This window comes from Neovison vison, chromosome 3 (genome assembly GCF_020171115.1).
Source record: "Neovison vison isolate M4711 chromosome 3, ASM_NN_V1, whole genome shotgun sequence".
Lineage (NCBI taxonomy): Eukaryota > Metazoa > Chordata > Mammalia > Carnivora > Mustelidae > Neogale > Neogale vison.
Window position 1 is genome coordinate 163,158,366 of NC_058093.1, and position 270,329 is coordinate 163,428,694.

The 270,329-nt window shown below is 41.4% G+C and overlaps 1 protein-coding gene and 1 pseudogene across 4 annotated transcripts; one reads left to right on the top strand and one right to left on the bottom strand.

Moving 5' to 3' along the window:
• The first annotated feature begins 25,795 nt into the window (after positions 1-25,795).
• GAREM1 (GRB2 associated regulator of MAPK1 subtype 1) lies at positions 25,796-228,425 on the top strand. 4 transcript variants are annotated; one of them, XM_044243207.1, is made up of 6 exons: positions 25,796-25,859; positions 103,644-103,784; positions 185,208-185,338; positions 205,272-206,444; positions 221,515-221,681; positions 223,170-228,425. In XM_044243207.1, the coding sequence occupies exons 1-6, from the start codon at positions 25,802-25,804 to the stop codon at positions 224,065-224,067; spliced, it is 2,568 nt and encodes an 855-aa protein (XP_044099142.1). In that variant the 5' UTR covers positions 25,796-25,801; the 3' UTR covers positions 224,068-228,425. The 4 variants fall into 4 exon arrangements, with proteins under 4 accessions (XP_044099142.1, XP_044099140.1, XP_044099141.1 ...); XM_044243205.1 differs by lacking the exon at positions 25,796-25,859 and adding an exon at positions 25,867-26,347; XM_044243206.1 differs by lacking the exon at positions 25,796-25,859 and adding an exon at positions 25,867-26,347 and having other exon boundaries at positions 223,173-228,425.
• Positions 87,153-90,641, bottom strand: LOC122902088 (annotated as a pseudogene).
• Positions 228,426-270,329: the final 41,904 nt, after the last annotated feature.

Sequence of the window (270,329 nt, forward strand, 5' to 3'; positions counted from 1 at the left end):
GGCACGCAGTTACTTCGGGGTTTTTGTGCCAGTAGATCAGTAGGCACGAAAAGAGTTAACATACTGGAAGAGACACTTGACTCTAATCATTATAAAGGACCTGGGGTTGCTACTATATAATCTGGCATGGAAGAATATGTTTATCACTCAAGTGATCCACTGTGGCATCTCCTGCTAATCCCTTTCTATTTTTAACTATTAATAGACAAATATAGTAACCATAATCTGATAAGCTGTGCACCAGTCTGCAAATAGTACTGGTCAGATCAATTTCGGTAAGGTTAGACAAAGTTGGTGAGCCTGTAGCTACCGTCCCTGCTGCTACTGCCCGTTAAGCACACACTGGGCTGTCTGGAGAAAGACACTAACTGACACTGATGGAATGAATCATCTTGTCTACCTCTTCCACCATGAATGATGGAATATTTACATGGGACAGAAATATTTTCATGCCTTTCCATTCCAAGAAATTCTTCCACATACTTCTCCCCACTTTCACATTGGGACCAATATCTCAACACCTTTCTTTCAGAGTTCCTGAGTGTAAAAACCTATTCTCAACTGTTCTTGAGTCAGTATAGAACTACTTCTCGGGCCATTTTTCCTTCCACAGGAAGTGAGCAACATAGGTATTGGTCAGGGCTGAGCTGCTAGGCAGTGGGATTGTGATGCAGGAGCCATGCAGGAGTCTTTCTGTTGCAGGATACCATGAGACCCATTCACATGCTGAGCCCACATCTTCTTTCCTGTTCGTGCATTATAGAAAGGACTGAAGGAGAAAAGGAAAACCAGGAAGCAGGCACCAAGAGAGCCTGGGTCGCTGGATCTGCTTGGGCAGTTTGTAGTGCCTTCTGGACGTACTTGGTTCTAGTTTCATATATACTAGACATTGGCAAACCACTGCCTGTGGCCCAAATCCAGCCTACCATTTGTTTTGTAGCATGCATCTTTGCAAGCTGAGAACGGTTTTTACATTTTCAAATGCTTGGGGAAAATCGCAATAAGAATAATATATCTTGACATTTAAAATGATGCAAAATTCAAATCCCAGTGTCAATAAATAAAGTTTTATTGGAACACAGCCACAGTCATGCATTTACATATCGTTTATGGCCACTTTTGAGCTACAGCAGCAGAATGGAACAGTCGCAACAGAAACCGTATGGCCTGCAAAGCCTAAAATATTTACTATCTGGCCCTTTATAGATAAAATTTGCTGACCCCTAATATATGCTACTTCTATTTTATAATAGAATGCACAGTGCACATCCAATTTTATGGTTCAGTGAATCAGAAAGCACAAGTTTGGCAATTTGGATATCCTATGGTCAAGCATCCAATCTGTTCCAAGACCAACAGCCAGTCAAGGATCTTCTTTTCTAATGAATAGTTGTTGGCAGAATAGAATACAGCCTTATTCCAAAGCTCTAGGGTATCTGTTGTGATTCTGCTGGTGGGGCTTGCCAGATGTCATATAGCATCTCTATCTGCCACCAGCAGACAGAGCAGACCATCGGTTTTGTTTGGCCACAGGGTCCACATGGAAAGACTTCCTGAATTGCAACTGAACTATTTCAGAGCTCTTTCCTATTTCCGGTCCTACTAGAAACTCATCTTATGGGGTTACCCAAGAAATGGCCTGGTACAGCATCCCTAATTGTAGTTTATGTTGCCTCAAAAATCCAAAGAGAACCACAAAGCATGAGTGATAAAAGGTACAGCAGCCTCTCTACAAAGCAAACTCATCACCGGAGGATTCACAGCAATTTTTCCTTTCCTAATACACATTATTGATAAAACAAATCAGCTCTATAATGTTTACTTCAAAAATATTAACACTAGTATGATCTATCTTTTGTGGTCCTAATTGTGTAATTCTACACCCAGAGTTGAATTATTGGTAGAATGACAATACCATTGTACGCGGGGGCAGGAGGGAAAACGGTTGACTCTGCTCCAGAAGAGAACTAAGATTCCTCTTTGGAATTTACCCCAGACTTTCTTGGTGACTATAATGTCTGAGTGGATGACCAAGAGAAAAGGCAAGAATACTGCCCAAGCAGTTCCTGTTTGATAGGGTACCTGCAAAACACAGGGTTCCTCTCTACTGAAGGGATTTTCCTCCTATAATGAACAGAGAGGGTGCTAATTCAGAGTTTACTCTTATTTTTACCCTAAGACTTACAGGAGTTGTTCCACCATTTTACCAACTGATACCTGGTGTGTGTAACTTACAAATTTCCATTTCTGTCATTTAAGCAACTAGCCCATTCCATTTCTTTTAGTACTTTTTTCCTACAGGACTAAAGGTTCAGAAGGAACTTTTATAAGAAGAAATTTATAAAGGAAATTTGCAAAGGACAATGTTCCCAGGCATGTGACTTAAAGGTTACCTTGAAAATATTTGTCTTCGTTTGTCTCTTGAAAGACCATGTTTCCTTAACTTTCTCTCATGCTCTTTCCCCCACTCACTAAATTTGGTCTGAGTCTGTATTAAGGGCTACATTATTGTCTGCTGACTTCCAGAGAAACTGCTAAGCACCAAGAATGAAAGCACTTAGCTGCTTTTAGTCATGATCAACAGTTTGCTCATAAGAGCCTAAAAGGATCAGAAGGGGCTGGAGGAAGGATACAGAAAACCTCTAATAGATCACCACAGGACTTTTGAGCTTGTTTATAGAGAGAACACCAGTAATAGTGACTGACAAGTAAGGCTCATAATTGATGTTGCTGTAATTCTAGATGGGGTGTAATAGTATGTATATTTAATGTACAATATCTTTATAAAATTTATGTCACATCCTACTCTAATGCCCTTATAAACTGCTGTACAGGAATAGAAGGAAATGATACTTGTGTTCTCTTCAGTCTCTGTCTGGGCCATTAACCTCTGTCTGGGGAGCTTCTCTACTCATTTGTCTCTGCATTGGGTTGGGAGTAGCCCTGAGACCACTAGGCAGTATTAAGTAAATAAATATTAGCTAAACATTTAACCCATTCACCCAAACTTAACTTGCTCATTGTTTTTGGACAACATGCTTTTCCAAGGGGGAGGGGAGTTAATAATAACAGCAATGGCTCCCACCATTTGTAGGACGGGCATGATCTTATATAACCCTTGAGGCAGGTATCTTTATCCTTGTTTAATAGTTGAGGAAATTATGGCCTGGATAGATAAAGTAACTTGCCCAGGAGCATTCAGCTAGAAAAGAATTAGAACAAAGATTCAAGCAAGGCATATCTGACCATAAAGCCAAAAAAGTGGAGAAAATTCTTTATCATTATCATCAAGTACATCAACATTCACTATCAGACTTGAAATTTCCCTCAATTCTCTCATAGATTGTAAGCAACTGCAGGACAGATCTCTAGCTCAAGTACTGCATCAGGGAATGCTCTGGACAACTGACTGGGTTGTAGTAAAACAGACATAAAACCTCCTTTCCAGGTATTTGGATCCTAGGAGGGATATTTGTTTTTAGAGGTGAACATGTCTCAACTGAAAACAATAGTGTACATTCTGAGGTAAGCAGTATGATCCAAAAAGACTCTGGTGACACAATCTCCAGGTGTAGGTTTCATTACAAGCTCAGTTTTGTTCTAGGAGTAAGCTGGGGGTAGCATGGTCAGGTAAAAGGAGCTTGTGGGTTAGTCCCACCTTCCTCACTTACTGAACACCTAGGCCTTAACTCAGTGGCTGTTTTAACCTTTCTGTCCTTAATAATAACAGGTATTTCATAGGATTATTATGAGAACCAAAGGAAAAACATCTTTAAATTTTCTTACACAGGGTTTAAAACTTAGTAGACGTTCAACATGTATTTACACTTAAATTTCACTCTTTTAAAGTCTAATTCAAGAAAGATTTGCTGACACTTCTATTATATATCATGCAGCAACTACACAGTAGACTTTTGAAGTAATTAAGAAACAATTCCTCATAAGCTAGAATGAGGACAGATGTGCAAATAGCTACCTGTAATGTGATTTAAAAAAAAGGGGGGGGGGGCGCTGTCTCAACATAATGGACAAAGTGGGAACACAAAGAAAAGAACAATTAATTCTTCCTTCGGGATGCCAGAAAGCTTGTGCAGAAATGAAAGAATTTCAACCTGCACTTGAAGTTAAAGAAAGAAATGATATGAATTTACAAATTGTTCAGTACAGCTGTGGTCATGTGATGTTGATTTGCATGACCTCCATCGATCTATTCATTCAAACAATTATTGAAAGCCTGCTATGTGCCAGGCACAGTTACAACATAGTAGGGTCACAAAAATGAGAAGGCATAGTACTCCTTTTATGAGCTAACAAAACAATTGAAACAGAGGGATGCTTTATATATTCAGAAATTTACTGTCATTTATCCTTCTATGAAGTATTAAATATACAGTTGGGCATATTTGTAAAAATGGTTACTGGAGCCATAACTAGGATCAGTAACAAAATACAGTGAAAATTCTAGCAACGTTCCCATTCTTTCATGAAAATTTATGTCTTGAAGAAAAAATTACCTTGTACATTTCCATTGTTGGTTTTTTTTCTTCTTCTTCTTCCCTCCATAAAATCAAGAGTTCACTTTAGGTCAACCCTTGAGCTTCAATTGTACACATTAGATAGACAAAACGTATAAGATATGTCTGCCTTGGAAGAGTTCACAATTTAGTGAGGGTATGAAATCATCTATCTGTGTAGATTATGGCGAAAATTCCTTCCCAAGATTTATTGTCTATGAAAACTAAAGGGGAAAATAATAGAAAGCAAAGTAGAATTTATTAAATTGTTCTTTTAGTGTACCTGCAGAATCGTTTCTCCCTTAATTTCTGCAGGCACACAAGAAAACCAAATTAAATGCTGGATTTATTGTCTGCTTGGGGCATCTTGACATACTACTGTATAAACTTAAGTCTCTGTTTCCTTGGAACTGTTGGACAGAGCATCTTGTATTTCTCACTAAGAAATTTTATACCAAAGACACAATGGAGATTAAGGTTACAAACAAATTGGAATGGCTTAAGTAAACCTTGCACTTTTCCATAATAAGAGAGCTCTCTCTTATTTCTCAGATCAGATAGTAATTTTGAAAAATCCAGCTATACATTGTGTTTAAGAGATACCCCTAAAACATGATAGCACAGAATTATATACAGAAAAAGGTGGAAAAGATATATTAGCCAAATACTGCCCAAATGTGTGTGTGTGTGTGTGTGTGTGTGTATATATCCTTCACTAGATTTATATATATATATATATATATATATATATATATATATATCTCAGAGAAAATAGAGTCAGACAGATGGAGATAAGATGGAAAAAAGGATAGTAAAAGGAATAAGCCACCAAAAAGATATGACAATCATAAATTTTTATGGGCCCAACACCAAAACAAAAGCTGCAAAATGCAAAAAATGGAATTGCAAGTAGGAATTGATAAATCCAAAATCATAGTATGCAATTTTAACAAATCTCTATCAGAAAGTCTTATCAAACAAAAAAAAGTGAGAAGGATGGAAAATATTCCAATAATGAGTTAATAAGCTTGCACAAAGGAATGGGTATAGTAATCTGCACTGACAAACAGAATATATACATTTTCAAGAATACACGGAACATACAGAGGAACTGATCACAAGTGGGTCACAAAGAAACCCAATACATTTTTTAAGATGCTTTTTTGTTGTTGTTTTTTAAAAAAGGCAAAAGATTTATGTGATCTGAAGAGAAACTAGGGTATTTTTGTTGTTGTTTTTAAGAGAGAGCCTATGTGCCTTAGCTGGGGTAGGGGTAAAGAGGATAGAAGTAGGGAAGATGGGAGGAGTGGCAGAGGGAGAGGGAGAGAGAGAATCTTAAGCAGGTTCCTCACCCAGTCCAGAGCCTGACCTGAGGCTTGATCTCAAAACCCTGAGATCACAACCTGAGAGTCAGAATCTCCTTGGGGCACCTGACTGGCTCAGTCAGTAAAGCATGCAACGTCTGATCTTGAGATCATGAGTTTGAGCTCCATTTTGGGGGTAGAGATTACTTTTAAAAAGTAATGAAATGTTAAATAAATAATGAAATATTAAAAAAACAAAAACCTCCAGATATTTAGAGAGCTTTAAATATATTCTTTTATTTTTATTTTATTTATTTGAGAGAAAGAGCAAGCGAGTGAGAGGGAGCACAAGCTGGGTGAAGGGCAGAGGGAGAAGCAGACTCCCCAGTGAGCAGGGAGACTGATGTGGGAACCCGTCCTGGGACTCTGGGATAATGACCTAAGCTGAAGGCAGACACTTAACTGACTGAGCCACCCAGGCGCCCCTAGAAAGCTTTACACATATTCTTTCTTTCTTTTTTTTTTTTTTTAAAGATTTTATTTACTTATTTGACAGAGAGATCACAAGTAGGCAGAGAGGCAGGCAGAGAGAGAGAGAGGAGGAAGCAGGCTCCCTGCCGAGCAGAGAGCCCGACGTGGGACTCGATCCCAGGACCCTGAGATCACGACCCGAGCCGAAGGCAGCAGCTTAACCCACTGAGCCACCAAGGTGACCCTAGCTTTACAGATATTCTTAATAAGCCATCTGTTAGAGACCCACAATAGAACTTACAAAATATTTAGAACCAAATGATTAAGTACATATGTTAAAATTTATGGGATGAAGTCAAAGTTGATCTTAGTGTGAAATTTTGAACCTCTAGATTTATTTGTTAAAAAAAAAAAAGGATTGAAACCAAATGAGTTAAGAAATCAACTCAAGAGTAAACCTGAAGAGAGTAAAAGGTAAAGCAAATATCAGAAATTTATGAAATCAAAAATTAGTTCAACCAAACCAAAGAAACTGGTTCTTTCAAACAACATCAGCAACTCACAAATTCATAATTCTTTAGCAAGATTTACCAAGAACAAAAGAGAAAAAGATGACTGACTTATGTTAGCAATCAAAAAGAGGACAAAAGCCTTGATAGAATATATATTTAATATAAGGAGACAATAACGGTCACCATAAAGTGTGAAACAACTTAAAATGTCTATCAATGGAGAATTCTGGACTCTTCATGCAATGAAATATATAATAGAAGATTAGAGATTAATGATCAGCATGCGTAAATCCTAAAAACAAGGTTAGCCAAAAGAGCAAGCTGTGCATATGTATAAATGCATCATTTATATAAATGTTAAAAATATGTGAAGCAGGGCGCCTGGGTGGCTCAGTGGGTTAAAGCCTCTGCCTTCGGTTCAGGTCATGATTCCCGGGTCCTGGGATCGAGCCCCACATCGAGCCTCACACGGGGCTCTCTGCTCAGCAGGGGGCCTGCTTCTCTTCCTCTCTCTCTCTGCCTGCCTCTCTGCCTACTTGTGACCTCTGTCTGTCAAATAAATAAATCTTTAAAAAAATATGTGAAGCATCATTTATATAAATATTAAAAATATGCAAATGTTTAAAAAACGTTATATTATTTATGGGCACATACCACATGTAGTAAAAATATGGAAACATTCATGGGGATAACAGAAACCCAAAACAGGGTAAAGATTACCACAAGCAGAAAAGGGAACAAGGGATAGTAAATGGAGGGGCACTGGGGTGGCTCCGTCTGTTAAGTGTCTGCCTTTGGCTCAGGTCAGGATCCCAGAGTCCTGGCAGAGTCCCACACCCGGCTCCCTGCTCTGGGGAGCCTGCTTCTTCCTCTCCCTCCGCAACTCTCCCTGCTCATGTTCCTGCTTTCTCTCTCTCCCTGTCTCTCAAATAAATAAAATCTTTTAAAAAAGGCAGTGGGGAGAGAATATGAAATTAGGGAGGGAGCTTTGTAACAGTACTATTTTTTCTTTAAACACATCTGGAGTAAATGAAGCAAAAAGTTAATATATATTTACACTGGGTTGTGGGGATACAGGTTGTCATATAATTCTCCATATGCTTCTATTATTTGAAACATTTCATAATAAAATTTTAAAAATAAAAAATCAATTCAATTATTTAATCTTTTGCTGCTTTTATATCCCCTTTCCTATCTTTCTCCTCTCCTGCCCCATACCTATAATATAGAGGTCCAACATGTCATCAGCTTATGCAGCTATGAAGTTACAAAAATGTCAATATATTTCACCTCCACCTGAATATCTGAAAGATCTCAAATCGTCTTCAGGTTTCTCAGGAAATTCCCAGGGCTATTTTGCCTACTTTATTAGAGTCACGTAAGCCTTTTGAGGGAGGTTTAGCCAGAACACCCAGTTCTATAAGGTAACAGAGGTTGACCAGAAAGCCCCAAAGTACCTTAAGTGTGAAGTAATTTCAGATTATGATGAGTAAAGGATGATCACAGGTATCTTTCATGTCAATTACCAACACAGCCTCCAATGGATAAACTCCTGTTTCTCTTAAACCACCCTACTGGAGGCATGGTACAGGCAAATTCGTCTGGGATCATTGCCACTGATTCTGCTTCCACTCAGTCTGCTCCCTGAGCCACACCAACCCACAGCCTGTGGCTCCCCAGCCCAATCCACACCCTACTCAGCCTTGCAGGTAAGCGAGGAAGATGCAAGATGCTCTTTGCCCCCCATAGCCCATGTGAAACAGGTTTCTCTTCTGAGAAAAATGTGGATTTGTCTTCAATCCAACTGGAAGCAAGTCATCTAAAATATGACAGAATCTAGTATTTAATAATTCTTTGAAAGTACTTCAAATAAAATCCTCGGACTTCTTAAAATGGTCATAAATTATTCAAGGTGAGAATTAAAGTTACTTTACACTGCCTTTATACTAAGGTACTTAACAGCTGTATAAATACACTTAATGACAAAAACTTTTCTATATTAATTGCTGACTACCTTTCATTCCTTCCTTGAATCTATGCTAATACATAAAAAAAGCAAAAAATGAGAGTGAGGACTCTATCCTTAAAGCTATTAAAAAAATTTGCTCTTTATAACTCTTTTAAGGTAATAGCATGGTGTCTCTTTAGGGCACAGTGCAGATCCAAAGGTACGTATAGACTGGTGGGTAGGAATATTACATGGATACCAAGGACTACTTCAGCTCAAGTGGATCAAAATGGTGGCTGTTCAGCATTTTGCTTTATCAGACTCTAAATAAATTGTATTTCTGAAATTTCACATGTTATTAAAAAAAGCTAGAAGAACAACTAATTTTAAAATGACTTTTACAGTAATCCAGGAAAATCTCAGTAATATTTCATAATAAAATACTCACTCAATCTTTCCCAGTATTGTCAGGTGGTATATAATATAGCCCATGTTGTTGGACCAGTAAACGTTTCCATTTGATATCAAAGGGAAAATGTGAAATGTTTGTACTTCAGTAATTAGCATGGAATATTTATTGGCTTAAATTATCTTCTCTATATGTTTGAAGCAATATTGCCACTTTATGTAATAAAGCAATATTGACAATTACGGATTAAAATAAATTTGGCAGAGGGTCTCAGAAACCAATAATGGATTTCTCAGGACATAGGAAAATTTTACATTCCTGTGCCCACTTCCATGCCAGGAAAAGAAAAGAAAACTTTAGCACAAATTTGATTTTATCTAATGATTTCTCTTCCCCTCTTTCCTCCCCCCGCCCCTGCTCCCTCTCACAAAGCCCCCTTCCTCTTCATCTCAAGGGTTTCTACTTACTCTTCACTATTGTCATACCCCCAGGGACACAGTTTCTTTCTGAGTCATAGCTCAGTCATCTCCAGTAGGTTTTCCTCAGACATCCCGAGGTTCTCTATCTCTTTTGCTCCGCCTGGACCTTCCCTCTCCATGTTCCCATTTTCAGGTTTTCTCTCAACCCCTACCCTGTCTTTTACCTTCTCTATCACTTTTGTCAGAAAAGTAATATGATATTCTCCTCTTTCCTTCCTGGAGAGCCTGAAATGGATTCATCCCAAAAGATAGTAATCCTATCATTTTCCTTTTATACATAGACCACAGAAATGTATAAAAAGAGTAGAAAAACCCAGAGTGGCCAACTGCACTCCTGTGTTTCTTTTAACCCTGAGAAAGGTGATATAGAGGATCCTGGCTGGCTCAGTCGGTGGAGCACCAGACTCTTGATCTTGGGGTTGTAAGTTCGATGCTCAAATAAGGTGTAGAGATTACTTAAAAATAAAAATTATTTTTAAAAAAAATCCTGAGAAAGGTGGTATAAACTGCTCACTGAGTGTGTGTGTGTGTGTCGGGGGGCGGGAATCGGACTCCAAAACTCACACTTATACCCATGAGACCCACAAATGCATAATAAAGGCAACTTAAATAAACCAGTGAATATCTTGGCCTCAATGAGATTTACTAATAAAAAGAACTCTGTTAACTCTTTTTCTGGATAGAATTATGACTCATATGAAAAGGTCAAATGCTTTATTAAATTACTTCCATCTTCCCTCCAGATGTGTGATTTGCTTTTTTGACATTGCACAAACCTAGTAGCTAGCAACACTTAATTTAATGAAATCCTGAAAGTACTAAATAGACTTCATCAGGATTTTATATTTTTACATGAAATAAACCTTAAGTAAGTATTCTTGTCCTCTGCCTACTGCTTCCTGATTAGAAATGAACTGGTGACACTTTGGGGGGCAGAATAATAGGTCATAAACTGATAAGATCCCATTTGATTTCTTCAATGTCTTTGAGTAAATACAAGCAATACTGGAGGAGTCTATATTCTTTTAACTAAATTCTACCCCCGACATGGGGCTCATACTCACAACCTTGAGATCAAGAGTGGTAGGCTCTCCTGGCTAAGCCAACCAGGCACCCCAGGATAATGCCATGTTAAAACAAAGTTTTTTTTTTTAAGATTTTATTTATTTATTTGACAGAGAGAGATCACAAGTAGGCAGAGAGGCAGGCAGAGAGAGAGAGGAGGAAGCAGGCTCCCCGCTGAGCAGAGAGCCCGACGCGGGACTCGATCCCAGGACCCTGAGATCATGACCCGAGCCGAAGGCAGCAGCTCAACCCACCGAGCCAAAAAGCAACTTTCTAGACTGAAACAATTTTGAAGCCAATACCTTCCCCCACTATTAGAAATGTAAAATGTTTAATATTGAACATGCATCCCCAGAGAGTTCAATTCCTTCCCTGTAGCTGAGTATCACTGTATTAAGAGAATCAACCCCTAAATATGAGACGCAATTGAAAACCACATTACCAGGGTGTGTGGGTGGCTCAGTGGGTTAAAGCCTCGGTCTTCAGCTCAGGTCATGATCCCAGTCCTGGGATCGAGCCCCCGCATCGGCCTCTCTGCTCAGCAGGGAGCCTGCTTCCTCCTCTCTCTCTGCCTACCTCTCTGCCTACTTGTGATCTCTGTCTGTCAAATAAATAAAGAAAATCTTATAAAAAAAAAAAAGAAAGAAAGAAAAAGAAAAGAAAACCACATTACCTTTCCTTATAGAGAAGTACAGATTATAAAACCCAGACCAAATGAAATGGAAAGACCTTGGGAAAGACACATGGCACCAATATTTAAATTATCTAGGAATGGGGTTAATTTATTCTTCTTAAAGATCTCCAAGGAGGAAAACTTGGCAGTGTCTATTCATGGTCTAAACAGAGATTCACACTTCAGGGCAGGAACTCCTTCTTCAGCTGAATAAGAATTTCCAAATTTTATGCTATCATAAACAAAGTTTGGGGGTTGGCTATATTTATACATAAAAGTTCTTTTCGGTAGTTAAGTTAATTTAATCAGGGCGGTTTTCTGAAAATTAAATTGCAGGGTAGGCATTTAAAGCCTCATTGGAAATAGCCAAATGTGTGAATAAAGACCAGTTTACACGTTCACCAACAGGTATGAGAAAGTCCATTTCATCCTATCCTGGACATCCAGACTTCTCCTGAGATAAGGAAAACAAAACAAACAAATAAACAAAAAACTTTGCATAGAATCACTCTACCGAGTTACTAGCATTTAGCAGGAATTGGTGTTTTCATCTTCCTTTCTTCAGATGGTTTGAAGAGTATAAAAACTGCTAGTGCTGTTACCAAGCAGTAGCAGAAGAGCTAAAAAAGGGCAAACAGCCTACTTTGAATTCTGCCTCATTTGCAACTGTGTGATGGTCCACATTTTTCAATTTATTTAACAAATCTTTGTTTCTCTATTACTATGTTCTAGCTCTGTTTTAGACTCTAGGAAGCAAAAAACAATACACTCTGTGGTTCTCAAGAAGGTTACAGTTCTAAATGAACTGCTTATGTAAATATATGGTGGAAGTTAAAGGCAACCTTTGTACTGGTCCATGGTAAATAATTCTGAGGAAACATCTTGTAAACTATTTCTATTGTTGACATTATTTCTAAATCACTATTTCAACAAATAATTATTAGCACCTGTCATACGCAAGGCACTAACTTGGGAGATGCAAGGGGTATGGAAAAATACAGAAGACATTGAGTGTGCCTACAGGGAGACAAATCTCCTTGGGTCTCCAAAGTTTCTGCATGTCTTGTGAGCAGAGACATTGAGAGATTTTACTTTGGATCATCTTTTCAAGGATGTTTATAGAGTCAACAGCCTTGGAAGATAAAGATGATGTCTCCTTTTAGAGCAGAAGGCAGTTTCTGTAATGTCTAGTATAATAAAAAAGAACATCTCCCTCTGGAGAAAAGGAAGGCCAGGTTTGTTTGTCAAAGATTTGCTTCCCTAATCTCAGGATTTTTTTTTTTTTTTTTTTTTTTTTGCTATAATGGAAACCTACTGTCTATGTAGTATTCACCTGGGGCATTTGGGAGTCACCGCATGGGACTTGGAACAAGGAGAACTGAAGTTTATGCTGCCTGATATACTAAGAATAATTCTTTGTTTCTGATCCAGGAGTCTCCTGTCTACTGCCAGTATCCATGAAGCTGTGGCAGACTAACTTGTTAGCCTGTAAGGAGGTAATTCTTAAACCTTCACAGTTCTTGACAGTGCCAACAAAAATGTACTATTTAATAAAAATGTAAGAAAGCACACAGATGACCATACTATGTTATTATTGTGGAAACAGTTACCCAATATACTATAAAAAAGAACAAAATTGATTTTGTCTAAAATGGATTCTGTCCAAGAGAATCCTACCCTTTCCTATAGGAAGTGAAGAGAAGAAACTCATATAGGAAAAGGAAGCATAAATTATTCCTATTTCTCTGACCATTCTTCCTCAGTATCTTCTACGGGTTCCTCCTCTGTTGGAGTTACCCAACATTCTGTCATTGTCCTCCTTCTTTTTGTAATATATGTTCTTTCTCGGGAAATTCTATCCATTTGTATGAGTTCAGCTACCAAATATGCATGCCTGTCTCTAATTTCTTTCCAAGCTCCAGCTCTCTGTTTCCAACTGCCTACTGGATATTTTACAGGTGACTGGATATTTTACAGGTGACTCAAACTTAACATGCCCAAAATTCTTTCTTTCCCTGATGTACTCAATTGTTTCTTCCTCCTGATAACTGTTAATGGGATAACCATTCCCAGGGCCTCAGGCAAGAAATCCTCAAAGAATTCTCATTGCTAGGGAGGCATGCCATCAGAGCAAAGAAAAGCTAGTTTGATAGCATCAGTCTAAAATAAACTATGCTGCTGAAACCCATTACATGTTGATACTCTCAATAAAGACTTTTGACCTGGGAGTTAGTTGTCCTGTGTTTTCAAAGAGAAGGGCTTTATTTCCATTCCAATCTATTATTGGTTGACTTGATAGTTCAATATTCTTCTTCTTCTTCCTTTCTTTCTTTCTTTTTTTTTTTTTTTTTAAAGATTTTACTTATTTATTTGACAGAGAGCACAAGCAGGGGGAAGGGCAGAGGGAGAGAGAGAAGCAGGCTCCCCACTGAGCAGGGAGCCCAACAAGAGGCTCGATCCCAGAACTCTGGGATCATGACCTGAGCCAAGGGCAGACACTTAATCAACTGAGCTACCCAGGTGCCCCCAGTATTATTATTCTTATTTCAAAGTTCTTGTTGGCCCCGGCCTCCAATGGAATCATCATCACTTTTGGAGAATTGCTTCACTCCATGAAGTGAATTCATAAACAAGTTCTGAGAATAGCAAGTATCTTCTATCTGTTCCCCTTTTTCCATCTCTGGGAATACATTATCCTGGTTCAACGCTTTAATCACCTACCACCAGCTTCTACTGCTTCCTATGTGTTCCCTGTCTCTTCACTCTTAATCTCTTCAAATCTAGCTTGTATACTCTTTCCATTCAAATTTTCTTTTCAAAATTGAAACTTGACTACAAATCCCCTGCTTAAGATCCCCCTCCCCCATTCCCAGTCGCTCCCATCACTAACACTGCAGATAATTTATTATGGGTCCTTCAAGATAAAGTTCAAGATTCTTCATAGGATGGACAAACCTCTCCATGATCTGAATCCTAACTTTCTAGCATCATCCTCGCCACTTCTTACTTTAAATCTCAAGATACAGCAAAATTAGGGCGCCTGGGTGGCTCAGTGGGTTAAGCCACTGCCTTCGGCTCAGGTCATGATCTCAGGGTACTGGGATCGAGTCCCGCATCGGGCTCTCTGCTCTGCAGGGAGCCTGCTTCCTCCTCTCTCTCTTTCTGCCTGCCTCTCTGCCTACTTGTAATCTCTCTCTGTCAAATAAATAAATAAAATCTTTAAAAAAAAAAAAAAAAAAAAAGATACAGCAAAATTAAAATGATTAAGTTCCTCCCATGTAACATGCTTCTCCTCTCCACGCCATTTCCCACACTGTTCCTTTTCCCTAGTGTTCACTTCCTAGTCCTCTCCCCACGCTCTGTCTTGACTTGGAGATGGTCTATTGCATGTCTCTCTAGTTGGTCATCTCTTCAAAGGAGTCCATGGTGTTCTCCTCCAAATCCTTCCCATGTAAGAGGATCCTGCTTGCGCTCTCAAAACACCACTACCAAACTCCAACACTTAACACACTGGATTGTTATTACATGTATTTACTGTGTTTCTGGCTCCTCCACGAGAGTAAGATACTTGAGAGCAAGAGCTCATCTTTCCATTCCTATTGGTTTGAATAGTATCTGGCACATAAATATTCAATAAATATTTACTGAATAAATGGGTAGATGAGTAGATGGATGAATAAAGAGTGGGATGTGAGCTATGAATATTTATACAGAAATTTAATCAAAGTACATTTAAAATTTTAATGAATGGAAAAGTGGACAGTCTACAGCACGGTGCTCCACTGAAAGGGCATTAGTTACTATGATAAACATATCAACAATAGGATAGATCTGGCTGCTGTTCCAGTAATTATTATAAATATTTTCTTCTTCTCCTGCTAATCTCTCCATTTTTTAATTGTTTTTAATTTTTATTTATTTATTTTTTAAGATTTTATTTATTTATTTGACAGACAGAGATCACAAGTAGGCAGAAAGGCAGGCAGAGAGAGAGGAGGAAGCAGGCTCTCTGCTGAGCAGAGAGCCCCATGCAGGTCTCGATCCCAGGACCCTGGAGTCATGACCTGAGCCGAAGGCAGAGGCTTTAACCCACTGAGCCACCCAGGTGCTCCATCTCTCCATTTTTTTAAAGTGAACTCTACCTCAGTGTGGGGCTCAAACTCAGGACCAAGAGATTAAGGATCGTATGGTCTACCAGCTGAGCTAGCCAGAGACCCTAAGCTGGTAAATTAGAAATATATAATGGATAAAGTAGGACATAGTTATTATTTTCAAATTGGTATCTTTAGCCTCTTTTAAAATAATATATGTGAAGCATTTATAATTCTCAAGTATATAATGAACAGAGTCTATATTAATATTATATATTATATTAATATATAATAATATATTAATATATATTAATTAATGAACAGAGTCTATATTAATATTAATATATTAATATGTTGCGCTCCTTTTTCTTCTCTTTCTCCTTATGAATTAATTCCCAATTATATCAATTCAACGAAAATATAATAAATGATTTGTGTCCTTGGAAAAGACTGATGGTACTAAGTCCAGATATGACTACGAAGAATGTGATAGGGAAGGAAAAAGAAAGTACAGAGTACAGATGATACATACTGATAAAATATTTGGAAAAGAGTATATAGGACTGTAAGTTGTTGTTACAGAAGTAGTGAAAACAATGAAGATATTTTAATCATCTGGGATAAAATGAATTTAAATGAATTTCAAAATAGAATGTGAAGGGGAGCTTGGGAAGAAAAACAGAGATATTGTTCACACGTACTGAATCAGACCCTTTGATGACACGTAGAGTTTCCACAGTCATCTAAAGGTACCTTTTCCCACCACATTAGCTTAAATAGTGTAGAGCAAAGTGGAACTTGGCTTCTGTCTTCTCTATGACTCCCAAGCACTTACTTAAGTATTGTGTGATTTCGAGGGTAGATCAACTTAAGCTAGATATGTTTTATCTTTTTATATTATTAATCCACAAATGTAGATCTGAAACAGAAGCATATCCTTTACATAGTATTTTAATCAAAGTACATATACATTTTTTTAAAAGATTTTATTTATTTGCCAGAGAGAGAGAAAGAGAGTACACACAAGCAGGCAGAGAGTCAGGCAGAGGCAGCAAGAGAAGCAGGCTCCCTGCCAAGCAAGGACCCTGGGATCATGACCTGAGCCGAAGGCAGTGGCTTAACCAACTGAGCCACCCAGGCGTCTCTCAAAGTACATCTACATTTTTAATAGATAGTTATAAACATAAATATTCTCCTCCTGCTTCTTTTCGTTTTTCTTCTTTTAAGATTTTACTTATTTATTTGAGAGAGAACACAAGAGTGGGAAGGGTCAGAGGGAGAAACAGACTCCCCACTGAGTAGGGAGCCCTATGCGGGGACTTGACTTGAATCACAGGCAGACGCCCAACTGACTGAACACTCAGGTGCTCCTCTCCTCCTATTTCTTGACATCGATAGTCTCCTACTGTACCCCAGTACCTTATCTGAGAATTTTCTCTTTAAATTTGGCCTCCCCAAATAGTTCCAAAATTTTTCTTATTCTTCTGTTAATAAGCATTCTTACTGAATTTAGGAAGAATATGTTATCCAGGTTCACGCATCTCATTTTTTTTTATTTAAAAAAATTTTTTAGAAGATTTTATTGATTTATTTGACACAGAGAGAGAGAGAGATCACAAGGAGGCAGAGAGACAGGCGGGGGGTGGGGAGGGGGGAGCAGGCTCCCCGCTGAGCAGAGAGCCCGAGGCAGGACTCGATCCCGGGACCCTGAGATCACGACCCCAGCTAAAGGCAGAGGCTTAATCCACTGAGCCACCCAGGCACCCCTCATGTATTTCTTATTAAATACTCTTCTCCTTGCACAGACTTGTATGGACTAATTGCTAACTATACTCAATTTTTGTCACTTCATATTAATTGTTTAAGTGTTTTTAAAGCTTTTGCCTAATGATGTAAAAGGACAAGATAACACAGCAGTTTTAGTTTTAAAGCAATGGAAGTGAAAATTCATACATTTTTGAAAAGTAAATTGGAAGTATGTGTAAAAACACATATTAAGAAAATAAGTCACAGATATGCCCAAAGATTAATTTAGAAGGACAGTCATGGAGGCATTATTAATAACAGAAAATATATAAACCATAAATGCCAAATCATGAAAAGTTGGATAAATTATGGTATGTTCATATAATAGGAAATGAATGAATGAATCCAGTCATTTAAAAGTCACATTTTGGAAAAAAAAAAAGTCACATTTTGGAATACTTACTGACATGGAAAAACATTCACAATATACTGTTAAGTGAGAAAGGTAGATTATAGGTTGATCCCAATTAAAAAGACACACACGCATACATGTATACTGTAAGTAGAAGAGTAGACGCCAGATATGGAGACTGATAAATAGTGAAACTGAGGGTGGTGGGATTATTGGTCATATTTTTCCTTTATGGCATTTTTCTATATTTAAAACATTTTATAAAAAAGATTTAAAAAACAATTTTTAAAGATTGTATTTATTTATTTGACAGAGAGACACAGTGAGAAAGGGAACACGTGCAGGGGGAGTGGCATAGGGAGAAGCAGACTCCGCACTGAGCAGGGAGCCCCATGCCATGCCTGGATGCTGGGGCTCAAGCCCTGGAACCTGGGATCATGACCTAAGCCAAAGGCAGACGCTTAATGACTGAGCCACCCAGGCACCCCTAAAAAAAGATGTTTTTAAACATCATTTGGGGGAGTTTTTAAATGTTTCTGAGATGAAAGACAAATTCTTTAAGAAGTAGGTTTAAAAGTGAATAGAATATAGCTAAGAGTGATCTTAAGCAATTCTAAATAAATTACAGTAACATGCTCTAGCCTTCACAACCAGGATCCTAAATGCTGGGAACTGTTAAGGAGGAAAAACACATCCAGCTTGGATCAGGGTAGTCACGTAATAGGAGAGGTGCCCAGCATAATCACAATTTTCCCGTCTTTCTTTTTTCACTGCTTATGGAAAAAGAGGAATGGAAACCTGTATGTTGGCCTTTCTTTAGAGGACTTATCAGCAGGGATCTAAAATCTCATTATCTTTCTAGAGAGAGGCTCAAAAACAGAAGCTATCTATAACAGCCTCTGACATTAAAACTCATTTGAAGCTTCAAATCACCAGAATGCCAGCCACAAACTTATATATACCTTGGAAAGATTCTCACACTAGGAAATATTTGGTAATACGAATTAATTTTGGCACTAATTAGTTAGTTATAATTGTGCTTTATTTTGATAAAGGATTTCTTGAAACTGCAGAGTTGTGGGATGTCTGGGTGGCTCAGTGGGTTGAGGCCTCTGCCTTCAGCTCAGGTCATGGTCCCAGGGTCCTGGGATCAAGCCCCGCATCGGGCTCTCTGCTCGGCGGGGAGCCTGCTTCCTCCTCTCTCTCTCTGCTTGCCTCTCCACCTACTTGTGATTTCCGTCTGTCAAATGAATAAATAAAATCTTAAAAAAAAAAATTAAAAAAAAAAAAAGAAACTGCAGAGTTGTATCACTAACCTATGAATTACTTACTTTGGAAAGTCTTGCTAAAAATTTACAAAACCACACCAGACCTAGGACCACTACTCATTACCACCAGCTTCTCAGACTGAGGTCTTGTGCTTTCTTGGGAGGAAAAACACCACTTCCAAAGAGCTAGCTTCCATAAACCCAAACATATAACCTGTAAAACTATACACATACACACATAGCCCCACGATGATTTTGGTAAATTGAATGATTAAATTACCATTTGCCTTTTCATTTCTGATTATTCTAGAATTTTCGAAGTTCCTGCTAACTTCAGTCATCATGTTCCCTCTCTTGGTGAGCCATAAACACCTAATGCACAAGAAGAACTATTATTTAAAATCGTTTCTTGGCCTTTTGGCTAAGATCAAGCATAAATAGTGGTTTTAATACTATAGCTTGCATTAAAGACTGCTAAACAAAATTAGTGGGTCGTGACTAATATTTAAAAAATTAAACATAAAAGAATAGATTACAGGATGCAGTACACATTAAAAGTACAAAAAAGTGTTATTTTGTAAAACTAATTTCAGTTATATAGGAATGTGTGTACTGGCTTACAATGTGGTATGTATGCTTTTAAAAGATTTTATTTATTTATTTGTCAGAGAGAGAGAGAGGGAGAGAGAGCATGCACAAGCAGAGGGAGCTGCAGGTTAGAGGGAGACGCAGGCTCTCCACTGAGCAAGGAGCCTAATGTGGGACTTGATATCAGGACCCCAGGACAATGACCTGAGCCAAAGGCAGACGCTTAACCATCTGAGCCACTCAAGCATCCCAAGTGTATGTTTAAATGGGGATACAGTATGTTGTGTGTTGTTTTGAAAAACAAATGCCCCATGATATCCAGTTTGTAACTAGGGATATTTTGGATATTTGGAACATCCCTATAATATCTGTATTATTTGATTATCTCTTTAAGAAAGGCATATCCTGGGATGCCTGGGGGGTTCAGTTGGTTAAGCCACTGCCTCTGGCTCAGGTCATGATCCTGGAGTTGCAGGATTGAGTCCCACATCAGGCTCCCAGCTCTGCGGGGAGTCTGCTTCTCTCTCTGACCTTCTCCCCTCTCATGCTCTCTCTCAAATAAGTAAATAAAATCTTTTTTTTTTTTTTTAAAGGCATATCCTCTACCAAAAGCAAGAAAGGAACAGATGGAAAAGTAAATTTCTGAATATGTTTATAAATCCTTCCTGAAAGTACTCATATGGAATATGTTTCTTCATGGTACTTCACTTATCCATTTTCTCAATAAGCTAGATTAGATAGATAGACAGACAGGTAGATTAAAGAAAGAAATATTGATCTATCTATCTACCCATCTATCTGTCTCTCTCATCTATTGAGAGAGTATCCCTACTGATTGCCAGGTGCTAGGCTGCAGACAGTAAAGCAAACCCCTCTGAAGGTAAAGTCTCTGCAAGGGAGACTACAAATTTTTTTTTTTTTAAGATTATTTATTTATTTATTTATTTGACAGAGAGAGAGATCACAAGTAGGCAGAGAGGCAGGCAGAGAGAGAGAGGAGGAAGCAGGCTCCCTGCTGAGCAGAGAGCCCGATGCGGGACTCGATCCCAGGACCCTGAGATCATGACCTGAGCCGAAGGCAGCGGCTTAACCCACTGAGCCACCCAGGCGCCCAAGGGAGACTACAAATTAACAAACAATAAGCTAACAACATGCTAACAGTTTTAGTAAATATTGTAACTGATAGTCTAGAGCTACCTCTCCAGTTCAGTGGCAAAAGTGCACATCTTGATCTCAATGAAATTCAAATTTTCAGGTGAATGAACAAAATCCGGTGCCAATCTGGTAGTAAACATTGTTGTTTTCTAGACTCGATAAATGAATAATAATTGTTTATAATTCCAAGATGCAGTGACCTGTTAAGTCATTTAGAGTGAGAGGATGACTCATGACTCAGCTTGTTAGTCAAGTTGACAAACATTCATTGAGTACTTTCCATGTGCCAGGCTGGGAGGCAGGAGGCAGAGAAACAAAGGTGAATAAAATACACTTTCCAGCGGCCAAGGTTAATTGCTGTCTAGGAGCAAAAGGTAACATAAAAACAGATAATAAACCATAGCGCAATTAGTACAATTAAAAAGGGGTATTGCCAGGTGCAGTGGTGATACAGGAAAAGAACTGGTCAGCATCGCGGAGGATGTCCCTTCTCGTTCACAGAGGATTCTCCCAAGATGCCAGTGGGTGTCTGAAAACCAGGGGCAGTGCCAGACCCTCGAGTACTGGGGAATATGTTTTTTTCCTATATGTACACACCTACAACAAAGTTTAATTTATAAATTAGGCACCACAAGAGAGTAACAACAACTCTAATAAAATAGAACAATTATTAAAATGTCCTACAATAAGCTATGTAAGTGTAGTCTGTCTCTCAAAGTATCTCTGATTGTACTGTACTCACTTTTCTTCTTGTGATGATGTGAGACACTAAAAAGCCTTGGTGAGGAGATGAACGGAGGTGAGCCTTGCAGGGTTGAGACACAGGGACAGGCTGCGACTGACCTTCCCACCACTGGTCGGAAGGAGGATCATGGGCTTCCAGACTGCAGTTGATCGGGACACAGAAATCACGGAAAGCGAAACCACGGATCAAGGGGGAACTACTGTAGGCAGAGCCGGACTAGTAGTTTCACAAGAAGAGAAAGGGAGAAAGGCATATCATGGGGACAGAACGACCTCTTCCAGGGTGTGCCTTTGCATGGCACCTTTGGGCAACTCCAGGAAGATACTGCTGCTAGATCCTAGGGTGTCAGAAGGTGGTCAACCCAAATGAAGTTGGGAGGCAGACTGTCACATAGGGGAAGAACTTCTTTTATCATGCAGAAGGCTTTATATTATATTCCACAGACAAGGAGGATACAGATATGGTACAGGATTTTGGTCAGGGAGTAACTTTTAAGTCAACTCTGGCAATGGTGTGGAAATGAATTGAAAGGGAGTCTACGGCCATACCACCCTGAACGCGCCCGATCTTGTCTGATCTCGGAAGCTAAGCAGGGTCGGGCCTGGTTAGTACTTGGATGGGAGAAAGGGAAAAGAGTTGAGAGACCTAGAAAACCACTGCGGCTGTGAACTTTGATATCACACTTGACTGCTACATATGATGTGCCCCAGGACACGCTGATATGAGGAAAACCAACATGTAATAATTTTATCTTTCAAAGCTGATAATACAGGGAATTAACAAGTTATGTATGTATAAACAGTAGTTTCACAGTTGGGAAGCTGTGAAGCGTCCCTCAGACAGAGTCCTATAGTATTGTATGCCTGATTCAGCCTTGGGTTTATCAGCCTTGGGTAGATCAACATCTAACATCATTAGATCAGCATCTGAAGAGCCATCGAGGTCACTGCCTGGATCTGCTATGTAGCAGGGCTGGTTCACTGTGGAAAAGGTTAACCCCACAGACTCTTGATTTGGGGAGTGAGGTCGCACAGCTTAGAGCAGCCACCTCCGTTTCCCATCTGAGGAATGTTCCTCTAGTCCTTGTTCATATAAATTGTTCTTCCGTTTGTCTCATCTTTTCTTTAAAATTTGCCCCCATTCAAAGCCACTACTTCTTTTCATAGGAACAGTAGTTACTTGCGTAGCACTTCCTACGTGCCAGGCACTATTCTGAATGCTCCACATATATTAAGTGATAAAATTCTCATATCAACCCGATGAGACATTATTATTATTATCTTACTCTGTTCAAGCTGCTGTAATAACAGAATACCACAGACTGGGCGGCTTAAAAGCAACAGAAATTCATTTGTCATGGTTCTGGGGGCTGCCAAGTCTAAGATCAAGGTGCTGGAAGATTCCATGTCTAAAGAGAGTGTCTTCCTGGTTCATACCCCTAGTCCCCTCCCAAAGGCCCCACCTCCAAATACCATCACTTTGGGGATTAGATTTTATCATAAGAATGCGGGGTGGGGGGGCCACACACATTCAAATCTATAGCAATTACCCTCATTTTTTAGAGAAGGAAATAGCTAGTTACCCAGGATCCCACACAGGAACAGAGGCACTAATCCTATTCATGCCATCAGGCTCTGGAGTTGGTATTTTTAATCGCCATAATATGTTGCCTCTCACAAGTCTCAATTTTATAAGTACCTCGTAGGAGAAAAGGGACCGGCACATGGAATTTTGCCTTATAGAAAGCTTTTCTTAGATACTCCCTTCTTAATAACCTACAGATCCTATAAGTTTTGTCCCTGCACCCAGTTGTTATGCCTTTATCTACATGGCTTGTATTGGTCCAACAATCTTAAGAAACATAATTCCTCATACCATGTGTGGAAGTGCAGTTCAGCTAGGCGGAAAAATTCCCTTTCTTAAATGATTTTCCTTACAGCTTAACCAAAACTCTCTCCATATCACACGTAAGATCTTTCTGTAAGCATTCTCCTAGGACAGGAAGACTCACGTAAGAATTTGTGGCTCATTAAAGTGTCTTCCCTCTAATACTCAAGATTACAATGAAACCTTTTTCTCTGAGGTCAGCAATAAGAGCAAATCTAATGTAAGTCTTTTATTGATTAAAAAAAAGTTGACTGTATTAATCTTTTTACTTTTTATCTTCTCTTTAGGTCACAAGTCACCAATCCTGGTATAAGAGGGAATTATGGGAATTTTATTCCTTGAAGCTTTTATTTTATTTTATTTTTTTAAAGATTTTATTTATTTATTTGACAGAGAGAGATCACAAGTAGGCAGAGAGGCAGGCAGAGAGAGAGGAAGGGAAGCAGGCCCCCTGCCGAGCAGAGAGCCCTACGAGGGACTTGATCCCAGGATGCGGGACTTGATCCCAGGACCCTGAGATCATGACCCAAGCCGAAGGCAGCGGCTCAACCCGCTGAGCCACCCAGGCGCCCCTCCTTGAAGCTTTTAAAGAGGATATCATAACAGGAGAAATTTTTTTTTTTTTTAAAGAAGTCTTTCTGTCATATAAGGTTTCAGGATTTACCTAGTTGAAGGACCGCCACCCTGCCCATTCTTAAATGTTTCCTATTTCATTTTTGGAATCTGAACTCTATTTCCAAAAATAATTATTTAGATCATGATAAGCATGGGGTGATGTATGGAATTGTTTGAATCACTGTATTTTACACCTGAAACTAATACTGCACTATATGTTAACCAACTGGAATTAAAACAAACACTTAAATAATAATAATTTTTTAAAACAATAATTTGGATAGAAGAAAATTAGCTGGCACTTAGCTCCTTATTTTTTAAAATTATTATTATTATTGTTAAGTAAACCCTACACCCAATGTGGGGCTGAAACTCATGATACCTAGGTCAAGAGTTATATGCTCTACCCACGGAGCCAGCCAGGCACCCCTTATTTCTTGCGTTTTCTTCAAAATTCTTCTTTCTATGAGCAAAACCTTATAACTTAAATTGGCCTGTGATTCTGAGTAAAATAATATATTAAGATATTTCTCACTTTTCCCTAAGACTTTTTCAAAAAATTGATGTGCGTGACACAGAGGTCAAAACTTTCAGCAAAAAAAATTTGTGAAAACTGTGGCCAATGCCTTCAAGTGAGAGGGCAAGGAAGGTGGGTGTAGAAGATTCTCGGTGTTGTTCTTCAGTTGCTAATGGAAGGGCTTGTTCACTGGCACAGACCTAAGTCAGCCCACTGAAAGGCAGCTGGGTGTTTTCAAATTCCCTTGGGTTGGAGAAGCAGGCTCTTGTTCTGTGTCACGCACGAAACACTGGATACGTGTTGGAAAAACAGAAAGAGTTGATATGCAACCGTTTCACCTGGTAATCACTCACCTCTGCTACTGTAAAATAATGCTAAAAAAAAAAGATGAGCACACAAAGGTCAGGATCTGCTTAAAGAGGAACTCGACGTTACCTTTCCCTTCCGAGCTGCGTCTGCAGAGAGCAGGCCATACTGCAATACTGGGGGAAACAACGATTTACCACGGAAAGTAAGCTGTGGATTTGAATCCTAGCACTGCTGTGTACAAGCTGTGTCATCTTGCCCAAGTACCTAAAGTCTTGGTATGCGTATCTAGAAAAAGGGAATTATCCCGACCTTAAAGACTGGAAGAGAACTGAGAAAATTATGTGAAAACAGCTGGCCCCAGTAGGCTCCCGGTAGTTTGCTCTTTCCCTGGACGTGTTTATGGGGGTTGGTGACCTCCTACCCCGCGGTCTCCAGCATCACAGTTCATACAACGAAGGTACTGAACCCAACGGTCACCTTCCCTTCTGTAGACACTGTTCACTCATCATCCCCCTTCTCCATCTCGGTGCTTTGGCGTTGTCCGGGCTGCCCAGCAAAGTGTAGACTGGTAGGATTAACTTCCAGCCCCAGTGGTAGAGCTGTGGGGTTGGGGGAGAAACGCCAAGGAGTGCTCCACGCCTGCCTTTCCCTCCCGGTCTCTCTATGACACTCTCAAGAGGTGGACGCCGAAGAGGTCTCTCCTGTGGCCCGTATTAGCCACTCCAGCGGCAGGGTGGGGGGTAGCACGGGACAGTGCCCGACGCCACGACTAGGGGGGAAGGACTCCGAGCTCGCTCTGGTCTTGCTGGGCTCCCGGAAGGGCCCCGGGCGAGGAAGGAGCCTGGGCGCGCGGTGACGCCCGGGAGGCTGCAGGGCGCGGGAACCGTCGGACGGGGGAGCGAGAGCTAAAGCTTGGAGAGCGCGCCGAGCCGCAGGCGTCGGCGGCCGCGGCCCGGAGGCTGACGCCCAGCCGAGCCCGCCGGGCCGCGGGAGGCGGAGCGGGCGGCGCCGGGGAGGCGGAGGCGGAGGCGGCGTCTCCCCGAGCTGCGCAGGCGTTGCTCGCACCTTGTTGGTCAGTGCTGGGAGCGCTGCTATGGCGTTTCTCAGACCCGCGGCTCCTCCTCACAAGCTCGAGGCGGAGGGAAGGAGGGGTAAGAGGAGGAGGCGCGCGGACGGCCGCCGCAGCTGCACACCCGGGGCCAGAGAAGGAGGCGGAGCGGGAGCCGCCGCAGCCACCCCGGCCGCCGCCGCCGCCCGCAGCCGCTGGGCTGCTGCGAGTCCTCTCCGGGCTTGAGGGCACGCGGGGCGCCCCGGCCATGCCCCGCATTGGTAGCTGAGCCGGGCGCGGGCCCCCTCCCTCCCGGCCGCGTTAGCCGCCGTGCCCCCGGACTGCCCGCGGCCGGAGTGCCCGGCGCCTCCCGCGCGCCCCAGACCGCGAGCGCGAGCAGTCGCGGCCGCCGAGGCGCGGGTGGTGCCGGCGGCGGCGGCGGGAGCGCGGGGCAGGAGGAGGCGGGGAAGATGGACCCGGCGCCCTCGCTGGGCTGCAGCCTCAAGGATGTGAAGTGGAGCTCGGTGGCCGTTCCGCTCGACCTGCTGGTCAGCACTTACCGGCTGCCCCAGATCGCGCGGCTGGACAGCGGTGAGTCCCGGCCCGGCCGCCAGCTTAGGGCAGACCGGCCCGGACCGCAGTCTCGGCGCGGGTGTGCGCGCGTGTGCTGGGGTGGGTGGGATCGGGTGGGGAGTGGGCTGCCCGCCCCTCCGGCGCTGGAGTTGGCCCGAGCGGCTGCCGCAGCCCTAGCGCGTTGCTCTCAGCTATCCCCAGCAGCAGCTAGAGATGTGAAAATCAGAGCCCTTGCAGTATAATTAAAAAGGACGTCTTTTTAAAAAAATCAACATTGGGGAAACCTCTGCAGATAGTAATTTTGGAGGCGAGCTGTCCCTCCAATTACTCAACCTGGGAAATCCTGAAGAGTTATCTTAGGCAACTTTCTTACAAAATCATTGTGCTTTGGGTGGCATCATTATTTTGGATGCTCTCCCCCCACCCCTTCCCCCAGAAGCAGCAGATTTAAGAGGAAAAGCTCCTGGGTGACCAATGAAAGGGATCACATTTCTCAGAGACCTTTTATTACAGCTTGTCTGTTTTGTTTAACCGAACTGAAAGTAATTTGGGGCTGAGTGTAGAAAATGTTTTTAGCAGAAGTGATGGTATGCTTAAGGTCGTTATTAACACATCTTGAGCCTGGAAAACATTTAAGTCTCCAAAACCTATATTGATTGGGAACCTGAGCTCAGAACTAAGAATGCTTATATTTCCTGAAACTGACCACCAGAAACCAACCAACCCCCCCCCCCAGCTGTTTGCTCTGCAGTGTGACATCTGCAAACAAGTGCATACTGTCAAGCAAGTAGACCCTTTTCAGTTTGAATTGTAACCCGTAAGGTGGCAATTTAGGTGTGTCTTGTCTTGTGTTTTCACAGTAACTTCAGATGATTAGGGCTTCATGTAATTTCAGGCTGTTTTCAGGAACGTGCTTCGCTGTGGGGCTGCTGGAAGCCCTTGGGCCCAGGCTGGCAGGCAAGCAGATAGAGCTGCGGTCACACAGGCCAAGTCAAAAGGAGGAGCACTGAGCAGAAAGATGTCATTTCAAGTCACATGGATTTGGGTTACTCCTTTTCTGGAGTACAGGAGTGTGTAACATGAGATGTGTAAATGTCCAAAGGCATTTTCTTTTTCTTATCTGTGGGGTTCGATGAGACATTTGAAGTACTGATGTGAGAAGTAACTGCAAGAAAGTTCATGAAAGCAATTTTGGCCATGCTTTCTAGCCTTGTTTGGTTGGACATGGTAGTGGTGGGAATAAACGAGGAGTTTTCCAACTACTAGTAAGTACAGATGAACCCAGGAAGGAGAGGTGGTGTGTGTTGAAGCATTTCCGCATGCAGTGGGGTGGGAAAGTGTTCTGTGCTTTAACTATGTATATGCAGGTCTGAATCTCTGTGTGTGTGTGTGTGTGTGTGTGTATTCATATTCACAGTGTTTCATTTCCTCTTCCACTGTGCAAAATTGTGTATATTGGAAGGTTTTGAGTCGTCACCTTTTCCAACCTTCTCTCATCACTGCACACTGCCAAAACTTATTACCTAGGCAGAGATCATTGATGCATGTGGTATAAAAGTCACCCAAAAGCTTCATTAAATTCAAAGTTTAAAGAGCCTGAATGTCAATTGCAGATAGAACTTTTAGCTTTATTATCTGGTTTCCTATCCCTGTCATTCATAAGAAGGATCTGAATCAGCAGTGTACTCATCCCACACTTCTTTTTAAAATTAGGACGTGGGTTGCAAGTCTTTAACACTGTGTCCTTTCAAGCTGTGGAATGGATTTTGATCATGTGTAATTCCCATTCTTGATTGTAAATTTTCTCTTATTACGCCTTGAGAATCAACAGTGGCACATACAATTTAGGAATCATAGCCAAATACAGCTTTATACCTTGTTCCTTAACAGTCCCATCTTATTTAAAATTTTTCTTGTTTTTAATAGCTGCATACTATTCCAGGGGATGGCTGTACTGTATAATCAAGTTCCTATGGTGGACATCATTGGCTTTGTTTTTTTTTTTTAAAGACTTTTTTTTTTTTTTTTTAATTTATGTGTGAGAGAGAGAGAATGAGGGAGGGAGAGAATGAGTGGAGAAAGGTCAGTGGGAGAAGAAGACTCTTCGCTGAGCAGGGAGCCGGATGTGGGACTCGATCCCGGGACTCCAGGATCATAACCTGAGCCGAAGGCAGTCACCCAACCAACTGAGCCACCCAGGTGCCCCATGGCTTCGTTTTTTTTTTTTTTACTGTTACAAGTTGTGATGTAACGAAGGCCCTTACCCATAAATCTGTTTGGGTTGGAATATATTCCTGCCTTTCTGAATAAGTATGTGAATCTTTTTTTTTTTTTTTAAGATTTTATTTATTTATTTGACAGAGATCACAAGTAGGCAGAGAGGCAGGCAGAGAGAGAGGAAGGGAAGCAGGCCCCCTGCTGAGCAGAGAACCCGATGTGGGACTCGATCCCAGGACCCTGAGATCATGACCTGAGCCGAAGGCAGCGGCCTAACCCACTGAGCCACCCAGGCGCCCCTAAGTATGTGAATCTTTTTGAGTCCTGCAGATCCGCTGTCAAATTGCTTCAGGGTCTAAAGGTGATACTCATTTCAACTACTGCGAGAATTTTGGGAGTGCCATTCTCCCCCGCAGCCTTACAATATTAGTTATCCTTAAACAAACAAACAAACAAACAAACAAAAACTTTGCTAATGCTATGAGAGGAAAGTGTTAGCTTACCAATTAAATTTGGATAGCCTTTCAAAGAGTCGATCATTGATTCCATGCTTACTTTTAATCACATTTCACAGCAATGCTTGCAACATATTCAGGGTATGTCGCCATGTTTATAAAAGCTGTAGCTGAAATCTCAGGTTTTGTGCTTTCCTCATTCTGTGTCCTTTTGCCAGTTTTAGCACGACAGGTACATTTTACACACACACACACACACACCCCATACTTAGACATGAAAGGTAGTCATTTTCCAAATCACTTATTTTATTTTATTTTTCAAATCACTTATTTTAAAAGAGGCTAGAAGGAAACTGAAAAACATGCCACCAGCTGACGTGATGCCAAGAGGGAACTATTGGCTAATTATAAGTAGTCATTAAAGAACATTAAACATCTAAATAACTGTTGGTTATTGAGTGCCTACTATGTGCTGTACGTTTCTAGGTGCTTGACGCATATTTGTCTCAAATCCTCAGCATCCCATTTTAAGGACTTTGGGAACCTGAGATTCAGAGAAATTGAGTAACATACTTGGTAAATGTGCGGAGTGGGATTTTCAGCCAACTTTCTGACTCTAAAGAAAGACCTTTTATCTCAAACTTTACCTCTTCACACTAAATGGGAGTAGGTTTAAAGTAGGTCTAATGTCTACTCTAAATAGCCCCACTGTCTCTCTGAGAGCTTGAGGACCGGAAAGTCAATATTTTTCAAACAGTGTAGACACCGAATTAAGTGCTGGCCTCATCCATCATATTTAGACTACCTTCTGCTTCCCAAAGGAGCGGCTGACAAGACGGAAAGGGCAGTGGGGAAGAAGAGAGTATGAAATCAGAGAAAGAAGGAAAGACACGGTATCTGAGGGCTTGGGTACGTAGCTGTGCCTGTTGGGATTCTTCCTCAGTACATTTGCCATGCTTAAAACATCAACTACACAGGAAAGAACTCTCCAGTTCTTTGCATAATGCATGTTAACACCTGAAATGCCAGTCAGATAGATACATTCAATATTGCATCCCCAGCAGTGAAATTTGTCATCTTATGATAAGAAAAATACAAAATAGAGAGCCTTCATCGGCTTGCCTCATAATTTTTTCTGGAAAACAAAGAAGAGTACTCAAGAAGTAGCAATTCTCCTTAGGAAGTAAGATACAAGCTTGTCAGCCAAGGGCTATAGCCCCATCAGCAATGCAGTTGAGATTAGTTATTTAACCTGGTCCTATGGCTTAGAAACTGTTGGCTGTAGAACCATGTTCAACAGATGGACAGGAAGAGGGTGGAGAGAATGCTAATCCCCTCCCCATCTCCCACCCATCCTAGCTCACGACTAGGTAGGTGGGAAATTGTTCATTCTTTGTCTTTTCTGTTATTTCGTCTTGGAACGTCTCCAAAGGTTAGTCTATAGCAGTGTTCTTACACTTTTTTTGTTCCTGTAGCTCCAAACAAATCCTATAGAAGTCTGTACCCTAGGCACATTTTTAACGTGATTGCTAAAACTTTTCATCTTAAGTTTAAACAGTTGCAAAGGATGACATTTTTCAGCATCTTATAAATCTTGACCTTTTAAATTGTTACATCATTAAAATACTTGAGTAGGTCTATAATGGATTCCCAGTATCATTCGTTTTTAAAAAATGCATGAAGTTCTTCTTAAACAGTTAAAATCTTTATGCCCTTTTGTCTTTTTAAATTCACATATTCATTTTCCTTCCCTTACAGAATTCTATCCCAATCTAATCTGTTTTTATGCTTGAAAGTGTCTTATCTATCAGTCATACTTTCTTTCTGTAACAAAAATATATATAAATTGAAACCTAGTATCGTATTTTCCTTTTGACCTTAGGGCTCTTTCTAGTTGAATATTTCAGGTCATTTGAAATGAAGAATTGCAGATTACCTGATTTAGAAAAGGCATTGCAACCCAGATGCTGAAGACTCCCTCCTCTACAGCATTAGCCTTTTTATTTGTTTCTTTGTTACTCACCCTGAGGTCTTGACACCCTGGGGTAAGGCAGTTGAGAAGGATCTAAAGATACATTGTTTCTGTAAAATAGGTGAAGGGTCTTTGTGATGGGGAGGTAGGTGGTGGAGGACAGCTTCCTTTCATCCTGGGATGGATGTCCCTCCATGATAGCCTTGATCCCAGACTAATCAATTTTTAGCCAAAAGAATATTGGGAAGTTGGGGCGCTGGAAATTGACACCCTTACAGCTGTGATGGGAAGTATTGGCTTTGCATCAAACATGTAGCCCTGTTTGAGAATGCTGGCCTCCATCAATGAAAAATGAGTTCATGGCCCTGTTTGCTGAAAGTAAGAGGACTACCAAGTCCTGGAATGACTAGGAGGGAGAAGACGACGGTAGGATTTGGAGGCAGCTGCAATGATGGATCAGGACCAACCTCTCCTTTCCAGCTATGCAGAGGAATCAGAGCCAGTGCTCAGCCCCAGGTGTGTTGGTGCTGGGGAGCTTGGTCCTTGCTTTGTGCCGAAGTGCTTCGCTAACTAGCATGTGCCTGGAAGGCTGAAGGAACAGAGGCATGGACGCTTTGAACCCGGCGAGGTTCCATGTGGCCGTTAGCAGATGTCAAAGGTGTTTCTGTTCTCAAAATATCCATGACTGGTGTGTGTGTGTGTGTGTGTGTGTGTGTGTATGCATGTATAATTTCTTTTTCTAAATTAACTTAGTCTTTTTTTTTTTTTTTTAAAGATTTTATTTATTTATTGACAGAGATCACAAGTAGGTAGAGGGGCAGGCAGAGAGGGAGAGGAGGAAGCAGACTCCCTGCTGAGCATGTGGGTCTCAATCCCAGGATTCTGGGATCATGACCTGAGCTGAAGGCAGAGGCTTTAACCTGCTGAGCCACCCAGGCGCCCCTAGTGTCAGTCTTGTTCCTGGAAGATCTGCTTCTCCATGGCTTCATTACCCCTGACATTCTGTGTTGTAAGAGGGTACATATGCCCTGGGTTGGAGAGACAGTAGTTGAAAGAATGCTGGATTTGGAGCCTAGAAACCTCGCCACTCAGATTCACAAACTGACATTTCATAGTTATGGACCTTAGTGATATCCCTTTGATGTGTAGAAATCTCATGCAGAAGAAGATGTACATTACCCTAGTCCATGTATCTCATAGTTACTGGTTAATTTGTTTGTTCAGTCAGCTCATATTTAGTAGTAGCCCCTGCTATGTGTCAAGCCCTGTTATAAGTTTGGGGTTGGTAAACCTGAACAAATCAGGAATCTCTGTCCTCATGCATTCAGCATTCTTGGGTATCTGCTTAGTATGAGTTAAGTGCAATAATATATGTGAAATACGCATGTATTGCAAAGCAGCACCCATAAGATTGGAGTAGTGGAGGTGTAGTCCAGTTGAGAGGGAGGCTTCAGATGTATCAGGCACTGAGTAATTCTTTATTATTTTTGTACAGCTAAAGATACCAAGGGAGATGCTCAGGGTGACATCACTCTGTTTCCTTCTGAGTATTTCAGATCTGGTCATCCACCAGTTATAAAAAGGTGGTGTTAAGGTCTTTATCAGAGAGAAAGTGTTAGGAGATAACTAACCCAAGATTGGGTTTGGGAGAGACCAGAGAAGGAACTTAGGAAAGAAACTTTTCACTTCATCCAGCATCACATGTAAGTCTGACCAAATGCTACCAAGACCCTTGAGCCTATTTCTAGTAGATATGTTTCTAGTAGATACTCATTGCTACTTTTCGTGTGGTGATGGTTTTCTGAGTACTTACATGACTGTTAGCAGGAAGGGAGTGCCTTGAATAATATCATATACCAAGTGGGTGCTAAAGAAAGTCTCTCAAATATTTTTTCATATACCAAAGTCTTTCACTTTCCTCTAATTGGCCATGCCTATGAATTCATGAAAAAAGAATGGGAAGGGATATTTTGGGGGGCGGTGGGCAGGGGTATGCATTCAGACCCACAAGACAAGATTTGGACATTGCTCCTTCAGCCTCTTGCTTTTCAAGTGAGGTGGCTGTTTTGAAAACCCTAACACACTCTGGCTGTCTGTGAAAGGAAACTGGTTTGACCATTGTGATCGACTGTGTCATAGTTTAAAGAGCATATTTGAGTCTCTTTTGCTCTTTTGGCTGCCTTACTGAAATAGCAAGTCCTAGTAGGCCAGCTTGTAAACTCATTATTTTTGAGATTCCTGAGGTATCTGTCTTGGTACTTACTGAGCTACAGTTCTAGGCAGACTCTTAAACTCCCTCTGGTCTTCTGCGGGACCATCAGTCTTAAGAACATCAGTTATTATGTGTAACTTGAAAAATAACTTTTATTGCTGGCTTATGTAGTATTTTGTCATATTTGACAAAATAGGAAATACCTGTTAAAATATTTTAAATGTCATGGGATTTAAGCCATTTAGAAGACATTTCCACAAGAAGATGCTCCCCCACACTTCAGTGCCCAGCCCTGCTCCTTAGTGGCACAAAAATGTTTCCTTGAGTTTCAGGTTAAAGGTATCTATAATTATTTTTGCTATTTCCCAGCTCCTAGCACAATGCCTGGCATATGAGAGATATTTCATAAGCAGTTAATTACATGAATGAGCAAACCTCAGAATTAAACATTTCAGGTCCCAAATGTCTGTATTACTAAAGCATCTATGACCTCTGCATGTTTGAAGTGGAATTTCACTTTTGTTTCAGCTTGATAGACATATTCGTAAATACATAAATTGAACTAAGATGGTGGGTCCCCAAATTAGCAGTAGGGAAAATAAAGACTTAGTAGACCGTCATGATAAAATAGTGATTCTTAGGATCATTAGCTATTAATATTTTCAAAAAATTATTTCTGGAAATTACAACTCTTTTTTAGATTCTTTGCTCTCTCACTTGTTCTTTTGTTCCAAAATTAAAATGCCTCCTTTACATATTACATGTAGCTGTGTCACTGAATGTTTAATTTTGTATGGACTGGAATACCATCAGTCTTTGGAATCAGTCAACTCTTACAGTATAATAAAGAATAGGACTGATCAGATACTCAGCTAACCATTTAACTCTCCAATATTTCATCTTCTCAGGGTACCAGGGATTTTACTTCTAAGCAAAGTAAGCCACTTGGTTATAAAACTACAACTGCTAATTTGGTACAGTTGTCATCTTCCTAGAATAGCCGCAAGATTGACTTGAGACCTTAGCGTCTTAATCCCAGACAATGAGTTTCCTTTTATGCCCTTGTGGAAGTGTTACATGGTGGTAAAAGGGGTAAAAAACAATGTTCCCGAGGCTTTTTCCAGTTTTGTGGATGAATTACTTTGTTATTAAAGGGCAAGTCATTTTAATTGATTCTGCTAATTCTTAAACCTAGTTTGAAGTATTTAAATACCACTTGGGCTTTGATGACTTAATGGTTGTTTAATAAATACCAAGTTATTAAATTTAAAATGCAATAGGATGTCCTATAGCAATGAAGATATTTGTTATTTAGGTTAATATTTAACATCTTCAGTAAGTTGTTAGGATTAGGAGGGACTGTGAACAGTGCTTAAAGATGTATCCCTGTGAATATCTAAAATAAGTTATGTTCTGTTGTTTTTCTCCACTCAGTAGAGGAAAACTTCCTTGGTCAGACATTTTATTTTTCAAATATGATGGCTTTCTCAATACCAGAGTTTATGATGTTGGAAATGAGGATTTGCTCTTGATAATTAGTTCAGGTAATTAGTTCACAATGACGGTGTTTTCCTTGTGGCAGGGAACGGATTCAGATATCTAAAAGTGACCAAAAAGGGGTAAACGTTTACTTTCCTATTTTAATATTTTGCTACATTGTAGGTAATTAGGAAGCACTGGTTATAACAGTCTGTCATGCATTCCAAAATGGATTAGTGAAATGCCTCAGGAAACACATCCATCTGTACACGTGTACACACGATTGACACTCACTTTGAATGGCCTCTCTCTTTATCAGCAACGTGTGAGCAAAAGATGGTTGGAATCAAAGAACTAGCATCCATTCCATTGTCATTGGTAGTCCTCAGGGAGCTTATGCTTGAGATCTTTAAGTTTGGTCTGTTTCAGGTTAACAGTTGAAATAATGCAAGATCCCTTTTTACCTTGAACCGTACTGACCTATGAAATCAATCACCAGAGGCAAGTAAAAAAAAGTTTAGTTAGTCATGTCTAAAGAGAGAGAGCTCTAGAAGATGCAGATTACCTACTTAAACATAAGAAAGAAACAGGAGGCTTTTTACAGATATTCTGTTAACCTTTTTTTTGTTCCCCTGTTTATTTTGGTCCCAGCTTTTGCGAGAAACAGAGAGCCACTGATAATAGAGAGGATCAGAAGAAATTTTCACAAGTTCATCATGGCCAGGTTATATCAGTTTAGGTTGATTTTAGTAGTGCATAACAGGAGAAAAAATAGTGATTTGTACAACATGGAGATTTCTTTCTTTTCATATAAAAGGAGTCTGAAGTCATATATTCCAAGATAGATATGGCAGATGGGAAGTGAAGGACCAAGGCTCCTCGTGTTTTTCTGCTCTTCATGCTTAGGAGGTGGTTTTCACTTCATGGTCCTTAATGGCTGCTGGAGCTCTAGCCATCACGTGTACATCTCATACAGCAGGAACCTAACACAGCACTTCACTTACATCTCATTGGCCAGGACTTACTCCACTATAGGCAGGCACATAAGGAACTGATGTCTTAACTGGATACAGTACTCATGAGTTCTTACCACAGGAAGGGGAGCATGGACACAGGGTGCTGTTTAGCAGTCTCTGCCATTTAGATTTGTGCTTAGATGCTTTTTCTTCACCTTTTTTCCCCTACACAAAATCTTAGCAAAACAGCTGTACATTCGGCCCTGATTCCTTAACATCTTCTTGTACAGGTTTTTTCTTTAGCTCAGATAGTTTGAACCTCTTGCCCCAGCCTTTCTCTTTTCATCCTTGAGCATGAGCTAAAATCTTAAAGCAGTTCCATTGAAAGGCCCTCTGTTAGACATGAAAGTACTTTATAAGTAAGCCATGAATAGTTGTATACTTGTAAAAAAAATATTGTTATAGGACACTCCTCACATTCTTTTTTGGCTTGCATATTTTTTGGGTTTTTCTCTCTGATCTGATGCACACAATGGAAATAGTTGTCCAGTTGTTTAAAGATGCATTTCTTCCCCCTCTTGCTTTCTTTTGCCAGAGAGGCTTGGTGGTGGTGGTCTAAAAAGGTATTTGCTATTTTCTTCCAGATACCGTTATTATTGAGAGTTTGGAAACTATAGACCAAAAAATGACAAAAATGAATATCAGTTTTAATTCCAGAAGTTATATAACTTGTTATGTAACCACTATTAACATTTTCCTGTTACGCAGGCATGGCATGTAAATGGAGACTATAAAAGTGGGGGGAAAAAAAAGTCAGACCAAATTGTATAAAACTGCATTTTTGATTTCACAATAGATTGTGAGTGTTTTCCTTCATTATTAGTATCTCTTAAAAATAAAATTGTTAGGACTGAATGGGATTCCGTTACTACCAATAAACCACCATTTGGTGATTTTTTAGTTGTTAGACATTTTTAGACCATTTTTTAGTTGTTAGACATTTGGTTGTTTTGAGTATCATGTTTTCAAGGATATCTATGTAATTGAATTGGTCAGTTATATATTATTTCATTATTTGGGGTTCCTGGAAATGGGATTATGATTTAGAATTTATTATTTTTAGATTGTTGATGTGTGTTGCCAGATTGTACCCAGGAAAGTTTGTACCATTAGGAGTGAATGGGTAAGTTTATCACTTTGTACATCATTGAATATCATAGCTATTTCTTAGTCTTTGCCAATTTAGATAATTTAAATACTGGCACTTTTTCTCATTTGTGTTTCTTTGATTACTAGTAGAATATCACCATTAATTTTATCATGTTTTGTGAATTTTATGAGCCCTTTGTTCCATTTTTTTGGTCGAGTTTTTCGAAGCTATACTTATCAACCTGGATATTGTTTTTAAGTGTTATGTTCTTTGTTGCGTTTGTGGCCAGTCCTCTGGACAAAGGAATCCTCTTCCACTGTATAAAATAAAATAATCTCATGAAAGTCTTGGTAAAACCATGCTGTGTATTCACAACATGAATTCAGGTCACGGAGAAGAGAGGACCCCACGGATACTTTTTTGTTGATAATTCCTCTGCATTGCATGAAATTTAAGCTAACCAATAAGGTTCATCTGTATTTGGTTTTCAGGGCTAAGAATAAGTTGACAAGTTTACTACATTTGGGGCAGTTGGTGTTTCCTGTTCTGTCTTTCACCAAAGGTAGACTGTGAGAGCCTGTTGAAGCTTAGAGCCCGAGTGCCAGTGTGAGAGAATAAATAACAGAGATTCACAGACAGCTTCCAGACAACCAGGGAGAAAAGCAAACGAGATCGTTTGAGTGTCATTTCATTTCTTCTGTTGAATGTCTGTGTCAGTGTCCGCTTCAGTGTGACGTCTAAGAAGAAGGGAACCACAGACAAGGAGAAAAAGCCTAGTTTAATTCTTTTTGTATAGGCAGTGATTGATGGGGAATAAAATGCGTATCTGTTTACCCACTTGGCCCAGAGGACTCTTTGAATAGTTCTGTTTATCAGTGGGTTGAGGTGACAGTTGCTAAAAGTGAAGTACAAGATGACTTTAAGATTATTTTGCCAGGGGCTCCTGGGGGGCTCAGTGGGTTAAAAAAAAAAACTATGCCTTCGGCTCGGGTCATGATCCCGGGGTCCTGGGATCAAGCCCCACGTCGGGCTCTCTGCTCCCCAGAGAGCCTGCTTCCTCCTCTCTCTCTCTGCCTGCCTCTCTGCCTACTTGTGATCTCTCTCTGTCAAATAAATAATAAAATCTTAAAAAAAAAAAGATGATTTTGCCAAAGAAATTTCAAATTAACTTTACAGTAGATCAGGTAGTTTATAAGTTGTTTTACCCTCCCTCTAGTCTTCTCTCTCTCTTTCTCTCCATCCTTCTCTTCCTCTCTCGCCCTCCTCTCCCCCTCACTCTCATTCAGTCACTCTTTTTTCTTTTTCTTTTAAGATTTACTTAGGTGAGAGAGAGAGAAAATGCCGGGGAGGGGGTGGGGTGGGCGAGGGGCAGAGGAAAAGGGAGAGAGAGAATTCCAAGCAGACTCCCCATTGAGTGCGGAGTCCCATCCCATGACCTCAAGATTGTAACCTAAGCGGAAACCAAGGAGTTGGATGCTTAACCCCCTGGCTGCCAAGATACCCTGCTCACTCTCCTTTTCTTGAGTCAGTTGGGAAGATGCAAATCTGAGTAGACTCTGCAGTTGAATACTGTGATACAGGGGACTGGGGCGGGGTGCGGGGCGGTGGCTGAGACAGTTAAGCCTCTGCCTTCATCTCAGGGCATGATCCCAGGGCCCTGGGATCAAGTCCCCCATTGGGATTGCTGTTCATCGGGGAGTTCTGCTTCTCCCTCTACCCCCTCCCTGCTGCTGCTGCTGTTTGTGCTGTCTTTCTCTCAAATTTAAAAAAAAAAAAAATACAATACTTACTACACTTATTATGCTAATAACTGGAGACCAGAGAGAAGGGAAGGAGGAAAATATATGAACTAAGCATAAATATCTAGTTTCTAAATTGTCATAATGAAACAAAACTTAATTTCCCTTGATGGTAAACCTAATGTATTCATTATGAAGAATTTGAATACATAAAAATATTTAAAATATTTAAAAACTAAAGATAAACTGAGCTCCTACCACCTTGAAATAACCACCATCAACATTCTAGTGACTGTCCTTCTCATGTGTCCTCTCTTCACACTACACAGGCACACACACACTTACAATTTTACATGAACAAAGCATTTTAGGGTTTTTTTTTTCTTCCTCCCTTCACATCAACCCCCATTCCTCCAACCCAACCCTGCCTACCCACCAACCCACTTTAATAATCCAGTACATACTCTTCTTTTCTCCATCCTCATACAATCCCATGTTGACATTAGATACACATACAAAAGTACATATTGGAAAAGAAATGTGTCATTGCTTTATAAAACTGGGATTATTTTTTACATATTGTTTTTTGCCTTTTTCTTATATCACTCATGGGAATTTTTCGGAAATACAAAGTCATTCTTTCTTCATAGCTGCATAATATTCCACAGTGTGGAACTACTCCTTCTGTTGATTTGGTGTTCGGTTTGTTTCTAATTGTTAGCCTCTGAATAATACTTCACTAAACCTCCATATGCTTAAGTCATTCATTTGCTCACTGTTTTTATAGAAGTCTGTGATTTCTATCTCATTTTTTATTTCCTCTCCTAAAACATCCTTGATAGCACTGTCTTACTGATTTTCTTAATTATACATGCAGAGATCAAAATTAAATCTTTTTAGAAAAAATATAGGGGGAAGTGGGTTTTCTATCCCAGTACCGCAATTCACAGAAATGGAATTGATTTAATAGATGTTGCCAAAATGCTGTCCAAAAAGTCCATAATGATTCTCATTTCCATCACTGATGTAGGAGAATAATAGTTCTTCAAGTCCATGTCATCATTAGCTGTTATAAAGTTTTTTTTTAAAGATTTTATTTATTTATTTGACAGACAGAGATTACAAGTAGACAGAGAGGCAGGCAGAGAGAGGAAGAGGCAGGCTCCCGGCCAAGCAGAGAGCCTGATGTGGGACTCGATCCCAGGACCCTGAGATCATGACCCGAGCCAAAGGCAGAGGCTTAACCTACTGAGCCACCTAGGTGCCCCTGTTACAAAGTTTTTAAAAACTATTTGCCAGCCTCATGGATACAAAATGAGATCTTATTGCTATGTTAATTTGCATTTCCCTGGCTCTTAGGATTCTGTGCCCTTTTTATATGATTGTTTACCACTTAGAATGCTCTTCTGCAAATTGAAATCATACTTTTTGCTGGTTTCTCTGTTGTTGACTCCTTCTTTCCAGTTTCTAGATGCTATTTGTATGTTACAGAGAGAGTTTTCCTTACTTATATGTATCTATTGACTATGTTATATTTATCCATTAAAGAGTTTTAAATTTTTATATGGACAGACAAGTCTCTTGTGTTTTCACTCTTGGCTAAGAAGGATCTTCCCAACCCGTGGAATATATGTGTAGTTTCTTAGCTATTCCAGGAGGATTTAAAAAGTTTTTTTATTTATGTCATTAATCTGTCTGGAATTAATTTTTGCATATGATGTAAGATTTTTATTTTCTTCCAGACTTGTTATGCCAGCCCATTTACTCAAAAGTTTGCTTAACTACTGAATTGAACTATCTTTGTCAAATTTATTTTGCTCTTTAAAAGCAGAAAAATGTATTTCAGCTGCACCTGTCTTTTGGGGAATGCATTGGGCTGTGATCTAAGAATACTTGTACTTAATGAAATCTGAAAACAGTCCTTTATTCCTCAAAGAGAAGTGGCTAGGGCCACCCCAGTCTTGACTTACTCTTCTTTTCCAATGGCTGTGGGAGGCCTGAGATTTGTTTTTCTAAAGAAAATTTTAATTCATTTTAAAGCCAGCACTACCCTGGTGAGTCTGGGAAATGATAGTAACTTGTTAAATGCCTTCTGGAATATAGTCCAGATGCTTTGGCAATAAGTTTTCTCCAGGGAAGAATCTGTTTTAAAATGATACTTTACTAAGCTGCGGTGCATGCGTGTGTGTATGTGTGTGTGTGTGTGTGTGTGTGTGTGTGTGTTTGTGAGAGAGAGAGAGAGAGCAGAGCAGAGAATGTGCCTTTCAGAATTTAAGAAGCAGTTGCAGTTTGCATTCTTTAGACTACTTAATTAATTGAAAGTGTATTTCCTCCATTTGTTTTTGGATTGGGGCACACTTTCATTATTTTATTTTTTATTTTTATTTTATTTTATATTCAAGTAATCTCTACACCCAGCTGGGTGCTTGAACCCACAACACTGAGGTCAGGAGTCACATGCTCCACCAACTGAGTCAGCAAGGTACCCCTTTCACACGCCATTCCTTTTTTTTTTTTTTTAAGATTTTATTTGGGGTGCCTGGGTGGCTCAGTGGGTTAAGCCTCTGCCTTCGGCTCAGGTCACGATCTCAGGGTCCTGGGATTCAGCCCCACATCAAGCTCTCTGCTCAGCAGGGAGCCTGCTTCCTCTTCTCTCTCTCTGCCTGCCTCTCTGCCTACTTGTGATCTCTGTCAAATAAATAAATAAAAATCTTAAAAAAAAAAAAAAAGACTTTATTTATTTATGTTACAGAGAGAGCATAAGCAGGGGGAGCAGGAGGCCAGTGAGGGAGAGCAGGCTCCTTGCTGAGCTGGGAGCCCAATGCCCAGCTGGATCCCAGGACCCTGGGATCATAACCTGAGCTAAAGGTAGACACTTAACCAAATGAGCCACCCAGCTGCCCCTCACATACCATTCTTAATGGTGTTTAAAAATTTCGTGTGTTGGGTGCCTGGGTGGCTCAGTGGGTTAAGCCGCTGCCTTCGGCTCAGGTCATGATCTCAGGGTCCTGGGATCGAGTCCCACATCGGGCTCTTTGCTCAGCAGGGAGCCTGCTTCCTCCTCTCTCTCTGCCTGCCTCTCCGTCTACTTGTGATTTCTCTGTCAAATAAATAATAAATAAAATCTTTAAAAAAAAAATTTCGTGTGTTTACGTGTGTTACGTGTGTTTAAAAATTTCATTATGGCCCACATCTGTTCATTTTTAAAGACTTAAAGTAAATTTCTCTTACATATTCCTTACTTCCCACAGAATCTTTGATGCATTGTCTTCTTGAGTCCTCTTAATTTCATATGCAAGGACCAACAGTAACTCTTCTTAGGAAAAACAGGGGGCAACATGGGCCTTCTCAATGTCAAAACCCGGACTGCATAAATAAAGGAGAAAATAAGTAGTATGAGAAGAGACTCAACAAATTATTCTCTGAAACCTTTTCTCCTGCATGACCTCTGCATAAAACTACAACAAAATCTCAATCCTGCATTCTATGAGGAACTTTAGTAGGTCGGAGTCAGGCATATGTAGAAGTTTTATCACTGCTCTTTTTAGATATGTCTTTCTAAGCCATCTGAGAGCAGGCGTCCTGTCTTCTCTTTCCATTGTACATTTCACAGGGTGTAGTAGGACTCTGGCACAGGGTTTTGGGGATACCCCAGCTTATCCATAAAGCATTTGCAAGCTCAGCCCCACTACACACATAGGTTTCTGTACTCTGTTCTTCACCTTGTGACCTATTAGCAAGTTCTGGGCAAGGAAGGAATGATAATTCCAGCAGCCGGCCACTCCTTCCTGCTTTTCAGTTCAAGGGTTTCAGAGTTCTTTCCCAATCTCTGACTTCTCAAATTATCTCAACCTTAGAAGAGACTCAGTATATGAGGTTATGTCTTATTTTAGGACTTACTGAATTATATTTACATATATTAACCTCATGGAAAGAAGGTGAAAAATATTCTGAGTCTGGGTGAAGTGAACTCAGCATTAAAATTTTGCTGGAAGAACCTTGAGATTTGGTGATACTATTTAATCAAAAGCTGTTTGTCCTGATGTGTTGTGAGAATGTATTTGAAAATGGAAATGGACATATTTCACCATTTCCAAAGTATGCATTTTAATAGCCCTGAAATTGGGATGCATCTTATAATTAATGGTACGTCGTAGTTTAATCAGCCATGTTTATTCTTTCTTGATTGTTGTGAAGTAATGACTGTATTACGAGGGATAGCATCTTTAGTTACACAAGTTGTGGTCGTTCCATAGAGTATCTTTGCGTCAGATAATGTTTTTGAGTCAGAAACTAGGACTTCTAGTGGATGTAAGGGTAAGCTTACAGGGTAAGCTAAGCTGAAAATCAGGAATGTTCTCTGAACTGGCCATCTCTAATGAAGAAAATATCAGGGTTCCATTTAACAGGGAAGGCAAGGTTCCCTGTTCTGTACAACCATGGTGTAATTTTCCCTCCTACTACATTTTTAAACTTTAAAAAATAACTTGATTTCTTTTTTAAAAAAATTTATTTATTTGAGAGAGAGAGAGAGAGGAAGAGAGAGAAAGCGTGAGCAGGGAGAGGGAGAAGGAGAAGCTGATTCCCTGTGAAGCAGGGAGCCCAGTGTGGGGCTCTATCCCAGGACCCAGAGATTGTGACCTGAACTGAAGGCAGGCACATACCCGACTTAGACACCTAGGCACCCCCAAAATAACTTGATTTCTCTATCCCCTACCCTACTCTCTCCTCCATGGGGGCAGGCACTGACTTTCGTGTTCATCATGGTGTTCCCAGCACCCAGAAGTTTCCAGATTGTCACCTTGGCTACATGTACATGTGCAGTCAAGTCTGGTTTGAGGACTGTTCTTTGGCACAGTCTACAACACACACACACACATACACACTCATAGTGTAGTGGGTTGAATGGTGGCTCCATGTGTCCATGTCCAAAGCTGTAAGTCATTGGTTGTTTTATTTGGAAAACGAGTTTTTGCAGGTGTAATTAGAGTCTTGAGATGAGATCATCCTGGATTACCTGAGTGGGCTCCAAATCCAATAACAAGTGCCATTCCAACAGGAGAGAGGCCGAGGGAGACTTGAGACGGAAGAGGAGGCGGCAGAGGCTGGAGTGAAGGAGCCACAAACCAAGATTGCCTGAACCCACAAGACGCTGAGAGAGTCAGGGAACAGAATCTCCCTCAGGGCCTTTCAAGGAAGTACAGCCCTTGCCAACAGCTTGATTTTGTACTTCAGGCGTCCAGAACTGTGAGAGTATAAATTTCTGTTGTTGTAAGTCCCTCACTTTGGGAAAATTTATTACAGCAGCCAAAGGAAACTAGTACGCATACATAAACACACACACGCACAGAAGCATGCGTATAGGTAAATACACGATTTTTGCTAGCCTGTTGTTTCAAAAAATGACAGATGATTTTTCAGAGTTAGACGTTATAAATACATAACCACCTTTTCTAGGTTTGCAAAGTAATAGTTGACCCTAGCACCCATCAGTAGGCTGATGCCCATGTGGGATTATGGACTGTGGTTTTCATAATGGTGTTCATTTAACAACGATGGATCCCATGCGTGCTGCTGTCTTCTAAGCATAGTACTAAGTTCTGGGAACACGAAGGGGCATAAGTGTAGTCCTGATACTGGAGTTCAGAGCCCCGCTGGGAGCATAGTTATTGACTATTCTTTGACTTAGCATCTTGTCTATTCTTCCACAACTAATAACATGTAATAAGCATCAAAATGCTCCCATCGAAAGGTCAGCTTACTATTGCCCAGAGCTCTTGAGGAAAGTTGCACAGAAAATGTTAATTGACTACTGAGCTAGTCCCTGAAGAGGGGGTCGAGTTTGGGTGGGTTAGGAAGAGGGGGAGTGCTGTTTCTTAAAGAGGTTAGGAACGTCCAGAACAGAGGCAGCTGATGGAGGGTGATAGGAGATGAGGCCCCGAAGGCAAGTTGGAAGCAGATTTTGAAGAGCTGTAACATGTTGGAGTTTGACCTTTATCTTGTGGCTAACCTGGTGGCTCTTAGCCTTTGGCCCCTTTTCCAGGACAGAGATAACAGAGGGTGTTTGAACAGAATACAGGCGTAGCTTGGTGATATGTCAGGTTTGGTTCCAGACCACCGCAGTAAAGCAAGTATCACCATCCAGCAAGTCAAGTGAATGTGTTTGGTTGCTCATCTTATATAAATGTTATTATTTAAACTGTACTGGAGTCCGTTAAGTGTTATGTCTAAAGCAACAATGTATATACCTTAATTATAAATTATTAAAAAAAATGTTCCCATCACCTGAGCTTTCAGGGAGTCGTAATCACTGATCATAGATCACCATGAGAAATACAATAATGAAAAAGTCTGACATGGTGAAAATTGCCAAAACGTGACACAGAGACATGAAGTGAGCATATGCTGTTGGAAAAATGGTGTGGTCAGTGCAGAGTTGCCCCAGACCTTCAATTGGTAAAAATGCAGTATCTTCAAAGCACAATAAAGCAAAGTGCAATAAAATTAGCTTTGCCTGTAAACTGCCACAGAATCCACTCGGGTCTGAAATTTTGATGAACTCCAGCGTAAAAATTAGTACGTAATGAACAACATTGATAACGTACTCTGATAACGTGTAAGCTACTCCTGTCAGTAGCAGTCTCCAGAGAGGCTCACTGTAGAATCTTGGGCTTTGTGCACATCCTTGCCCTGCTAAACCCCATCCTTTTTTGTTTCTCTCACGAAAACATTTTAGAATTTGAGAGTCAGGGTGTGTGGGTGGCTCAGGCAGTTGAGCGTCTAGCTCCTTGATTCCAGCTCAGATCATTATCTCAGGGTTTTGAGATCGAGTCCCACACTGGGCTCCATGCTGAGTGTGGAGCCTGCTTGGAATTCTCTCCCCGCCTACCCCCCCCATGTTCTGTCTTTAAAAAAAAAAAAAGAATTTGAGTGAGGCAAGTATTCACAGAGTAACTTGAGTGCACTCTAGTTTTTATTTCAAGAATAAATTAGGGGCGCCTGGGTGGCTCAGTCATTTAAGCTTTGGACTCTTGGTTTTAGCTCAGGTCATGATCTCAGGGTGGTGGGATGGAAACACTCATCCCCCACCCCCCATGTACTCCGAAGTCTGCTTCTCCTCCCCCCCTCCCCCCACGCACATGCACACATACACACACACACTCTCTCTCTCTCTCCCAAATCTCTTTTTAAAAGAATAAGTTATCTGAGAAACTTTAATATTTTACTAAATACTAGTATTGAGCAATTCATCCTACAACTAGCCGTGTCAACCATATCTCAGTCCGAAGATCAGTGTCAAGCAAATGACTCATCCTTGTTCCCAGAGTACCAAGCACAGTGCTTGTTTACAGAAGTGCTCCTCAAGTGTTTGTTAATAGGAGCAGTGGGAAAATGTTGAAGGGCTTTTGGTATGGGAAGCATTCCATTATATGTAGTTTCTAGAAGGATCGTTGTGGTGTCCTTTCGGAAGATTGTTTAGGGCAGGAAAAGTTCGGCGTACTCGAATGATAATATTCGGAAGCTGTAGGATTGTAATCAAGGAGAAAGATGGCCTCTTGCCAAAACTAGTTCAGTGGGAATATAGAGGAGGGGGTGAATTGGAAATATTTCAAAGGTGAGATTTCCAGGACTTACGTTGGGATACGGGGACTGTGAGCAAGAGGGAAGCATTCAGTAGTCCCGAGTTAACTGCCTTGGGTGCTGATGCCCTCATCAGAGAAACGCTGAGATGGCACTAGTTTAAAACAGCAGCGGGTTATTTCTCTCTCATGCCATGTGTTTATGACAGTTTGGGAGGGGGCTCTGCTCTGTCCTCACTGCAGAACCCAGCCTAGAAGTCCTTGTGCATGCTTCCATGCTAGTTGGGGCACGAGAGAGAATATAGCAGGTCGTGTGTTGATCTCTTAAAGCTTCTACTGAGAAGTGATGTCCTTCATGTCCCTCTCATGCTTCACTGTTAGTGGCAGACCTCATGGCTACACATAACTTTCCAGAGGGTAGAGATGTGCAGTCTTTCCCTATACCAGCAATGTGACTCCAGTGGTCCTTGCGAGGGGAGGTGTGGAAAGGCAGTATGCTAATTTGTGGACTTGTTAAACTTGAGGTATTTAGTTCAGGAAAATTTAGTTCAAAAGGACGTAGAAATCTGGGCTTGCATCTTGGCAGTTCAGGGCTGGAGAAATAGTATTGGAAGATTTCAATGTAAAGGTCATAGAACAAGCCACAGGAGTGAATGACATTGATCAGGAGGGAATAGAAGCTGAGCTAGTGATGGTAGAAGATCAAGGTTAATAAGCTTGTGGTTATGAATATTGCAGCCCTAAGCAGTATTTTTTTTTAGCAGTTTGTTATAACTTTTAAATAATTTTAAGTAACTGTTGGCATAGGAATTGAATTAATCACTTAAACGGAATTTAGCTTTCTCAGACTTCAAAATTGCTGACTTGCATTTAGTAATTTAAAAGGTGCTTTTAGATTTTGCAGTAGGATTTCAGCCAATTTTCTGACCCAGCAGGGAAGAAAAAGTATTGCAAAAGATAGTTGTAGGTTGATCTGAAGAACAGTTATAAGTTGATTAATACTAAGATTGCTGAGTACTCAGAAAATTAGAATCCTTATAAAATTTCTGACTGTGTGTGCTCAGACAGAATTTATGGGCTTACCCTTGCTGTAATGATGCTCTTTTTATAGCTCCAATTACCGGCAAAGGGAGGTAGTTAAATAGCACTTTTCCCTGTTGGCCAGTGTATCTACATAAGGAGACATGCTTTTTCTGTTCTCATTCTCTTAAAAGGTTCTTGTGCTTTTGCCTGCCCAGCTGATTACCCCAAATCCCATTCAGGATTATGCACTCCTCAGGAAAATGAAAAGACAAACCTGGTTTAATGCATGTCACCGTTATTTCTTTGAAGGAGATTTTGCAGAATTACCATAGTAGTGATGGTAAAGTGGTAATTCTGGTCTTTGTACCCGAGGTGAACAAGTAGTCATAGAACTTCCACTTTTTGTGCTCCACATCACTCAGCATCAGGGAAATACAAATCAAAGTCACAATGAGATGCTACCTCACACCAGTCAGAATGGCTAAAATTAACAAGTTAGGAAATGACAGATGCTAGCGAGGATGTGGAGAAAGGGGAACCCTCCTACACTGTTGGTGGGAATGCAAGCTGGTGCAACCACTCTGGGAAACAGCATGGAGGTTCCTCAAAGAGTTGAAAATAGAGCTACCCTATGACCCAGCTATTGCACTACTGAGTATTTACCCTAAAGATACAAACGTGGTGATCTGAAGGGGCACCTGCATCCGAATGTTCATAGCAGCAATATCCACAATAGCCAGTCTATGGAGAGAACCTAGATGTCCATCAACAGATGAATGGATGAAGAAGATGTAGTATGTATCTACAATGGAATACTATGCAGACATCAAAAGCAATGAAATCTTGCCATTTGCGACAACATGGATGAGACTAAAGGGTAGTATGCTTAGCAAAATAAGTCAATCGGAGAAAGCTGTCATATGATCTCCCTGATGTGAGGAAGTGGAGATGCAACGTGAGGGGTTTGGGGGGGTAGGAAAAGAATAAATGAAACAAGATTGGATCAGGAGGAAAAAAAAAGATTGGATCAGGAGGGAGACAAACCATAAGAGACTCTTAATCTCACAAAACAAACTAAGGGGGGCCGGGGGGAGGGGGATAGGGAGAGGGTGGTGGGATTATGAACATTGGGGAGGGTATGTGCTATGATGAGTGCTGTGAAGTGTGTAAACCTGGCAATTCACAGACCTGTACCCCTAGGGCTAAAAATACATTACATGTTTATTTAAAAAATTATAAAAAAAAAAAAAAAGAACTACTTTTTGATAGCACTAAACTGGGAAGGATTAAAAGAAGAGGAAGAAAATTACAGCTTTTATCTTCATGACAATAGGCATATAAAACTTTTACCTTCTTGGCAGTGGGCACATAAAACTATTAAAAGTAACTGTTCCGTATTCCCCAAACAAGGCACACCATTGGTGTTTACTCCTGGATGATGATTATAATTAACATTTATTGAGGACTAATTATGGTGCTAGCTATTGTACAATGCATTATGTACATTATCTCATTTAATTTTCACAAGTACTCCTGGATATAAGCTTAACCTACAAGGGATGAAGGCTGAGAGAAAGGCAATAATTAGCTGCTGCTGGAAAGTGAAGCCAGCAGCTAGTCAGTTGTGACTTGTAATGGTTCTTCTAGCTTGCCTCTCCCAATTCTCAGGCCAACAGGAGTCTCTTCCCCCTCATATTGCACATTATAGAACGAGAAACCCTTTTGTCAGTCATCATTATTGGACTTGAACCACTAATAGGCAAGGTACCCAGGATGGGCCTGGTTGTACTAATTGAATTCATGAAAGCCACAAGAGCCCCACAGAACTGTTAATAGACAATGGGAACCAAGTTGGACACTGGGGTTTACTGAGGTGGGTTTTTTAATTTGATTTTTTAAAATATATATTTATGTATGTATTATTTGAGAAAGAGAGAGAGACTGAGAGACCTGTGTGGAAGGAGGGGCAGAGGGAGAAGCAGACTCCCTGTGGAGCAGGCAGCCAGCCGGGTGCCGGTCTCGATCCCAGGACCCTGGCTGGGATCATGACCTGAGACTAAGGCAGGCGCCCAGCGGACTGAGCCACCCAGGCAGCCAGGATTTCCATTTTTAAATGTTGGATGTCTTCCTCTCGCGCCCTCCCCCACAAGAAAGACTGGGGGTGGAATGTGACAGGTAAAACATAGCTCTCTAATCGTCTCCATTTGCACATTCATATATGTGATTTTTCTATACGTAAACTCCTAAGTGTCGTCAAAGTCTTCCCTTACCTTGGGCTGAGACTTGGCAGAACTGCAGCCTTCTTCCCGAGGGGCTCTGCTTCTGATGTGCGTCAGTCCCAGAGCCCACACCTGGAGTCAGGTCCTTATCCTGAAACTGGAGAGTCCTGTCTTTTATAATTTCGAAGTGAAATAGCAAATGCTATGGAATCCAAGCAAATACTGTGGAAACCAAGATGGGCTGGTGCCATCAGAAGGGCGTGGTCAGGGCGTTTGCACACACAGTTAGGCTCCAACACCAGCAGTTGATCCCCTTCCCCCAAATTTCCTCTCTACTGGACCGTATTTTTGCATCATGTATTGATTAGAACAACTTTAGCAGGGATTCTTTTTTTTTTTTTTCAAAGATTTTATTTATTTATTTGACAGAGAGAGATCACAAGCAGGCAGAGAGGCAGGCAGAGAGAGAGGAGGAAGCAGGCTCCCTGCTGAGCAGAGGGTCCTCCCGATGCGGGACTCGATCCCAGGACCCTGAGATCATGACCTGAGCCGAAGGCAGCGGCTTAACCCACTGAGCCACCCAGGCGCCCTTAGCAGGGATTCTTGCTTAACGTTTTGGAGATCTGATGAAGGCTGCAAATAGACACATGTATGAACACAGAGGTTGTCACAGAACTTCAAAGGGTTTCTTGCCCGCCCCACCTCTTTCCCGAAGCCAAGGACTTGAAACCCTGAGCTACTCTGTTCCAGTCACTGCACAGTGTGTGGTTGACCGCTTGCCATGGGGCACGTGGGCGTGCAGCGCGGTTCAGCCACCGATGCCACTAGGAAGGGAAAGACACACCTCATCATAGTATTCATTTTATCCTAAAATCTTCAGTTTACTAGTAGCTTTTCCGGATGGCATTTTACCCGGGTGGGCGAGGAGGAGGTGCCCCAGAGTGGGAAGTAGTAGGGAAGGCTTCTGAAAATGGAAACATGCACTTTGCGCACAAATCTGATTTTGCTCTACTTGAGCCCCCCCCCCCCCGCTTTTCCCCTTCTGCCCACCAAATACTAGTGAGTTTACCTAAGGCGCGGCCACATCTTGCTGCCTGTTGAAGCAAGTGAAGTTTTACTAGAAGACAGCCACACCCCTGTCATCAGATAGTGTCAATGAGTTGTATGTCATGAGTACTTAGGACACAGATCATATAGCTCACAAAGGCTAAAATTTTTATTCTCTGGCACTTGACAGAAAACAGCTTGCCAACCCTTATCCTAAGCCATCTGCTCTTACTCAGTTTTCTTTGAGACTAGTATTACTTATTTACGGAGATGAAAGTAGAGATGTATGTACGGCTGGCGAAACTCCGGTGGGCACAGTCCAGTCTCTTGTACGCTGGTTTAGTGGTGGGTTTGCTACACCGTGCATATCTCTTTGACAACGGGGCCAGAGAGATCCCAAAATAAACCCCATTAGCAACACAGCATAAAATTCTTTATTGGTTGTATCCTGGCTTAATTTGTGAAACAGCCTAATTTTCATCCTAGGCCCGGTTCTCCAGTGCCCTCTCCGAGTCTGCTTTGCCAATACGAACTAAATTATTTAGTATAACACTACATCGCATAGACTCAGGAAAGCAAAACCACCTCAGTAATTACACATAATGAATTTCAGCAACATGAATGCTAAATTGTATGGTTTCCTGCTTTATCCAGAGTGCCTCTTTTCATTAATGTCACTAAGAACTGTCTAGAAATAGAAGTGGCAGTCTTGGGAACGTGCCTGTGATGTGCAAAGCAGATGGGAGGCACAACCAAGTCCAAGTACCCCATCCTCAAGAAACTTAAAATTTAGTACTTTATTTTTTAGTGCCAGCATTCTATCTTTTTTTTTTTTTTTTTTTTTTTTTTTTTTACAGCTGTTATAGCAAGATTTAAGAAAGGGAACTGAATCTTTACCAATCTTGAAAGGTAATTAAAGCCTTCATTGATTCCTGTAAAACAAATGTAGTTACCTAGACTTCACCACCACATCGATAGAATAAAAAAGGAAAAGTTGCATTAATGTGTGTATATTTCCTCTTTTAAAAAGTTTACTTCTCAGGGCACCTGGGTGGCTCAGTTGGTTAAGTGTCTGGCTTGGGCTCAGGTTGTGATCTCTGGGTTCTTGCATTGATCTGGCTGATCTTTGCTCGGCAGGGAGTATGCTTGTCCCTCTCTCCCTCTACCCCTGCCCCTCCCAACCTGTGTGCACTTTCTTCTTCTCTCCCTCTCTCTCAAATAAATAAAATCTTTCTAAAAAATATTCTAGGGACGGCTGGGTGGCTCAGTTGGTTAAGCCACTGCCTTTGTCTCAGGTCATGATCCCAGCATCCTGGGATCGAGTCCCACATCGGGCTCCTTGCTTAGCAGGAGCCTGCTTCTCCATCTGCCTCTGCCTGCCACTCTGTCTGCCTGTGCTCACTCTGACAAATAAATAAATAAATAATCTTTTAAAAAAAAAAAATCTAAAAAGTTTACTTTTCTGTAAAGCCAAGAAAAGATTTTTATGGTATAGAGAGGAGTATATATCATAATATCAGTTGGACTACGACTTAGAAATTTATATGGTGAACGGTTTTGTTTAATAAGATTTTAAATATACAAAACCAAAATTTCAAAATAGAGAATGTAGTTGGGTGTTTTGACATAGCCAAATTAACTGTTTTCTTATTTAGAGCAATATGTACCAAAGTCCGACCAGAAAAAAAAAAAAAAACTGTCTTAAATTTGGTAATACATATTCAGGGGTTCTTTGGCTTAAAATACGGAGGAATAATTTGTGTAGGAAATGTAAATGAATTATGGGAAACCCACTCACAGCTTCCTACTGAATGTAAATGAGATGGTAACAGATACTGTTAATCTGTGTGAAGCAGTTGTGAGTGGTGTTTGTTCATGCTTGTGGTTCGAACAGCCTATATAGCTGTGAAGGCAGCAAAGTTGCATGTACTTAGTGCTCTCTGTGTATACAGCACAATTAGAGCCATTGATGTCTTAGGGCAGTCAAGCCTCCTGGGAAGATATATACAGTAAACGTCCCTTAATAAGATACTGCTACTCTGTAACTTTTGGAAGATTATGCTTGGTAACACTCACCAGGGTGAGATTTTTCTGTTTCTGTTCTGCACTTCATAGTGTTTCTTCCTCCTAGTGTCTTGAAAATTTAAGTTCCATGTGTAGTTTTTTAGTATAATTATAGGAATTGCAAGGGGATTTGAGCAAGTATTAGTGGAAACAATAATAACTCAAGAAGCCTGTATAAGTCATATTGCGGAGCTCATGATTATAGCAATATATGGAACCCAGGCCCTGGTACTACATGAGTTGCCTTCCTCCTGATTTTTGTTTTGTTTTGGAAATCGTTAATTGTTTTGGACCGCAGTCAGACATGGGTTTCAATCTCAATTCCCTCTGGACTCTGTGTGTAAATTTGGGAAATTAACGAACTTTTCAGTGCGTTTCCTTGTATGGATGATCTTGGTTGTTTAGGATAGTTCCAGTTTGTACCTCTTGCCCCCAACAGAACTTTTTTTTTTTTTTTTAAATAAATAAATGTGTGTGTGTGTGTGTGTTTAAGATTTTATTTATTTATTTGACAGAGAGAGATCACAATTAAGCAGAGAGGCAGGTTGGGGGGGTGGGGGTGGGGAGGCAGGCTCCCTGCTGAGCAGAGAGCCTGATGTGGGGCTTGATCCCAGGACCCTGAGATCATGACCTGAGCCGAAGGCAGAGGCTTAACCCACTGAGCCACCCAGGTGCCCCGTGTTTTTTGTTTGTTTGTTTTTTTGTTTTTTAAGAGATTCTGTATTTATTCATTTATTGGAGACAGAGAGCATGAGTTGAGGGGTGGGGCAGAGGGAGAGATAGAAGCAGACTCTCCCACGAGTAGGGAGCCCTGGGGGGGGGGGCTCCATCCCAAGATCCCAGGATCATGACCTGAGCTGAAGGCTGACACTTCACTGACCTAGCCACCCAGCCTCCCCTCAGCATGACTCTTGATAGCACTTCTTTCACTCTCTGAAGTGCCTTGTTTGGGCAGCACATTATATGGACAACCAGTTCATAGGTGAAGTGATGTAATACCCCCCTCCTAGTCTTGTTGTGACGTGTGATGATGATAGGAAAGGAAGTGAAAATGAAGGGCGTGGTTCTGCTGGTTTACAAAAGTAAAACTTTTTTTACAGTAGAAAATCATAAATTCTGTAGTATAGCTGATTGATTTCATTGTGTGTGTGTGTGTGTGTGTATAAAACATACATCCTATGGGGAAGTTGCTATCTAAGAAATGGAGAGAATATTTGGGTAACATTTTACTGTGTTTGGGTAATCATTCAGTATTTTGAAAGGAATAATTACTACTATATTTTAAAAAATAGGAATTTCTACCTGCACAGCTCTGTGTATCATTGTTTCAATCATTGTTTCAGTGTCCCTGTCTGTTACAGAACTAATTTGAAGGCTGTGGTAACTTTGTGGCTAAGTGTCACTTAAAAGAGCAGTTCTAAGCAGTTCTACCTCAACAATATGTTTCCTGGGATAACATGGTTTTTCTATTGAAATGATCATTTGTGAGAGTAATTTCTGGCATGTGACCATTGCCTTATATTTTTGCTAGAAAAATTAATCTAGTTTCATCTATATGATTTGATTCTGGGATTATCATATATGCTAATTAAATGGGATTTACTGTAGATTTTAAACATGTTTAGGAGGTGGAAATCATTTGTTATGCTATAGTAAGATGACTGTGCATTAAATCCTACAAAATAAACTAAATTATATTTACACATAGAATTTCAGTGATTTTTAACTAGGAGTCTTTATCTCAGTCTTTCATCTTGAAATAGTCATAGGTCATCGGAAGATTTCTGGTTTAGATTCAGAGGCAAGAAATGATTGATTCATGAAATCTGAATATTACCATAGATAGTAATTTTGACAAAACTTTTTATTTCTACCATTCTTTTTTCTTTTCTTTCTTGTTTTTCAAGTAACAATGTGAACGGTACACTAGGGGAATATATACTATTTGCCCTGGAACAGCACAGGTTTGAACTGCTTGGGTCCCCCCACCTCCCTCTCTCTCTCTTTTTTTTTTTTTTTTTTTTTTTTACAAATACAGTGCAGTACTATAAATGTATTTTCTCTTAATATTTTCTAGTAACATTTTCTTTTCCGAAGCCTACTTTATTGAAGAATACAGTAGGACATACACAAAATATGTGTTAACTGATGATGTTATCAGTAAGGCTCAGTAGTAGGCTATTAGTAATTCAGTGTCCAGAGAGTCTCCTTACTTACAGGGGCGTGAGCGCCTCTAATCCCTGTGTTGTTTCAGGACCAACTGTAACTCCTTTGGAGGAACAGACTGATGTTAAGTATTTCTGATGAACTGTTTTACACATAAATAGTAGGGATGCTATTTTTTAATATATTCTCTTTTGTTCCTGAAAGATGCTCAGGAAAATCTGTAATAGTTCTTTGACCTTTTCGTGTGTGTGATCCTGAATGAAAGCTATATTATCTTTTCAAAAAATTCTATCATACATCCTTTTTACTAATGTGTATAGATTTCTCTGTCTGCATTCATTAGTCTGCATAGATGGCAATGCCATTCTCCAAAATGAAAAATAAGGAAACAGCCTTGGGGTAGGTAGTGGAGAGACGGGGTGATGGTAGGGTTGGACATGGTAAGCCTGAGTTGGTGGGAAGTCCAGGTGGAGATATCCTCCAGACTGTTGCTTGCTCCCATCTGTGGTGTTCTAAAATGGCATAAAGGCAGGAATTGAGAAGGAGGGTTGGGGTATGCTGCCAGAGGACTTGTTGCCTGTGCTGAGTCTTGAAAGACAGAAAGGAATTAGCCAGCTAAAGAGGGCCGGTTTGTGTTCTTCTGTGTCTTGACTATCTCTTACCTGGATGTGGTCTTGTATTAACCTTTGAAAGTTATGCCCTTTTAAATGCTTGTGCCATAAGTACATACACATTCAGTATAGATCTTTTTGAACCAGTCCCTATCCCTTTAGGAAAAGGGATACAGAGAATTTTTTCCTTGCCAGTGCTGGATTAAGTTATCAGGGCAGGTTGGAAAGAGCTGGGGTATTGTCTGGCACTGTGGGGTGGTGGGGCTTTCCAGCAGTGACTTGGTTCAGCTGGTTTTACTGTTTCTTTTTTGATCTTTTTCATTTTTGGAAGTATTAATTTTCTTGACAGTTACACCTCTTGTGATGACTGGACCTTAATTAGGATAGAATGTGAACTCTCTAGTGACTCCCAAATAGCCAGTGGGATTGTTGCTATGTTTTGAGATCTGGCATGATCACCTCGTTGAAGCTGGGGAGGGCCTCCTGTCCTAGAGCATGGGTCAAGCAGTTGATACAGAAACAGACTCAAAGAGCCACTAGCATTGAGCAAGCGTGGGGACATAAACAGAACAGGACTTGAGACCCCCTACCTCTGATCCCCATGCTATTTGCACAGAGTAGGTGATTTTTAAAGAAAATTTACTAACAGCTCTATTGAGGAATAATTCACAAACCATAAATCTCACTCTTTTAAAGGGTACAATTCAGTGGTTTTTAGTATGCTCATGGAGTGAAATAACCATCAGCACTGTCTAATTCCAGGATATTTTTATTGCTACCCGAAGAAACTTTGTACTGGTTAGTGGTCACCTCTCACCTTCCTCTCCCTAGCCCGTGGGAACTATCCATCTACTTTCTATTTGTACGGCTTTGCCTGTCCTAGACATTTTGTATAAATGGAATCGTACAACAGGCGGTCTTTTGTGACTGGCTTCTTTCACATAGCATCATGTTTTCAAGGTTCATTCATATTGTAGCCTGTGTTAGTACTTCGTTCTTTTCGTGCCTGAATAATCATCCCCTGTATGGCTCAGTCTCAGGATCCATTCATCAGTTGACAGATGTTTGTGTTATTTCTACTTTTGGCTTACAAATACTGCGGATACGAATATTTGTGTACAACTTTTGATGTTCATGTTTTCATTTCTCTTACATATATGCCTAGGAGTAGACTTGCTGGGTTGTGTGTAACATTATGTTGAGTCATGTAAGGAACTGCTAGACTCGTTCCTAAAATGTCGGTGCCATTTTACATCCCCACCAACCATGCATGAAGGTTCTAGTTTCTGCATATTCTTACTGTCTGTCTTTTTGATTATAGCCATAGTCTAGAGTGTGGAGTGGTATCTCATTGTGGTTTCGATTTGCATTTCCGTCATCACTGATGATGTTGAGCATCTTTTACATGTGCTCATTGGCCATTTGTGCATATTCTTATAATATAATATTATATATAATATTATAATATATATATAATAATTCTGAAATGTGTATTTAGATTATTTACCCATTTTTAATTGAATTATATTTGCCTTTTTATTGTTAAATTGTAGAAGTTCCTTGTGTATTGTAAATATGTGCTCTTTTCAGATATGTTTTGAAAATATTTTCTTCCTGGGATGCCTGGGTGGCTCAGTTGGTTGAATGGCTGCCTTCGGCTAAGGTCATGATCCCAGGGTCCTGGGATTGAGTCCCACATCGGGTGCCTTATACTCAGTGGGGATTCTGCTTCTCCCTCTGTCTGCCTCTCCCTGAGCTTAGCATGCTCTCTCTCTCTGACAAATAAACAAATAAAAATATTTTAAAATAAATAAATAAATAAATAAATAAAAAGAAAATCTTTTCTTCCACATGTGAGTCATCTTTTCACTTTCTTGATGCATCCTTTCAAACATAAAATTTTAGGTTTGGGTGATTTCTAGTTTATTTGCTCTTTATTTTGTCACTTATGCTTTTAGTATCATATCTTAGTATTGTATTAAAAAAAAACAAAATTATTGCTTACTTCAGGGTTACAACAATTTACTTTTACATGTTGTTCTAAGAGTTTTATAGTGTTAACTCTTAGGTTCGGGTCTGTCCATTTTGAGTTGATTTTTGTATGGATTACTTTTAAATAATGGCTTATCCATCTTTTTCCAGCTGTTTTATCTTGAAAATATTTCTGGTGTTTCAGTCCACGAGAAATTACATGAGAAGTTTTAAGAAAAACTCCACTTTCCACTCTTCTGTGTCTTCCGTTGGTCATTTGGGGGATTCAGCTTACTGACATACAGTGATTAATTTCCATTTTTTTAAGCTAATGCTATTGTGAGCTGAAGAATACACATGTTCTCTTTTACAGTAGCCAATATAAGACAGTGTAGTACTGAAGACTCTCGCTCTGTTAACCTGAACAGTTGGTCTCTGTTCTAGAACAATATCTTCATTTTCTGGGAACATTTGTTTGGGATCTTTTAATGAAAGCATCTCTCTTCCCATCAGCCTCTTATCTACACAATGAACAAAGCTACTGAGTAGAGGGCAAAAGCTTAAGACATGCAGGTGACTTGGAAACTGCCACATCCCATATGTTCTGTGTGCGGAAAATTTGCATCCATACCAAAGTTGAGTTTGGGAAACTTCACTTTCTGTTCTGTTCCTCAAATAATATGCTACAAAAATTTCTAGCAAAGCCCTCTGTTATTTTTATTTTTGATTAAATCAGGATGTTTTTTAGTTCTTTGATATGCTTTGTTCAGCTTCAATGATACTGCTCTTTTTGTAAAGAGCGTGTTTTAAATTTCAGGGTGTCAATATCTCTTAAAATGTACCTATATTTCAAAGAGCTTCAGTTTCCCTGAAATGTCACCCACTGAATAAGAAGCTGAGACGGAATCTTTGCTCTGAATTCACATTAATTGGTTTGTATTCTTTTGTTATTATCTTGGTATACTTAGCTTTTCAGGTTGTAAAAAAAGTTGTGTTGTTGTACATAGCTTAGTTTCACACTTTATGGCCATGAATGAAAAAATTGAAAGTTAGCTGACACTGTCATACTTGCCATATTAAAGGTAACGCGTGCTATACTAAACCGTAAAATGATTTTACTTAGCAGTATGACATAGAACAACAGATTTTCAATACTGATTTTTATTTTAAATGATGGATCAATAATGATTTTCTTGTAGCAGTTCAGTAATTTAGTTTACTTTTTGGCAGAGCTGCTCAAGCCACTTTGGAGGGATCTGTTCTGTGGCAAGAAACTGCAGTTTGCACCTGCCTAGAGATTGGGCAGAGGCAGCAGCGTTCAGCCGCTGAGGTTGTGCTCCCGGGCTTGTTGTGAATTGCTTCCAGTGCTATTACCATGACCTTTCCAAGGAACTTGGTAGGCTGCACCAGGGACAGGAAGTTTGCTGTAGTTTGGAATGCAAGCAAAAATATTGGCACATTGTCTCTCCAGATGACTTTAAGAGTACTTTTCTTTCTGTATGGGGTTGGGAGGGTGGGCTGTGCATGGAGAGGTTTGCCATGTGGGTTGGCTTGTGTCCGAAGAAGGAACCCTTTCAGATTTGGATGTGATTACAGAAGCAGAGAAATAAAACTGCAGTGGGGGCTGCTTTTTGTTTGGGATCTAAGGGAGGGCTCTGTCTAAGAATTGCTTGTGTCTGGGTGAGTAGTCATTAAATAGAGAACATGATCACAGAAGAATTTGAAGTCATGTGCTTGGGTGTAACAGGTAGCAGCTTTCCTTATCTGCTCCTTCTTTTTTTTTGGAAGAGCTTCATTTTCTCAGTTGGTGGCTCGTAGTAGCAGCTAACTTTGATTCAGTGTTTAATCTGTACTGCATGGTAATGTTTTCCTTGGGTGGCTTATTTGATTCCCACAGCTGCAGCACCAAGTGAAGGACTGTCATCCCCATCTTCCAGGGGAGAATGGGGAAGGAAGGGTGTCTACGGAATTGGGGTGCCGGAGCCCAAATTCTTTGGTGAACTTTGGGGAAGTTTTTTTTCAGTATTCCTATTTACAATAGATACTGCTTCCCATATATTGACTCCTATTATCTGAGAATTTGCATCTGTACCTCTGGATTTCCTCAGAGGATTTTTTCCCCCCTCTCAAAGTAGAGGACTGGCATCTTGATGTTCTTCCATCTCTGAGACACCTTCGGCTAATTATGATGATAATTTCTGTAGTTTATTAAATCTTACAAAAGCATCAATTGTAAGAGGTGCTATTATTTTACATATAGCTAAGAAAGAAAGAAAACAGATACCCAATAAACTCCAGCAGTGCTTTTTATCAGCTAAAATTTTTGTTTTATATTTGAATAAGCTCTTTGTGGCTTGCTTAGATGTAGATGAAAATTCTTGGGCCATATAAACAAGAAAACGCAGGTGAAATAAATTACGGTGTTTCTAAGTCTTCTTTACCTTTCAAGTTGATCTCCTCTGCATTATTTTTGCACTTGGCCTTATATGTCCATGTTTTTCAAATATTATGGTCTTCTGTGATAGCAAGAGCATCATTGAGGAGGGAGACAGCATTTCTTACGAATGCTCTACCATCTTCTCCAGGCTTTTCTTCCAAACTGCAAGTTCTAGCAGATATGCATGGGAAATGATACATCATGAGATGTAGTGATTGGAGATTCATTGTAAAATCAGAATGTAGTATTGCAATATCAGAGGAAGACGTAAAATTAAAAGCTCAGATTTCTTTTTCTTTTTAAAATTTTTTATTTTAGATTTTTATTTATTATATATTTATTTATTTTTTTTAAAAAAAAGATTATTTATTTATTTATTTATTTGACAGAGAGAGAGAGAGATCACAAGTAGGCAGAGAGGCAGGCAGAGAGAGAGAGAGAGAGAGAGGAGGAAGCAGGCTCACTGCTGAGCAAAGAGCCCGATGCGGGACTCGATCCCAGGACCCTGAGATCATGACCTGAGCGGAAGGCAGCGGCCTAATCCACTGAGCCACCCAGGCATTTTATTTATATATTTTATTTATTTATTGTATTTATTATTAAGTAGGTATAAGTGTTCGTTATTAAGGCAAATATTAAGCATGGTGACTAGGAATTTGAACTGGGATCTGAAACTAAAATATCATGATGTAGAGAGTTGCCAGAAGCCCATTATAGTCAAGCAGAAGCTGTGTTAATCTTAATGAAGTTACTTCTCTGTGCCCCATTTTTTCATCTAAAAAAGGCCCATAAGGATGATGATTTCCACCTCAGGGTTTTTTGATTTAGTAAGTTGATTTCTGTAGCGCCTTAAAACATCGCTTTATACCTTGATGTACTATTTATGTTATGTATATTAATAAACAAACAAATAAATGACTGATATCACCAGGAAGTAGGGGAAACCAGGTATAAACAGAGGCCAGCCAACAGAGAGGAGAATGGAGCAGACGAGCGGAAACTGTAGGAGAAGGCCCATGAGGGCCATGAGGGCCTCCTTCCCTGCTGAAGGAGCCTAACAATGGGCATCCCATGGCACGGTTGGGGGCTAGGGAATGGGAGGCAGGGCTTACAACTTAGTCTACACAGCAGTTAACCCAAGTGTAGATAAAGGTCACATACATGTATGCCAGGAATAGAGGTTGGTGGCTGGTGGCCACTGTAAGGAGCAGTGGCAACACCCACCATTGCTTGCTTTCAACCACGGACTGGGATTATTCTTGTCAAAAATAACCCCAGCTAGTACAGTTTTGTTTTGCTTTTTAATCAGAGATAGCTTGTCCATTCTGTGACTTTGCCACCAAAGCATTTTAACTGCTTCTTCAATATCATTTGGTTCAGAAATGACCCAGGATAAGAGGCAACCCACAGGTGTGTATATCTGTGGAGCCCTCTTCAGTTGGAGAAACCCAAAGCATCGCCGTATCAGAAGTCAGTTTACCTGAGCAGTCATGGAATTTCTGCTTTCACAGACAGTTCTCCTGCTTCGGTCGAGTTCCTGATCTGTGAGCCAATTCCATGTTTTACCTAGGGCAGAACCAAGGCTCTTACTTCATATAATTCTTTCTTCTTCTGTGTTCTTTTGGGAGAAGAATGCATCTTTCACGTCTCTGCAACTCCTCCTGTTCAGTAACAGAAGTTGTCACCATAGTGCAAAGTCAGTGGGCTTTAGAATTCTACAGAACTGCCTTTCCGTGCCTGGCAGTCTTCGAGTCCGTTCTGTCGTCTCTCAAGAAGGAATACTGGCCTTGACTTCAGAGAGCTCTGGGAAGGTGCTCTGAAATCTTGTAGCTTAAGCTTTTTGTCTTGCCAGTACTAGTGCCTGTTCCATTCAGTTGCTAAGCTAGGTCACAGTTGGATATCCCACCTCTCTCTAAGGCAGGGGTCATGGCTTTTCCCAAACAATAAATATTCGCCACCCCCAGCCCATCAAGAGTCCTTACTGTAATGAACCGCTACTACCCATGGGAATGGCTGGCGGGGGGAGGGGAGGGGCGGGTACAAAAGTCAAATCTGTGCCCCTTCTCTTTCCATCCTCCAACCCTGAAACTCCAGCTTGGGGTACCTTATGCTGATTGGTCACTTTGAGAAACTTAACACCTATTTTAGTGATAATCACTTTAGAATTCCTAGTGATAGCCATAGAGATCTTGAAAGCAGCCTTGGAAGGTGCTACTCCTAAAAGTTTTTCATTTTACAGATAAGAAAACCGAGATTCAGCACTTAGGTAATTGCCTAAAGAGGAAAGATAAGTTCCATTATCAACTTCGAAATCCTTCCAAGTCCGTTCCCTGTTGTCCGTTGTCATCTAATGAGGATGAGGATTTGACATGCTTTTGTTCTTGACCCTCTTTTGTTCCAGGGTCAGTAAAGAATGGAGGGCTGTCCTTGTTTCTGACCATCTCTCTCAGCTGAAGGTCAGGTTGATTGTGATTCACAGCTCCCTGAGGGGAACAGTCTGTTTGTTAAGGGGTTCGCTGCCCCTAGAGCAAACGGGGCCACATGGTGGAGCACTAGCCAGGCAGGGGGCCAACGGGAGGGAAGTATGAGGGCTTAGCAGGACCCATGGAAGGAAGTTCACTGATTGGGGTCTTAAATCCACAGGGCTGGTGGCCATCCTGAGCCTGCTAGCTTGCACGTGAGCCTGGGTTTAGTTAGACCAGAGCAAACAGACTTTCTTTGCCAGATAAAGCGTGTTTATTTTTGTCTCTTATTTAGTTATATATTATAGGACTTCTCCCTTATTTTTTCCTGAGAGTAGAAATGGCAGCTGAAGTTCATTCCTTTCCAAGTGAGAAAGAAAGAATAAAGAAATGGGGGAAGGGAGGGATCAGTACATGTTTAGTTCCTCACATTTTTGGTAGGAGCAGTAGTCTGTTCGATAAACGGTTTTTATTCTAGGCTCCTGAGTATTGGATTTGGGTGGTTTTGATCTATTGGACTTTAGTTTACTATTTTATTTTATTTATTTTAAAAAGATTTCTTTACTTATTAGAGGAAGAGAGGGAGCACGAGGGAGAGGGGCTGAGGCAGAAGGAGAGAGAATCTGAAGCAGACTCCACACCGAGTGCGGAGCCCGCCAGGGGGCTCGATTTCATGATCCTAAGATCATGACCTCAGCTGGAACCAAGAGCTGGCTGCTCAACCGACCGGCCAACCAGGCGCCCCTGGTTTACTATTTTAAAGAGATCAGTCCAGCTGTTTTTAGATGAAACATGGTGGTAATAAACACAGCGTAAAAGTAAGCCCAGTTTGCTTAGTTTCAGAGTGTGAAGAGCACTGGAACTAAATAAAAGCTTCCAAATTTAAAACTGAAACATTCTTTAAAACATCTGATTATTTGTATTGAATTTTTAAGATGGAAGCAGATACAGCAACTTAGGTATCATTCTTTTCCCCATTTTTGTATGTAAACCACTCCCTCCTAGTTTGAGGTCTGGCTGTAGGTAAATCTGTCATCACAGAGATGGGATGTCCTTGACTTTCCAGGAACATTCTGCCTGGCAGTCTGTTGCAAGGTGCGATCAATATCCTTGACGCGCATCATCCCCGATGCTCACTCTCTCCTTGGCCTATAACCACGGGAGACTGTTTCAACACACCAGCATCTCTGACTGTAGAGTTTGAGACCCAAAGACACACCTGTGGAATGCTTGCTGATGGGCAGGGTACTTCTTCCTCCTTCCTTTCCTTATAGAACTCCCGTCAGTTTTCTCCCTCCACACTTTCCCAGGCTCCCCAGTACAGTAGAGCATGATGGGTGGTCTGGACTTTGGTGCTAGAAGGAAGCACCAGGACAGGCCCACCCTGTCCCCTTCGTATGATGAAGGAGGCAAGTGCAAGGGATTGCGTCCTCGCCTCGAGGTCACCGGCTGAGTAACAGTCGAATCTAACTAAAGCCCATGTCTCCGGGCTCTGTCTAGTGCTATTTTAACCAGAACAGATTGCTTTGGTCGGTTGGACTTGTTTGTTGCCCAGCTGTCACTTTTGTCATTTGATTGCATATCGCTTCTCAGCCTTTCGGCTAAGATCAAGTGTGAATGATTATGTATCATTATAATGGCCTACGGCCCATGTGGGAAGAACCATGTGATACGGTTACTTTCTTTCAACTCCTCTATGAAAGGCTTGCTGCACGAGGATACAGGGTTGAGAGATACACGAGGTATTTCTCGGTGATTCCATGATAACCTTTAAAGTAGGTTTTCACCTCTGTGGGCTCAAAAGACATCTTGCTTAAAGGCCCACAGTGGATCAGTGAGGGAGCTAGGATTTGAAATGGTTTCCCTGTCTTCAAAGTCTCTGCCCCTTCAGTACCCCAGTTACATATTCAGAATAATAATAAGCACTTGAGATTTTATCAATTTTTAAACTGAAAATGTCTAACCAGAGTAATGGGTTTTTTCTTACACTGTTATATTCCAGCTTTGCTTTAATTTAAAATAAAAATTCAAAGGAAACTGTTGGAATGAGTGAGGTGATGCATGTAAACAGTCCTAATAATGAAGCTGTTTGAAGTTCCAGAAATGACATCTGACTTGAGCTGCTTCATCGAGTTAATTAGTTGGATAAGAAATGACATCAATATTTGGCTTAAAAAAAAAAGAGACCTTGTTTTAATTTTGTAAACCTTACTCAGATTGATGTTCAGCTGTTAAACTGAAGTGTTAGGTTAGAAAGATGTAAATAAAGATATGTCCTCTTCTAATTGTGATTTAAAACATTGGAAGTCACACACACACACACACACACACACACACAGCCCCCTCACCCCCAAATGAATAGTCAGACAGAGCAACAGGACCTGCAAGAATGTAACCGCGCTGTACCAGCTCTGTGTTCTGTGTTGCTCCTTCCTTGACCTTCAGGGGTTCTCTAGAGGACAGCCCTTCTGCCTGCTTGTTCTGGGCTGCCTCTGTAACATCCCTTCCCATCCCCTCAACCCTGTAGCTTTTGTGTTGTGTGCTTAGCCTAAAACCTCTTCTGCCAGCATCTTTCTTTGACCTTTTCACACTTAACTCCTTCTTGTTGATTCTCTCATGATCGTCCGCCCCTTCAATGCCTTTTCCTTCTCAGCCTCTGACAACATGTTGTTTATCTTGGAGACTCACTCTCCGTTTTCGTTCGATGCAGTACATGCAGAGAAAGAGGCATTGAAATGAGTCAGACCTGGGACTCAAACTTGGTTCTCCTCTTTAATTAGTCATGAGACCTCAGTGGCAATTTTTTTTTTTTTTTGAAATGTGTGAAACAGGGCTAACAATCCCTCCTTCACAAGGTGATCAGAAAGATGAGCTGAGATCATGCATTACAAGCACCTAAAACTGTGCTTGGCACACTCTAGGAATTCAGGCGTGAGTACTCCTCACCTTTGTCCTTTGTCTCCTTCCCAGTTCCATTGTGAAGTTGGACACATTAAAACCTTCAGCGATTTCATGAAATTTTACATCTGTAGCAACATCTGTCTCCTTAAATGTACTTTATATAGCTTTTCCTTATGTAGCAACATGTTAAACAGGTTTTTATTCTGTGTCACCATTATCTTCAATTACTAGCATTATAACTATATTGACTTCTCCTAGTACATTAAAAGAATTCCATTATTGGTTAAATAGACTTTGTGGGATATCCTATAAACCTGAGCATCAATTATAATGTTTCTTTTTCTTTTTTTTTTTTTAAAGATTTTATTTATTTATTTGAGAGCAAGAATGAGCAGTGGGGAGGGGCAATGAAAGAGAGAGAAAGAGAGAAAGAAGCAGATTCCCTGCTGAACACAGAGCCTGATGTGGGGTTTGATCCCAGGACCCTGAGATCGTGACCAGAGCTGAAGGCAGATGCTTAACCAGCTGAGCCACCCAGCTGCCCCCAAGTATAAAGTTTTTGCAGACAAAAATGAGCCAGTATTCAGACAGCCAGTTTAATAACAAATGTTAGAAAGAAAACTTCTGCTTTGTTTTTTTTTTTTAACTTTGTATTTTGAAATAATTTTAGATTCACATGAATTATAAAAATAGTATAGCAGGTTCCCAGATACCCTTAACCCATCTTCCTTTTATAATTATAGTACCATCTTCAAAACTGCCAAATTAAAATTGGTCTGATACTATTAATTAAGCCATAGGCTTCATTTGGATTTCACAAGTTTCCCCCCCCTTCATCCTTTTTCTGTTCTAGGATTTAATCTAGGATCCCACATTACATTCAGTCATTCTGTCCCTTTGGGCTTCTCTAATTTGTGACAGTTTCTTGGTCTCTCCTTGTCTTTCATGACCCTAACACTTTTGAAGACTACCGGTCATTTATTTTGTAGAATGCTCCTCAGTTTGAGTTCGTCTGATGTTTTCACTTCATTAAATCGTGGTTGTGAGTACTGCAGAGATGCTTTTCTCTTTTCAACATGCTGTCAGGGTTCATGATGTCGTTCTAGCTTACTACAGGTGATGCCAACCTTGATCACTTGGGTGAGGTGGTCTCCCCCAGATTTCTCCATTGTGAAGTTAGTTATTCCCTTGGCTATGAACAAATATTTGGGGGGACACTCTGAGACTGTGCATATATCTTCTTTCTCTTTTTGCCCATTCATGTTACTTAATTGCAGTATAGTTCACCATGTTGTTGGTTAGTTCCAGGCATATAGCATAGTGATTCAACAGTTCTGTGCATTACTCAGTGCTCACTGCAGTAAGTATACTTATCATCTGTCACCATATTACACTATTAAAATAGTATTGATTATATTCCCTGTGTTGTACTTTTCATCTCCGTAACTTAACTTTGTAACTGGAAGTTCGTACCTCTTAATCCCCTTCACCTGTTTTGCCTGTGCCCCCACCCACCTTCTCTTTAGCAGTTACAGTTTGGTTCTGTGTGTTTAAGAGTCTGTTTGTTCATTTGTTTTGTTTTTTAGATTCCAACTGTAAGTGAAATCATATAGTATTTGTCTTTTTCTGTCTGACGTTTCACGTATTATAATAACCCTTTAGGTCCATCCATGTTGTTGCAAATGGCAAGCTTTCATTCTGTTTTATAGCTAATAGTCCATGGAGTATATATATAATATATTTTAGTGTATGTATACATTATATATAATATGTTGATATACATAATATGTATATATACATATACATACACATGTACATATAATATGTATATAATGTATATATAATGTATATATACATTATATATATACTATATAGTATATATATATACTATATAGTATATATATAATGTATATATACTATATATATTATATATACATATATACTAATGTATATATACAATATATATACATTAGAAAGATGTAAATAAAGATATGCCCTCTTCTAATTGTGATTTAAAACATTGGAAGTCACACACACACACACACACACAGCCCCCTCACCCCAAAATGAATAGTCAGAGCAACAGGACCTGCAAGAATGTATATACAATGTATATATATTGTATATATACACCATGGATTATTACTATGTACACAGATATAGTATTTAATACTCATGGTAAATATAGTATTATTGTATTACTATATACTATATATGTGATATATGTATTATACACACACACACACACACGCACACACACACGCACATACCATACCTTCTTTATCCATTCATCTATTGATGGATACTTGGGTTGCTTCCGTATAATGGCCACTGTAAATAATACTGCAGTGAACATAGGGGTGCTTGTATCTTTTGAATTAGTGTTTTCATTTTGTTTGGGTAAACATCCATTAGTGGAATTATTGGGTTATAGGACATCTTTATTTTGAATTTTTTTAGAAATTTCCCTATTATTTTCCACAGTAGTTGTACAAGTTTACATTTCCACCACAGTGCAAGAGGGTTCCATTTTCTCCACATTTCTCACTCATTTTATTTTGATTTTTTTTTATTTTGTATTTTTGTAAGGATTTTATTTATTTATTTGAGAGAGAGAGTGCCAGAGAGAGAGAGCAGGAGCAGGGGGAGGGGCAGAGACAGAGGGAGAAGCAGACTCCATGCTGAGCAGGGAGCCCTACATGAGACTCGATCACAGGACCCTGGGATTATGATTAAAGCTGAAGGCAGATGCTTAACCCACTGAGCCATGCAGGAGCCCCTTGCCACTCATTTTAGATCTGCAGATCTATCCTACAGCAGTGTTAACAGCAGTGGTTTAATGGTGGTTTCCTCTTTACCTCATCACTACTGCATTTATGAATTGGAATTCTTCTATAAGGAAGATTGGTCTTCTCATTTATTCATTTATATATTATCATTAGTTTATTTTATAATGGACTGATGGATATGTATTTTATCCTTTGTGTTATAATCCAGTATTATTGCTGCTTGCTTTGTTGCCTCTTTGTTGCCTCTTGCTTTGTTTGCCTCTTCAGTTGCCAAGATTGTTCCAGCTTTGCCTATAAGGGAGTTCTCATGTTGGCTTCTCTGTCCTTCAGTGTGCTCCCATTTTTTTTTTTTTTGAAGAATTTATTTATTTATTTGACAGACAGAGATCACAAGTAGGCAGAGGAGCAGGCAGAGAGAGAGAGAAGGGGGAAGCAGGCTCCTTGCTGAGCAGAGAGCCCAATGCAGGACTCGATCCCAGGACCCTAAGATCATGACCTGAGCCGAAGGCAGCGACCCAACCCACTGAACCACCCAGGCGCCCCATTTTGTTTTATTTTAAAGCACTTTCTGATCCTACAAGGTGTTCCAGGCTTATTTTGTATTTTCTCTGTGTCATCCTTGGAATCAGCCTCTTCACCAAGGAGCCTTAGTTTCTTTTAATGAAAATATGTTTATTGCTACTGGAAGTGTCATTTTAATGCGTCTCAGCAGGTAGAGTTAGGAAGTATTCGTATGGAAACTAACAAATGTGTGCACATACACATCTCTGCATGTTTCCATATCTATCTGTATATGATCTTGGGGTGGTGGTTCTGTATGTATAACCTCCCATTGATTTCTAGCACCGGGTTCATTTTAACCATCCTCTGTGCTTATTTGTGACTTCTTTTTCCGACAATCGGAAACTGTCTCTCATTATTCAAAATCCGGTTGATCGTGTCTGGATCTATTTTTGGATTATCTGTTATGTTCCACTCATCTTTGTATCTGTGCATTCACTAGTACTACAATGTTGATTTATTATAAGTCTGTTGTTAGGTAGTGTGAGTCCCTATGTATTTTTTTACTCAAAATTGTTTTACTGTTCTACTTCCTTTGCCTTTCCCTGTAAATATTAGAATCAACTTGTCTATATTTACCAAAAACAAAGTAAAACATAAACAAACAAACTTTTGCCAGGATTGTAATTGCATTAAGTCTGTAAATCATTTTGGGGAGAATTGATGTTTTTAACTAGAATGAGTCTTCCAGCCCATGAACCCTGCTATCTCTCCATTAATTGACATCATTCTATTTCCTGCAAAGGTTTTATAGTTTCCAACATAGAGATTCTGTACATATTTTATTAGATTTATACTTAAGTAAGTTTTTTGGGGGGGAGAGCTATTGTAAGTGATAAATTACATTTTTAAAATTTCTGTTTCCAGTATGCCCATTGCTACAATACAGAAATGTGACTGACTTTTGTGGTTAACTTAATATTCCTCAACCTTTCTTATTCTAAGAATTTTGTGGATTCTTTATCTCTGTAAAAATTCATGTTCTCTGTAAATAGAAGCAATTTTATTACTTCCTTTCCAGTCATATCCTTCTTTATTTTTTTTTTCCCTTTAATTGCAGTGGCTAGGATTTCTGATACTATGTTTAAAAAAGTAGGGAGAATAAAGGTTCTCACCTTGTTCTCAATGGATCTTAAAGGGGAGAGCACTCTTTTACCATGATGTATATTAGCTCTGGATTTTCTTTATAGATGCCCTTTATCAGGTTAGTTTGCTGAAAGTTTTTATCATGAATGAGTGTTGAATTTTGTGAAATGCTTTTCCACTTCAGTTGAATGATCCTGTGTGGGTTTTTTTAAACAGTCTATTCATGTGCTGAAATTATATTAGTTGAGTTCAAATATTAATGTAGCCCTGAATTCCCAGCATAAACTCCAGTTGGAAGTGATGTATTTCTGTTAATGTTAATATTTTATTGAGGATTTTTAATTGTGGGGTAGATGAAGGATATTGGTATAATTCTCCTGTACCATCTTTGTCTGGTTGTGGTGTCATGGTAATTCTGCCCCCATAGAATGAGTTAGGAAGTATGCTTTCTCTTATGTTTTCTTTTTTTATAAATATTTTATTATTTATTTATTTATTTGACAGACAGATCACAAATAGGCAGAGAGGCAGGGAAAGAGGGAGAGGGGGAAGCAGGCTCCCTGCTGAGCAGAGAGCTCAAGGCAGGGCTCAATATCTGGACCCTGGGATCTTGACCTGAGCTGAAGGCAGAAGCTTTAACCTACTGAGCCACCCAGGTGCCCGTCTCTTATGATAGTTTTCTTAAAGGGATTGTAGGATTGGTATTATGTCTTCATTAAATGTTTGGTAGAATTTTCCAATCAAACTATCCAGGCCTTGGGATTTATATTTTGGAAAGGTTTTTCTAAATATAAATTTAATTTCTTTTTTTTTTTTTTTTTTTTTTAAGATTTTATTTATTTATTTGAGAGAGACAGTGAGAGAGAGAGCATGAGCGAGGAGAAGGTCAGAGAGCGAAGCAGACTCCCCATGGAGCTGGGAGCCTGATGTGGGACTCGATCCCGGGACTCCAGGATCACACCCTGAGCCGAAGGCAGTCGTCCAACCAACTGCGCCACCCAGGCGTCCCAAATTTAATTTCTTTAATAGAAGATTAATCAGGTTATCTTTTTTTCCTTCAGTGTGTTTTGGTAGTTTGTGATTTTTGAGAAATTATTCCATTTTATCTAAATTGTTGGATCTGCGTGGGCAGAATTGTTCTTAAGTTTTACTTTTTCCCTTTCATGCCTGCTAGATCTTATTGATAACCCCTCTTTTCTGCTTCTGATAATTTTTGTCTCTCTTTTCTGGTCAGTCTGGCTAGAGATTTATCAATTTTATTGATCTTTTCAGAGAAGTAGGTTTAGATTTGATTGATCCCCCATTTTCTGTTTTTAATTCCATTGATTTCTGCTCTCATTTCTTTCCTCTCTTTAACATTTTAAAAATTTCTATTATTTCCTTCCTTCCGACTGCTTAGGGTTTATCTCACTCTGCTTTTTTTGTTTGTTTGCTTGAGGGAGAGAATGAGAGAGAGTGTGTGTGAATGTGTGATGAGAGTCAGAGGGAGGGAGAGAGAATCCAAAGCATGTTCCATGCTTATTGTGGAGTAAAACGACCCTGAAATCATGACTGGAGCCAAAATCAGGAGTTGTATATTTAACCAGCTGAGCCACCCAGGCATCCCTCTCTCCTTCTGCTTTTTATTTTTTAATATTTGTTTTATTTGACAGAGAGAGCACAAACAGGGGGAACAGTAGGCAGAGAGAAAGGAAGAAGCGGGTTCCCTGTTGAGCAGAGAGCCGGATATGGGACTCAATCCCAGGACCACCGGAGCCGAAGGCAGATGCTTAACCGACTGAGCCACAGAGGCACCCCTCACTCTGTTTTGTTTTTTTTTTCTTCACTGTGCTTTTTAATTACCCTTCTAATCATTGCTGTCGTAGCAGCCCACATACACTGAAAATTTCAAATTTTTGCTTTATTTAACCATCATACATATCTTACAGAAATTAAGGGAGAACAGTCTATACTTACCCAGATAATCACCATCTTGGTTGCTCTCCTTCATTCCCAATGTTGCGCATTTCCTTTGGGTACCATTTCCCTTCTGTTCAAGGGACTTTCTTGACCACTTTTTGTAGAGCAAATCTGCTGGCAACAAATTTTCTCTTAGTTTTTCTTCCCCTGAGAATGGCTTTATTTTATCTTTATTTGTCAAGAGTATTTTCCCTGGATATAGAATTCACTGGATGACAAATCTTTTCTTTGAGAACTTGAAAAATGTTGTTTCTTTCTGGTCTCCATGATTTCTGATGAAGTCAGTAATCATTTCAGCCATGGTTTTTCTCGGTAGTGTGTCATTATAAGTGGTCTGCTTTCAGGATTTCTGCCTTTGTTTTCAGTGTTCAGCAGTTTGTGTGTGTTAGGGCATGGGTTTCTTAGAGCTTATTCTGTGCAGTATTTGCTGAGATTTTGTAATCTGTAAATTTATATCCACAACTTTTTTAAGTTTTCAGTCACTGTTCAGACATTTTTTGAGCTCTTCTCTCTTCTGAGACTCTGATGACAATAATTATTAGACACTTTGGTATGGAGAACGTGTTCGGGCTTTTTTCCAATCTTTTTTTTTCTTTTCTGTTGGATAATTTCTATTGGTTTATCTACAAGCTCCCTAGATTTATCCTTTGTCATCTCCATTCTATATAGACTCTAACAGTTAATATTTTATTGTAGTTACTGTGTTTTTCAGTCCAGTGTTTCCATTTGCTCCTTATTTTTTTTTTTTTTTTTTTAGGGGAAGGTAGAGACGTTTTATCTATTTATTCCATGAGTTTCACAGTACTTCTTTTTTTTTTTTTAAGATTTTATTTATTTATTGGACAGACAGAGATCACAAGTAGGCAGAGAGGCAGGCAGAAAGAGAGGAAGTGAAGCAGATTCCCTGCCGAGCAGAGAGCCGGATGAGGGGCTTGATCCCAGGATTCTGGGATCATGACCTGAGCCAAAGGCAGAGGCTTTAACCCATTTAGCCACCCGGGCACCCTGACACAGTACTTCTTAAACTATAGTTTTAATAGCTGCTTTGAAGTCTTTATCTCGTAATTCCAATATTTGGGTCACTGTCTGTCTCCTCCCTTGCAAGTTGAAATACTCCTGGTTTTTTGTATGCCAAATAATTTTGGTTTTAATCTGGACATGTCGAATGTTCTGTTATGAAATTCAGGGTCTTGTTTAAATTTTAAGCAGAAAATTGATGTTTGTTTTCCTCTGTATTAGCAGGCAGTCAACAGGTTAGGTTCAGATGACAGGTTTTAACCTGCTTTCATGGGGTGTGGTTCAAATGTCAGTTCAGTTTTCACTGCCTTGGCTGTGATCATTGGACCTGACCTCTCATGCCCCACCCCTTAACCAGTGTGTATTTCATTTCTCAAGGCATGGGTAGTTCGTTGAAATTCAGATCACCCACAGCTTGGAGGTGAGCCCACGAGTTCTTTATGACTTTATGGGATTGCTCTCTTGAGCTCCCTTCTCTCTGTCATATCACTGCCACATACTGGCTCCTTGGCATACTGTTCTCAGTCCTCTAGGCAAAAAGTGCAAGCTTTAGTTTTTCCTGTCTTCCCTGCACGTCTCAGGATTGCATCTGTGTCCAGGGCCATGTTGCAAGAGGATGGAGAAACGAAGAAGCAGCAATGATTTGTCCATCTTCCTGGGACCACCACTCATTTGGTCAGTGAGAATTCCCCTCCCCCGAGGTTCAGGGACCTGCCCCGCTCTTGCCCCATGGCCACTACCATCAGTCTGCATGAAGCCTCTGGTGTTACGCCATGTTCTTGTCCCCTTCTCCAGTCAGCCTGTTGATCACTTATTTTTCAAAGCCCTCAGAATCCTGATCTATGCATCCTGTCCACAGTTTGTAATTGCATTCAGTAGAGAGACAGAGTGGTGTTTCTTATTGTATCTTACCTGGAATCTTGAAAGAATCTAGGAAGGCTGTGGTTCTTCTGAGAGTCCCAGCCAGGCTGTCTGTCCCCCTTACTTTCAGTATATTTGCTTTCTTGTTTAACCTGTGTGTGTGTGTGTGTGTGTGTGTGTAGAGAGAGAGAGAGAAAAAGAGGAGTTTGTGAACCCACACCCCAATGAGAAACAAATTTTGCAGTTAGAGTGCAATATTTGCATATAGGTCTTTTTAAATTTAACATTATAATACCAACTCAAAAACACTGCATCTAAAGCTGCTAACTAGGGTCAGCTCCCTTCAGCCCTTCAGTGTACGTAAGTACACATTCTTTTTTTTTTTTTTTAAGATTTTTATTTATTTATTTGACAGAGAGAGAGAGAGATCACAAGTAGGCAGGGAGGCAGGCAGAGAGAGGAGGAAGCAGGCTTTCTGTGGAGCAGAGAGCCCGATGTGGGGCTCGATCCCAGGACCCTGGGATCATGACCTGAGCCGAAGGCAGAGGCTTTAACCCACTGAGCCACCCAGGCGCCTCCACATTCTTTTGTGAGATAGATTCATTTGGTAAGACAACATTTTAAAGGTTGGATCTCACATTTTTTAGATCCCCTCAAACACCAGGTCCCTCTAACATGACTGTCTTTGGTCTGTTTGCTGGGTGTGAGGGCATGCAAAGTTGTACTTCTCTCTAAGTTGTTTCTAGCTACCACCCTGCTCTGACTTTGGACCTCCCTCAGCACAACTGTTGTCCATTCGGATGGCAGCACTGTAGTACTGGTATGTACACAGTATCTAGGACTTGATTGCTGATGATGCCACACATTTGACCTACAGTGTTTCTGCCAACAGAAGAGGACTGGGCTTTTTAAAAACTCCTAGGACGTCTGTTGTGTTTCTGAGTTCAAATGAAGTTACCCTGTGCCATGGTGTCTGAAACAAAATTCCTGCTGTATTGTGTTCCTTAGTTTGATGTTACTGGATTATCCATGACAAACCATGATTCTGGGTCTTTTTTGAACATGTTACCCAGTCCTTGTATGCAGAAAGTGGCCAGATAATTATCTGGGTTTTTTTACATGCATACTCTAGGCCAACAGCAATAAAAAATTAAAGAATGTTCTTTTTCCCCTGCCCCAGGGAAGGATGAACTGGAAAGTCTGTTCATTTGGAATTGAAGTTGACCTCGCTTTGGATCAGTGCTTTTCATTAAAGATGTAATGTGTCCTTTATCAGCATACATTAAAATGTTATCAAGAACCCACACCGGAAACACAGCTGGCGAGCTGAAGTGCTCTCTGGCTTCTCTCAACAGCCTGTCTTTACAGCTTGAATTCACTTTTAGAATTTGACAGTACTGTGTCCTGAGGTTCAAGCATATCATGGCAGCCCCAGAATTCAGAAGGGCCTCTCCCTTAGAGGTGACTACAGCTTGACTACCTTTGAAGAAAGGATTTGTTTTGTTGGGAACAAAGGCTTAGACTTGGTTATTGAGTACTGGAAACAGTGATTCTGGGTGCAGGGGTGAACATTTTTACCTAGAATGCTGAAGTTCTTATTTATATAATGATTCTCATGATAGAAACAATCCTAGGTGGTAGATCATTGGTGTCAAAGTTACTGAATGATTTAGAATATCACTGAGGAGGTCCAAGAGGAATACATTTCTAATAGCTAGTATAGAATGATACATAGTTTTAATTAACTTGATTGTTACCGATGTATATAAGCTTAATGGTCAATACAAATTTGAACTGGGGCATTTCTCTTTATTCTTTCATGGAGACTGTACATGGTAATGTGGGCACTGGATTCGGGATCCCCAAACTTGACCTTGCCCTGTTTTTCCCCACTAATAAAAGGAAGCGATCATTTCAGACTTCATTTTTTGAGAGTTATTTTTTTTTTAGGGGAGGGTACAAGGGAAAGGCAGTACAAGAGACAAAATTTATTGTATAAATGCTTTTGAAAATGGAAACTTCCGCACTTTTGCTGCGGCATTGCAAGTGATAAAAACAAATTCAAGCTGCTTGATCAGAAAAGAATACAAGAGTCTCATGGAATCCAAGGGCACGATGGAGCAAAGGACTGAACTGAAAAGATGGGAAATGGTCTCATTGGCTCATCTTGGGTGATGTGTCCACCCTTGAGCCAATCAGCTGTGTCTGGGAAATTGGGCATGAAGTCCACATGTTGCCATCAGGGGCTCTTCCTCTCTGTGGGAAGGGTGACATTTAAGGGTGACGGGTAAAACTAGACAACCCCTCAACGTGATCTCTTGCAAAAACCATGTTTAAATTTGCCAGCTTATTGTAATTAAAGCCTCTAATGGTGTGTGACCTTTAGGAATGTTACAAAATTTATCAAACTTGCAAATAAACTATGTTTTTCAGCCATTTTCATTCACAAGATATACTGTACTAACAGTTTTTCTCCTTGGTGACTACTCTGTCTCTCAAAGATCACTGCATTTCTAATGGTATTATATTATATTATATTATATTTTCACTTGAGAAGGAGAGAGAGAGAAAGAGAGAGTGAGTACACGCAGGGGCCAGGGGTAGAGGGAGAGAGAGAGTCCTAAGCAAACTCTGTGCTGAGCACAGACCTCAGTGCGGTGCTTGATCCCATAACCCTGAGATCACGACCTGAGTGGGGAAACCAAGAGTCAGGTGCTCAACCACCTGTGCCATCCAGGTGCCCCAAGTGGTATTATATGTTTTAAAGGGATGATTTCTCTTTCCTCTTACAGAATCCATCACCATTTTCAGAACTCTCTATAGTACACTTTCCTGCCATATATAGGCCTGTTCTTTCATGTAATTTTCCTTAAATTGCACTGGACTCCTTCCCTTGTCTTTCCTCATGCTGTTGTGTGTTGGAATTTTTTTTAAGACCAAAGAAATTTAACTTTCAAATTTAGAAAATATAGCTTTAATGTATCAGTAAATGATGTAGAATTTTTGAAAGGTCACATTTTTTTTTTAAAGATTTTATTTATTTATTTGAGAGAGAGAGAGAGAGAGAGAGCACAAGAAGGGGGAGGGTCAGAGGAAGAAGCAGACTTCCCGCCAAGCAGGGAGCCTGATGTAGGACTCGATCCCGGGACTCCAGGATCAGACCTGAGCCAAAGGCAGTCGCCCAACCAACTGAGCCACCCAGGCGCCCCAAAAGGTCACATTTTTTATAGTTGGAAGGAAAATCGGAAATATTTGTGAATCATTTTAGTTGTCTGAGTTTAATGCCAGTTTTCCTGTAAGGTTAGATGCTTAATTTAAATGCAGAGTATCACTTACTTCCATATGCCTGACTTTAATTTTTGCAACATGACCGAGTATAATAATACAGTCCTTTGGATAGAAATTTTCATGTGTGGTTGTGGGGGATAAGCTGTGGATTCTTCTGATGGTCGTGGTGTTACCTGCAGACCACAGCTACCTTACATATAACACCATTGCCACCAGTTGAGACTGAGCTAGCTCTTGGTTCCACAGTCACCTGTGGAAGGCACGCGTTATGGGTTCTCTCTCCAGCTCTGTCATTTATGAACAAGGTGACCCTGGGCTAGTTATGTCACCTGAGCTGCTGATCTTTAAAAACAATACTTAACATAGTTCCTGGAAAATAATCATTGCTCAAAACGTGGTAATTACTATTAGTAAATGATGTGTTTCTTGCAAAATGTAACTTCGCCAACAAAACGTCCCATCCTACTTTATTTGCTATCTGCATTGTTGCTTTGTAGAGGTCTCTCTAAAACTTGGAGCTCCCAGGGGCTGTCATGAAAAATTGTGGCAGTGAGGAGTGAGGCACTCCTACAGATTTAGGAGTGGAAGGATGGAGTAAGTGGCAAGATCCATAGTATTCAGGTAATATGGAATTGATTGAATTGATTCAATTTCGAAAGCACTAAGAATTAAAAGACAAATTCCAATAAAATAAAGACAGTGGTGGTAGTGCATTAAACTCAAAATCATATACATGAAGTGGAAGAAGGAAGCCGAGAGAACAAAGTAGAAGTTGACGTGAGAATTGCTGTTGCATGTATTTTACCTTAGATCCTGGGACTCCTCTTTTACTATCAATAAAATAATACATTTTTAAAAAAATTATTTTTAAGAATAGTAAAATAATCCTGCTTTGCCTCTTGTTGGCCCGGCCATTAGTAGGACATTTTATTTTCTCTTTTGGACTCTAGAATTAAAGAAAGAAAGCTGGAAAGGATCCAAAGAAGAGCAGTGGAAGGAGCCAAAGGATTATTAAAAATAAGACCCATGAGGAAAGGGTAAAGGAGTTGTGAATCTTTAGTTTGAAGAGATGTATAAGAGGCCACTTAATAACTGTCTTCAGATATGTGAGGGGTTATGAGGAGGGTGCCGAGCAGTTGTTCCTTTCTCACTAAGAACTGAAGGGAAATGGTTCACAGAGACTTTGGTTAGATAAAAAGAAGTACTGCTTGGAAAGGGGAGAGTGAGGCGTGAACTCTGTGGTCACGCTAGCTGTTCTGCGCATCTTTGACGGGACAAGACAGCCCTGGTCCTTGGCTGGCTGTGGTGTGTCCCTGTGAGGTCGGCTATGTGCCTGGACAGAACATCTGTATAAACTTAAAATCTCAGCCCTGAAAGGTATCACTTTATGTGGTACTGTCTTGTATTTCTTGGTTCTTTCATGGATGTTAGTCCCTCTCTTTTGCTTCTTCAACTCCTTTCTTTCTTCAAATCGTACAGAACACAAAATGAATTCTTGTACCCACCGAAAGACACTCAGCAATTATCAGACTGTGGAGGCAAATCCCCCCCCCCCAAGGTTGAATCAGCATAGTTGCAATCACCATCACCTCCAACAGAAGAAAATTCCATTTGAAAGTAGAAATTCCTTTCTGAGGGAGATTTTCACAGTTGTTAATGGGGAAAGACTCCAGATAAAATTTTGTGCCCCCGTAGAGTAGACTGGTTAAGTAACTATATTTCCTATCACGAAATATGGGAAAGGTTCTTTTTTCAAAAGGGAGGAGCTGCTGAGTTGGTAGAGTTGACAAGACCAGTGCTCTAACCCCTGAGCATAGGGCCTCGTGTGAGTTGGTAGAGTTTAAAAGCGAAGTAGTTTGAAACTCCTAAGCACATTTATAGTGGAATATATAAGTGAGTGGTAACTAATTAACATATGCCAACCCAGGGGGGTAAAAATGGTGGAAGGGAGGAGCCGCATGGTCATTCGGTTGACACTTCACTCAATCACAAACACTAAATTGGGACTGGTACAGAATTTTAAGTGCCTTTTTCTTGGGCCTTGCTGTTGTGATCTTTCTTTAGAACAGTTCTGATATACCCTTTGGAAGGCTGGCCTGTGTGGACGTTGTCTGTGCCAAATTACAACACAGAACAAGGGACTGTTCTGTTTCATTTACTGAGAATAGTGCTTAATAAGTACTATTTGACAACATGCTGAATTAAGGGAATGTTGTAAGGATGTTTCACAAAGGAAAGTGGGTAAAACATCTGATGTTTTCAAGTTCTATTTATATGTAACTTGATAGCAGTATAAAGCCTTGCTTAAAACTTTATTTTTAAAATTTTATTCAATACATATGAATATGTACGCTGAGAGAAAATGATGTTATCTGGTCCCAGATATATACCACATCTTGATATAGTTGATGCTATTTCAGAATCCAATTTTTTGCCTTGTTGGTTTGAAATGTATCAGGCCCTGGTAATTTGATTTATATTAACCAGATTCATGCAATACTGATTTGTAACATGGGACACATTCACGATTATATCCTTTTCTCAAATTTGACTTTGAGCTTATCCTAGTATCTTATCTTCATTAATAATCTTCAGTAACTATGTTTTTTTTTCCCCTAAAAATGGAATCCCAAGTGGAAATTATACTGTTTAAAGGTTTACATATCTACATGTAGACGAATATAATAAAGGTCAGTGAGAGTTAATGTCGGAAGGGAAAAATAACTGTCAAAATTTTTATAGTACTTCTATTTATATTTCAATGTCACAAGCTAAGTATTTAGCTCGTTTAATTTATTATAGATTTTAGCATATGAGAGTACTACCGTGGGACATTCAGACATTGTTCTACTTACAAATAAACATCTATAGTCAGTTACAACCTATGAAATCATTAACATGTACAATAGTGTAATTTGTAGCTTTTTTTCCTAGTTGTGCTTTTCACTTAAATACCCTTTAAAGAAAAGATTGGGTTTAGGAGCACCTGGGTGGCTCAGTCAGTTTAGTGTCTGCCTTTGGCTCAGGTCATGATCTCAGGGTCCTGGGATCCAGCCCCATATCAGGCTCCCTGCCCAGCAGGGAGTCTCCCTCTCCTACTCCCCTTTGCTCCTGCTCTTTCTCTCTGTCTCTCAAAGAGATACATAAAGTTTTTTTAAAAAAATTCTTTCAAAAGAAAAGATAGGGATTAGATGATTCCCTAATGCCTTTTGCATTGAAGCCTTGAAGATTCTAGTCTTCACTGAAGTCGAGCTTGTATGAGACCTATAATCTGTATGAAGATATGGGTAAGAAGCAATTTGTGTTAGATGGTTTTGGGTGATTATACCTGTAACCTTATGTTATTTTATTTTTTTCTTAAAGATTTTATTTATTTATTAGAGAGCTCAAGAGGGTATACACATGAGCAGGGGGAGGGGCAGAGGGAGAAGAAGACTCCCCACTGAGCATGGAACCTGTCTCAGGGCTTAATCCCACGACCCCGACCCCTAGATCATGACCTGAGCCAAAGTCAGATGCTCAACCTATTGAGCCACCCAGGTGCCCCACTTGTGACCTTATTTTAAAAAGATATTTATGTTTTGTCACTGGCAGTAGAACCCCAGGAAAAACCCGAATTTTTTTTTTTTTTAAGATTTTATTTATTTATGTGACAGACAGAGATTATAAGCAGGCAGAGAGGCAGGCAGAGAGAGGGGAGGAAGCAGGCTCCCCGCTGAGCAGAGAGCCCGATGCGGGGCTTGATCCCAGGACTCCGAGATCATGACCTGAGCCGAAGGCAGCGGCTTAACCCACTGAGCCACCCAGGCGCCCCGAAAAACCCGAATTTTTGCATATTCAGTTAATACCTGGCTTTCCTTTCCTTTACATACTTAGGAGCTGGTATAGTTCGAATGAGCAGAGCAAGTGCCAGAGTAAAAAAGGAAAGAGAGAAGGGTGTAAGGTATAAGGATAAGCAATAATTAACTAGTCTGAAGAGCTTCAATGCTAAAAAAAGAGATGCAGTGTAAATTAGTACCTTACCTTTCATTTTATTAATATATAGCAATCATGTGGCATTTATGATTTATAGAATGCATTCATTGATGTTCTAATTCTTTCCTCACAACAATTTATGAAACAGGCACCATTCTCTGCATTTCCATTTGAAAACCACCTTCAGCGTAATTGTGAGTTAACGAGGATCACATAGCTAGTGTGCCAGGAGTCAGACTCTGTTTTCAGACTTCCAGACCAGTTATCTGTCTTTCTGTTGTTTCACAGGGTTTATCTAAACTGGATGTGGTTTAAAACTACACTGAGATACACAGTGTAGGTGAACTATGGATGTGCTTGTGTGAACTCTGAGCATCACGTTTGTGAAATAGGCAATGTAGTTTTCCTTCACATGGGGCATGATGGGATAGAGTGGTTGAAGACGAAATGAGCAAGCGGGATGCTAGTCTTCAGTTGCCACCGGCTGACTGGGGACTTTGTGTACATTTTTCCTCAATTAGAAAGTGAAGGCAGGGGTACCTGGGTGGCTTAGTTGGTTAAGCAACTGCCTTTGGCTCAGGTTGTGATCCCGGAGTCCAAGGATCCAGTCTCGCATGGGCTCCCGGCTTGGCAGGGAGTCTGCTCCTCCCTCTGACTCTTCCCCTCTCATGCTCTCTCTCTCAGTCAAATAAATAAATAAAATCTTTTTTAAAAAAGAAAAGAAAAGAGAAGAAAAGAAAGACAGTTGGCAACTAGATTCTCCAGACTCCTTTCTGTTTCTAAAATTCTCTAATTCCAAATTTAATGATTACGCTTCCTTTCAGAATTGTTTAAAAAAATTACTTGCCTCACATGATTAGCCCACACTTTTGCATTAAGTCTCTCCTAACAATCTATGCCAGGAATTGATAAACTTTGGATTTGGGGTAGTGTAGCAGCAGTCTCTTTGTGGTGACTCTTGAGAAGACTTTTCATATACCAAATTCTGTTCTGTAAGAAATAGTGTCACATGGTGAGAACACTCATCCTGAATTTGAAGAGTGGAAAATGACAACAGCATGCTAGTTACATAGGAGCTCATTCAGCAAATGTAAATTGAGCAGCAGTACTAAGTCCTTGGGTTGCCAAGACCTTGAACTCCCAGCTTAGCAAGAAGGCAGACGCACAAATGTGAAATCTCAGTGTAATTAGAAGGATGATGGGATGCCTGGTGGCTCAGTCACCTAAGTATCTGCCTTCAGCTCAGGTCATGATCCCTGGGTCCTGGGATCAAGTCCTGCAGCAGGCTCCCGGCTCAGCACGGAGCTTTTCCCTCTCTGTCTGTCCCTCCCCCGCATTTGTGCGCTGGCTGGCTTGCTCTCTAAGTAAGTAAGTAAATAAATAAATAAAATATTAAAAACAAAAAGTCCCGGGAAAGATGTCTACAGAGTGGCAAAAGAGTAAAAGAAACAGCGGCATCTGTGGAGTGGAAAATAGAAGAGATGCACCCACCAAGACTTCACCAAGAAAGGGGTTGTACCAGAAAGGATCTTAGACCTATCTTAGATAAAAGGAGGCATGTGCTGAGAAGAAGCTGTACAGAGACTGCTGTGGAGAATCTTTGGTAGTTCTGTTTGTGTCACATGTGAGGGGAGGATGACATGCTGAAGAGGTAGTCTTAGCGAGCTTGGGAAAGTCTTAAACAGACCTGAGACTATCCTAGGAATTAAGGAGACGTTTTAAGGAAGTAAGGAAAAGTGGACTCTTACAAAGACGAGAGAGGAGGCAGTGTTAGACTCTGAAATTTCTAGTTTGCACATTGTGGGGGAAGGGCATTCTAGGCAACAAGATAAGCGTGAGGAAAAAACCTTGGAGACCCAAGATAGATAGCACATGGGCCCTTCTGTGACCCTTACATACCTCAGACTTTCCCAGTGTAATTGCTGTGGAAGCTCAGGAAGGGTTTCATACTATATCCCATGGAGTTTGGGTTTTTTTTTCTCTGAGCAGTGGAGAACCTTGAAGGTTTCCAAGCAGAGTAATAGTGATAGTAGATTTGCTTTTGGAAGACTAATGGCAGCAGAATGGAAGCTAGATGAGAGGGCTCAGAATCTTGACAGAGACTCTCACAGTATTCCTACTGAAGGCTGTGGGAGCATATGTGAAGCCAAGAGCAGAAGGGTTGTAGTAGATAGAGAAGGGGGTAGAGCTGAGAGAGACTCAGTTCCAGTAATGACGACAATAGCATTAGCTGAGATTTACTGAGTATACCAGATGTCTGCTTTAAGTTCTTGATAGTTACTAACTCATTTAATCCTCACAACAGCCCTGTGAAGTAGGCACTAGTACTGTTGTTATCTGCATTTTACAGATGAGAGAACTGAAGCACAGAGATACTAAATAACTTGGCAAGTTACACAGCCAGTGTGTGGCAGTTTGGGAGTGTGAGCTATGGCTGGCTGTGTCTAGAGCCCACACTTGGAGTTACTGCATTCTCTCGCATTCTGTTACTGAATCAGTAAGCGTGTCTGAGATGTGGGGAGGAGTTAGATGTAGGTGACTAGAGAAGGAGAGTCATTGATGTGGATGCTTGATTGACAAAGAGGGCACAGATGCCACTTACAGAGATAGGAGGAGCAGGGAGGGGCATTAGGAGGAATTATAATTTGGGGATCATATCAAGTTTCGAGGTTGTTTTGGGACATTCAGCTGTTGATGTCCAGAATGCAACAGGATATACCCCTGACCCTTGAACGGTGTGGAGCTTCAGGGTACCAATCCCCTGTGTAGTCAGAATACCTCATACAGCATTTGACTCCTCAAAAACTTTTTTTTTTTAAGATTTTATTTATTTATTTGACAGAGAGAGATCACAAGTAGACAGAGAGGCAGGCAGAGAGAAGAGAGAGAGGAGGAAGCAGGCTCCCTGGCGAGCAGAGAGCCCGATGTGGAACTTGATCCCAGGACCCTGAGATCATGACCTGAGCCAAAGGCAGAGGCTCAACCCACTGAGGTACCCTGACTCTTCAAAAACTTAACTACTAATAGTCCACTATTGACTGGAAGCCTTACCAATAACGTAAATAGTTGACTGACACATATTTTATATGTTAAATATACTATTTTCTGTATTTTTATAATAAAGTAACCTCAAGAAAAGCAAATGTTACTAAGAAAATCTAAGGAAAGTACATTTATACCACTCTAAGGAATCCCTATACATGTGGACCTGTACTGTTCAAACCCATGTTGTCCAAGGGTCAGCATCCGGACCGGGAGCTCAGGATGGGTCTGTGCTTGGCGGTGATGTGTAACTCTAAGTACAGTTGGTATCAGGACAGACTAGTCCTACTGGCCCTGTCTCGGAAGGACTGGGTAGAACTTTATGCCCTTCCTCTGCGTGGGTACGTGCAGCACAAATGCTAGGGAGGAAACTCTTGGCATCGGCATGAGTGGGAAGAGTCTAAGGAACCCCAGGGCTGCCAGTTTTTCTGTAATGAAGACAGCTCCACACCACATAACATGCATGTTTGTGAAACCAGGGTGATTAAAAACTAGCAGCTCTCTTGCATCCAGCTCTGGATTCCATCTTTACAGTTAAAGGAGAAATGTTCTTTACAAGCCTTTTTCCAAGAGTGTGTGGCTTCCTGGTGGTCCTTCGAATGGATGAGCAAGTTCATGGGTTTAATCCCAGCCAGGCTGATGGGATCAGGAATATGGAATCCAAAGAGCAGAGGAATCAGTGGGAGCCAGTGTCCCTGGGGAGTAGGACTCATCATTCTGGGAGGTAGAGATGCCCAGGGGTTTTAACGGAAGTACGTGTTTTCTCTCAGGTCAGTGGCGAGCACTTCCTTTAAAAAAAAAACAAAAAAAAAACCCAAAAAACAAAAAACAAAACCCAAAACTCCTCTTTTCTTTCCTCCTCTAATCTAAGGTTTAAAAATACAACCAAAGGAACATAGCAAAGAAATTTTGAGAACTAAGCATCATATATAGAATAATAACTTTGAGACAATTTAAAGCATTGACAGTTATATTCAGTTAACTTTAAAAAGCCTAGTGAAATTGTTGGAAATTACTTAAGATTCTGTTCTTAAGTGTAGACTAATAGGTTTTTGCTACATTGATTTTTCAATGATATTTATCTGATTATAAGATTCTACTTACCATGAGTCTGAGTGAACTATATTCCTTCAGCCTCCCCAAGTTGTTACAAATAAAGCAGAATCACACTCCTCTTGGTCAAGGTAACGACTGTTTTCATACCCCAATATCTCAAAGTGTAAGTTGATTTTGATTGCTTTTAGCTATAAAAATTTCTTTGGAATTTTTAAAAAAAAGATTTTGTTTAGTATTTGAGAGAGAGAGAGCACAAGCAGGGGGAATGGTGGAGGGAGAAGCAGACTCCTACTGAGAAGGGAGCCTGGGCGGGGGTTGAACTCAGGACCCTGGGATCATGACCCTAGCCGAAGGCAGGCACCTCTACCCCTGATACCCTTGACTTAAGTTCTGTATCTGCTTTCTGCTAGAATAACTGGCTTCTTTTCTGTCTTACCTTCTGTGGTAGACCAGATTCTAAGATGGCCCCTTGATCTCCATGCCCTGGTGTTATACCAGATTATGTCGTGGTATATGGCACAGAGCATTTTGCAGACATAATTGAGTCCCCAATCAGTGAACTTTAAGATAGATGATCCTTGGAGAACACAACCCAGTCAGACAAGTCTTTCAAAACTGAGTTTCTCTGGCCAGTTACAGAGGTGAGGTCAAACACGCTCAAAGCAGGAGAGGGATTCAAGGTGAACCAGGTTCTCCATTGCTCAGAGAAGGAGGGGGTCACCAGGTAAGGAGGACCTGCATGTGCTCTTTAGGAATTGAGGTCAGTCTCCAGTCAATAGCCAGCAAGGAAATGACTTCAGCTTCACAACTGCAACTGAATTCTACCAACACATGAGTGAGCTTAGATGGGGACCCTGAGCTCCAGATGAGAACCTGGACAACCAGGAGCTTGATTTCAGCCTGAACAGAGAACCTGGCCATGCGTGCCAGATTTCTGTGCTATATTTAAGCTGCTAAGTTTGTGGTAATTTGTTATGTAGCAAGAGAAAACTAATATACAGTCCCTTGCTCCATTTCTCTCTACGAATGCTGATCATTGGTCTTCAGAGTTGCGGTGTTAGTATCTCTCAGGCTTGTGGTGTATGTTTTCCATTCGTTGCCTTAGCCGCTATTGCATTGAACTAAGGGGGTTCCAGTCTTTTTTCTCCTCTTCTCTTCTAAAACCCTGAGCCCAAAGGCACTTGAGTGGCTCAGTCAGTTAAGCATCAGACTCTTGGTTTCAGCTCAGGTCATGATCTCAGGGTTGTGGGATCGAGCCCGTACATGGGGCTCCACACTCAGTGCTGAGTTCTAGTTCTCTCTCTTTCCCTCTGCCCCCCCCCCGCCCCCGCTCGTGTGAGTGCACTCACTCTCTCTCTAAGATAAGTAAATTTAAAAAAATTTTTTTTAAGATCTTTATCTATTTGAGGGAGAGAGTGAGCAAGAAAGAGAGAGGACACAAGCAGGGGGAGCAGGAGGCAGAGGCAGAGGGAGAAGCAGGCTCCCCACTAGGCAGGGAACCCGATGCAGGGCTCGATCCTGGGACCCTGGGATCATGACCTGAGCTGAAGGCAGACGCTTAACTGACTGAGCCACCCAAGCACCCCAATAAATTTTATCTTAAATAAAATAAAATAAAACCCTGAGCTCAATCTTACTGGTTCCGTCTTACTATGGTTTTTGGTATGGGTTTCATCCTGTGGGGTTAGATAGGGAAGGTCTTAATTTCTCCATGTTGATATGATACTGTTAAAGTGTCATCCTTAAAGATTTGATTCCTTTTCACTGTTGTGATTTAATTCTTGGTGATGTTGTTCATACCGCACTGTTTCTCACATTATCCACTGGACTGGGTCTGCTGTTCCCATTTCATGGATAGAGAACAAGCGGAAGAGCGGTACGTGGCTATCGCATCAGCAAGGTGGGATGGGGACCGAGAACAGGAAGAGACGTGTGGGGTGCTGGTGGGTGTTCAGAGTACCCAGCAACAAGGAACAGTTGAGCGATCGTCGACGTTGACGTCCCGCTAGGGAAATCTGTAAGCATGCCAAGTGACTGTCTCACTTCAGGGGAAAAGAAGGCCTTCTGTGTGCGTAATTGTTCTATTTTCGTTTCCTTGGATTTATTTGGACCCTCTATCTAGTATTTCTCTTGGATCCAGAAAAAAACATGCTGAAATGGAAGGAGATAGTCTCTCTTCCTACTAAGTAATGAAATAACATCCTGGACACTGAATGGTCTACTGAGTAATTTGTAAAGTGATAGATTTCTTGATTTCTTAGATCTGGAGGGGAGAAGGGGATGGTGTAGAAAGCTTTTTGTCTTGGTTTTTAATGTATCCACATTATTCAGGTAAACTTCTTTAATTAGGTTTGCCCTTGTCTGGAAAAAAAAATCCAATATTTTTATAGATGCTTAAGTACATTGTAATTTTCAGTATATCTGGGCAAGCTTAGAATACTTTGAACCATTTGGTTACATTCATATAGTGACTCACTATCAGACCTTGGATGGGGACACCCCCCCGACATTTTTTGAGTCGGGCTGTGCTATCCCTTGTCAATGTCTGTGAAAAATTTTCAAATGTCATTTAAATTTCACCTAATTTAAGTTTTGCAAATATAGAGCTTTTATCTGTAATTGCCAATGTCATTTTAGTCCACTAAAATAGATTTTTTGTTTGTTTTGTTCAATATTTTATTTATTTATTTGACACCGAGAGAGACAGTGGGAGAGGGAACACAAGCAAGGGGGACTGGGAGAAGGAGAAGCAGGCTTCCTACTGAGCAGGGAACCCGATACGGGCTGGATCCCAGGACCCTGGAATCATGACCTGAGCCAGAGGCAGACGCTTAATGACGGAGCCACTCAGGCGCCCCTAAAATAGATTTTTTATTTTAAAAAGTATATGTATACATAATCCACTTGAGAACTCTTGAAACTGTACCTTGCCTCTGCTGAAGCCAGTTAATATTTCCATGTCTCAGATTATGCATTTAGGAGATGTTGTATACAGAGGATTCAATGTCAAGGTGGTTTTCATTGTTACATTTTGCCTTGGAAAATTGTATTAATAATTTATCTGTAAGCGGGAGAGTTGGTTAGGAGTTGTAAGTAACCACAGTACCAATTTAATTGATGATGTCTTCCAGTGTGTAAACTACTGGTGTTTTGGGTTTGGGTTTTTTTTCGATTTTTGGAAAGAACAGATAGTTTTTTATTTTGTTTTCCAGTTCTGTTTTGAGAAGTTGAACCTTCCTTATCACACATGCTTTGCATTTCCTTTAGGCCTACTATATCTCTATGGACCTGTCTATAAAATTTGGTGATCTGATTTTTCTGAAGTTTTTTGTTTATTTCTGGTATTTTAGTATACGATGTTTTTTCATATTGAAGTTCTTTATTGTATGTATTTTAAAGTTACAGAGGCAAAGTGTTGTCTGGCTTTTTGCCTTTAGGGCAACCTACTTGGAAAAATTAAAAACTCAGGTGTTATTTGGTGTTTGCATTTATCTTACTAACCCTCTTTCATGTGTTCAGTGAATATTAAAATTCAGTGTTTTTGTGTGTTGGTACTAGAAACACGAGATTTTCAGCAGTGGTATACGCGTGAGTCTTTGTTTCTTTTTTTTTCAAAATTTGGTTTTGTTTTTAAGGCTATGCAGGATTTTTAGAAATCTGCTTAATAGAAAATTCTAAAAATTGTCAAATACATAATTTAAATATTTTTCTTTAAGAATATATCTCTGGACTTCGATGGCAGTGAATCATTTGTAAATTTGATTCTTTAGTATTTTATGTTTTGTTTGTCACGTAATAAAGTTCAAGGGGATCTAGATCAAAGTTGAAACTAAAAATGACAATGAAAATTCCTTTAAGTTGACCTCTGGCTCAGTTTATCCTCTTGAAATAAAATTGTTGGCTTTAACATAACTTTATACCTGGTGAATATTTTCCTTTTATTTTACTGAAATAGAAGTGAAATGTAAAGTGCAAATCATTGCACATTATAGAGTATTTTCTCATTGGACACAAAAAAACTATTATGTACCTGATTTAGTCTAAGGGAAGAGGACACTTACTGAAGAAGAAAATAAAACCAAAGTCTTGTTTTTCATGAGCCTTTTATCTACAAGCTACTATCCTGAGTTCCTTATATTTATTCTCATTCAGTCATTACAACTTACTTGCAGTATTATTACTATAATTGTAAGTGTGAGAACATCCTCGCCCAAAGAAATTAAGTAATTTGCTCATGGTCATAGAGTTAAGAAGTATTAGAACCGCGATTACCTAACTCTGGCTCCAGATTATAGGTTATTTCCGACATTTCACACTGCCTCCCACCAAACTTACGGAGTCATTATATAGTCATTTGAATAAGTGGAAACAGGGAGCATGGGGGCAGGGGGTAAGGAGAGCCTAGATATGTGCCTGGTGATCTGACCTTTGCCCCTCTCTGGTAGCGTGATGTCTGGGAAGAGTCTGAAACAAGGCCTGCCTGCTTCTCTGGTTCTCTCAGTTGCTCCGGGTCTCCGAGGGCTTATGTGTGTGCCCGTCTCACAAACAGTGTGATAAGTACGTACTTCACACCGACCGAACGCATCGTCTTAAGGGCACTGCCCAACTCTGGAGGACACACTGGAAGTGTCTCACTGAGAGAGGAATGTCTGTCACTGCCCTTTATGGATTGCCAAAGAGTAGTTTTCCTGTGTCAGCTTTCCGATAATAAATCTGAGTCCCCTTCCTCACCTGCCAGAAATGTGATTCCATGGTATTTGTCGGGTACCATGCTAGATTTCGTATTATCTTAAATGTTTGTAGAAATACTGATACTACTGTCGCTCACCTGTTTTTCCAAAAAGCACTTGGCATAGAATTCTTATCTTTTAAATATTAGGTTCAGTTTACTATTTCAGAGCATAACATTTCAGATTTGACTTAAGTAGGCATACTTCTGTTTCGTACAGCAGGGATCTATTATTCCTGGTCAGTCTGTTGACAAAGGAGTCTTTTGTCCAAGGGTTCCTTTGAAAAGAGGTAATAATATATCCCTAACCTCTCTCTCTCTCATTTTAAGCATCTTTCTCTTTTGTTACATGCATTCTTTCTTGCTTAGATTTCACTGTGAAGGTCTTTGACGACATTACCACTTAGTACTTAGTCTAAAGTAATCTCGAGTTCCTTCTCTTCCTGTTGCGATTTCACAGTAAACCATTGAACGTAAAAATACAACAATTCTTTCACATGCTTAGAACCCAAGACTACAGTCTTGGGGCCTTTGAGTAGCATATTCATCTCAAGAAGGGATCTTAGGCAATGTGGATTTCTAGATGTTTGTTTGTTTAGGGTAGAAAGAGATCAATAGGAGATACTGGGAAAAAAAATAGCCTTTTTAAAATACTCTTGCTTCAAAGGGTTTAAATGTTAACTAAGGTCTGCTTGCTTGATGTGTACTTAGATGACTTTGATGTGAATGCTCACCGATTTCTACCTAAGATTGTTCATTCATCAAGCATTTATCACACACCTGGTCTGTGCCCAGCAGTCCACTGGCATGAATGCAGACATGATCTAGTTGGGGAGACAGGAAGGTTCCTAGACATTCCATGCATAGCACTCAGGTGAAGATAGGTGCCGTGGGGATTTATTTATTTTTTTAAAAAAGCAAGCTCTGGTCAGTTTTATTAAAGAAAAATTTTGTGTGTTTACTTCTCCCTGGCATGCGTCTAATGATTACAGAATTACGTGGATCAATGATAGCCAGTGCGCATGCTCTGTAGTATTTTCCACACGCTATGCCCAATTCAGTATTATTGCCACTGCAGTGATGGCCATCATTTTGGCCAACATGGTGTAGTATTCTATTTCAGACTTCTAAAGGCCGTGCGCTTGTTGGCGAGGATGACCAGTTTCACTTTGCCATGTCTGATCATTTTCAGAATCTGCTTGTATCCCACATATTTCCTGCTTTTTCTAAGAGTTTGCTTAGAGTTGACCCACTCCAGTGACTTTTTCGTCTTCCTTGTGGCCACCATCTTCCTGCCTTAGGTTCAGGACGGCACCAACCGAGAGCAGCCTCCGAGGTGGCCGGGAGCGAGGAAGGAAAGACCCGCTGTGGGGATTTAAGGACTTCCTTACCATTTGTTTTATCTCTCTAAACTTTTGATACTTTTAGTCAGTAAAGGACTTGGAAACCAGTTTTAGATTAGTCAACCTGCTATGACAGCACATACTTGTTTTAACTTAATCAGACTATTTTCCAAAAATAGAAATATCCTGGAGGCTTCAAAGGAAAGAAAACATCCCTGATTGAGTTGGCATATTATTATGGATTCTGCTTCAAAGAATTAAATTGCTTTCTTTTACATTCAAACACATTTTCAGAATACAGGCAGCCACGAACGTGGATACTGGAATTTCTATGCCATAGCCAAAGTGAGATGCAAGGGGAATGGTTGAGAGTTGTTGGTTCCTGGATCTTTATTCTTTTTTTTTTTTTTTTTTAGAAAGATTTTATTTATTTATTTGACAGAGATCACAATTAGGCAGAGAGGCAGGCAGAGAGAGAGGAGGGGAAGCAGGCTCCCCACTGAGCAGAGAACCTGATGCGGGGCTTGATCCTAGGACCCTGGGATCATGACCTGAGCTGAAGGCAGAGACTTGAACCCACTGAGCCACCCAGGTGCCTCTGCATCTTTATTCTTAATACAGGTCAAATGGATGCATAACTGGTAAGCTTGTGGAATGACTTCCTTTCTATAGTACCCTGCATGTGTCATCACTGAGGTACTTAATGCTGACATTAGTTCTCCTATTGATGGTAAATTCTAGGAAAGTTGTTTCATCTGTACTCCTCATAACATTTTCTGACCATTAATCTAAAAACATCATTTTCTCTCTTGATATCACCCCATCAAATCCATGAGCCTGATTTGGTTTCATAAATAATTTGGAGCCAAAGTTCATCATAGGCATCAATTTAATCATCCAGAAGGGAGCTAACATATAACTCCTATCTGTAATTAGGTACAAATGAAGAGTTCTGTTAAATGCGTGATAATGTTTTTAGTGACTTTTGAGTAATATTCTGGTCTTTATGAAGTAAACTTGGGCTGGTAATAGAACCTCTATAATCACAGACTAGTTGGGAAGCTTGAGAGAAATTCTCAGAAGCATAATATTGAGGAATGCTATTCCTCTCAGTTCTGTGGCATTATTTTGAAGTAAAAACAAAACAAAAAGCTATCAGACATTTCTCAGATTTTAAAACCAGGAGCCAGGCTTAGACAGTACTTCCTTATATAGGCACCTTTAGTACTACTGTTCTTCTTTTTTTTTTTTTTTTAAATCAAAAATTCTTTTCCTTTTTGAACCTAGTTCATGTATTTTGATTGAATACGGCAGGCACCGCAATTCTTACTTTATTCTAATATTCCTGTATCATGTTAGCCTTGAGTTTGGCTAAAGTCACGGAGACCCAAAGACAAAGACCACAGGTTGCATGTTGCCCAAGGTGGCAAAGACCAGGTTTCTTTTCAGTGGTTGCTATGTCATGGACTCAGTTCCGGTCCTGAGTTCCCCCCAAGTCCAGGATGGTCATTACCCTTCCAATTCCAGTAATCACATCCACACTCCGTCTATCAGGAAGAATAAAGATGGAAAAGAAGGGCACATCCTCTCCTAACCATCCATCTTGGTTGCCACTTATGTTCAGTGTTGTGTTGGAGACTCTAGCTGGGGGCATTAAGGCAAGAAAAACAAGCAGAGAAAAAAATTTGGCATCCAGACTGGAGAGGAAGAAGTAAAACTGTTTCTATTTGTAGATGACATGAACTTGTACGTAGAAAACCCTAAGGAATCTACAAAAAAAACAAGCCAAAACTGTTAAAATGACAAACGGGTTCAGTACCATTTCAGGTTATGAAAGCTCAATATACAAAAATCACTTGTGCTTCTCTACACTAGCAATAAGCACTCCAAAAAATAAAATTTAAAAACAGTTCTATTGGTAATACCGTCAAAAGGAATAAAATGCTTAGGAATAAATTTAACAAAAGAAATGCAAGCCATACACACTGAAAACTACAAAACTTCATTGAAATAAAGATCTAACTCAATGCAAAGACATTCCATGTTCATGGATCAGAAGAGTTAATATTGTTAAAATATTAGTCCTCCACAGATTGAAGTATAGGTTGAACATAGTCACAATAACCTAACTTGCTTTTGGGGGCAGGGCAGAAATTGACAAGCTGATCCATAAAGCTCATACAGAAATTTAAGAGACCCAGAAAAACCACACCAGTCTTGAAGAATGAAGTTGGAAGGCCCACATTCCAATTTCAGAACTTACTACAAAGTTACAGGAATTCAGACATTGTGGTACTGGCATAAGGAGAGAAATATCCATACATTTAAGGTGAAATAAACCCTTATATTTGAAATAAACCCTTAGACTTACTATGAATGGACGGTGAGACAGTTCAGCTGGTGCTCACACAGCTGGATATCCACATCAGAGGCATGAAGCTGGACTCCTCCTCACAGCATCCACAAAAATTAACTCAAAAATGGTCACAAACCTAAATGTAAGAAATAAAAACTCTAAAATGTAGACATAAATCCTTGGTACGCTAGGTTAGGCAATAGGTTTTTACGTATGACACCAAAAACACGAATGACAAAAAATAAATTTGACTTCAAAGTGAAAAATTTTGTGATTCGAAGGACACTATGAAGAAAGTGAAAGGACAGTCCCTGTAATGAAAGAAAATGTTTGAAAATCATATATCTGATCAGAAAGTTGTATTCAGAATATACAGAAAACTCCTGCAACTCAACAATAAAGACAAATAACCAGATCTACGCAAAGGATCCGAATAAACATTTCTTCCAAAAAGATATAGGAATGGCCAGTAAGCACATGAAAAAAGACTCGGCATCACTTAGCATTTCATAAGTACAAATCAAAACTGAAGTGAGGCATACTTCACACCCATTAAGATAACTGTAATTAAAAAGATGGGTAATAAGTGTTGGAGAGGAGGTGGAATATTGGAACCCTCATTCATTCCTGGTGGGAATGTAAAACGGTGCAGCCAATTTGGAAACCATCTGGGAGTTCTCAGAAAGTTAAACCATGTGACCTAGCAGTTCCACCCCTAGGTATGTTTCCAAGAGAAATGAAAACAAATGTCCACAGAAAAACTTGTACCAAACCTGTAAATAGCCCAAATGTCCATCCTCTGCTGTATGGGTAAATAAAACATGGTGTATCCATACACTCAAACATTATTTGGCCAAAAAGGAATCAAGTGCTAATCTACACTACAACATAGATGAACCTTGAAAACATTATGCTAAGAAGCCGGACACAAAAGGTCACGTATTTCATAATTCCATTTATATGAAATGTCCAGAATGGGCAAGTTTATAGATTCAGGGAGTAGATTAGTGATTGCCTCAGGCTGGGGTGAGAAGTAGGGTGAGGACTCTTAATGGGTATGAGGTCTCTTTGGGATGATGGGAATGTTCTATATTTAGACTGTGGTGTTTGCACAACTCTGTGACTATACTAACACTGTTGAAGTGTAAATATCAATCAGTGAATTTTCTGGTATATGAAAGATGTTTTTAAAAAGTAAGTCTTGGAAGTGGCACATAATGATTTCTACTATATCCTTTTGGCTCTGCGTGGGGGTAGGAACAGTGAAGGTGGAAAGAGTATTCTATATTCTGGGCATCCATGTGCTCAACTAACCTAAAGCGGACTATGACTTGAGGACAAGGAGTGAGTGAGATTCGGCTGGACATCTAGTAATTTCTACCATCTTCTAGTTGACGGTGAACCATCACAAAACTGCTGCAAGTTATTGTTAAGTCAACAGTCATTTTTGAGGAAGAGCTTCCTAGTAGCTTGAAATAATACCCTCATTTTTAAAAAAAGCTTTAAATACAGAGAGGTTTGAGAAAATAGAATTGCCCTTATTCTTTATTGCAATGTTGAAGACCCCCCCCCCAAAAAAAAAAGTGGAACAAAACATCTGCTAGCTCAGTATGTCCATTTGTTTGTGTGGACTCAGCAGTGAAAAGTGACCATGTCGGGTAATCATCAGTGATGCCTTTATTGATACCAGCAGGGTGTAGGATCCTGGTCTGGTAAGAAGATAAGAAAAGTCCCTGGTACCCAAGAATGTCACAGTCTAATTAAAGAAATACAATGTAGGGACACCTGGATGGCTTAGGTGGTTAAGCAGCTGCCTTCGGTTCAGGTCATGATCCCAGCGTGGTGGGATCGAGTCCCGCATCGGGCTCCTTGCTCGGCGGGGAGCCTGCTTCTCCCTCTGACTCTGTCTGCCACTCTGTCTGCCTGTGCTCATTCTCTCTCTCTCTCTCTCTCTGACAAATAAAATCTTAAAAAAAAAGAAATACAATGTATATGCATAAAATGTTAAATAACATAGGATAGTTTATAGTTAACTACAAAATGCAAAAAAGCAGACAATAAATGCTATGCAAGTTTAATTAGCCTGAGAAAAATCCTATAACCTGACATATCTGAGGACAGTAAGCATAAGGATACTTTTGGAGAGCTTACTGTGTGGCCGATGCTTTGTAAGCATCTGGTAAATTTGATCTTGTCCCCTTCTCACACTAAGTGCAAGAATAGAGTCTCCCGATGGGTGATGTCTCTCCAGGGCCCGTGCACTTTCATGCCTCAGTTGTGCTCTGAACCCAGGCTGCACAATAGGACGGGCGAGGAGATTACAGGAGACTGCTGGTTTCTAGATCTCGCTCTCAGAGATTCTGATTTCAGTGGTCTGGTGTGTGCCCTTAACCTCCCTGCCACTGGAGGTTTTTTTTTTTTTTTTTTACAAGTTCCCAGAGGTTGACAGTGACTGTTGAGCTGGGTGGGAACCACTGTGTTCCTTAGTGTGGTCGGTTCCTCCCCCAACCCCTGAGGGATGATCAGCCCCTTCAAGAAGGTAAGGTAAGACAGCAGATACGGTCTCCTTTTAGAAGTGGTTAGAACTGGACAGCAGCTAAGCTCAAGTAATGCTGTTTTCTACTGTTCCCATCCCCATCCGTGCACCGAGGCTTTTCTCTGTCCCACCAGATATGTCTTAGCAGTCACAAGATGCCATTGCCTAGAAATGGACTGTCCTGTGAAGTGGATGGAGGTACAGATGCAGGGGCGCTTGTCTCCGGAGGGTCCTGCTAGTGCATGATAGCCAGAACAGGGGACATTATAGGGGACTCTTAGGTTGCTAAAGTTACTCATTGTGTCTGCCCAGAAGTAGAACATTCATTTTCCTTTGCATTCATGGTGTCTGTGCCAGAAGCTTGATTTTTGTTTGCTCCTTACTATGCTTTTTGAGAAGCTCTTATTAAGCGGTTTAAGATGCCTTTATTTGATTGATAACCTATGTCTGATCCTTCCTCTCCGGCCCTTCCCTTTCTTCTAACACTTCAACTGTTAGACTAAAAGCAGTTTCTTCTCTTCTTCCTAGAGCTTTCTTTTCCATTGGCAAAATTTTGTTTTGTTTCGTTTTTTCAGTTTCCATTGATTGCAAAATTAGGACCTGTGCTTTTGTGGTTTCCTATAACCACATTCTCCCTGACCACTTTATAGTTCCTCTATCTTAATTAGTTAATTAGTTCCTTCTAGGATTTTCCTCCCCTTCTGTTACTTCCTTTTTAGAACACCTTACTGCTTTTTCACTGCAGACAGCATTTTAATTTCATGGTTTCATGATTATTCTTTAACAGTCTTAGAGCACTTTGCTATGACATCATTTCTTGCCCTCCTTTACCTCCCCACTCCCCATATCCTTTCTTTCTTTACCATGTCATTTGGATTGTAGTTCTTTGGGATACAGAAATACTGTGGTAGTGCCATGTTGTCTTCTCACAGTAAATATTGTTTATTTGGAAGACAATAAAGTAACCAGGACCTTATACACTGACTACTAAGGATGGGAACTAAGTATCATTTAACTATATCCCTCAGGTCATGGGATAAAATGTAACTAAAAGATGCTGCGGAAAGGAATTTTTAGTGGAAGCCACCTTGGCAAATTGAAGCTTGTATTTATGAAAAGTACTTTAAAGGAATAGCCTCTGTAACAAGACCTCCATGATCACTACAGTCAGGAGGCTTTGCTGGTTTTGGAGATCATGCATATGGATGTCTTAGTTAACGGAATCTAACTATCGAAACAAAAAAGGAAAACTACAACACATCAGTGACACAGTATCACATCAAAGCGTAGCTCTCCCATCCCAGCTCAGTGGGTCAGGAGGGCACTTGCGGGCCGTTGGTGCCGCTGTGTATTGATTAAGGGACCCAGACTGCTGGCAGCTGTGCTCTCTTCGGCTTGTTCCAGGGTCTTCCTGGGAATCAGTATTCAGCTCTTTCCTGAGAAAAGAGCAGAGAGGATGGTTTGTGGGCATTTTTCATGGTTAAGGGCAGGAAGTGGGAAATGGCATTTCTGCTCACTGAAGGTATTTTTTTAAAAAATGGAGGGGACCTGGGGGGGGTTGGAAGAAGGTGGTCAAAAGGTATAAACTTAGAGATAAGTAAGTACTAGGGATGTAGTGTATGACATGATGACTAACTATGGGTAACACTTGCTATGTGAGGCACAAGGAAGTTGTTGAGACAGTAGATCCTAAGAGTTCTCATCACAAGAAGAAATCTTTTTTCTTTTTATTGTATCTGATGGAGGTTAATTAACTAAACCTAGTGTATAGTCATTTCATACTACATGTAAATCAAACCATCATGCTGGACACCTTGAACTCACACAGTGATATGTGTCAATTATTTTTCAATAAAACTGTAAAAAAAAGTTCAAGTTGTAAGAGAACGCAGTGGTTTGAGTATGTAACTGACTCAGTAGGGTTCCTATCTGCACAAAAAGGATTGTAAGATCAAGTAAACACATAATTAAAATTAAGCAACTCTATTAACAGGGAGGAGGTAAAATACAACGTTGTCACTTGACCAGCTCTCCTTTTAACATTCCTAGAATAAAACAATGCACAACTCTTAAATTAGATTTATAATAAGTAGTAACAGAGACCATAAAACCTATTCATTTATTCATTGTTGATAGATTTAGTTACAGCATAAGGAGCAGTTTATATCCATAACAGATAAAAACAATGCCAGGATTAGTAAATCTGATTCTTATTACACATGTATTAACAAATCAGATTATTTCAATGGGGCCTCATTAATCAGTCAACAAATCCATGAGGATCCACCACAGACATGGTTCTCCTAATGGGCTGAGAAGAAACCAAACTAAATGGGGATAAAGACATACTTTAAAAAGAAAGATAAGCAGGAATGTGAGTTTATATATTTGCTATGCAAATTGATAAACCAGATATTCTGGAAGTTGAAAGGATTAAGAGTGCATGCCCTCTGTAGAGATACAGCCCAAATTGTTGACTGAATCTGTTACTCTGGTGTGAAGTGCCTATGGGAAGAACAGAGAGACACAAAAGTAGAAAATCAAAAACACTTTAATTTACTAATTGCCAAAATCACAACACAGCTTAGAGAATTGTGTAAAAATCATGCATTTGTTCTTTATGACATGAGGATAGCCAAAAGAAAAAAAAGAAAAGAAAAGAAAAAAAACAAACCAATGTGGGCATGTGTCTGTGTTATCTGGGATTTAGCCCAATCTTTTTTTTTTTTTTTAAGTTTTTTTTTTTTTTAAGATTTTATTTATTTATTTGACAGAGATCACAAGTAGGTAGAGAGGCAGGCAGAGAGAGAAAGAGGAGAAAGCAGGCTCCCTGCTGAGCAGAGAGCCCGATGTGGGGCTTGATCCCAGGATCCTGAGATCATGACCTGAGCTGAAGGCAGAGGCTTTAACCCACTGAGCCACCCAGGTGCCCCATTCAGCCCAATCTTAATAGAAAACTCATCAGCGGTAAGCTAGGAGTTCTAATACCAAAGCCTTATAAATAGTCATCCAAGTACATCATACTTCATATTTAAAAACAAAAAAGCATTTATTAGAGCTTTGGATTCTACTGTCACAGGCATACAACTATTTGAACTGATTGAGACACATCCTAAGTAACCTATAGAAAAGGCAGTATCGTTATGCACTATTTCAGTATATTCAAATGTAATAAATTTAATTACAGTTTCAGGCTAAAATAGTTACAAGCAGCATGAAAATATAAGATTCAGTGGGAGGGGGAAATCATCTAAACAAATGCAAACGTTATTATATTTGAATATTAAAAAGGCAAATCAAAACCATGAGGCAGTGAGGCCAGGCAGCCCCCTTGTGTGGCTGTGGATGCTAGTAAGACAAGGTAGTTCAGAGAGGATCGTTTTTTTTTCCCCCCTAAGAGTTTATTTATTTGAGAGAGAAAGAGAGAGAGCACTCTTGAGAGAGTGAGCATGGTGGTGGGGGCAGGCAGAGGGAGAAGCAGGCTCCCCACTCAGCAGAGAGCCCGATGTGGGATTCCATCCCAGGGCTCCAGGATCATGACCTGAACCCAAGGCAGACGGCAGATGCTTGACTCACTGAGATACTCAGGTGCCCCAGTTTGGAGAGGATCTTACCTAACAGCATTTTTAATCCTGAATTATCTTTCTTCCTTAACTCTTATGACCATGATTCTCAAAATGGACAAATGTGTAGACCAGTCCCAGAAGGTAAAAAATGCCTGTAATTCCCACATCGTTAAATTAGTTTTATTGTCATTGAAATATACACAAACATTAAAACAGCAGTCTAAGTTCCTCCTGCTCTGAGCTCTTACAGATTTATATATTCAGCATAGGGTATTAGCAAAACTACAGAATTACTGTAGTCCGAATGAAAAATACTAGGATTTGTATCAGGAAGATATTTGTGAAAGTGGCACTTTCAAGAATGAGTACGATGCGTAGTGAGTAAATAAGGGTTGGGAGCTAAGGCTCAGGCAAAGGAACGAAAGTGAGGGGCCCGTGGGAGTGACACTGAGCCCCGTGTGTGGCACAGAAGGCAGGTCCTTTGGGCTCTCGTGTGTTGTGTGGGGATATAGGTCTTATATTCTGTGGATAGATCATGAGGGCCTTGAGTATTGAGCCAAAAAGACTTAAAGCCTCGTCCTGTATGAATGAGAACCCCTGAAGGCAGATGTGAGCAGAAGAATAAGACGAACCTTGTATTCTTGGAAGTTTTATCTGCAGCAATATTTAAACGAGTTGACAGAGTGAAGAACGGAGGGTTGAAAACCCGGCCAAGAGGTCAGCTCCGTGAGAGCAGGGACTTGGTTCAGTACTATATTGCCAGGTTCTAGAACATAGCTGGTCCTCCGTTTATGTGTGTTGGATGAATGTAGGATGCCTGAATGAATGGTAGGGGGACATCCAGGTAGACAAGGTTAGAAGATAAGGTCTGGATGAAGAGCTCAGAATACAGGTTGGTAGCTGAGAGCGTGGATATGGGAGTTGTCCATAACTCAGTGAGCCCTGAGGGGTGCGTGAAATGGGAAAGGAGAGAGAAACAGTGAACACATTGAGAGTAGAACCTTGATTAACTCCTAAGTTGTTACAGCTCCTGTGTAAAAGGGGAAAACCGTGAAGGTAACAAGGAGAGACCAGAAAAGGAGTATTAGGAGATGACAGTGGCCCCGCAGCCAAACCAGCTGGATCTGGGCATGTCCGGCTTATAAATTTTCATTTTAAATTTTGAATTTGATTTTGTTTAAAGCAGACTTCCTTTGAAGGATTCATGGGTTCTAGTTTCCCCAGGATTAAAAATGATTTTGACAAGTGTGTAAGACTTAATGTTGAGGGGATCAAGGCCAAACCAGGCAAGAAAAGTATATCCCAGAAGCATTCTGGATCTGGGGAAATTTCAGAGGGATATTAACGTATTTTGGAATTTAACACCCATTTCTTTTAAACTTCTTGTTACTATATCTTTGAGCTAAATATATAAGTTTTAGCAGGTTACATATAGTAGTTAAGCAAACAGGATAATTATTACCACACAAAAAATGTTTACTTTAGGGATTCATTTAATGTAGTGTCTCTATTAGTGGGCCTACCTTTGGACATTTTAAGTGATTATATTAAATTTTATTTCCAGACAATTTTTGTGAAACTTCTTTTGCCTAAAGCAGGCACATGGTTCAGTTGTTTAAAAAAAAAAAAAAAATCAAAAAGGCATAAGCTCAAAAACAGACACTGGCTTCTTACTACTTTATAGCTTTGAAAATCATCCTGAATTCTCTTGACAAGAGTGTTTACTACATCAGCTAGCCGTAGGACTTAACATTAAATTTTCATTTTGATTAACTTGACTGCAATTGTTTCTTGGCTGCCTCTTTAGAGCCCACTGTGGAATAAAATTAAAACAGTTTTATGATAGAGCAGTTTAGTTGCAGAAAATGACAGTTTTCTTTTTCCCTGAATGGTGGTTGTGTTTTTCCTCTGAGTTTCCTTACCTACCTGCCATGGCTCTGGTTTCTCCTTGCTCCGATCCAGCATTTAGAGTCCTGCCAGATTAATTCTCCTAAAGGAGAGCTTTGGCCAGTCTCTCATCCCCAAACCCTTTTCTGGCTCCTCCCATTGCCAGAGAAGTAGGACCAGCCCCAAAGCTATCTATTCCTCTTGACATTTTCTTGATCTTCTCTGCCAAAGTCACCGTCTCCACTCCAGATTCTTTATTCCTCTTGCCTAGCATCAGTCATGTCCTACTTTACTTCAGATCACATGTGAGCACATCTCACCCCGAGGATGTCAGCTTCTTGCTTGCAGGGACCAAGCTCTCTTTACATTTTCGCCCACTCCTCCATGGATTGTTGCATGAAAGATCCTCCATAAATGACTGCCAGTCTTCGACATGGACACATTAAATATGTAGATCACGTATTCCTCAATAAAGCTATTTTCAGAAAAAGCTAAGCAAATAAGGAGATACGTGTTTGTTGGATAAATGAATTAAAGATACCTTAAAATGCCAACCTTGCAAACTACTCCTCTTATGTATAGTCCTCCTGATCCTCTTACTCTTTACTTTTTCTTTTTTCCCATAGCTCCCTTCACTTTCTAATGCATTCATGATTTCATTACTCATTTTTGTTGCTGTTACTGTCTCCCTCCTTCCTTGAGTGAGACTTGGAGCTCAGGGTCAGTTTTTTAGAAGATGGTTGGCAGTTTTTAAGGCAAAAGTCAGTGTGGTGTTGAAAGAACAGGGGAAGACATAGAGGGACCCACAGTCCGTTTCTGCTATGCGGCCTCAGGCACGTTTCCTAACTGCCCTGAAGTTAGGGCATTTCCTCACCTGTAGGAAGATAATAGGACTTAAATTATGAAGTTTATATAAGGATGGAATTCTAGGGTGAAAAAGCGCACAGTAAATAAAATTAATAGTTGACGTTTCCTCATCCCTTTTAACATCATGTGACAGATTTGGTGAGCCACATTTCCCATCGCTGTCACAGTGCATCTTCATGGCCCCTCTGTGAAGCAGGGTGCTGTTGTTGCCCCATCTCACGGAGGGGAAAAGGTTTCTGTCCAAGACCGCATAGTGGTGGGGCACAGAGCTTTGACTAGACCAGGTCTGTTGGACTTGGACTTCCTGGCGGGTGCTTGTAACCCCTCCTGCCTCCCGGTGGGAAGCCTCAGGGGAAACCAGAGGACTCCTCCTTGGGAGTAGCGCTTCCAGATATTTGTTTCCTGCTCCAGCATGCTTGAGGGGTCTGCAGAGGGGTCCAGCAGCCTCCTCGGGAGGACATTGTGAACCTTGTCTCCCAAAGTGTGAAGAGCAGGGTAGTCTGGTTTCGGCGGCAGTTTCTCTGGGAGTAGGACCTCTCATTCCTGCTAGAGGACCTCTTCCAGATCTGCAGCTTTTTCTCCATCCTTCTCATCCCTCCTCCCCATCTGTGTCTCCAGCGACCAAGGTGAAGTATTCTTTCATTAAGACTATTTGAAAGATTATGGCCTTACTGCATTAGAAACAGATTTGATGGCTTATGATTGTGATAACCAGTTACAGCTTCCTCGACTTCTTTTGTATTGCAAAAGTACTGAAACTTTTTAGTGAACTTTGAATTCCATTCAAAACACCCAGTGAAATCCCTGACTCTTGGTTATTGTGATATATTAACCCTCAGAAATAAGAAAGGCTAACTGTTTTCTGTATAAAGAAATGAGCCTTTTCAGATATTATCTGAGCATTGAAAATGACTAAACCGGGATTAATGAGACAGATCGTTTCAGCATCTTAAAAAAAAAAAAAAGTCTTTTTAAGTTTCAGGGGATGAATATCTCTCTTGAAATAATTTATTTGCCATTGGTTCAGATGCTAAAAATGTACCTCAGAAAATATCAAAATGAAAAAAAATAATTTAATTTGCATGCTGTAAAGTGTCATTATTTTTAATTGGGAAATTTGGTAGGGGGCCAGAAAGAACTGGCAAAACACACAATTTCAAAGGAGATACTAGCATTTAATATCAAGTACTGTTTCAACAGAGAAGTTTATTATATATTTTTGGTAGTCGTATTTTAGTGATTAAGAGCATGAGCCTTGGAGTCAGTCTGAGCTGGGCCTGAATCTTCACTTTCCTTCTGATTAAATCTGTGAGCTCAGACCTATCACTTAACATTCTGAACCTCGATTCTTCCCACCTGTAAAGAAGGAACAATACCTACCTCATAATATTATTGCATCCCATGTAATAATGCATGCAAAGCACCTGGGTGGTACCCAACATATTGTTGTCACTTAATAAATGTTTTATTATCCTTCAGTTCAGTCATTTAGATAAAATGAGGTTTTCAGCATATCTTCGCAGGTAAGTGGAAACATTTTTAGGGAATCCTGTGTGCCTTTGTCCGCTTGTTGTAGAATACCTTTTTTGTACTCATTTGGAGGGAAGCCTATGTCATGTTGGGATGAACTATCGATTTCTGCATTAGTGAAGTTTTAACTAAGGAAATTTTACTGCAGAGTATGAAGCAAGCAGATGCTAATTCTAAGTTTCTTATACAAAATTATGTCTTTCAGGAGAATGCATTGAAGGGCTGCGGGAAAACGAATACCTTCTGATTCATTCGTGCCGGCAGTGGACCACCATCACTGCCCACAGCCTGGAGGAGGGACACTACGTCATTGGGCCAAAGATAGAGATCCCAGTACATTATGCAGGTACAGCTCCCTTCAAGGGGTGAGAAAGGCAGAGGAAGGGATTTGAATATGCAAATTTACCCCTCCTGAATGAGAAAATAGGATTTGTCTATGAACTAGAGTATGATGACTTAGAAAAAGAAGAATCAAATGTGTTTCTGTGGTTATTTTATCTGTCAGTGAAAGTTCAGTTTCATTTTGTCATAGGCAGTTTCTGATTAATTGCATGTAGTTATATGTGGATTCTTACTAGACATTTATAAAATGAACCCTTTACAAACACAGAGAACGTCTCTGTCGTCCTGGGATGGCATCCGTATGTGAGCTGCCGTGTCTGAGTAACCCTGGGCACCACTTGGGTGTTGCTTTGGGGCATGGCTTTACAAGACGCCACTTGGCAAATGAGCATTGTGGGCTGGCTTTAGGAATACTGGGGTGGAAGCTCGGATACCTGGGCATGGCCCTCTTTGCAACAAGGCATGTGGGATATAGGTAGTGAAGATGCCCTCTCTGCTTTAGTGAATAAATCAGGGTGAGAGCTGCCATTTCACCTCACTTTGAATGCCATTCGGTTCAGCGATGCCATTGAACCAGCTTTACTGTGTTGTATGTGTCAGCCCTGTCTAGGAGTTCGGGATACATCTAGTGGCTTAAATACAGGTTCAGTAGTGCTGGCTTACAAATGCATTGTAAAAAACAAACAAACAAACATGTGATCCTGTATTTATCTCTGTGGCTTATAGATCATTATGTAAAGAATCTTGATTTTTTTTTTCTCTGTAATTATTCAGTTTTTCAGATTCTGTAGGAGAACTCTTTGATCGATTACTTAGAAATTACACAGCCCTAGACTACCATTATGTTTTTGAGTGAAACGTTTATAATGCCCAGAGAGGTGCCTGCCTTTCAGGAAAAGGGACCTCACTGTGGTTGCACTGGCTAGAATGGCACAAATGTAAGTGTTTCATATGTATTGTATAAATGAATACTTTGGCCCCCATTTTGACCCCTAGGAGATTGAAATTGCCAGTATGACCTCAGGATTGCCCAGCTTCTCAAAACTCTTCTTTTAAAAAAAATATATATATATATATATATATATATATATATATATATATATATATATATTTGAAAGAATTTGTCTAGCCTGAAAGTTTGCCCCCTAGAGTTACGTTTGCTGACCATAGGAGTTGCGTTCATGGAAAAAGGAGGAACGTATGGCAGCAGAAAGTATTAACACTGTCGGACTGGGAACCAGGGCAGAGGGACCAGAGAATAAGAAAACCTTCTGGCCTGCCCAGTCTCTCCTGCCAGGAGGTCCCATGACAGGTGAGATCTGTGCTATTTTTAGGAAGCCCAAACTCCTGGTGCTTGTCTTTTAAGGAAAACTGTAAAGGAAGGTGTAAGTCTGTGCTTGATCTCACCTACGCAGCTTTACCGGATACACCCTTGCTCTTCTCGTCATAGATTGTGTTCTCTTTCAGTCTTCCTTGATCTCACTGGGAATAGCTTATCAATGCGGTCTTCCCAAAGGAATGCTTTCCTTTGGTCCTTAGCCTAAATCTCCATAGAGACTCCAAACTGCCACCGGACTTGTTGGCTTATTTCTCAAAGCCCCCTGGGGCTGGTTCTAGTCCGCTTCTCCACACTCACCTTTTCTGCCCTGGCGAGCAAACCTTCCCTCTAGTAAGCCCGATTGCCTCACTGTTAGCCGGACATACCAGCTACTTTTCCAAGCATGCGATTCCCTGCCCGGAGTGGCCTTCCTCAGCCTTGTTCTTATCATCATCAGGGCCTGTCCTTGCGTCAGGTGGGTGCGGGCGTCCCCACTCTGCGGGTGGCCCACATGTATGTATGGTGTCTCACGTTCATTTGACACAGACCCCAGTCTTCATTCAGTTACCTTTTTCTGGATACACATATAACTTCACTTGCTAGTTGGACTGTACATTCCTCAACAAGTGAGCCTGATTCTTTTTTAACTTACAAAAATTTTAATTCCAGCATGGCTAACATACAGTGTTATGTGAGTTCCAGGTATACAATATAGTGATTCAACAATTCCATATATAGTACTTACTGCTCATCATGGTAAATGTACGTTTCATCCCCTTCACCTGTTTCCGCCTCCCCCGCCCGCCTCCCATCCCCCCAGCCCGTCTCCCCTCTGGCTATCTGCTTGTTCTCTTTATGTTAAGGCAGTGAGACTCATTCTAAAAAAACCTTTGTGAATCCTTTGGATCTGTCCACAAAAGATAACAATTCTTTATTGCTGTAGATGCTTAAGGGCTCGCAACCTGGCTACACATTGAAGTGTCCTAGAGAGCTTTAAAAATGACCAGTGCCCAGACTCCATCTCCAGAGGTTCTGCTGTAACTAGTCCTGAGTGTGGGCTGGGCATCAGGATTTTAAATTATGTAGTTAAATTATGCAGCTGAGGTTGGGACCTGCTGTTCTGGGTAGGACATTCATGGTGTCAGAAGAAAAGATTTCCTCAAGAATTTGTGTTTTATTGTCTTGAACATTTTTTTTTTTTTAATTAACAGCCATTCAGCTTCCACTAGGAAGAAAGATATGATATGTTCAACAGCTTAGTCTTTATCTGTAAGGAAGATGGTGGTTCACTTAACTCGGAAACGGGGTAGGGTGGTGGGTAGGGGGATAGGTGGGTAGGTAGGGGGATGGGTTAAACAGGTGATGGGGATTAAGGAGGGCATTTGCCATGATGAGCACTGGGTGATGTATGGAAGTGTTGAATCATTAGACTGTATACCTGAAACTGATATAACGCTGTATGTTAACTATACTGGAATTAAAATTAAGAAGAAAAGGAAATGATACTTTTTTTAGTCGAACATTTGAGGTTGCCAAAGCTAAAGGGAAACATAGACTCTAAGATCATACTACCTCACGTGAAAGAAAATATCTTAAAGGGAAAAAAAACTGTGAAATAGGACCACCTTAGTTCAGGCTGTTATAACAAATACTGTAGATGGGGGAGATTATAAACAGTTCATCTCTCACCGTTCTGGAGACAGGAACCATCCGGGGTCTGGTGTCTGGTTTGCAGGTAGGTGGTGGTCTTCTCGCTGTGTGCTCAGTTGGTGGAGACACTCTACCGTCTCTCTCCCGTCTCTTCAATAAGGGCACTAATCCCATTTGTGAGGATGACTTAGTGATTACTAGGATATTTGAAAGGAAAAGTGGTCCTTCTCTAAACCTCCCCAACCCTGTCCTTGTGCCGCTATTGATTTCGGTCTGATTCGGTTTTTACCATGAAGATGGGGCAGAACGGCCCATTTCTAACCAGACCCCACTGTTGATTCTTTCCTTTGTTTGTTGTCTTTGTACTGCAAGGAGAGCTTTTCCTTCTCTCCCATTTATTTATTTGCTTACTCACCTATTACAGAATTACGGATTGTTACTTCAATCATTGGGTTATAATCTATTCCTGTCCTTATTTATTTTGATGTTCAGATTGTCCCAGATTTAGCCATTTGCATCCAGCTGGCCCATATATCTCTTGACATTGCCCCCTTCATTTTCCTAAGCAGGTCCTTCTGGCAGAAGCAGCAACCATTCTTCCCCTTGGGGCCCTGCACTATCCTGCTCCAGGCAGCGCTCCTCACTTTGTGTAAATGGTGGCCCTTGGATTTGTGTAGTGCACAGCTTGGGCAGCTGTATGTAGCTCTATTCATGTGTATTTCAGAATATGAGACAGCTCAGTATTTTTAGGAAAATCACAGTTCAGAACACCTTTCCCATATTCTTCATCAGAAATTTTCATGAAATTCCTCATGTGAAAAAAAAGTTTCATGAAACTTTGAGAAAAGATAAAATATGAATTGAACTTCTTCTCAGAGCCACGCTCTGATAACAGTGGTACTAAGAGTCGCCTTAAACTGAATTCTAAAATTAGGAGATGTGTTTTGGAAAAAAAAAAAAAAAAGAAAGACCTTCCTTCCTTCTGGGAAAACAGTTTTCTCATTTTGGATAAGTAAGAGTTTTCTTGGTATAACAAACAATTGATTCCGCATCGCATATTTCGCGAACAGTAGAGAAAAATTGGCATCGTGTTTAGAAAAGCAATTGCTGCTTTCACACAAGTTTTATTCACAAGGCATCGCCAATAAATCGTGTCTAAACTTTCTGACTTCTCAGTGCACCCAAAAGGGCAGAGATTTCCTAAGGAACGTGCAGTGCACAACTCAGAATTTTTATGCATTATGCAGACTCAGACCATGTAAATGACTGCTTGGCTCTCCCTCAAAGATGGCTCATTCATCCTGTATGCTTGCTTCCCCACTGCCCGGTCTCTCCTGATATACTAAACCAAAAACCAGATCTATTTAAAAAGAAATTGTTTCAGCCATGTGCCACTTTGTTATAGCCAAGCTTTTCTAAAGATGAGTGATTTTTGCTTTACAATTCACATTTCTGTTCCTCAGATTTCTTTGTCTCTGCAGCTCAGCGGGGTCCGTCAGGCAGACACAAGTTGGTTACCATGAAAGCTCCTACCTCGGGATTCCTTATGTATGCCGACCCCCTCTAGGGCATTAAACCAAATTTTGTACTCACAATATGACCTCCCCCCCCCTTTAAAACTAATATAAACTTCAGGCTTCCCCAAAACCTGGGTATGCATGCCATTGCCTCTGAAATCTCATTTCTCTTCCTCAGCTCTGCATTCCCAATCTGTGGAAAGGAGATTTACTTAGGCAATGTCATGAAGGTTCTTTGTGACCTAACTTAGTCAGTGACTCAGTGCCATGCCAGGCACATAATGAGCACTCTTAGTGTTACTGCCTTGTTATCACCTCTCATGGAAGCCATCCCCAGATAGCTGTCTATAAAGACGATGCTTGGAGAAACCAAATGGATCAGAATGTGATGTATCTGTAGGTCTCAGGTGTCTCCCCCCACCCCCCCATGCCATTTGAGCAGTAGTGGAATTCTGACTGGGTCTATGAAAATCTAAGTCATCTGATGGAACGCTTGCTGTCATCACGGGCGAACAGATTGCTATTGGAACACACGCATCGGAGAGAAACGACAGCCACGTTTGGCTTCTATTTTTAAATTCTCATCCTCCTGCAAATCCGGTGAATCTATAACAAGCAAAAATGATCTCAGGCCTTCCTTAACTAGCTACGATATGTGCAGAAAGAAGTAACAGTGGAGCACAAGGTTAGTGGAAGGTTTGCTTATGAAGTCTGCAGGGCTCTTACTCAGCAAGCACCTGGATTTCTGTCGGCAGTGCCTGTTTTTAAAGATGTGGGTGTGCAGTCTGTCTCTCAGGCAAAATTATAGTAATGTGGTATCTACATAACCTTGAAGTGTAATTACTGAACAAAAGGAAATGTCGAAACAAGCTAATTTTATTCTCCTGGGTTGCGAGTTTAATTAGCATGAATCATCTATTTACAAAAGTAACTACTAGCATTGAACAACACTTCGGGTACTTTCTGTATTACATGAGATAAAGCCTGGGTTTTAAAATTAAAATAACCAAACTTTCTTTCAAAAAGGCCTATGGACTAACAGAGTATGCCAAGGAACATTATCTCAGCCAGTTTTGCCAGTGATAAATATTAGATACTGAAGAAATAACTACTTTTCGTAATTGAATCTTTAGGTCACAGTTAGCATAATCTACTCACATTTATTTAGTGCTATTACCTAAACACTTTGCTAACTCAAGGTTTTACTTTTATTTATTCATGCAGGTTTCACAACAAAGCCAGGAGATGGGTTCTGTTATTACCTGCATTTTTCACAAGTATAAATTGAAGTTCAAAGATTTAGTTAAGTGTCTTACAATATTACACAGCTAGGAAGTGTGATTCGAACCCAGGATATGTGGCTCCAGAGTCTGCTTCCCTCACTGCTGTTGCCTGGAGAGCGCTGGAAGGCACTGTCCACACCTAGGGCGTTCTAACCATTGTATAGGAGAGAGTTTTGTTAGAATTAGTAAGGTGACTTTCACTTTCTTCCCATTTCACACGCAGCTCAGTACTTGTATTCTGACTCTAGAGGAAAATTAAGTAAATATGTATTTATCCTGACCTTTCCCAGATTTATAAGTCATCTGCAGACAGGTAACATTCCCATCTCTGAATAAATTACCAGGAAGAAACAAAGACAGAAGAGCTTCCCAAGGAGCCCCTTGGACTTGGAGAGGGCAGTGCAGTGGAGCCTGGTGAGAGCAGGGAGGTTGAGGCCTGGGGAAAGCATGTTGTAATTGTGGATAAGGAAACTGTCTGTCTCCAGAGGGGTGCTGTCAGTGAAGGAAAGCAAGTCAATTATATAACTAAGGGGGGTAAAAATGAGTGGAAGGTGAGAGCAAGCAAGGAGTAACCACACTTGTTATGATATATTAAAAAGAAACCCAGAGGGAGGACGTAAGAGCCAAAAGTTTCTAATATTCACTTTTAAGAATAATGAATTCTGAAGAATCGAGGCTAGGAGGAATGATTCAGAAGGGAAAAGAAGGGGAGACTATTTGAGTAATATAATAGCCCAGTGTCTAGAAAATTGTCCTTGTCAATTTTTTTTCCTTGAAAAGCATTTTTTCTCTTTCCCTCCACTTCTTTGCTTCATGAAGTCATTGTTGTCGCTGTTAATAACAGATCTATAGTTGGAGCTTAGGTGGATGTTATCTTTGGGACACTTGAACTCAAAGCAAGGATAAAGAAATCAGGTAAGCAGCTACCTTTGAGAAAAAGGATGGCTCAAAAAGGAAATGGACCGTCACCAACCATTGGTATAGTTTTCTAGTCTCACTTCTCAGTGCTTAAGAACAATAACTGCAAGAAATGTGAGTATGAATGATACTTGTGATAAGATGATATTAGGGATTATTTTGATTTTGTTAGGGGTGATACTAGTTTTATAGTTATGAGGAAGATGTCTTTGTTTTTTTTAGAGATACATACTAAATTACTTAGGGGGAAATGTGGTTATAATTTATAAAATACTTTGCCTGAAACAAACATAAAAATAGGTGAATATAAGAGAGGCTGTTAAAATTGTTCAGTTTTGATGAAGAGTAAATGGGGTGTTTATTACCCTAATTTTCTATGTTTGAAACTTTGTAATAAAAAGGACTGTGACTTACCAACTGGTAGCAAAGTTAATTGTGATAAAAAAGTCTTAAGTGGTTTTCTTACCAAAACATGCTGCCTCAATCCTTGAGTCTTATTCGTAGCCTTGGGTGATTTCTGTAGGGGTGAAAGTTCACCTTTCACTGGGTGGTTTTGTTCTGGTGTTGAGTGTTTGTGGACCGACCTGGTGAAAGGTGAACTTGGGAAGAAGTTCCATCTTTGCAGCATGGTAGTGCCATCCGGCTCATGGCTTCCTGAGGAGACTTGATGGCTCTCAGCAGGGACCAGTTTCCAGGGGGTGCCCAAGCTGGTGGTAGTGATTTATGTAAAACGGTTAACGGGGTATGTGTAAAGATTTGGGGAAGGAAGGAAACTTTTTTTTATTAGTTTGTTCTTAAAATGGGAGCTTTACAGGAGATAGGGAAAGGGGGAATATGTGCGCCAATTCCATGGAGAGCTATTGGATGTCATCCGTGTGGCCTCTCCTGATCTAGAAACGCTGGTGAAATGACTTCAGTGAAACCTTGGGAATGCCTCAATTGCTCTTTTCACATTTCAGCCTGTTTACTCTTGTAAATCATACACTGACTCTACAAGTAGAAAATCCAGGATTGGGGCGCGTGGGTGGCTCAGTGGGTTAAGCCTCTGCCTTCGGCTCAGGTCATCTCAGGGTCCTGGGATCAAGCCCCACATCGGACTCTCTGCTCAGTGGGGAGCCTATTTCCCCCTTTCTCTGCCTGCCTCTCTGCCTACTTGTAATTTCTCTCTCTGCCAAATAAATAAATAAAATCTTAAAAAAAATCTAGAATTAAAAATACCAAAACAACAACAACAACAAAAATCTGAGGCACAAAACCAGCATGGTGTTTGGGATTTAAAACTCTTGGGCTGCTCTTTTCTAGACCTTTTCTTCTGGTATGTTAGTATTGAATGGAAAGTTGGTACTTGAATGGGAGACCTCCCGTTCAAGTATAATTTAACCTATGAGATAATGCGATTAGCATCGGGTGGAAAGTTTGAACAGGCTGCCTGAAACCACACTGTTAATGGAGTGTTTATAGCATGGGCGGGGATGGGCTTGTCTCACTTCATAATTTGATTTCCATGTTGGATTTGTACCTCTAAATGAGTGCAAATCTTTTTTTAAAAGGTGACCTTTTTAAAGGTTCCTTTTCGCCTTTGAGGAATTGCTTGGAGGTTTTTTTGTTTGTTTGTTTGTTTTTCCTTCTTTCTTTGCAGAAAACAGACTTAATAGTATGTTCCCAAACTGATTGTAGTGCTGGTCAAACTTCCTGAAGTCACACCACCCTTGCTTAGAACTGGAATCCCTTACCTCTTTATGAGTCACTCTCTGTGAGGTGGTGTGCTGGCCTTCTGTTAAACTGCTTCCCCATCTGGGAAGTTGTCAGGTGTATTTCTACACAGGAAAACAACAAACCACGTGGATCCCGACCAGGCCGACTTTTCTGACATTTAGGGCAAGAAGAGAGATGATTCAGACCCATCCATGTGTGTTTTTAGTGAAGTATACGTTACTGGGGCCTCCAACTTGTTAGGACGGGTTTACAGATCATCCCGGGGTTTGTCCCCAGGAGTGAGTCAGACCAATGAGAGAGCATGAGACAAGCAAAATAAACACAGAGCTTTTATTTTCTAGACATTAGAAATCATTGTAGGTAAGTGAAATGCTGTGAGCACATAGACTTGTGAACTATTCCATTTCTCCCCTCCTGCCTTGGCATTCTGTGAGTTGAATATTCAGCGGCATTATGTTCTTCTTACGGCTCTTCGTTTCATTTCCTCGTATTGGCTTTCTTACTTCTAGCAATAAAGCTAGTCACCTTGGGTGGGAATTTTAGACCTTGTCCACCCCTTTCCCCCTAAAGTAGTTGTGTGTCCCATCCTCCTGATGCTGTCTCCACAGGCCCTGTCAAAGTTGCTCCCCTTTCCCAACTCCCCTCACTGGGTCTCACCTGCTCTAAAGACCCAAGCGTCTGCTCTCCCCCTCTAGTCAATCTGAGTGCTATTGTTAAGATATTTTTCCCCCATTATGGTTCTGTTACTTGACCACTGGCTTGGACTTTTCAAAGGCATCCCTACTGAGTGCAGATTCCTATCTAACACAGAGCCTTTCAGAGCCTAGCATCTATTGGACTAAGGGCACCGCTGTCCAGTAGACCCCCCCCCCACTGGGTGCCAACTCCCCTGGGCTGTTTGTTGTTCCTCAGACCCCACCTGCCTGGCCTTATCCCTTGCTACTTCTTGTACTTGAAGGTCTCAAACATCAGAGTCACCACCCAGCTGCGAAATCCTACTTCAAACACCACCTTCCTCAAGAAGCTTTTCAGAAATTTCCACACCATGTATAGAGAAAAGGGCCTTCCCCTTCCTTCCACTTGGGAATCCAACAGATTGTGCCCAGCAGTGTTTCCATCTTGCCCTTCTTTCTGCTAAAGGCTCCTGGAGGGCAGTCCTGTTACATCACACATCTGACAGTTTCAAGGGCTCAACTAAATGTTTTTGACCTATCTGAAATTGATGCATCTTTAAAGGACAGACTTTTTCAGCAAGTTGACAGAAGATGCCTGAGAACTGCTTGGAGAACCAGTCTGGTCTCATATTCCCTTGGAGTAGGGATACAGAGACCTGAGCCCCTCAAGGGCTAGAAGAAGCCAGTAAGCAATTGCCCTAATAGGGGTGCAAACAGATGGCGATTAGCTATTGAATAAGGGGAGGTCTTGCTGTCTGGGAGTGGCTGGTGGAAGCCTGCAAGTGAACAAAGGAGGAAAGAGCATTGTAGACAGTACCAGCTTGAACAAGATTTGGATTGTAGGCAAGAGTGAAGGTAGTATCAGTGCTTTGTGGGGAAGAGGAGAAAGGAGTCGTTAGGAAATAAGGTTAGAGCAAGTGGCGAAGGGATTTGAGTTCTAGGATGGGTATTGGGAACTGTCATCTCTACTCCTGGGGAGCACTCACCTAATCTTTGTTTCTAGATGATGATGACATGAGGCTGCCTCCCCCCACACTCTGTAACCTTCCCCACTGATCCAGAAAGAAGGATGAGAAGAAGGTGAGAGAAACCAGATAAGGTAGTTGTTGAAATAGACCTGATGAAAGATAATGAAGCCCTCAGCTAGGCTGGGGGAAATGCTGATGAACGAAAAGTTGATACTTAGATGTAGGGAACAAGATAAAAGGAAAAGCATAATTCTAAGAGGTTTTTTTGGTCCCATTTCTAAGGAAACAGACCTTTTTTGTTTTTAACCTCGCAGTTTAAAGTGGTCATGCACACTTTCTCTTAAGGGTTTTAATTTATTTTCGTCGTTTTCTTTTTTTGCTAAAAACATTGTCTTCCTTTAAAATACATGTTGGTAACAACAACAAAACCTCTTTAAAGTTCCTCCTAAAACTAAATAGAATAGGAAAGTCAAGATTCGGGGTCTTCTAATAGAAATTTCCCATCATCTCAGGTGCTGGGTTTCCAGATTGGGAAGAATGTTCTTGTCCTTATAGTTTTCAGTTTTGTCCGTCCGTCCTTCTTCCTTTCTTTCTTTCTTTTAAGATTTTATTTGAGAGAGAAAGAGAGTGCACACCAGCTTGGTGGGGCAGGGCCTAGAGAGAGGGAGAAGCAGACTCCCCACCTAGCAGGGAGCCCAACGTGGGCCTTGACCGCAGGATCCCAAGATCACGATCCTAGCTGAAGGTAGATAGATGCTTAACCAACTGAGCCACCAAAGTGCCCCCAGTTTAGTTCTGATCCCAAGTAGATCAGATAATTCCACAGAAAAGTATGTTTGGAGTAAGAGATCGGGTGATAGGGAGAAAAGGATGTACAAAAATCTCAGTCTCGGAAGACTGATGCCTTAAAGATTTGATAGTTTTGCCTATATTTGACGATTACTTATTTCCTTCATTCAAAAAGAGTTGTCTCTTCCATGTGTCAAAATCTAGGAAATATTGATAAATTGAATGAAATAGTCTGGTCACATATACTTTGTTTTTTTTCTTTTCTTTTTTTTAGGATTTTACTTATTTGATAGAGAGAGAGTGAGCACAAGTAGACAGAGAGGCAGACTGAGGGAGAGGGAGAAGCAGGCTCTCCGCTGAGCAGGGAGCCCAGTGCGGGACTTGACATGACCTGAGCCAAAGGCAATTGCTTAACCAGCTGAGCCACCCAGGCGCCCCTGGTCACATATTTTGAAGACTGTAATAAATTCCTCTGTGGAGGAGAATGTGCGTATTATAGGTGGGCTTAAGATCAAAACATCTGTTAACAGAATTTATCACAATTTTTTAAAAAGATATATTTTATTTGAGGGAGGAAAGCACAAGCAGGAGGGGCAGAGGGAGAGAGAATCTGAAGCAGGCCTGACACTATGCCCGGAGTCCGATGCGGGTCTCGATCTCACAATCCTGAGATCAGGATCTGAGCTGAAATCAAGAGTCAGGTGCTCAGCCTCCTGAGTCATCCAGGGCCATGCAGTTTATCACAGTTCTTAATAACTCTCTTACTTCTTTAAGAAAACAAATGATTGTTTTCTTTCTATAACCCAGACCCGTGGTTCTCAAGCAAGTTTCTCAACCGAGTTGAGAGTTTGCACCCACTTCTCCATCCCCGGGACATTTGGCAAGGTCTAGAGACATGTGTGGTTGTCACAGTGAGAGCAGGAGCTACTGTCATCTGTGGGCAGAAACGACGGATGCTGCCGGCCTCCTGCGACGTGCTGGACAGCCGCCACAGCAAAGCTTTCCAGCCTGCAGTGACAGTGGTGTCGAGATCGAGATCCCAGACGTTATTAGGACGAGTGTTGGTCATCAGTTTCATGCTGCATTATCAAAAATTCACACTTGGAGTATAGATGCTGCCAGATGGACGTCGTCTAGAAAGCCAGTGTCAGAGTTAATTTCTAAAACATAACAAGCCATTGCCCAGACTTTAAAAAAAATAAAAAAGTCACTTAAATGGTTTGTGACTAGACAAGACTTTCTGCATACAGTGCATGAGACTGACGGCAGACGTGGGTGTCATGGCAGAAAAATTCAGGGGGCAGCCCCTCGAGTTGCAAAGCTTTGTTTGTTTATTCTTCACGACTACCCTGGCTCTTGACTTCTAGCTTTATATTTTAAAAAAGGGTATGTCTGTCAATGCCTAGCAGGAACAGATTCTAGAAAAATTAAAACAGCATCATAAAACCTGGTCTTCCTGCTCTGGCTTGCAGTGTATACATCCACAGAATGTATGGTTCTTAAAATGCTGCTGAAATTAAGAATTTAACACAGTGTGCCTGTGTGGGGTTAAGATCGGGGGCCCTCCTCCCAGGCTCCCTAAATGGAATTGTAGCACTGTTTTCCTTCTTTCATTGCTATATCTTCTCTCTTCCCAACATTTTAACAAAAGTTTTTTTTTTTTTTTTAAAGTTCAGGTGACAGGGAATTCAGATCTAAGAAAGAGACTGGAAGCAGACCTGCTGGTCCAGGAAGGTTTTCGGATATTGACTGAGTAATTGACCCAGCCCAGTAACTGAGCTGGGCAGTGGGGCAGAGAATGGAGAGACAGGTGGAAGCAGGGAGTCTTAACGTGTTGTGGCACGCAAGGCCCACAACAGTGAGCTCTCAGAGGCGCCCACTGTGTGGTCACCGGACAGCACATCTCATATTTAATCGTACAAACTGTCCCTTTCTAGAAGAGGAAACCAAGGCTTTGGGATCTTAGCCATGGTCCTACAGTCAAAAGATGAAATGTAGATTTAAACCCAGAGCCACCTGACTGGGAAGCCGGAGCACTCAGCCCGCGTCCTGCTACAGTAGGCGGATCCCAGAGTTCTCAGGAACCTTCTGGGTTTGGGTTGTGTCTTGTCAGCAGTGAATTCACTCCTGTGGTATTATATTTGTGTTTAAGAGATAACTCGGCAGCAAGTGGGGGTGGCCCTTTGTGACTCGCACATTGCATAAGGAAGGTGGAAATAACAAATAATACATTCTATTGTTTTTGGGGACTGTGCCAGAGTCTCTCAGGGCAGGCTGGGTGAATCACGAAGAGCATATAATGTCAGGTATGAGAAAGCATTTTGATTGAGGCTGTAATTGTTCTTTGGGTGTTTTGATCTTTCCTTTACATTTAACAAAGCTGCTTGTCAGCCATAAGACCTACATACTGTTCGGCTTATCTAGTCTCATTCTTCTGCTTGTCTAGCAGGAAAAGCTCACAAATCCGACGGTTTTTTATTCCCCCTGTCTCCCTTTGGAGCACTATGTGGAGGGGTCTGTGTGTTCCCAAGGTGAGGGAAAGAGCAGTCCTTTCGTTTGAGCCAAATGCCATGTCTGGATCGTAGGGCAGACCACTGGAAACTTCAAGAATGAAAAGACATTGAAAGGAACCGACGAAATTCCTGGCATATCTAACTTCATTTTGCCTTAGTCCTCCTCTCTTTCCGAATTCACGCACGTAGGTTGTTACATAGTGAGGGAGCCGTCTTTTTTATGAAGTGACAGAGGGAGAGTCAGATGCTGAGATGACGCATTTTACCTGTTGCTGAAATGATTCAGAAATTGTCTTCTCTTTGATACTGTGTTCCTGGTGAGTTTCATCATTCCCACTGAGCGTGTTGCTGTGGCAGAACGATGCCCACTGCTGCGGCTCGTGTCCATTCGTCCCTGGACCACCGTCTTCACGCTTGACCAGTCAGACAGTGCCACACTTGGCTTAGTAGTAATACCAGACCCTGAATGACGTGGGCTCTGAGATGATAAGGTGGCAGGAACCACCCTTGAATCAGTTCCGCGGTTCCTGGCAGACTCAAGTTTATTGCCTCCTTCCTTGTGGCAAACAGCAGCAGCTGGAATCAGGAAGAAGATGAGGGTTCCCATGTTCATGTTTGCGATCTCTGTGGCTGCCTTAGTCTTGTTGGGCTGTTATAACAAAATACCACACACTGTGTGGCTTCTAGACAACTGAAATTTGTTTCTCACAGTTCTGGAGGCTTGTGCCGTCATGGTGGAAGGGACTTGGTGGAAGGGACTTATCTATCCCATGAGGTCTGATAAGAGCACTAATGCCATTCATGAGGACGCCACCCTTATGACTCAAGCACCATTCAAAGGCCCTTCCTTCTTATACCATCACATTGGGCTTTAGGATTTCAAAATAGGAATTTGGCAGGGCCAGGGGAACACACTGAGTTCATACCAGTGGCCTGACAACTTGAACTCTGCCCCCCTCTCCCACTAGAGTGCATACTGTACCAAAATGACCATGTAGAGAGGTGCTTCATTGACCTGGCTCAACTTTGAGGTTTTGTGACTTTTTATCGGTGCCTCAGTTTCATCATTTATAAAATAGGGATAATAATACCTATCTCATTTAAGTACCGCTAGGCTGAAATGAGCATATATGTAACTAATAAGGGGAGAAGAGCATCCGGTCTATCCTGACTATAGTCTGTCTCTAAGTAGTTTCTGCTGCTGTTGCTGTTACTTTATAGGTGATACAGTCAGACAGGAAAGGAAACAAGGTTCCAAATTTTGACAAGGAAGAGGAAAGTTCCTTCTCAGAAGATCTAAGTAAATCAACTGAACCAAAGATTATAATTAGTATCAGAATTTAGTGGTCAGGTATAAGATGAGGTTATAAAAATCCATAATGTTTCTGATTTTCTAGAAATAACCAAATAGCGAATGTCATTTTTGCAGAGTAGTGCAGAGCAGCATCCCCAGAACACACCGTTGTTTCTGTTGTACAGGATCTTTGCTTGATCTAAATGAAGACGGTTAAGCCGTGAAATGTCAACACATCCATTACTCAGTAAGACAGTGATTCTTTGTTGGCATGTGAGAACATGTTAAATGTTATGTATGGATTCGTTTTAATATTTAAAATGTCCCTCCTACCTTTACGTGAAGGATCTTATTTACAGATTGCCTCTAAGTACTTGTTTTGAGAGACCCCGATTATTTTCTACCGTACTTTTATTCAGCCCTTTGGCTAAGCAGAGACAGTTTCTTATGATCATTTTCCAGATTTTTTTTTTTTTCAAATTCCTTTAAGTACACATAGACCTCTGTTAGAAGTTACGGTTCCTGGCAGTCTACTTGTGGCTACGGAGTGGTGACTGTGGCAGTTCTTACTCTGAGATGGCCCTGTTTAGTCATTTTCAGTACAGAGTACATGTAATTTGGATTGAAGAGGCAGGCGTGTGCCATTGTCTTTTTAAAATTTATTCAGTGTTGGGGCACCTGGGTGGCTTAGCCAGTTAAGCAGCTGCCTTCAGCTCAGGTCATGATCCTGGAGTCCCGGATGGAGTCCCACATTGGGCTCCCTACTCTGTGCAGAGTCTGCCTCTCCCTCTGTCCCTCAACCTGCTCTCATGATCTCTCTGACTCTCTCTCTCTCTCTCTCTCTCTCAGATAAATAAAATCTTAAAAAAGTAATAAATAAACTAAAATCTATTCAGTGTTAGACTCACTTCTCCATCACTGGATATAACCATTGTCTTTAATGAGATGATTTCCAGTTTGCCTGCCTATAAGGATAGGCGGGGTATTGAGCATGATGATGCTGTACCTGCCCGAGACCCGTTTCAAGGAATAGATTACTCCACTTGGCAGCTTTTGAATGGATTGAGTTTCTCAAGTGATTCGTGACTCACTTTAACTGCTCTGTATAAGATTAGGGAGGTTCCCCAAACTCAGACACACCTGTGAAAAAAAACCCATATAGTCTAAGATTTACAGTCCCACCAGTCTTAAGAATTGTACTTTCAACTATGCAGCCTCTTAGGTGGCTGAGTGGGGTGTAGTGGGTTTTAGAGTTGGAGTCAGAAGTTATAGATTCTAGTGCTTGCCTCTGCGCTTTACATTACCATATCTGTAACTTCAAAAGGTATCTTTATCCTTTCTTTGGTCCCAAATTTTAATGAGTGATGGTAATACTTAACGATATTAAATAAATTGTATGTAGAAGCTTTACAAACTATAATGAACTATCATTTTGCCAAGCATTGCTTTTAGTAGATTGAGATTTTCCCAGCTTTTCATATACTTAGCTCCTCCTGTAGGAAAAATGGGTGCCTTTTGTGCTTAAAATGAATGGTACCTGTTCTTAAAGCCATTCTAAATCCCTCACCTCAAATACCGTTGTTGGAAGGGCTTTTCCTTCTTGTAAGTTTCATTGCACTTGATTGAAACCATGTCTGGGACTTTAGTACTTAAAATGCCTCTTACGTGTGTCTGCTCCTTTATTAAAAGCTTTTGAGTATAGTAGTTCATTTATCTTTGCGTTCTTCATAGTCCCTTAGTGTGTGCCAGGTACATGGTAGATGTTTGAATGGTTGGATAAATGGGCACACAAACAAGGATCAGCTTGATGTAGGTCTTATTTACCATTCAGAGTTGTTCTCAAAGGCTCATATTTTCAAACTTTTAGTTTTAGAATCATTCAGGCATTTTCCTTTTGCTGTTCATCCTTTTCTGTCTTCCCTTATCATCATGATATATAATTTTTATATATATTTCTAGAGGTACTGCTTAAAATTAATGCTCAGTTTGCTTTTGTTGGAGATACATTGTTTTGCTTGAATGCAAGAAAGGGTCTCGAATAAGGTGCGTGTTATCAGTTCAGTTTAAGCTGGAGGTAGAACATTGTCAAACAGGCGTAGGTAAACAAGGAAAATCCTACTGGCAGGGGAAATGGAGAGTTAAGTCATTGATCCAAGAACATAAACATTTACGTTTAGAAAACCAAGCTGCAAATTAAAGGAAGCACTCTAATTACTGTACGGAGCAAGGAGTGGAGAGGTATGTAATAACTGCACACATTGTACAAAATTGGCCAATTGCCTAGAAAAGAAATTGATGACCATGTGACCTCATTTTACCTTCTAATATCTACTTGGGTGTTGCTCATGTCTTTTAAGACCACGTTTAAAACATTTGCTAGGAAATACGTAGTGTGAACGCTGGGTTCATATTCTTCAGTGGAAGCGGAGGCATTTCACGTAAGAGAACTCAGACCAGTCTTACCTCTGTTACTGATGAAAGCGGCTGATATCACGTGCTTGGTATTAGCAAATTGGTGTATTGGCAAAATGAAATCTGTGAACACGTTCTCCATCAGTTTTGAGCACTGTGTTTGTAGTTTATTTAGGGTGAAACCCAGAGGTTTCATTTTTGGGTTCATTTTCTAGAAATTCTCATTTGTAGTTTTATAAGGCCTTAAAGACTGATTTAACAGAAGCAATTATAAGAGACTTGCCATAAATGGACATACCACCGACAGCAAATCTGAGCCACTTTAAAAGCACATGGTAGAAAATGACCAGGTTCCCCTATCTCTGAAGGGTAAAAAATAGGACAGCTCATAGTGACCAGCCTTGGTGATCTGGAAATACTGAGGGCAGCTGGAGCCTGTTACATGACTGCTGTTCCATGTTGGCGTCCTCTTCTAGTGGCCTTATTCTCAGGTATATACCCTGAACATGTGAAAATTCATGTTTTCAGTTTCTTGTCAAGTCTTCTTGGGGAAATAGGCAAGAAGAGAAAAATAATAGATATTTTTTCTTTTCTTTTCTTTTTTTAAGATTTTTTTTATTTATTTGACAGAGAGAGACAGTGAGAGAGGAAAAACAAGCAGGGGAGTGGGAGAGGTAGAAGCAGGCTTCCCGCTGAGCAGGGGAACCCCCCCCTTCATGTGGGGCTCTATCATAGGACCCTGGGATCATGACCTGTGCCGAAGGCAGATATTTAACCACTAAGGCACCCAGGCCCCCCTTTTCTTTTTTATAATTTGACCAAACCAGATGATAATGAACAGTTGTTACCCAAGGAGAGAAAGCATTCTTTATGTTTTACACCTTTTTCCACTTTGTCTGTGAGTGAAGGTAGATGAGGGACATGAGCACCTCTATGTTCTCTTGTTCCCTGGAGAACTCAGCCAGGGAGCATAGGAAGTGACATGTTTGGCAGGAAGTGCCTGTTACTCCTTCTGTTCATTGTGCCCCCCCCCCCAAAAAAAAACTCATTGCTTTGGGAGTTCTACCTAGTCTCATCTCCTGTATCCCAGGGTGCCATTGATTTTTTTTTTTTTAAGATGTAATTTATTTATCTGAGAGAGAGAGCATGAGAGGGGAGAAGGTCAGAGGGAGAAGCAGACTCCCTGCGGGACTCGATTCTGGGACTCCAGAATCATGACCTGAGCCGAAGGCAGTTGCTTAACCAACTGAGCCACCCTGGTGCCCACCCCCCTTTTTTTTCCATTGATTTTTTTTTTTTTAAAGATTTTTATTTATTTATTTGACAGACAGATCACAAGTAGGCAGAGAGGTAGGCAGGCAGAGAGGGAGGGGTAAGCAGGTTCTCCACTGAGCAGAAAGCCCAATGCGGGGCTCGATCCCAGGACCCTGAGATCATGACCTGAGCCGAAGGCAGAGGCTTAACCCACTGAGCCACCCAGGCGCCCCTCCATTGATTTTTTTATACCTGTGTCTGTTCCATGCTAATAGAAAGAAATCCCTGCTTCCCACAAATGGAACGTGGTTTTTATCTAGGTAGATAAAATTTCCTTTTATTAAAAGATACCCAGAAAGGGTTGAGTTTGACATTATAAATAAATAGTATTATCTTCCAAGTTGATAACAGCAGTTTTGCATGTCTCCTTCAGCTAGGCTGTTTGTTTCCTTTTTTTATCCTCTAATTAAAAATAAAAATTCAGATACTTATCTACTCTTTATGGAGATCTGTGATTAGTGTTTTTGAATCTTTCTGCTGTCTACAGACTAGGAAGAGTGGTTAATACAGAAAGCTTTATCAGACTCGTTCGTTCTGATAACCGCCAGGAGAACTTCAGGGGAGGGAAGCTGGCATAGGAGCAGTGAGCGTAGGAGTTCGAGGGAGAGCGGAGAGCGCTGTAACCAAAACGAAGCTGCTCGGAGGTCGGGGCTTAAAAAACAGCACCGCACTCAGCTTTCTCCAGTAAGGACCCTTGACCTGCTTTCTTCTCTGGAAGACCTTGGGGGGTTACCTTTATTATGTTCCAGTTCTGACCTCTTGCCCCATTTCCTGGTAGAGGGAACTCAAGCCAACTCCAGTGGCTATTCAGCTTACACGGCCAGTTTAACCAGTATTCCCAGCTCTGTTGACACGGTAGCACCACAGTAGAGCGCTTTGTGTGTTGTGCTTTCTCGTCATGGTGAGATAGACAGGTGTGGAGGCTTCACAGGGTGGAACTTGTCCCTCTCTGATGACTCACTGGGTGTCACTCTTCAGGTGTACCCCCTTGCTAGGAGGTGGTTTGCCCACGGAGGTAGAGCTCCTAGGGCTCTGTTCCTCAGATGGTATCTTCAAACCCCTGGAAACATTCCAAGTGGGTAATGGTTCTCTATCTTCAAAAAATCAATAGAATTGGGTGTGTCCGTTTCCTGTGTTTCTCAGAAGTAAGAAACATTTGTCAAATGGTACAGTGAGGCACATAGAGGTCTTCGGTTTTGATTTAGAAGAGAGAGAGAGAGAGTGTGTCCTTGTGTCTGTTTGTGATCCTTATAACTTGAGGGGTGGTTTAAGTGTAAAGATACAGTTTGCTTTATTAGTATCTAATAATCTTAATAAAGACTTTTTGTGTTTGCATTGCTGTGTGTATATATGAGTACGTATGTTTATATTTTACATACACGCATACACACACGTAGAAGCACATAGAGGAGTGTATGAAAGAATGGCCACCAAGGTGTCGACATTGGCCATCTCTAGGTGGTGAGATAGCAATGGATTTAAAAAAGAACAAACCAACCCAGACCCTTCCTTTAACCCTATTTCTGTGTCACACACCTCCACTCCTCCCCGTTCATTTATCTCCTAACTTGCTCTGACTTTCGTTCTTAGAACTTTACTGAAATGCTTTTACGAAGATCCTTAGTGCATCCTGCTTTCTACTTACTTGAGACACTTGCCAGTCCTTTCCTTGCTGGACCTTTCTACCACATTCAAGACAAGTGTTTGTTTTGCTCCTTGGAATTCTGGACCCGCTTGCGGCTCCTCCCCGAGCTCTGGCTCTCGGGGCCACCCACACCGGGTCTTTTTTTTTTTTTTTTTTTTTTTTTTTTTGGTAGATTTTATTTATTTTATTTGACAGAGATCACAAGTAGGCAGAGAGAGAGGGAGGAGGAAGCAGGCTCCCTGCTGAGCAGAGAGCCTGATGCGGGGCTCAATCCCAGGGCGCTGGGATCATGAACTGAGCCGAAGGCAGAGGCTTTAACCCACTGAGCCACCCAGGCGCCCCCTCATCGGGTCTTATTGTCACCCAGAGTGCCATCCCTGGCCCACTCTTCTCCCTCCCTGACATTTGTCCTTAGGAGCATCTTAGTCAACCTGCCCTTCAACCTGCTCTTCTTCCTGTATCCTGTTTGGTGGCTTCACCACCCAAGCCAGAAATTTGGTCATCTGCCCACAACTTCATCCCCCACATCCTGTGATTAAAAGTCTACTGATTCTATCTACTCTGCATATCAAATGTGTCCTTTAAAAAAAAGATATTCCTGCTGCCCTAATTCAAACCTTCTTCCCTTTTCATTTACAGTAGCCTTTGAACTGCCTCCAGATTTATTGCCCCCAAATTTGCTACCCACATAGTAGCCAGAAAGGTCCTTGGTACTGAAAACACACAAGGTGCCCCATGATGTGGTTTAGTTATTCAGGAAGAAATTAAGAAGTCTTCATTTTGAATGATACCTGACCCACCCCCACACCCCCATTTTTTTTTGTTTTGTTTTCAACTGAAAGTTTTATTTATTAACAACCATTCACTTAACTATTCTCTCATTTTAAAAGACTATGTGGTCTTCAACTATGTATATGTATTTATTTATTATATATATATTTGGTATAACATTCGTTATGTGTTATGTATATGTAACATATATGTTATGCTAAGTATTTTATTAAGCTTAATATGTATTAAGCTATATATATATATATATATATATATATATATAGGCTGTAAACACACACACACAGAGCCTGCAACAAATAACATTGTCAACAAAGTATCTTTTCCTTTGTTAGTACTGAAAGTAGAAGGAAAGAGTTTCAGATCTGTAAGCTTTAAAAAAAACTCTCTACAAGGCCAATTATAACTATCTTTTCTCCAAAGTATAAAAATATTTAAAAAGTATATATGTGAAGTATACATATATATGCTTAACATATGCATAGTTCAAGTAATTTGGATCATTACCCAAATTCATGATGTGAAAGCCATTCTACATCTTGTAAAGAAGCATATGGGCCCTGAAATGTGAATATACTTTGGGAATTAGTTATGCCTTTCACTCACTCGTTCTCAGGACGTCTGATAACTTGCAGCTCTGCTGGAATATCATCTCCTTAACGCTTATTTGTTGGAAAGGCAAGACAATGCAATATCGTGCAGATGCCTATGCTGATCTGTCTTCCCTTAGAACAATGGGGTAGGTGTACCATTCAGATCAAATGCAGACTGTTCGCCCACCTTCTGTGAGGACAGTTGCTACATTTTATATTGAAGCCCCAAGCCAGTTTTTCTTAATGAAAGTGCTGAGCAATCGCTTTTGTTTGTTGAATTACACTGTTATTTGTTATTGCCGGGGAACTGTGTTTCTCAGATTCCTGATCAAAATGCAGAGCCTATTTTTGAAAAGCCACATTCATATTGTGTGTGCATATGTGGGAGAGAGGGAGGAAATGGGAAAGAAGGGGAGATAGAAGGGGAAGAAGAGAGGACTGTGTGACAGAATGAGAAAGAGTGGCCAGGAATGAGCTAGGAAAGTAACTAGGGCTGGCTTGTGAAGGGTCTTTATGTATCCACTTCCATTCATTAAAATGAATAATTTAATCTCTGTACTTAGCATTAGGGTCTGTAGAGACTTTATGACCTTAATATATAAAAGATAGTGTTCCTGTGATCTAGAGGTTATCAGTGAGGCAGTGGGAACAATGACTCAGAGTTAAAAGGAGAATGGGTGTTTTTACTAACTGAAGAAATATTGAAACTTCTCTTTCAGTTTTACTATGTAGCTTTTTTGCCTGATAGTCCATGAAAATTACTTGGCCAGCTATGACACACTGCCAACAGATATGAAATCCATAGGTTCATAGAAGTTTGGTCAAGTTTTCAAAGAGTAAATAGCTTCATTTTGATCAGTGGTCCTCATTGGCTGCAGACATTTATTTCTTTAAAAGATATTATTTATTTATTTTAGAGAGAGCAAGAACACAACCAGGGGGAGGGACGAAGGAAGCGGGAGAATGCCAGGCAGACTCTGTGCTGAGTGCAGAGCCCAGTGTGGGGCTCAGTCCCACAACTCTGAGACCTGACGTCAAAAGTCAGAGGCCCAACCCAACTGAGCCACCTAGACACCCTGACTACAGACATACATTTATTTACTTATTTTCAAGGCACCTCATTAGCACAGTAGGTAGTGCGTCAGTCTCATATTTATTTATTTATTTATTTTCAGTCTTATCTCAGAAAGGTTTTCTGATTTTTTTTAAAACATTTTGAAATTTTACTTCAGTTAATTAACATGATATTAGTTTCAGAGATACAGATCTGTGATTCTTCAGTCTTATAGAATACCCAGTGCTCAGTACATCGCATGCTCTCCTTAATGTCCATCACCGAGTTACCCATCCCTCCACACGCGCCCCCCCCCGCCAGTTTGTTTCTTATGATTAAGAGTCTCTTAATGGTTTGTCTCCTCTCTGGTTTCATCTTGTTTTATTTTATTTTTTTTCTTTCCTCCCCTATGGTCCTCTGTTTTGTTTCTTAAATTCCACATACCTGTAAGATCATATGATAATTGTCTCTGATTGACTTATTTCGCTTAGCATAATACCCTCTAATTCCATCCACATCCTTGCAAATGGCAAGATTTCCTTTTTGATGGCTGCATAGTATTCCTGTGTGTGTGTGTGTGTGTGTGTGTGTGCGTACACACAACATATTCTTTATCCATGCATCTCTTGATGGACATCTGGACTCTTTCCAGACTTTGGTGATGGTGGACATTGCTGCTATGAACACTGGGGGGGCTGTGGACATTTATTAAACAGTGATTTCCTGTGGAGGGCCAAGCAGTGGTGATATGAGGAAGAGGATGACAGGCTTAAAACTATGCTGTATGATAATACAATGGTACATACATGTCATCCTTCATTTCTCCAAACTCATAGACTATACAACACCAAGAGTGAGCATTAAACTGTGGGCTGTGGGTGATTATGGTGTGTCATTGTAGGTTCATTGATTATAACAGATGTGCCGTTCTGGTGGAGGTTGTTGATAATGGCAGAGGCTGTGCTTGTGTGTGGGGGGGGCAGGAGATAGATGGGAACACTCTGTACTTCTCAGTTTTGCTTGTGAACTTAACACTGTTCTAAAAAAAAAAAAAAAAAAAAGGCAAGTAGATGTGATTTGCCTGGAATAGGAGATTAGTGTAGATGGGAACACCTCAAACATGTCATAGTCTTTGTGACCTGACAGGAATGCCCTTCTGGCTGTGCATCCTCAGACCCCAATTAATGTCACTTCCCATGCGGAATGTTGTCTGGCTTCCCTGAGCAGTTCGTCATCCCTCCTGTAAGGGAATTCACTCTTCTTACCGCCACGTAGCCTTTCACTTCATATGGTCATTGCAATTCATGTGTGTCTCCCTGGCTGGTTTAGGATTGGGGCAGGACTCTGTACATCATCCTTGTATCCCGGAAACCTAGGAGAGTGTCTGGCTTGCAAATGCTTGATAAACAAAGCAAAACAAAATTTGGACTTTGACAATGAGGACCTTATATTATAGATTATTTTTTTTTTTTTTTAAGATTTATTTATTTATTTATTTGACAGAGAGAGATTACAAGTAGGCAGAGAGGCAGGCAGAGAGAGAGAGGAGGAAGCAGGCTCCCTGCTGAGCAGAGAGCCTGATGTGGAACTCGATCCCAGCACCCCGGGATCATGACCTGAGCTGAAGGCAGAAGCTTTAACCCACCGAGCCACCCAGGCGCCCCTATTATAGATTATTCTTCTTGTGTTTTTATCTTGTCAGGGAGCTAATCTCAATACTATGTGAAGTATAAGAAATTTCTCAGAGGAGTGTATTTTCTATAAATCAATGGAATTCGGGCTAATTCTAGATATTATGGCAGGAGAAGAAAAAGGCGTAGTCTAAGTCTTAGACTCAAAATTATAGTCTTGGTCTGAAACAACCAGTTGATTGCCTCAGAATTTATAGTAAGAAAAAACACGCTTTTACCCGTATCAGTTGGTATTATATGCACATACCTATCTACTAAGTAGTGTTTTTCTACCAGTCAGAAATCAGTGTCTGATGTTTCTGCTGCTAGTTCATTGGTATTATCTTGATCAGTTTCGTTTAACTAGAGGTTACCTTCTTCCTTCTGCTTTGCAAAAAATGAAAGGATTTATGTCAATACATTGGACAGTGTTGACTGCTTTTATTTTGTGTCATTTTTGTTGTTGTTGCCATTGGTTTTATTTGACATGAATCCATCTGAAAATTAGAAACGGAGGTTGAGGGATGCCTGGGTGGCTCAGTCGGTTAAGGTTAAGCGGCTGCCTTTGGCTCAGGGCCTGATCTCAGGGTCCTGGGATCGACCCTCATGTCAGGCTTCCCACTGCCCCTCTCCTTCTGCCCTTCTCCCTGCTTGTGTTCTCTCTTACTCTGCCTCTCTCTCTCAAATAAATAAATAAATAAATAAAATCTTTAAAAAAAAAAAAAAGACCATTAACACTGCTCAGTGGCTGTGGGAGTAAGAAGGCTTAGGGGAGATTAATATGTTTAAGTAGGTTCCCAACCTTGCCCTTTCCATGTAGCCTAAATAACATCAATAACGTCTCCATTTAAAAAAAAAATTTAAATAGAGCTATTAGCATTCAGCATTGGGTTTTTTTGGCTGCTGTTTTTTAAATTCAGTGTGTTGAGTGTGAGGCACATGACCCTAGTATGAGGATCCTTGGTTTCTCAACTTCGCATTTCACCTGTTGACAGTAAAAGCTGTATTACTGAAGACCTAAATTCCCACCCACTGGTTTTTCCAGAGTATTTGTAGGACTTTCTCAACACCTAAAAGCTGCCAGCCCAGTTTTGGTATGTAGACCTCCCAGCCAGGCGGAAACAAAATGTGATTTAAATCACTCTTCTTTGTTGCATAGCTGCCAATTGACTGTGGTACTTAGTTTTAGTTAATAGTTTAACCAGAGTTTATCTCATGTTTAAGATATGGTGGTTAGACTTGCTTGTAAAAATGGATTGGGAGAGTGATTAAAAGCTGCAGTGTCACAGCTTTTCTAGTCTGCCAACCATTTATTTAGGTTTTTGGATGGATGGATCTCAGTGAATGAGAATGGTTCTCTTTTATATGCAGATCTCTTCCTATAAATATATAAAACTATGGTCTAAAGACATTGCTCTTTCCTGTCTTCTCCTGGAGTAGCTCTTGCCTAACTTAACTTCTAAGTTCATCCATGTTGCCAGTATTTGTTGAGGATTCTTCTGTGACAAACACTGTGTTAGTCACGGATGTACAAGGAAATCCTAAGCCTATCTGAAATACTGTTCCAACATAAGGTAATAAGTAGCACTAGCGGGGCAAACAAAAGATGCTAGGACCGTCTGGAAAAGGCTCCTAAGCAAGCTAGAGTAGAATTGGTGGAATTACAGGGGGTGTTCCTGCTGGGTCACAGGGTGGGGACAGGAGAAGATTGTTACAGAGATAGCAGTATATTTCAATGAAATAAAATTATATATTTGAGCCAACAGTTTGAAGGAAAAGTGGGGAGATGGGGCAGAATTGGTAAACAGGAGTCTGGTCTGGAGGACCATATGTGATTTACTAAGACTTTCAGCGACATCTAAGGCATATTATTTGCAGGGATTCTGAAAATACTTAGCCAACTCCATGAGTCCTCCCCTGCCTTAAACCCTTTAACGGGGATTTCTCTTATTAACTTTTCCTTGATAAGTGCATTATATCCTTAGGTTTAACTCATTCTTAAAAAAAAAAAAAATCGCACTTCTTTTGCATTATTTTAATGATGTTGCTCTCCTTCCAAAATGAGTCTGAGGGAGTTAAGATTAGTGTTGAGAGGATGGCCTCTGGGTGAGGGGCTTGGGGGCATGGGGAAGGAGAGGGGTGGCGTGGCTGAATAACTAAAAGGCAGTTGGAGTGTGAAGCAGAGGGAGTCTTGAAATGACACATGGGCAGGTTTTGGTCAACGCCACCTCCTCATTTCTATTTCCCATTTCCCCATCATAATATGTAAAGGATATTTACTTATATAACATTTATGTGTAGGGTCTATATATATTTTTTTAACTAAAATTTGAAACCATGATCTTCTAAAAGATTTTTGTGCCACTTCCTGAAAGATATTTGGACTCTTAACTACTGGATTTACAAGAAATCTCCATGATACATTTGTACAGGGACCAGAATACTTGAAATCAAAATAGTTTCTGTTGCTTTAGTGTAACTATGGGTGTGGAATGACAGTATTTCATGATGATGTGAATGGCTAGTATTTTTCTTTCCATTTGGGTAAACTGAAATATCTATCATTGCCAGAATAGTAGAACATCAGCGTTAAAGCCAACTGAAATGATATTTATTGTTTCTCAATAAAAATTAAAATCAATTTGTATATATAAAGGTTCTGTTTATATTTGAAATTACTGTTTTGAACCAACATTCTTCCTGAAGGCTGGGACATAAAAACAATTCCATCTCACTGCCCTTTGCCTATTTTTAATTCCTATAAATGATTAAGAACACAGGTTTGAAGAAGTCTTGAGTTTGAGTTTTTGCTTTACCACTCACTATTCTGTGATTTCATTAAGTTCAGTTTCTGCTTTAGTTTACTTTAAAATGATGTATGTGTGAAGGTCTCGATGTTTTCTTGTGCTCATATGTGTCTGGCACATGGTATATTCTCTTATTGTAAAATTTTGATCTGATTATCTTCATCTCGTGTACATCTCTTAATGTTTTTCTGCTCCTGCTAATATTTGTTTTATGTTTATAAGGTAGTTTTCTGTACATCAATTCTGTGAGCTAAATTAGACAATTTTATAAATGTGTTTTACTGACACTAATGTGGTCATGAGATAGAATGTTTGGTAACACTAACGTACCACACTTTAAAAAAACCCATAAATACAGTTCTTGCTTTCGATTTTGTTTTTCTGTCACATGTACTGTTTCTGTGTTGCATGGTGTGTGTTGGGAAGGGGAGGCCTGGGATAAATGCTTATGGAAGGGAAATGTTGAAATTACTCTTTTCATGGTACCAGAATGATAACCTTGACCAGAATACACTTTAAAGTTGGATCTGGTAAGGGCTTCTCCTTTGGTTATTACAGAAAGTTCCAGGAAAAATACCTGAGCCTCTTCAAAACAGTGCCCCCTTCTTGGTGTTGATGACTGGAAATCCACCAATTGTAAGGCTTCGTCTGTTTTGAAAGTTCAGGATGGGGGCTCCTGGGTGGCTCAGTTGGTTAAGTATATGCCTTCAGCTCAGGTCATGATCTCAGGGTCCTGGGATTGAGCCCTTTGTCAGGCTCTCTGCCTGTCTGCTTCTCCCTCTGCCCTTCTACCCTGCTTATGCTCTGTCTCTCTTCTCTCTCACTCAAATAAATAAATAAAATCCTAAATTTAAAAAAAAAAAAAAAGGGGGCACCTGGGTGGCTCAGTGGGTTAAGCCACTGCTCAGGTCATGATCTCAGGGTCCTGGGATCGAGCCCCGCATCGGGCTCTCTGCTCAGCGGGGAGCCTGCTTCCTCCTCTCTCTCTGCCTGCTTGTGATCTCTGTCTGTCAAATAAATAAATAATAAAAAAAATCTTTAAAAAAAAAAAAATCTTTAAAAAAAAAATAAAAGAAAGTTCAGGATGCTTCAGTATTCCTAGTGTGGGTATGGGGCATTGAGTTAGCTTATAAGCTTTTTCTTACTTAGATTTGAAAATTTTACACATTTTCACATCTTTTATTAAAGCCTGATGTGTTAGGAATGAAGACTGAGAGCTAGGTTTTCAGTGCCTGTATCAAAAGGGATTTCCCACCAAAAATTGAAAATCTTACTAAAATCAAGGAAATTCTAAAAAAAAATTATTTATTTCACTTTTACCTGCCACATATAATACATCGATGATCATTGATAATGATAATTGTGACCAAGATGGTTAACTATGCAGTTATGACACCATATTCATTTTATAAAGAAACAATTGAAAGGTGATATAAAAAAAAATGGAACTATGGGTTAAAGTTAGTGGTTAGGCAGTTGTTTTTAATAACTTTAAAATAATTGGTTCCTTAAAGATATACTATGTTCTCAAGTAAGATTGTTTTGACTAGAGACAGGAAAATATTTTTTCCTTTAAGAAGCATACAAAAGTATACTTTTGTAATAATCATCAGGGAAATTGTGATACATCTAATTTTTCAGGATTATTTCCTTTTGTTGAGGCAGGCCCATCAATTTTGATTCAAAACCAAACCCTCATATACTTTATTGACAATACTGAATACTTAGAAGCTACAGTTCCAGTTTACCTCTACAATTTAAGCAAATTTGATACACGAATCCAGATATAGAGGTGTTTAAATTAAATTAAATTATTAAATGGGATGCCTGGGTGGTTCAGTTGGTTAAGCATCTGGCTCTTGATTTTGGCTCAGGTCATGATTGAGCCCAGCATTGGGCTCCACGCTCAGTGGGGAGTCTGCTTAAGGTTCTCTGTCTCCCTCTGCTCCTCCCATTTCTTTAAAAATTATAATTAATGAGTTAAATTATTATATACTTGACATATTTGCCATACAATTGTTTGGAAGAGCAGTCTTGGCTTGTCAGTACAAAAGCAGTTTAATATGGATACAGATTTACAGTTTAAAGGAGAGGTGCATAATTGGGCAACTATATAATTAGTGGGATATTACTGTTTTAAAAATGCAATCGCTACTGATAAAGATCTTATTAGAATACACTTTTGTTTTGGTAGTTAAAATATCTTGAATTTTGCTCTTTTGAAATTGAAAGCAGAAGGGGAGCTCAAAATAATGAGTAGATGGTTAGGTTGTCCCTTTGATGTTCTGCACTGTGTGTTTTATTCTAGTAAACACTAGCCTGGCCATCATTCAGTCAAACCATGTAAATTGGTTTCTTTCAGCTGTTTCATATTTGAGTGTTTCGTGATCTCCAGTCATTTCTCTATTCTGTAATTGGCCTTTATAACTGATGATGAAAAACAGAGAAAATTTCACATTCAGTTTTTCCATCATTGATTAACTGCATGTATTTATATTACAGATCTGTATTACAACTGAAGGAATATTACAATTTCAAATATTATTTGTAATTTAAAGTACATGACAGTGGATGTTGATCATTAACCCACAAAAATTCTCCAAGAGAGAATTTAATTTCATCATCAGTTGCAAAGGGCATGAAAATGTCTTAGACTTAGAAGGTGACAGTTTCCAGAGAGAACTTTTGATTACCCTAAGGGTAAATGCACCAGAATGGAAAGGAAGTGTGAATAGTGAATACTGATGTCAGGATGAATGAATGAGAGAGTGTGTCCTGGGATAGGAACCACAACATCTGGTGTGGGAGATACTCAAGATCACAGCTACCCACTCCAAATATTGAGGATTTGCATGGTTATTGTCCCTCTGTACCTCCGCCTCTTTCCCCTTCCCTCTCCAGACCAACTGTGGTTATTTCTAGTAGCTGTGGAAGGTAGCAACAATGGCTTATACACTTTATTTTTGTACTGTTGCTTGAAAGTAGTCCTGGCTGAGCAATGCATGTGGATGACCACCCTTAAAATGGAGATATTTATACTGTACTCAACATCTTGGTTATTAAGATGCCTTTAAAAGAGAAATGAATGAATGGATTCAAAAAGAGAGATTCCATTCCATTTTCTGCCTGTTGATTTAACTTCTTGATGTTGAGTTGATAAGAGGTAAAACATAGTACCTTTTATAAATTCTACTAGAAAATAAAAATAGCTTATGAACTTTTCTAAATTAATGGGCTTAAACAGGATATTAGAAAACACAAAATATGGATGTAAGTCTTTCATAAAATGTCTTGATTCCATTTCCCATTTGTTGGGCGTGGGGGAGAGCCAAATTTTCAAACACTTTTGCTTAAAAACAATTTTCTTTCTAAAATCAGAACATAAACGAGAGTTGGCCTATATACCCAAATAAATTTGTGGTTAATCACACTATTAAAGTTTGTAAGATTCCTTTGTTCAGAGGTAGTATTTTAGTTGATTATTCTTTTTTAATTTTATTGAAGGGAAGCAAATATCCAGAAATAATTTAATTTAATAGTATTATATTTTTGATTGATTTTTGTGACAGATTTGCCTCTCTCACCATGACTGAATGGTTCTAACATGAAAAATAGCCCAAGTCAACATGAGGAAGTAGGCCAGGTGTGGGCACCTGGTAGCTCAGTCGGTTAAGCATTTGCCTTCAGCTCAGGCCATGATCCCAGGGTCCTGGGATCGAGTCCCACGTTGCGCTCCCTGCTCCTCAGAGTCTGCGTCTCCCTCTCTCTGCTCATGCTTTATCTCTCATACTCTCTCTCAAATAAATAAATAAGATGAAAAAAAAAAAAGAAAGAAAGAAAGAAAAGAGGAAGTAGTAGCCCGGGTGTATGTGGTTATTATGGAGGGATGTGGGAAGTAAGGAGCCAGTCTGAGATTTGAGAATTAACTGTAGGTGATCCCCTCAAAGTAGATCATCTGTGTATGAACACATTACTGCTGGGGTAGTGAAGCTGGTGGTAGTGGATGACAGGGAGGAAAGAAAAACTCCTCTGTGCAAGAGGACCTCCCAGGGCTGTGCTTTTTTTATCCTTATGGCTGCAGGGCAGGATTGAACAATTAGATTCGAGATATCAGAAGCCCGTCATCTGTGAGCATTTTAGTATTTTTAAAAGACTATTAAGTAGAAATATAGTTCCCCATAACTGGAAATGCTGCCATAATAACAGTATTTCTGAAGCGAACAGTGAAGTCTGAAGCAAAGGGAGAAATCTGTTTAAAGGTGCAGAAGGCAGCCCGGGAATTCAGTATTTGCTGTCTCCCCGAGCCCAGGAAAATGAAGTAAAGGAACACATGTGGAGCTTAGGAATAAACAGAAGAGGAGAGGAAGTAACAGAATGAAAGATACTAACAAATGTCTAGAATAAATTATGGAAATGTCACCTGTAACCTAACCAGATTTTCAGCAGAATGGAGCCGTAGTGAGGAAAGATACCTGTACTAGAAGCAGTTCTGAGAAATCACAGCACCCACCGTGACTCCCAGACCCCGCTGCCCCGGGAAGTTTGCTGGTCAGGTGTAAGTCCTCTAGGCGGGAGGTGATGTATGTTTGTTTTTGAAAGGGATCTTCAAGAAAGGTCTGTGGATATTAACATTTGGAGGTCCTTGAATGAAATGTAGGCTGTTCAGCTGATCACCAGTCAGCAAGCCCGTTCCTTCCAACAGAACTTCCTGTTTGAGTGTTAGTGCTCCTCTTAAATCCGAACTGGCGGACGGGAGCTTCAGGCCTGGGAGAATGTCTGCAACAGGATGGTCCCAAGAAAAAGAATCTTGGAAGAAATGCCTTCCTGTAATCAAGAATTCCTTAACTGCCTGAAAGAGATGGGCGGGTAGAGGATGTTTATTAAGCAAAAACAGGAGGGTGTGCGTGTGTGTGTGTGTGTGTGTGTGTGTGTATTTAAGATTTTATTTATACAAGGGAGAGCACACATAGGCTGGAGGGTGGGGGGCAGAGCTAGAGGGAGAAGCAGACTCCCTGCTAAGCAAGGAGCCAACATAGGACTTAATCCCAGGATGCTGAGATCATGACCTGAGCTAAAGGGAGACATTTAACTGACTGAGCCAGCCAGGTGACCCCAGGAGATAGATAGATAGATAGATAGATAGACAGACAGATAGATAGATAGATTTTTCTCCCCTTTCCTTTCCTTTTTTTATTTTATTTTATTTTAAAAGAAACAGTCCTGGTACACCTGGGTGGCTCAGTCAGTTAAGCGTCTGCCTTCAGCTCAGGTCATGATCCCAGCGTCCTGGGATCAAGTCCCACATTGGGCTCCTTGCTCAGCCAGGAGCCTGTTTCCCCAACTCTGCCTGCCACTCCCTCCGCTTGTGTTCTCTCTTTTTTTCTCTGACTACTGACTAACTAAACAAATAAAATCTTAGAAGCAGTCAGAATGGGGGTACCTTGGGGTCCTGGGATTGAGCCCCACATTGGCTCCTTCCTCAGTGCGGGGTTTGCTTCTTCCTCTCCTTCTGCGCCGCACCCCCCACCCCTGCCTGCTCATGTGTGCTTGTTCTCTCTCTCTCTCCTTAAATAAATAAATAAAATCTTGAAAAATAAAAAAAGAAGGAGTCAGCATAAGCAAGTTCTTTTTTAGAAAATTAAAAATATTCCCTAAATAGGGGCACCGGGTTGGCTCAGTCAGTAGAGCATATGACTCTTGATCTCACAGTCATGCGTACAGGCCCCATGTTGGGCATAGAGCTTATTTAAAAATAAATAAATAAAGTAAAATAAAAATATTCCCCAAATGATTGGTGGTGGAATGATTGGGTAGCTAAATATGAGGAATTTTCTTAGAAGGTAAAATTTTCTACAGGAGGAAAGTATAAGATAATGCGAAAAAGAATTAGAGAATGTCTTCAGGAGGCTCAGTGTTAGAACACTAGGTATTCAGAAAAGGAATGGGTGGAAATGATCTTCAGCATTCTTTTTTGCTTTTGAAGAGAGAACCAATTGATTACCTGGTGCGTTTGCCCACATAGAGAATTTGTATTTTGGATCAACAAGAATTATTGATAGCTACTTAAAAAACAAAGTAAATGTGGAAATGAGACCGTCATCTCCCTAGGGGAAAAAATACAAAATGTGGCACAGGAAAAGATGTGTAATCCATTTGGTTCCACTGTGACCTGAATCATTTTAAACATTGCATATTGATTATAATCCCCACACTGACTTGGCTGATTGGGGAGGGAGAGCATGGTGTGAGTAGAAGTAGTGTACTAAGCCTCCTACATAACAGGAAATCAGTAAGTGATACATACAAGCCATACATATGTAGAATCACAAAGACAAATGTCAGAAGGAACTGGTCAGTTAAAAATGTACACCTCTAAAAAAATGAAAAACAAAACAAAACTGTACACTTTGGTGGGGAGCGGGAATCCGGTTGGGAGGAGGGGGACACGGACTGCTGTTTTTCTTTCTCCATTATATGACGATCAGTATCCTCTGACTGTTAAAACTATGGGCATATCTAATACTTTGCATGCAAAATTAAAGCAAGAGGCAAAGGAGGTTTTGTTTGTTTTATTGTTTTTGCAAAGCTAACCACATGGAGTTTTGAAACAGCGTATGAATGTCTCAGCAGGAGGAATGCTAACAGAATGTGCTGTGGGAAGTTTAGGGAGGGTTCTCTGGTTCTTCTCGTGTCTGGCTTCATGGGCTTGCATCCTGTATGGTGACAGGGGCCCCACATTTGGTTTAACGGTCTGCCGTCACTATTTTGAAAATCTAAGCAATTTAGGGACTCAGGGCCCTACCCCTTCGTTTTGCACTGTGCCTGGCAAGTTGTGCAGCCAGACCTGCTTCTAATAGATACATTGTTTGAATTCTGGCCCAAATGAGGTTGCTACTACTTCCTTTGACCCTGACCTTCTAGTGGCCTGTTGTTTTCACCACCCAGAAATCACTATGGCCACAGGGAATGGAGTCAATGGACATTGCTCACAAGGGAATTTGGAAGTCGTATTTTAAATGCACCCCAGAAAACTGTCCTGTCATCTTTTATTAGTTAGTTCTTTGTTCTTTTAAAGAAGATACTTAACATAGAGGGTTTTTTTAATAGACTTTATATTTTAGAACGTTTTCAGGTTTATAGCAAAATTGAGAGGAACATACAGAGACTTCCCCTATACTCCCTGCCCGAGTGGATGCATAGCCTCCCCAACTATCCACATCCCCCACCAGAGTGGGACATTTGATGAACTTACATCGATGCATCATTTTCAACTGGAGTCCACAGAACAAATAATAGGGCATTCATTTATTTTTTTGTATTAGTCAGTTCTGGCTGCTATAACAGAATACCATAGACTGAATGGCTTATAAACAACAGAAATTTATTTCTCATAGTTCTAGAGGATGGGAAGTCCAAGATCAAGGCATTGGCCTATGTCCTCACATGTCTGAAGGGGTGAGGGAACTCTCTAGGGTCCTTTTTATGTGGGCATTAATTCCATTCATGAGGGATTATGACTTCATCACTTCCCAAAGTTCCCACTTTTCAATCCATCACATTGGGGATTCAGTCTCTGCATAGGGAGCTGCCTGGGTGGCTCAGTTGGCTAAGCGGCCGACTCTTACATTCACCTCAGATCGTGATCTTGTGGTCGTGGGATCAAGCCCCATGTCTCTGAGTGAAGAGCCTGCTTCAGATTCTCTTTCCTCAAATAAATAAAATCTTTTTTTTAAAAAAAATCTTAACATAGGAATTTGAGGGGAACACATTCAGTCTGTAGCATTCCATCTGTACAGTTCATAGGTTTAGACAACTTCGCAATGACATATACCCATCGTTATGAATCAGAGTAGTTTCACTGCGCGAAGACTCCTCTATGCTCTGTCTATCCGTCCCTCCCTGCCCCCAGCCCCAGTTTTTAATTCCGAACTGTGTACTGAGTGTGGCAGTTTAATCAGCGTTGCGCAGGAGAGGAGTGGAAAGCTATGCTGGCACGACTTTGGGAGAAAGTTTATGGGGACTTTGAGGTGTGAGAGGACCCCCACCAAGCAAAGAGGACTGAAATTTGGCCCCTTTGGGCCAACGCGAAGACTTCACTTGGCTTCCTATAACGAGCAGCGCCCTCTGCAGGCCATTCCCACTTGCTGACAGGTCACTCCCTGGCGGTTTGCCTGTCCCGCCTGTGTTAAAGAGAACACCAGTTTGGGGGAAGCACACATATCTGGTGCTCTCTGAAAGGGTCTCCCCTGTCCCCTTCCTCCATGGGCTGACTGAACCTGTCAAATCTGCTGCACATCTTGACTACGCTTCTGACGAAAGGCCCATGCATTGTGGGGTGGGAATCATTCAGACTCAGTGGCAGGTGCTAAGCTGGGTTTGTCACCTTTGCGTGGAAGGAGGGGGCAGACAGTACCAATGAAGGAATAATGACTTGTCACCATAAAGTGAAGAGGCAGGTTTTCTTGTTTGTTTAGCAAATTGATTTTAAAGGCAGTTACCAAAGAGAAGCTTTAGAGATGTCTAGAGCAGTAAGAGTGTCACCACAGTCACTGCACATTCCCAGAATGATGCATTTCAAAGACAGCTAATTTGGATATACGTGTTCTGCTCTAGTTCTTAAAAGAGTTTATATCTAGTTTTGTCTGATTTATTGTTAAAATTATTTAAAATTGTAATGTTCTAGAGATAGTTCTGTTTAGTATGAGGAAATGTTTGTGACCCGTGGCTTAGACGAATTAGCTCTTTCTCTCTTTACATTTTGGATAAAACAGTTTTGCAAAGGGTGACAGCTCCCATGCCTGTTACATTAACTCAAGCATGCCTTAGGATACTAGGTAAAGCCAGCAGAACAACCAAAGGCCTTCCTTTGTCCTAGTCTGCAGTGGCTTTTCCGGAACATCTGTTTGGTCCCATGCCTGACAGTGTGGTAGATGCTGGAGATGCAGATTGGACAGGATAAAGTCAGTCTCTGTCATGGGGGAGTTCACAGTGCAGGGAGGAAAAGATGCTAATCACTGCACATTGAGATAAAGCCTGTCAGTGAAAAGCTCAAGATGTCTTGAGAGACAAAAAGCAAGAGCTAATTCAGGTTGAGTTCAGGAAATGACTTGTAGGCTGATAACTAAAAGGTGAGTTAGGAGAAGAGTATTGCCAGCACAGGGAACAGAATGTGCAAAGGGCTTGAAACAAGTGTGAAAGAAATCCAAAGAAGGTCAGCGTCCCTAGAGCTCAGAAAGGAAGGAGTAGAGTTGCACAGGTTTAAACTGCAAAGGCAGGGTGGGGCCATGCAGTGAGGCCCCAAAGCCCATTAAGGTTATCATTTTAAAATTATAGATACAACTGAAGTCATGCATACATGAGGAATAGATAGAACTGGACCATCCCATATCCAAGCAGGGTAGGTTTCACAACTTACTGGAGACTTTAGGCTTTTTCGGATAAAACTTGGGTTCAAATCCTGGTTTTGCTCTTTGCCAGCTATGTGACCTCAGTTTCTTGGAAAATCGGTGTGATAATAGCAAATACAATAGTAGAGATGGAAAGACCTATATCAGGCCCATGTACAGTAACAGACATCTGATAAGCTCTCAATATCGAATGGTAATGGGAATAATAGTAGTCTTCTTTGTCCGTGTTATTATGTACTTGAGGAATTGAAACAAGTGTAAGTGGGCAGAGGAATAAATAAACTGTCCGGCCCTGAAGTAGGAAAGGGATAAATCGAAGAGTCTGTACTGAGAATCAAAGAGAGTCACCCCAAAATTACACCCACTTCATCGTCTTTGTGATGGAAGACTCGGAAAGCCCAGCAGTAGGACTGGAATACTTGCACTCCTTTTCCTCCTGGCGTTTTTATTTTGTGGAATCAACAGTTAAATAGCTTGTATGTAAGAGTTTAGAAAGCAAACATGGGGGATTAGTGTGAATGGTCATTAGAGATATTTGAAAATCCCTGAACTATAATTAACCAGTGCATTTTGCATTACTCATTTTCTCAAGGAAAAACTGTTGGAGACTATAACTTTTTTTTTTTTTTTTTTGAGGTAGGAAAAAATTGCTAACCTGACCTGCTTCATGGTGATTCAGTCTTTTCCCATTTTGCTCCTTAAAACAAACCAAGAAGCCAGATGTTTAGTTGCCTACGTTGAAAGCCATTTCCTTAGAAATCCTGGATGAAAGAAAAAGTGCTTCTCTAGAATGGCAGGGTCTGTTTAAAGGTAATCATGACCTGATTCAGGCAGTAGGATGTGGTGGTAACAATGTTGCTCCTAGCAACGAAGAGCACTTATAGATATGTTCATTTTCAAAAATAAGCCTCTAGTAATAAGTGTGTGTGGAATTTTCCTGTTCACTGTACTGAGTGTTCTTTTTTTCCCAGCGGTTGTGTGGACCTAAGTCATACTCAGTTTGGTAGGCTTATCACCTTTCAAATGCTTTTGTTTGCTTCCAAATCCTCCATTTCTTTCCTAGAGTGGTTTTTACCTGTTAACACCCTCTTTTTTCTTTCTGTGAATTAAAATTGAACTTAAGGGTGACAAGGTACTAAGAAAGAAGTCCTCAGTTCCCCCATAGCTATAAATAGCAGGATGAAATCAGTGATTTTCAGTTGTCATTATTTGGAAAGGTAAAAATGAAATAAGAAATTTCTAATATGTTTATGTGTTGGTTGAATTTACTCCCCCTGACTATTGTTAGTAACTGAAACGTTGAGTGTAAAGCTTTGAAACGTGAGGGGGAAGCTAGTAGTTTTCACCATTTTTCTCTCTGTGCTTGATTTCATAAAGTAAAATGTATGAATAGTTCAGAAATCCAAATAAAACAGCCGTACCTAAAATTTATCTTTTCCAAGGATGCAAAGTAAGAAATTTTTATTTACTTACTATCCAAAGATACTCTATTCATAGAATCCAAAGATTCTATGTTGTACTGTTCTCTTCTTCATCATGGGCTGCTTTTGAGATTTTTTTTTTAAAAGGAATTTTATGTAGATCTGTAAAATTATATAACTGATCAGTAGTTTTAAAAAACACTTGGAATACCTAGGGTTATGGACATTGGGGAGGGTATGTGCTTTTGGGCAAATTGGAAGGGGAGATGAACCATGAGAGACTATGGACTCTGAAAAACAATCTGAGGGGTTTGAAGTGGCGGGGGGGTGGGAGGTTGGGGTACCAGGTAGTGGGTATTATAGAGGGCACAGCTTGCATGGAGCACTGGGTGTGGTGAAAAAAAAAACAATGAATACTGTTTTTCTGAAAATAAATAAATTGGAAAAAAAAAAAAAACACTTGGAATACCATAATTAGACATGAGCCTGTCAATAGAGTTAAAGATCCTGAGACTGTCTTCTCTCAAAAATATTTTCTTCCATCTCTGATTCCAAATTTTCATTCTTTTAAAGGCTATAAAGACAATTTTGTTTGTGGAATTTCCTGGAACAGAGTCTGTTGAAACAGTGATCTCTGTGGTAAATTGATCATCAGACAAATACAGTAAATTCTTTTGTCACTCCCTCTTATCTTGCCTGTGACTTCTGATTTCTTACAAAACATTTATTTAAATACAGTAAAAAGGAAAAACACTGGAGGGAAGTCATAAGGAGTACAGTTCTAATTACTACTGTGCCATGTGACCTCAAGTAAATCATTTAACCTCTCTGGGCCAAGTTTGAGCAGTGAGTTGAGAGAAGTAGACTTTGCTATCTCTGAGTCCATTCTGGGATGATTAGAATGTCAATCCTGATTTTGTGGAGGTTCAGAGAAAATTACAACTTGTTTCTCTCTTAGCTACAATGTGTTATTAAAGTCTTAAGTCTCCCTTGTAGGGAGAAAAGAAACAAATTTTCATGGAGAGGTAGTGCTGGTGGCAATTTGAGTTACTTTTGGACTCTCCCAGATGAAAACCACAGTTTTTCTAGCCATAGTGATCTTGCCTTTGTCTTACCATTCATAATGTGCCAGACATTCTTTTAGGCACTGAAATAGAATGTATTATATAATACAGTGGTTTTAAACTTGGCACATCTCTGTATTTTAATGATTTTTTTCATACTAAGCTATTCCTATTTAGAGGTGCACACAAAATCGATGAAAACTCACATAATCCTTTGCTAATTTTGTTTTATTGTTAAATAATGTTTTCAACACTAATGGGAATTTCAATATAGAAAACACAAAATATAAATGTGGAGGGGCCTCTGGTCCTAAACGATTCTTTCTTTTTCCCTGGAACCTTACAATGCTAATGAATCTGTCAGTTTAGGTTATAAGAGGGTTTGCACCTCATGTATGTTAATCTGTGGTTCCTCTGGCATCAACAGTATTCACCAGTTTCTTAACATAGACCCATATAGGACATCTTTTATTTGTAATCCTTCATTTCTAACTAGTCAGTTTATTAATAACAATTGTATAGGGGCACCTGTGTGGGTCAGTTGGTTGGGTGTCCAACTCTTGATTTTGGCCCAGGTCATGGTCTCAGTTTTGTGAGGTGGAGCCCTGCTTCGGATTCTCTCTCTCTCTCTCTCTCTCTTTCTCTCTCTCCCTGTCCCCTCCTTGCTCTCCCCCGCCAAACAAAAAAATAAATAAAAATAATTTTGAAAATGAAAATTATATAATCACTCTAAGGACAGAACTTCGTTTTCTTAACTTCAGAGAGTTTTAGTTCTCCCTTCTTCTGCTCTCCTGCCCTCCTCTCCGCTCGCTTCCCCAAGTTCCATAACTTCCCCTTCATCCCTCTGTCAGTCTCTTCCTCACCCTCTAACAGTTCTAAATCCTTAAGGTCCAGGTTCCACTGGCCAGTATTTTCACTCTCTCCTAGAATAGCACAGAATTGATTGACCATCAGAAAGCACTTCAGAATCCACTTGCCAACTGTGGTGTGATTTCAATGTACAGCGTAGTCAGATATCTGTTGGCAAACTCTGTGTTCTTTCTAATGTACTTCTGCCTAATGTAACTAAGAAGTTAAAGTGTTGCATTAAAGAAGACCCTGATGTAATCAAAGCAAGAAAATCAATAAACTATACCAGTGAGTTGAGAACTTAACAAAGTGTGGCAGATTCTTTCAACCCTCATGGCTGGGCCAAGGTCAAAAAAGTTGGCCATACATGAATGAAGTAGCTTGTATGTGGTTCACAAACCAGTTCCCAAAGACCAGTTATGAGTTGAGATATCTCTGGTCTGGTCCAGTATTGTTGCTAATAAATAAAAGTAGCACTTAGAACTTCTCTGACTCAACACTGCTGAATCCCTTACCCCAAGAAAATTCCTGACACACAGTAGGCCCACAGAAGGTATTTGTTGAAAACAATGAATCTTCTGACTTTATCAGCATCTGATTAGGATTTTTTTGTCCATTTCTTATGTGAGGACATTTAAAAATATTCACTCATCATAAGTGGAATAAAATTCAGTGAAGAAAGATGTACCTGTAGGTTCCTTTCCTAAATAGAAAATGAATGTAACTTTTATTTCCATGTTAACATCTGCCTCTTCTAAGAACTCAGTACTCTGTCAAAAACAACAGATGATCTAGTTGGCATGGGGAAATGTATGGTTGAAAGATTTAGTGTGAGTTGGTCTGTTATTAATAAAAAATTCATCGAACTGCTTTGTTTTGTTATTTATATTCTAATTCCCTTTGTGTTCTCCATTTATACCAGTTTCCATAAGTAGCAGCACCAGAAGGGAGGTAATGGGGACTCCTCTACCCCACGGCCACAGGTGGGGAGTGTTTGTCTTCCGTAGACCCCAGATCAGCCTGGATTTCTTTGTCCTCCCATCCCTCCAGACCCGTCCTCCATGGAGATTCTTGCCTTCTCTCATAATCACAGATGTTCACAGGTCTGGTCTTTTAATCCGATCCTAGGGAAAGAGAAGGCAGATTCACAGAAAGGTAGGGGGGGTAAACTTTGGCTCATATCCATCCTCACTAGCCTACCCCGAGACCCAGTCCCACTCCTCTCTCTATTCCACCTTCCACTCCTCACCTCCTTACCCCTGTCTACATACCTCCATGTTCCCATTCAACCTGTCAACCCAAACCCCCTAGTTCTGCTCTTCCTCTCCTGAAACTGTGGCCCTCTTAAAGGGCACTCCACAGCCCTGCCTTAGAGAGCCTACACCCCCGTTTCCTCCAACAGTGACGGGCAGTGAGGAGGACAGGACTCCCACTGACAGACCAGTGTGGCCGCTCAAGAAGATGGGTTCCTCCCACCCCATGTGGGATTGGCCGGGGATGCATTTTCCCAGTATCCTGTAACACTCTTGGCCCTGCCTTAGTACTATCAGAGCTTAAATCAGGTTTTGTGTGCTGATCTGGCGACTTACTCCCCAATTGTAATCTTGGTTTTCCTGGGAAAATGATAAAGTTTTGAAGACCTGACTAATAAGTGAACTTTTGCAACACCAAAAGTTTGTAAATTGGTGCCTGCCTGTTTTCTGATAAGATGTGTCCTACAGCTGCTGGGAAGGGCTTTGTTTGGGTTGAGGGTTGAGAGGGGAAAAGGGGGGTTGTTGGTTTTGTTTTTAACACTGAGAATACTTAGCTCTAAAAGCACTTTTGAATCATCTTCATTGATACTGTATCTCCACTTAACTTTGAGCATTTTAAATCTAATGTATTTGCACCAAAAAACGTGTATTTCAGATACAGATAATTCCCTAAATCTACATATCAACAGCTGTGTACCTCCACTGAGGAAAAGATTGCTTTTCACAGGCAATTCCTTATGGCATGGAAACTAATATTTTAATCCATCTTTTCAAAGAATGTGCTAAGAGTTTTAACATGGGGTGGCTGGTCAGGTTTAAACTGTGGGATGTATTAGATCATGCTGAACAAAATTTGGGGTTTTTGTATTAGTGATGTTTTCTGTTTAAGTAAGAGGCCTGATAAAAAAGGGAAGTAATTGCTTTAGATTTACTTAATTTTCATTTTTCAAGTATTAATTAGAATATTTATTACCCAGGCTTCTAGGACATTGAATGGTTAATTAAGGTCATCCTTGAAATAACGATCTCCACGCTTCCTGGTCCAACTTCGCCAAATGAAGTGTGACTCATAAACTTGGTTGAATCGTATGAAACTCATGTCAGATAGACCCTTTGGTACACACTGTAAAGCTTTTCGTGGAAAATATCTGAACCTTTATTACTGTATCATTTATATCTGAGTCAAACTAGAGCCAAGAACTGGAATTGTTGTTCTCCTGCTTGCATCATATAGTTCTATTTAGGTCTTCTCTGCTGATAAATTTGAGTCAGATTAATGAGTAATAAATCCAAAGATAACCTTTTAAAACCATTGGAGAGCTAAGAAAGGGAATATATAATCATGATTAAAAAGGATATGTGACTAAGGCACTGAAATGGTGTTCAGGTGCTTCTTTCTAGTTTAACGCAATGGAATGAAAATTACTTCCTAGTTACATTAAAATAGCATCATTGATTACTTTCAGCGTTTTTTAAATAATGTAAGGAAATACAACAGTGCACCATAAAAATTAAAAGTTCGAATGTCAGAAGTACCAGACGTTCAGCCAAAAGACTGAAAACTTAATTGAAGATACAGATACGTAGGTAAAGGTTTGTGACAACTTCCTCACACGCTATTTTGCTAATGTTTGCTCTTTCCAGTGGAAAATAGGCATGCTTTTCGAAAACAGAGTACATTTATCAAAACGTAGGAACTTACCTAATAAATTGTAATTTTATTAAAAACATCATGCTTTACATTCCTGATGTGCCATAAAACTTAATGTGGAACAGAAATGTAAAACCTTCACCAGTTGGATGTCATGTGTATTTTGAAACCAGTAGGCCATTGCTTGGTTTGTTTCTACAGTATGCATTTTGATGTTTTTATAACTCATGTTATCTTTTTATTGCATAAAATAGAAATGAAAACTCTTCCGTTTATAGTTTGCTAAACAATGAAGGACAGACGTCCAAATAAGAACTTTAAAAAGTGGCCCACAGCCTACAAGAGTTAACATGTAAAGCTATTTTTAAAACTGCATTTAAATACTGTTTTTAAGTTTCCTAGAGCAAAGGGGTTTTGTGTTTAGTTTGAAGCAGTATCAGCCAGAACACATCTTTAGGCAGAAATACTGACATCCACATGTTTGAATAGAAATGTTTAGCCTTCCTTAAACCTAAATTAAATGTCTTTGGATCCATTTTTTAAAATATCTTTAAAGACAGTGGCTCTATATTTAAAAAACTTGGGGCAAGAATGTTCTAATATTAGTCAAAAGTCCTCATCAGTATGGTATAAGAGTAGTTCTATTGAGGTTGGAGTGTTATGGGTTATTTTATTTCTTACTTTCCAAACTGTAAAGTGGTTATATTACTTTCATAAATAGACTTTTTTATGTCTCCGTGTGTATATATATTTAGGGAGGAGAGAGACTCTGAATGACTCATTCTGAAAAAAGAGGGGGGAGGATTTTAACTTTTCAGATAGCTTTTCATTTCTTTTTATTTCTTCAGTGAATGTTGCCAGATACTGTACATAAAAAGTGTTCCCTTTCTCTTAACTATCTCTCCTTGCTGCCAAGGTGTAAATCAGAAAGTCCAAGTTTCTTTTCTCCCACTTCATAAACAAGACTTGGTTGGTTCTGCTTCAGACGCTTGGAGCCCGGCCAAAGTTGTCATGATGATGTCAGCTTACCAAGAATGTTCACATTTCTCATGCTGTGTTCACATTCCCTGGACTCAAGCAAATGTCCTTTTTGAGCTCATTGAAGTTTTAGGGTTGGATTTTAAAAAGCATGCATTGTTTTCGGTACTTTATGCTACCTTTTTAAAATCAAGGACCCATTTTTAACCGCATGACAGTTTGGAGGCCCACGCCACAATATTTTGTATTGGTTGGTTAAGGAAATATGGAATGACCAAATGTTTATCAGGTGGTAAAACCAGTAAGATTGGCTAATCTAATAAGTGGAATTTTGATGAATTTAGTATTCTCTCATTCATCAAATATGTTGTCTATATTGATAATACATTTTTATAATATTTATTGATTTTTAAATTTTTATAAGGAACAGTGGCTTCTACCTATTTTTGGAAAGACATCCTTATATGTAAAAGTTATTCAGTGTACACAATTTTCAGGTATCTTATGATATTTCTTGGTTATTGGTTAGCTGATTGGAAACCATTGTGCTCAAGATACTTATTTTTAATGTTCAATTAATAATTTCAGCCTGTAAGACAAAACATTAGAAAACCCTGACAGCTTTTGAAGATTTAGAGAAATGGCTACAGTTGAAGGGTGTAGTTTGACTTTGTATATACTGGTTCTAGTAAATGTAATGGATTTATCATTTATAGAGAAATTATGAAGACCATAAAGAGTTCAGTCCCTCCACCTTTTAAAATGTGTATAAGTTCAAATTGGTGGACTTTCAGAGAACCAAGGTTTAAAATAAAACCGATTTTATTTTATATCTACTACATTTGATCTAGTAATCTGATATAATCCAAAGCAGTGTATAAAATTTTAGTTCTGAAATGATCCTTGAAGAACATACAGTCTGACTCAAATTTTTTAGGTAAGTCCTGGATAACTGAATAATTCTGGGCAGATTAACTGCATGTTAGGATGTTTGGAATAAATATGATAAATTCTGTGAAGTTTATTTGTCCTCAGACATGATTCTTTATAATTACCAAACAGATGATGTCTATATGACTTTCTTAGAGTTCATGTACGTTAAGGGCCTAATTAACCTTAAAAATAAAATGCCAGTTAGTTGATATTGATATCATAAATATATTTGACTTCTCTTATATCCTCTCATTTGAGTTGGTGCGTTACATATTTACGAGGTGGGAAAGAGAAGTGTCCTTTAATATTAATGTTTAAATTGACTTTCGGTTGACTTTCTAGGCTGATGTTAGATATTAACTGTTCTTCATTTCTCTTATGGTAATGTGAGGTATAAATAGTTTTCTTCCAAGCCCCAAATTTTTAATTCATTCAAAATAATGGAACTTCTTGAGACAGATTTACTATCCAAAAACTAGGACAAATGGTGTTAATCATTGTTAGAACCCTGGCTCTCTGCCCTTTGTTCTCATTGAGCAACATAACATATCCTTTTGATAATTTGTACAGCATTCCCTTGTGGCTTTTCACAAAAGTTTTAAAGCAGGTTTGAACTAGATAAATTAAAGTCTAGTTTGAATTCAGCGATTTTTAAATCTCTATTTTAAGAAATAATTGCAGATTCCAAAAGTAGTTTTCAAATTAGCAAGGAGGCCTGGACCAACGTTTCATTCCTGTCTTAGAATCACGGTCTTTGGAATTTCAAGAGTGAATTTGCAGAGCTAGAGAGGGACCTGAAGCCCAGCCATATCAAACTTCCAGATCTTACCTTCCCTGAAATTAACTCGTGGCAGTAACAGCTCAAAATTAGGGAGTACTTAAGGCGTACTTATATAATGGAATACCATAGAGGTCTTTAAGCAAATGAGATACTTTCATGGCATGAAAGGTTAGGCAAGAAAAGTCTCTACACTGCACAGTTTGTTGTTAGTTACAACCATTGTCTGTGGACAAGCACTGTCTTACACACCCCATTATGCTCCTTTTTCCCACTTTGATATATTGTGCAGCATACATAGTTTTTTTAATTGACCTTGATTGGGTTTGCCTGTGATTTTGAGTTCAAGTGGTTGATTTTTTGCATCTCATGGCACTTCCTAAAGAAGAAAGATCCCTTTTCTTCTGCAAGACATCTTCCCAAATTGACACACAAACTCATTCCCTGTCACCCGATTAGTACCGTTTCCTCCATTCACCTTCGAAAAGACTGTTTTTCTGAGTTTGGTTACATTTCCTATTTCTCATTTCCTTATTTCCAATGGGGGCTCCTTCTTGACCCCATCGCTCACAAGCCGCTGATGGGAAGCTGGGAGATTCTTCTTGTTCAGCTAGGAGAGGGGGCTTCCCTTGGCTACAGAGCAATGCTTTCTGTAGACCAGAGCAACCATGTGTGTTTGTTACAATGTTCTTATCACTAAACTTGATTCTTATATTCTCTCAGCTATCTTATGCTTCTTATCCTTAACTGTCTGAAAATCACTTCTTTTTTTTTAATTGTATGTGCATTGCTAGCAGCTGGAGACACAATGTATGCATAGTTCCTTCAAGTAAAGGCTTCAGACCTGGCTCTCTCAGGGTGGGCTTATATTCAGACATCTCCAAATTCTGTTTCCAAACAGCAGTGTAGTGTAAACGAAGTGGAGACTGAATTCCAATTGAATGGAGATGCTGCCTACACTGTATCTCCTCCCTCTTTAACCCTGGCACCGACCTCCTTCCCCATAGTGGGAAGTTCGTTTCAGATCTGCTGCCTTTCACAGGACCTTTTCCCACCCTGCAGTTCACCTCTGCCTTATAAATATTCTTCTGATGTTCAGGTTGTGTTTTGGAAACCTTTATTAGAAGTTTTTGAATCAGATGCTATGAAGTTCTCCAGAATCAAATGAGGCCACGTCCCTTCAGTATCTAAAACCTTTCAGTATCTGAAACACAACGAGGAGTAATAAGTTGATCATTTCTCTGATTCCCGTAACATTAATGCAACAAAAAAAATAAGCAGAACAATAAGCCATTTGTTCTTCTGTCACCAAAGGAGAGCCCAAATCCTTGGGTTCTATTGGAATTTTATTTCTGTATAGAGTCTGAAACAAAAGAACCATCAACCAGGACTTGGACATATTCTTCATATGGCGAGTTACCTCTAATAATATCCATCACTTTATAAGATGATTTGCTTTATATTGATGAAGCTTTGCAGACTACGCATGAAAGCATGACCTGAGCTGAAACCAAGAGCAGACTACCTAAAAGAATTCTCACAAACGAATGGTATTGTGCATTTGTATTGCTAGATGTAAGCCAGTGATTTTATTTTGTGTAAAAGTATCCCTTAGTGTTTGTATCTTGTTGTTAGCATTTAAAATTCTATACTTGCTTAACTTTGCTTCTTTTCCAGTTTTATTTATAATTAAGCAATATGTTGATACTGATCTTGTCAACCTTTGATCAACATGGCAGTTTATGCGGGGACTGTCAGACTTTAACCCAAGTCAGAGTTAAAATAAAACCAGACCAGAGTGTAATATAATGTAGACCTAATATGATCTTAGTGGCAAGCACATCCAGTGTTTAGACCCCTGGGAAGATTAACCGCTGGACCGCATGTAATCTGCTTTTGGCTGGCTGGACCCTTCCTCTGACTACCTAAGTCCACAGTGCCATCATCACCTGAATCTGAGACCCAGGCCACATTGTCCCCAGTTTCATTTTCATCACCTTCGCAAGTAAATCCCAGTCAGAAATTTATCAGTTACTTTTCATCTTGAGAACTAAATAAGCCTTTGCTTTTTTGAGCACATTTAACCAGAAACTGTTATTTCTTATACCCATTGCCAGTTCAACCAGATTAGCATTGCCTTATCCAGGTTGTAGTGAGACTTCTTAAAGGTTTTCCCGTTTTTCAGTCTCCTGAAGAACCAAGCATAGATTAAGATGAAATTATTTGTCCTTTTTTATGTCGTGATTTTTTTGTTTTACTGGTTTGTCATTAAATGGTATTTCAAGTTATCAGTTTAAAAACTTGCCAAATTTTACTGTGCGTTCAGATTTAAACAGTTTCATTAGATGAAGTGTGATCAGTGAAAAGATTGCCCCTGTTCTGATAGTAGTACTGGATACCCAACAGCGGTCTTCTAGAACATAGACATTTCACTGATTTGTTGTCATTTTAACCTTTTCACAAATGCTGTGACTTCATAATTAATTTTTCTCTGGGTAATGAAGAGTTAACTGTGAATTTATTTGATTTGCTTGTACATTTTACTTGTCTGGTTTGCTTATAGACTATTATTTTATTGCAGACCATTTACTGGCTCTCTGACCTGTCACTTCATTACTACAAATTTAAGCATCTGTATATGCATGTGTTTTATCATTTGGTAGTGTTTTATTTTTAAAGATTTGTTTATTTGAGAGAGAGAGAGACAGAACGCATGGGTGGGGGGAAGGGCAGAGGGAGAGACTCTTCAAGCGACACCCCACTGAGCGTGGAACCGAATGTGGGACTTAAATGTGGGGGCTCCATGTCCCGACCCATGAGAGCATGACCTGAGCTGAAACTAGGAGCCGGACGCTTAACTGACTGAGCCACCCAGGTACCCCGGTAGTGTTTTACTTTTTAAATGGTTTTGTATTAGAAACCTTTAAGCTTCATTTTTTACCCGTATAATTTAATTTCCCTGAAATTCTGGAAGTAATTAGGCATTTCTAGATATAGTAAATTGCTGTTTATTCAGCATGGTGACTGCTTAACTTCTTTTTTCCATTTAACATGATTAGACATAATTATTGATAATTTCTGTGAAGAAGCCAGCAGCGCCAACCCAGGTTTTAATAAGAATGTAGCCTTTCCAGTCTAAGTCTAGTTGGATATCTGGGTCCCAAAAGAGATCAAATCCAAAAGAAACGAAGTCTGACAGATGGGGTCTGGAGGTGGGATGGGGGAGGCATCACAGTTGTGTGAATATAATACAGAGGTGATATTAATACCAGTTACCAGAAGGCGTTTCCAAGACTTCCTCCAGGGTAGGATGTGAGAAGACCAGAACAGGATGCACACAGGCCCCTGGAGACCTGAACCTTGCCAGAAACAGAGCCGGAGATGATCCAAAGACTGCCTTTGTGCCCAGGAAGGAACTGGAGAACCCCCTGGCCCAGTGCTAGGAATGGGTGGGAACTAGGACGTGGCTTCTGCATGCAGGCATTGGGCAGAAGAGCTGGGAGTGGGAGGCATCCGTGAATATCCTGGACTGCTGCCTTCAGCAGGCCACTGGGGGCAGGGGTGGCTCGCTGACACTGGGTGTCTTTCTAAGCTGAGATGGATCTAGACGCCGCACAAGTTGGCAACCGCCGTTTCCTCTGAAGATGATGTAAATGCATGTTAGGCAAGTGGTAATATGTTATACTAAAATATGTAATAATCTGGAACCTGTGAGATGGATTATATGAAGTGCAGGTTGGGTTTGGTTTTCTTTTAACTAGCATGATTTAAAAGTGCTCTTGTGAAAAATTCTAAAATTGGTATGGAGCCAAAAAGGACGATGAATAGCCAAATCAGTCTTGAGAAGGAAGAACAAAGCTGGAGGTGTATCCCACTTCCTGATTTCAGAGTATATTAAAAAGCCACAGTAATTAAAATAGTTTGGTACTGGCATAAGGACAGACATACAGACCAGTGGAACAGAATAGAGAGCCCAGAAATAAAGTCACACATACACAATCAATTGGTCTTTGACAGGGATGCCAAGAATCACAACAGAGAAAGGATCGTCTCTTTAACAAATAGTGCCGGGAGAACTAGATACCCCAGCAAAAGAATGAAATTGTACCCCTACATCACACCATACACAAAACACAACTGGAAATGAATTAGAGACTTAATTTAAACACAAGACCTGAAACTGTAAAACTCTTGGAAGGAACATAGAGGCAAAGCTTCTGGATATTGATCTTAGCAGTGATTTATTTTCCTGGATATGACACCAAAAGTATAGACAACAGAGACAAAAATAGACAAGTGGGACTCAATCAAATTAAAACTTCTGCATGGCAAAGGAAGCCACAGAGTGCAACGGCAATCTATAGAATCTATAGAATGGGAGAAAGTATTTGCACACCGAGTATTCACTGGTCTGGATAGCTTGAGTCCCTACCCAGCACTAACTTGCAACTACGTGACCTCAGGCAGGGTAAGTAAACGTAACCTTTTTGTACCTTGTTACTGATGATCATGAGAGCAGGAAGGCACTTGGAAAGTGACTAGCAGCTAGTTCGTACTATGTGTTTGTTGTTATTATTTATTTTCCTCTCTATTGTTGAGTTGTTCAAATAACATACTTTGCCTTTACAGTGCATTTAAAAAATTTTTTTTGTTTTTGTTTTTAAAGAGAGGGGAGTGTAAATAGTGAGGAAGAGGGAGAGGAAGACAGTCTTTTTTTTTTTTTTTTTTTTTTTTTGTTCCTCTGTTTTATTTGAGAGTGGGTAGGGGCAGGGGGAGAGGGAGAGAGAGAATCTCAACCAGAGTCTGTGCTGAGCATGGAGCCCGATGTGGGGTTCATCCTCAACAACCCTGAGATCAACACCTGAGCTGAAATAACCTCAGAGCACTTTTTCTTTGCAGCATTTATCCCAGTCATAATTACATATTTCTTTGGGCTATTGTTTGTTGAATAACTGACACCATGGGGGCACCTGAGTGGCTCAGTCAGTTAAGTTTCTGCCTTCAGCTCAGTTCGTGATCCCAGGGTCCTGGGATCCAGCTCTGCATCCAGCTGTCTGCTCGGGGCGGCGGGCGGGTGGGGGAGAACCTGCTTCTCCCTCTCCCTTGTGCTCTCTCTCTCTCTCTCTCTCTGTTACATAAATAAATAAAATCTTAAAAAAAAAATAAAACCAAAAAACTGACACCCTGTCCAACACCATCACTTGACGAGAACCTCAAAAGGGCCAACACTGTCTGTGTGACTCACCATGCTGCCCCCAGTGCCTAGGACAGCATTTTGCCAAACTGAGAAGGAAAAGGGTGTCCCCAGAACCAAGAATGCTGGTCGGTGTGGAGAGATCTGGGCTCCATGAAGACTTGGCAGAAGTGATGCTAGAGAGGAGGGAGCTGTTATATTTTGAAGGATAATGTCATTTCTGCCAAGGATTTTGAATTGTATACAGATGTTTTTGAGCTGGTGAAAGATTTTAGCCAGGGCCATGACTATGGAATCAGATTGCATTTTATGTATTTTTAATTTTTTTTTAGATTTTATTTATTCCTTTGAGAGAGAGAGAGATAGAGAGTGACACAGAGTAGAGCACAAGTAGGGGGAACAGCAGGTGGAGGGAGAAGCAGACTCCCTACTGAGCAGGGAGTCCAATGTGGGACTCGATCCCAGGACCTGGAGATCATGACCTGAGCCGAAGGTAGATGCTTAACCATCTGAGCCCCCCAGGCCCCCCAGATTGCATTTTAGAGTGCTCATCCCAACACCACTGTGTTGGGTGGATGGGTGGGTGGGTGGAGTTCAGAATCCAAGAGATGAACATATCTCAGTATATATTGAGAGTCAGAACTTAGGCAGCAGGGCTGGAGCGAAGGGAACAGCTTCAGGAAAGATTCATATGAACAACTGATATTACTATATGATGGGGTAGATGTGGAGCCATAGGGTGATGAAGGTGACGTCCAGTCCTGCCTCCTGGTTTTATTCCTTTATGGATTTTCACTTTGTTTGGGAAGTTAAGAAGCAGAGGGGAAAAGTCAGATTAGAGAGAGAAATCCTATGAAATGAGATTTGTGTATGCTCCCTGTCTGTGAGGCATCCTCAGCGACTTGTCCAGTAGAGGCTCAGGCAGGCTAGGCTGGAGAGAAGGCCTTAGGAGGTACAGGTCTGTAGGGATGGAGTGGTTCCGGCAGCAGCCCTCCCCTCAGGCCCAGCCCAAGCCCATCATCTTCTGTGAAGAAAACTTCTGTCTCCAGGGTTTCCAGTTTCTTAAAGGCCTGCAGAAAAGGCATTCCCTACAGCAGTGTTGTATCGCCCCCCCCCCCAAGATCTCCTTGCAGTACCAGGACAAGGCTTTCACAGAACAGATGTACAGGAATCCTAGTAGGTATGCTTCTGGAGCGGTTCATCCTGGTCCCTCAGACTAGCATTCACGTCAACATCTGGAGTGGAAGCAAAGGACAACGTAAAGTAAATTTTCATGGCTTAGTGTTAAAACTAAGGAGGGTGACACTGAATATGTTAGGCTTCTCCAAAGAAATAGCAGTAGGGTATTTGTATGTGTGTACAGAGAGGGAGAGATAGATAGCTTTCAGAGAATTTGTGAAGGCTCACAAGTCCTTCAGGGTAGGCCAGTGGGCTGAAGATACAGAGAAGAGTTGCATTTCAAGATCAGAGAGTCTGTTGGGAGAATCTCCTTCTCAAGGAACCACCACCTTTTTCTGAATGCCTTCAACTGATGGGATGAAGCCCACCACATTATGGGGAGCAATGTGCTTTACTTATCGTGTGCTGACGTAAATGTTAATTGCATCCCCAAAAATACCTTCACAGAAATACGTACAGTAATCATTGACCAAATAACTGGGAACCATGTTCGAACCAAATTGACACAAAATTAACCATCACACCTATTAAGCTGTCCTTGCCTGTGTCATTAGCCTGCTGCAGGAACGCTCTGGTCTACTGCCGGTCTGCATAAGACAGCCTTTGTGGGAGGTTCAGACTTTAGTGCGATCATCTAGAGCTTACATGTGAAGTACCCAAAATATCCAAAATTTTGAGATCCTTAAAGAATCAGAGGCCCTTGTTAGTTATCCTAGTTCAGGAGCTTTGTTATTGCTTTGGAGGTGTTTAAGCATCATAATTTCTGTGTTCTGTTTTGCAGTTGGCATTGCCTTTCAAAAGCAGAGCACACACACACTCACACACTGAAATCAGCAGTTCATGTGTTTTTCCATCTTACAGATAAGAAAACTGAGGCTGGCAACATTAGGTTCCATGCCGAATTAGTGGCTATTAAGTGGCTAGTTTGAACCTAGGTCCTTTCACTTTAAATTGAACCATTCCTTCCCTCTGGACCCCGCCCCCAACCTTATCCCTACAGGAGAAGAAAGGTGGGTGCAGAGAATGAATACTTAGAGAACTCCTACCTGAATTCAGGATAGGAGGGAGAAAAATTTTACCAGATTATGTGCCCTTTTTGGTCCCTCGAGGTTGTGGATATTTCAAGTTAGAGGAATTTAGGTTTGCAGTTCATTCCTTTCTAATTCTGCATTTTTGGTGACTATATTTGTGGACACATGAGGATCGAAACTTTAAAGAAACCAGCTCCTTCACTCTGGGTCACTCTCCCCGCTGCCCCAGAGCATCTGAGCATGTTTTCACAGTCCCCAGGTTTGCCAGGTTTGGGTCTTGTGTCCTGGCTTCTTCCAGTTTGTTTGGTTAGTTAGCTAATGTGTTTTGCATTCAACCAAGGAAGTTCCAAATACTGCCTCTGAGAGAGCCAGCTAGGGTAGAAGTGCTGTCCAACTTAAGAATGGCAGATTGGCTGAGTTCTCTGGGTGATGACTGAGCCACCCACTAATTTTAGGCTGGGAAAGCTTGGAGCACAGATGGATTTTTCAATAGAAAATAACATCCTGCTAAGACATTCTATAACCCTTGGAAATAGCTTCGGACTCTCTAGCTCTTGGCTGTTTTGAAGGTTCATATCCCTACCCATTATCATATTAAGTGTGGTAAAGACTTTAGTTTGGAAAATGCAACTTTCTACCTTAGATCATCTGGATCTCAAAGGTTATAAAAGCGAGGTCTTCCTTCTTTCCTATGACTAATGTAGAGGGAAGCAATGACCCTCAGACAACTGTCTCCCCTGTAACTGGATAAGCTGAGTAGGAGCACACAGGCCGACAAAATTTTCTGGAGTTACCACTCCCACGTTTGTATACCAGATACGGGGTTGTAGTGCAAAGTGTGTATTAATTGGCCGTACTTAGGTTCACATTGTAAATTTTCAAAACTTTCCCTTATGTACATCATCTGCTTTGGTTTGTGGGGATGAAGTTTAAGTTTATAGCCTGAGCTGCATTTAATCTTGCCCAACAAATTGCGTATGGCTTCATCAGTCCCAATTTTGACACCTTTCTGAACTTCTTGGAGCTTCAAAACAGACCATTAAAAATGTTTTCCAGGGGGACGCCTGCGTGGCTCAGTCAGTAAAGCATCTGCCTTCAGCTCAGGTCATGATCTCAGGGTCCTGGAATCGAGTCCCACATTGGCCTCCCTACTCAGTGGTAGTCGGCTTCTCCCTCTCTCTTTCCCTCTGCCTCTCCCCTAGCTCCTGCTTGCTTTCTCCCTCTCTCTCAGATAAATAAATAAAGTCTTTAAAAAAATGTTTTCCAGGGATTGATTTCCCAAAGACAATACCAAAATGCAGTAATCTTTGCCTTGTATATTGTCAATAGCTAATACTTCATAGCTTTGAACTTCTCCCTAGATTGTCTCATTGGATTTTCATGACCAATCTGTGCAGTAGGTAGAACAGCTAGTGTCATTACTCTTTTTTTTTTTTAACATGAAACCTTTCTCTCTCTTTTTTTTTAAAGGTTTTTTTATTTATTTGACAGAGAGAAATCATAAGTAGGCAGAGGCAGCCAGAGGGGAGGTGGGAAGCAGGCTCCCCGCTAAGCAGAAAGCCAGAGGCAGGGCTCGATCCCAGGACACTGAGATCATGACCTGAACTGAAGGCAGAGGCTTAACCCACTGAGCCACCCAGGCACCCCTGTCTTTACTCTTTTATAAAATAAGTGGAAACAGAGGAATAGCATTCACATAAAGACCCCCTGGACTGTATATTTTTAGCAGTTGCCATTTTGAGTCACCTGTGTTGAGTCTGGAAACTGATTCCAGCTGGCTGGATTGCACACATCTGCTATAGTATGATTTAATCCTCATAACTCCCTGTGAAGTCCCTGGTAGGGTTCTCACTTAATAGATGAAGAAGGCAGGTTTCAGGGAAGTTCAGTCATCTGTCCAGGGTCCTGCTGCTGGTAAGTGGAACTCAGCTGGTCTGAAGCCCATGCTTTTTCTAGTCCTCAGGCTTCACCTCATTACAGTGTTCAGATTGATGTCATTAAGTTCTGTGACCATGTATGACCCACATTTGATTTTTAGTTCATTAGAGCATTCGAGTGGGAAATAGGCCAGAGCCAGTGCCTTTTGACCAGTTGCATCCTCTGATTGCTGTATGCTAACTTTAATAATGAAATGCCATAATGCATCTTTATGGCAGTCAAGATGTCTTGGCTAAGAAGAAGGTATAACGTGAGACTAAGATATTTAAATTCGGCAGGTATTTTTGGAGCACCAGTATTTGCTTGGTGCTGTGGTTGGTGCTCCCCATCATACTATGTCATATGATCTTTATAACATTCCAGCAGGCCTCAAGTATTGCTTCTTTACAGATAAGGAAACTGAGCCTCAAAAAGAATACAGTACTTAGGGAAGAGTGCACAGCTAGTAAGCAGACCAGAATATGCCCTGAGATCCTGCCCATTACTGGTTCTCCAGTGTTAATGCTTACTGCTTATAGCACACCATGTCACTCCTGTGGTCATTCTGCCATCCCTCAACCCACCATCAGCTGAACCCATTCCTTGCCATTTGCATACCCTCACTTGTGAGTTTCAGATAATTTAGGCAGCAACCCGGAGAGCATTTCCTGAGTTGTAACTGGGATTGTCTATGGGAAATCATGCATCTAAAGGAGGTACTATGTTATGCAGTCATTAGCATCTAGTTTAGGAACCTCTGTTTTTCAGAATTAATTTCACAGAAAGCAATGGAGTTATCTATCAAGCATTTCTGAGAAATAAAGACAAGAGATGGATACATGTAGTTCAAATCAGGACAACTCATTACATCTGCAATGGGTATTTAAGGAGTCCTGAGGTAATTGAACATGGTAATTGTGTTGCTATATCTGACGGGTTTCACTGACACTTGTTTTGTTTGTGTTTTGCCTGAACCCATAATTGCAGAAATATTCTCCCATGGTGATTAGTTCCCCATTTAAAATAGACTGTTTCATTAAAGGTAACTCCATAATGAGACCAATGAGGACCCAAGCTGTGTGCTTTAATGATAGTAATTCCCTCTCTGCTTGCAGCTTGACCATGTGCACACAGAAGATGTGAGTCAAAGCCTTCATCTTAAGTCCTGCTTGAATTGCAAGAAAAGAGGAGGTCGAATTACACCGCCTTTAAGGTCCCTTCCAGCTCTCACATTCTGTGATTCTTTGGAATAGTCACCAAATGGAAGTTCAAAAATTGATTCTGCTTTCACACTGAGAGGGAAGAATGCCCACAACTGAATAAAAGATTAGAAGCTGTGGAGAGGAAATAGTTGTCTTGAGTGAGTTCTTTTATTGGAAATCAGCCTTGTACTACTGGACAGGAAATTAAGTTCTTGCCTGGGTCATTAATCATTGTGCCAATTTGAAAATTGGCAGCGGGAGGAGGTGGTTATATTTGAGGAGGGAGGAAGGAGTGGGCGAAAAGGGCGTTCCTAAAAGCTCCCCGGTCGGAGTGGGCATTAGTGGCAAACGTAGGGTGCTCTTGGCCACCCCTTTAGTATTTCTGTCATTCTCTTGCTAGTTCCCACACATCTCCTACCTGAACCAGTTTCCCACTTCTACTAAGGGGAGGGAAATACGGTCACGGGATTTTTCACTGAGAAAAAGCAGAGAAGGGAGAATCAAATGGGCACAATAATCTCCGGGTTAGCCCAAGAGAGATGTTCTAAAGGAAGAAGACAAGGGTATTGTTATTTTTTTATCAAAGTTAACATCAATGAGAGACCAAAATACCAGTAATAGGTCATGTCCTGTCAGGACAGCCTGTGCCCTTTGAAACAACTCCATTTTTACCATTTTGCTACGTCCTTTGTTTCCCTCTTCCCAAGTGGAAACTCACTCAGGGGGATATTGTCTTCTGCCTCATGAAGTTGGAGCTCCCCTCTGCATATATTAATCAGTCTGGAAAACTATCAAAACCATCGTTGCTTTCACTTTTTCATTCTCCTGCAAAAATGGGACTGTTTTAGTGTATTTGCAATTTTCTGTTTATTTTCCCTTTAAGGTGAGAAGTTTTGGTAAATAAAAACTTGGCAGCAGATTTTATTTCCACAAAAATAACCATTTTGACATCTCAGGGTGTCATCTGTCTCAAAGCTGTTCCCAGTGGAGCCTAAATATACCACTGGGCTTTCTCATCACTCATCAGAACTGCCTTGGAAATTTGCACCCCTTGGGGTCTGATTGACTAAGCCTTCTGTAAAGCTCTCTCTCAGAGATTTTTCTGATGGGAAAGGGGCTAAATTGAATTGGGAATTGAAGTGTTTGGCTTGGTTACAGTTTCTGTAGGTTTTTGCTCTTTCTCCCTCTCTCCACACACCTGCTTTTTTCTAACTGTAATTTCACTATGCCCTTAACTGCTCAGTGCACAATATGACCCTGAGCATCCCTCATGAATCCTTGGCTGAATCTCCCTCCAACCCCCGCCTGCTGGCACGGCAGGGGCTGACTTGTGTGGTGTCATGGCTTCATGCTCACGTGGAATAGAAATAGACTAAAATAGACTAAACTCTTCACTCTGCACATCACACACCAGCCTGCATAGAGATCTGAGTCTTTTTTCCAAACCAGTCGCTCCTGCTCCCCATGTACCTCCCTCCATTATTTACACTAATGATGAGCACTAGAGGTAATGTCTAAAGCATAAAAAAAAAAAAAGAAAAAGAAAAATCAACACCAGGTTAAGTGTCGTCTGCCAGGAAGAGTATTTGGGGCAGCTAATGATTCAGAGGATGAGCTCTAATGCCATGATCCAACTGACTCTTCCCAGGAAATCACATAGACTCGCTGTATTTGGGGCTCGTAGAGTGGGCTAGGTTTCCACTTCCTTGGAGTTTGTATACCTGCCTTGAGAAGTAGTGTGAGTTACTCAAAAACTCTTGAAGTTCTGACTTAGAGGATGGATCACAGCCATTCTGTAGGGGACTTGGTCTTCTCAGTGGGTCCTTCCCTCTCAAAACCTGTTCTCGATGTCACATGACTTCCGGTTTTCAGAACCGTGGTCTTTCCTGTGTCTGCTCCTTGCGTCTGCAATAGCAGACACTAGAGGGGGCTGTCCTCGAAACTCTTCTTGCCACCCTTCCTGACGGCCCACTGCCCTCCGTCTTCTCCATTCCTTTCCTTCTTTGGTTCATTCCTACCGTGTTGGCCTTAAGACTCAGTGCCTGTCTTCGCTATTGCCATCTCTGCAGAAAACCTAACCCTCACAGCTTCCACTGGTGCCTCTTGTAGGTCTGACTTTGCGACTTCTCCCTTGGCAAGGTTCAGCTGCCTACTGGATGCATTTCTACTTTCTTACTATCACTTCAGCCTCAGATGCTCCAAAGGAAAAGTGGGTTTTTTTGTTTTTTGTTTTTTACGTCCTAAACTGGATGCTCCTTATGCTGTGTCTGTTTTGGTCATCGTCACTTTAGTCCATGTCTTAGACCACCATGTTGGTGACTCAATATCATTCCATTCCAGTATTCTCAGAGACAGGCCCAAGCAGCCTTCCAGGGTACACGTGTGAGGGACCAGCATTAGGAACTTAGAATTGGTCGTTTCCATGTGGGACATGCTGAGGGCCAAGCTCTGCGCTCCACTCTGCTAGGCTCATTTCATTGAGTCTGCACGGTTTCCAAGAGGAAGAACTGGGTTCTACCCAGAGACAGGAACAGGCACCACTCTTCCCCAATGACTGTTCGAACATCACAGGACTGACTGTAGATTTTGAAATGGAAGGATGAATGGATGGTCAATTTAGTTACATAGTGGGGACAACTCACCTGGGGATTTTGAGACTGGAGCCTCAAGTACCTTCCTTCCCTCCCTCTTTCATCCTCCCTTTTTAGGGTGGTCAGACTTGGTTTTGGTGAGCTTTCCCTGCACCGTGCGCCTTTGGCTCTGCCCAAAGGAGGGTGAGAAACACAAGGCTCAGCATAGGCTTTGGCCCTGAGCTCCAAAGGAGAGCCCTCGAGAGGGCCAGGAAGAGTTCACTGTGCTCTGAGCAGCTTGGGTCCTGCCCCTGTGCTCGCTCGTTCAGCTTGTTAAATACAGTGCGGGGCTGTGTGGGGGAAAGTGCTGGAAATGTCACCCCCTGTCTCACATCAGACTGGGAGAAATACACATTATAAAACTTCTTACATAGTTGCTTACTTAGAATGATAAGAAGTGCTACAGAAGCACTGTGGGCCGAAGCTCTCGCCAGGGAGGGCTCTTAGCTGTCATATCGGAGGATAACAGTGGGACAAGGTGCAAAAACCCAGTGGGCAGGAGGGCTGTCCAGGGCCACAGTTGGTGTCAGTCCTCTGCTCACACTATTTCAGTAGATCGAGTTCACCCACCTGCCTTCTTCCTGTCACCAGGCCCATCAGGCTGTCCCTACTGCTTGTCCTTTCCTCCCCCGGCTCTGCCTGTGCTCACATACTCTTACCTCCCCATATTCTCTAATTGTCCAAAGCCCAGCGCGGCTTCAGGGTGTCCCTGGTGTCCCAGTTTCTCTTCTGTCCCAACCATGCCTTTGTGATCTCTCCGCTCTTACGGTTAATGCCAGTTCCGTCCTGAGCTGGTATGGAGTTCTCGGAGTGGGCACCGCCAGCAGCAGGATCACCTGGAAGTTTGTAGAAATGGAGTCTTAATCCCCACGGCGCCCCCAATCTGAATCCAGGAGCGGGATCAGGCCCTGCGGTCTGTGTTCTCCGAAGCCCTCCGGGTAAATTTCATGCACACCCATTTGAGAACCAGGAGTTATGTTACTCCTTAAGAATTTAATGTTGTGGGGACGCCTGGGTGGCGCAGTTGGTTAAACGACTGCCTCCGGCTCAGGGCGTGATCCTGGAGTCCCAGGATCGAGTCCCACATCAGGCTCCCAGCTCCATGGGGAGTCTGCTTCGCTCTCTGACCTTCTCCTCGCTCATTCTCTCTCTCACTGTCTCTCTCTCTCAAATAAATAAAATAAAATCTTAAAAAAAAAAAACTTTATAAAAAAAAAGAATTTAATGTTGTGTTGCTTTATTTTCTTATGGCATATATTAATATGTCGCTTCTAAAATAAAATTATAAATTCATAGTTGTGTTTTGTATTTTTATTTTTACAGCATTTGTATTTTTGCAGCATTATATGTAACAGTTTAATATACATTTGGATGCATCCCTAAAGCTGTAACAGTCAGTTTTTACCTACTTCCATAGGACTCATCATCTCTCATTTTGGTTAGTAATCTATGGTATATATAGGGCAGTGTTAAATTCTTACAACCTAAGAAACCCGTTGATAGCCTCCAATTGGTATAAAAAGCAGTCCAGAATTGGAAGGGTTGTAACTCCCAATGTGAGGTTTTTAAATGTGAGGAGGAAATGTTCTTGAGGTCATTAGATGTTTGCTACCCCCCAAATGCATGAAATAGAAATGGGGGGACGGGCTAAAGTTTTCTGTATGACATCAATTTGGTGGGAATGATAAAAACACATTTTTTGTGAACTAAAGCTCTTGGTGAGGTTGGAAAGTATTTCCCATTCTCTTCAAAGGCAAGGGTGACTTGATATCAGAGTGTAGCCCTGTGGGGGCTGTGTGGAATTTTGAAGGCAGTGCTGGAAGGCAGCTGTTGTTTCAAGAAAGAGTATTTTCATTTGTCGGTCAAACCCAATGCCTCGCCTGTAAGAAAACACACATCTTTCCCTTCTTCCCTCCTACCTTTTAGGCTCCTTCACTCGTTTCTCTTCCCTTCCTGATCTTTTAAGTAAATGTTAAAAATATTAGTGGTAAGAGTTTTCTCTTTAGAGGGGTGCCTGGGTGGCTCAGTGGGTTAAAGCCTCTACTTTCAGCCCAGGTCATGATCCCAGGGTCCTGGGATCGAGCCCCACATTGGGCTCTCTGCTCAGCAGGGAGCCTGCTTCCTCCTCTCTCTCTGCCTGCCTCTCTGCCTACTTGTGATCTCTGACTGTCAAATAAATGAATAAAATCTTTAAAAAAAAAAAAAGTTTTCTCTTTAGAAATAAATGTGGGGGGGGTAGATTTGATTTTATTCTCTTTCATCCTGGGTAGTATGTCACCCTCCTAACTTCCCATATACAGCCATTTAAATGTGTTCAGTGTAACTTTTAACTGTGGGTGTATTCTTAGAAAAGTGCAAGGGTTTATGTGCAAATATTTTAAACTAACATAAACCATACTGTGTCTTAAATCTCGCATTTCTTTTTCCTTCCACGTAGCACTGTGCTTTACAGATACACTGTGTTTTAAAAATCCATTGTTACTGCCGTGTATTTGTGTGGTTTCCCAAAGGTGGACAGCCAGAATCGTGCCGCAGCGGGCATTCATACGGATGCCCCCATGGCCTTGGGTGCACATTTCTTTGGGATACAGACGCGGGAGTGGAACTGCTGCTGTGTCTTAGAAATAAGTAGAGTTACCTTGACTAAATGGTGCCATACTGCTCTCCAGGGTGGCTGCCACAACCTCAGTCTCACCACAGTCTAGCAGGATTCCTGACCCCCATCAGGAATTTACAGCCTAATAGGTGTGAAGTAAGAGCTCTTGAATAGCATTTCTTTGACCATATAGCTTCTCTTCACATGCTTGCTCGTCTTTAGGCTACCTCCATAGTAAGTTGCCCACTTAACATTGGTCCATGCTTCTACTGGCAGTGGTGTGTGTGTGTGTGTGTGTGTGTGTGTGTGTGTGTGTGATGTGCAGGATCTCCTTGAATAGTTTGGATGTCATCTCTTTTCACTTTTAGGCTTTGCAAGCATCATCTCTTCTTCCACCGATCTGTCAACTTTTCCCATAATACCCTTCACTGGACAGAAATCCTTTAATGTAATTGTTGCTGTCCTTCTTTGCCCAGAGATGGAGTCACGTAGTGATTCATTTTTAGTTTTTTTTCTACATAGTGATCCTGTTTTACAAACACCAAAGACTGTATAGCCTTTTCCTTTTCTTTTCTTTTCCTTTTCTTTGGCATATAAAGATTTTTTCCATTTCTCTAACCCACTCTAACTTCATTCATTGCACACGCATGTTTGTATAAGTTGAAGTGACTCAGAAGGACTGAGGGAGGGAGCTGGCACTCTGTGAAGAGGAAGAATAATATTCGTGAAAACAATGTCAACACACTCTATCCCAGCCTTGGAAAGTTTTCAGCTAGACCCGAGGTGGAAATCCAGTGTGATTACCAAACAAAACCTTTATTTGTTGATGTGGGCAGTTTTACGTCCCGGAGGTCCTCCACAGCAGCCAGCCTAAATGAAGGTCCCAGTTCACTGTATCTTAACAGTGATTGAGTTTATGAACTATCCCATTATTTTGGATTCATGAATTAGTTGTGGGACATGCAAAAGAAAAAAATGTCACCCTACATCATTCACATCTTAAAAATTGAACCGGCATTGGAATATTCAAGTTTATATGTAAATGAAAGAGAAAACAAACAAACAAACAGGTTTTTAAGTATTTTTCTGCCGGATAATCTCCCGAGTACCTGAAATGTCTGTAGCGCTTTGCACACTATAGTGCCCTGAACAGAGTAGTAAGTAAATAAATATGCTTGGAATTGTTAGATTATTTTGACTGATGGTTAAAACAAGGAGGGAAAATAATGCAGCCCTTGTTTTTTGTTCTGTTATTGAATCTTGATAGTATGAAACGATGTCAGTTTTCTTCCTCTTCATCAACTGCAAGCTGCCCTTTGAGAGTGTTGTGTATACAGGGTCTTACTTGGTTTTTGCAATAATAATACATGGTCTTACCAGTTTTTGCAATGATAAATAGGTATTTCCATCCCAGTTTTATAGGAGAAACTGAAGCCCGGAGAGAGAGAGGTCTTTTCCCCAGAGTCCCAGATCTCCTGTGGGGCAAGGCTGAGATTCAAACCCAGGTCTGCCTGCACTCGGGCTGGGCTCTTCTCCGCCACTCAGGTTGCCTAACATTAACGTAATAAGGGAAGCCTAAGTAATATTTTGCTGAATGAACATGCGTTTATACTTACACAAAAAGATTTTGACTAACACGTTCTACATCCCAAAGCGAGCACTGCAGTTCAGACATGAACTGTCCTCACATTGTTTGTTTCACAGGAAATTTGTAAACAAAAGCTGAAAACTTTTCTAGGCATTCTTCCCCTGCCACACATATTAGTGGGTGTCTGGTTTCAGGTATTACAAGACCTGTTTTCTTTACTGATACCTGTTTTCTCCATTATGAGCTATGGGCACCTTCCTAGAGTGAATTGTTTGTATCAGCTCCTGTTTGCAAGGCTAAATACCGCCTTTTCATCACTGTTCCACGGACCAAGTATTAAGACAGCGAGAAGCCTCTGTGCCAACACATCACAGATACAAACTATTCATTTTCTCATGACTACGTATCTTATTTAATCGGTAAATTATTAGCCTTAACTTCCATTCAGCATCTCTATAGGTTCTTAAATGTTACAGATTCTTACAATAGGTTTCTCATTTCCCTGGCACTTTAAGTGGTTTTGGTTTTTATTTTTGAAAAAATAAAATTTGAGAATCAGAAAATGAAAGTCCGTCCCCTTAGTACAATTTCAGAAATCATAGTTGCTGACTCAGTCCTTACTAGGGTTGTTCCCCCTTCCCCCCGGCCCCGGTCCCTACATTAAGAACAAGAATTCTTTATCTGAAATATGTCTCTGTGCCCTGACAAAGTGACTGCTCGTGGGGTACTTTTTCTCCGCAGCCTTGTTGATCCCGGCGGACGTTCTTGTCAGAAGCAGCCTGTTTACATTAACTGCCCTTGTGGGATGGACCGTTTTCCTGAGCACCGTCCCGCACTCGCTCCGCAGCCTGTATGACATGGACTGGGAGACAAAACCTGAAAGGCACCAGGGAAGGCTCAGTAAGCTAGATGTGTGGTGAATAGAAGTGGAGGCATTTGGACACAAAGAAAGTGTTGGAAGAAGGGAGCTGAGCAGGAATGGGGCGTTTTGCCCACAGAGAGCAGCGAAAACACAAGAATAGAGAGTGGCTCTGACATGGGGTGGGGGAGGGGAAGCCGTTCGCTGGTTCTGGAAGTGTATGTATGACTGTTGGGAAGCAGGCTCGTTTGTTAAACACTTCAACAGAAATGGAGCCTCCGGTCTCAGGGCACCAGCAAGCCTGATTATTGCGTCTTCATTTTTTAAGTAAAAGGAAAAGATTTGAGAAGAAGGAGGCTTCTTTGTCTCCTAGGTCCTTTTCATTTTGCTGGAGTTTCCGTTCTTTACTGCAGTTTTGCTGATTTCCTGGTGGGCAGGGGACTCCATCCACAGTCATGGTGGTCACAAATATATTAAAGTAATTACATCTTGAGGTACCTGGGTGGCTCAGTGGGTTAAGCCTCTGCCTTTGGCTCAGGTCATGATCTCAGGGTCCTGGGATCGAACCCCGCATCGTGCTCTCTGCTCGGCAGGGAGCCTGCTTCCCCCCTCCCTCTGTTTGCCTCTCTGCCTACTTGTGACTTCTCTGTCAAATAAATAAATAAAATCTCAAAAAAAAGTAATTACATCTTAAGCATCAGGCGGCTTGTCATACAATAGGTAGCATTTGTTATCTCTGGCTTGTTGTCTTTCCCAGAACAAGAGTCTCTTAATGGTCAGCAGCAACCCCCCAAAATCCAGTTCTCTGTATTTCTCGTTCTGTCATTTTCGCATCTTTCTGATGGCCAGTTAGGCCACTTCTTTACCTATGTCCAGTTTAGAATACTTTCTTCTTCTTCTTCTTCTTCTTCTTCTTCTTCTTCTTCTTCTTTTTTTTTTAAATGTGGGCTCCACACCCAGCACAGAGCCCAACGCAGGGCTGGAACTCGAGACCCGGAGGTCAAGACCTGAGCTGAGATCAAGAGTCACGTGCAGGGACGCCTGGGTGGCTCAGTTGGTTAAGCGGCTGCCTTCCGTCCAGGTTGTGATCCCAAGGTCCTGGCATCAAGTCCCACATTCGGCTCCTGGCTCAGCCGAGAGCCTGCTGCTTCCTCCCACTCTGCCTGCTGCTCTTCCTGCTTGTGCTCTCTCTCTCTCTCTGTTAAATGAATAAATAAAATCGTAAAAAAAATTTAAAAAAAAAAGAGTCAAGGGCATAACCGACTGAACCACCCAGGCGCCCATAGGATACTTTTGAATGGCTCATCTCTGATGGAGTTATTCCAGGAGCTAATATTGTTCTCCTAAACAAAAAGGAATTCAAAATAGTGGCATGATGACACGCCTTTCCATTTGTGACAAGTGTATCTTTGTCACATCTGATGTTCATTGAACCCTTATCGTGAGCCACTTACTGTGTTAAGTCGTTTACTATGTTTTATCCCAATAACTCATACGGGTTTTATTGCCCTTGTATTGTGGAAGCAGGAGCGCCATGGAAGTATAAAAGTTATGATGTAACCAGAAGTTGCCCAGTACGGGGGAAAGCCAGGATTTCAACTACAGAAGTTCTGGCCAGTAACTGTCCTGCAGAGGAAGCTGTGGAGGCAGAGTGTCAGAGAGGGCCACCCATGTGCTGAGCCTTGAGAACAGAACGTGCCTGGCCTCGAGGGTGTTCTCCCTTAGTTCTGCTTTCTTGTATTGAATGCAAGCTTTTCAGGAGTTGCCTTGCAACTTTTTCTTTTTAAATACCAATTTTTTAAAAAGATTTTATTTATTTATTTGACAGAGAGAGAAGTCACAAGTAGGCAGAGAAGTAGGCAGAGAGAGGGGGGAGGCAGGCTCCCTGGCGAGCAGAGAACCTGATACGGGGCTCGATCCCAAGACGCTGAGACCATGACCTCAGCCGAAGGCAGAGGCTTAACCCACTGAGCCACCCAGGTGTCCCTAAATACTGAATTTTTTAGACTAGATTTAGGTCTACAGCAAAATTGAGAAGACGGTACCCAGATATCCCACAGACCTTGTACCTCTACCAAAGGGGTTGTAATTGATTAACTACATTGACTGATACATCGTGACCACCCCAAATCTGTCATTTATGTTAGGGTTCACTCTTGGTGTTGTCCATTCATTGTTTGGCAAGTCTATCCACAATTATAACATCATACAGAATGATTTTTTTCACTGCCCTAAAAGTCCTCTCTGCTCTACCTTTTCATCCTTCCCTCTCCACTGATCCCTGAAAGCCACTGATCCCTCTACTGTCTCCCTAGTTTTGCCTTCTCCAGATGTCCTGTAGTTGGAATCATACAATATGTAGCCTTTTCAGATTGGCTTCTTTCTCTTCTGTCACGTGCATTCAAGATTCCTCTGTATTGTTTTATGGCTTGATTACCTTGCTTTTTGTAGCTAAAGAATTTGGTGAAGGGGCGCCTGGGTGGCTCAGTGGGTTAAGCCACTGCCTTCAGCTCAGGTCATGATCTCAGGGTCCTGGGATCGAGTCCCGCATCGGGCTCTCTGCTCAGCAGGGAGCCTGCTTCCTCCTCTCTCTCTCTCTCTCTGCCTGCCTCTCTGCCTATTTGTGATCTCTCTCTGTCAAATAAATAAAATCTTAAAAAAAAAAAAAAGAATTTGGTGAAAATGTATCCCTGACCTTTATAACAACATTAGGACCTGTGCGATTGGTTTTGATTCTGTGTCTCTGCTAGCTTTCCCATATCCAAGTCCATGCAGTAAGTCAAGGTGGGTGTCAGGATTTGGACTGCCCTCCCCACCCCGCTTTGATAATACCGAGTACGCTCTAGAGGTGCCTGGGTGGGTCAGTCAGTTGAGTGTCTGCCTTTGGCTCAAGTCATTATCCCGGGGTCCTGGGATCGAGCCCCATGTTGGTCTCCCTGCTTGGTGGGGAGCTGCTTCTCCCTCTCCCTCTGCTGCTCTGCCTGATTGTGCTCTCTTGCTCTCTCTGTCAAATAAATAAATAAAATAAAATAAAAATACTCCGTCTGCTCTACATCGTACGTTTAAGAAACCATTCGTGTTTCTGTACATGGAGTTTTAATCACTTCAGTTTTGGCCGAAAGGTTAAAAACTAAATCCCTTATAATCAAGGCGCTTTTTTTTCCCTAATGGAAACCACAGCTTGAGCAGCTGCTTGTATTATTGTTCCCTTCTGTGGTCCCACTGGTGTGTGGGAGTTTACTGTTAGGCTGTGGAAAAGGGAGCAAATAAGAAGCCAAGAATGGGGTCATGTTTCAATAGAGAAATAATGATGGAATGTTAAAATCCTTGAGTGTTTTCCTCCCCACACACACACTTTGGACATGCAGTTTGGCTCTCTTTTTCCTTTTTAAATACTTCCATAAGGCATGGGAAAGAAGCATATATCATAGGAAATGTAGTATTGAAAACTTCCGAGACCTCAGCTTTGACTCCATATCTGCTTCCTATCTGCCTGTAGGTCTAAACTCTGAAGCCTCTTGGCCGTGTACAGCAGTGTTTTGCCTTTCTGCATTGGGGTGTTCTTCCTTTCCTTTGTCTGGGTTAAAATTGTGTTTATCTGTGTCTAATGTTTTTTTCTTGTGTCAATTTCTACAGCCCATTTTCTTTTTAAAATCTGTTTCTCTATCTCCCTTTCTCCTCATTTCTCTTCCCTGCTTCCCATTTTCTGTTTCTTCCTCACTTTTTTATACTATATAATTTTAAATTCTACAAGTAAAAATTAAAGCCTGGGCAGCTGGCTGGCTCAGTCAGTAGAACATGCAACTCTTGATCCTGGGTTCATGAGCCCCACATTGGGTGTAGAGCATACTAAAAAAAAAAAATAAAAAGAAATTAAAGCTTTATTTTGCTATTCTTAACTTGTTATGTAGGTAAATAGATTATATTTCTCCAAAAGAATCCCACCTCAATTAAAGTTAATTTTTACTCACTGGAAGCTTGATTTTTTTTTTTTTAATATTTCATTTATTTATTTGACAGAGATCACAAGTAGACAGAGAGGCAGGCAGGGTGGGGGATGGGGAGTGAAGCAGAGCTCTCAGCTGAGCAGAGAGCCCGATGCGGGGCTCAATCCCAGAATCCTGAGATCATGACCTGAGCCGAAGGCAGAGGCTTTAACCCACTGAGCCACCCAGGCACCCCTTGATTTTTTTTTTTTAACCTAGGTTTTTGATCCTTAATAGAAGTAGCTGCTTCATCCCATTGACAAGTACAATGCCAGAGATTAAAAAGAGTGGCTGGGTTCTCATTCCACAAAATGGGGTGAGTTATCAGGGACACTGTATACCTTCCATAACCTTAATTATCCTTGAGTGAGGACCTGTTCTACCATTTAACCAATTGCCAAGGTCATTTTGGGGGATTAAACAAAACAATCTGAATAGCCCTCCAAACTCTATCAAAGAAGAATTCATTGCATAAATAAATAGGACACGATCCTTCTTTCTGCTATCTTGAGGATATTTTTTCAGCAACGCACAGGGCCTAGCGAGCTCCTTGCCCTGTTGACTCATCCTGAGAGCTATGGGTAGTTTGGGGAAGCAGCCAAATAAAGTCGGGCTCAGGATGACACCGCATGAGGTACCATCCTGGGTTTACTGTTGACTTGCTGTGACCAAAGGCATAGTCCTTAATCTCTGCCAGCTTCCATTTCCTCATAGGTCAAGTCTCCAGTAATCCCCACCCCCTCACCGATTGTTGAGTGAGATAACGTGTGTGAGAGAGACTGGCTGGGAACAGGTGTTGTGAGATGGCTTGGGTCCCTTCTGGATTTTTCTCTTTTCTAGTTTTGTCTTTCCACCTCCTGTGTTGAGTCTCTTTCTGAAGAAGCTGGTCATTTAGGAGACATCTGGGTGGCTCAGTTAATTGAGCATCTGGCTCTTGGTTTCAGCTTAGGTCATGATCTCAGGTCCTGGGCTCAAGCCCCACGTTGAACCCACTTCAGGCTTGTGTGCGCTCGCTCTCTCTCTCTCTCTCTTTCTGTGTCTCTCCCTCTCCCTGCCCATCCCCCTGCTCATGCTCTAAATAAACAGATAAAATCTTAAGAAGGAAGAAGCTGGTCATTTAGTATGTGATTGTCTCTTCTCATCATTGCCAGTGCTGACATTTAACATACTCTGGCATTCAGAAAGCAGGCAGGACCTACCATCCTTTATTACATTTTCAGATTGAATGTATCTGTCAGGGCAGGAGTAGGAGCTCAGGATATTTCCTAACAGGAGGCTGTCAACAGTCTAGGTCTTCCGAGAGCTTGCTCATAACCCTTGTTTGAAAGGCTATAAACAAGAGGCCTCCCACTAAACGTCATTGTTTCAGCTTAAGAGAGAAATTAAGCATTGCAAGAGCCTAGACCTTCTACCTAAATGGCTTGAACATTTCCTGACGGATATTGACCCGCTTACATACGGCACCACCTAGATCAGTGATGTTAGAAGGCCTTGCTCAAACCACAGCCATGCCCTCCTCCTCTCACAAATACAGAGTAGTCCCTGGGTTAGATGAGATTTTTATTTGAGCCAACCATTAAAAATTGGACATGTTTCCATAAAAATTCAGATTTCCTGCCTCTGGAAATCAGCAGGTGCTAGAGCTATCAGATTAACGTCTCTACCTTTTTATCAGTTTTACCAATTCACAAGACTTTTCTGGTCATGTAAGTGCTTGATTTTGAAACTCCAAAATACGTGTATTTCTCCTGCTCTTCAGAGCAAGCATTTATTAAGTGTCTAGTGTGGACTCCACCTGTGCTGTCAGGAGACATATTTCTGCTATCAGGATGCTTGTTGGTCAGCTAAGAAAACAGTACAAAAACAGGTGAAGTCGGTGGGAAATCACTGAGTGTTAGACTCTGGGAATAAATACGAGTGAAGATCAGCATGGGCTGAGGTCATCAGGGGAAATTGCATGGGTGACTGGGTTTGAGCTGCTGCTTAAATTTGTTCCCTCATTCGGAAGTCATTTATTAAGTACCTGCTGTGTGTCTTGAATGGTATTGAGCGCTGGGAATAAAAAAAATGGTATTAGGCACATCCCCTGTTTCTTTAGAGAGTTTACTGTTTAGTGTCCAAACATAGACATATAAGTAAATAAGGACAGTAAAATATTTTATATGTTTGGATAAAAATCTGTCGACAGATAATGAGATCACTAAAGAGTATGGTCAACTACATACCTGAATTAAGATTTTTTTAATAGAGTGGGTGATGAGTGAACTGATTCTGGTTAAATAGAGTAGCTAAGCCAGGGAATAGAGGAGAAGCATTCCATATACTGAATTCAGGATGAGAAGAACCATAGTTCCCCATGGATGGGTCTAGATGGGTTTTAGCCCAGTGAGAAGAAAGTGAGGGCCAGATTTTGGACAGCCTGTGTATTCATTAGTGAAGTTTACTTGGATTTCATCTGACTCAGGTATTCAGTGCTTAGATTTGAACGTGGCTGCAGAAGTAGATAGAGAGCCACGAAAGTCAGAGGATGGAGGGGCATACAGCCCAATCCATTCTTTATTGCCTCCATCCCAGCTGTAGGGCTGAATCACCAGACTCTCCTGCTCTTTGATTTCCAGATAAGTTCAGCCAGTGGATTGCTAGCCCCAGCAGGAGATGAGCAGGAAGAGAATGAAGTCAAGGTCTTTAATTTTCTGGCTTCCTCCCTTGAAGGATCACCAGGAAAACAGCCGTCTCTCCCCTTCTCAAGGCGGTCTTATTTACACCACTTTCTCCTTCCGTTAGTAACTAGTCCATCCCCTTGTCTTCTCTGCTACTGTTCCTAGGTTATCACTGTGCTTCCCTGCAGCCCACCCAGACCCTTAGCAATAGTCTCATTATAAATAAATCCTCTGCAAATCATCCTCACTTAAAATATGACTAGATTTTAATTTTAAGCAGGAATGTAAGGAATAGTTTCCTAGAATGGAAGTCAGGGGGCAAAGCAGCCCACTAGAAAGCTAGCCAAAGTGAGGGATGATGCAGTTGGGAACTTAGAGTAGTAGGAAATAGAAAGGAACTGATTGATAACAGGAAGTTGAATTAACACCAGCTAGATGTACAAGATTAGGGAAAGGGAGGGGTGGAGGATGACCACCCAGAGTTCTCACTTGAGTGGCTGCTTGGTTCAAGAAGTAAAAAGATGGGTTTGGTTTTGCATCTGCGGATTTTTAGAGCTTTGTGGGAGAGCTGCTGGAGATTACACAGCAGGGACAAGGTAGCATTGATGTGGAATTCAGGTGGTCTGGCTGGAGGGAAGGTTTGTGTTGTCAGTCTTTAGGTGGTCCTTGGAGCCAGGATGATAGAGGGGTTCGCCCAGGAGAGATGAGAGGGTAGGAGAAGAAGTAGTAAAAAGGGGGAAGATGGTCATGCCCAGAACTTAGAATGGCACCGAAAGGACCCATATTTTTGCAGAGACCGAGAAGGAAGCTTGAACAAAGGCAGAGAGGGAGAGAATGAGTATTGATTGCACAGGGGGTGGGGGAAACCCTTGCAGAAACAAAGTGGAGTGAGTTTATGGAGAGACTTAAAAACGAAGGCAGAAGAGCGTGATTGGGGCTAGAAATTGAAGGGCTGTTATACGCTTACTTATTAGCACTGAACACTTGAGTCAGAGGAAATCCATTCAGGTTGTGTTTTAAGATGAGCATAGTGATCCTGGACGGGCAGAAACGAGAATGGGCTTCACACCTAAAGCTGTGATACCAATAGGAAGTGATGAGGATCGAAGCCAGGAGAGTGGCAGGGAGGGCTGAAGGCAGAGTGATTGCAAGGGTCCAAAGGGTGAGTTAGGGGAGAATGAGTATAGGAGAAGAAAGATGAAGATGACCCCAAGATTTCCACCTTAACTCGTCAGCAGCCACATTCAAATCTAAGACATTTAGGGGTTCCATCATATTTACAATAATAGTGCCCCAGAAAATTTCTGATAATTCTGAAGAAGCAACTGGCCAATTAGATACAACGAAACATGCAGTTTTCCCATTTTCAAAAAAACAGGGAAACCATTTGCATGGTGTGAAGTAGAATGACGCCATTTTGAATCCAGATCTACTTAAGTTCAGGGATGGAGTTTCAGAGTTGAAACTAATGGTCTGACTACTTGGTGTTGTATACTCTTAGGAGGAAAAATAAATAAAAATACCCACAGGTAATTTATGGAGAAACTCACCGTATTTTGACTAATGATTTCTTTCTGTTCTTTGGCTTTAATTCCTGTTTTCTGTATTTACATGTTGAGCCTGTGGGTTGATGTTTGTTCTTTACTTTCCTTCTCCCCCATGACAGATCTGAATACGGACACCTCTGACTTTCTCTGTTATTTCTACACGTCTCAGCATTATTTCTCTCTTCTTAATTACTGTGTTTCCATTTTCATTTCCTACAGCGGACCTTGTCCCTCCAAGTAAAGGAGAAGGTGTGTAGCCTCATAGCATCCTACAGGTGCCTGAAACGTAGGTGCTTCTGGGAGGGGCCTCTTAGCTGTGCCTCACATCTCATCCCTTCTGAGGCCAATCACTGATTATCTTGAAGAACACACCCATAGAAATGGATATTTTCTGGATGACAGTTACTTCTTGTCAACATATAACTATGCAGTATAGTTTTAGAAACGGATCATGAAAACGGTGCAGTTAGTACCGATCTTTGCTTTTTTAAATATTACTGTAGGGCGCCAGGGTGGCTCAGTGAGTTAAGCAGCTGCCTTCGGCTCAGGTCATGATCTCGGGGTCCTGGGATCGAGTCCCGCATCGGGCTCTCTGCTCAGCAGGGAGCCTGCTTCCTCCTCCTTCTCTCTCTACCTGCCTCTCTGCCTACTTGTAATCTCTCTCTGTCAAATAAATAAATAAAATCTTTAAAAAATAAATAAATAAATATTACTGTAAATTTAGGTAAGCTGTAATTGATGGGCATGTCATTGGTGTTGAGTTAGTTCCTGTGAGTTTCTGGGTTCTGGAGACAGAACGGTTCTCAGAATGGAGACATTTCCTGAAATCATCAAAGCTGTTGAAAAACAATGCAGTTTCCTCCCTCTCTAAGACCAGGCTTTGACAGTAACATCTCAGAACAGATGTTCGATGATCTCCAAATGTTTTTATTTGGTGGCACAAAGACTCTGTTATTCATGAAACGGTCCGTTAAAAAATTAGTTCCTTCGTGTGGGGGGGTTGTGGGAATATGTGCTCTGTAAATCGATTTCACATTTTGGCAGGGAACTGGCTCTTCAACCCTTTAGATTGTCTCCAGGCTTGGCCTCTGATGGGCCATAGCAGTTCCAGGGAGTATAGTAACACAAGAGCTCAGCATCTTTCCCAGAGTACTTAAAGTTGACTCATCTGCGAGCGTCATATTTCTTTTGTAAAAGAACAGAAGCTAAGTAAAAATTCGTAGAAAACTGGTCTTAATACAGTAAGAGAATGTAGCCACACATCTTTGGTGGTCGTTTGGACTATTCCAGTACAATCTACTTCTGCAGCTTACACTTTTTCATTATAAGCTCCTATTGAAAGGAAAAACTGCCATCCTAATATAAACATGGGTCAGCTTAGGATGGTACCTCGCAAGGCATCTTCCAAGAGACCTCAGTGTAACTATTTAAGAGTGTTGGGATGGGGCGCCTGGGTGGCTCAGTCATTGAGTCTGCCTTCGGCTCAGGTCATGATCCCAAGGTCCTAGGATGGAGCCCCGTATCGGGCTTCCTGCTCAGCAGGAAACCTGCTTCCCCCTCTCCCACTCCCCCTGCTTACATTTCCTCTCTGTTGTCTCTGTCAAATAAATAAATGAAATCTTCATTTTATTTTATAAAATAAATAAATAAAATCTTTATTTTATTAACACCCATTGGGAGATAAGGGACTGGTCATTGTCAGTCTGATGTCCTGTCCTCGTGCCACTACCCTGATCCATACTTTGCAGTCCTTCCAGTGGGACAGAGGTCAGCAAAGTGTGGGGCCCGAGGTCCAGATCTGACCTGCTGTCTGTTTTTGTACGTGAAGTTTGGTTGGGACATAGCTGTCCAGTTTTGATTCCAGATTGTCTGTGGCCGGTTTCAGGAGAGGTCACCAGAGGGGTAGTTGCAACTGAAACCATTTAGCGCATGAAACCTAAAATATTTACAGAACAAGGTTGCCAACCCCATGCTGTAGAACGTCACATATATGCCATAACCCATTGTTGAGAACATTAAGATAGTTACATTAAGATAGTTGGTGTAGGGGCACCTGGGTGGCTCAGTGGATTAAGACGCTGCCTTCGGCTCAGGTCATGATCTCAGGGTCCTGGGATCAAGCCCCGCATCGGGCTCTCTGCTCAGCAGGGAGCCTGCTTCCCCTTCTCTTTCTCTGCCTACTTGTGATCTCTCTCTCTGTCAAATAAATAAATAAAATCTTAAAAAAAAAAAAAAGATAGTTGGTGTATTTAGGGGGCGCCTGGCTTGCTCAAGTGGTGGACCATGTGACTCTTGATCTTCGGGTTGTAAGTTTGAGCCCTACATTGGGGGTAGAGATGACTTAAAACTAAAATCTTGGAAAAAAAAAATCTTTGATATATGTACAAAAAGTACACAAAGAAACATATAAACCAAAATCTTCCAGGGTAGTCTGGAGGAATTGTAGGGAAAAGAGGAAAGGGACATTAACTGACTGTTGGCTGTCCAATGAACAGTTAAAACAACGAATGAAAGGAATCTATTTTTCTGAGGTACAGTATGTTCAAACGTTAAAAAATTTGGTCATAGTTGTTCCTTTCTTGTTCTTTTTCTTGCATCTGTGTGTGTTAATCGGTCTCAGAATAGTTTTTTATAAGTGCTCCTAAGGTCTTCCTGTTCAGCATAGGTGGCAAACACTGATGAGACTAGAAGTTTAGTATTTATTCAGCTGAGGGGTGCCTTGGGCGGCTCAGTCCATTGATCATCCAAATCTTGGTTTCGGCTCAGGGTCATGAGATTGAGCCCCGAGTGGGGCTCTGCACTCAGTGGGAGTCTGCTTGAGAGTCTCTCCCTCTGCCTCTCTTTCTGCTCTCTCTCTCTCTGATGTAAATAAATAAAATCTTTAAAAAAAAATTATTCAGCTGAATATTGACATGACAACCATGCCAAAGATGATTATTCATTTGGTCCATAATCCAAAATATATTTGAGGCTACTGCTAGGTTAAGGTCACAAACACAATAGAAAAAGAACTAAAGAATTGCTTAAAGGTCAAGTCCCCAAATTGGCAGAGGAGAAAAATGGTGTTAAAGGGACAGTTACATCAGGAGTCCCTGCCTCTATTACACAAATCAGATTATCAGCAATCGTGACAAACAGGGCGAGGAAAACAAAGGATGAGAGTCCTAAAGCTCTTATTTCATGAGAGGAAGCATCGTGTTTTGTCAGGAGATACCTTTTTTTCCCCAGAAGGACTCTGTCACCCGAGAGAGGACTTGAACAGTATCTGTGATCACAGTTTTTTTTTTTTTAATTAATTAATTTATTTATTTGACAGAGAAATCACAAGCAGGTAGAGAGGCAGGCAGAGAGGAGGAAGCAGGCTCCCCACTGAGCAGAGAGCCCGATGCGGGACTCGATCCCAGGACCCCGGGATCATGACCTGAGCCGAAGGCAGCGGCTTAACCCACTGAGCCACCCAGGTGCCCCTGTGATCACAGTTTTAAGGGAATGCAGAGATGTTCTGGACCCACACTGTCTAACAGGGCAACGACTGGCCGCATGGGGCTGCTGAGTTCTTGTAGCACGGCTGGTGTGAGGGGAGCTGTGCCGCAGGGTAACACAGACACAGGATTTTTAAGACTTAATGCAAGAAGTAATAATAATAATAATAATAAAGACTTAATGTAAAAACAGAAGGTAAAATATCTCATTAACAGTTCTCTTATTTAGATGTATTGGTTTAAGTAAAACATTGAAATTAATTTCACCTCTTACTTGCCTTTTTTACGTGGCTGCTAGAAAATATATGATTGCATATGTGGCTCATGCTGTATTTTGGTGAAGCGGCCCTGATTCTAAAGGGTCATGTCTTCTGTGATACAGGAAAGTGACTGCAGTGGCACACGGTTGCTCTGTGAATGCATTTCTGAAGGGACGGGGTGGAATTGAGTACAGGCTTGTGTGTTCTCAAGTGGTCTCAGCTCAGAGATCGAACATCTGCACACCATGTAATGACTATTGGACATACATGCAGATCCCCCCGTCCTATTTCCCCCTTATTTAGAAAAATTAGAAAAATCACAAATTTAAAGCAACGTATTTCATACCTATGGACAAATGATATCATTGGTAGGTTTTCATAAATTATACCTGGTTTAATGATGTTTGATTATGTTCGGGTTCCAAACCAGCAATTTCTTTTTTGAGTCTTCTAAAGTACAGATTAGTACAGAAATTGGAAATGTTGGGCAAAAATTGGTGTCTCTGTCAGGTGGTTCTGGACATTCTAACCAAGTGGACCTCTAAGTTTGAGTTCTCACAGAAAACTACTTTTGTGTTCCTGAGGATCACATTCCAGTGCCCAAATACTGTCTGCTTCATCCTGGAAGATAACTTCAACTGCTTATTTAATCTCATCTATTCTGCTGGTCCCTAAAAAGTGTTACTTGAGGCTCTGTGCACAGTTCAGATAATGATTTTTAAGTAAACCATAACACACCGTTCCTTTCTTCCTCTGATGAATGAAAACATTCAGCTAATACTCAGAAACAGGCAAACCTTGTATATAGTCATGCAGCTCACTTTTATTTATAATTTTGAAAACCTGCAGTTATTTATGTGTTGGTTCATTGTTTGCGAGTCCTGGGACCAGAGCAATTTTCTGTCTTTTGTTCGGTGGACCTTTATTAAGGGCCTATTGTATGTGAGGTATTATGCTTTTCTGCATTGAGACATGTTGAATTTGGGGCTGATGAGACTCGCAAGTATAAATATCCAATAGACTCCTAGACATATGTCTCTGGAGGTTAAAAGAAATTTAGATCACATCAGATGTATTTATTATATATTTATACAGCCATTTGCAGGAGAAAAATCCAACTGTTTAACGTTGCTGATCTTCAAAGAAATGCAGATTATAGGAAAGAGATGCTTTTTTAGTACCCAGTGAATTATCTAACTTAAAGCGTACTCACGGCAGGGGGCACCTGGGTGGCACAGTCATTAAGCATTTGACTCTTGCTTTCACCTCAGGGCATGAAGTCAGGCCCCACATCAGGCACCTAGCTCAGAGAGGAGACCCAAAGTTTCTCTCTCCCTCTCTCTGTGCCCCTCCCCGCACTCACTTGTGTGTTCTCTCTCTCTCAAATAAATAAATAAATCTTTAAGAAAAAAAAATGGAATACTTGCTCCTGGCAAGACTGTGGCCCAACTAAGATGCACATGGTAGAAATACAAATTGGTTTAGGTATTTTGGAAAGCGGGATAGCCTGGCATGTTCAACACAAAGACTTGTGTGGCGCCCTTGGCTTTAGTAATCCAGCACTAGAAACTTTATCTCACAAAAGCAAGCCAAAAAAGAGGAAAGAAAATCTTGTGCATCTTGAGAACAGGAAAGGAAGCGGAGGGTTGCTAGATGGTTAGTTGTGCTAAATACTGAAAATCCTCGCTGTTGATCCTCGTGGAAGCCCTTTGAAGGGTCCCCACGTTGTGGGTGAGGAAACAAAGCTCAGACGGATTAACCATGTGTCAGTGGCCGAGTTGGCACTTAACGTCAGTCTTACCCTAACTCAGACTCATTGTGTAAGAACAGAAAAATAGTTAAATCCCTTATGAAATGGGATGCAAACATTCTAAGTAAGTGTAGTCATGTTGGGGGAATGTCGGAAAATGTAGAGAGGAATGGAGATGAAACTGGAGATTCGCCATAATTATTACGAATTTGTACAAGGACGGAGTAGAATAGAGACATGTGAAAGTTTGATTTGTTCTCATGGCAGAATCTGTTAAAGTGGTACGGATAATTGCTATAATTTCTTTAAAATTTTTAAGAATTCTGTTGTTGTTTTTTGTGAACAGAGTATAATCTAACATTTTATACTATATTTTCGAATGTTTTATTCATACTCCTCCCTGTCTCTAAAGGTATATGACCGGTCGTATCTAGGTATGTTCACTACACTGTCCTCATCGCCTGCCCCGTAACTCCTGAAAACTCTTCCTTTGGAGTCCATCACCAACGAAATTCCCTATGTCCTTAAGGTGTTCTCTGACATTACTTTCATCTTGTTGAACCCTAACCTGGGTATGCCCTGAACACACCACTTCCCTGAAGCCCTCTCTGGTGGCAGCTCCATTTTTTGCCCCACAGTTGAGGAGCTGGGTTCTTCATTGCTCCCTTGACCATTCCACTTCTCCCCTCCCTAGAAACTCTCCGCTTTCACCTGTCCTCAGACTCACCGCTATCCCATTGTTGTCCTGTCATCGACCACATGTAGGATCCCTCCGTCGTTTCTCCATAATTCTCACTCCTGGCTCACTGCCTCTCTCTCCACCATTCCTTCTCTCCTCATTCTTGGGGAGTTCAGTGCACATGTATATGATCCTTTTAAAACCCCTGGCCTCTTAGATCCTTCAGCTTCTCCTCACCTCAACCTTTACCTCCCATGGTTGCCCCCTAGACTGTGTCATCACCGACCACGACATGCTTCCATTGTCTCAAAGTGCACGCCTGCCTCTCTGACCACTCCTCTGCCTGGCTCTTGAGCTCCCTCCCTCCAGAAATCCTGCCCCATCAGAACCCACTATCCATTTTTTTTTCCAATTTATTTATTTTCAGAAAAACAGTATTCATTATTTTTTCACCACACCCAGTGCTCCATGCAAGCCGTGCCCTCTATAATACCCACCACCTGGTACCCCAACCTCCCACCCCCCCGCCACTTCAAACCCCTCAGACTGTTTTTCAGAGTCCATAGTCTCTCATGGTTCACCTCCCCTTCCAATTTACCCAAATTCCCTTCTCCTCTCTAACACCCCTTGTCCTCCATGCTATTTGTTATGCTCCACAAATAAGTGAAACCATATGATAATTGACTCTCTCTGCTTGACTTATTTCACTCAGCATAATCTCTTCCAGTCCCATCCATGTTGCTACAAAAGTTGAGAACCCACTATCCATTGATTCCATTACTTTCCACCCTCATTCCTCCCTCCCAAGATATTGTGTCCAACGCAGGTGCCACAGACAGTGATTCTGTTCTCTCTTGCATACATCTGGGCTCCTCTGCCCTTCCTTCGTGTCTCGTCCTCACTTGGCAGTTTTACAGTCCTGGGCTGGATCCAAATCTCTGTCCACTCTGTGCCAGCCCCTCTGCGTTGCCCATTGGCTGGAGGAAGAACCTACAACTCTACTGTTTGGTTTTGCTTCTAATTCATGACTGTAAACCTCAGGTGAGAACTTATGGCTGTCCGGCAGTCAGGATGTGTCCTTCACTCTCAGTGGACTTTTCTGTGGTCTTCTCTTTTCTCAGGCCTCCCATAGCTCATCACTCGATCTTATTCTCAACAGATGCCTTTTTTCTAGGGAGCTTCCACCGCTCCCACTGAGCTCTCACAGGTGACCTCCTGCTGAGGGCCAGCCCTTCCACTCCCGTGTCCCCTCTGCCTATCCTGGGACATACTCCGAAGAATTCCATCCTCATAGTCTTGTCCCTCCCTTGGTCATTCCCATGAGCATCCACCACATTACAGATCCTATCCCGTGGGCTCCCTTCAGCTACCACGCCATGTCTCTTCTCCCCTTCACAGGCAAACTCCCCAAACGTCACCTGCTGTCCATTCCTGTTACTCCCACTTCTCCCTTCTCAGCCTCCGTTAAATCCAGCTCAGTCAGGCTTGACCTCAACCATTCCACTGCTTAAGTGAAGTTGCTAAACCTGACAGTTGTCAGGCCTCCTCTCTCTCGCTCCTTGAAGTGCTCAAACCGCTGGCTTCTAGAATGCACCCCTTCTGGATTCGCCTCTCACTCCCCTGGCCAGTCCTCCTTAGTCTCCTGGGACTCAAGCCTTAGACCTCTTCTCTGTCTGCACTCAAGCCCACGCGCATCATCACCAGGTGCCGTGGCTTTGAAGATCATCTATGTACTGATGACTCCTAGGCTCTCTCAGCCAGACATCTCTCTGAGCTCACACGTTTATGTTCATCTACGAGCTTTGGGGATATCTCTGTTTGCCTGCCTAGCAGATGTCTCAGACTGAACTCCAGATCCTACCCCCACCCTTCCAAACCTGCTTCCTTCAGCTGCTCGGGCCAAACTCTCACCTTTTCCAGCCCCCTGCCATCTCACAGCTGGATGATTGCAGGACCGCCTCACAGCTGTCTGCCCCTCCACCTTGTACCTCCACAGTGTGTTCTCAAAACAGCAGCCAGAGTGGTCCTTCTCTAACGTTGGTTAGATCACTTCCTCGTGCATCCCCCCCGGCAGCTCTCCATCCCACTCAGATAGAGCTACAAGTCTTCAAAGCTGTACGTAATCTGAACACCTGTTATTTTTCAGACTTTATTTCTCTTCCCTCTTCCCTTGTACTCAGCCCACTCCAGCCATACTGGTAGTGTGCCAAGCGGTCAGCCACCCACCCATCCACCTGCAGATCTTTGCCTAGACTTTGGGCTATGATTCGAATCCGTAGAACACACCTCCCAGTGGTGTCACAGCTCACCTTCTCAGCCATACCTCCTCTGGCCACCCTGCCCTCTGTCCCCTTCACCCAGCCCTATTAACGACATTTCTCACCCCCGACCTGTTACATACCCTAGTCATTTATCCTATTTACTATTGTCTCCTGCTACAACGTAAGATTCAGAAGGATAGAGATTTTTATCTGGCCTATTTATTGACTTCTCTCCAGCATCTAGGATAATGCCTCCACCTAACAGATGGTGAAAAAAAGTCCCGAGAATATGAATGAAAGTTTATTTCCGCCCAATGCCCCATAGACGCATGCTGAGAGATTTGCCTCATTATAGCTTTTAATTCCTTTTCAAGTTTCTCAAGTGTTAGATTGTAAGCAGCCTTCAGAAAATGACTACCAAGAAACACTGTGTTTGGCTTGAGTACATACGGTCTTTTATCCTAAGCTGTGAACAACTCCTCTAGGACGGAGCAGAAGTGTCATCAATATTGAAAGTATATAAACAGCCATAGATGCTTGAAATTTTTAGGAATATGTTCAAAGGTCTTCACAAATCCCCCAAATTATGGATACTGTGATGGTATATTCTTCTCTCATGAACTTCCCACAGAACAATATAAAGGAAAGAAGGAAGCCACATGTGGTTCCAGATGCCACCTGGCTCGTAGCCAGCCTCACTCATCGGAAGGAGGCTCACCCCGTGGCCCAGCATCGCTCTGCTCAGGCTTTTTGTGCTTGTGCAGAGCAACACCCCACATTACAGCCGCTCACGAGCTTTCGGCGTTGCCCGCATATTGTTGAAACCAAGGATATCAATTCTGTGAGAGCCCAAAGGTCCACTGTACTATTTTATCCTACCTGTAAGAGTTTTAAATACTCATTTTTTAAACAGTGAGCTCCCCCAGGCCACTCGGCCTTCGTTTCAGAAGATCACCTGTGTGGGTGTTAATTACAGCTAAATGCCAAGGTGATTCCTGTGAAAAACAAAATGAACCATCATTTGTAACAGAGTAGGTTTTCGCTTTGAGACCAAATTACAGACAGGCATCCATTCCATTTGATTTTGGTCATGGGGTAACAAACTCTTGGTGTGAACAAAAAATGAAAAAGAAACGTTCATAATTGTTTTTCCATCTGTAAGCTGATTCTTCGATACATATTCTCGTTGAAGAAAACCTTCTGCCATGGTAACTTTTTCCCCCAATGATAATGATCAGGAGTCTTGGACAAAGAAGAGTGGGAGTAAAGGAAAGGGGGATGCTGTCGCCACGGTGACAGCTGTCTAGCGTAAACATCTCACATCTCTTCCGTTTATCGTGTGTTTTAGGGCAATTCAAGCTGCTGGAACAAGACCGAGATATAAAGGAGCCAGTGCAATATTTCAACAGTGTGGAGGAGGTGGCTAAAGCGTTTCCTGAACGTGTGTACGTCATGGAGGAAATAACATTCAACGTGAAGGTAGTTCTCGAAGAACCAAATATTTATCCTCACTGAAATAATTTAACTTTCAGGTCATGACGTGCACAGTGTGTTCCCCTCTGTGCCTCGTAGGAGAGTTCCATCCTCCTCATGGATTCGTGTCAGTGGCCAAAACAGATCTTTTTAAGAACCGTGTGAGCTGACCTGATTCTCCAACAGGTTACAATGATAACATTATCTCTGGCTTGAACAATTAATTGTCAAGGCAGATCAAAAGATTTCTTTCTTTCTTTCTCTCTCTCTCTCTCTCTTTCTTTCTTTTTTAATTTGGACTTTATTCTCTAACGTGTAATGGTTGTTTGACCGGCTCTTCTGTGAGGCTGGATGCTTCACTTGTGGGAGCAAGCAAAAGGCGTATGACACGACGAATACCGAACACTTAAAGAAAAAGAGAGAAGGTTCCAGAGTACTCCCCGACGTCCGCTCATACTCGTTCCATTCTTTGCAGACTGTCTCTGTCGGTACACACAGGGAAGATGGATGTGTTGAGTGTGGCTTCGTAGGTATTTATTGATCTTTGTCCCTCAGAGAAAAGCTAAATAGTGTTTACTGTGCTGTATTCATTTTGCATTCTTAAAGGGACAGTTCTGTCCCTGGCTACGGAGTGCGTGAGCTCCTTTGACTAGACTCGCTGTTGAAGAGGGACTAACTGGGGAAGTGGTGTCACTGAGGCCCAACCTTTTTGCCTGTGAATCCGTTGTTTTCTCCAGCGACACCCACAGTCCTGCTACAACAGTCTCGAAAGTGTTCCCATTGAAACCATTAACCTCCTTTCAGCAGGAAGTCCAAACTAAGTCGCATTCTCTAAACATTTCAATATTTTGGGGGCAAGATGCCTGTTTGTTAGAAATCCGCTCTATGTGAAAAACAGACTGTGGGGTATCTTAGTCCAAGAATGCAGCAGTGTCTTTGTGGATGAGTCACTCCACCCACACGCCTCAGGAAAGGGGGAAACGTGCCCAAGACGGCCTCCTTACTGAGCAGTGGTTCTGCCCATTTGATCGGCCAAGCCAAGTCGTCCTTCCAGTTCTAAAATAGAGGGGCTATCATCTACTTTATTTGGTTTTATGAGGAAAATGGGTCCATTTTGTGTCCTGTCAAATTCTTTACTACCGAAATTATGCTGGTACTCAAAAATATTTATAACTTTTAAGCCCTTCAGTGACTTAGTCTGTGAGTCCTCAAGGCAACTTGAACTTACCTTGAGGATTTGTGAAAACATGTTCATTTTTAAACGTACCAAGAGTCGTTGGTCAGAAGCTAATCAAATCCTGTTTGATTCTTGTCTTGATATGATTAAAATCTTTCCTTAAAGCTTCTATTTTAAATTTTCTAAATGGAAAAAAAAAATTGTTTGGAAAGGAAAGTCCATACTTCTTAAAAACTGTTTTCTTGAAAACCTTGCGTTTGCTGGTGAATCATGAGAAAGTAATCATAAACATTTTTTAATTTTTTTTAAGATTTTGTCAAGTATTAAAATTTTTAAGTCTTTTGTGGCATATTGTACTTGTGAAAGATTTTTTTAAATGCCTCTCGCAGCTGTTTTGTGTGTGTGTGAATTTGTATGAACATCAGCAGTGATTGGAACAATAATACTGAAATCAATAAGGTTTGATGGGCTTTTTTTTCTTTAATTTTTTTGTGTGTTCCAAGATTCATTGTTTATACCACAATTGACTTTATTTATTCAAACATACGTAATAGAGATGCCATTTAAAAAATTCAGCACAGCAGTGTGAATGTATTTAACACTACCGACCTGTGCACTTTAAAATGGTTAAGATGATAAATTTTATGTTATGTATATATTGCCACAATTTTTCTAAAAAAGCCAAAAAAAAAAGTTCAAAGGCACAGACAAATGGGTATGTATGGATTACAAAGTTTACAGCATCCATAGAGCAGTCTGGACTTGGGTTGAGTTCCTGTGCTAGGCATACATAAATATTTACTACTTCTTGTCTATTACTTATAAAGTTTTAAGATGCTATCACATCTATCCGGCATTAATCATTTAAGACATCGTTCGATTATATTCAAAGAAGAATTGATCAAGGAACCTCAGGAAATTTCCAGAAAGAAATACACAAAAATATGTGCCTAGTGAATAAACACCCAAGTAAATAAATAACCAAGGAGGTTATTTATATAAATAAGTAAATAAAAGTAAATACAAGTAAATAAAAATAAAACATGTAAATAAAAAATAAATAAAATAATAGTAAATAATAAAAATAATAAAATAATAATAAAAACAAGTAAATATAAGTAAGTAAAAAACCAGGGAGGTTTATGGCAAAGATGTCTGGGTACTACCTGACCACCCCCCACCAAACACAGTGTTGGTCATGGTTTATAAGAATTGATCGTGGGACACCTGGGTGGCTCAGTGGGTTAAAGCCTCTGCCTTCGGCTCAGGTCATGATCTCAGGGTCCTGGGATCGAGCCCCACGTTGGGCTTTCTGCTCGGTGGAGAGCCTGCTTTCCCTCCTCTCTCTGCCTGCCTCTCTGCCTACTTGTGATCTCTCTGTCAAATGAATAAGTAGGATCTTTAAAATTGATCGTAATGTGCACGTGTGCAGTGCTTAATGGGAGAGCTAAGTGGTGTACTTGGTTCCTGCTTTGCCTGGAGAGGGAGAAAAAGAATAAGAAACAGTACAGCAGGGGTGCCTGGCTGGCTCAGTTGTTAGAACATGGGACAGTTCAAGGCCTGTACTAGGCATAGAACTTACTTTAAAAAAAAACACTACAGTACCCCATTCTCATAAATATAGCTATTATAAATAGTATTAAATATTATATAAATATAGATATTATTCAGAAAGCAATTTTTTAAGTGATAGCAGAATTCAGACCTCCTTGCAAAACCTCACCCTCTACTCTCCATTTTAAATAGAGCTTAAATTAGACCAAGAAGATAAAAAACTAAATGAGTTGCAGCTAAGAGTTGCCAGGTAACAGGCGTCTTAGGAGTCAAAAGGCACAATTATTATTTGAAATAAGGAAATACATATATGAAGTCATACATACTTAAAATAACAAATAGAAATGAAATGTAGTAATGGCGTGGAATAGAACGGAGGTGTTCAAAGATTGGGAACTCTATAGTGATTGTTACTTTCAAGACTGTAGCAGAATTTTATCTAAAATTTAATGGATAGGATTAATATTATTCACCAATTTATTTAAAATTAAGTCATTCCTGGGGCACCTGGCTGGCTGAGTTGGTGGAGTGTGTGACTCTTGATGGGGTCATGAGTTCGAGCCCCATGTTAGGTGAAAAGATTACATTTTAAAACATTAAAAATAAGCCATTCCTTTTATTTTGAAGTTAAATGTCTTTAAGAGGCCTTGATGTGTTTGAAATTATCTTCCTGATTGGCCCATCATTGATGAACTTGCATGAAGTGAATTAATATATGTTAAATGTTTAATTCTTTAACCAGCAAATACATTTTAAGCACCTCCTGTATGTCTGGCCACTGGGAATAAGTAGTGAATATGCAAACCCTGGAGGTTGTGTCGTTGAAGTGGCAGACAATAAATATACAGGTACAAATACTATGTCCAAATAAAGAGATCAAGGAGACAGTTGGGTGTACAAGTTTGGAGCTTGGGGCAAGGGATGGGCTTATATGTTTGGATCTCATCAGCTCCTAGATGGTATTTGAAGTCACAGAGCTAGTTGAGCTCATATACGTCTGTGGTTCTCAGTCAGGGGTGATTTTTTTTTTTTCCTCCCAGGGACATTTGACAATGTCAGGTTACAATTTTGATTGCTACAGCTTGGAGAAGGGTGCGTGCCACTGGCTTCTAGTGGTTAGAGGACAAGGATGCTGCTGAAAACCCTGTAGTACACAGGACCAGCCCCGCATCAAAGAAGGATCTGGCCGAAAATGTCAGTAGTGCCAAAGCTGAGAAACTCTGACCTGGACACTGGATAAAGAAGAGAAGAGACCAAGGACTGAGCCCTGGAACACCCCAGCATTGGGGTCCAAGAGAGATTACAGGCAGTAACAGCAAGATAGAAAGATGATGAAGCATGTGGATAGATGTTCCAGAAGCCAAATGGCTTTAAAAAGTGTTTCAAAGAGGAATGGACAGCAGTGTCAAATGCTACTTGCTGATTAAAATAGAAGAGGACTGGAAACTAGCCATAAAGTTCAGCAGAATGGAAGCCTTGTTAGCCTCGATAGGAAGAAAATAATAATCAGCTCAGAGACCTAGAAAGTGAAGTTTACCAGGGAAGTATAATAGGATGTTCGCTGAGTTTTGGCAAGGTATGCATTTCAAGGGAGATTACTCAGCACCAGTTTTTTTTTCTTCCAGCCATCTTTGGCTTCCTAGATGGAGATACAGAGTAAACAGAGCCTTAGGTTTAATTGGAGCTGGGACTCTACTGGGTCAGTGTAACAGAAGTGAGCAAGGGTATGGACGGAGTGTGCGCTAGAGTGACAGGTAGTGATGAGCTGTAGACTCCTCACTGAATAAAGAAGTGTGAATACAAGAATTGTAACCCCTGTAAAAACTAGGGATCTTAACGGGGTTAAGGAACTTTTGAAGTGGTGAAGAAAGTGATGTGTAAAGTGGGAGTGGCGGCAGTGCATAAAATGCTTGAAATTGAACTTTAGGCAATAATACAGGAAATGACAGGAGTAGCTATTTTTTTGTTTTTTCAAATCTAAGTATGTCCCAGGCACCTGACTGGCTCAGTCGGGGGCAAGTGCGACTCTCGATCTCGGGGTTGTGAGTTTGAGCCCCATGTTGGGTGTAGAGATTACTTAAATAAATAAACTTTAAAAAAATAAAAAAACAGATGAAAACAACTCTAAGTATGTCCATTTGAGTGGGCAGCGAAGGTGGTAGGAACAGAAAATGGGAGATGAGATGGTCCAGGAAATGAAAGAATGTGTGGACAGCTAGCCTCCTGCTCATCATTTGTGTGCATTGGCTCCGTCCCTCCTAAGCCAGTGGCATTCAATATTGTTAAGACAGCAATCACCTGCTTCTTTCACATTGTCTCCTTTATCCATCCAGGTTTTGGTTTCCATGGTGATAGTTCTTCTTCTTCTTCTTTTTTTTAACCTGCTTACTGCATTTTTTTTTTAAAGATTTATTTATTTATTTGGGGGAGAGAGAGAGCATGTGAGCAGGGAGAGGGGAAGGGCAGAGGGAGAGAGAATTTCAAGCAGACTCTCCACTGGGCATGGAGCCCCACATGGGGCCTGATCTCACAACCCTGCAATTGCAGCCTGAGCTGAAATCAAAGGTGGGACACCCGATCAGCTGAAATCAAAAGTGGATGATGTGGTGGTTGAAATCACCCAACCACCCAAGCATATTTGTTTTTAACTATAACAGGCATTTTCTTTCTTAATGATTTGTTTTAATTTTTCATCAGCCATCACTGTCATCACACTTACTTCCTGTGTCAGTTGGCTAACCCCAACTAAAGACTCATTCCTCTACCTTTTAATAAGAAAAACATAGTCACACAAACAGTTTTCAGGCATGCACCTTCCTTTAAACAAGCTCCCGTGATCTAAAGAGCGTATTAGACTGTGTAGTGTAGCTCAGACTCTGAATTCGGAGCTGAGTCCACACCCCAAGTCCAGGTATTGGGCTGTGACCACAGAAAGGTCACATGGCTCCTTGAGTCTGGGGGTCATCATCTGCAAAACAAGGATGATTCTATCCTCCTCAGAGACTTTTCATGAGAATTAAATGAAATAATGCACTACTGCACCTTGCAGGTGCCTAGTATAGGAGTTGGCAAACTATACCCTTGGGTAAGGCACTGTGTGTTGCAAATAAAGTTTTATTGGGACACAGCCACCCCATGCATAGGGCTGTGCAGTGTTGGTGGCTGCTTCACAATACAATAGTAGGATTGAGTCATTGCAGCAGAGATCATATGGCACACAAGCCTAAAATTAATACTGTCTGGCCCTGTAAGAAAAAGTTTGCCAACCTCTGATTCAGAACATAAAACCATACTAAATTAAGTTTCACATAAAAAAAAAAAATCCCACCACAGATTATTTCACTTACTCTTTATTTAGTTCTTTGTACCCTGGACTTGATATTAAAAACTCGGTACCTAGTAACTGTTGTTGTTGCTGTTTCGAAGTACCCCTTCACCTCAGATACTTTTTTGGAAACTTATTATACTGGTACCCAGTGAATTATTTCAAACGTCTTCCCCCCTTTTGAACTAAGCCCAATAATAGTGAGAAAATTTCCCACACATCTACTTTCTGCCACCAAAATAATGACTAACAAATTACACCCTGATTTCACTAATGTCCTTCCTGAGACGTAAGCAGAGGGAAGAAAAAATGGCCTTCAATTTGGCCTTGGCTAACCTGCCACCCTTGGTAAGCACGTAAGAGGCCTTCTGACTTCACGGCTCTCGCCCAAAAGCTTTCTACATTAAAATTAGTGCTCTCGAGTCACAGAGAGTCCAAATACCCTGATCTCGATGCTATAATGTTGCTATTTTCATTCCAGCTAGTGAGGTCCAAGGTTTCAGCTGTTCCAGCATAGATTTTCCCCAGTGGCAAAATAACAAGTTTGCATTGTCTCAACTGGGGGAAATGCCTCACAGGGGAATAGTGAGATTTCAGGCAGACCGGGAGTGTAGTCACTGCTTCTGCCGGCACAGACCTCTCCAGAACCATTACCATGTGGTCTGGGGCAAGAGCTGAGCCGACATTCCTGTCACCTGCATATCAGCTCGTGATTACTGGGTTTGGCACCTGTTTTTGGCAGGGGTGGCAGTGTCTAGCAGCAGAGCTATCCCAGTGGGAGAAGAATTGCAGTGCTGTCTTTTTTTAATAGGGGGGAAAAAAAATCCTGTAAGAGTCAGAGAACTTGAACGATAACTGAGCTTCTCGATACTGAGAAACATGACTGAGAGTAAAATGAAATATTATAAATAATCCAGCACAACTAAGGAAGTTTATAGACAAGAGTTTTTATAATCATCTCATTTTAGATCTGGAAAGGCCCTTAGACACCGCTGAGCCCTACTCCTCCTTTTGACAAATAGGAAAACTAAGAAACAGATGTTAGCTGACTTCATTGATTCACACGAAGCCACAGAACTACTTAGCAGCAAAAGCTGGGTGTCCTGATTCAATCGGTCATCTTTGTGCTCCCTTGAATGCCGTTTGTGGATTGAGCTAAGGCTCATGATTGTCATCGGAATATCTTTCACAGTGACACTGTAGCTTGTACAGTTCATTCATTTTCTTATCTAAAAATCTAAATAAATGTGTCCTGTAATTATTACGCAGCCACATTCTTCTGTCTTTTGTACTTTGGAAACAGCTATGGTCTCACACACAGGACTTGGGAGCTTTTATGACTGTTCTACGTATAGATTTTTAGATCTTTCCTGATGCCAGTACTTAAAAAAGAAAATCCTACAAGTAAACTTACTATCAACATCAGTGCAGCATATGTCAAAATGAACCCTTTTAAAAACAACAAAAATACCCCTGTAAAGTATGAACCCAGAATTTTTTAAGTATGAACCGGTATTGTCATAGAAACTGGGCTTCATACAGTTGGCCCCTTGAAGCAGTGCTAAAGGTGGCAACACAGCACCACGCAATAAATAAGCAAGAGTTCTAAGTTTAAGGTGAATGGCTTGTGCAACTTGATGCTGAACTTGGGATTTTTTCCAGGGCTTCCAAGTTACTGAGAATCAGCTTTTTTTTTTTTTTCTCCCCAAGTCACAGATTAGAGGCAGTTCAGGTGCCTTTTATCTTAACATGTTACTTACCCCTTTTAAAGTTGCCATCTGAAAAAGATGAAGAAATACAGCTCTTCCTCTTCTGCCAACTCGTGAGACTATATCTTATTTCCATGTATAAAGTAGTTAACAAATCAAACATATGTCCTGTTACTTTCTTTACTCCTTTTAACAGAAGAGCTACACACAAGGCCTTGAGAATACATTAATGGAGAGGTTTGGGGCTGTTTGTGATTCTACTCTTGTCACAATTATTTTATTCTCTGACATCTTCTTGATCATTTTGTCTTTTAGGCAAAAACAACTTGCTATGTAGACTTTGTTCTGTGTCTGTCAGCCGTCCTGTGGTCGTCCTGTAAAGGAATACAAAACAGTGGTGTTGAAGCATTAGTGTTCTTTGAGGAATTGTGTGTGTGTGTGTGTGTGTGTGTGTGTGGTGTGTGTGTGTGGTTTTAAGAGTGTAGCTCAGGCATAACCACCATTCCTAGTTTAAAATACCATTCCTAATGTCTGTCATGACAGTTCAGAAAAAGCATCTCCTCCACATTTTAAGATTAGAATAATCAGAGAGGTGGGTTTTTCTTATGAGATTTCAAAATGAATAGGAATCATTTGCTCTGTTATTTTCTCCCTCCTCTCTGGCACCTTCAGAGCACGAGTAATTTTAGTTAGCCAGCCTTTGGGGGAGCTGTGAATTTTATCAAAAGTTCTATCCAAAGAACTATAATTTCATTTCAGTTTCCTGAAATGTGTAATACTTTTCTTCCATCTTAACGAGAAGTACTTGAACAAAAGTTAAACTTCTCTCCATCTCCTGAGATGTGTTCTGACTTTAGTCTTTATGTGGAGAGACCTTACACTGAGAATGGGTGTTTTATGGTCTGATTCAAATTGTTTGTCGCCTCTTACATTAGTTAGAATAGCTGCCTTAATTAACCATCCCTGTTTCCAGTTTTAATATTCACTTTAGTTATGCTGTGGGCTGGTAACCAGGTTAGATGGAATTTTGATTGTAGGGGAGGAAGTGTGCTGAGTTATGGCCTTAAAGGCTTTCCTATAAGCCCTAACATCAACATCACATCTTTTTGCCTGCTCAGGGGCCTTTAGCAACACTGCCTTGTTCTTGGCTGTATTCCAGAGAGATCAGAAATTATTGATTACTGTGTAACCTGAATTTTGTCAGATGTAAGAACAAATTTCTTAAATGAAGATTGAATGGATTTGGAGATAGCCAACTTGTATTTTTACTTGCCAGTTGTTGAAAATTGCATGTTTTCTTTACCATGAGTCATGTCACTTATTTTCAGAATTCGTTCAGAATGACAAATTGGATACAGTTGTGAGGTTAATTATTTCAGTGTTTGTTTGAAGATAGCCCCATGGGCCAGTGAGTTTTGTTTTGGTTAGTGTTTTTTGTTTTTTGGTGGGGCGGGGGGGGGTGTCATCTGAGGTTTTGAGACCTTGTCTGAAAAAACTAAGCTTGTTGCTTGAAGCAGTACTTGAAGCCCTCTGCTGTACCATCACAGATTAAATCACTGCCATTGTACTTGTCATCATTGCCCTGTTTTCTGTTGAAAAGAAGGAAAGAGATACTCAGGATTGACAAGTAACCCTTCATGCCCCTTTGTTCTGCCATTTTCTGCCATTTTCCCAAAGGAAAGAATTAGAAAAATTGAACTTTTAGGGGAAATGATCTAGTATTAATCAAATATTAGCTGTTTAATCTAACTGTCAGATCAGTCCTGATTTTTTTTTCCCAAGGGTTGCAGTTTTAACCTCTGTTCCATGTTTGATCTTTAGAACAACTGTTCTTAGAAAACAGATTATCTGTTGCCAGAGACATCTGCGGGTGTGGGTGTGTGTAAAATTTTCTATCAGTGTTTTAAAATGTTGCTTGACCGTAGGGTATTATTAATTCTGAATGGTATTACGAACAGTAAAACCTTGATAGTTTCCTGGATTAGACCTATTAGAGTTGTTTAGATAACACACTTTGAATTACTTCCTCTCAGGAAACACTGAAACTGGAAATGTTAACCAGGCACGCATACCGAAGCACTTAGACAGAACGCATTGTTTCTTTTGCTATTAAAAAAATAGAAAAGGAAAGAAATTATGCAAATAAATCACATCTGTGGAAACCAGAGGAGACTGCTGGGCTCAGCTGCCAAAGGAAGGGCATTTATATATCGGATTCTTCATCTGTTGCTGACAGTGACCACAGGATCTGTCGGGACGTTAGTCTCATAATTTATGCAGAGCTAATTGCTAGCATTAATGATGACATCAGGTTTGGGAGCGTGGAATTACAGATTGTCCTCACATATGTTAGGCATTTTTATGTATGGAAGTAGGAGTAACTTCCGTTACAAGTATACACATACACAACAACACAGACAAAACCGTTGAATGTGCCCAGAGAGTGACATATAGCAAGGACAATTTTGATCTGTTTCATCTGTGCATGTAGTGGCTGATGGGTGTCTCCTGAGCAGCCTCGACGTTCTCTTTCAGCTCATCTGGTATGTGGTACTCACGAGTCTATATGATTTCTTCATTTTATAAGGTGTATGTTTATAAAGGTAAATTAGGAAAAAATATATTAAGGATTGATTTAAAGAGCTGGGAAGAAACATATGTTCTGTTGTTGCTTCACATTTGAGAAGCACTGTTGGCTCCTTGTGTGTTAACTGAAAATAGTTTGTTGTATGAGTGAGTGTGTGTATGTTTCTCAAGTCTCCTGAGAACCCTCTCTCTCAACATCTCTGTCTCCATCCTGATCCAAATGGATGAATTGCCAAGTTTTTTACAAAGTTTCACCAGAAGGGAAGTACAGCAGTGCAGCTGAATGTTTTGGAGGCTAGTCTATCTTAAAATGGTATATTTTTTTGAATCATTTCAATATGTTCACTTCCTTTGGGATATAACTGTAAGGATATTTCAAGCCCTCTTCTGACATTAAGTTTTATTCTGGGATAACACACTGAATAAAAACTTGAGCAATTCTTCAGTATAGAAGAAAGGATAATGCTTCAAGTAGTGGTTTGGGCTTGAAAACAGTAGTGGATAGAAATAGAAACCAGCATGAAAATACAGAGATGTGAAAGGCAATGAGAAACAGAATTACTAAGAATTCAAATGTTGGGGCACCTGGGTGGCTTAGTTAAGTATCCAGCTCTTGATGTCAGCTCAGGTCTTGATTTCAGGGTTGTAAATTCAAGCCCAGCATGGAGCCTACCTTAAAAAAAAAAAAAAAAAGAATTTAAATGTTTTGGGGGCACCTGGCTGGCTCAGTTGGTACAGCATGTGACTTTCGATCCCAGGGTCTTGAGTTCAAGCCCCACATTGGACGTAGAGCTTACTTGGGGGAAAAAAAAAAACCTAAATGTTTTTATTGTTCACAAAAGTAATAACAAGAGTAATGGCCTCCATTTATTGAGAGCTTACCACTGTGGGAGGTTGTTTACATACATTGATTAAGCTTGTGAAGTACACAATCATGTTCTAATTTTATGGAGAGGATGCTGAGGCTCAAAAAAATGAAATACTTTTTCTGAGGTCACTAATAGTGAAGACAGATTCAAACTTCGCTGGTAATTAAGTTAATAGTATTGGCCCAGTTAATTTCCAAAGGCCATAGTTCTTTTCATTCATTGATACCTGGGTTCAGCAAACTTTCTATAAAGGGACAAAGGATATATATGTTAGTTTGTGGGTCATATAGTTACCATCACAGCTACTCAACACTCCCATAAATTATGCATAAATGAATGGACACAGCAGTGTCCTAATAAAACTTTATTTACAAAGGCAGGTGTTGGGTCAGATTTGGACTGTGCTAATAGTTTGCTGAGCTCTGATCTATATTGTTATATACATAACTAGATGCTGGCTGAAAACAAAAGCCTTAGGGATAAACTAAAATGAGAATTAATAGCAAATGAGTCTTTTTAGGATTCTTGGTGACCAAAGTCAACAAAATGAAGTAACTGAAACCTCGAAATTACAGGTCCTATAGGTAAAGAAAGTCAGCCATCATATGGGCCAAGTACTATAATTTATCAGTGATTCATTAGCTTAAAAAACAAACAAACAAACAAACCCTAAACTATATTCTTTAAAACTCTCAAGGTCATAAAAAACAAGGAAAGACCAAGAAACTCACAAAATCGAGGATTGAATGTGGTGTCATATCCTGGTTTGATTCTGAAAGAGAAAAAGGACATTAGTGGAAAAAAAATAATGAAACCCAAATAAAGAATAAAGCTTTGTGGCTAAGTTAGTCATCTTGTATTAGTGTTAATTTCTTGGTTTTGATAATGTGCCATGTTTGTACAGAATGTTAACAAGAGAAGCTAGACAAAGCTAGACAAAGGTATACAGCTTTGTAACTTTTCTGCAAATCTGGAATTATTGCAAATAAAAAGTTAAATTGTGTTTATTATTAATTTGTTTATTTAGATTCCTAAACGTAACTCCAATGTAGGAGCCCAAGTGAATACTGAGTCTGAAAGTAAACACAGTTAAGTGTGGTCTTATTAAAAATAATACTCACAACACTTACTCTGAATCACCTAAAATGGACTTTAAACCTCATGAGCCTGAACTGCCATTAAAGTAATATTGTGCCGCCATTTAGGTACTGGTAATGGCTTGCTACAGTTGTCACTGTAGAGACAACAGAACTGTTTGTTTTTTATAGCACTAATGTGGATTGACAAATTGCTGTTCCAAAGTTTAAAATTATATAGAGATGACCTAGAATAGTGCGTGAGAAATTATTTACAAAGACTGCCACCTTCAAGTCTTCTATACACATACTGATGATTACTGCTCAGTAAACAACATGAACATGGCCAATCACTTTACCCAGATGCTTTTTCATTAACATAAAAGAAAAACAATCTCAGCCGTAAAGTAAGCCTGGTACTAAAACTGATAAAGATAACATAATAAAACAATAGACTAACTTCACCTGTGACTAAGATACATAATTCAGAGATCAAGTAGTATCAAAGAGTCATGCAATACACTTTTTTAAAAAAGATTTTATTTATTTATTTGACAGACAGAGATCACAAGTAAGTGGGGAGAGAGAGGAGGAAGCAGGCTCCATGCTGAGCAGAGAGCCTGATGGGGGACTCAATCCCAGGATCCTGGGATCATGACCTGAGCTGAAGGCAGAGGCTCTAACCCACTGAGCCACCCAGGCACCCCCATGCAATACACTTTTAAGTGCACCATGGTCATACACAGATTATTTCAGGCGTGTAGCATTGTTTTACTATTTGGGAATCTACTATTTTAATATAAAACCAGGACATCAAAATAAAAAATAAACATATGACTATCTTATTGGGTGCAGAAATGGCACTTGATTAAAACATTATTTTAGGGCCTCTGGATGACTCACCTCATTGAGCGTCCGACTCTTGGTTTCAGCTCAGGTCATGATCTCAGGGTCGTGGGATCAAGCCACATCTTGGGCTCTTTGCTCAGCCATGGAGTCTGCTTGAGATGACCTCCCCCTCTCTCCCTCTCTCTCTGCTCCTCCCCCCTGCTCGCACATGCGTGCACTTTCTCTCTAAAATAAATAAATGAAATCTTTAAGAAATAAAAACGTTTTTAAAATTTCTTCGTAGAAACTTTTAGAAAACTAGAATTGGAAACACACATTACTAACATGATAAAATCCTTCTCAAACGAATGAGTTTCTCATGTGATCAGTTTTAATAACAAATAATTCACATTAAATATGGAACAGCATTCTCACCACCACACTGTTGTCGGGAGAAAGGATGAAGACTAAAAAGATGAAGGTGAATTTTGCATTGGTTATATAAGATTTAATCACTTAAGAATCCTAAGATTATCACTGGAAAAAACTTACAGTGAGGTTACTGATCTTGGAAAATAGCAACAAACCGTATGTATGAACAAACAGCAATGTTCAGGGATTAATAACGAAGGCAAATTTAATTACTAATAGGGGAAATAAAAGATCTCAGTAGATGATGAGAATTACCATGTGCCTATTTAGAAATATTTTGATGATGTCACTCCTTGCCAAAACAGCAGGTAAAAGTACTTTCAATAAAATTATCAATGGAAACCATAGACACAATGATTGTGAAGTTTGTCTGGAAAAATAGGCCAAGATATCTAAGATTTTCCTGCTGTCATGTTTTAATTGATTCTGAAATAGTTGCAGTCCTAAAAAATTGTTACAAGATCACCAACTTTTAACATTTTGCCACATTTGTTTTCTCATCCTCCACCCCCCACATACACATACATAGGCAGACACACAACTTATATTTTTCTGAATCATTTCAGAGTGAATTACATGCATTATGCCCTTTGCACCTTAATACATCAGTGTCTACTTCCCAAGAATGAGGATATTTTCTTGTGTAAAAACAGTGCATTCAGGAGCGTTAGCAGTGATGTGCTACTCTTCTTTACAGTCTATCAAAGCACTTGATGGCGTTGCTTCCCTTTAGTTCAGAATCCATTCCAGGAGTACATATTGCTTGATGTCGCATTCTGTCCTTCATTCACTTTACTCTGGAGTAGTTCTTCAACCTTTCTTGTCTTTTATCCCATGCACGTTTTTCATGCATACATACCAGGTATTTTATACAGTGTTTCTCAGTTAGGGTTTGTCTGATACTTCTTCATACTGGGGTTCTCGTGATGCATTTTTAGGTAGAATGTTCTGTAACTGAAGTCCTGACCTTCTCAGGGAATCACATTCAGGGGCACACACATGAGGATGCTTCTCTGGTTATATTACATTTGAACATCTGGCTAAGGTGTTGTCCAGTCTCTCCACTCTGTATTTACTTTTTCTCCCTTCACAATCAGTAAGCATTCTGAGCAAAGACACTTTAAGACTAAGACCATGCCCATAACCTACTCCTCAGTCAAACTTAGACTGTCTAAATGAGCATCCATTGATGTTTGCTTTATGTACCGATCTTGGACCCACCAGTCCTCCACATTTGTTGGCTTTTCCTCCATTCATTTTTTCCACTCATTCCTATTTTTGTTAACATATGGACTTTGATATTCCTACTTTGTTCAGTAGACTTTTTCATTGCAGTCTTAGTGTATTGTGCTGCTCAAATTGTCCAGGATTTGGTCCGTGGAGGCCAATTCAACCTGGCTCCTGTGTCCTTTTGACACATTGCTGTCATCTTAAGAGCATTTCTTTACTTTTTGGCACAATACAGTGTTCCATGCTCATCTTGTACCTTTCTTGCCCTACCCTTGAAGTCAGGCATTTCTTCTTCAAGGAGCCATGATATTGGGGCGCTAGGTATATTTAGTGATAGCGGGAGTCATCTTTTTTTCTCTTTATTATTTTTTATTATGTTAGTCACCATACGGTACGTCATTAGTTTTTGATGCAGTGTTCCATGATTCATTGTTTGCTCCATGCAGTCTGTGCCCTCCTTAATACCCATCACCAGGCTAACCCATCCCCCCAACCCCTTCCCCTCTAAAACCCTCAGTTTGCCTCTCGGAGTCCACAGTCTTTCATGGTTCGTCTCCCCCTCTGTTCCCCCCCCTTCATTTTTCCCTTCTTTCTCCTAATATCCTCCATGCTATTCCCTATGTTCACAAATAAGTGAAACTATATGATAGATGACTTTCTCTGCTTGACATATTTCACTCAGCATAATCTCCAGTCCCATCCATGTTGATACAAAAGTTGATGGCTGAGTAATATTCCATTGTGTATATGGAACACATCTTCTTTATCCGTTCGTCTGTTGAAGGGCATCTTGGCTCTTTCCACTGTTTGGCTATTGTGGACTAGTCCCTTAGAGAGAACAAAGCTAAAGATGTGTGTGCGCATGTATAATTTTCTAAAGTTATAACACAATACCTCCAGTTTCTGTCTTCCCTCCACAGTGAAAACTCCGATTCTCAGAACATGTTTACTCATTTGCTTATTTCTACAATATGCATAAAAGTTGTTTCAGAATCCCTGTACCCATTCTCATATGCAAAACAAATCTCCCAAAAAGAACACAATATTTGTTGGTCTTTTTTCCCTACTGGCAATTTGTAGTCAAAGCATTTTGAAGTCACTTGGATGATTTCTCTGTCTCTCCTCTATGTGGCTAGTTTATTCATTTGAAATAAGATTGGATTCATCTGCTTCCATTTATGTTTAGCTTTCAGTTTCTTTTAACTTTTTGCTGATGTAATTTTATTTTTTGAATATGTTAGAACATTGGCGTACCTCCTAAGCATCGAAACTCTATAGCTAAGTACACTCACAGAGGTATCACTCCCTCCCTTCTACTAGTTTCCTCCCTCCTTTAAGGACCAATTTCATTGTTTTCTTTTTTTATTTTTATTTTTATTTATTTATTTGACAGAGAGAGAGAGACAGCAAGAGAGGGAATACAAGCAGGGGGAGTGGGAGAGGAAGAAGCAGGCTTCCCTCTGAACAGGGACCCTGATGTGGGGCTCGATCCCAGGACTCCAGGATCATGACCTGAGCCAAAGGCAGATGTTTAACTAACTGAGCCACCCAGGCGCCCACAATTTCATTGGTTTTCTGGTTTATTTTTCTTGTATTCCTTGTTGTTGTTGTTTTTTAATTTCAGAAAAATATATACTGATTTTTCCGAAGGTGTAGTATACTGTATAATCTTTCATGCACTTTGGGTGGTTTTTTTGGGGGGAGGGTTACTTAATATCTCCTGAAAGTCATTTTCCTATGAGTTCATTGTTTTCTATTAATTCATTGAACTCATCATTCTTGTTCTTATTTGCATAATACATTTTGTGTTTGTGCCGTAGTTCATTCAGCCAATCTGCTATGTTTGAGCATTTAGATTGATTCTAAGATTTTGCAAATACAAATAATGCTACAGTGAATAACCTTGTACATTTGCATTTTCACACCATGGGAGGAATGTCTTCAGATAATTTCCTAGAAGTAGGATTGCTGAATGGAGGGATAAACACGGACATGGTTTGGTTCAGTTGCCATATTCCCCGCCACAGGGCTTGGATCATTTGCATTTCTACCAGCTGTGGTAAAGAGTGCCTGTTTCCCCTTAGCCTCACCCACTGAGAATGCTGTCAAGCTTTTGAATATTTTTCAGTGTTCTAAGTAAGAAGCAGTATCTCAGTAAAATTTTCATTTACTTTCCTCTAATTATAAAAGAAGTTGAACATCATTCCGTGGATTTGAAGTCTGTTGTGCGCCTTTTTTAGTGACTTGGTTTTTCATTACTTTCACCTGTTTCTGGAGGCGTTCTGGTCATGTCTTAAAAGTTGCTTATGTATTAGGGAGGTTCACTCTTGTGAAAATATTGCACATATTTCCTCTCAGACCGTTACTTGATTTTGACTTTGCTTCTCTTGTTTCTTGACATCCAAAAACTTTTTGAGTTGGAATAACCACAAATAAGGGTTTTTTGTATCAAATCTGAACATGTAAGATAAAGTTGTAGAAATCGAAACAGTATAGTTATGATGAGAAAATAGAACAGTCAATTTGGATAAATGGCCTCATAGTAGATGCAAATATAAGTATACGAATTAGTGTATGTGTTTTATAAATTTAGTACATGATCAACGTAGCACTTCAAATCCATGATGAAAAGAGAGAGTTATTTCAGAAATATACTGAACAGTCAGTTAGCTATTGAAAAAACTAAAGTTGGGGGTGCCTAGATGGCACAGTCGATTAAACATCCTACTCTTGGTTCCCCCTCAGGTTGTGAGTCATGAGTTGAAGCCCCCCATTGGGCTCTGTGCTCAGTGTGGAGTCTGTTTAAGACTCTGTTGCTCTCTGCCCCTCCCCCCCAGTAAATAAATAAATCTTTAAGAAAAAACTAAAGTTCGATCTCTACCTTTAATAGTCCATCAAAGAAATTTTAATTAAATCAGTTAAATAGTTAAAAACCGTCAAAATTCTAGAAGAAAATAATCATCTCAGTTTTTCTCATCCTCAGCACTACGGAAATCTGGACTAGATAATTCTTGGCTGTGATAGGCTGTTCTGTTCACTGTTCCATGTTTAGCAACATACCTGGTCTGCTAGATATAAGTAGCACCCTCCCAGCCATGACAATCAAGAAACGTCTCCAGACATGGTCAGATGTCCCCAGGGGCTAGGGAAGATGGAGCAAAATCACCCCTAACTCAGAACCACTGATTTATGTCATCTCACTAGTAGAAGCATACTGCCCAAGAATGAAATTACAAAGGAAAATTTTGAAAATGTTTGCTACATCGGAAGAAAAAACTTCAGCTCTTTAAGAAGTTATAAAGTTGAAATTCATGCAACAAATTGGAAAATATATAGAATAGATGATATTCACGTGACAAAAAGTAATCAATAAGATGACCGTCCCAATAGAAAAAAATGGGTGAAGGGCACAAACAGACATTCACAAGGAAGAGATCTAAATGGCCAGATTCATGAGTACCAAAATAGATCCACTACCCTAATAATCAAATAAAATAAAATGTGAATAAATAAATGCAGGATATGTGCTCTACCTTTAATATTGGCAGACATTAAACTCATTAAGCATGGGTATGGAGAGACCTGTAATTTCATAAAGTGGGAGAAATGTGAGTAAATACAACATTGAGGAAGCGCGATAGGAAATGCATATTAGACCTTCCAAATAGATATCAATAGCTTTGTCCATGCAATGCTGCTTCTGGGCCTTTATCCTAAGGAAATAGTTGAACTGTAAAAAAATATATTGCAGTACTATTCATAATTGCTAAACATTGGGAAAACCCATCTGTCTAACAATAAGGAACTAGTCAGAAAAATTAAGGCATATGCCCAGATAAGCAGATACATAAGCTCAGTATTATAACTGAAGGTGTAGACCTAACAGGAGAAAATGAAAATAATGAGAAAAAAGTAACAAAATTGTATGCGTGTATTTATAAGTCTCCAAGAGAGATGACGCATCTCATTTCTCTTTTTCTCTATTTATATAAATTTATATATGTAAGTTTATATATATAAATATAAATATATAAAATTATATATTTATATTTATATATTTTTATATATTGTTAACGTAGATTATCTTCAGTGGTAAGACTATAGAATTTGTTCATCTTTGCATCTATATTTTCTAATATTTCTGCCAAAGAACATGAATAGTTTGTATAATAAAATTAAAGGACGGGGAGAAATAAAACATTTTTACATCCTCTCTCCCAATTCCAATTTTAGAAAATTTCATAAATATTTTTTAAGGATTTTATTTATTTATTTGACAGATAGAGATCACAAGAAGGCAGAGATGCAGGCAGAGAGAGAAGAGGGTGGGGGGAAGCAGGCTTCCTGCTGAGCAGAGAGCCTGATGTGGGGCTTGATCCCAGGACTCTGGGATCATGATCTGAGCTGAAGGCAGAGGCTTTAACCCCCTGAGCCATCCAGGCGCCCCAAATTGCATAAAATGTTAAAAGTAAAGTGGGATGCCTGGGCTGCTCAGTCGGCTGGGCGTCTGCCTTCTACTCAGGTCATGATCCCGGGGTCCGGGGATCGAGTCCTGCATCAGGCTCCCTGCTTGGCGGGGATCTTGCGTCTCCTTCTGCCTGCTTCTTCCTCCGTTTGTGCTCTCTCTCTCTCTGACAAATAAAATGAATAAAATCTTTTAAAAAAATTTTTTTAACAGTTGAAAGAAAAAGGAATATTCTACAGTGGTGTTCGTGAAAGCATTTTTTTAATAGCTGGAAGAGACAGAATGATATTACTATCCCAAAATAATTATCCATATGATAGGCTCCTCTATGTGGACAAAGAAACTGGAAGAATGTTTATCAAACCATTATAATGGTGGCTATTTCTGAATCAGGCCCGTGGGTGTTACTTTCTTCTTGTGTCTTTTCTCTGTATTTCCCAAATTTTTACTAACGAACAGATTGCTTATTTCTTCAGAACAAAGTATGTTTTTACAAGTCTAAAAGAATATCTTCTTATTACTGTTAGCCATATAAATATTATAAAAGAAATGGAGTGGCTAAATTTAGTACGGGAACAGCATTTTCCTTGTACACGTGCTTGTGTGTCTGTCTTCATGGCAAGTTCTCTGCTTTTCTGCGGGAATGGACTGAAGGCAACTAATGTAAAACTGATTTCTCCTGTTATAGGTTGCTTCAGGTGAATGCAATGAGGACACCGAAGTTTATAATATCACCCTCTGTACTGGGGATGAACTCACTCTCATGGGGCAGGCAGAAATCCTGTACGCTAAGACTTTCAAGGAGAAGTCACGACTCAACACGATCTTCAAAAAGATCGGCAAGCTCAACTCCATCAGCAAGCTGGGGAAGGGCAAAATGCCATGCCTGATCTGCATGAATCACCGGACCAATGAAAGCATTAGCCTGCCATTCCAGTGCAAGGGCAGATTTAGCACTCGGAGTCCCCTGGAACTTCAGATGCAGGAGGGCGAGCACACCATCCGCAACATAGTGGAGAAAACCAGGCTCCCCGTGAACGTGACGGTGCCCAGCCCTCCACCCAGGAACCCCTATGACCTCCACTTCATCCGCGAGGGGCATCGCTACAAGTTCGTGAACATCCAGACCAAGACAGTTGTGGTTTGCTGTGTGCTACGGAACAACAAGATCCTCCCCATGCACTTCCCTTTGCACTTGACGGTCCCCAAGTTCAGCCTCCCAGAACACTTGGTAAAGGGAGACGTGTGGCCCGAGACCCTGGTGCATCACTGGCTGGGTATCTGCCAAGAACAATTCGACATCGACGAGTATTCCCGGGCTGTCCGAGATGTGAAGACCGACTGGAATGAGGACTGCAAGAGCCCCAGGAAGGGCCGGTGCTCTGGCCACAACCACGTGCCCAGTTCTCTGAGCTACGCCCGCGATGAGCTCACCCAGTCCTTCCACCGGCTGTCCGTCTGCGTGTATGGCAACAATCTCCATGGCAACAGTGAGGTGAACCTCCACGGCTGCAGGGACCTGGGGGGAGAGTGGGCGCCCTTCCCTCACGACATCTTGCCCTATCAGGACCTGGGGGACAGTGGGAGCGACTACCTGTTCCCGGAAGCCGGGGAAGAATCGGCGGGCGTCCTGGGGAAGTCGGAGCTTCCTTACGAAGAGCTCTGGCTGGAGGACGGCAAGCCCAGCCATCAGCCTCTCACGCGCTCCCTGAGCGAGAAGAGCAGATGCGATCAGTCCAGAGGTTCTGTCCGGTCCAAATGTGCAACCTCTCCTCTTCCAGTGCCCGGAACTCTGGGAGCAGCCATGAAGTCTTCAGAGATCGCCCTACCTCCACCTCCAGTGCCTCCCAAGTCTGAAGCCGTAAGTCATTTCCGTTCTCAGGGGATGTTGATCCTTCCATCTCTGCGCTCCGTCACCTGACGAGCTTGTCTTCTTTCTTAATGAGAGGGAAACTTCCCGGTGGGAAATGATTGGGAGCCGCAGATTTGCTTCATTTGGAATGAAATAGAAGTACTGGCTAGTTTAGTTTTACCAGTTAGGAGTTCCACGTTTTTAAACCTTGAGAGTTTTGAAGAAATAATATAGAATAATAGGGAGGAGGGGGCGGACGGTGGGAGACCTGAGAAGAGGCATTGCGGTTGGGGGAGGTCCGAAATGACGATGCCTTGAACCGCAGCAGCGGGAAGCCACGGATGGCAGGGAGAAATGAGCTGCTTCAGAATGACCCGGCAGTACTTGCTGATAAATTGGGTGTGGGTAGTGAAGGAAAGAAGGAAATCAAGGAAAACTCCTAGAATTTTAGCCTGGGCAAAGAGTGGTTATTACGTGCCAGTTACAGTGGGGGGGCAGATTGAAGGAAGAGTAGGTTTACTGGGGGGCTGGGGAGGGGTGCGGGATGGGAGGAGGAATCAAGAGACATCAGCGTCATCTGTAACCCTTCTGACTTCCCTGAAGTTACACTGAGATCAAAGCACGGTCGGTGCTCCAGTGTCCATAGACACACACCAGAGCAGAACCCGAGCCACAGCGGGTTCTGTGTAACCCCTTAAACGTAACTCAGTTAAGGCTCGAGGGGCTTCTGTCAAATCTTACTATAAAAAAGGTCAGTATGGGACAGGAAAAAGGGCCCTCTGTTTGACTGGGTTCTTTGATTGACAGGCACTCTGAACATTTGCTCCTTGTTTTTAATCATTGGATTTCATTATATCTGAACGGAGAAAGTGCTAGAGACGATGGGTATAGTTCTGTTTGTTTATTTGACAGTGGCTACTGCAGTGGGTTTTTTTTCCCCCTATCTCTAGCAGACTCTTAAAAAAAAAAAAAAAAATCTTACACAAATCCCAGTAAATAGAAGAGTTCAGACCTATCTGACTGAAGCACATTTAGGGGGAGGATGTCTCCATATGTGTCTCTTCTCTCTGCTCCCTGTGGTGGTCTTGGGACACCTCTGTGGAACCCTGCAGCTGTGCAGAACCTAGTTGCAAACCCGTAGACATACTGGATGGGATCAAGAAACAGGACGTGCACTCTGGACTCTGGTATCTTTCAGTTTTATAGGGAAGTTAACAGATGAAATGCAATGACTGTCATATAAGTTAAAATGTGATAAACAATAGAAGAGAGATAGACTTCATTCAGAGGAAAATGAATTCAGAAAAAGAAACTTCTAGTTGGGTGATGCATGAGAGAAGTCTTCGTGGAGATGATGGCATTTTAAATGAGCTGAGAGAACACAGGTGAGTTGGAAGAGCAGAGAGGTGAGAAAGAAGGGCATTCCAGACAGAACAGCATGAGCAAAGATGTGGAAGAAAGCTGGGACAGGTGAAGGGAAAACAGGGAGTACTCTAGAGTCAGTAGAATAGGGTGACTAGAATGGATGAATGGCCATGATGGCTGAAAAGGCTGGAGCCACATCATGGACAGCCCTGAACTTCGCTGTCCGTGTGGGGCCCTCCTTGCTGCAGAGATTATTGAGGGGAGCCCCCCCCAACCCAGCTGTTCACTCTAGGACACAAGAACTCCCCAGAGATTGCAGATCTGGATTTTCCTTGTTCTTTGGAGCATCTCCCATAGCCCTCAAGACACAAGCCCAGGGATCCCAGTACCTAGTAGGGGCCATGAAAAATTTGAGGGATGTCCTTAGTATTTTTATTCATGTCAGAGGATGATCCCCCATCCCATCCCAGCCCCCAAAAGCAGGTAAAAAGTAAGGGGATGGTCCTCCTGGAAAGTAAGCAGTGTTCAGTGTGTCTCAACTATATACTTGATGTTCCTGGAAACTTAGAACCCTGCTCTTCAGTAGGAGTGTGACTGTGTGAACTGTTCCTATAGGACTTTGGTCCTAGTTGGCACATAGTGGAAACTTATGTTGGCTAAATGATGGATTGACTCATCCATGATGGTCATATCCAAAGTCATTATGTAACAAAGTCTAGAAATAGGAGGCTAGCACCACTTGTTTTTTCTGTGGCGTAATAAAAGATGAGTAAGAACATAAATATTAAGAGGCTCTATTCTTGACCTTGGTACTAAAAAATACGAGAGTTAAATTTGAAAGCAAAAGCAAACCTCAGAGGGGGAGAAAACATGTTAGTCTCCGGTCTCCGATGTCGTGTCTTACAAGAGACTCTTTTCAGAGCATGTCCAGTGTTTATAGAATGCTATAATCTTTTTTAAAAACTTTAAAACACCTGAAATCACTTGATTTACTTTTAAAAAAAAAGTTGGGCATTTCAAATGAAGTCATATTTTTTATGGGCTCTTTGACCATGAAATGAGTTTTCCATTTTTAGGAACTATGTGGGATCCAAAGAAACGTCATAATTGTTAGATGTGGCTTCAGCTTGTAATTTTCAAAAGGGAGCTTTAATGGGGCATAAATTCAAGCGCTCCCACAGAATTAAATAAAACTTCTTTGGAAAGTTACACTGGGGTGAGTCCTGGGAGAAAGACACGCCGTGTACCTAATAGTTATCCTGCCGATCATTAAAGATGGTGATAAGCTTTCAAGTGAGACATCATCTGGGAAGGGGACAACTCCCACCATGTCTTTAGGGATAGAAGGTGCCGAAACAATGGCACAGAGTTATCTTTCATGGTAAGGGAAGCAGAGCTGGTAACTGGCAAATGCGCTCTGTTTGCCACAGTGCGTGACCCCGTTGTGTTAATGTCCAGGGCTACAATGGCTCCATTGCATGCCTGCCTGTCCCTTCTCTCCTGATTCTTCTTTTCCTCCTTCACTTCCTACTTCAGTGACCGAAGTTGTAACCCACATTCGTGCTCTGTCTCCAGCACATTTTGGTGTGCTTTGTTTCTTTCTGTAACCAGGAGAGTAAATCTTTCCCCTTCGGCGATACCACTGTGTTTCCCTCATTGTGCTGCAATTCTGGCCACATCGGGGTCATGCTGTTCAGCACTTTCCTCCCCACATCTTACTTATGTGGAAAGCTGGCTGGTGGGACCAAATTGAAAATCCTCAGTGGATTGAGTCATTGGTGTAGCCCTCGTTCACTTTGTATTTGATGTGGCTGTTGAGGGCTATGTTCTAGTCTTCAGGTATCTTTGTAAAGATTGTTGAATGTAAAGATTGTGTTTTTTTTTTTTTAAAGCAATACTCTGCCACTTACTTCTCCAAAATAGGAGAGGCTGTTCCCCTCCCAACAGGAATAGCCCAGGAAAAAGTAAGCATAGTTCTAGTTGAAGAGGGATGCCACTTGTCTCCCTCAGAATTGTTGCAGATGAGCCCAAACTGAGGGAGCATCCCAGCTCATTGAATGGTGACATTGTCCCTTTTTTAAATTGCACAGAGGGCCCTCAGATCAGAATGACCTGACAGTCCTTGTTAAGTGGATTATCCTTTTAGTTCATATGTTTATTCTAAACACATCCTCTATTTCGTAACATCATGGGCCTCTATCCATAATCTTAATTTTCTGGGTACTGGCTGATCAGTCTAAAACATTTACCCAGATACACTCAACAAGGGACGGTGTTGAAAAAAAAAATGCCATTTTGGAGAGCAATAATAGAAAGGCTTTATATTGCGTAAAATTCTGTACATAGAAGGTTTGAGTCCCAGACTGCTCTGGGCTGCACACTGAATTACAAGTCATTATCAAAACCACAGGATCGCGATTCTTCTGAAACCATTTATGCAGCAGTATCCAACCTGGAGACCGCAGAACCCAGGGATTAGGCTCCTCCCTCCTCTTCAGTAACAGAAGAAAAGAAGTATATTCACTCCTGCTTGGCTATTGACATAAGAGCAATTCCCGAGGTTCATGAAAAGAAAATCATAAAGGAGCTAGGTTGCGAGCCACTGGTTTAAACCAAGTATTACTGCCAAATTGATGAAGAATTTGTTAACCGTGGTGCCCGACAGGGGTGCCCCAGAGCCCCAGAGAAACTAGGTGCAGGGATTTGTCGTAAGACGGATTGCTGGCGTACTCACTGAATAAGGCTGAAAGTCCATCATAAATAAAGCCCCTGGCGCGGAGCACCCTGTGTTGTTGGTTTTGGGAAAAATAAGACTTACAGGGTGGATTTAGTCCAGTAGGTGCTTGGAAAAATGGACTGAGCTCTACAGAAGTGAGTCGGAGTATCTGGTCTGCCTCAGACAGGCTGAACAATTGATGAGAAAATGTGAAGAAATGCCAGGCCTCCCAGAAGTCTTCATTTCCCCTTTTCTGTGGAATTTAACTGGAAGCGGGGAGAGAAGTGATCAGCCACACTATGTGGTAGATAATTAGAGGCATAGGACATTAGGTTAAGAGCTGTGGATTTGAGGGATGCCTGGGTGGCTCGGTTAAGCATCCAACGCTTGATCTCAAGGACGTGAGTTCAAGCCCTGCGTTGGGCACCATGCTGGGTGTGAAGCCTACTTTAAAAAAAAAAAAAAAAAAAGCCACAGATTTGAATCTTCCTCACTCTACCACATAGTAGCTTTGTACCTTTGGCAAAATACTTAACCTCCCTGAGTCAGTTCCTGTGGGGAGAATAACAGCTTCTTCATTGCATCGTTGTACTGTACCAAGTACTTGGCACTGGTTTGTGGCACTTGAGAAGTGTTCAATAAATAGTAGCTGTAACTTAATATGGGGCAGATTCCAATTTAGGGTCAGATGGAAAATGATTTTGGGAGGTTTTAATGAGGGTATGAGGCCTCTTCGAAGAGTCAAGGAGGCTGACGGAAACAGGCGCCTCTCCCTCCACAGTCAGCCCAACACCCAGGCAGGGCCCCTTGGTCCGCACATTCAAAAGCACGTGTGATAGCTTCGTTTTCCTGGTCTCTAAGGTATTACAGAAACCTACTTGGGTTTAAAAATAAAAAAACATTCTTTTCATCTGACTTTTAAAATACCCATTTGATAAGCTAGGTGTTAATGTTACAGTTACCCAGCTGTGGAGCCAGATTTGTACTCATCGAAGAGACACAGAAATGCTCAGCAGCCTGGACCCCAATACTGTGTCACCTTTCATGGGGGCAGTTGGGGGTTTTGAAGAGCTGTAGAGTACCTGTGAAGAAGCCGCGTGTGGCTCTAAGGCTGCAAACACATGTCAAGAAACTGGAATTCCCAGACAAACCTGTATAGAAATATTAAGACTAACAAGTTGCCAGGATGCCTGCGGGGCTCAGATGGTTAAGCGTCTGCCTTTGGCTCAGGTCACAACCCCAGAGTCCTGGGATCAAGTCCTCTATCCGGCTCCTTGCTCAGCCGGGAGCCTGCTTCTTCCTCTGCCTGCTGCTCCCCTCCCCTGTTCATGCTCTCCCTCCCTCTTTTTTTCTCTCTCTCTCTCTCTGACAAATAAATAATAAATAAATAAATCTTTTTAAAAAGGTGGGGGGTATTGACAAGTTGCCTTGGCAAATTCTATTCCTCAGCATGGCTAGACGAGATTATGGTGTGACCAGGTGTTCTGCAGCACCTGGAAGTATCCACGCAACAGAATTAGAGACGTCACGTGACTACCAAAGTTGGGAAAAAGCTATCAACAGATGTTTGTTTATAAATTAAGGAAAGTGGCTATGAGAACTAATTTGACTGAGTTTTTATTTTATTTTGTCTTTGGACTTTTGCCCTGTATCAACTGTTAACATTAGAAAAGGCATTAAGAGACAGATTTTCTTAAATAAATCTGACATATTAATATTCAGGTTTAGGTACTAAAAAGATTAATCTGGAAGTGACTATTTATTTTTCAGAGTAATTGCTCTACAAAAAGATTCACTCAGGATTCCACTAATTAATGAGGTCTCCTAAGGCATTTGACATTTAATTAATTTTAATTACGACTTTTGAGGAGTTCTCTGAGAACAAGCCATATCTACGTTCCCATATGTTAATTGAAATAAGGACTAAATTATTACTGTGTTTTGGTAATTTTGAAACTAATTGCCTCTGGTTTCATGTAAGTTATTTGTTTTTAAGTGAAACCTTCTAAACCAAGAAATGTTTTTCTCCTGTGTCCATTTGAAAGTCTCATTGGTGAGTACGCTAATAATTACAATATTCTGTGGGATAGCTCTTGTTGCAAATCTGCCTCTTGAGTGCCATTTGCACAAAATCACATTAATGTGAAGGTTATATACTATTTAAATATATGTATCATGTATTATATTCCTTGCTCAGAAAAGGGCTTTATTCTCTGCCCCAGTAGCATATTCCTTCTTCTGAGTCCATAGAAGCACCCTAGAATTTGAACAAGTATTCTTTTCAGGACCACTTGCCCTTCGTGAGTGGCCTCTGCCTTGCCTCCCTGGCCGGAGGCTTGGAGATTGGAGGTTGTCTCAAACCCAGGTCTGTCTTTAGGTCCTTATCGTCAGTGTGTAAAACTGGAAGGGGGAAAAAAAAAAGTATTCATCTAAGAATCAGGATTTTGACTGTAAATCACATCTGCCCTTGCGTAATTAATCACATAGAGTTTCATTTATTGCCATTTTGTCATTATAAACTTTTCATTTCTGTTTGGCTGAAAATACCCTGATGGGTATGTGACAGGGTTATGAACTCTTTGTATAAAAGCCTCTTTATAAATAAGATTTCTTAAGGCTGTAATGATTTTGTTATCTGGGAGAGGGAGTGTGGGAAGCGATATAAAATCCAGGGCAGAGGGCATGCACTGAAGGCAAAGTTGCAAAGTTCAAGGAAGCGTGGTTACAAAACTCCTTTCTTTCCATTGCTGACATTATCCTGAAGTTGGCTTTTTGAGAAGAAAATTCACAGTACAGGTGAGTGCGGTTGTAGGTCAAGCTCACTTAAAGAATCTGTGTGTTTTCTGAGTTACTGTCAAAAAGAAACAAAATGATCCTTACCCTGCTTGAGTGATGCCGAAATCTCTTCAGTGACTGCCGACAATTCTAAGCAGCGTGATCTTTGAGACAGAATTTTTCCACCCACAGGCTTGTGATGGTGCGTGTGTGTTGGTTTTAAACCACAGACAAGGGAAATGGGTGGCCTTGTCAGTAGATCCATTGCCATGGATTTAAAAGTTGAGTACACTGCGATAAAATTGATGTTTTTCCCCCAAAAGATGGCTACACAAAAGATGTCACAGTAAGTGTTCCATTTACTTTTCTTAAGCAGTCTCTTTGGTCCAGCTAGTGAGAGGGTATAAAAAGTGTTCTTGCTTCCGTGGAAGACAAGTAGAATGTTCCAAGAAATGAAAACTTTACAAGTAATATTATACCAAAACCCCCCATTTCTACACTGTGCTGTTTCATAAATACTTGGTGTGACTTTCAGTCTCTTGTATTCTTTTAGTCCCTAGGAAGTGTCGGGAAAACTTAATGGTCACAGGAGAAAGAAATTAGATCACAGGTAATATATATAAAAAGCTCCAATTATGTGTACCAAATGTTACATATAATAAACATAACATATCATAAATATACATAAATATGTGTAACCTTGTTTTCCAACCAGGTACTAATGAGCTTTGTAATTGGAACAAATTCTCATGCATCACTTTTAACATGTGGCTATTTAGGGAGAAGACCCTTTTCTCCATTTTTAACAAATTATTGTTCCTTTACACTGTGCTCAGTTCCCTCCCAGCCACACAGAGTTGGAGCTGAAGGGAATGGAGAAGGGAAAGGACAGTTAAATGCTACTCCCAGAGTCAGGAAAGCAAGTTAAGCTTTGTGGACAGTATTCTGAAAACAAAGAACATCATCCCATTCTATGACACATTTGGTTTTGACCAAAGATTGGGGTTGGGTTTTGACTTTTTTCACCATCTTCGCTTTAAAAACACGAAGCTTTCCAAAGTCATTCATTCTGTTGGGTGCATCTTTGCTCTTGCTGTTAGACAGTAAGTTACCATTGATTTCTTTTCTGGCTTTACAGTGGCCAGTGATGGTACGGCCAAAGCAGAAAGCAACCGGGAAAATGTCTCTTCTCCTCTCTGTCTTCTTAAATGAAGGGAAACCATACGTCCTAGGGGTCAGTAAGCCATTAGCCTCCAGGTTATTATGTGTGTGCATGTTTATATCTGGGCATATTTCTAAAGTTCTTCCAAGCTTAGGGGTGAAAAAAGCCATGCCTTCTTCAGTCCACTATCCCTTTCTAGTAACTGCCTCTTCCCCTTCCTTTCTAGTCAGTATTCTTGAAAAGAGTGTTGTGCCCTCCCAACTTCATTCACCCTCACTTCTGTTATACACTTGACTCACTGGAATCTGTCTGCCAAGTTGGTTTTTTGTTTTGTTTTGTTTTGTTTTCATTCTGACTTTTGCTAAGATTCCCAGTGACCTGCTAACTCTAACATATCTTCCAGACCTTTCCTGACTTTTGACATGCTGCCATCCTTACATCGCCATTCTCCTGCTGTCCTCCCCTCCCTTCACTTCTTTGACACCATTTGGGAGGGTTCTGCTCTGGGAGTGGTAAGAGAGAGTCACCTCTTTCCTCCTTCTTCGTCTCCTCTTCTGCCCATTCCGTAGGGGTTCAGCTTTCTTTTCTTCTCATCTGAGATCCCAATCCACCGTCGCACAGATTGTTGGTAGAACATCAAACTCAAGCTCCGTATTTTCAAAACTGAACTCCTTGTTTTCTTCCAAGCTTTGTTCTTCCTTCTAAGTTTCTGTCTGATAAATGGAAACAATACTTGCCTCATCGTTGAAGCCTCCAGGCCCAGGCATCACTTTAGTTGGTTTTTTTCATGCCTCTATGCCTTTTGCACACTCATATATTCCTCCTTCCTGGAGACTTTCTTGGTACAATTTCCTATGAATTTGTTCTGTCACCTTGAGTAAGTTAATGGGGCTCCTACTAACCTTTCCTCTTACTTCTGTTATTACAAGTCCATTTGTGTCTTGATTATGTTTGTCTCCCTTCTTCCCAACAAATTCCATGAGCTAATAATTTCTGTATACTTAACACTAGCTCAGTGAGCATGTGCTAGGCACTTATCATACCTTTGAATGTATCAGTAGCAAAATGGAATTAATGTACTGTGTAGGAAAAGGGAAAGGGATGGCCATATTCTTTAGACATTTGGGGACAGTGGAAGTAGATAATGGCTCTGATCTCAGCTCTGAGCCCCTAGACACATTTTATAGTTTACTGACTATTAAATTGTGTCAGTGTGTTAGATGGCAGTCACAGGAATAGGCCTTCTGAATTAAAGAAAGGTGACTAGAGAGTGTTCTAGAAAGAGCAGAACTCACCATTTCCACCTTCCAGTAAATGACCTTTATATTTAACCCTGGGTTAGCAGTCTGCTGCATGAATACTAAGGAGATGTTGTCTTAATCCTGAGTGGTGGTATCTTACATTTGATAAGAATTTTTTTTTTTAGATTTTTTTTTTTTTTTAATTCTTGAGGGTGCCTGGTGGCCCAGTCGTTAAGCGACCGCCTTTGGTTCAGGTCATGATCCCCAGGACAGGGTCCTGGGATCGAGCCCCACATTGGGCTCCCTGCTCAGCGGGAAGCCTGCTTCTCCCTCTCCCACTCCCCCTGCTTGTGTTCCCTCTCTCACTGTGTCTCTCTCTGTCAAATAAATAAATAAAATCTTAAAAAAAAAAAAGAATTTAATCATTGAGCATTTTACAAAAGGGAAGAGGTAATTGTACTGGAGGTGTAAGTGACTGCTGGAAAGAAAATATTTATTTATAGAGAGATTGTGTGTGTGCTTGCCTGCGGGCAGGGGAGGGACAGGGAGGGAGAGAGAGACTATCAAGCAGACTCCCTACTGAGTGCAGAGCCCAGCTCCGGCCAATCCCATGACCCTGAGATCATGACCCGAGCTGAAATCAAGAGTCAGATGCTCAACTGACTGGAGCCACTGAGGTGCTCCAGAAAGAAGAGCTTAGACCCGAGAATTCATGAAGCAAGGCTCTGGGGACAGCAGGGAGCCAGCTTTCCCTGCTGCCCCCTGAATCCATGTCGTGTCATTGACCCTGTCCTAACCAGCAGGTGCCAGGAGCGTCTCTGCAAACACCCAAACTACCCATAACCAGAAATGATCAACCAGTAGCCAAGGTCATGCATAATCTGGGATAGACAGTAACACCTGCCCCCAAACAATGCCAGCACCTCGCTTAGGACCAGGGCTGGAGGTTTATTCCTGAGAACCCAGGTACCCCCAACCTCACTGTGCTGTCAGACATGCCACATTGGAGAGGAAGGGAAGGACTCTAGCCTGCCAGCCATGCTGTATTCTGTAATATCCCCATTTAGAATAGTAGTTATTCGAAGGGGGGTTGACATTTCCCAGTTTAGAAATACCGTCATTGTCATTTTCACACTCCTACTACGGCAAGTGTGGTGGTGGTAGAGTTGAGGTTGGTCATATGCGCCAGGTCTGCTGGTGCATTTTTTTCTCAAGATTGACACTAATAGGAGGACACACACAAAATTAACATCCAGCCCAAGTGACATACCAAAAACAATGCCCACATAAAAATATAAAAGGCATTCTTACATATTTTAAAATAAAAGTAGCTTTTTGTTGTATTTTGTGTGTGTGTGACATCTGTTAACCTCTGCCTAGCATTCCGTGGGACACATTTGCACCTGAGGTGATGAGTCCCCGAACTCTGTCGTCCACAGTGTACCAGTAACAACAATGCCAGTGCCTACCATTTTCACTTGCAGGCTCAGTGGCTATACATGGGAAGTAAGTAAATACAAAGAGTGTGAGCTGAATTCAGAAGCAGTGACATGTACTGGTGGCCCTGTGCAGTGGTCCCAGACCGAGCATGTAATGTTTGGGACTGGGCCTGGGGAAGTGGCATTTAGGAAGACAGGCAGGAAGAAGCACAGCAGAGAGGACCGGACAAGGACAGGCGTGGACAGGTGACGCTAAGTCTGCCGCTTTGGATGGACCTGCGTGTTCATACAGAGGAGTGGTGGAAGAAATAACCAGAAGGATAGAGTAAGGTGTAGTAATTTCTGTGGCTACCAGAGAGAGCTAGAAAGACTACAAAAGGCTTAGTGGAAAGCAGGAGAGGCTGGACTTGATCCAGCCATCAGAGGGTGTCACCGGAGATGGGAAGTAACGTGATGAAAGCCACATGCTGTGACTTTTAGAAGGAATCCGCTGAAAATGTAGCACTTGAAAGTGAAATTGAATATGAGGGACCTGGAAATAGGGTGATTGGCCTTCCAGTCTTGTAAATTGCCTTTTATTGTCAGATAAAATTCCTCTCAAATAGAACTACACTCCTCTGGGCGATTCATGTCCCATGTGGAATCCAATCAAGAAGCAAAGTAGAACAATTACTGTAACGGGCGTAGGAGGTAGGAGGGAAGATGGCGCAATGAACCCTCACTGTCTGTAACTTCTGGATCCCAAAATGCATGTATTTCACCAAAGCATATAGTTTTTCCCATAAACTGCATATGACTTCATTTGAAAATCTGCAGCAACAAGCTGAAGGTAACAAGTTGAGGGGCTCCTGGCTGGCTCAGTGGGTAGAGGGTGCAAGCTTGGTCTCGGGAATGTGAGTTCAAACCCCACGTTGGATGTAGGGATGACTTAAAACAAAATCTTTCTGATAGAAAGAAAGGAAATAACTAGATGAAAGCAACACACAGAGAGCAGGTAGTCAGCTGTGCTCAGCCCCACTCAGTCCTAATGCACCCACTTGGAAGAGCCAAAGCCAGCCCTTTTGTGCCTTGACAAAATAACACCTGAATTCTTGTTATGAACCAGGTCCTTTTTAATTTTTTTAAATAAGATTTTATTTATTTATTTGACTGAGACAGCGAGAGAGGGAAAACAAACTGGGGGAGTGGGAGAGGAAGAACAAGCAGGCTTTCTGCCGAGCAGGGAGCCCAATGCGGGTCTCGACCCCAGGGCCCTGGGATCATGACCCGAGTCAAAGGCAGACGCTCAACGACTGAGCCACCCAGGCTCCCCGAACCAGGTCCTTTTAAAGTCATTTTATTTTTGTTTTCAACTACCTTTTCTTTCAGATGGTTTTCAAATCAGTGTAATTCTTTGCCGCTGAGCTTGCAATGACACCCGAACAGCCCTCCCCTCACAGTGGAAGAGAACCTTTCTCTGGCCTTCTGTGAGCATCTCTTCACTGACTGCTCCCCGTCTCCTAAGAGCAGGAACCTCACACACGCACACACTCTTCCTCCTTTCGAGAGTCCTGTGACCACCCCAAACACTTCCTGTATCTCCACTACAGTCTGGAGTTGAGCTATCCACACTCAGCCACAGCTCACCTCCCTGGGCCCTGGGCCCTACAAGTGCTGTTTTTCACTACTTCCTCTCCGCTCCTCCTCTCACAGGGGAAACCTGTCGGAAGGCTCTTCAGGACTCCCAGTTACAGAAGTAGGTGGCAGAACCAGGTCAAAACAACCTTGATTGAGTGCCTGGGGTTAGTTTTAAGAATAGGAAGAGGGGACTTCCTACAGGTCAAATTCAAGTATAGGCGGCTGCTTTTCTGTGTTCTAAGAGCTAAGTCAGCCACTTAAAATGCATCTTGTCATGGATATCTCAGCATATCATAATTGACATCTAGGTAAGTGAGCCCTAATGAAACATCACAGTCCATGACTACTTCCAGAACTTGGAAATTTCTAAATCAAACTCAGCATTAACCATGTTTCCCCCATGCTCTTTTCTAACCCAGTATTGAAAAGGGACTGTTTATTTTAAAAACTGAAAAGTTATAAGACAGGCTCCTTGTGTTTTCCCTGATTCCTATTACCGTACGCATAAACAGAATCAGGCACATGTATAATAAAGCAACACCCATCCTGTAGATACTCCCTAAGAAAGAAAAGAAATGTAGCTGGCTCCTGTACGAATCGCTAACAAGACGGAAGCTGACTCACTATCTCAGTTACTTATTTTGTAACTGGTATATACTCCTGAAAGCTAGCCAGTGGGGTGATCCGGCCAGCCCTTCTCAGTGTCCTAGCTGGTTCTCAGCTCCTGAAGAAAAGGAGACCCTGCCGTGGTGCGAGAGAGCCCCCCCCCCCCCAGCTGAGTGATCCTCTTTCTCTCTTGCTTATCCAAACCCAGGTCTTCCCAGATTTTCCTTCTATAGTCATCCACTATCTCCTTAGAAAACTTAAAAGGGAAAAGTCTGCAGGTACTGGAGAGAGAATCCACTGCTCAGAATTACTTTGTTTCAGCCTAAAGAGCTTTTCCAGAAAACGATCACCCGTGGGTCCCAGTCACCGGGCTATGGGTTCTCCGGGTGGGAGCAGTGATCCTCTGCGCTAGGAAGAAATGCAACAGATGAGACTTTTTCTTTTTTTTAAACAAAGTTGATTTTATTTTATTTTAATTATTATTATTATTATTTTTAGATTTTATTTATTTATTTGACAGAGAGAGACCACAAGCAGGCAGAGAGGCAGGCAGAGAGAGAGAGAAAGAGAGGGAAGCAGGCTCTCTGCCAAGCAGAGAGCCTGATGCGGGACTTGATCCCAGGACCCTGAGATCATGACCTGAGCTGAAGGCAGCGGTTTAACCCACACGCAAGCGCCCCAGATGAGACATTTTAAATTGCTTCCATTTCGCTTAGAATTGAGGTTTGCGTGGTCATGTGACTTTTTGTAACATCTGTGTTTTTTTTTTTTTTTTTTTTTTCTGGCAAACTACTCAGGTCTGGGAAGCCAGTTAGAGGCCCAGTGTGCCATGTAGGTGGTAGAGGATACAAAGTCACGTGCACGTATTTTATTTGGTTTTAAGCAAACTCAGTACCAAAGCTAATGGAAGCTTTTTGTTTCATTGTCCTGATTACCCCAGAGCTGCTGGGACAGGGACAGAAAGAAATTGAAGGCAAAGGTGAAAAAATTGTTGGGAACACGACCTAAAATCAGGCAAGGACCTTTCTGATTAAGTCAGAATTGGCGGGTTTTACCTGTGTGGCTTAGGGTGGACTAGCAGAACCAGGTATAAACTGCCCCCTGCTGCCTGACACAGAGAAGTGCATTTAAAAATGTCCGCCTTTTTAAAAAGAATCCTATTCTCCAGTGCCTCTGTGAACGGAAAAGAAACGGGATAACTTACAGCCTGCAGACTCACACAAGCCATAGACATCACAGGTCACCTAATGCTCTCCAAGGTGAAGCTGAAGGGAGTGAAAGGCAGCTCTCATGAAAAGTGCCAGGTCCCGGGGCTTGGAAGTCTGCCTCAGTACCCCATCTGCAGCCTTGTTCCAGCAGCATCTATGGTACCCGGGAGCTTGTTAGAAATGTAGGTTCCCAGGGCCCCGCCCTCGGTCTTCCAATTCAGACTCTGCCCATCGTCAAGAACCCGGGTGATTCATATGCACCCTTAGGAGTGAGAAGCCCTGAGCATAATAACTTCAGAAGGAGCTTCCCCCGTGGAAAAGAGCCTCCAGCCCCAAAGGATCACACTGAATTCAGTTTGAACAGGGGATAAACACAACCCAGTCGATGAGTTTGATCCTCTATGAAGGTCACGATTGCCCTTACGTCCTTCTTTTCTTAACGCATCCCTTTTACACAGCTCACCCATCACTAGCCTTTTAACTCGCTGTAGTTCACGTTATTGGCCGTGGTTCAGCAGCCGCTGGTGTTTGCCAAGCAGTCTCCTTGAAAATCGGTCTGTCCCGGGGGTGTCTGGGTGGCTCCGTGGGTTAAAGTCTCTGCCTTGAGTTCAGGTCATGATCCCAGAGTCCTGGGATCGAGCCCCGCATCGGGCTCTCTGCTCATCAGGGAGCCTGCTTCCTCCCCTCTCCCTCTGCTGCCTCTCTGCCTACTTGTGATCTCTGTCTGTCAAGTAAATAAATAAAATCTTTAAAAAAAAAAAAATCGGTCTGTCCCAGCAAGTTTGCGACAGGCATAGCTTTGATCTCGGGCAGCATCTGTGTCTGTCGTCCTCCTCGCGTGCTGCGGTCTTCACTCTCCCTCCGTACACCTGCTGCTACTGTTGTTTAAGAGTAGCAACTTGACCCGTTGTCAGTCTGTTGCTAACCCAGAGTGTTCTTTTCTGCGCCAGGTCAGGGAAGAGTGCCGGCTCCTGAACGCCCCTCCTGTTCCGCCCCGAAGCGCAAAGCCTTTGTCCACAAGCCCCTCCGTCCCTCCTCGCACAGCCAAGCCAGCGCGGCAGCAGACTCGCTCTCCCAGCCCCACCTTGTCCTACTATTCTTCAGGGCTGCACGACATGTAAGTCTTCACGCAGGGACATGTCTTCTTGTCGGCCAGCTCACCGGGTCTTGAGAGCAGTGTCCAGGTAGCCGCAGCCTAGGCAGGAGGTGGGAGAGGAAATGTCCTTTGACACTTTGACACACTTTGACACAAAGCACGATGGGGCCCCTGTTGGTTTCAGGTTAGAATGGAAGAGCCAGGGTCCTAGGAAGAAAAGAAACCACAGTATATGTGAGAAACCATGATAAAGGCCAACTAGATTCTCTCTAAAGCAAGCCGCCGGGTGCCACCAGCTCCCTCAGACCAGCATCTTGTTCTTTCCACTCCCACTTCTGCACGAGCAGACAGGCAGCACCTTCAGCGGGGACCTGCCGTGGAAAGGGTCCTGTTGGCTCTGCTCTGCCTTTCCACCCAGTATGGGAGTCCCTTCTTGACCGCAGCGGTCTGATAGCCATTCGCTTCTGTCTGGGTCCTTCCAGAGCTGTGAGCTCCTTCTTTTGCACCGCAGTTCATTCCATGGTTGGCAAACGCCCGTGATGTTTTGCTAATCTTTCCCTATACCCAGCTGAATCTGTCTCCACGTAACTTGCAACTGTTTCTTACATCTAGAAAAAAATAAATAAATAAATAGATCCTCCCTGCTTCTCTTTGTCAGCCCATGAACGATTTGAAGTCGGCTAAGATGTAAGTCTTCTCTTCTCCAAAGAGATCGCCTCAGTTCTGCCAGCTGTTTGCTCTGGCATCGCTGCCCGGTTGGTCCCCCGTCAGCCTGGTCGCCCCACCTCTGAGCACAGCCTGGCTTCCCTGACACTCTTACAATGTGGCGCCCGAGCTGAATGCACCATTCCGTATATGGTCTTCACCATTTAAAATAGCTCTCTTTTGCATTATTTTTTTTTTGTTCTCTGGACGTTTAAATCCTGATGCTAGTTTTACTCAGTTGAATGGAAGCCAAGGCAAGCATTGTGTTTGACGCATTTCTTCTCACTTCCGACTTTGGGATAGAAATAGAGTCCTAGGTGCTGGTGCTGTGTTCTTGTCCCCTGGCACAGGAATGACAGGCATGAGGCCCCCCTTTGTAGCTCTCATGCCATCCTGACCCGCTGTAGGCATTACTCATCATTTACATGACCTGTTGGGGTCATATGGGGGTAAGCCTCAACATGGCTTAAGAATTTTTCTCATCGTAAAGATCCAGGCACCCTCCTCACCGTGATTTTCTTGTTAGTTTAAAAATATATATATATTTATTGGTCACCTCTACTATATCCTTTTAAATCCTTATAATTCACAAATCTGAGTAATTATTGGTATATTTTGGTAACTTAAAGACTTTTTTTAAAAAACCCGGTGAAGTTAGCAGGTGCTTGATCGAATTCATAAGAAATACTGTATTTTCCTTCCTAGCTGTCCTTTTCGTTCAGAAGTGACGTCTGGGGGATCAGGGTCGGCTCGATATTTGGCTTTTCCTTTTGACTCACCTCCCTTTCTGTGTTTGCTCTTAAGCAGCGTTCCTAAAAGCGACACAAGTCCTCCCGAAAGCGCTCCTGTGTCCTGCTACCCCTGTAACCGTGTGAAAATGGATTCCGTGGACCTCAAGTCCCCGATGGGAAGTCCCTCTGCTGACACGCTCTCCTCCAGGCTCTCGTGGCCCAACCATTACTCGGGAGCGGCGGAGAGCCAGACCAGGAGTGACTTCCTGCTGGGTCCCAGCAGGAGCTACAGTTACCCCAGACAGAAGACGCCAGGCACACCAAAGAGAAACTGCCCAGCACCCTTTGATTTGGACAGCCTCGAGCTCTCGGCCAGTCCCCCCGGCTCCATCACTTCAGAATTCAGCGGCAGCGTCTCCGCCTGTCCCAAGTCAGCCAGCTACTCTGTGGAGAGCACAGACGAGAAAATTCTGGCTGCTGACATGACCAAGCAGAGTATCTCGTGCCCTGCCTTACCCCCCAGGGCTCCCAAACCCGTGGAAGAGAAAACCGCCTCGGACACTTCTCCTTTGCCTCTGAAAATTGATGGTGCTGAGGAAGACCCCAAGTCTGGGTCACCGGACCTCTCTGAGGACCAGTACTTTGTTAAAAAGGGCATGCAGGACATCTTCTCCGTCGCCTACCCTTTCGCATCTCCGCTCCACCTCCAGCTGGCCCCCAGGTCCTGTGGCGATGGCTCCCCGTGGCAGCCGCCCGCGGACCTGTCGGGACTCTCCATAGAAGAAGTGGCCAAGTCGTTACGGTTTATTGGTTTGTCTGAAGATGTCATATCCTTCTTTGTTACTGAGAAGATCGATGGGAATTTGCTCGTTCAGCTGACCGAAGAAATCCTCTCCGAGGATTTCAAATTGAGCAAACTGCAGGTGAAGAAAATAATGCAATTCATTAATGGCTGGAGGCCCAAAATATAGCCAAATAACCCCAGCTAGCATTGAACAAAATGAACAAATGCGTGTGCTAGAAGGGGTGGGCTGGGACACAATTCCATGTTTTTTTGCACTAGAAACCTTCTCTGTAAATAGGGATAAGAGAAACTCTTACTATGCAGATTACGTTTTTGAATGGTGAACAGGCTATTTTGTACATCAATAAAAATGCTGTACAGAACACTTAGAGGTGTGCCTTGTACATCACTCAACACTCAACAGCTGCTAAAAGACAAAAGGCATGTGCAGAGAAGTAATTCTCACCCAAGGAGGTTTATGTGAGAAGGTATGATATTTATTACAAAATAGCCAAAGCTGAAAACTGTAAGAATCAAAACAAACAAACAAAACTTAAAAAAACAAAAAACAAAAAACACTTTTTGAACAACAGTTCTCTCCTTTGGGGGAATCGACTTTAGACAATTAACTGTCCTGTGCTCTGTCGTTTGGATTGCTCAGTGCTAATCGTTTTACTCTTGTGCCTGAAAATGTTAGTGATATGAAATGACACTTTACTGTTTGTTATATGCTTGGTGGGGATCTTTTCATCAAGAGACATTTTCCAAAAGTCATGTGTTGATAGAGGATATATGAAATAATACAAATCATGACCACAATAATTTATCTATAACTACTGCTGATTTTATTGAGCAGTGGGGGAAAAAAAACCCTGAACATATACATATATGTGCATATATGTATACCTAATACACATGTGTGTTTTAAACATCATTAGTCAGATATTTTAGATAACATCTGTTCACTTTCAAAAATTTGGGTTTGGGGCTGTTAACTAAGTTGACTATTTTAGGAAGAGTGGACAGAATGATTCCAAAGATTCTCAGAACCCTTCCCCTCGAAGCTCAGTCTGACTCCGCTTCATCATGGAAAGCCTGGAAGAAATCAGTAGAGGGGTCTGTATTAAAGAATTAAATTTGATTGTAAGCCCAAGGGCGGTGGTTTGCTTATAATAATACTTGCATGCCGATGTCTGGGAAAATGATAGTTTCTTGTCGGGGTAATTCATCTCCGGTTTGAGGGTTATCTTTTTTCCTGGTGTCTAACAGTGAGAGGTCTGAAGAGTGTTTCTCAAAGCATGTTAGGTATCCAATGCTTGGCTTCAGGAGAGCTCAGAAATCAGACTTATTAGGACCTTCATCTTTTGAGTAAATTTTTATAAAGTATCAGTAAGTACACTTGGTTCGTTCATAAACCTCTTCTTCCATCTCTTCCAAAGAAAACATATTATTACCATAATTTTATTCCAAGAATTCCAGGACATGATTCTGACAGTTCTTGCCAAATGTGATTGAATAGTCCAAAATATAATGGCCTCATCATCCTTGTTGACTTTTTGGAGGAATGTAAATCTTAGAAAAGTTCTAGTTCTCCAAGCCAGTCGCCAGCACTAGCCCTGCCTCCCCCCCAGCCTGATTCTGGATGTGCAGACATCTGTGACTGACGTCAGCCAACCGGGGGCCACTAGGACTTGCAGGATTGGCTTCTAGCTTCTTACCCACTCTTCCTGCTCACCAAAATAAATGCACAAGGGGAAAGACAAGACCCATGGTAACAGAACACGCAGGATGCAATATGCCTTTATTTCTTGACATTAATGATGCTCTCAGTCCTGATTTAGAATTGAGGTGAACTGACACCTCTTTTCATTTTACATCCTTAATCTTTTTTTAAGCATTCCTTCCTTCTCTTAACACATCTCCCAAAATATAAACACTCTAGGTAAAATGTATCCCATAAAGGGAAACTGAAGCGCCCCTTCAGAAGTAGCCAAAAAATCTATATGGAAGTTTCCGGTCCTGTGGTCACGTGATATGAGACCTTCCCTCAGTGACTTTCATGGTTAAGAAACATCCTTCTGTGTGAACAGCCATTTCTCTAGCAACGTTAACCTATCAGCACTTTCTTTTAAAATAAAAACGGGATGCAGTTGAAATGCTGCACTCCCCACCCGCCCCCCCAGCAAATTTTTGCTGAATCTGCTTTTAAGCACCTGACCCTTGGACACAATTCTCGAATTCAGGTGCGGGGAACACAGTGGGTTTGGGTTTACTCTGAAGGCTGCCCCCCATGAACAGTTGACTCTTTGTGTGTTTCTCTTTACTTTTTTGTTTGTTTGTTTGTTTCTTCTTTGCAAAAACTCGACACAAATAGTTTCTGGTTTTCGTCCGGGCATGTTTATATCAAGTTTGTATTGGTGGCAACGCAGACACTACTTGGGGGCAGGCGCTAGGCCCTTTGGGTCAGGTATTCAGATTTGTTGAGCACCTTTTATTGCCAGGCACTGTGCTAGTATGACTCGACAATGCTGGGGGGGGAGAAAAAAGACCTCTTGGAGCTCATAATGTTTATATTTAAAATCACAGTTGCTGAGACTGCATATGTGTGAGTAAGAGAGACGCGAAATCTTCTGGGCCGTTGGATGTATGGAGAGTTAAGTGTGTTCTGTCTTTAAAGAATCCACAGATGGAAGAAATGGCAGCCTCTGTGAAAGGGGTAAAAAAATCAACACCATGTGATCGTGAAAACTTGGACTATGTTGGAGGCAGAAAGTATCTCGGACTCCCACTGGCTAATGTTCTCTTTTGCTGACTGGGAATGTTTAACTGTGGTAACTATCTTCTGGCATCTCTAAAGGCACAGATAGACGTAGTTGCCATTCCTGAGCTGAACACTAGTCTGTAGAGGACCTTGGCACCCTGACTAGACACGGCACACGTAGGCAGAGAGAGTCACGGCAAGAGCCGCAGCGTGGGGTTCAGGAGGAAACGGCCTTTGCCTTCAGAGAGCTGCAGTTTCGCAGGGAGAAATGATGTTATAACGATCCCCAGAAGCAGAATTTTTTGTAACCAACCAGGTCAAGACTGAGCATTTTCTGGCAGGTTCCCTGCAGTCAGTGTGGTGACCGTGGGGCTTGGGGGAAAGTGTGTCTAAACAGGACCCTTCTTGTGGTTTCATGGCCCCCATCAGAAGAGAAAATCAGCAGTAAGCCAAACCAAGCAGCTTAAGTGTAGAATATGAACCTGACTCACGCTGGAAGGGAGAACTCACACACTTCCAGACCGGTTCTTTCTCAGAACCTTGTAAATGCCGGCTCGTTCTCCTTGAAGTTGAGCTGCTCAACTTTATGAACTGTGAAATTTACATTTATACTCTTTCAACCCACATGTACCATTCAAGTTTATGAAGTTGCAGCAAGCTGCCCATTCGACTAAATTGCCGTGTTTATTCTTGTCTCATGTAGAAATAAAACAATCTTACGGGAAACTGTTATGACAATCCATTCCAACTGTTTTCAGACACAGGCATAAACACCCTCTGCTCACATTCCAGAACCACCTGCCCACTATCCGTACAACTCCTTGAGAAGTTCAGGGATTGGATGTGGACGGAGAGAGGGTCCTTCATTTTCCAAACACTTCGTGTAACAAGTCACTACTCATCATGTCTAAAGACCATAAAATTAACATTGTGAATAACCAACTGCAAAACAAAACAGTTCTCCAAAGTATCTCGTGAACCATTTAGAGGAAATTTCAACATCAGTCCCCCAGAAAAGTTAAATTTGCTGTTGGACACACAAGACTTTCAGAAACTATGACCCTTCTGTCAATGCCCACTCTTTATCTAGTAAATAAAGGCAATGGGCTCCTAGGGCAAGAAGAGGAAAATGCCCAGAGTGCAAATGATGGAAAGTAGGATTTTTTATGCTGTGGGGTTGTCATGTTGTGGAATTCTCCTGGCCCCTTCTTGTCCAGTCCCATTGCAGTTTAGTCTTTAAAACTTGGTGTTTTAAAATTTATCTCGTTGTGAAAACCAGAAACAAGGGGTAAACATGATTCAGTTAAAACTGTGTACAAATATCTTATGTAATTTTGCTGCTCTGTCTAATTTTTAGGCTATGAATTTTGTAATGAGCTTATCAGATTACAAATTTCCTTTGTTTACAATCTCATGTAGTCCGGCTCAGATCGTTTCTTAGCTATCAGCCTCTTCTCCCATTTTCGTATTAAGTTCCATTTAAAATGCTGTTTAAGCTAAGCCTGAAACTTCAACTCAATTAATTAAAAATTAGGAGAGTGTTCCTTGATTTAAATGGAAAGGGTATATTCTTTTCGAAGAATTTTGTGACTGTCTTTATAGGTTCTTTGCTTGGAAAACTGGGGGGGTGTTAACTACGAGTTAATGGTTGTATTACTTTCCAGAGCATTATCTAATGGGCCCAATGTGTACCTCAAGAGAAACATAGTATGTTATGTCTAAAAAAATTCATTGTTGATTTAAATGGTTCCAAAATGTCTATAAATAAAGAAAATTTAAAAGTTGCTCCTCTTGCCGTTCCTCAGTGAGTCGGACCTAGTGCATAGTTTTCTAGAATTTTCTTCCCCATCCTCATGAAGGAGATGAGAAGGCATCTGAAAGGAATTTTAATGCCACAAGCCCATTCCACACTAAGAGGTAGAAGACAATGACTATCGTACAAAGAAGAAGCTGGGAACCGGGTCACCCGACGGCATTCAAAGAAAACCCAGTACCTGTGTGGTCAGGAGTTAGAACAAAAGACAAATACAGATGAGCTTTAAGGAAAAAGAAAAAAAAAAAAATTCCATGTTTGTGTGGGAAAGAAACAATACATATTCCTCACTTTCGCGTTTATATATGGTTGAATTTATGTAATTACAGGCCGTGTAAGCGGTGAGAGAGATGGTGGTGGGCACTAGAGAAAGTCAAGAGTCTTCATCTTGCTGCAACATCCACCAGAGAGTTTTACAGAGAAGCTGTCAAATGGCAAGTGGGGGTTGCTTAAGAGAGCTTCCATTTTACTCGAAATAGCATGAAATAGCTTCAGACCATTTTATGGAGAGGCTTTGGGGGAGGGTCAAAAGGGCTGAGAGGACAGAAGGAACCCACGTCCTCGGCCTCCAACAGGAACCACCCCCCCCCCGCAACAGCTTCACAATCGGGCAGTTTTCCCGACTTCTTTTACTAGACAGAGCATTCTCAACCCATCTATTCAAGCATTCAACACTCCATCCTATTTCACAGGGATAAAGCTTGTGACTAAATCCATAGGTGACCACTTCTCTGGATTTCGGAGATAGGCACTAGAAGAAAATCTAGGGTTGACCCTGTAGAATGGGGTTGGCTAAAGCATGCAAGGATCTATCTCAAGGTCCTAGGAGTACTTACATCAGATGGACACTAGGACATATGACTCCCCCAAACTGAAAAATTGCAAAGTAAATTTGAGTTCAGAAATAAGTGGGGTTAGAGTCAAATATCAGGACGTTAGAAAAAGCCAAATCATTGAAAAGAATGATTAAGTACTGGATAAATTCTCATTTCACTTGAAATGAATTTTCCCAGGTCCTCCTTGCTAAGCTGACTCAACACTTCCTTCTGGATTTACCAGTACCATCCCCCCAAGCCAGTGAGATTTCACTCTGCTGACAGCTTCCTGCGTGCATTATCTCCATCCCTTTGTAAGCTACAAGCTCTTCATATCAGGGCTTAAGTCTCCATTGTTGTGTCTTTAAAAGTAGATGCTATTTGTGCTCGCTTAGGCAGCACATATACTAAAAGTAGATGCTATTTGGAGTTCTGAAGGACAGCATGAATACCATCACATTCCTGCTGGTGGGCAGGCTTTGTGCCCTCAAAATCAAAATAACAATAAAGTAAAAAAAAAAAAAAAGACACAAATGAAACTTGTATCAATCCTAAGACTTTTGAGTAGACTTTTTTAAAAGAGGGCAAGATATGAAGTTGTTTAGACATCCCAGACTGTTTGCATGATTTGCCAATGAGTTCATTTTCTTCCAACAGTTTAATTAAGCCAATGACTTCAATTCTCTAATGGATATAAAACAAACTAAAAAAGATCAGTGTGTACCCATCAACTGAGTGAAATACTGGTTCTGAAAGACACAAGCAATTGAGTAGTAGATATGGTAGAGTGACCAAGCCACGATTTTAGGACTACCGGCAATGACCCATGAAAATGAAGAGTCAGGTGCCTGGCTGGCTCAGGTGGTGAAAGTTTTTACTTTGATCTCAGCGTTGAGGGTTCGAGCCCCATGTTGGGTATAGAGATTACTTAAAGATGGCATCTTTAAAAGGAAGAAGGGAAGGGAGAGAGAGAGGAAGGAAGGAAGAGAAGGGGAGGAGGAAGGGAGGGAGGGAGGGAGGGAAGGAGGCAGGGAGAGAAGAAAGAAAAGATAAAGAAAAAGAAAATAAACAGTTTCTGTGTGCTTAGAAGTCCAACAATGCAGGGCATAGAAAATCCATGGACAGATCACAGAAGTTTAAAGTCAGAGGGAACCTTGAAAATGGTCTCGTCCAATCTCTTAACTTTATTTATTTTAAGTATCTCTACACCCAATATAGGGCTGAAACTCACGACCCCAAGATCAAGAGTTACAGGCTTTACTAACTAAGCCAGCCAGACACCCCCAACCTCTTTACTTTATAGGAATGAAGCACATGGAGGATAAATGACTTCCCCCAGACTGCATATGGTTTGTGACAGAATCAGAGCTAGACATAAAGTCCCCTGATTCCCATTATGTATTTGTTGTATTACAACATTGTCTCCCAATTTCCTTGACTTTTTTTTTTTTTAAATAATATTTTTCCCCTGGGTGGGGCACCTGGCTGGCTCAGTTGGTTGAGCATACAATAGTAGAGCACCGTCATTTTTCCAAGCCCTATGAGTTTGAGTCCCATGTTGGGCATAGAGATAAAATTAAGTTTTTTGAGTGCAAAGAATTTCTTATCCTGGTCCTCCAAGCTCTCTATCTTCTAAGATCTTGAACTGATGCTACACAGCCAGTGCTAGCTGGAAATCAAGAGAAACCTCTCCTGCTTATAAAATGGAGGCTCTGAGCATGTCTCTTGCTTTTTGATCAGAAGGAATGACTCCATGGAGATAGTGAGACAGGTATAAAATGAAAAAATGTCAACGAACAAAAACTTACACATAGTACACACACCTTTCATCCCATTGTATCTAGCCATGCCAGCCCCTTGGAAGAGTTTACAGATGGAGACACCAACGTGGAGAAGCAACGGTAGTTCTAAACATGGCCGCAGGGTGTCGGGCTTTTCCAACCAGCTAACGACAACGCAAGGCTTACTCCAGTCAACTCAGATGGAGTACAACAGCGGGGCAAGGAGGAAAACTTTAAGTTCGGCCTGTGGTGGTGGTCTCCATCTTCCCCTCATTCAGTTTTCCACTTTCCTTAGCCAAACACATTAGAATCCTGAAGTCATGGAAACAGAAAGAAGTGGCTCAAAAAAGATAAGGCATTTGAAAATAGAGCACTGTCAATTTTCCAAGCCATATGTAGGGAAGGAAAAATTCTTCCTCTACCCCTCGTAGTCATCCAGCTGGACTAAGAATTAAATTTAAAAGATGAACAGAAGAAAGAACCAAACTTTCATGATGTGCACGCGGAGGCCCAATAATGAAATTGAGACCTAAAGAAATGATCAAGACTGGCAGTTTTTATACTTTTTAGACAAAAAGACAATAAATCTTTAAGGAATCAATAGGGAATTCTAAACAGAATTTGGACTGGGGCAGTAAGTTAGTAAAAAGTAACAGTCTTTATAGTCTTCTTAGTTCTAAATTTCTCACTGTGGTGATAAGGATGTCTCTTTCTCTCCTGGCATAAGGAGGATAGCTTTCTCATGGGAGATATATTTCCTGCTTTCAGAGAACAGAGGACGGTCTGGGTGTCCTCGCCCCAGCTACCTCTTAAGTATTTAGAATAATTATATGCTAAAATGGCAAATTTTGGCGGGCCTACCCTTGGTTCCAACACATATGTCCATGGCAGAAGAGATACAGGAATTTTCAGAGTGCAAAATTGACCTGTCACATGCCTCGTCCCTTTCTTGGTTCTGAGTCTCTGGAATTCTGAAACTAAAAGGTACTTGTGAATTTAAAAAAAAAAAAAAAGCAGCTGTACTTCTTTTCTTTTCTTTTCTTTTTAATTCTGTTTGTTGGTTTTGAGCAGCAAAACCCTCAACCAGAAACAAAATCTAGCAAGTATCATTGCATTAAAGCTGACTTCCAAGATAAGATTGGAAAAGTCAATCTCCTTCAGTCCTCCTTCACCTTAGCCAAACCATGAACCCACCTAATCGGTCCCGGAAGAAAGAATAAATGAAAGATTAACAAAGGAAATGTCAAACTTCAGCTCTTACCTAAATATGTTTATGCTTCATTCTCTGTGCTTTTTACTATTTTCAGTAGCACAGTTTTTTGACAAGGTGAAAGTCTCTCAATTTAACTTTTAAGCAGATGAATTTACAGTTTTTTATCTGAAGAAAACAAAAAATGCTAGTTCAAAAAGATATAGGCACCCCTATTTTTTTGCAGCATTATTCAAAATAGCCAAATTACGGAAGCAACCTAAGTGTCCACTGGTAGATGAATGGATAAAAAAGAAATGGCAAAAAAAAAAAAAAGAAAAGAAATGGCATACATGTATGTATAAATATGTGTGTGTACACACACACACACATATATACACACACATGCACATACATAATGGAATATTACTCAGCCATAAAAAAAGAATGAGATCTTTCAGTTTGCAACAACATGGATGGACCTTGAGGGTATTATGCTAAATGAAATAAGACAGAGAAAGATAGATACTATATGATTTCACTTATATGTGGAATCTAAAAAAACAAATGAAAAAACAACAAAAAATAGAAAGAAATACATAAATAGAGAACAAAGTGCAGGTTGCCAGACAGTAGGTGTGTGGAGGGATGGACAACATGGATGAAGAGGAGTGGGAGGTACAGGCTTCCAGTTATGGAATGCATAGGTCGCCGGGATGAAAGGTAAAGCGTAAGGAATACGGTCTATAACACTGTAACAGTGACGCATGGTGACCAATGGTAGCCCTTGTCATGAGCACAGAATAACATATAGACTTAACAATTGTATGTTGTATGCCTGAAACTATGTAATACATATGTCAACTATACTTTAATAAAAAATAAAATAAAAATTTTGAACAGACATTTCTGCAAAGAAGACATCCAGATGGCCAACAGACTCATGAAAATATGCTCCACATCACTCAGCATCAGGGAAATACAAATCAAAACCACAATGAGAAACCACCTCACACCAGTCAGAATGGCTAAAATTAACAAGTCAGGAAATGAGAGATGCTGGCGAGGATGCAGAGAAAGGGGAACCCTCCTACACTGTTGGTGGGAATGCAAGCTAGTGCAACCACTCTGGAAAACAGCATGGAGGTTCCTCAAAATGTTGAAAATAGAACTACCGTATGACCCAGCAATTGCACTACTGGGTATCTACCCTAAAGATACAAACGTAGTGATCCGAAGGGGCACGTGCACCCGAATGTTTATAGCAGCAATGTCCACAATAGCCAAACTATGGAAAGAACCTAGACGTCCATCAGCAGATGAATGGATAAAGAAGATGAGGTATATATATATATACTATGGAATGGAATACTATGCAGCCATCAAAAGAAATGAAATCTTGCATTTGCGATGACATGGTTGGAACTAGAGGGTATTATGCTGAACTAAATAAGTCAATCAGAGAAAGACAACTATCATATGATCTCCCTGAAATGAGGATGTGGAGATGCAATGTGGGGGGTTTGGGGAGTAGGAAAAGAATAAATGTAACAAGATGGGTTCAGGAGGCAGAGAAACCATAAGAGATGCTTAATGTCACAAAACAAACTAAGGGCTGCTGGGCGGGGGGAGAGGATGGTGGGGTTATGGACATTGGGGAGGTATGTGCTATGGTGAATGCTGTGAAGTGTGTAAACCTGGTGATTCACAGACCTGTAACCCTGGGGCTAATAATACATTATATGTTTATAAAAAAATTTAAACTAAACTAAAATTTTAAATAAATTAATGAAATACTTTCAGTTTAAGTTTAGGTTGCCATCTTGAAATAGTATCATTGTACAAGTTTTCATATAATCACACTTACCTGTTTCTAACACATGTCAGTGATTGGAGATGAAGGCGTCATGGGACAATGGCTTTGTTCTGGGAGTTGGGGCACAGGTCACAGAAACACTGTTCTTCACATTGTAAAATGGTCCGCTCTCCTGGTTTTGTGTCTCTTTTTATATTACCCCTGGCCTACACAAAGATGCTTTCACTTTTGGTGTCTCATCTAAGTGATCATCGTAGAATGATGCCAGTACTTCATGTACATCCTAGCTGGCCCATTCGAAAGGTGAAAAAGGCAAATGTTGCAAATGCAATGCAGAGAGGTGCTCTGACTGATCTATCCTTGAGCCAGGATTACTCATGAACCCGCTCAAAGTCTGAGTCCTGGACAAGACTTTAAAGACCCTCAAACATTGTCATGATTTATTCACACGTGTAGAGATCTCCAGAGGAGAAGTTCCCATTTCTACATCGTACGGTCCAGGGTGCTTCCTTTTCTGCCTCATTTTGCAACTTAAATCATCCCCTCGGTTTTGTGCTATGTAAGTTAGTGACATCACAGTTTTTTAAAAGCTTACCTATTCCTCCATGTGATTAATTTTGAGTTGGGCCATTTTCTATTACATTCTTTCTCAGGCCTGAGACTGTTCACGTAGTTCCTAGTTTCCCCATGATAAGAACAGCCCTTGACTTGTCACCAAGGCTTCAGCACTATTGTACGCTAGTTATCTGGGGCACATCTTGAAGAAGTGAAATTTCTCTCTATGCCAATTATCCTGGATGACAGAAAGATGTGGAAATCATTTTTGCTGGAAGAAAGAAAAAGACAACCTGTAGAGATTACACTATTAGAGTAACATAAAGTACTGGAATCCATGAATTAGTTAATCATTGATAGTTTGTTATTTGGAAGGTTGAGATAACTCATTTATCTTTCACAGATAACTAACTATAAAAGAACAGTTTGAAATATGAAATGGGAAAATGAGGTCCATGTTCTCCTTATTCAGTTAGCCATTAGGTGTGTCTCACCAGAATTAATGCTTGATGAAAAAAATAAATGCTAGTATTTAACCCTTGCTGGCTTCTTTGAGAGACGTGCTGTTTCTTTATATTTTTAGTCTTACCATGGTGCCAATCTTTAGAGCATTCATCTTCCGTCCTTGGGTTTTGTCTCCTCCTGACTGTCCCCCCATGCCAGCCCTGGTAGGAGGATTATCAAGGGCAAAGTGGGCAGTTGTTGCTGGAGACCAGGATTCAGGACCCATGAACACGTCCAGAAGCCATGTTCCAAGCTGTGGATTCTCCCTCTGCCAGACTTGTTCATCTCCCCACCTAGCTCAGCTGCTCTCCTCACTGACCACCGTGGTTCTTACTGTTCACTGAAATAAAGAGTCCCATCTACTCTGTCTTCCCCCATTCTCAGTTTCTTCTCGCATACCTTTCCTGGACCTTCTTAGATCTTTAGCCAGACGTAGCCCAAATTTCACATTTCCCTGAATTCCTTTTATGCTCTCTTATTCTATCTCCATGTAGCTCGTGAGTCTGCTTGAAAACATTGTCTACCTTGATTTCATAAATCTGTTCTTATCACAGCCAAAGAGGTCCACCAGGCAAACAATACTGGAGTTGGGATTGATCTCATGGGCAAATGGAAGAAGGAAGTGTGACTGGTGTGGCATTGGATGGATTCATTAATTGAAGTAATTTGGGGGAAATGCCTAATATCTTTCCCAAGCAGTAAAAATTTGCCTTTTCAATACTAGATGTATGAATGCTAAAGTCAGGTTTGAAATTACTTTTAGTATCAAAAAATTATTTATCAGCCAGCCTCTCACCCTTTGGCATGCCCCTAAGACACATGCACAGTGTGTGTAGGGGAAAGTGTGTCTCATTTGCTCCCTGGTTGACCAGCACTCAATCACTGTCTGAGTCTCAGCCCGGGCCACTGCACCATGCCCCGCCAAGGCCACTGGATCTCTTCCCGCTACGCATCACCTTCTGCTTAGGTGGGCACCGCCTCTGCAAACAGTTGTCACTTGAGATATGCATATGGGCATTTCCTGTCCTTCTCTGGCCCTTCCTCTCCCCAGCAGCATCATAAAGGTTCAGTATATAGGCTGCTTCATCAGCATGAGTTACAGCTATGCTTCCTTATAATCCCAGGTGTCCAGCAGGTAAATACACAAACACATACACCCACACATGCAATAGACAAATGTGCTCTCAAAGACTCACAGCCTAAATCCATAAGGAAGTAGACCCAATAACGAACAACAGACCTCTTCATGACTGCCCCCTTAGCTACCCAAATGCCCTGTGAAAGCTTTGATATACCACCCATAGAGGCATGATTATATTCTCGCACATACTTCTATCCTATATCCTAAAGAAGGGTTTCTTTTTCTTTTTCTTTTTCTTTTCTTTTTTTTCTTTTAAAGTAGGCTCTGTGCTCAGCATAGAGCCCAGTGCAGAGCTCAAACTCATGACCCTGAGATCACGGCCTGAGCTGAGAGCAAGAGTCGGACTCTTAACCAACTGAAACACCCAGGCACCCCTCTAGTGATGATAAGTTTACACCTGCGGAGTTACCTAGTCCTGAATTTGGATTAGAGATTTGCTCCTTATTATTAGTGTGACCATTGCCCTCATTATCTTACCTACAAAATGGGAATGGGAACAGCTACCTCCTAGAGCATTTATGGAAATTAAATGAGTTAAATGAAACTTAATTCTGTTTTTAAATAGAACTAAACCCATTTAGATATGAGAAAGAAGAGGCGCCTGGGTGGCTCAGTCGGTTAAGTGTCTGCCTTCAGTTCAGGTCATGATCCCAGAGTCCTGGGATCAAGTCCTGCATTGGGCTCCCTGCTCAGTGGGGAGTCTGCTTCTCCCTCTCCCTCTGTCTGCCACTCTATCTACTTGTGTTTTCTATATCTCTATCAAATAAATAAGTAAAATCTTTTTAAAAGGAAGAGAGAAAGAAAGAAGAAAGTAAGAAAAGAAATGAGAAAGAAGGTGGTGATGGGAATAACTTAAATTCTTCTTTTGGCCATCCATTCACTTCGCAAGTGCTTTTGAGCATATATTAGATTTTCAGTACAGACCTGAGTGCAAAAGCAACTCTAGTGAATAAGACAAATTCTCTGTCTACAAGCTGCTAATTTACAGTTAGCACAGTAATAAAATCTTTTATTGAGTACTTAATGTGTTCCACTCATTGGAACTTAGGAAATTATATGCATTATCTCATTTAATTTACACAGAAGCAACAAGAAGTAGTTACTACTGTTATTTCCATTTCTATAGATGAGAAAACGGAGTCTTAAAGGGTAACTCATCCAAGACATCCATCACATAGCAAGTAAATGGCCAGTCCTGGTTTTAAACCCACAGCTTTCATCTGGCACCCATGCTCTTACAGGGAGATGCATAGAAGGTGCTCTGGGAGCAAATAGGGAAGAACATCGCTGTGTCTTGTCTCAGTGTCTGAGTATAGGATAAAGAAATGGAATATTAACTTTATGACTAATGACTGCGCTCAAGCTAGAATCTTTGCTGGACCTCCTTCTGCTTGGAATGACAAAACAGGGGTCTTGTCAGGCAGCATCTCTCTTAGACAAGCTGGGTGGAGATACCCTGCTGTGTGTCCACTGATCACATGGCCTCCTCAACCCTAGTGAGCCCGAGATTTCCCAAGGTCAGTGGGCTCACCAGGGCCACTAGAGACCACACTTCAGTCGGTCTAGGGCTGTGGAACAGAGGTTGTACCCAGAGCACCTTCAGCAGCTGCTATGGGACAAGGATCACAGCTTATGGAGAGTGAAGGAGACGTGGGATTGAAGATGGCATCCATGTTGTCCACCTGGGCAAGTGGGTAGAGGAGAACCTGGGGAGCAGGGTGGGAAGGAGTTGCTGCAACAGCTTTGGGTGTGCTGCATTTCAGACAGTCGCCCAGTTGAGGTTGTGTTTGGCTGGACGTAAGTACAACCCAACTAGAGCAACTTTGTTGAGTAGAGGATTGTTCTTCTCAAGTAACAAGAAGGCCAAAGAAGGCAGCTTAGTTCTTGTGCAGCAACCAAAGGATCCTTCTAGTCCCTGTTCCATGGCCTTCACCTGTGGTTGTCATCCTCAAGATGATACCTCAAGATGATCCTGTATGGACAAGCATTCTTCCTGAGTTGCAAGCAGAACAAAGGCTCAGAAGTGTGAAGACTACAAGAGCCCTGCCAACCGACTCCATCCCTTTTTAATCAGGAAACGTATTTCCTGGAAGCTCTGCTCCACAGATTTCCACTTGGCTAAAACCAGGTCACATGACCACCCTAATGGCAAGCGTGACATTGGCGAGTATTTCTTACCCAGAACTAATCAGGGCTCTCTGAGCAAGGGAGAAGAGCTCGGACATTGAATCAGCCACCTGCAGCATCTGCACAGGCCCTTGTGCAATACATATTCATAGCCCAATCACTGGCTGTAGGAATGCAGGCCATCCTGCTTGGGAGATTGTTGATACATGAGTCAGAGGTTGAGGACAGAACTCCGCTCCAGAACGAGTCAGACCACTAATGCTCTTATTCTTGCCTGTATTTGCGATGGTCTCAAACCCATCAAAAAAATTTTTTGAGAAGTGCTGCATGTTATATTTCACCTCCTGGAAATGTCTAATGCATATTAGTATATTAAAGGCTCTGAGAAGTTTGCGATAAAAACTTGTTTGGTTCTACTTAACCCAACGTTTCTCCAACACTCTCCAGATCATGATTTGGAAATGCTGACCTGAGTCAGTACCTTGAGATCACCTAGGTTAGTTCTTCATGGCCATGTGGTTCACTCATAATTAAACTTGTTAGCGGGATATAAGAAATATGGGATTCCCACCCCATAGGGTTGTAGGTCCAATGCCAGTTCCTGAGCATGAAACCTGTACAGTCTCCTGGGGCCTCATGTTGCATGTGTCCCACACTCAGGCCAATACTTGGCCATTGCTGTCTTGAAATTAATTTTTGAACAAGGGGCTTTATGTTTTCATTTTGCCCAAAGTCCAGAAAGCTATGTAGCTGATCTTGGGCAAACAGGATAAAAATCAGATATATGTGATTTATATTTTTAGCTTTTTCTTATTTCAGAAGAAGCAGTTGTTTGCTAGTGTAAGTATGTTTGCCCTTCTTACTGACATACATAAACATATATGAAAATGTTAAAACTTTAGAAGTGTTCTCTCATTCCTAGTCACATCCTTCCCTGATTCCTGTCAAGGGGGTTATGTCAAGTTTATATCAAACATAGTAAAAAAAGAAATTAGACTCATTCTGTTATCATAAATGCATATGAAGAGGAATTTAAAGCAAACTCTTAAAAGTAAGATAGTTGGCATGCCTGGCTGGTACAGTCAGTGGAGCATGTGACTCTTAATCTTGGGGTCATGAGTTTAATCCCCACATTGGATGTAGAGCCTACTTAAAAAAATAAAGCAAGAAACAAAAATAATACAGAAGCTGATTTCTTTAGTCTTAGCTCCAGGCAAATCTTCAGTTTTTCATTTATTTTCATCCTGTTCTTCCACTTCCAGCCTAAAATGTATTTATCCCAACAACCCCCATCACCATATACTCCATAAAGGGAATGCGAGAAGGCAGGACAGAGAGAAAGAAGTGGTATCTTCCACAAAGGAGGGTTGATAGGTCAGGCTGCCTCTCAGTATAGGATAACTATGTCTAACTTGATCTGATTTCAAAAAGCCTAAACAAAGGGGCGCCTGAGTGGCTCAGTCAGTTAAGCCATTGCCTTCAACTCAGGTCGCCATCCTGGAGTCCCAGGATCAAGTCCCACATTGGGCTCCCAGACAGTGGGGAGTCTGCTTCTCCCTCTGACCCTCCCCCTTCTCATGCTCTCTCTCTCTCTTTCATTCTCTCTCTCTCAAATAAATAAAATAAAATAAAATAAAAAGCCTAAACAGAGTCTCAGGAACAATATTAAAGAAATAAAACTGACTTTAAGAAGCAAGAGCTGGACTTTAATTACCTTGAAAGAAGAAAGTTGAGCCCAAAGGAAAAACAAAAAAGCAACAAGACTTAAATATGAGCAGAAAGGGGGAAAGGAGGCTCTTTGTCATTATTTGTCATGTAAAATGGCAAGATAATGACCCACGAGGGATTGACCTTTTCACTGGAAGGAAAGGGTTGGCATTTAGACTTCTTCTGAGTCGAGAAGTGGGTCTTAATATGTCTTTACCCTTTCTAGAGGAACCACCGCAGCGAGTTATTGTTGGTAGTGGGTGTTCAGTAGCATCACTTGGTTATTTCATGGGTGAGCAGGGTGGCTAAGGGTAGAGTAATTCAACATTTCTTCTTTTTTTTTTTTTTTTTCCATCAACATTTCTTCTTTTTTCTTCTCCACTGTTACAGCAATTTCTTTCTCCTGGTCTCTACCCCCATGGATGCTTTCCCACAGCCTTGTCCTTAATACCATATCCTTGTATTAGTACTACAATGGCCATTCTTCTCTAGAAAGTGAATTGGGGTCTAAACCTTACCATTTTGTCACTGGATTGTAGGCTTCCATGTCTTACTTATCTTAGTCCTGGTTCCCCCAAGACTTGCCCACCTGCCTGCCCCTCAGCCTGCCCCTTCTGGTCAAATGTGGTAACTATTTGTTGTTGGATCAGTTAATGGAAACAAATGAACCTTTGCAATCCACTTTTGTCAACAAACTCTTCTTTAAGTCATTTATTTTTTTAAAGCAAGATCAATGTTTGCCAAAAATATTATATGTCTCAAGATACCTGTGTTTAGCTGTTTAAGGTATCATTTTTGTTTTTATTTATTTATTTGACAGAGATTACAAGCGGGAGAGAGACAGGCAGAGAGAGAGGAGTAAGCAGGCTCCCTGCTGAGCAGAGAGCCCAATGTGGGGCTCGATCCCAGGACCCTGAGATCAGGAACCGAGCTGGAGGCAGAGGCTTAAACCACTGAGCCACCCAGGCACCCCTCATTTTTGTTTTTAAAGTTGAAGCCTACATTTAGTTTTCAGTCCAATGAAATTATCTGCCATAGCTCTAAAAAATCACAAGGCACCCAGTTTTTTATTTGTTTCTTTGTTTTAGTAACCTCTACACTCAATATGAGGCTTGAACTCACGCCCCCGTGATCAAGAGTTGCATGTTGTACGAAATGAGCCAGGCAGGTGCCCAATTTCCCTAGTTTTTTACTTTTTCTTTATCTTTTCTCATTGAAAATAGTATAAAAAAATTCTGCAACTTAATGGATATATAATTCTCTCTAAATTACAATGTGATTTGCTTTTTATGGTAGAAAACATTTGCCTTTGTTAGATTTGCTTCTTCCCCTACATGAACACCCAGGTGTATTGTACCAGACTTGTCTCAAGGCAGAGAAAGCATCGGTACTCACTGGAAGCATCTTGATTTCCCATAGGCCATTTCAGAGAAGATCTCTTTACTAGTTCCTTCTTTCGAAAGTTTTAAGAGAGCACAAGTCTTAAAAAAATAAATAAATAAATAAATAAAATTCACAGTATAACATTTTGAGATTTAGAGAAGACAGGCAAAGGTTAACAAAAATAGAAAGAAAGAAATTTAACTCATTCCATTTTATTGAAAGCAATTTCCAAGTAACTTATCTGTTATGAAGATAACTTCATCCAAGCGTTTATTTAATAGTTAATTAGCAGCATCTCTTAAAAGATCTCTGCAGTCTAGAAAACACAAAGCCATAATCCCAGCTAATAATATCAAACTGATGAGCAAAGACATAGCACCTACGTTTTCAGCTGATGATGTGGCAAAGATCATGAAATTCTGCAAAACTCAATCTAAAGTGAGTTATAAATCGCACAAATACCAGCTAATGGATAATGAGATCCTATTCTAATGTTGATAATGTGCAATGTAAGTGTTTCCTGTTTCTTAAATAGGATATCTTTGACCATTTAAACAAGTCTTTAGCACCAAGCATCCACAGGCATGAGTATATTAGAAAAGCCATTTTGTGTATGCCGCTTGGAGGTAATGAGAAAGTGCTTCTCGATGGGACACGCATAAGAGGAGACATCAATGTCTTATTAATAGGTAAGAGCACGCTGAGTTAATAGTGCATTGATAACTTATTTTTATTGTCCCCTCCTCACCACGCTTGTGTGACTCGGTGATGTAATATTAGCAAGAAAACAAAAAGCCAAACTAGCACAATTATGGTGTCATCATTTTCCTGTGTAAAAACGTGCTTGCCTTTTATTAGAAACATTTTTTATCCTTGAGAGTATCATTTGACCTTTGTAACAAATATCCTGTGTCCAATATAGCAATCCCTTTCCCCACATTCCCCACATATTTCCTTACCTCTCCCCCTTTATCTAGCCCTAAGTCGATCTAGTCAAAAATCCAAAAACACCTAGAAAAGTGGACTATTGTCTAAATCTCCCTCTTGCCCACATTGTTCCCCATCTTTCCACTTTAGCCTTTGAGCAAAGATTCAAAAGCCAAGTGGGGTTTCAGCAAGGATTTCGAGTGTTTGCATCTGAAAACCTGCAATTGGCCAGTCTTGCCCCAACTGCTTGCCCCACGTGCCTCCAACTACTGGGCACCTGGGGAGGCAAAAACACATGTGGGGGCGCCTGGCTGGCTCAGTCAGTAGAGCACACGACTCTCGATCTCGGAGTCGTGAGTTTGAGTCCCACATTGGGTGTAGAGACTACTTATATAAATGAAACACTACAAATTAAAAAAAATACACATGATTCATGGTCTGCCTTCCTGTCAAGCTGTGGCGATGAGAGGAATATAGTGACTGAATATGTAATTATTAAGTACTTACTCTGTGCCAGGGAGTGGCACAGATGAAAAGTGGAAGACACAAAGCTTGGATACACATTGTAAAGGTAAGAGGAAGTATAAGACGATACACATTGTAAAGAAATCAGTGCATTCGCGTGCTCCGGGCTCCATGACAGACGTCTAAGCAGAATGCTGCGAGGGCATCCCGAGAACCTAGCAGAAAGGAGATTCAGAGAAGAAAAATACCACACTGGTGAGAAGGGTGGTGAAGTTTTCAAGAGCACGACTTTAGCTTTCAACACTTCCCTCAAATGGTCATTTAAGGACTCCTTAAATGAGTCTCCTTAAGGGGCGCCTGGGTGGCTCAGTCAGTTAAGCGTCTGCCTTCAGCTTCGGTCATGATCCCAGGGTCCTGGGATCAAGTCCCACATTTGGTTCCTTGCTCGGCAGGAAGCCTGGTTCTCCCTCTGCCTACCACTCCCCCTGCTTGTGCTCCTGCTCTCTCTAGAATAAACAAATAAAATCTTAAAAAAAAAGAAAAGAAAAGTATTCCTGAAGAATACCTATTCCAAGCATTCCTTAGTATCTCCCACATTTGATGCTGTGACATATTCAGATTTCCACTTAATTGTCCCCTTCAAGAGACCGAATCAGATATCCTAAATAGCATAGCCATCCCGCCGGTCACTCACTTTCCCCTAACCTTTGCCTAGCATTTGTCAGCATCTCTTTCTTGTGGGTTTATGCATTGTCTATAAGCTCAAAGAAAATCAGACTTTTTTTTATTGTTTAGAATCCTATGCTCAAAAATATTTTTGAATGGATGAATGGTAAATGCACAAAATTTTCTCAGATCAGCTTTGAGGCCAGGCCCCTTTTGCTTTCTCAAAACTTCATAATCCACCCATTTTTCCCGCACCCATATTAGCCCTCAATCAATCAATAGCCAGTATTGTTCCACAAAACAAAAATTTTACAAAATATTCATTCCATCCGCACCAATGCCCTCTCTGTGCTCTGATGCCTCAGATAAGGGTCATAGCCAGAGACAAGGCCTAGGACACCCATGAAACCCGAGCTAATTCTGCACAGATATCAAACTATAAGAATATACTTTTTAAACAATAAAGAATACAATGTAAGAAAATAAAATGCATTCTGGATTATAGGCAAGTGTTGTCTTTTTGCTATAAGTTTATGGGGGGGGTTTTAGTTCAAATATCATGAAAAATTAAAATCTGGGATGGAGTGTTTTGCTCATTTCCTAACATTTTATGTCGAATGGAAGGACTGCCAATCTGAGAAGAGGAAAAATGGCACGATTGTATGTGATAGATGAGTGAAAAAATTACCCTAAATATTATTTATGCCTAACAAGCTAATAACAATGATCCAAATGAGATATTGTTTCAACTTTAAAGCTTCTAGCTAAAAAATAATTCTTCGAAATGTGTTGTTGTCTTCTACCATGTCTTTGATTGTGCTAATCTATCTGATGCAATTCCGCAAATATTGACTGTGTAGTCTTGAGAACTTGGAATGGGGTGGGGGGGGGAAGGCTAGGAACGTAGAGCTGAAGAGGAACCTCAAGGATCTTAAAACCTAGTACCCTGCCATGTGTTCCAGAATATTTTTGTGCAAGCATGCCATATTTTTTAAAAGATTTTATTTATTTATTTGACAGAGAGGGAGAGATCACAAGTAGGCAGTGAGGCGGGAGGGGCGGGGCGGAGCAGACTCCCTGCTGAGCAAAGCCCAATGCAGGGCTCTATCCCAGGACCCTGAGACCACGACCTGAGCTGAAGGCAGAGGCTTTAACCCACTGAGCTACCCGGGCACCCCAAACATGCCATATTTTAAGAGATCTTGCCTCTCTTCACTCGTGTTTTCAGTATTAAAATCGAAACAAGGTCAGAGAAAGGTGCCCTGCTGTCACAGAAGCACGCTCTGCCGGTGCGGGCTCACCCAGCTCCCCAAAACGGTCATGCTTCTAGCTTTTCTGGTTGCCTTCTCTATGGGAAAATCAACAGAGCATCTGTTGCACTGAGCTTAGAAACAAAAACGTCCTCTGCTGTGCTAGGAGATAACATCCGCAGAAGCTGAAAATTAAAATAAAATAAACAGAGGACTGCAGATTGTTCAAATTAGCTTACATTAAAGCCAGAGGAACAGCCTGTCATCTCGCTGTTAAATTAGACTGCGGCTGCCGCTGATTTGGAAGGACAGATGACTGAATGACAAGTGTGAATGAGCCCTGGAAAAGGTGCAAAGGGACCCACGGGGAAGCAAGAAATGCAGAGCAGATGGACAATTAGATTTGAACAGAAGGAGAAACATAGAATTTTTAGGTTGAATTTTTTTCAGAAGATAGCAATAACCCATATTTCCACAGACAGACGCCTTTTCTTTTTGATTTCGAAGTCCTTCTCTTTCAGTTTGCTGTCAGAAAAAAGACAGACAGGAACTGCTGTAAAGTGATACAGATAAGCACTCTGTGGGTAAGAATACTGGATGTTTCCGGTAAATCTCAGCAAGCATTACGTCACGTCGCAAGGTGAGTTACACAGGCATTTTGTAAGACTCTAAATTTCGATACGGGCCAATGAAATCAGTCAATCAGTTAACATAGCTTATTTCTAGGACGTAGAGGTCCGAGCGTACTAACCATTTGTTGCCAGCTGGAAACGAGCTATCTAGGTGAGGAAGCTTGCCGTTAAAAGAACCAACACTTTTCTTTTTTCTTTTCTTTCTTTTTTTTTTTTTTAAGATTTTATTTATTTATTTGACACAGAGAGAGGTCACAAGCAGGCAAAGAGGCAGGCAGAGAGAGGGGGAAAGCAGGCTCCCTGCTGAGCAGAGAGCCCAATGCCGGGCTCGATCCCACGACCCTGGGATAAGGACCTGAGCAGAAGGCAGAGGATGAACCCACTGAGTCACCCAGTCACCCCAAGAACCAACGCTTTTCAATTTGAAACTCTTTGTTGAATGAATGAATGGGTGGAGGAAAGGGATTGCGCAGTTGCGTTCAGTAGTAGACCTTGAAAACAGTTTCCTGTTGTGTGAATGTGTAAACATAAGTTCTAGTGTCCTACCGTCACACACAGACAGCCCTGGGAGCTGAAATGTGAGGTGGAACCACTGCTTCACTGGCACAGTCCTCCTGGGTGGATCTGATAACAATAGACAAGCCTAGAGGGCAGTTGGGATGGGCCAACCGGGAGACGGTCACCGATGGCCACCGAGGCATTTGCTGTGAGAACACGCTAAGAGGGAAGCATCAGGCTCCATGATTGGTTTAAAAAGAAATAATACCAGGTTTCTTGGAGGCGAGGTGGTATTTTGAGTTCTGTGCAGAACTCAAAGCTTCGGAGTAAGTCCAATATTTTTTCTCTGGGACACTCTCTTAGGTTCATAGCAAAACCCTAGGAAAACGGAAATGCAAAGGACAGACCCAAAGAGTGATCCTTATATAAGATCCCCACACAACGCTGGGAACACTGCCTCGCAGCCTCGCGGGGTTTCGGAGAACACAGGCCAGCTCCAGCTTAACTCAGCAGCAAGCCTCCGTGAAAGGACACCTTCTTCCCAACAACCATGTCCTGCCTGGCACATGACAGGATGGGACACAGCTGCCCCGCCACACTAGTGTCTTGGCACAAGCATTACACAACACAGGGATTTACGCTTTCACTCAGTAAAGAATAACTGTGTACCATGGGTCAGACTCTGGGCTCAACCCCGGGGGCTCAAGGACAAACGAGGCGCATTTGGTGGCTGCCTTAATAGGGCTTCAATTCCAGAAAGCACTGGTCAAGGGTCTCAGTGGCCTAGAAGTGACGTAATAAAGGACCTCAGACTGGGTGGCTGGAACAACAGAAATATATTGTCTCACAGGTCTGGAGGCTAGAATTCGAGGAGCAAGGTGCAGGTGAGGTGGTTTCCTTCTGAGGGTTATGGAAGAGAATCTGTCCCATGCCTCTCCCCTAGGTGGTTTACTGCAATCTTTGGTATTCCTCTGCATGGAGAAGCATCTCCCTGATCAGGGCCTTCATCTTCACGTGACTTTCTCCCTGTGTGTACGTCTGTATCTAAATTTCCTCTTTTTCTAAGGACACCAGTTGTATTGGAATCAGGGGCCCACCCAACTGTAGTATGACCTCATCCTAACGAATTATATCTACAAGGACTCTGTTTCCAAATACAGTCACATTCTTGGGAACCAGATGTCAAGACATCAACGTATAAAGGTTGGGGGACATAATCCAACCCATACAGAGGAAACACTTGTAGGAGCTGCGTGGAAAGGGTGAGTGATGGATACCATATGCAGCTGAACTCATGTGAGAAAGCCCCTGGAAATTCTCAAAAACTATCATGGTCTTGGAAGTAGTGGGGAGGTCCCACAGAAATAAATGGAGACGAAAGATGGAAAAATACAATTTTTTATTTTTACTTTTTTTCCATCTTTATTGGCACATAATTGACATCATTGTGTAAGTTTAAGGTATACCATGGGATGATTTCATGCATGTATATACTGCCAAATGTTTACCACAATAAAGTTAGTTAACACCTGCATCACTTTACATAATTACCATTTTTGTGTGTGTAATGAGAACATTTAAGATCTATTCTATGAACAACCTTGAAGTATTAATAATGGAGTATTGTTAACTATAGTCACTATGCAGTACATTGTATTCAAGGACTTACTCATCCTATAACTGGAGGTTTGTATCCTTTGGCCAACATCTCCTCTTTTCCCCCCCAATTCCCAGCTCCTGGTAACCACTATTCTACTCTTTGTGTCTCTGAGTTTGTCCTTTTTATTTTTAAGAATTTATCTTTAAGTAACCTCTACACCCAATATAGGGCTCAAACACACAACCCTGAGATTAAGAGTCACCTGCCCTACCACCTGCTCTACCAACTGAGCCCGTCAGGCACCCCGATTTTGGCATTTTTTGATTCCATAAATAAGTGAGATCCTAAAAAAAAAAAAAAGTGAGATCCTATAATGTTTGCCTTTCTCTGTCTATTTCTGTGCCCTCATGGTCCATCCATGATGTTGCAAATGGCGGTATTTCTTTCTTTCTTTTTCTCTCACTACTTAATAATCCACTATATATCTACAGCATATCGTCTTTCTCCATTCATTTCCATATTTTGGTGTTTCCAGATGAATACTGCTGCAATAATATGGGAGTGCAGATATATTTTTGAGACCCTGATTTTGTTTCCTTTGGATATACATCCAGAAATGGGATTGTTGGATCACATGGTAGTTCTGTTCTTAATTTTTTGAGGAACCCCCATACTATTTTCCATAGTGGCTGCACGGATTTACATGCCTACCAACAACACACAGGAATTTCCTTTTACTCTGCATCCTTGCCAATGTTGTTATCTCTTATCTTTTTGATAACAGCTACTCTAACAGGTGTGAGGTGATATTTCATTTGGTTTTGATTAGCATTTTCCTGATGATTAGTGATGTTGAACATCTTTTTGTGTACCTGTTGGTCATGTGCATGTCTTCTTTAGAAAGATGTCTATTTGGGCCCTCTGCCCATTTTTAATCTAATTGGTTTTGCTATCGGGTTGTGTGATTTCCTTATATATTTTGTATATTAACCCCTTATCAGATAATTTACAAATATTTTCTCCCATTTCACAGGTTGCCTCTGCTTTTCATTGGTTGTTTCTCTGATCAGAAGCTCTTTAGTTTGATATGATCCCACTCATTTATTTTTGCCTTTGTTGTCTGTATTTGTGATACTAGATCCAAAAACTTGTTGCAACCACTTTCAAGAACACTTTTCCCCATATTTGCTACTAGGAGTTTCATAGTTTCCGCTTTTACATTTAAGTTTTTAATTCATTATGAGTTAATATTTGTGGGTGGTGTAAGGGGTTTAACTTCATCATTTCGCATGTGATTTTCCAGTTTTCCCAGCACCATTTACTGGTGAGACTATTCTTTCCCCACTGAGTGTTCTCGACTACCAGGTCAAATATTAGCCAACTGCATATGCAGGGATGTATCTCTGGGCTCTCTATCCCATGTGTCTAGGTATGCGTTTTAAAGATTTTATTTATTTATTTGACAGACAGAGATCACAGGTAAGCAGAGAGGCAGGCAGAGAGAGAGAGGAGGAAGCAGGCTCCCTGCTGAGCAAAGAGCCCCATGCGGGGCTTGATCCCAGGACCCTGAGACCATGACCTGAGCTGAAGGCAGAGGCTTTAACCCACTGAGCTACCCAGGTGCCCCTAGGTATGCGTTTTAATGACCGTATCAGATTGTTTCGATTTCTGTAGCCTTACTGTGTCGCTGGAAACAGAAAGTGTGACGCTTCCAGTTTTGTTCTCCTTCCTCATGCTTGCTTTGGCAATTTGTAGTCTCTTGTGACTATACACATTTTAGAATATTTTCCCCTATTTCTGTAAAATATACGACTGGAATTTTAAGAGGGATTACGTTGGATCTCTGGATGGCTTTGGGCACTATGCACATTTGAACAATTTTAGTTCTTCAGACCCATGGACACTAAATATCTTTCCAGGTATCTGTGTCTTCTTCAATTTTTTAAAATCCAAGTCTTACTGTTTTCAGTATACAAATCCTCTACCTCTTTGGTTAAATTTATTCCCAAGGACTTTATTGTTTTTGATACTATTATAAATAGGATTGTTTTCTTTGTTTTTTAATTTTTTCAGATTTTTCCTTGTTAGTGTATAAAAACTCAACTGACTTCTATATGTTTACCAGATTCATTTATTAGTTCTAACAGGGTTTTTTGGTGGAGTCTTTAGGATTTTCCATAAATAGGATCACATGATCTGCAAACAGACAATTTTACTTCTTCCTGTCTGATGTGAATGCTTTTTAGTTCTTTCTCTTGCATGATTGCTTGGGCTAGGACTTCCAGTACTATGTTGAATAGGAGAGGTGAGAATTGTACCCTTGTCTTGCTCCTGATCTTACAGGAAACACTTTCAATCTTTCCCCATTGAGTATCATGTTAGCTGTGGGTTTGCCATATATGGACTTTATTATGTTGAGGATACTCTGAATTTGACTTCATATTTTACTGCCCAGGCTAGGGCATGGCACGTGTTTCATCTGCTATTCTGTTTTTTTTTTCATATATTTTTAAATGTTTAGTCCTCTGAATGGTTTCAAATTCATTGCAGTATATAGAATAGGTATAAATCTAAATTAATTTTTTCCTATCCTGATATCCAGTTATCACAATAATTTTTCTTTAGTAGTGATTTGGGAAATGTTTGCAGTGAGTTTCTATTGCATTATAGTCAGAAGGTCAGGAATTCTCAAAGCACCTTATCAGCCATATCCATCCAAACCTTCCCTTCTACCACAGGTTCCCGAGGAACTTGGGACAAGAACTTAGGAACTTGGGAACATGCTCCAAGAAATTGCAGGTCAGGAAGTACTGCTTTGATAGAACTGGGTTCATGTCCAATATTCCCAGCATCTCCACGTGATGAAGCTGAGCTAGAGCATACAGCTCGACTCTCCCAACCAAAGCCTGACCCCAGAACCTAAGATAATAACCAGTTTCTGGCCAGATACCAGATATGGCAACACAATAATGTGCAGATAGAGAACAGAGGGACTCGGTAGGCCCTGAACCCACTTAGCCAAGCAAATGGCAGGAACTTAGATGTGGAGACAGGGAGGCAGAGAAGCCCGCTGAAAGCAGAATTATCAACCACCCCAACCCCGCAGCCTCTCTCCCCAGTTGTCATATTGCTTCTGTTTCACCATGCATTAATTTGATAATATATGAACAATGGAATAGAATCCCCTGGGCAATTTATGTTCTTTTAACCCAGCACTGTAATGTTTTGGGTTTTATTATTTTCTAAAATGTTTCAATATGACAGAACAATTGTATGTAAATAGATACATATTTTTTAATTCATATTGAGTTCTTTGGTCCTCCAGGTGACTATCAAATTGTCAAGTTCTATTTTCTATTCTGTTATAAACTTCCATTGATAATGCATCAATGATGCATAAACCTATGTATTACATTCAGTTAGGAACTATTGTCTTCTGTATTTAAAATTCTCAACTTGGAATATTACATATCTGTCCATCCATTCATTCTTTTTATTTTTTCTGTTACAATCTTGGGATTTTATAAATGTTGTGTGTCTTGAGTTAATTATCAATAATTCAATATTTGCACAAACAAAAAAAAAAGGAATCAGTGATACTATGAATCATAAGAAATCATCTGAATGGCCAAAATATAGTTCACATTATATTTAGTCTTTGTCCATGATTTGTGACTCAGAACACCCAAAACTGTTGGAATCTCCTGAGCTGATAAGAGAAACAGGGATGGTTTTTGTCACAATATTTGGTCTTTGTCCTTAGTTCTTGAAATTACTTTAGAGCCATCATGGTGAAATGGATGTCTTATTTATAAGAAGTGCCTTTCCACCCCAGCTGGGTGGGTGACTTTTGGAAAGCCCCTAAGGATGGGGGCTTGTGGTGGTGGGGGGAAACAATCTTGTGATTAGAGGGTTGGAACCTTCAGTCCCACCTCTCTCCCCACTTCAAAGGAAGGGCGAGGTGCTGGAATTTGGGTTCAACCACCAACGGCCAGTGATTTAATCAGTCATGCCTACTTAACGGAGCCTCCATAGAAACCCAGAATGACATGGTTTGGAGAGCTTCTGGGTTGGTGAACTTGGTACAGAGAGAGTAGCATGCCCAGAGAAGGCAGAGACACTCCACACCCCTTCCAATATACTTGCCCTTTGCATTTCTTCCATCCAGCTGTTCCTGAGTTATATTCTTTTATAATAAACCATTAATCTAGTAGATAAAATATTTCTTTGAGTTCTGTGAACCACTCTAGCAAGTTAATCAAACCCAAGACTGGAGTGGAGGTATGGGAACCTCCAGTCTATAGCCCTTCAGTGGGAAGCACAGGTATCAACCTGGGCTTACAACAGACACCTGACTTGGAGGGTGAGGGACGGTCTTGTAGGACTGTATCCTTTAACCTGTAGAATCTGATGCTGTCTCTGGGTAGATAGTTTGAAACCAAACTGAATTCTAGAATACCAGCTGATGTCTTGAGAATTACTTATTTGTGTGTAATCCCCCATCCTTATACAGACACACACACACACACACATACATGCACACATGCATAGATTAGAATTGGATACAGAATCCAAATTATCATTTCATTATCATTGTATATTTTAGCACTATGGCATTCACATGTACAAATAATCTTGCATAGTTATTATATATATATATATATATAATTATAAGAACTTATTGCCTCTGATAATTTTTGATAGAGTCCTTTGCATTTTCCAACAGTAGACTCATAAAACGTAAAACATACAAAATTAAAATGTTCATTTCTGTATTTTCTTTATAACTTGTTTTTCCTTCTCAACTATCATCAGAAGTCTGGGGCGCCTGGGTGACTCAGCTGATTAAGCATTTGCCTTCAGCTCAGGTTACAATTACAGGGTTCCTGGATTGAGCCTTACGTTAAACTCCCTGCTCAGTAGGGAGTCTGCTTCTCCCTCTGCTCCTTCCCCTGCTTGTGCTCTCTCTCTCTCTCTCAAATAAATAAAATCTTTTAAAAGAAACTATCATCAGTATTTTTGAATGGTAACTGAGGCTTGTTTTCTTTTTTTTTAATTTTATTTTTATTATTTTGTAAAGATTTTATTTTTAAATAATCTCTACACCCAACATGGGACTCGAACTCACAACCTGGAGATCAAGAACCACATGCTCCACTGACTGAGCCAGTCAGGTGACCCCTCTTTTTCTTTTTTTTTTTTAAGGCACATTTTATTGTGTGTGTGTTTTTTTTTTAAGTTTGTTTATTTTTTAGTAATCTCTACACCCAATGGGGCTCAAACTCACAACCCCAAGATCAAGAGTCACATGCTCTTCTGACTGAGCCAGCCAGGTGCCCCTTGTTTCCTTTTTAATAAGATTATGTCTGAGGGGCTTGGCTGGCTTAGTCGTTAGAGCATGTAGCACTTGATCTCAGAGTTGTGAGTTCAAGCCCTATGTTGGGTATAGAGTTTACCTAAGGAAAAAAACAAAAAGCAAACAAAAAAATTTTTTAAAGACTATCTCTATCTTAAATTTAGCATTTTTAAAATTACTACAGTTTTTAAGATCAAATGGAAAGAACAATATGTGATTAACTATTAGAAATTCAAATGTTGAACACAGCAGCAGTTTTTCATTTCTTTTAATAAATTAGAAAAAGATCTCTAAAGAGTAAGTATTTGGGACATGCCTGTGGAATCGCCAAATTTGGGGGGCCATTAACTACTTTCTCTACCTGAAGTCTTCGAGAATAATATAGTCTATGAATGGCGTGGATGGGAGTCCTTTTTGTAGGTACAAGTAGGTTGGCAGATCACATGAGTGATGAGTCATTGACCCCCAGAGCATTATCTTCAGAAAATATTCCCATTCCATCATTCAGGACATCCATTCTTTTCCCTCTTCCTTCTTTTATTGTCCTTAGAAATGGCCCAAGAGGGACGCCTGGGTGGCTCAGTGGGTTAAGCCGCTGCCTTCGGCTCAGGTCATGATCCCAGGGTTCTGGGATTGAGTCCCACATCGGGCTCCTTGCTCGGCAGGGAGCCTGCTTCTCCCTGTTGGGCTGGCTGGAAGGGCTACTAAAGATGGCGAAAAGTTCCCACCACAGGACCTGAGCTCGGACAGGAGAACAAAGGCCCAAGCAGGAATCTGAGACCCCCGCCCCGGGCTCCTGTGGACCAATGGGATCCCGACGAGCAGGCGAGATATCCAAATAAGGGAAACTTCCAAAAGACCCCTGAACTTCCTCCAAGACCCCTTAAAAGCCCCCTCCTCCCTGCCTTGGGCGTGACTTCCGCCACTCTGCTTTCCAGAGTTGCGGAACCTCGCCCGAGGGTGCCCACCTCCTCCCGGTGCAACTTTCTCAGCTCCCCTTCTCCTGAGCCCTGAAACTTCGCCGGAGAGCGTTTTTAATAAATCTTGCCTTGCACCCACTTTGCCTGGTGTTGTGTTTATCTCACCGGAAAAAACTTTACATTTGGTGCCGAAACCTGGGAAGGAGATTGAGCCCCCACACAGTGGGGAGGCTCTCTCCTTTCCCTGGCCGAACCGGACCTGCCTTTCTGACCGCCACTTCTAAAGCTGTGGTGAGTTTCCCCCGATTCCGCGCCTCCTTCCGGAAAGCCCTGCCCTAGTCGCTGCGGCGTCAGGGCGGACCTGGCCGTTCACCAGGTGACCTCCGTGACTCCAAGAGGCTGGGAGACGTCCTAACCTCTAGGGCAGTCGACACAGTTTTTCCGCAACCCAGTGGTGGACGAGGGGACGCCTTCCTCCAGCCCTCGGGTTGCCCAGCAACGAATCGTGGGGACCTCCCAATCCAAATTCGACCCTAAAACATCCCGGGGGTGTTTTGGGCCTGCTGTCCAATCTTAAAACCCTGGAACTGGACCAGGACCTGTGAAAACGACATTGCTGTATTGTCGCTTGGCCACAATACCGATTAGACAATCAGTCCCAATGGCCTCCGGAAGGCACGTTTAACTATCAGATTTTCATGGACCTAAATAACCTCGGCAGACACCAAGGCAGATGGGCCAAGGTCCCTTATGTCCAGGCTTTCTGGACTCGGCGCTCTCGCCCCTTCCTCTGTTCTCACTGCTCCACCTCACAGGTCCTCTTGGCCCGCTCCCCTCCCCCTACCCTGCCACCCACTGCTCCCAAAGACTCTCCTCCCTGTCTCCTCTCTCTGAACCCCCGGAGAGCTTCACCCACCACTGACAAGAGGGCCCCTGGTTGTTCCTCCTCCTCCTCCTCCTTACCATGATCCTTACCCCAAGGTCCCTTAAGTTCAGGATTTCTGAACCGGCGCCCTCGTCTACCCCACCCCCTCTCCTTCCCCACTCCTTTCGGAACTCCTGACAAATTTATCTGCAGTAAACGGGAAACTCCAATCAAAGTTTACTGAAGGTCAAATAGGCTCTTGTTACTTGTTAAAATCTGCTAGCAAAGAGATGACTAGAACTGATGGTTAATTGTGTGTCTTGGAGTTTTAATGGGTAATTCTTAAGGTAGCTTTCAAAGTCTTTGGTAACCTTTAACAGAATGGGATAAAATACCAGAGCGCTGGTCGCCAGAACTAGGTTTACACTTTTCAAATCTGTTGGTAAACATCTTTTGTGCTTAACTGAATTCTGTTGTAACAGCCGCAGGGCTACTGTTTGAGCTAGATCCTTTCATAAAGAATGGAAGGGGAGACTGATCACCTCCCATTAGCCAGGGATACCCAAAGGGGAGGGTGTCCAATCTGTTTGAATCTGAAGAGTGCCTGACTGCGTGAATGTGTCTGTATGGCTCCACCCGCACTAGGGCTCGAAAGCCCCCCACCCCCCCCCGAGTTAGTCTGCCCCCTAAGGGAGTTGCGGGAGTTGAGGAAGTTGTTCGAGTTCATGCGCCCTTCTCTCTACAAGACCTTTCCCAAATTGAGAAACATTTGGGCTCCTTTTCGGCCAATCCTGATAACTATATCAAAGAATTCCAATATCTGGCCCAAGCCTATGACCTCATCAGGCATGATTTACATGTGGTCCAGACCACCACCCTCACCACAGAGGAGAGGGAACGCACCCAGGCTGCTGCCCAGGAGCACGAAGATCAGGTCCAGCTCACTGATGCTGCCATGCCAGTTGGAGCCCAGGTGGTCCCAGCTGTAGAACCAGGTTGGGATTATCAGGATGGCCAAGATGGCCACTGGCGCCGTGACCGCAAGGTCCAATGTCTCATAGCCGGCATGCGGGCAGCCTCTAATAAGGCCGTTAATTACAAGATTAGGGAGATTGTCCAGGCCCCTACGAAAACCCCACCATTTTTCTTAACCAATTGACTGAGGCTTTAACCCAGGACACTCGCTTGGACCCCACCTCTCCTGCAGGGGCCACGGTACTGGCTACTCATTTTATCTCTCAATCGGCACCGGATATACAGAGAAAGTTCAAGAAGGCTGAGGAGGGTCCTCAGACCCCCATTTCTGACTTGGTGAAAATGGCATTTAAGGTCTTTAATTCCCGTGAGGAGGCGGCTGAGCTTAAATGACAAGCCAGACTCCAGCAAAAGGTTCAGTTGCAGACCCAAGCCTTGGTAGCAGCCCTGCGGCTGGCCAGCTCCGGGAGCCAGCAGAGAGGGGCAACCAACTGCACCCCCCCCGGGGGCCTGTTTCGAATGTGGGGCCGAGGGACATTGGGCTCGCCAGTGCCCCAATCCAAAGCCGCCAACTCGGCCTTGCCCTCAATGCCATTTGATGGGCCACTGGAAATCCGACTGCCCTAACCTCGGGGTATCTTCGGCACCTCAACGTAGGGGACCCCCCGAGACAGTAAGTCCGGCCTTTCAACTGCTTGGATTGGAGGACGACTGACGAAGCCCAGACTCGGCCACCCCTCTCACCCAGGCCAAGCCCAGGGTTACGCTCCAGGTAGTGGGTAAGTCCATTTCCTTTCTGCTGGACACGGGGGCTACCTACTCTGTTCTGCCTTCCTATTCGGGACTTCCTCAAACCTCACCAATTACTGTTATGGGGATCGATGGGACCTCCTCCAGTCCTAGGGTGACCCTTCCCCTTACCTGTAGCCTGGATGGGTTCCCCTTCCCCCACTCGTTCCTATGATTCCTTCCTGCCCGGTCCCTCTACTGGGTAGGGACAATTCTCCAGAAACTAAGGGCAACTATCTGCTTCTCCCCTTCCTCCCCTCTATCCACCTCAACCTGTCTCATCCTACACCTCTCCACTCCCTCGACCCCTGCTCCAGATAACCTACCTACTGTAGATCCTCAGGTGTGGGACATCTCAGAGCCCATCATTGCTTCCCACCTTACCCCAGTTAAAGTACAGCTTAAGGATAACTCTAAGTTTCCCTCTTGAGCTCAGTTTCCTATTTCCTTAGCCCACCGCCAGGGCCTGAAACCTATCATAGAACAGCTTTAACGTCAGGGACTCCTGATCCCCATCATTTCCCCCTGTAACACCCCATCCTCCCAGTATGCAAGCCTTCAGGGGCTTATTGACTGGTACCAGACCTTAGGCTTATCGACGAGGCCGTGCCCCTACACCCTATTGTCTCGTGTTCCCCCAAACACTTCTCAGTTTACTGTACTGGACCTAAAAGATGCCTTTTTCACTATCCCCCTGCACCCTGATTCTTATTTTCTCTTTGCCTTCACCTGGGAGGATCCGGACAGGCACGCTTCTGGACAACTAACTCGGACTGTTCTACCCCAGGGATTCAGGGACAGCCCCCACATTTTTGGCCAGGCCTTGACTACAGATTTACAGCAGTGCGTCCTTAAGGCCAGTACTCTACTACAATATGTGGATGACCTCCTCCTCTGTAGCCCCTCCCTCTTGGTCTCCCAAGACGACACCTCCACCCTACTTAACTTTCTGGGGGCCAAGGGATATCAAGTCACCCCCTCTAAGGCCCTCAACATGACCTTAGGGCAGCCCATCACGGTCTACTCTCCGCCAACTCACAGACCTTAGCCACCGATCCCTGGCCCATCTGACTCCTCCTCATCTCCAGCTATTCCATCTGCTATTCCTAGAAAACCTGCATCTCTCTCTCTCTACCTCCCCCCTGCTTAAACCCTGCAACTTTACTGCCTACACCCTTGCCAGATAAGGGGTGGATCTACATTCAGGACAGGATTGCCCTGCAAAGCAATCTGGGGCACACCTTGATTACTGACATCCACCGATCCCTCCATAGTGGCCCACAGGCTCTCCACTAATTTCTTCAGCCATTGTTCTATCACCCTTCCTTATCTAAGGTAATTAAAGTTGTCCACAGGGCTTGCAAAACGTGTTCCTCCGTGAATCTGCAGGCCAGGGCCTAACCATCAGCTCCGAGGTCATCAGCCGGGGGAAAGCTGGCAACTGGACTTCACTCGGATGCCTTGCCATAAAACCTTTCACCACCTATTAACCTTGGTTGATACATTCACAGGCTGGATCGAGGCATACCCCACGGCTCAGGAAACAGTGGACGTGGTGGCTACAATACTCATCGAACACATCACCCCGAGGTTCGGATTGCCCCGGACCCTCCAGTTGGACAACAGACCCGCCTTCATCTCCAGTGTAACCCAACAGGTGGCTGAGAGCCTCAACATAACCTGGAAACTTCACATCCCATACCACCCACAGTCATCGGTAAGGTAGAAAAGGCCAACAGGCTGCTCAAAGCCCAACTCACCAAACCTACCCTAGAAACCCATCTTTCCTGGCCTACACTTCCGCCTAGGGCTCTCACCAGACTCCTGGCTACACCCCGCGCAAGCCTTCGGGCTTAAGGCCATTTGAATTACTATTCAGCCGTCCCTTTCTTATAAATCATAGCCTTCGGGCCATTTCCCCGCCTCTTTTATCCTATCTACCTTACCTCACTCTACATTGTAGGGCGACCCCTCCCTATTGACTGGCCACTCCCCAACTTCAGGGCCACAAATAATACGGTCCATATTGGCTGCATGGGGGAAACATACCTATTATTAATGTGTCCTCCCCCCTTACCACGGCAGCTGCCAACATCACTAACTCCTCCCTCCTGTACTGTACTCCCTCGGGAATATTTCTCTCGTGCCCTCAGGGAACCTATCGCTGCCTGACCACTAATGACTCCCTGGGCTGTATATTCATTCTACTATCTCCTTCTACCACCATCTACTCTGAATCCCAGCTGCTATCCATCCTATTCCCCCAACACCATGGAGGAAGGGCTGCCTTCCTCCCATTCATAACAGGGGCAGGAATAGCCACAGGGGTGGCAACTGGAACAGCGGGGATAGGAACTTCCATAGACTTTCTTGACGAACTCTCCCAAGCCCTGAATGATGACACGGAACGGGTTGCTGACTCCCTCATAGTCCTACAGATGCAAGTCACCAGCCTGGCAGCCTTAGCTCTACAGAACCGACGGCCTTAGACCTTCTGACCAATGAAAAAGGGGGGACCTGCCTATTCTTAAATGAAGAATGTTGTTACTTTGTTGACCAATCAGGTATAGTTACCTCCAGGATCAAAGAACTCAGGGATCAGATCCAAGCACAGCGGTGAGACACGTCCTCCTGGGGCCTGGACCCCTACACCTGGGTAACCTGGCTGCTCCCTCTGGCAGGACCTATATGCATAACCCTCCTCCTAATCTCAGTTGCTCCCTGTCTTTTCTGATACTTGCAGGGTCGCTTAGGCAGGAATCTGAGACCCCCGCCCCGGACTCCTGTGGACCAATGGGATCCCGACGAGCAGGCGAGATATCCAAATAAGGGAAACTTCCAAAAGCCCCCTGAGCTTCCTCCAAGACCCCTTAAAAGCCCCCTCCTCCCTGCCTTGGGCGCGACTTCCGCCACTCTGCTTTCCAGAGTCGCGGAACCTCGCCGGAGGGTGCCCACCTCCTCCCGGTGCAACTTACTCGGCTCCCCTTCTCCTGAGCCCTGAAACTTCGCCAGAGAGCGTTTTTAATAAATCTTGCCTTGCACCCACTTTGCCTGGTGTTGTGTTTATCTCGCCGGAAAAAACTTTACACTCCCTCTGCCTCTGCCTGCCTCTCTGTCTGCCTGTGCTCACTCGCTCTCTCTCCCTCTGTCTCTGACAAATAAATAAATAAAATCTTTAAAAAAAAAAAAAAAGAAATGGTGCAAGAGGCTGTAACTTGCAGAAAGACAGACACAGAGAGGCAGTGCCAGCCAAAGGAAGACACAAATTGGACAGAAGATTAAGGGTAGAAAATAGAAAGTTTCTTGGGACTGTCAGAGTTTCCAAGGAGAGACACATACTCGGCCCTTTTCCGATATTAACTTCATTTTATACAGTATCCTAGTACTGGCTCGGGAGCTTTCAGAGAGACTGAAAATTGATTCATGAAATACTGCCGAACTCAGGAAGCCAAGAATTGTCTCGTGAGGAGGGTATGTCCGGGAGGAAGGCTGACAGCTAAGAAGTCATTGCCGCCCGTTGCTGAGAGTCCCAGGACCTTATCCGCTCGCGCTTTATCTGTGCCATCCTGACAATCCCAGTTACTCATTGCTTGAGCTAGCTTTCCGAGGCTCCAGCTGCTTTAGGGTGTACCAGGTCACCGTCATTAACGTTTATGGTGACCGAGTCATGGCCCAGGGAAGGGACATCACCCAGGAAACATAAGTTCTTAAGGACTTGGGGATGACTTTTGTTTTGTTTTTTATGCAATCATCAGAAGATGATGACAAAAACTTAAATCTTTCTGTTGTGATCTGTAGAGTAAGAACCCAAGTAAACCCAAAAAGATCATGTCATTTTTGAAAATCCTTAGAAAAGGAAAATTTTAAAAACTCCACTAGCTAACTAACTCAACACTAGACTATACACACGTGAGGTAGTTATATGAAAGATGCACAAGATTACTTTTTTTAAAGCTTCTCTTTACAGTTTAGACACTCTAATGTAGTTACTGGAACACATGCAAAGAACCTCATCACCTAAAAAATTAAAAAGGAGGGGCGCCTGGCTGCCTCAGTTGGGGGAATGTACGACTCTCGATCTTAGGATTTTGAGTTCAAGTGGCACGTTGGGCGTAAAGCTTACTTCAAAGAAAATTAGATAAGAAATATTGTACCTTCTCCCTGCCCATGTATGCTTTTCCTAAGCCTCTGGGAGATCTGTCTGTGCTTTGTCCATGAGGGTGGCTGGAGAGGGGGTCTTCCCATGAACATCTCAAGATATTCTTTCAGAAGCAGCGATGGTCATCAGCTCTGGGACAAAAGGGCTTACTGAGCTTCAGAACCTGGAGCCCAGGCCTTAAGTCTTAAGGAGGTCAAGAGCAGTGAGAAGCAGAGATGACAAAGGCGTCAGGTCCAATAATAAATTTTGCTAATAAATTTTGCTATGTAGGGCATGAGGAAGGTGTCCCCACACCACCAAGCAATGATCTAATACCAGCTGGGTGTCCTACCACTCAACTCAATTCTGACACTATCTACCTGGCTATAGATCAGAGGTTCCAACGACTGCCTCCTGAAGTTTGATAAATTTGTTAGAGTGGCTTAAAGAACTCAAACATTTTACTTACTAGATTATCAGTTTATCATGAAAGAATATAAGTCAGGAGAAACCAGACAGAAGAGATGCACAGAGCAAGGAGTAGGGAAGGGGCCCAGAGCTTCCACGCTCCCTGAACCCACCAGTCTCCCCCCACCTCCACATGTTCACCAGCCTGTAAGCTCTCCGAACCCTGTCTTTTTGGGTTTGAATGGAGGCTGCATCACATAAGCATGACTGAGGAAATCATTGGCCACCGGTGACTGATTCAACCCCCACCATGCCCAGAAACCAGAATAGGGCTGAACCTACCTAATCTTCGTTGGTTCCCCTGGCAACCAGCACCTATCCCTATTTTTCCAAGATAACCTCACTAGCAGAGCAAAAGACACCTTTCCTGCTTTCATCATGTAGGAAATTCTGGGGTTTTAGGAGCTCTGTGGCAGGAACCAGAGGAATACCAAATATGTATTTCTTATTAGCAATCATTATATCACTACACACTTCCCAGTATAATTTCTTTTCTGTTTGTTCTAGGGCTGATTTGGTTTGGCTCTACTTGATAGTTGACCCCCTCAAAGATTTCCATGCAGCTTCTCTGTTAGATACAGATCTTAAAAGATAGTTTAGATGTGCCATCAACCACTGCTGAGGTCCAATCAGCCACCTGCGCCCCCCACACACAGCAGAATGGAAGAAGCACAAGGTGAAGGCCAGTTCATCTAATTCTAGAAATATCTCTTCTCTGCCAAATAAGGATAGTGTGGTGTCTAAATGGGGATATCTCAGGCACCTGGCTGGCTCAGTCAGTTCACTGTCTGTCTTCAGCTCAGGTCACCTGGGATCATGACCCACACTGGGCTCTCTGCTCAGCGGGGAGTCTGCTTCTTCCTCTTCCTCTTCCTCTTCCTCGCCCCCTCCCCTCTGCTCTCTCTCCCTCAAATAAATAATCTTTTAAAAAAGTAGCTTACGGGCGCCTGGGTGGCTCAGTGGGTTAAGCCGCTGCCTTCGGCTCAGGTCATGATCTCGGGGTCCTGGGATCGAGTCCCACATCGGGCTCTCTGCTCAGCGGGGAGCCTGCTTCCCCCTCTCTCTCTCTCTGCCTGCCTCTCTGTCTACTTGTGATTTCTCTCTGTCAAATAAATAAATTTAAAAAAAAAAAAGTAGCTTAAACTCTAAAAAAAAAAAAAGAGGGGGGGTGTTGATCCTATGAGGACCCCAGTATGGGATGATGACAGGTGGAAGCCAGTGGCAAAGAATTCACCTGAGGCAGAACAAAAGAGACAGAAGTTGACTGAATCAACTGCAAGGAAGCAGCAGGTAGGACCCCTGAGGAGAAGGGGTCTGCCCCAGGCAGTGGTGGGGCTGTTTTTTAAAGAACGAAGGTGAGGAAGTATGAGGACGTAAGGAATGTCCCTTTTGCGGTAACTGTGCCAGGTTGTGAGTAGCCTATTGTTAACTTAGGGCCTATGGAAATCTCCATGTGGGTCCCCTGATGGGCTTGTCTGGGTTCCACCAGGTGGTCGCTATGGGCCCTTTCTACATTCCACTGCTCAAGGCTGTTTGACAGAAAGTGGCCCTCACAGATAATATTACCTATCACAATGGATTTTTTGAGAATTAAATATATAGAACACCTTACACAGAACCTTGAGTAAGGCCACCCCCAAAATGTTAGTTCCCTTTATCTGACCAGTTGGAAAGTCCGTTCTTCTTCTGATCCTGCTAATCTCTAAGGTCCCGGAAGTTTATGAGCTATCCATCTCTGGCAGGCCTGTTTCTGCCTCCTGGGTTGATCTGAAATGAGCATTTATGTAGCCAGCAATAGATTATATATAATATATTATATGTAATATGTAATTAATGTGTGCACGTGTGTGTGTATTAAATACAATTTGGACCTCCTATAGCTACGCAGTATTGTTGGGGAGGAAGAACTTCCTCTGCCCGGTGGTCCTTCCAGCTGGACGTAGAGTCACATTGACATGAGACAGGCTACCAGGAGAAAATCACATTTAAGAGACAGGCTTTGTTTGTTCAGGAGTCCACATGGACATTAAATTCCAAAGACACTGAGGCAACATGAAACTAAGGGAAAAGGTAGAGGCCCGCGATGAGAGGAGACATTTGGAAAAATAAGATTGTTCCATTACGCAGCGGAGTTTCTTTGGTAAGAGGGGGACCATTGTTAATAGTTCTGTTCCTGTTGCAGCCTTTCCTTTCCAGTGTAGATTTAGGCAGTTATGGGGGAGGCAGTCAGCTTTTTCTGCATCTGTGGGGTGTTCACTACTTTTAAGTCAAAATAATCTTTATGCCAAAGTGGGACAAGTTGGGGCAGTCTTCCCTGAGCCCTTACAATATTAATGAACGGCATTCTACCGAAGTGTATGTATACCTGCTTATTCCCTTGTTTTTCTGATATATTCATGTACTACATATGAATAATATGATTATATTCACATATAAGAAATGGGAAGAATTGCCTCTATTTGTCTTAGAATAAAAAATACAAGATGGGGGATGCCTGGGTGATTCAGCTGGTTGAGCGTCTGCCTTTGACTCAGCTCATGATCCCAGGGTCCTCCGATCGAGTCCCACCTCCGGCTCCTTGCTCAGCAGGGAGCCTGCTTCTCCCTCTCCCTACCACTCCCCCTGCTTGGGCACACTCTCTTTCTAATAAGTAAATAAATTATTTTAAAAAATACAAAATGCTCAAAAATGATCTCTATCTCAATTTGGGAACCCTTGATTATGGAGCTGTCACAGCTTGCCTAGGACTTGGTGGCATCGATCAACCAAGAACCACGCTGTGGGAGGCCAGTAAAGCTTGCCACACAAATGGTCAAGATTCTGTGCAAAAACACAACAATAAAATCAACCCTTAAAGGGCTAAATTTTCTTAAGCAGGATTTTTACAAACTGCCATGAACATGGACTTTGAGGAAAGGCACATACACAACTCCAAAGCTGCTAATTAGACACTTACCAAAAAAACCTGCTCTTAACTAATCCCCTTGCTACTCCAGCCAGTTTAGGGAAAATAACCCATTATCCTCCAAGACACTTCCTCCTGCCTCCTTATCCTCTCTCTTCTTACCCTCCCTTTGTATTCCCACTTGTAACAATAGCAGCTCTTGCTTACAAAGTGCTGGTGATGTACTAAGAACTGCTCAAAGCACTTCACATACATCAGATAGTCTAACTGTTGCAACAACATTCTGAGAAAAGTATTGTTATTGCTCAGTACGGAGGTGGGGAAATTAAGGCAGAGGGAGTTGAAGTAGTCTGCGCAGGGTCATACAACGAGTGTGGGGTGGGATGCGAGCCTAGACAGTCTGGCTCCTGAACTGCATCCTTACCCAGCAGCATGGGGGGAACACTGTCTCTTCTGTTGCTAAAGGGACTTCCTACAACTTTTTTATTCCAGGTTTGTCTGAGACAAGGGAAGCCTATTGTTCATAGTCATTTCTTTCTTTTTCTTTTTTTTTTTCTTTTATTTATTTTAGAGAAAGAGAATGTAAGCTGGGGGAGAGGCAGAGGGAAAAGAAGAGAGAGAATCTCAAGCAGACTCCCCATTGAGCGTGGAGCCTGCCATCGATCCCACGACCCTGAGATCATGACCTGAGCCGAAACCAAGAGTTAGAGACTTAACCAACTGTGCCACCCCGGCACCCCATTTGTAGTCTTTTCTGACAGCACTCTTTACCCTCAAAAGTACCCTGCTTTGATAATAAATTTTATCACACTTTTAATGCTATGTATTTGCATAGCTACTATTTGTTGAGTGCCCACTGTGCACCAATTTCCCACATAAATTTACCACCAAACGAAATGACCACATTTAAACCACATAAAAATTCCCATATGTAGTAAATGTCCCTATTTTATGGCTGGGGAAATTGAGGCTCAGAGATATTGGGAAAGTGTTCTAAAATTACTAAGTTCTGTTTACTGAGCCAGGATTCCAATCCAGGTCTGTCTTTTACAAAAGTTCATGTCTTTAACCACTATCCTAACTTTGCCCCTTCTGAAAGGCAAGCAGCCAAGAAAAATCATCTAAAAGGCCACTAACCAGGGCGTCTGTGTGGCTCAGTCTGTTAAGTGTTTGCCTTCAGCTTAGTCATGATTCCAGAGTCCCGGGATCAAGCCCCATGTAGGGCTCCCTGCTCAGTGGGGAGTCTGCTTCTCCCTCTCTGTCTGTCCCTCCTCCTGCTTCTTCTCACTCGCTCTCTCTCAAATAAATACAATGTTTAAAAAAATAAATAAAATAATAAATAAAATGTCACTAGCTATGAAAAGGAAAGTCTCCCATTACTCCCTGCAATTTCACTTGTGCAGCTGTTCCTTTTTTTTTTTTTTAAGATTTTATTTATTTATTTGACAGGCAGAGATCACGAGTAGGCAGAGAGGCAGGCAGAGAGAGGAGGAAGGAGGCTCCCCGCCGAGCAGAGAGCCTGATGCGGGCCTCGATCCCAGGACCCTGGGATCATGTCCTGAGCCAAAAGCAGAGGCTTTAACCCACGGAGCCACGCAGGCGCCCCTTGTGCAGCTATTCTTAAAGGGCGGCTCGCCAACCCCTAACAACTTCCCAAATCCTTTCATGGGGTCATGGAGATAAAAATATTGTCATATTAATACTAAAATGTTATTTGCCTCTTCTATGGTGATATTTGAACTTCTGGGACAAAAGTGTTTGTGAGTCTATAATGAGATGCCACCTTACACCACTAGAACTGTTATAATTTTTTAAAATGGGAAATAGGGGCACCTGGCTGTCTCAGTCTGTAGAGCATCTGACTCTTTTTTTTTTTTTTTTCAGCATAACAGTATTCCTTGTTTTTGCACCACACCCAGTGCTCCATGCAATCCGTGCTCTCTCTAATACCCACCACCTGGTTCCCCCAACCTCCCACCCACCGCCGCTTCAACCCCCTCAGATTGTTTTTCAGAGGAGTTGGGGGAAATTGGAAGGGAAGGTGAACCATGAGAGACTATGGATTCTGAAAAACAATCTGAGCATCTGACTCTTGATCACAGGGATCATGAGTCCAAGCCCCACCTTGGGTGTGGAGATGACTTTTTAAAAAAGAACAACAACAAAAATGGAAAATAACAAATCTGGTGAGGATGTAAAGAAATTGGACCCCTCACACATTGCTGGTGGGAATGTAAAATGGTGTGGCTGTCATGGAAAGCATATGATAATTCCTCAAAAAGTTAAACATAAAATTGCCATATGACTCACCAGTGCTACTCCTAGATACATTCCCAAAAGAATTGAAAATAGATGTTCAGGGGCACCTGGTTGACTCAGTTTGGAGAGTGTGCGACTCTTGATCTCAGGGTCATAAGTTTGAGCCCCACACTGGACAAAGAGATTACTTAATAAAAAAAATATTAAAAAATAGATGTTCAAACAAAAACTTGTACACAAATGTTTGTAGCAGCATTATTCACAATAGCTTAAAGGAGGAAACAACCCAAATGCCCATCAGCTGATTGATGAATGGATAAAAAGTGTGGTATATTCATACAATGGAATATTATCCAGCTGTAAAAAGGAATACTGGACAATTCTAAAGACCACAGTGAAACCTTGAACATCTTATATTAAGTGAACGAAGCCAGACACAAAGGACACATATTGTATGATTCCATTTATACAAAATGTCCAGATATAGGCAAATCCATAAAGACAGAAAGCAGATGAGTGGTTGCCAGGCTCTGGGTGGGGGAAGAGAGAGAATAACTGCTTAGTGGATAATTTTCTTCTGGGGGTAATAAGCATGTTCTGGAACTAGAGAATGGTGGTGATTGTATAACATTTTAAATGTACTGTCACTTTAAAATGGTTAAATGGTGAATTTTATAGTTTTTTTAAAAAATTTTATGGTTTTTTTTCAAGATTTATTTATTTATTTGAGAGAGAGAGAGAGATGGGGGGAAGGGCAGAGGGAGAGAGACTCAAGCAGACGCCCCACTGAGCCCAGAGCTTGACTCAACTCTGGGCTCAGTCTCATGACCCTGACATCACAACCAGAGCCAAAACTAAGAGTCAGATGCCTAAAACCAAGAGTCAGACCACCCAGGAGACCCTGTATTTATTTTTTATTTTTTAAAAGATTTCATTTATTTCTTTGAAAAAGAGAGCAAGTGAGAGAGGGAGCACAAGAAGGTAGAGGGCAGAGGGAAGGGAGAAGTAGACTTCTGAGCAGGGAGCCCGATGCAGTACTCAACCCCAGGACCTTGGGATCATGACCTGGGCCAAAGGCAGAGACTTAACCACCACTCAGACTTAACTGAGCCACCCAGCTGCCCCTAGTTTACAAATTTCACCACAATAAAAAAATTAGGGGCAAAAATTAATCATGGGTAAAACTGGGGTATCTTAACACAAATCAAGGCAGCCGTACCAGACTATCACTGGTAGTCATTGTAATTTTCACTGTTGTACATTCATAGTAAATAAATACAGAAATTCATAGTAAATAAATACAGAATTTTAAAGCCAGTTTTACTTAAGAATGTCCCTAATGAAGCAGTAGACATTATTAACTTTATGAAAGCTTAACCACTGAATAGACATCTTTTTTGTATATAAGTATAAATTTTATAAGTACAAATTATATATATTACATTTATATATACTTATACATAATTTATATAATAATATATAATAGAATTTATATATTACATTTCTGTATAGCTAGGTATACATATTTATATCTAAATAAGTATATATTATATATAACATATGCATTATATGTTATATTTAATATATAATTATAACCATATATATCTATATACCTTTATATATAAAAATTGTGATACCCAGAGTAAGGACTATAAAAGCTACACAAAGAGATGCACACAGAAACACTAGAGATAAATGGATAGATGGATAAATATAGACATTCAATATCATTAGTCATTAGGGAACTGCAAATTAAAACCACAATGGGAGATCACTACTCACTTCTCAGAATGACTAAAATAAAAATAGTGACAAGTGAAAGAAACCAATCTGGAAAGGCTGCACATTGTTTGATTCCAACTCAGTGACATTCTGGAAAAGGCAAAACTCCAGAGGCAGTAAAAAGATGAATGGTGGTCAGGAGTTAAGTGAAGGGAAGAGGAGTAGACAGAACACAGAAGCATTTTTCAGGTGGTGAAACTATTCTGTAAGATATTATAATCAGTGAATCCATGTTACTATCCATCTGTGCAAACCCATAGACTATACCACACCAACAGTGAATCCTAATGGAAAGTACTGACAACAATGAATTTACCACTCTGCTGATGCTGACAGTGGGAGAGGCTGTGGGTGTGTTGGGGGGAAGGGGCATATGGGAACTCTGTACTTTCTGCTCAGTTTTGCTGTGAATCTAAAAGTACTCTAAAGAAATAGCCTATTTTAAAAAAAAGAAAATAAAAAATAATAAAAAGGTGGTAGATACGCAGAGAAACTGGATTGCTCATATGCTGCTGTCGGAAATGTAAGAGGACAGCCCCTCTGCAAATCACTTTGGCAGTGTCTTAAAAAACTAAACATGCAATTACCATATGACCCAGCAATTGCTATTCTGGGTGTGTATCCCAGAGAAATGAAGACTTATGTGTCTGTAAAACCTGTCCATGAATGTTTACAGCAGCTTTATTTGTAATAGCCCCAAACTGGAAACAACCCAAATATCCTTCAACAATGAATGGTTACACTGTGGTGAATGCATACCAGGAACAGTACTAGGCAATAAGATGAACAAGCTAATGTATATACAATCTGGAGGACTCTAATAGAATTATGCTGAGTTTAAAAACAAAACAAACAAACAAAAAAACTATGCCCAAAGGTTCTATAGTGCGTGATTCTGTTCTTGTGACATTTTTTTTTTTTATTGACAAAATGGGGGGCACCTGGGTGGCTCAGTGGGTTAAAGCCTCTGCCTTCGGCTCAGGTCATGATCCCGGGGTCCTGGAATCAAGTCCCGCATCGGGCTCTCTGCTCAGTGGGGAGCTTGCTTCCCTTCTTCTCTCTCTGCCTGCCTCTGCCTACTTGTGATCTCTGTCTGTCAAATAAATAAATAAAATCTTTTTAAAAATAAATAAATAAATGACAAAATGACAGAGATGGAGAACAGATTAATGGTCACTGGGCATTAAGCAGCAGGTGTGAACAATAGGCAAATGGACTGGTTATTTGAAGGCAACTTGAGGGATCCTTGTGGTAATGAAAATGTTCTGTATTTTGGTTGTAACACTGTAGATAATCTGGCTGTGACATTGTACCATAGCATTGCGAGATGGTCCCATTGAGAGAAACTTCGAGAAGGGTACAGGGATCTCTCTCTGTTGTTTTTATCTTTTTTTTTAATAACTACATGTGAATTGATAATTATCTTAAAATAAAATTTGAATTAAAAAATTGACTGAAGTGAGCCTATCACTATAAGGAAGACAGTATTTGTTGCCAATGATAAGATTTAAGCTTTCAAGCAAAAATTCAAATTTTAGAAAATTTGCTTTTGCCACCATGAATATCAACTTCCCAAGACTTAAAGACTTTTTTTTATAAGATCAGTAGTGACATTAACTAATGTCATGTTTTGATACAGTATAATAAATGTGCTACGGGCTGTAAGCGATGCATAACTCAGTGAACCAAGAAGGTATTTTCTAAATGATCAATACACAATATTGCAAAATCATGCATAGATGAAAGATTCATTCTGATCCTAGACAGAATACAAAAGTTTGTTGATACTGTCTTATATTCCAGTTGCAGCTAAACTTTAAACAAAGTATTCAAAAAGACTACCCAAAATTACCTGAAAAGCTATTTAAATACACCTCCTGTTTCCAATTACATACCTATGTGAGGCTAGATTTGCTTTGTATCCTTCAATGAAAATAATGTATCACAACAGACCGAATGCAGACACATATGGGAGAATTCAACTGTTTTCTATTAAGCCAGACGGTAGGGACTTGCAAAAATGTATAAAACAAATCTAAGTTTTCTTGTTTTGAAAAACAGTTATTTTTCTTAAAAATATTATTTATGCTAACATGTAAACATTGAGCTTATTATTTATTAATGATTAAGAAATACATAGCTTTATATTTTCCTGGCTTGAATTTCTAATAACATAAGTACTGATAAATGTGATATTCACAAGCAAAAGCGCTTTGGGTCCCTCGATCACTTTTAAGAATGTGGAGGCTCCTGAGACTGAGAGCTTGGAGAAGCACTGTTCTGGGAGTTAAAAGTTTTCTAGTTGATTGCAGTTGCATATTCAAACAAATTCTAAACCCAGCTCATGTTCTGAAGAGTCTGT

Bases quoted from the DNA above. Each gene is read 5' to 3' on its own strand.
- GAREM1 (XM_044243205.1), top strand. From the start codon at position 26,227: ATGGACCCGGCGCCCTCGCTGGGCTGCAGCCTCAAGGATGTGAAGTGG. The intron at 103,785-185,207 runs GTACAGCTCCCT...CGTGTGTTTTAG, and splicing joins GATCCCAGTACATTATGCAG to GGCAATTCAAGCTGCTGGAA. The intron at 221,682-223,169 runs GTAAGTCTTCAC...TTTGCTCTTAAG, and splicing joins TCTTCAGGGCTGCACGACAT to CAGCGTTCCTAAAAGCGACA.